We start from the raw sequence: 288,358 nt of genomic DNA, 5'->3' as shown, positions 1-288,358 counted from the left end.
GTGTATAAGTGTCTGGGTGAAGGATTTAATAGGTGGTGACTGACTGTATAAGTGAGTGATTAAATGTGTCTTACTGGATGCATGGGATAATGACTAAACTGTGTGAATGTCTGTATCATTCTGTCTGTTGTTGTGTAAGCTGCTGCATGGGTTGGTGAGTAGCTACATCAGTGTCTATATGGGTTATTTATTGGTTGCTTGAGAATCTGTATGAGTGCCTGATTTTTTGTGTGGGTGTGTGGGGGGGGTGACTTTGTGCATAGATGTGTGAGTGGGTGATTCACTGGGTGTATGGGTTTAAGAGGGCATGTGGAAATAGCTGTATGGGTGGGTGAGCGTGTATATGGGTGTGTTGGTGAGTGCATGGATATCTCAGTGGTATATGTGTGAGTAACTACATATGTGAAAGGCAGTATATATGAGTGCTGGAGTATATAAATGACTATATGAGAGAGTGAATGATTGTGAGAATGGCTGCATGAATGAGTGTGTGCTTGTGTCAGTGAATGTGTAAGTGTATATGCTAGTATCTGTATAAATAGGTGAGGTAGTGAATATATAACTGTATAGGTAAGTAAATGTCAGTATTATTGATTCTCTACATGACTGGCTAGGTGTATGAATAACTATGGATGAGTGGCAGTGTGTGAGTGTCTGTATAGGTGTATAGGTGTATGAGTGCATATGATAGTACTGTATTGATGAGTGACTGCATATATGAGTGAATGTATGAGTGAATGAATGGATGTGTGTGTATACCTAGGAATCAGTCAGTGGGTATGTAGTAACTGCTATAGGTTTGTCTATGGTTTCAAAAATGGTAGTCTGTATTTTAGAGTGGGTGTATTAAAACTTATATTAGGGGGTGAGGAGGTGCATAACATTATCACAATGATGATGTCATTAGTGATGTCATTTGAGATGTCATCAGTGATGTCACTGACCATGTCATGAGTGATGTAATATGTGACATCATCAGCAGTGCATTGTGGGGGCGCGAGTAGTAGTTAGCTCTACTAACTATAATGGCCAAATTTCTCTGGTTTTGTACGAGTCCCTAAAACCTATGTTTTTTTCAGTGAATTTATAAGTTTTTTTAAATGCTAATTTCTACCTATAACGTCCCCGAAACCTATGGTTTTTTCAGGGAATTTCTAAAATTTTTTAAATGCTAATTTCTAACTATGACGTCCCTGAAACCTATGTTTTTTTTGTGAATTTCAAAGGTTTTTTAAATGCTAATTTCTAATTATAATGTTCATTAAACCTGTGGTTTTTTCAGTAATTTTGATTTTTGTTTAGTGATATTTTGTAACTTTAATATCCTAAAAATAGTTTTTGTAATTTTTTGTGTTTGTTATTAAAAGTGCATAATGTCTTCTTTTTTAGTAAATACTAAAATATATTATTTTTTTTAGAAAAAAGTGGCGTTGCTCACCCATCGTGTACCAATCTCGGTGGGTGCGCGGATTCAAACCGCCATATTGGTGAAGTCGTGAAGAATGCACGTTTCAGCCAGCCCACTCCGCTTACGCTTACAGGGAAGGAATGACAATGCTACATGTCCCAGGTCTTTCCTGTAGTGATCTGCTGATAACAAGTCTAGTTGTCAGTATGCCACAGCCACTCCCTCATGGCTGGTTTACACCCACACCCATGCAGCACAGACCCATGAGTTAATGTCACCAGAGATGAGCGGGTGTGCAGCCTGCGATGATGCATAGGCCTCGATACACCATCCAGGTAATCAAGACCCCGTTTGAATTGTGAGCTCGGCTGGACCGTGTGTACGCCACACAAAGATGACTCCTCAGCGTGGTGCATTGATATGTTCTCGGCCGTTGCCATATCAAGACCCAGACTCAAATGTGCGACCTTCTGGCTGCCAAGGACGCAGGCCCCGGCCTTGGAGCTCACTTCAGCACATGGTTGGCCCTCTTGGACACACGCCGGTGGTGGAAGGTGAGCAGAGAGGCTTGTTTGCGCAGCGGCGGGCAGTGACCTCTGGGCGGTGGCAGTGGATGGTGTGCAGCAGCCTGGGTGCGCAGGGGCAGGCAGACAGCTCTGGGCGGTGGGAGTGGATGGTGTGCAGCAGCCTGGGTCTGGGTGCGTAGGGGCGGGCAGTTACCTCTCGGGCTGTGGGAGTGGATGGTGTGCAGCAGCCTGGGTGTGCAGGGGCGGACAGATACCTCTGGGCGGTGGGAGTGGATGGTGTGCAGCAGCCTGGGTGCGCAGGGCCAGGCAGACACCTCTGGGCAGTGGGAGTTTACAGGGTGCAGAAGCCTGGGTGCGCAGGGGCGCAGGCAGATACCTCTGGGCGGCGGGAGTGAATGGTATGCAGCAGCCTGAATGCGCAGGGGCAGGCAGACACCTCTGTGCTGCTGGAGTGGATGGAGTGCAGAAGCCTGGGTGCATTGGGGCATTGGCAGACACCTCTGGGCGTCGGGAGTGGATGGGGTGCAGCAAGGCGGGACAGCGATGAAGGCGTGTGCAGTTGTATGTACTCTGACATTACTGATTCTATACTTTATTTCACATGAGTGAGCTTGAGGGCTGCAGTATGTCCCGGCATGTGGTTGGAGACACACCGGTGGCGGAAAGGTGAGCTGTGAAGGTTTTGCCCGCAGTGTCGGCACTCACTCTCCCTCTCCATCTCTTCCTTTCTCTCTCTCACACTCTTTCTCTCCTTCTCTCTCTCTTCCTCTCTCTCTCACTCTTTCTCTCTTCCTCTCTCGCACACTCTTTCTCTCTTTCTGTCCCTCTCTCTCTCATTATTTCTCTCTTTCTCTCTCTCTCACTCTTTCTCTCTCTCTTCCTCTTCCTCTCTCTCACTCTTTCTCTCTTTCTCTCTTTCTCTCGCCCTTCCTCTCTCTCACTCTTTCTCTCACTTTTCCTCTCTCTCTCACTCTTTCTCTCTTTCTCTCTCTCTCTCCTAGGATGGGTGCATGACGCACAATCTTATCTTGCTTTTTGTCTTGCAGGCTGTGATTCACAGATTGTCGAGGGATGACACGCCATGGCTGTACCTACTTGTATTTTGTTGTTTTGTTTAAATAAAATGTTTTATATGTAAATCCATAGATAACTGTGATTCTCATTTGTCCAACCTCACATGCATCTTGATTGTTATAGTGCGAAATCAGCCGATTTGTTACATTCCAGATTTTGGAAGGTTGTTGTCACTTTTGTTTGTCGGGGGGTCAGGAGGGGATGGCGGACAAGGGGGTGGTGGCGGGGCTGCACTCTTGGGTGTTAAAGCTATTTGATCGTTGGCTCCATGACATCTGTTGTCGTTCAGGTGTGGCTGTGCTCCCTTTGATGTTGCAGGTTGTAGTCCGACTTTACACCAGGTCAGAGCAGGTGCAAACTTCCTGGTGCTTACGCACCTTATCACCTATTTTGTGTTCTCTTGGCCGATCTTGCTGGTCGTTGAGAATGTTGCGAAGTGGTGTGTTTGCTGCTTTTTGCACGGGAATGCCTACTCTGCACCTCATTAGCGATATTTGCCGGGGTCATCTGTGACAATGTTTTTTTGAAGCTGCTATCGCTGGTATACTGGTGATATGGGCTGTTTGCACCAGCTTGTGAATAGTGCGTTAAATTTATCACCATTTTGGCTGCGATAAAGTGCCGTTAACTAAGGGCGGCCAGCTACGCTCCGTGCACGGAGTGCACGGAGTGCCGTCTCCTACGCATTTTGCGTAGCGGGCGTAGCCAGGCGGCACTACGCGCGCTCCGCAGATGGTGCGTAGCCGGCCGCCACCCGCCTCCCTCCCGCCCTCCCTAAATACATAAATAAAAGTATAAAAAGCTTTTAAAAACACTTACCTTGTCTGCCGCGTCCCCGGGGCTCCCTCTCGCCGTCCCGCGATTCGCGGCACCATTTCGGATCTCATGAGGAATGCGCATGCGCGGCCGCCCGCGCATGCGCATTAGGATCCGAATCGGTGGCGGCGCGAATCGCGGGACGGCGAGAGGGAGCCCCGGGGACGCGGCAGACAAGGTAAGTGTTTATAAAAGCTTTTTATACTTTTATATATGTATTTAGGGAGGGCGGGAGGGAGGCGGGCGGCGCGGAGTGCGGCTACGCGGAGTGCGCGGGTGGGCGTAGTTGTGTGCCCACTTCGCGTAGCTCCGTGGAGCCCCACTCCGCACACTACGCCCAGGGTTACCGTTAACTCAGCGATGAGTCCTTGAGAATATGCCCCTTGGTGTTTTAAAGACCTGAGAAGTACTCGAGTGCCGCGCTGAGAGCCGTGCACCCAGTGCGTTCACATTAGGAGGCGGCACTGAGAGCCGCGCACTCTTCGTATTCACACTAGGGGGCTGCGCTGAGAGACGCGCACCCATAGTGTTCACACTAGCGGGCCGCGCTAGGGTCGAGACTCCAAACTTTAAAAAAAAAAGTTCACTTTCATTCATTTGCATTCGCCTCGGGGTCCCCATCCCCCAAGACATGCCCACATCTACATATTTATTTTATTTTTTTTAAAGGGGAGGGGGGCCACGTGGCCCCCCTCCCAGGCCACTTCTGGCCCTGGGCACCCGATCCCCCAGGGCCTGACCTCTCTGTTGGGGACCGTGATGGGAGCCCCAATGCCCCCATGGTCCTGCCGGTTCCCAGCCTCCTGCGGGAGCCGGCATTGCTTTTGGGCAACAGGAGCTGCTAACCTGCAACTTCCCTTGCCCAAAAGCAATTCTCCTTTCCTTTTGCGTAGCGAGAGGAGGTTTTTCTCCTCTCGCTTCAATGAAGCAAGCCAGGGTTTGCTACCACAGGGTGAAAGCCATGCTCCTGCCCTGTCATAGCAAACAGCAAAGTCCCAGGGGTGGACAACCCGGGACATTGCAGGAGCCGGCCCTGGGGGTGGCGGTCCCCAGCGCGATCAAGTGCTCTAGGAGAGGGGCCGTGCGATGCCCCTCCCTCTATTTTCAAAGCCCCAGGCTGGTGGTGGTCTCCGGGGTTGCGGGAGGGCCGTGTGCCCTCCCGCACCTATTTTACATAGCCCCGAGGAGTCAGCGGTATAATTATACGATTACCCCCGGGACCTGGCCCTCCTGGGGGGCTCATTTAAATGAAGTGAGGGAGCCCCCGCTTCATATTTAAAAAACAATGTCATCCGGTTTCGCACACCCAGCGCGCATTCGGACATTTAAAAAAAAAATAAAAAAAATAATTGGGGGGATCCTTGTGGGACCCCCTGAGCAGGACTGGGGGGTCAGGGTGTTTCTACCCTGCCCCATTTTCTTCATTTTTCACTTTCTTTTACTGTTTCCTTGTGACTCGGTTCCACAAGATGGCTGCCAACCCTTCCTGGTTTGGAGTGTTGGCAGCCAATTGGAATGACGCTCGTGGTCGGGAGGGGTCGCGAACCCTCCGCGGCCATAGATATCGATATTTTTATTTTTTGATTTTCTCAGCAAATACTGAATGGATTTACACCATTTAAAAAAAGGTCGCTTCCTGAACCAAGAACTACCCTTTTGCCAATTTTGGTGCAATTCCGTTCAGCTGTTCGGGCTGTAGCCTTGGCTAAAGTTTCCTATGGAAATGAACATGGAGAAAACACTTTTTGGGACCCCATTTTTGCTCAGCCCCGCTTGATGAATCACCCCCAAACTTCCAGGATAGGAGCTGACCTGGTTTTTTTTTTTTTTTTAGAATTTCGTGAAGATTCGTCAAATGACACCAGTTATTAGCAAATCAAAAAATGCTTTTCCTATGGAAAATAGGTTCGAACTATAACTACCTACTGGCGACCGCCAGTAGGTTATATATATATATATATGTGTATATATATATATATATATATATATATATATATATATATATATATATATATATATATATTTTTTTTTAAATAATTCACCTGACTGTTCGCCCCCAACCTTCTTTCCTCCATTTTAGTCTCCAAACATAAGAGCACTTAAAAACACGAATGAGGATTGTTTTTTAGAGAACATTGGGTAACTCCATGTTGTCTTTTTAAAGGTGCACATTCACTTGCAGTTCACTATTTCCCCAGTATTATTTTTTAATATCTGTACAAGAATTACAACATTGCACATTCAAAGATGGCCGCCACAAAACTGGTGGCGGAGTTAGTCCTTTCTCTATGTCTAGGGTAAGGTTGGGGATTTAATGGTGGCGCAAAATGAAACTGTAATTGACACTGACGAAGCCTAAACGGTGAAACGCGTCTGTTGAGGGGGCACGGGGTTCTGCCAATAAATCCATTGTGGTGAAACATCGACTTGGAGTGCCGTCTATTCTTCACTTGTGGATCCGAGTGTGTGTCAGGTATATATATATATATATATATATATATATATATATATATATATATATTGCCGCTCCCAACTCCAAAGGTGGACAATTCTCCACAGGAATAAAGCACTCGCGGGGGCCGTTTGGATCGTTTATTGTGAAACAAACACAGCAGCCAGCAAACAGACGCGTTTCGGTCGTAACCTTCTTCTATGTTTACCATCGCGTCACTCAGAACATCATTATAACCAGTGTGCTTGGAAACAAATAAGGGACAATCAAACTCTCAAAATAGAGTCTACAGCATGGGCGCCATCTTAACACGCCGCTATACATGTAGTATACAAACAATGTGGGTCGCATTTGAGTAATGTGCTTCAAAATAAATATTGAAAAGCAACATAAAACAAACGGAGTAAATCACAATCCGTATTGTAGCTCATAAAGCCCTCAGATGGGCATGACCACACAGAACCAAACATTTGTTCCAAAAGTGTTCCCCTCGCTCAAACCCGGCAATGAACATTCATAGAAGCAATACATAAAATACACAAATATCATTATAAGAAAGGGAAGGAAATAGTCAATTAATCAGTTAAAGAACATGGAGATCGGGATCATTCACTGTTGGGGATAGCAATAATTCACATGATGAGGTGCGAAGAGTGAACAGCAAGGCTATAGTGAACTATACGGAGACCTCATTCACCCAGATGGACTGCAAGTTCCTCATGCATATTCAAACCCCCTGGCACCTTTGTCTGCAGGTCATTGATGTATCTTGACTCTAGTCTACGGAGTCTAGTGAGTCTGTCCCCCCCTCTAGGATTATTAGGGACCTGGTCCAAGCCGAAATACCCAAGGAGATCCCTGTTGCGGTGATGTACTTGGTCAAAATGACGTGCAACAGGGTACGCTTCATCAAATTTCGCAATGGCTCGCATGTGTTCCAGTATCCTTATTTTCATGGGGTGAACAGTACTCCCTATATATCGAAGACCACAGAGACAATAGAGGCAATAGACACTATAGGGTGTAGTGCATGTAAGGAATTTGCTAATTCTTCTCTGGAGACCCACCCCTGGAATGTCATAGGTTAGAACTCTTTTGCTCGATTTACAGGCCTTACATTTCCCACATGGGAAAAAGCCTTTCATGGCCCCAAAAGGTGCTTTGGGCATATCCACCAGGTGACTCTGGACCAGCTCATTTTTTATGGACCTAGCTTTCTTAAATGTTATTAGGGGGTTGGAAGGGAGATCAGAGGCCAAACTCTCATCTGTCTGTAGAATATGCCAGCTTATTCTCAAGGTTTTCTTTAAAAAGGAGGCATTTCTGGAATATGTGGTAATGAACCGGAACTTGTTGGTCGAGTTCTTATTGGTTTTTATGTCTTTCTTTTTAAACAGATTCTCGCGCTTTATGGCACTAGCTCTTTTGTAGGCATTAGCAAGGATGTCACTGCTATATCCCCTGACCTTAAAGCGTTCGATACTTTGTTTGGCGGCAATTTGAAATTCACCATCATCAGTACAATTCCGCTTGATTCAAAGGAGCTCCCCATAGGGGATGCTCCGTACCAGGTTGGTAGGATGGCTACTGGTTGCTACCAATACAGAATTGCCAGCAGTGGCTTTACGAAATAATCTGCTTTTTAGTTCTCCAGATTCAATGTAAACATTGACATCTAAATAATTCACGGATGTCTCACTCACTTCTCCTGTAAATTCCAGATTAACATCATTCTGATTCAATACCTCCATGTATTCCCTGGCAGATTCAGTAGTACCATTCCAAATGATAAATAGGTCATTGATAAATCGATGCCAATTTATCACTTGCTCAGTCCTGGACTGACCTATTTATCATTTGGAATGGTACTACTTAGAATCAAGCGGAATTGTACTGATGATGGTGAATTTCAAATTGCCGCCAAACAAAGTATCGAACGCTTTAAGGTCAGGGGATATAGCAGTGACATCCTTGCTAATGCCACCCGGGGTGGAGTCAGGTTGGCTTCACCTGTTCATCGGGAGGTGGTGATCGAACTTGGTATGCTGAAAAAAATGCGGCAGCTCCGGGACTGAAATGCAACAACCCACTGGGGTAATTACAAACTTTTTCAAACAATTGACCATCGAACAGACTCACTGGAGGTTAATTTATTTTGCACCACGAAGACCAGAAGGCCACGGTAGTGGCCACACCCACTGGGGCAGGTCATCAGTATACATATGCAAATAATGCTGCTCGGTGTTCATTTACAAGACGCCACTGAGGAAGGGAACTCATGTTCTTGAAACGCGTCTGGGTGTCTTAAACCTTTGCTGCCGTTTGGTCTCCTGTGCCTGCATGCAAGCTGCCATTAAATCTACTCGAATATTATTCACGTACCTGTTTGGCTTCTCTCTTTTGGGGCAACCTTGTGTGTTTGATATTGAGCGGCGTGCCTAGCCACGAGAGAAAGCTCACCGCAGCAAAGCGGGCCCGGGGTGGAGTCAGGTTGGCTTCACCTGTTCATCGGGAGGTGGTGATCGAACTTGGTATGCTGAAAAAAATGCGGCAGCTCCGGGACTGAAATGCAACAACCCACTGGGGTAATTACAAACTTTTTCAAACAATTGACCATCGAACAGACTCACTGGAGGTTAATTTATTTTGCACCACGAAGACCAGAGGCCACGGTAGTGGCCACGCCCACTGGGGCAGGTCATCAGTATACATATGCAAATAATGCTGCTCGGTGTTCATTTACAAGACGCCACTGAGGAAGGGAACTCATGTTCTTGAAACGCGTCTGGGTGTCTTAAACCTTTGCTGCCGTTTGGTCTCCTGTGCCTGCATGCAAGCTGCCATTAAATCTACTCGAATATTATTCACGTACCTGTTTGGCTTCTCTCTTTTGGGGCAACCTTGTGTGTTTGATATTGAGCGGCGTGCCTAGCCGCGAGAGAAAGCTCACTGCAGCAAAGCGGGCCCGGGGTGGAGTCAGGTTGGCTTCACCTGTTCATCGGGAGGTGGTGATCGAACTTGGTATGCTGAAAAAAATGCGGCAGCTCCGGGACTGAAATGCAACAACCCACTGGGGTAATTACAAACTTTTTCAAACAATTGACCATCGAACAGACTCACTGGAGGTTAATTTATTTTGCACCACGAAGACCAGAAGGCCACGGTAGTGGCCACGCCCACTGGGGCAGGTCATCAGTATACATATGCAAATAATGCTGCTCGGTGTTCATTTACAAGACGCCACTGAGGAAGGGAACTCATGTTCTTGAAACACGTATGGGTGTCTTAAACCTTTGCTGCCGTTTGGTCTCCTGTGCCTGCATGCAAGCTGCCATTAAATCTACTCGAATATTATTCACGTACCTGTTTGGCTTCTCTCTTTTGGGGCAACCTTGTGTGTTTGATATTGAGCGGCGTGCCTAGCCGCGAGAGAAAGCTCACCGCAGCAAAGCGGGCCCGGGGTGGAGTCAGGTTGGCTTCACCTGTTCATCGGGAGGTGGTGATCGAACTTGGTATGCTGAAAAAAATGCGGCAGCTCCGGGACTGAAATGCAACAACCCACTGGGGTAATTACAAACTTTTTCAAACAATTGACCATCGAACAGACTCACTGGAGGTTAATTTATTTTGCACCACGAAGACCAGAAGGCCACGGTAGTGGCCACGCCCACTGGGGCAGGTCATCAGTATACATATGCAAATAATGCTGCTCGGTGTTCATTTACAAGACGCCACTCAGGAAGGGAACTCATGTTCTTGAAACGCGCCTGGGTGTCTTAAACCTTTGCTGCCGTTTGGTCTCCTGTGCCTGCATGCAAGCTGCCATTAAATCTACTCGAATATTATTCACGTACCTGTTTGGCTTCTCTCTTTTGGGGCAACCTTGTGTGTTTGATATATATATATATATATATATATATATATATATTACCTACTGGCAACCGCCAGTAGGTTATATATATATATACATATGTGTATATATATATATACATATATATATATATATATATTTATATATATATATATATATATATATTACCTACTGGCAGTCGCCAGTAGGTAGCTCTAGTTAGGACCTAGTTTTCATAGGAAATCCGCAACATTCTATTTGAAATAACTTTATGGTTGGGGGGCTCTCAGGCCCCCTCCAGCCCCAGGGACCACCAACCCGGGGCGTTACAAATGATGGGAGGCGGGCCGCGTGGCCCCCCTCCTGAGCCTGTGATGGCCCTGGGGACCGCTACCCCCCAGGGCCGGCTCCCGCAGTGTCCCGGGGTGCCCAACCCCGGGACACTGCTGTTTGCTATGGTAGAGCGGGAGCCTCACGGCTCCCACCCTACCATAGCAAAATGCTTTGGTTTTTAAATGAGAGAGCAAGAAACCTGCTCTCTCTTTCAAAAACCAAAGCCGATTGTTTTACTGCATAGGGAGCAGCATATTAGCTGCTCCCCAAGCAGAAAAGCCATGCCTGCTCCTGCAGGATGCGGGGAGCCGGCAGGGACTGTGGGGGGCTTGGGGAACCCCTCACGGCCCCCAACGAGGAGGGCCAGGCCCCGGGGGATGGGGTCCCCGGGGCCAGAAATGGCCCGGGAAGGGGGCCACAGGGCCCCCCTCCCCAAATAATAAAAATGTGTAAAAAAAAAAAAAAAGAGGCAGTCCGGCCCCGGGGACCCGATCCCACCAGGAACCTCCAGTATGCGCCAGGCGGCTGCGTTGCAGAGAGGTGTAAAAAGGGACGTGGCCTCATTACACCTTTCTGCAACGCAGCCCCCTGGCGCATACTGGAGGTTCCTGGTGGGCTACTTGGCCCCCAGGCACCCCCAGTATTCAAGGGGATTTAATCTCTTGAAACGTGCCAGGGGGCTGCGTTTCAGAGAGATGTAATGAGGCCACACCCCTTTTTACACCTCTCTGCAACGCAGCCCTACTGGCGCATACTGGAGGTTCCTGGTGGGCTAGCAGGCCCCCAGGGACCCCCAGTATTCAAGGGGATTTAGTTCCCACTCTGGAAACGCGCCGGGGGCTGCGTTGCAGAGAGGTGTAATGAGGCCATGCCCCTTTTTACACCTCTCTGCAACGCAGCCCCCTGGCGCATACTGGACGTTCCTGGTGGGCTAGTTGGCCCCAGGGACCCCTAGTATGCAAGGGGACTTAATCCCCCAACTTTGAATGTTTTACGGGACGCGTTTGCACAGTGGTGAAGGTGGGGGGGGGGCTTGAGGTGATATGTGTGCAAACATGCCCTGTGGCGCGTTTTAAGTTGGGGAATTAATTCCTCTTCAATCCAGAGGTCCCCTAGGGGCCAACTAGCCCAACAGGTACCTCCGGCAAGTGCCACGGAGCTGCGTTGCAGAGTGTTGTAAAAAGGGGGCGTGGCCTCTGAACACCTCTTTGCAACGCAGCTCCCTGGCGCATACTGGAGGAACCCGGTGGGCTAGTTGGCCCACAGGGGACCTCAGGATTGAAGAGGAATTAATTCTCCAACTTAAAATGCGCCACAAGGCATGTTTGCACACATGTCACCTCAGGCGCGCCCCATTCCTTCACTATTGAGCAAAATATTCCTCTAAAATCAGCCTAACTACGAATTCTGATTTACTCACCTGTTATCACGAGAGACGTCAGTGCTGCATCTTTGAGCCCAGTACAGACCCTGAAAAGTAAATCTAAGCGTACTTACCAGTAACTTGTATTATCTTCCATAGAAATCTATTTTGTGGTTTTCACCAGAAAAGTTTCAAAGTATCTTTTTTTGAAACGTACAAATATTCCTCTAAAATCAGTCGAACTACGAATTCCGATTTACTCACCTTTTATCAGGAGAGATCTCAGTGCTGCATCTTTCAGCCCACTACTGATCCTGAAAAGTAATTCTAACCATACTTACAGTAACTTGAATTTCCTTCTATAGGCTAACATTGACTGGTTTCACTTGGAAATTCTTCTAAGTGTGGAGTTTTGGAACTTTAAAAAATTCCTCTAAAATCAGCCGAACTACGAATTCCGATTTACTCACCTATTATCAGGAGAGACCTCAGTGCAGTGAGAGGAGGTCTGTCACTCTTTCACACGGATGATATCATCAGTGATGTCATTTGAGATGTCATCAGTGATGTCATGAGTGATGTAATAGGAGGACCTCACAGCAGTACATTGCGGGCGCGCGAGTTATAGTTAGCTGAACTAACTATAACGGGGGAATTTCAATGGTTTTGTATGAGTGAAATGTCCAGCTAACTATAACATGTGTGAAACCTACGTTTTTTTCAGTGAATTTCTAAGGTGAATATATGTATATATATGTAGAGAGAGAGAGAGAGAGAGAGAGTGGACTAAGGGATCAGTGTTGTTTAGCAAGTAATATATGTGTCATCGGAATAAGGATTTGCAGAGTATTAACAAATGTTTGATAACTTTCTCGGTGTATCAAGAGTTATCAGAAAAGACTACTTCCAGAATGTACACATGGGAAGTCACAGGTATTTATCTTACTCTTAGAAAGGAAGTTGAGTCAAAATTGCATTGGTCATTTTTTTCTTCGTGTATTTCAGTTTCAAGAAAAACTTTCTTATTGTTATGGAGACAGAGGAGATTACACAGAGATATTCTAAATGTACATCCTTTTACTGTTGAAGTTAGATGCAGGAGATTAATGTCAAAGAACAACTACCTATTAATTTGCATTTCGATATCCATTCCTGTCTGTGTGCTGCAGTCGACGCCCAGCGGAGTGACGAATTTCACTAGTGTGATGTAAATATTACATAGGTCTAGTGATACCATCAGCAAAGGGCTTTATGGCTCAATTCAGAGACTGAAATGTGAGTGAAGAAGCAATATGGACTCACAAGCAATCAGAACTGCTTCCAGTGCTCCAATTGGAAGTGCCAAATCCCTGGTTCACCATTCTATGGACAGCCCTAAAGCAGGATTCACACTCAGTGAGATCGCACAGTGAGTAAAAGAGGAGAGGAAGCAGGAATGTCATTTCTTACTCCAGGTGCATAGGTATGTGCCCTTCTGGGCGAGGTGGCACTGGCTCTCGTATGCCAAAGGCCCATTGTACAACACTTATTGCCTGCTTGCATAAGGGGCCATGTCACGCTGCCCCACACACTGCCCTCTTCTGGTACCTCCTCTATCACCTGTGCAAACCTGTATGTAACAATGGAGCACAGCCACCACTGGGTGCGTGGTAGATTTCTAGTCAGGTGCTTGAATGGGCGCTGTAATAGTAAATAAAAAAAGCATACGTTCCTGCCTTGCTGAGGCCGCCCAGCTTCGACCGGGATGCTGCATCGCACCTCCCCTAATTTACTCCACCCCATGCCTACTTCTAATTCACCTGGCGCGTGCCCCGGCCTGTGACTGCTCTCGCGGGGTATATATAATTCATGTGCTGCTTTTCTGCATCCCGTACGGCTGGCAGACAATGCCAGAGGCCGGGCAGGCTTGCAAATGAGCATCGTATGCGCTACATTCATCCTGTTTACACTTCTGCATGAGACAGATTATTGAGGGAAGATGTGATGAATGGATAACAAACTCTACCAATTCAATATGCTGTTTTCTTCCTAGTTAAATCCACTATTTCCCCCGCTCTAATAACGTGATTCATCAGTGCTCAAGCACACACCGGCTGAGATTGCATTGGACAAATGAGCCTGCTTCGGCATTCTCGAATGTTCCTTGCATGCTCGGGTTACAGAATTCATCACTAAGCGCTGCCCTGGTGACAGAGCCTGCGCATACACAGTATTACCTAAGAAAGTTACACTGTGTACCTTAGAAACAGGGGCACATTAAGGCTAAATACTGTTTAAAATGAATGAGAGAGTTATGATGCTTTACCGAGCTGAGGCTGTTCATCGATTCACAAGCACTGGTGGTGCCAATGGGTCTAAGTTTAATGTGCTGCACCCCACCCTTTCACAAGCACATCACATACCTTGCACTCACATCCGCAGACTTTTTTGTATTTTTTACCTCTGCTCTACTGAGAATAGGAGTGAAAACTAAGTAAGAGAGCCGATCTGCTCTGATATGATGGAACAAGGGCACAGCCAAGAATGCATGGGAAAGAAACAAAGCATATGAGAGTGCATACAAGGCTGAAGCCGAGATTCTCAGGACAAGTGCGAACAAGTATCATGTACATCATCCTGAGCATCTTTAACAGCATCTGTTTATTCAATGGTAACGAGTAGAGGAAATCCAACTGGGATCTAATTGAACAACAGTAAGGTAAAGAAATCAACATGCGTTGCAGCTGCATTTTGCAAAAATTGAAGGCAACATAGCATATTTAGATAAGCCAAGCAAGCCTCTATTCCAATAATCCAAACAAGATGAAATAGCTGCCTAGATCACCAACCTTCTCTCTTCAAGTCAAAAGCGAGAAAGATGAAGGGGCGTGGCTTGGCGCCGTGGGTGATGGCGGCGCCTGAGTGAGGCTCCGACGCGGCACCGGGGGACTCACCTCCTAACACCTTTTGTTCCTGCTTCGGAGGTCCGGTCCTGCCGTCTGATAGCCTACGCCATGTTCTGCGACCGCCGAGACGTTCCTGTCTGAACGAAAGACGGAGTTTTCCGCTATTGAATCTTTGAGGGCGCTCCGGTGACCGCGGCCGCCATCTTGTGGGTCCCGACACGGAGCGTCCTTCTCATACAGGCGAGTGCGCATTTAATTTCTTTCTTCGCCTGAGGTCCGCGGCAACCCTGGATTCACTTCTGTGACCTCCACGAAGGCGCAGCTTGCTTCACCATTTCAGCGGTGTTGCGCACGTCTGACTGTTTATCCTTTTCACAGCACGAACGCCATTTTAAGCGTCTCGGAGTACTTCTGGCTCTGGACTGATGTACTGACTCCGCTTTCTTTGCGCACCATAAGTGTTCTTGGCAACATGAAGTACTTCTTAGCCACTTGTTGGAAAGTTCCCATTACTCTACACCACCGACTTTATTGAAGAATGGAGGCGGTAGATTACTTATTGCCTCAACCAGTAGAAAATTTTTCATGCAACATATTTTAATGTTGGTGAGACTTCCTTCCTGGCTACTTTCCTTTCACTGGTAATTCTGTCACAACTCATTGCTGGTTTCGTTTTCTTTTTGGATGCTCTCCCTGCTTCAGCTGGTTGTTCTTCTTCTATGGCAGAATTGAATATGCAACTTTACCTCACAAATATGCATTTTCTATAATGGCAACATTGTCTTAACTGAATTACCCTCCTAATGTTCATATTGGTTATTCCAGTTTCAACTCCTCCTTCATATTACATGTGCTTGACGCATCATAAATGAACTGAACTACGAGCCACTATATTTGCTATACAAAGTTTCTTTTTATTTCTGCTGTTACATTGCATTTCTGGTGCATTTCTCAACTTCCTTGTATGGGACGACAAAAACATATGTCTCGCTTCTCCTCCAAATCGACTACAAAGGTGGCTTTTGTAAAGAACTCTAAAGTGTTTTCAGCTCTTTCCCAATTAGAGGATTCCCTTGCATCTTCAGGTTCCGAGACAGCCATGGAATCGTCCTCTCAGCCATCCTCAGGGAAAACAACTGTTAAACGGCTAAAGAAAGATCCACCTTCGCCGCCCAAGTCATCATCTCCAGTTTCTATGGAGCTCTTACTGGAGGAAATCCGATCATTCCGTCCTTTTCTCGAGGAGATTGGGTCACTGCGCCCTTTCATGGAGGAGACCAATGCCAAGCTTCAGGTTCTAACAGACAATTGGACCCAAATTGAAACAAGAGTTTCTTCGGTGGAGCAATCCGTCACATCCTTTCAAGAATCTCAAACCACAGTCACACATCTGTCTTCGCAGGTGGGTGCTCTTCAGAAGCAGGTGGAGGAGTTGGAAAATAGAGGAAGGCGCAATAATCTTCGCATTTATGGCCTGGCGGAAGGTCTTGAAGGGTCTGATCCGCCTGCTTTCTTTAAATCCTTCCTCCCCAAACTGCTTCACCTGCCAGAGGATACATCCCTCAACATCCAACGTGCACATCGCCTGGGCCGCTTACCTACGTCACTCTCCATGTCACAAAGGCCAAGAGGAGTAATTCTTTATTTCTTGGAATACACTGATCTTCTGAAAGTTCTAGCAGCTGCCAAGGCTCTTCCTAAATTGACTTGGTCCGATTCTCCGTTGTTCTTCGCTCAGGATTATGCTACAGCAACTGCCAACCGTAGGAAAGCCTTTTTAGGCATGAGAGAGGTTCTTCGCTCCATGGGCGCTCAATATGGCTTATATCATCCTTGTTTGTTCAAAGTTACTTATAACAACAAAACTACCACTTATGAAGATCCAGTGAGATTGCAGAGCTTCATTAATGCGCACCACACCTCTGCCATGGATGCCTCTGGTCCTTCGTCCTCTTCCCCTGGCTGACTTTTAATACTATTTTGATGCTCCCTTTTCTCGCTTGTTTGAATGTCTACTGTTTCGCATTGTTCTGTTGCTGTATGCTCCACGCCTCTGGCTGATAACTGTTTCCGTTAGCCAGCCTCGATGCTAGTTCTATGTTCTATTATATTGGTTACTTCCTCTTTGAATTTTCCTGCATGTTTTTGATTGTTTTATTCGTGTGATGTTTTCCCACAAGATGTGTTTCATGGTCCTTGTTTGGTTGTGGTCCTCTGTAACACTTTATTCTTTACCCCGCCTATGTTTCTACAGGAACCCTTGGTTGTTTGATGACGTCCTCCCGGTTCCCTGCCCAGCCGACCTCAGTTGTGTTGCCTTGCCTACCTGGCCCCTTCCTCCCCTCAACTCCTTCTCGTATTTCTCTTCTGTAGGTATGTTCTTCCCATGTTTTTTGTACCTCCTTTGTTTTTTGAACTTGTCCCCTTCCCCTTCCCCGACTAACCATTTTCTACTTATGCACGATGATGATGATTTTCTTTTTTCAGGTTGTATTTCTTCTCTCCTCAGAACCGAGCATATATACTCTTCACTCTTCTTTCCATCTATCTACATTGCTTTTCCTTTCTTCACTTCCTACGCTTTAATCTTGGGTTTCCTCCTTGTTCTTGTATTTCTTTTCCTTACATATTGCTTCTTTCTTGTTCAATTCGTTCTTCTTCCTCTACTTACACTTTGTATTTTTCCCTTCTCTTTCTTTGCTTTCTTCTTTTTTACGTTTTATATTTTGGATTTCTTAATGCAACAAGTTATTGCTTTCTCATGTAAATTATGTCTTTAAATATCGTTTCCTGGAATGTTAAGGGTATCAACTCTCCGGTTAAAAGACAGCGCATTTTATCTCACCTAGCCAAATTAAATATTGACATCGCATTTCTTCAAGAAACTCACCTCACAGACACGGAGTCTGAGAAACTTAAGAAAGGCTGGGTGGGTGATGTCTTTTACTCACAGGGTGATGGTAAACGTAATGGTGTTGCTATTTTATGTCGCAAGTCACTCCCTCTCACACTCATTTCTCAAGCCTCAGATACTAACGGCAGATGGAATCATGTCAAATTATCACTTAGAGGTGTTCCAATCTCCCTTCTTAATGTCTATGGTCCCACAAATGGTGAACCCCTTTTTTGGGCCGAATTTTCTCCCCGTATTACCCAATTCATGGATGATAACTTTATTCTTGCAGGAGACTGTAATCACCCTCTCGATCCCTTTCTGGACAGAAAGTCTGATGCCTCCTATATTCCCACAAAACCACACAAACTATTTACTCAAGCCATTTCGCAACATAAGCTTGTTGACTCATGGCGCTTATGTAACCCGACCCTACAAGAGTTTACTTTTTATTCACCCCATCATCGCTCCCAATCACGTCTTGATTATATTTTTGTTTCCCATGCACTCTCTCAAACACTTCAGGCGGCAGAAATTGGTCCGATTCTGCTTTCCGATCATGCCCCTGTGGTGGTTAGTCTCGAGGTTTTACCCAACATTGATGGTCCTAAAAGGTGGCGTTTTAACAATGCCCTCCTTCTAGACCCCAAATTTTCTGCTTCTTTTTCTAACTTTTTTGATGAATTTTTTCTTTTCAATGATATCCCACCCATTTCGCGACATACCCTATGGGACACCTTTAAAGCGGCTGCACGTGATTTCATCATCAGTTATGTTGCTAACAAACGTAAAGCTGCTCGCCTTTTTACCAAGAAACTCCTTCATGACATTAAAAGATTGGAACACGCCTACTTTACCTCACATTCCTCAGATAGTTTGACATCTCTGGTCGCTGCCAAAATCAAATTCAATGAAAAGTCTACTGAAGATGCTTCTTTATATTTGCTTAAATCCAGTGCTAAATTCTATGGTGGTAGGAATAAAGCTGGAAAGATTCTTGCTAATTACTTGAAGGTCAAACATAACAAAGTGAACATTGAGTCGATTTATGATGATGATGCACATCTACAACACAAGGATGCTGACATTCTTAACACTTTTTCCCATTTCTATGAGACCCTATATACCTCAGACACCTCCTTCTCTCCCCAAACTCTTGCTCACTTTTTCTCTACCATTCAATCCCCCCCCTCTTTCCCTCTTGACCTCTCTTCCTTAGAATCCGATGTTTCACCAAAAGAATTGCTTGCTGCTCTCCAACGCTTAAAACTCAATAAGGCTCCCGGCCCAGATGGTTTTACTGTTGAGTTTTACCTTCATTTTTCAAAGTTACTCATTCCAAAACTCCACTCCCTCCTCCACTCCTTTGCTGAATTTGGCTCTTCCTCTGGTACTTTCTCAGATACACATATTTGTTTAATTCCTAAGCCTGGGAAAGATGCCCAGTACTGTAAAAATTACAGACCTATTTCCCTAGTCAATATAGACTACAACATTTTTGCTAAATCACTGGCGATTAGATTAGATCACATGCTTCCTGACCTATTAGGAGATGAACAATCAGGCTTTGTCAAGGGGCGTTATATTACTGATAATACAAGACTCTTATTTAACATTTTAACAAAATCCTCACGTCTCCAACACCCCCTCGCAGCAATTGCCTTAGACGCTGAGAAGGCATTTGATAGGGTCGAATGGCCTTACCTCTTCCATACTCTTAATTGGTTCGGGTTTGGCCCTAAATTTGTCTCCTTAATTTCCTTATTATACTCCCGTCCGCGAGCTGCAGTTTTTGCCAATGGCCAAACATCTCCCTATTTTAATCTTGGCAGAGGTGTCCGTCAAGGATGCCCTCTTTCACCTTTTTTATTTAACTTGGCCCGAGAAACCTTTTTGTCCAAACTTCGCCAAAATCCTAATATTCACGGATTTCAGACCAAGGATCTTTCCATCAAGCTTGCTGCGTATGCAGATGACATTTTACTTTTTATCTCCAACCCCACTGTTTCTATTCCCGCTTTTTTAGCAGAAGTACAGCATTATTCCTCCATATCTGGTTACAAACTGAACCATGATAAGTGTGAGATTTTGCCATTGACAAAGTTCACTTTTAAGAATGACTTTAGTGCCTCCAATTTCACCTGGAGTTCTTCCCATATCAAATATTTGGGATTGCACATTACCCCCTCCATCCCTGACACTGTTTCCTTATGCCTAACCAAGTGTATTCAGAAATTATCTGACCTCACGGCTAAGTGGCACCCTCTTTATCTGTCCTGGTGGGGTCGCTTATATACTATTAAAATGATGCTATCCCCTGTTGTTCTCTATGCCCTCTCCAATATCCCCATCGCCATTCCGGTTAAGTTAATCAAAAAAATAAACTCAGTTTTATCTTCCTTTTTGTGGCATAAGAGTAAAGCCAGAATGTCTCTTGCTAGACTTACCCGTCCGGCTTCTGAAGGTGGTGTTAATTTTCCGAATTTCCTAGCATATCACAGAGCCTTTTTGCTGCGTCAATCCTCCTTTTGGTTACAAGATCCTGATTCCTCTTGCCCATTGTGGACTAAGGTGGAGCGCCTTTTTCTATCACCTTTCTCTTTTGCTGAGTGTATCTCCTTTTCACGTAAACCCTCCTCACTTTTTACTCCTATACATAAATTTACTCTCAAACTTCTCTTATCCTCTCACCCTCCTCCTCCTGTCTGCGCTACTGATTTCCTTTCCTCCACCGTCTGGCATAATAAATACCTCTTAGTCCGAGGCAAACCTATTTTCTGGAAATCCTGGAGAGCCAAGGGTTTGCTTTGGATTTCACAATTGTTTGCACAATCCACTTTCTTACCTTTTCATGCCCTCCGCTCCACTTTTGGTTTATCCCTCTCTTCTGCTCCCTAATATCTCCTCCTCAAAGAATCGGTTATGGAGATCTACAATAAACTCCCCAAATCACACCCTTCTCCATCTTCCCCTGACCCTACTACTCAACTCCATTCTACTTTACTCACTCTCCCAAAAGCTTCTGTCCTATACAAGCGCCTCCACACACACACTCATCCCAGACTTAAAAGTACAGTGGAGGAACACTGGGAAAATGATCTTTCCTTATCTTGGCCAACCTCATTATGGGATAAGATCTGGACGAAGGTTTGTAAAACCTCCAGATCTGCTTCTCTGACGCAAACTATATTCTTTATTTTTAATCGTTTACTGCACACTCCTTCCACCCTTCACAAACGTTTCCCTATTACACCAGACACATGTTGGTCATGCTCTTCCCCTAATGCTACTTTGTTTCACATGCTGTTTCTTTGCAAAAAGGTACATGCCTTCTGGTTGCAAGTTTGGGCTCAAATTAATGTTATCTTCTCCACTAGCATTCCATTTTCACATGCACGAATCTTTCTGAGAAGCCTCGCCCCTTGTTGGGATCAGATAGACCTAAATGTTCGTATTGTTGACTTATTATTAGCAGTTGCTTTTCAACAAATTACTGTTAATTGGAAGTCTACGTCCAGTATCACTTTCAAAGCTTGGTGGTATAATGTTTGCCATAATCACAGACTTGATAATGCTTTTGTTTTTCCTGCACAGTTGGCAGCTAAACGTGCTGAGTTATGGCTTCCTATTACGTTATATTTGGATAATTGTAAAACCCGTTCCTTCCGTCCACGACCTGATCAGCAGGAGGTTTCTAAACCTCCTTGATTCCCTTTCCATTCCCTCATGTTCAGCTAAACTGCTTTACTGCACAACTCTAATTGCATTTATTTCCATTATTCATATACTATAATATTTACTTTTTTCCTATTGATACCCATGATTAATCCATTGTGTTCTATATTGTTAATATTGTATTGCATTGTTTCCTTCCTTCTTCTCAATTAATCATCATCTGCTTCCCTTTTCCTTCTTTTGTTTTTCCCCGTATTATTATGTTCCTATTTTGAACTATTATTTTGTATTTTCTCTAATAAACTTATTTTGAACTTTAAAAAAAAAGGCGAGAAAGATTTTCTGTACTTTTTTCAAAAGGGAATAGCATGTCTCAGCATTCTTGTTGACATGCTGTCAGAATTTAAGATTAGTATTGATAGTAACACCACATCTTTTGGTCATAGTATCAACCTAAACACAAAATTCCCTTACAGCACCCTTAGTCATAAAGTATCCGGGAGCAATGGTGCAGCCTGGTTCACACACTACCTAAGGATAAAAAAAAATACATTTAAATAAACACCTAAAATCAATGCTCTAACAGGGCTTACAACTAACTCAGTACTCACTTGCAAAACTGCAAAAATGAAAGAGACTTCAAAAAGGAAATCAGGGTAGCAAAGCACACATATAAAGATAAAATTTAGTGGAAAATGCTCTATATTTCACACAAAAACAAAACCTGGTCATAGAAAACACATTGTAATCTTCGAAAAATCTGTCAGGCGGGTATTATAGTTTACTCCTAGGTATGGCCCTGCTTAATTATGTAGTCATGCCCACCTAGAAGTGTTCTCATTGCTAAAAAAAATTATCAACCATCCACAACTGTTTTCACACCCAACAAAGAAAAAATGTGAGCAAAGTCAGAAAGTGGCTCACCATCCATGGAACTACTGGTTGGTACTCACCAGTTTGCTCGTTCTGTCATCATCGCATTTTCTTGAAAGAAACAAATGTGCGACCTAACTCCTAGACTCATGTGAAGTGGTGAAAAAATAACGTGTAAATGATGGTGTTATCTATCAACCGTCTAAGCCCCCTAATGTGAAAAGAAGTGAATTAATCTCCTAATTTAAAATGAGTTGTGAACAACTATCCCACACATTCTTTAATTTAATTGTGTCCACACTCGATTAAAAGAAACGGCACGTACCCCATGGCATAATGCTCCATGCCAGCCAGCAAAGAAACTCAAAACCTTTCTGGGCAAAAATTAACATCTTACTAAATAGTAAAAACAGACACTTAAACTAAGATATAACGGAACATACCTGGAGTGTCCACATAGCAATCACATATACCAGACAAAGCTGATGACTGAGTTAGAGGATTGGGTCAACAGCATAAACGTAATCCCTAAAACACAAACAGGATTCCACACAGGGATGAGCACCCTAACAAATCTACCTGCAGTCATGTTCCTGGCCGACCAAGCCATCGCTAAATCAAGCTTCCTGCATGTGTGCTTTGTAGACTTTAGAGCCACTTTCGATAAGGTTCCCAGAACCAAGCTATGGGCAAAAATGAAATCTTAGGGAGCTCCCGCAAAATAGCTTGAAGCAATCATCAACCTCTACTCAAGAACGTGGGTCCAAATAAAATTGGGGGATGGTCGAATTCTAACCAATAAAATCTTAGCCACCAATGGCTTAAAACAGAGGTGCCTCTTGGCCCCCGGGCTGTTTAACATCTATACAGTGGATCTGGAGAGCCACCTCTGCTTAACACAAGGAGACCCCCTGAGACTGGGTAATGCCCCAATAGCAAGCTAGCAATACGCCTACAACATTGTTCTGCTCAGCAAAATACCTCAAGGCCTACAGCGGCTGATCACCCAGCTAGAAGAATATACATCCATCACTAAACTAGACAATACATTCCAAAATCAAAGGTTATGTGCTTTTCAAGTCCGCACAAAAAACAACCCAACTTCACCTGGTCAGCAAACAGTAATATCTTGGACCAGGTGGAAACATACAAATAGCTGGGGGTATTATTAGATCGGCATCTCAACTACAAGCAATACCTGGCACCTACAGCAAGCAAAACCAAAACAGCTGCTATTCGTATTTAAAACTTTGCGACAGAAAAAACATAGCAACTTCTCTACAAACCACTTGTTAAGGGTCTTCGCAGCTAAATTCTTGCCTTCAATCTCGTATGGATCGGAACTGTTAAACACCAAGGATTCATCAGCCTTAAATACTGCACAATCTAGTCTCTTTAAGAAACTATTTTCAATCGCTCGCCACATATCTCAAGCCCAGATAAGACTGGAATTTGGTTTAAAAACCAGATACCAACAAGAAAAGGGGCCCAAGTCAAATATTGCTGGAGAATGAGAGCAGCAGAGGAAAACTCCTTAGTCCATTACTGCTGGCTGGAGGTTGAAAAACAATCCAGGTCGAATGTCAGTATATTTTGTTTTAAAGCAATCATTCTTGGCTCCCTAGCCTACCCCGAGTTTAACCAAATAACCAACAAAGTCATCAAACGGCAATCCCAGCTAATAGATAAAGCATCTTTGACTCATAAAATACATGTGTGGGTGGTGATGACAACATATAGAACTCTAAAACCCAACCATATTTGTTGGAACACTTTCAAAACAGTTCAACCCGATATTACTGAGGCTCAGAGTTTATCCATCTAAAGACCTTACCCCATAATAGAAACGGTCCTGGCCCACTCTGGAATGCCACCTTTGCGGGTACGGAAATGAGTCACTACTCCATCTACTAGGCTCTTTTCTGGTGCTACTAAACCTTCTGAAAACCCTTCTATGGCCAACACTGAAGCAAGAACAAATAAAATGCTGTTATAAAATGCTTAGGAGGCTCGACAGTCCAACTGGCATGCATGGCGATAATAGATGAATTAAACATACCTTCTCAGAATTACCCTAGTTTACTTAAATCAAAATCCCACAGTTCACATGACCATTGCAGCAGCACTTTCTTTATAAACTATGTTCATGAACTATGGGCTTGGACAGACTGTGATTGGCCTAACCCAAATATATTAGAAGCCTGATTTATCCTTTTAGGGCTGGACGCCATATGTTCACACCCAACCAAAGAAAATCGTTTTTTTTGTTTTTTTTTATTTCAAAAGATTTTATTAAGGAGATTTTAACAGAACATGTGAAGCGAAGGCAGTACTGGTGTCTTATGTGCCATAAGGTTACAGTGGGCATAAGGTTTACATAGTTAGGTGCATGTTACATTCGTTGTCTCGCGTGGTACTGGCTAACATTGGCACACGGTCGTTCTGCGTACCGCCCTCATGTGAGGAAAGTAAAGGAGAGAAGAAAAAGGATAGGGGAATGAGAAGAATGGAAGAGCGGGCAGGAAAGTGTGGCGTGGTCGTTCCTATGTCACACACCAATGTATGGGCTGTAGGGAGGCTATAACATCAGTTTTAGGACATAGTCCAATGAGTTTAATATAGTTTCATATTCAAATTACTACTAATGTTCAAATTATTTTGTGGGTTATTTGCATTGTGCTTTTATGATTTTAAATGAAATCGAATTAAAGTATTTCTTCATCATCATCAATGGTCATAGTAGGTGGAGCTTGAAGTAGCCGGCAAAGCAGGTCCATGTTTAAACATGATTGTCCAGAACCAACACCTCCATTTTTTCTACATTCAACTTCATAATGTTATTAGTCATCCAACCTGTCACCGAAGCAACATATTCCTGGAGTTTAAGGGAAGAGTCAGGTATAGAAAGGAAAGTACTTTAAAACTGTACTCAAAATGACAAATATTTTCAAGATTTCAAATGGTGTTACAAATTGAAATCTCTCCATTTGAGGCATCATTGAACAACCATGAGGCAAATCACACATTCTAAAGAATTGTCAATATTTTAGGACAACTCAACGTGTACATTGAATTAAACCTAAAATATCCCTCAGGAAGTATCTAGCATTTTCCTGTGCCAGAACATGAAACAAAGACGTGCATTAAACCCCTTCACATTGTATTTTCCAGAGGGTTTTCAATATAAACCCCCTTCCAGTTTTGTATGTCAGATAGTATAACATGTAAAGCCACTTATTATGGTATATGATCTATAGTTCTCCATGTAAAATCCGTTCATATTATACTTTCCATCAATTAAAACTACTTTCTGCTGCATTTATCAGAATGCAAATTGTAATACAAATTCCTGTCTTATTTGACAGAGCGTTAGCAGTATGAAGCCCCTTTCCTATTGTATTTGTCATTGATTTGATAATGTAAGGACCCTTCCTGTAATGTTTAGCAGAGGGTTCGCGTTGTAAAATACATTCATACTAAAGTTGTCAGAGTTCACAGTGTAAAACCCCTCCCAATTGTATATGTCCCAGAGTTCACAATAAAAAAACCATCTCCTATGATGCCTGCCAGAGAGCTGGCAGTGTAACATCCCTTCCTACTCTATTTATTTGAGAGTTCACAACGTAAACCCCATTTGTTTTGTATTTGAGAAATCAGGTTTCAGAGTTAGTGTGCCTCGATTGTGTAAATGGGGTTATTTCTCCTTTGGTATCCTGAGGTCTCTGGGCCTCCATTCCTCAAACTGGGGACCAAGTGCACTTTTTGTGATTGAATCTAAGGATAATCAAGCAAAGCAGCCCTAGGCAGAGTCTGGGAGGTGATAGAAAATGTAATTCAGCAAACTCACTAACATAAATAAATGAATAGCCAATGCTTCTTCAAAAAGGTAAAGTACTGCAATGAACAGACAACTAAATATTACACAGACAATTACAATCATTTATAAGGTTTCAAATCCTGTTGCAAATTAAAACCTCTCTTAAAATTGCCTCACAGAATTTCAGGGTGAAAATCATATACCCAAACAAATAGCACAGGGGTATCTAATCCAGTACATGTAATATGTTCCAATTTTCTGTGTGGTCCAACGTGGCAATATGCCCACCAACAGGCTTTAACCCTAGGCTATATGCACCTATTGCGACTAATAAAGCTTTTCATGATCATCAACGTTAAGTCGTCAGGCTTTGTCAAATCATCCACAATTTAAAATGAAAGCTCTACTACTTTCTTCGTCACATTTAGAAAATAATAAAGTAAGCCTATTAGTTTTAACAAGAACATAAGCATGTGATCTATGTGTAGAAAAAATACATCCAACATTTTGAGCGGACCCAAAGTATAGATTGACACGAGCATCAAGTCTCCCTTAGCAATACCTAAGCAGTTACTGTAGCCTGGCCTAAAATAGGGCCTATGTACTAAACTTCTTCCTATCGCTTTTGTCAGAGTTCATAAAGTGAAACCGTTTTTTGATTGTATTTGTCACATACTTAAAAGTGTAAATCCCATTCCAATGGTATTTGTTGTGGCATTCACAATGTGAAACCCTTTCCTTTTGTATTTGTCAAAGAGTGGCCATTGCCCTTTTGTATCTGAAAAATCAGGACCAGGAGGTTCTAAGACAGTCAGAATGTTACTATCAATTCTGTTAAAGAGAGTCTTTAATCTCTAGTGTCCTGGGATTGCCATATCTCAAGCCCTCACACTAGACCAAGCGCCCCTTTTAACACTTGCCTGTAAGAGTACAAAAGCAGAGCAGTACAGGGATGACTTGGAGAGGTGCTGTGAACTAGAAACTCAGAACACTGCAACAGCAACATTCAATAATTCCGTTTCTAACCAGGGAATTTTCTTCAAAAAAGGAACTGATTTTACTGCAGACACAACTAAATACTATAATCAAATTGACAAATATTTGCATGATTTAATGTGGAATAACACATTGAAATCGCTCTCACAGGGGCCTTGCAGATTAACCAGAGTGCAAAGCACATACCCTAAAAATCACAGGGAGAAATAACCCTGAAAATATAGTCTGTTCCCTTTATCTTTGAGTGATGTGGTGTCAATTGGCGCTTCAGCAGGCTCTTTTCCAAAATCGATCTATTGGAAAATATCAGGGCTTTCTCAGTCAAAAAAGTTAAATCTACAAATATTGCCAAACTATTTGCTATATAAAATGAAAGGCCTAATGCCTTTATCAATACCTTTGCAACCAATAAAGCAAGCCGGTTGGCTTTTACTTGAACGTAAACATGATCAAGCCTTCTCTGCCTAGAAACCCCATCAAACAATTTGGGCATACCCAAAGTATACATTAAATCTCCTGACAACATCGAGCATGTACTGTGGCCAGACCTAAAAAGGGGTATCCTCATGCTTCTGTAAATGTCAGAGAGTTGACAATGTGAAACCCCTTCCTATTGAGTTCATCAGAGGTTCTCAATGTAAAGCCCCTGCCTATCAAGTTTTTCAAGAAGTTCATAATGCAAAACTCCTTTCTATTGTATTGGCCTGCAAGTTCTTAACCTCTTCGACGCTGATGATGGCTCCCGGCCATGATGAGTCACGGTGGGCGTGTGATGACGGCCGGGAGCTGTCATGACCACGCCCGCGATTGGAATGCTTAGCACTGCGGCGGAATTCGCGCCGCAGTAATGAGGTTAATGAAAAGCAATGGCATATGGCTTTTGACAAGCAGTGCTGTATAAAACCACTTCCTATAATATTTGCCAGAGTTCACAATGTGAAGCCACTTCCTACTGGATTGGACATGGGGTTGCGCCACGCTGGGCCCCTTCCTACTGTGTTGACCTGTGGTCTACATTAACACTTTCTCTATCAGTTATGAGCAATGAAGCTACTTCTTAGGTAGACTAATGCAAGTATTCTTAAGTTAAACAGGAGTTGTCACAGAGGGCAACTAAGACCCTCACCTAGTAAGAGGTAATTTTTGAGGATCCATCTGAAATAATATCTGCCGGCTTATCACAGTGTAATAGCTATGCACCCATGAAGGCCTATTGGCTACAAAATACGATTTTCACAATATATTTAAAAATATATATTTTCCTAATAAACAGATCGGACCTATGGCATCACATATAAAATTTCCTAGTGCATCAATCTGGCCTGCAGCTTTGATCACTGACTTGTCACCATAGCTAGGCCAGGCCTTATTCAACACAATCTGTGCAATACAAGCACTCTTTTTCACAGATGCACACAACTTCTGCCCAGTCAAATCCACTTGGGAGGAAGGACAATATGAGGGGGGAGTCAATTCTACTCTTTCAGTAGTGCTTCTTAAAGCTTTTTTTTCTGTTGATCACAGAAGGTCTGCCGACAGCTGCACTGTCTAGCCAAACCTACAAAAGAGCCTTCCAGTGCTCGGTATTTGTGCAAGCGTTGTTTGTTTATTTTTAATGCATTCTGTAATTACGGAGCCGCCACCAAAGCAGGCTTAAGCTCACAACCAATGTACACAGGTCTTCAGATCCTCACACGTGGCACCAAACCCTTTCTTCTGAGGCCATGCTCCATCCATAAACATTTCCACCCATGCTCGCATGTTCAAGCAAGCAACAACACAGTCAAGGTCGAACACTGCAAGGCAACCTAGGCTACAGTGGTGTGCTACATAAACATCCAGTACCAATGGCAAACTAAACCCCGATGCGTCTTTTATCAGCCTTTTGTACACGTTTCTGAGGCACAGTAGATGAAACACAGCCTAAAGCAAGCAGCCTGACGCCATTTCTTAACACTTATCCTTATACACAGCTGGCAATGGGAGGTACGCATTCTGGGCGGCTCAATAAATAAAATAAAAACTGCACAGCCCTACCTGTTACATGATGCAGCAGTATACATATTGATAGTCAAGTCAGTGTCCTTAAAGTGGGCTAGTATTTGGTGCAGCAATTATTAAAGCTAATACATGTGGCTCCGCTGAGTCGTAATTTATTAGGTGTGATGAATACCACCCAATTATGAGTTTTTTCTTGTTACTTGGGAATAACTTGTAGATTTTAGTGGGCATTGTATCGTTGTGTGAGATCTTTAATATTTATATAATATAGGCTTTTAGCCCGCTGCCGAGGGCTATACTGGTTGTTAAAAGCCCTGAGGCCTAGTTAAAAGGCTTGAGCTGCAGGCAAGGGCCTATAACAAGGGAAAGGGCCTTTAGCAAACAAGTATTGCCCGAAGTAGAAAGGCTTTGAGACTAATAGAACGTTACCCCCCTCTGAGGGTAGAATGTTCTAAATTTAAAAATGGAGAAATAGAAAGACAATCATTGGAATGTTGGAACAGAAGGCTTATACCAGCCATTATAAGCCCTAAACCACATCATTGTCTTCAATGGAGCTCCCAAAATTCCAGTGTTCTAATATAGCTTTACAGACCGCTGTAGTGGGCTATACAGGCCATTAAACACCCTCTCCAGAGGTAAAGGCCCAGAGCCAAAGGCAAGGGCCTTTAACAAGGGAGCGGAACTTTAATGCCGGTAATGCCGGTATAGCCCAGCTACGGAAGGCTGTAAGACTATTAGACCATTCCGACACTAGAGGGCAGTAACATTCTAACAAATAAAACAAAGGCCTCGGCGAGGCCAAGGGGATTGAAATCCCCTCGGGCTCTGTGAGGCCTTTGATCACAGCAACAGCTGTGAAAGACTAACATTGGAATGCTGGAGCTCTAGGCTTCTACTGGCCATTAGAAGACCCGAGCACTCCATTGTTTTCAATGGAGCTCCTAACCTTCCAATGTTCTAATATTAATTAAGTATTGCTTGTTCCTCTGTGGCTTTTTTTGTAGGCTATATGTATACCTCTAGCGTAGGCTTTGCCCACTGCCTAAAAATGACAGAGCCCTAATTTTCTTCAACAAATGTTTTCAAGTGGCACAAAGTCTTCTGGTAATTAGAACCCAAAAAAAATAATGCATCATATTTTAATTGGGGGCATATCCTGTTGATGGATACATCCAGTATTTTGGGTTTATTGGCTGATATCCCACTTTCCAGGTTCACACAGAATTCGATTTTGGGAGTCACAGAAAAGAGTACTTTTCTGGATGTTGAACCATATACTCTGCTGCAAATTGAGCCATGAACACTAGGAAGTAAAGTGCATTCCTTTTTAGTCAAATTCATATTTTGTACAATATTCTTTCGGTATGCCTTATCAGTAAAATTGCCTTTTTGAGGTGGACATTGTGAGAAGTTGGCCTGATATGTGATGTCCACTATTCTAGTGGGCACCTTGTATCAGTCCAAACAACCCTTATGGTGATGGTTGTAAAGTCAACCTTATAGACCAGCTAGCCTAGTGGTAGCATGGACTTAGGCTAAACTCAAGAGGGCATGTGAAGCCAGCTGTTTTACCATATGTAACCCTTTTAATACCAAGTGAAAGGACACCACACAAGTTGTATATCAAAAAATATATGTATTTATTTCTAACACAATCCTCTGAACTCTTTAAGAGGTCAGAGGCACAAGCACATAACAAGATACTCACTTATAATACAATAAGTTGCACAAAATACAGGGCACTTCAAACCATATACTAAGATAGTGGTATAAGAACCACGTCACGAACAAAGGATAGGCCTAGGGCCTGGAGAATCACTGGGGCTACACTGTACTACCAAAGGATAGGGAGCAGGAGGCCCACGGGATGCGTGTGCAGTGTCTTTACATGCACGCAAGTTACCATAGAGTTAGAATGGGAACAAAAGAATTGGTAACTAGTTCTTTTAGATCACTTCCGGATGGACAAGGAGAAAGCTACTTGAAAGTTAGACACTAGGATAGTAAATACCCACAGGAGCACCGAAGTACTCGCGTTACTTCACCCACAGGAAGCGGATGCATAGGTGTCAAAGTGTGTCGGGTTTCGTCGCTGAATCCTATGGCGCCTTGAAGAAAGATGCTGCAGGCGACCAGGAGGGAAGTGTCCGGGTGGATCCAAGGGCGGATCGAGGATGAAGAGTACCTGAAAGCAGAGGGGACAGAGTCTGGGTCACTAGCCAGTGACCAGGAAGGAACCAGGAAGGAACCAGACGATGTCGCGAAGCAATCAGGTGATGTCGCGAAGCTTGTCTCTGCAGCCACGTGAACCAGGAGGTGTCGATGACAACCAGGAGCTGGATACGGACTGTCCCACAAAATCTCTCGCTGTCGGCGGTGTTGGCTTACAGATTGGAGTCACCAAGCCTTGGCAAAGGCAACCCATGCAGGAATCAAAGATGGCTTACGGATAGGACCAGCAAGGTCTGATGGACTTCTCCTTTTCAGGGAAGCAAGGGCCAGTCTGGAGCAACCAGACCAGTGGTATAAATCAAAAGGTTCGTCGTCACAGAGGCCACTAGCCAATGGGCAAGTGACCGGACAGACGCATAAAGCAGGAAAATGCAGAAGGGCCCCACGCAGAACTCGTGGAGTGTGGAGGGCTGATCTTCGGTGCAGTTGGTGCTTGGGGCTGGGGCTTCTCAATCCCTAATGCACAACTTTGAGGGTGTCTCAGAAGTTGCACGGAAAGCAATTTGCAGGCTTTTCGAAATGGCCGGTCCCACATCTCTCGTCACCTCCACGGGTCTCAGCTCTGCTGTGATTGTGGATCAGGCTGTTGGAAGTCTGGAAGTCTGGGTCTTGTCAGGCTCTTTGCTCGGGCTCCAGCAGGAGCGTCAACAAAGCAAACCGTTGATCGCTTGATGGTGCCTGCTTGCACAGGGTGGTCACTCCTTGACCACAAGGGAGATTCTTCAATCTTCTATGTCGATTAGAATGTCGAAGGTCCAGAGTTTCGTTTCAAGTTTCAGTCAGGATAAATCTAAAGTCTTGGGACTCGGCTCCTACCTTTATACCAAATTTAGGGGCTGGATTACCTGCTAGGTCCCTCCTATGGGTGGGACCAGGGAAGGGGGTAGTTACACCCCTTTCCCTTTGTCCAGTTTCACGCCAGTGCTGGGACTTGAGTGACCCATCACCGGTTTGAACCTGACTATGCATGGGACACCTTGTGTGCCCCAGGCTGTGTCTCATTTCATTCAGCCCTCTCTGCCCCAATACACTATGGCCTGTCTGGGGTGGTGCTAGCACCTCCCAAGACAGGAAACCTATTGTCCAAGCCTCCCTCGCTGGAAGGACTCCCAGCAGCAGGAGGTCAGACTTGTGTCTGTGGCAGCAGCATCCATTTTGTGATGCTGAGGCTCTGGTTAACTTTAACCGGGATTAGTAGGAACAACATGCCTTCTTCCTCTAGAAGGTTGGAATGCTATCCCCGTCGCCAGAACTGGCGAGGGGGTAGTATTCCAAAGCGTATGACACCTTACACGACAAGTTTTGATAAAGCCAAACCAAAGTTAGCGATAACCGCGAGGATTATAATGCACTTAAGAGTATATGGTATGGCAATATCATAGAACAGCTATAAGGACATGGTTCCGAAAGCTGCAGACAGGCTCAGCTCATGCTAGAGTACCATCTCACATAAAACCAAGCACTTTGCCTTCAGGATTGTTACGGCCTGCCATAGGAGTGGCGTATAGGTGCATATGTGTCTATATATAATGGTAGGTATAGGAATACTATAGCTAAGCAAGGGGTGATTACACGACCTTGAACCCAGCTGAGTGATCAGCCAGTTGTGTCAGTTTGGATGGCCAGCCAGGGGTGGCAAAAGATATGCTGCAGCCCCTGTTAGGCCTTGGGTGCACCTATGCCCTGGGTACTTATGGTACACGGTACAGGGACTCATAAGAGTGACCCAAATCCCAATTGGTGATGTACCTAAAGTACATGGTGTGAAATTTAGAGAGAGAACAGCAGGGTTGTGGGTCTGACTAGCAGGCCCACAGCCATATTATGTCGAAAACCAGTGAAGCAAAAAGCAAAAAATGGGGTGACCATAGGAAAGCAGACACTACTCTCCTACATAACCCCCCCCCCCGAACGCAGGGACATTAGACTAACCTTGACCAGTTGTGTCTTTATGTTCTAAGTGGAAGTGGAAGTACCCGGAGAGACCATCTGCATTGCCATGGTCAGTCCCTGGTCTGTGCTCCACTGTAAAGTCCATCCCCTGTAGGGGAATGGACCACCTGAGCAGTTTGGGATTCTCACCCTTCATCTGATTTAGCCACAAGAGGGGCTTATGGTCAGTCTGAATCTTGAAGTGAGTGCCAAACAAGTATGGCCTCAACTTCTTCAGGGTCCAAACCACAGCAAAGGCCTCCCTCTCAATGGCTGGCCAACGTTTCTCTCTAGGGGTCAGCCTTCTGCTAATAAAAGCAATGGGCTGGTCTTGACCATCTACATTAAGTTGTGAAAGCACAGCTCCCACCCCCAACTCAGAAGCATCTGTTTGGCAAATAAACTCTTTGGAGTAGTCAGGACTTTTCAAGATAGGTGCAGAGCACATGGCCTTCTTCAGGTCATCAAATGCCTTTTGACAGCTTACTGTCCACTGAACCTTTTTTGGCATCTTCTTTGAAGTCAAGTCATTAAGTGGTGTCACAATGGACCCATAGTTCTTAACAAACTTTCTGTAGTACCCCGACAGGCCCAATAAAGCTCTGACCTGTGTCTGGGTGGTTGGAGGAGCCCAGTCCTTGATGGTCTGGATCTTACTCTCCAATGGTTGAACCTGACCCCCACCTACAAGGTGGCACAGGTACACAACCTTACTCTGCCCTATCTGGCACTTTGTGGCCTTGATAGTTAGGCCTGCCTTCTGCAGGGCCTCTAAAACCTTCTTCAGGTGAATCAGGTGATCCTCCCAGGTGGAGCTGAAGACAGCAATATCATCAAGATAAGCTGCACAAAAGTCATCCAACCCAGTGAGGACTTGGTTCACCAACCTTTGGAAAGTGGCAGGTGCATTCTTCAAGCCAAAGGGCATTACCACAAATTGATAATGACCTCCTGGGGTTGAGAAAGCAGTTTTGACCTTGGCATCCTCAGCTAACCTGATTTGCCAATAGCCAGCTGTCAAATAAAATGTGCTCAGAAACTTGGCAGAAGCCAATCTGTCAATGAGCTCATCTGCTCTTGGAATTGGGTGAGCATCTGTCCTAGTGACAGCATTGAGACCTCTATAGTCCACACAGAACTTCATCTATCTCTTACTATCTTGGGTGTGAGGTTTTGGCACAAGGACTACTGGGCTGGCCCAGGGGCTCTCTGGTGGCTCAATTACTCCCAACTCCAGCCTTTTCTGTACCTCCGTCTTTATACAGTCCCTGACATGGTCAGGTTGCCTGTAGATCTTACTCTTCACAGGCAGACTGTCACCAGTGTCCACCTCATGGGTGCACCAGTTAGTCTGACTAGGTGTCAATGAAAACATGTGTCTGAAGGACTGTAGAACTTGTCTGCAGTCCTGTTGCTGCTGGTCAGTGAGGCTGCCAGCTAAGGCCACACCATCAACTGAACCATCATCAGGGTTCTGAGTCAGCAGGTCTAGGAGAGGGTCACTCTCTTCCTCCTGTCCCTCATCTGTAGCCATGAGCAAGCCCATGTCTGCCCTGTCAACATATGCTTTGAGTCTGTTGACATGGAGCACCCTGTGGGGGCACCTGGGAGTTCCAAGGTCCACCAAGTAGGTGACCTCTCCCTTTTTCTCAACAATTGTGGGGGGTCCGCACCATTTGTCCTGAAGTGCTGCTGGGGCCACTGGCTCCAACACCCACACCTTCTGTCCTGGCTGGCACTCAGTCGGCACAGCCTTTTGGTCATGCCAAGCTTTTTGGAGTTCTTGGCTATCCTCAAGGTTTTTATAAGCCTTCTTCATATACTCAGCCATCCTGGAGCGGAGACCAAGTACATAGTCCACTATGTCTTGTTTAGGCTTTTTGAGAGGTAACTCCCATCCTTCCTTCACCAGACATAGGGGTCCCCTCACAGGATGCCCAAACAAAAGCTCAAAAGGGCTGTTGCCAAGCCCTTTTTGTGGGACCTCTCTGTAAGCAAACAGAAGGCAGGGTAGAAGGATGTCCCATCTTCGCCTAAGCTTTTCAGGTAAACCCTTGATCATACCCTTGAGGGTCTTGTTAAATGTTTCAACAAGCCCATTGCACTATGGATGGTAGGGTGTAGGGAATTTCTAATTAACACCACACTCCTTCCACATAGCAGTCAAGTACCCAGACATGAAGGTTGCACCTCTGTCTGAGACAACCTCCTTTGGAAAGCCCACTCTTGAGAAAACTCCCAGGAGGGCTCTTGCCACAACAGGTCTGTTGTGGTCCTTAGGGGAATAGCTTCTGGATACCTAGTGGCATGATCCACTACCACCAGTATAAATCTATGCCCAGAGGCTGTTTGGGGATCCATTGGTCCAACAATGTCAATCCCAACTCTTTCAAAGCGAACCCCGACCACAGGTAGTGGTATAAGGGGGGCTTTGTTGTGCCACCTGATTTGCCACTGGCTTGGCAGGTCACACAGGAGCGACAAAACTCCTTGGCATCTTCTGACATATGGGGCCAGTGAAAGTGAGGGACAAGCCTGTCCCAAGTCTTGTTCTGGCCTAGATGTCCTGCTAAGGGAATATCATGGGCTAAGGTAAGAAGGAAACCCCTAAAGGCCTGAGGTATGACCAACCTCCTGGAAGCACCAGGCTTGGGGTCTCTACCCTCAGAATAAAGGAGTCCTTCATCCCAGTAAACTTTATGGGTACCTGTAGCATTACCAGCAGCCTCAGAAGCAGCTTGCTGTCTGAGGGGTTCAAGAGAGGGGCAGTCTAACTGTGCCTGCCTCAAGTCTGCCCTTGAAGGTCCCCCTGTCCCAAGAAACTCAATCTGGTCAGGTTCAAGTTCTACTAGGACAGTTCCTTCAGGGGTCTCATAATCAGCTTCCTGAGTAGGCTGATCATCACCTGAGGGCGGGGGGAAGGCACTGCCTTAACCCTACTGCTCTTTCTCTTGGGTGGTACTTGGTCCATAGTTACAGGATCCAAGACCTGTTCAGTTTGGCACTTTTTGGCCTGTGACCTGGTCACAGCAAGGACATGAGCTGATATGCCTAACATCTCTGCATGAGTCCTATACTCCACTTCTGACCATACTGAGGATTCAAGATCATTGCCCAACAGACATTCAACTGGGAGGTCTGCACTTACCACAACTCTTTTGAGGCCAGTTACCCCTCCTCAGGAGAAGTTAACAACTGTCACACTTTGTGTAGTAGTGACGTTGCTTGCATTGGTCACCAGGTAATTATTACCCAGTACAATCTGTCCAGGGTCCACAAAGTTAGGTGTCACCATAGTGACACTGGCACATGTGTCCCTGTAGGCCTGAGCCACTTTGTCATTGATTAAAGGTGTTTGCCTGAACTTGCTCAGAGTACTGGGCTCTCATTTGAGGACATAGCCATGTCCATATTACAGGCAAGAACAGCCTGGGTTGGTATCGTGACTAAGCCAGAATCCACCTCAGTACCCATGGTTAACCCCACTATAGCCTTGGATTGGGAACTACCACTGTTAACTGTACTAGGGGGTGCAGATGCCTTAGGGGCTACAGTGGTAGGGGCTGTACCTTTCTTGGTGCACTCACTAAACCAGTGAGAGGCAGATTTACAATAATCACACCAAGGTTTCTTTGGACCTTCTTTCTTCTTTTTATTGGAATTTTGGGGCCCCCCTTCATTAGAATTTTGGGGGCCTGATGGAGACTATTGGTATTTTGATTTCTGATCCCCAGCTTTTTGGTCTGCCTTTTTCTGATCACCACCTTGGACCTGTTTTTTCTGCTTAACCCTGGTTCTGACCCATTTGTCTGCCTTCTTTCCCAATTCTTGGGGAAAGGTCAGATCTGAGTCAATCAGGTGTTGGTGCAACAACTGGTTCTGACAATTGTTACGTATTTGCTCTCTCATGATCAAATTATACAATCCTGTATAGTCCTTAACTTTACTTCCCAGCAACCAGCCTTTCAGAGCCTTAGTGGCACAATCAACAAAATCAGTCCAGTCCTGAGTCTGTGTCTTCTGGGTATCTCTGAACATCAACCTGTACTGTTCAGTGGTTAGGCCAAACCCATCAATCAGAGAACTCTACAGGACTGTGTAATTGTTAGCATCATCATCATCACTAACTGTGAGGAGCTTGTCTCTTCCTTTTTCTGAAAAGGAGAGCCACAAGATTGCTGCCCACTGACTTTGGGGTACCTGCTGTACCTTGCAGGCCCTCTCCAAAGCAGTTATCCATTTGAGGATATCATCCCCAACTTTGTAGGGGGGCACAATCTTACTCAGGTGTCTATTGTCATAGGACCTGTCTTTATCCTTAGGTATATTGCTGCCACCAGTGGAATCTAGTCCACTCAACTTTTGCTCCCTTGCTAAAGCAAGTTTTAATTGGGCTAGGGCAAGTTCTTCCCTCTCTATTCTGATTTGGTCTTCCCTCATCCTAGCCTGGTGTTCTCTCCTCTGAGGGGAAGCCATTCCCCTCTGAGAACTTCTTGAGGCATTGGAGTGGAGAGATTCACCCGAGTGAGATCTTTCCCTCCTATACCTCTGGTTAAGTCTACTGACTGGTCTGTATGGGGCTAGCCCCTCTACAGCCCCATGTAGGCTTAGGTTAGCCTGGCTTAGTCTCCTAACTTCAACCTGGCCCTGGCTGCCTACCTCATCCTCAAAATCTTCCTCTTCTACTACCTCATCTTCATCTATGACAGTAGGGTCAGGGGCATCATCCTCTGTGGAGGGCATACCTTCTGCATTACCTGTAGGACCTGTGCCTGAGGCCTCGAGAGCTTCAGACTCTTCTAAGAGTTTTATCAGGTGCTGAAGGGTAGGGTTAAAACCCTGTTTCAGCTTCCTTGTGGTACACACGTGTCTCAGTTCTCTGAAGCTGAGTATGTCAAATTTTGAGGGTGCCCTGATAGGGTCACCTCCCACAGGTAGAGATACACTAGGTTCACCTGTGGTTGACATTTTCTAGTGAGGAGTGGTGTGTGCATCTACCTACACTAAGTGTTATCTACTAAAACTTTCTAGGAGTTGTAGTCAGGGTGTGCTAGGCCCTTTGGTCTACAACAACTAAGTTCAGTAGAACTTAAGTATTCTAAGTCTTGTTATATGTACCAATGGTACCTAATATGATCTTTCAAATGATATCTGAAAGATTACAATTGGTAAAACAACAGCAAGCTCAAATCCCAACCGCTGCACACCAATGTGAGAAGTTGGCCTGATATGTGATGTCCCCTATTCTAGTGGGCACCTTGTATCAGTCCAAACAACCCTCATGGTGATGGTTGTAAAGTCAACCTTATAGACCAGCTATCCTAGCGGTAGTATGGACAAAGCAGTCTTAGGCTAAACTCAAGAGGGCATGTGAAGCCAGCTGTTTTACCATATGTAACCCTTTTAATACCAAGTAAAAGGCCCCACACAGGTTGTATATCAAAATATATATGTATTTATTTCTAGCACAATCCTCTGAACTCTTTATTGGGTCAGAGGCACAAGCACATAACAAGATACTCAATTATAATACAACAAGTTGCACAACATACAGGGCACTTCAAACCATATACTAAAATAGTGGTATAAGAACCACGTCACAAACAAAGGATAGGCCTAGGGCCTGGAGAATCGCTGGGGCTACGCTGTACTACCAAAGGATAGGGAGCAGGAGGCCCACGGGATGCGCGTGCAGTGTCTTTACATGCACGCAAGTTACCATAGAGTTAGAAAGGGAACGAAAGAATTGGAAACTAGTTCTTTTAGCTCACTTCCGGATGGACAAGGAGAAAGCTACTTGAAAGTTAGATACTAGGATAGTAAATACCCACAGGAGCACCGATGTACTCGCGTTACCTCACCCACCGGGAGCGGGTGTATCGGTGTCAAAATGTGTCGGGTTTTGTCGCTGAATCCTATGGAGCCTTTAAGAAAGATGCTGCAGGCGACCAAGAGGGAAGTGTCCGGGTGGATCCAAGGGCGGATCGAGGATGAAGAGTACCTGAAAGCAGAGTCTGGGTCACTAGCCAGTGACCAAAAAGGAACCAGGCGATGTTGCAAAGCAATCAGGTGATGTCGTGAAGCTTGTCTCTGCAGCCACGTGGACCAGGAGGTGTCGACGACGACCAGGAGCTGGATACGGACTGTCCCACAAAGGCTCTCGCAGTCGGTGGTGTCGGCTTCTGGATTGGAGTCAACAAGCCTTGGCAAAGGCAACCCACGCAGGAATCGAAGATGGCTTACGGATCAGACCAGCAAGGTCTGATGGACTTCTTCTTTTCAGGGAAGCAAGGGCCAGTCTGGAGCAACCAGACCAGCAATGTAAATCAAAAGGTTTGTCGTCACAGAGGCCACTAGCCAACGGGAAAGTGACCAGACTGACACGTCGAGCAGGAAAATGCAGAAGGGCCCCACACAGAACTCGTGGAGGGTGGAGGGCTGATCTTCGGTGTAGTTGGTGCTCGGGGCTGGGGCTTCTCAATACCCAATGCACAACTTCGAAGGTGCCTCAGAAGTTGCACAGAAATCAATTTGCTGGCTTTCCAAGATGGCCGGTCCCACGTCTCTCGTCACCTCCACGGGTCTCAGCTCTGCTGTGACTGTGGATTGGGCTGTTGGAAGTCTGGAAGTCCGGGTCTTGTCAGGCTCTGTGCTCGGGCTCTGGCAGGAGCATCGACAAAGCAAACCATTGATCGCTTGATGGTGCCCGCTTGCACAGGGTGGTCACTCCTTGACCACAAGGGAGATTCTTAAGTCTTCTATGTCGAGTAGAATGTCGAAGGTCCAGAGCTTCGTTTCAAGTTTCAGTCAGGATAAATCTAAAGTCTTGGGACTCAGCCCCTACCTATATACCAAATTTAGGGGCTGGATTACCTGCTAGGTCCCTCCTATGGGTAGGACCAGGGAAGGGGGTGGTTACACCCCTTTCCCTTTGTCCAGTTTCATGCCAGAGCCCCAGCACCGGTTTGAACCGGACTATGCATAGGACACCTTGTGTGCCCCAGGCAGTGTCTCATTTCATTCAGCCCTCCCTGCCCCAATACACTATGGCCTGTCTGGGGTGGTGCTAGTACCCTCCCAAGATAGGAAACCTATTGTCCAAGCCTCCCTCGCTGGAAGGACTCCCAGCATCAGGAGGTCAGACTTGTGTCTGTGGCAGCAGCATCCATTTTGTGATGCTGAGGCTTTGGTTAACATTAACAGGGATTAGTAGGAACAACATGTCTTCTCCCTCTAGAAGGGTGGAATGCTACCCCCGTGGCCAGAACTGGCGAGGGGGTAGTATTCCAAAGCGTATGACACCTTACACAACATGTTTTGGTAAAGCCAAACCAAAGTTAGCAATTACCGCGAGGATTATAATGCACTTAAGAGTATATGGTATGGCAATATCATGGAACAGCTATAAGGACATGGTTCCGAAAGCTGCAGACAGGCTCAGCTCATGCTAGAGCACCATCTCACATAAAACCAAGCACTCTGCGTTCAGGATTGTTACGGCCTGCCATAGGAGTGACTTATAGTTGTATATGCGTCTATATATAATGGTAGGTATAGGAATACTATACCTAAGCAAGGGGTGATTACACGATCTTGCCCCAGCTGAGTGATCAGCCAGTTGTGTCAGTTTGGATGGCCAGCCAGCAGTGGCAAAAAATATGCTGCAGCCCCTGGTAGGCCTTGGGTGCACCTATGCCCTGGGTACCTATGGTACACTGTACAGGGACTCATAAGAGTGACCCAAATCCCAAATGGTGATGTACCTAAAGTACATGGTGTAACATTTAGAGAGAGAACAGCAGGGCTGTGGATCTGATTAGCAGGCCCACAACCATATTAAGTCGAAAACCAGTGAAGCAAAAAGCAAAAAATGGGGTGACCATAGGAAAGCAGACCCTACTCTCCTACAGACATGTTCTTTCAAGAACTTGGTTTAGTGCTGGATTGCAGTCTCCTCCTACAATTATTAGCGTAGGACCAGATTCAAACAGGAGATAATTCACAATTAGTTAGAAGGTGGCACATGAGAGATTAGCTGCTTATATCGATCCAATTGTTCTTCAAGAATAGTTGCATCGGTGAATGGCAGCCTAAAGCACACTAGCGCATGGGGAGAGGAAAACAGAACCACATCTTAGAAGGTATAGCACCATTGTGCGTTCTCCCTTTCGGACAGCGCAACAACTATGGTTTCTGTGCTGTGTTGCATGAAATGCTACTAAATCTGCCCCATTTCCTTATATCCACAGTCCTTCGTAGTAAAATAGAATTCTCAGGTGAGGACATACACACGATTATCTAGGACATATTGGGCTTGTAAGAGAATGGTGCTGTGCCTATCAATTCGCAATGAGGTAGCATCCTTTAGTGGTGGTTGTGGTCTAACGTAGATGTACAATGGACTATCCCCCACATGCATCAATGTTCCCGTTTGCGAATTCTTAATTGCGAAAATTAAGGAATCGCAGACGGCTATGCATTAAAAAAATCGCAATTTATTTTGCGATTCCTTCATTTTCCTTAATTGCGATTCACAATTTGAGAATCGCAATTAAGGAATCCCTTTCCATTGATTCCTATGGGCCTAGAGGCCCATAGGAATGAATCTGAAGGCATTCTCATTTTGCGATTCGCAAATAAGGAATCGCAAAATGAGAATGCAATTTCAAGGGTGCAGGGGGGGTCCATTGGACCCCCCCTGCACCCCTGAAATGTACCTTAAAGTGCTTTTTTCACACACACATGCCCAAGGGGCATGTGTGTGTTTAAAATAAAACTTTAAAAAATGCACTTTTGTGCATTTTTGAAAGTTTTTGAAAATTACCATGAAGGTTAACTTCATGGTAATTTACCACTTCCAATTTGCGAATTCGCAATTTTTAAAAAGTCATGCATTGCATTTAAGAAATCGCAAAATTGCGATTTCTTAAATGCAATTGCAATTTAAGAAATCGCAAATAAATTGCGATTTCTTAAATTGCGAAAAAGCCAAAAAGGTTAATGCATCCCAAAACAATGAATTGCATTCGCAAACGGCCGAATTTTGCGATTCGCACCGTTTCCGAATGCAATTCAGTTTGATGCATGTGGGCATATGTTCCATATTCACTCTGGGAAGATCAAGCTAATCATGAGTGACTTAAGAGGTAGGTAATTGGATTTACTCCTGATTAGTAAGTGCTGTGGTCAGGGGGTAGGAAAGGAGAAAGGGACACAAACAATGTGTTTCCAATTGTTTGCTGATAGTCTAAACAGTAACACTTACATTGTTTCATTTCACAGATGATTCTGTGTCGATGTCAAGCAGTTATTTAAGTCTGATCCTAAAAGGCGGAATGGAAGGGTTTTAAAAGTAAACGCGAAGCACTACTTCTGCTCAGTGCCAGTCAGCAGCTCGGTGGTGCATGAGGTAGAGGTAAGTTCATGAGGGCAATGAGTTTCTATTTGCTATTATGTCAGGGGGTCTAGTGTTTGAACTTATAAGCACTTTTTATGGACTAAATGGTGGTGTGAATAAATTGTGTTGGAAGCAGAGAAAGCAGAGATATTCTTGTTGGTAGCATTTCCAGCTAAACTGGACAGACAGGTGAAGAAACAGACAATGCTTGTTGGTACATGGGTTATGTACATTGGGTTTCAGCAACACAACAATTTGGTAAAATTAATGTTATACTTCTTACCATTTGTCCCTCTACTATTTCTCTGTCAAAATAATTGTCATATAATAATTTGTGTGAGATTTGCTGATGCGATTAGCCTACAAGTGGTTCTTAGGAAGAAAGTGCTACATTAATTTTTAAGGGCATCTGGATTTGTACCTGTCGCAGTTTAGGGTCTCAATCACTTTGTCCAATCCTTCATTATCTGAGGGTCTGATTTTTTTCTCTTCTGCTTTTGACAATGCTGCATTGTTGTAGGTAGTTGGTCACTTCTGTCGAGTTTTCGGGTGTTTAAGTGCATTTGGGTATCCATTTGCATTGTTTTCAAGGTATCTAGAAATTGTTCCAGTCCATCAGATTCTGTAAATTCCATGGTATTGTTGTCATCTGTATGAACATGCACACCAGAGTGAGCAATCCAAACTCGATTTCTCTCCATTGCAAGTGTGGACTTAGGCCCAGGAATTAATTTTGTTTTATAATTGTATCAAGGGAAAATTCAAATAAAATGTATATTTTGATGCCATACATATATAGGTTGCTTTTATTTTGCTGCTAGAATAGTTTGTAGGGCCTGGTTGTGGTTGCGGAATTAGGCGATAGCTGAGCAAAGTCAGTTGGTTTTGTCTATATCTCTAGGTTTAATGTGATGGACCCTTTGGAATTCCGACCTGGGTGATAGGAGATTCCCAGGACAATGGGTAGTAATGTAGCTGGGAATTCTTCTATTGTACCCCTTTAAAAGCGCTTGAGTATTTCACAAAATCAGACATTGTCCCATCTTGATCTATCTTCTAGATCTGTAAGTATTTAGCAGAGTTGTCAAACCTGTGTTACCCAATCTGGTATACTGCCAAATGACTCTTCTAGGGCATAGATGCGGCTCTGTGAGTGGTCAAGATGTGAATGAAAGTTTGCAATGTCTGTTCGATTGGAGAGAATGTTGACAAACATTTCTTCAAGCGTGTTCTCTAAAGCAGTGGTTCCCAAACTTTTGACTCCTGAGGACCCCCATTGAGTCACCACTGGAAGCCGGGGACCCCCAAGCAATTTGTATGAGTTAAATTTCAAATATTAAAACAGTAATTCGAAAACAATACACACGTGTGCATACAAAACAAACACTCAAAGTACTAAGGATTTTGGGGCCAGATGTACGACCATTTCATTTAGCGCCTCGCAATTGGCGACACAGGGCAAGTGGCAAATTGCGAGTCACTAAATGAAATGTACAACAGTGTGTTTAACACTGTTTGGGATTCCCAATGGGGTCGCAAATTGCGAGGTTCATTAATATTAATGAGCCTCTCGCAATTTGCGAGCCCATTGGGAATGCCAGCCCTCCCAGGGATGGTGGCCTGCTGGGCTCTGCAGGCCACCATGTCTGGGACTGCTTTTAAATAAAGCAGTTTCAAAAGGAAAATGCAGCCCATTTACCATGCATTTAAAGAAAAAGGAAATGAAACATTTTCGTTTCATTTTCTAAGGGCAGGCAGAGGTCCCTGGGACCACTGCCTGCCCTAAAAACATAATTTTGCATGCATTTACAAAGGGGAAGGGGTCCCCTGAGGACCCCTTCCTATTTGCAAATGCATTACCATCTACTTGAAGTAGGTGGTAATTGCGAATGTTTTGCGACCGCAAAACATTTGTACATGGTTTTGAGAATCGCTATTTGGAAGGAAATGCCCCTTCCAAATAGCAAGTTGCAAAACGTATTTGGCGAGTCGCAAACAAATTGCAACTCGCGAAATAGGCAATGTACATGGCCCAATAGGTTTTTGCATGCGCAAACGAGTTCGCGAACCCATTCGCACATATAAAAACTGAATTTTGAAGTAATAGCCCCTCTGTCACATGCATTTCATTTGTTTTATAGCATCTCTCATACCATTGTAGGATGCCAGAGCACTTTACATCACACACATAAAGAGACATTGAATCATACATGTAAATCAGTGTGTATATAAAATGTTTAAAGAGTGCTTGGTCTGGAAAAGCACAAACTCAGGATTCAGAACATAACACGGTGGCTAGCACTGACTTTAACATTAAAAATGTATTTCCACCCAAATAAACCTTTTTAGCAGCATCAGGATAATGAATAACTGGGGAAAAACATACGTTACTAACTGGTACCATGCAGTTTGCAAGCAGCTCTTTGATGACAGTTTATAGGTAAGCATGGGGGTAAAATCCGTTCCGCTCGCGGAATTTGCGGATTTTCGGTAAATTCGCAATCCGCGAACTCTAGCGAATTTGCCAAAAATCCGTCAATTCGCACGCGGCGGATTTTTTTGCTTGGTGATCCAATACTGCGGCGCGCGGCGTGGCGCACGGCGTTCACTTTCCGTCATTCAACGTTTGCCGAGTTGTTTTTCTCGATATTTTGCGAGTGCTGCGCCATTTTGAATCTTGCTGTGAGATCCCGCGGGAGTTGGCGCCCGCGAATACGTAATCGCGGCTTGCCACCTTACCTTGCACAGCATGCACCGCGAGAGTTCGCAATTGCGAACACGTAGGTGCGGCGGGCAGGAACAATCTCGCACTCGCGAAATAGAGATTTTGCAATTCTGCACAAGAAATCCACCAGCAAACAGCATAAACCTTCAGAAAATGATGATTTTTATCAGAATCACTCCTCGGGTTGACATTTGCCTGCATTTTGTTTTGCAAGGAGTCCATTTTTTGGGGGGGGGAGGAAGGAAGTGCCCCACAGTCTCCAACTTCCTGTTCCTGTCCAGCAGGCTCCTCCCAGTGCTTTCTTTATGTGCTGGTCACTTTCATTTGGACCTTGACCTGGAAGGATTACTTTTTGTGGGTGCTGCTGGATATTTGGATTTGAGGCCTTTTTGACTTTCTTTGGATCACCTTTGGATTAGAAATCAACTTTCACAAGTTTGTTTGGGGCATTACAGTTGCTGCAACTACAATTTTGGAACTTTTTCAGAACATTAAATAAAATGTATTGTGGGTAGCCACAGTATCCAGTAGGACCAGGGTTGGTTATGGGTGCATGATACAACTGTTTTGTTGAATTTAAACATCATTGAGGCCATGGATGGGCTGGGATTGTGCTGAATTTTGTGTTTTTTGTCGATTGTTTGGGGCTGCTGTTGGGGCCTTTTGCCCCGGGGTAGTGAGTGGTGCATGGACTGAGTCTGCCTGTGGGGTCTTTTTAATGTAAACATCCTGGATGGCATTGGATTGTGGTGATTTTTGTGTGTTTTTAGGTTTTTTTTGGGGTGTACTGTTGATGTGGACTGGCCATGTGGTTGGTGGTGGTGGCCATCTTGAGTGCTGGTACAGGCAACATGTGCTTGGGGTGCAAGGGGCCATTTTGAAGAGAGGCAGTGTCTGAGGCCTGCACTTATTTTGCCTACTTTTCATCCATTATGCCCAGGGGTAGTGAGTGGTGCATGGGCCTAGTCTTTCTGTGGGGTATCTTCTTGAATTTAAACACCATTGAGGCCATGGATGGGCTGGGATTGTGCTGAATTTTGTGTTTTTTGTCGTTTTTTTGGGCTGCTGGTGGGGCCCTTTGCCCAGGGGTGGTGGTGCATGGACTGAGTCTGCCTGTGGGGTCTCACTCTCTTTAATGTAAACATCCTGGATGGCATTGGATTGTGGTGATTTTTGTGTGTTTTTAGTTTTTTTTGGGGTGTACTGTTGATGTGGACTGGCCATGTGGTTGGTGGTGGTGGCCATCTTGAGTGCTGGTACAGGCAACATGTGCTTGGGGTGCAAGGGGCCATTTTGAAGAGAGGCAGTGTCTGAGGCCTGCACTTATTTTGCCTACTTTTCATCCATTATGCCCAGGGGTAGTGAGTGGTGCATGGGCCTAGTCTTTCTGTGGGGTGTCTTCTTGAATTTAAACACCATTGAGGCCATGGATGGGCTGGGATTGTGCTGAATTTTGTGTTTTTTGTCGTTTTTTTGGGGCTGCTGGTGGGGCCCTTTGCCCAGGGGTGGTGGTGCATGGACTGAGTCTGCCTGTGGGGTCTCACTCTCTTTAATGTAAACATCCTGGATGGCATTGGATTGTGGTGATTTTTTTGTGTTTTTAGTTTTTTTTTGGGGTGTACTGTTGATGTGGACTGGCCATGTGGTTGGTGGTGGTGGCCATCTTGAGTGGTGGTACAGGCAACATGTGCTTGGGGTGCAAGGGGCCATTTTGAAGAGAGGCAGTGTCTGAGGCCTGCACTTATTTTGCCTACTTTTCATCCATTATGCCCAGGGGTAGTGAGTGGTGCATGGGCCTAGTCTTTCTGTGGGGTGTCTTCTTGAATTTAAACACCATTGAGGCCATGGATGGGCTGGGATTGTGCTGAATTTTGTGTTTTTGTCGTTTTTTTGGGGCTGCTGGTGGGGCCCTTTGCCCAGGGGTGGTGGTGCATGGACTGAGTCTGCCTTTGGGGTCTCACTCTCTTTAATGTAAACATCCTGGATGGCATTGGATTGTGGTGATTTTTGTGTGTTTTTAGTTTTTTTTGGGGTGTACTGTTGATGTGGACTGGCCATGTGGTTGGTGGTGGTGGCCATCTTAAGTGCTGGTACAGGCAACATGTGCTTGGGGTGCAAGGGGCCATTTTGAAGAGAGGCAGTGTCTGAGGCCTGCACTTATTTTGCCTACTTTTCATCCATTATGCCCAGGGGTAGTGAGTGGTGCATGGGCCTAGTCTTTCTGTGGGGTGTCTTCTTGAATTTAAACACCATTGAGGCCATGGATGGGCTGGGATTGTGCTGAATTTTATGTTTTTTGTCGTTTTTTGGGGGCTGCTGGTGGGGCCCTTTGCCCAGGGGTGGTGGTGCATGGACTGAGTCTGCCTGTGGGGTCTCACTCTCTTTAATGTAAACATCCTGGATGGCATTGGATTGTGGTGATTTCTGTGTGTTTTTAGTTTTTTTTGGGGGTGTACTGTTGATGTGGACTGGCCATGTGGTTGATGGTGGTGGCCATCTTGAGTGCTGGTACAGGCAACATGTGCTTGGGGTGCAAGGGGCCATTTTGAAGAGAGGCAGTGTCTGAGGCCTGCACTTATTTTGCCTACTTTTCATCCATTATGCCCAGGGGTAGTTAGTGGTGCATGGGCCTTGTCTTTCTGTGGGGTGTCTTCTTTAATTTAAACACCATTGAGGCCATAGATGGGCTGGGAATGGGATTGTGCTGATTTTTGTGTGTTTTTTTGACTTTTTGGGGTGTATAACTGATGTTCCTCTGTCTTCCATTGCTTGTAGGTGCACAAGAGAACCACCAGTGCCAGGAAGAAGTCCTGCTGCGGTGTGTGCAGCACAACGTCACGTGTGCGTGTGGCCACAGACAACTCTGCAACTTGTGCAACTGCGGCCTGCTGTTCAGAGTGACATCTGAAGAAGATGGCCCCAAAAAAAGTTGCCCGTAGCTCCTCTAGCAAGAAAGTTGCCAGTAAGGAGCAGAAGAAGCAAGTGGCGCCACTTACCAAGGAGACTGGTGTGATGACGACCGCCAAATTTTTTGGGATAAAAAAAAGTACGCCTGCAGCAGCAGCGGGGTCTGCTGGGGACCAAGCTGGGAGCAGCACCTCCGCTCCATTGGGCTCAGTGCCACCACCACCACGCCAACTTAGGTCCAAGTCCTTGAGTGCTGCAGAGGCAGCCAGTATAGTTGTTCAATCACCATCGACCAGTGATGTTGGCTCATCGCAAGAAAGTAGCAGCAATGTCCCTCAATCAACACAGGTTGTTGTAACTCATCTGACGAGTGTTGAACAACCACAGCCGCAACAACAATCACATGTGCAAGTACAAGCCCAAGTAAATGTGGAAGGAGAGGCGGCGCAAGGAGAGGAGCAAGCAGAGGTGCATGGAGGGGCACAACAAGTGGCCACAATAGTTGTTCCTCCAGAAGTAGGGGCACATCTGGAAATCGACAATCAAGCCGAGGTATCATTCGAGGAAGCCACTCCTCCTGATGATCATTCATTGTCTTCGACATCCCGAGCAAGGAAAAGATCAAGGGTGTTGGTGTCTACATCTTCTTCAAGCCCACCTCCTTCTGATGATCTGGATCTTACTTGGGAACCAGCACCACTGCCGTCTGAGAGTGAGGTTGAGGAGGCACACCATGATCTGACAAAGGTAGCTAAGCGTAAAAGGAAGGTCGTCGAAACTCTCAAAGTTATGGAGTGTGATGACGCTCAAGAAGAAGTGGCATATACTCCTGCTGCTGAAGACTCTCACGACGACGACGCAGTCATCATCACTAACGTCACTGAAGCCCCAGCGGGCATGCAGCAAACAGACATTTTGACCCTGGCCTGACAAGCTGCTGAGCGTGATGATGAAGTCGACGATGAGGCAATGGGAACACCACAATCATTGATGTTAACTAGTACACCACAACCTACCGCTTCCATATTTCTTACTCGCCAGAAGGGACCTCCATCCACCTCGACCTCAATTAGTGGTGGCGAAAGTGCACAACGTAGTAAAGTTCAGCAATACACATCCTCCACTTCATCTGGCATTAGCAGCACGACCACCACCAGTATCGCCTCCTCCGGGCCCCACAGACATTACAAGACCGCAGTTTGGGACTTCTTTACTGTTTCACCAAGAAGGGAAAACATAGCCATTTGTAGCATTTGTAAGCTTGCAGTTAGTCGTGGTAAGCTTGGTAGCAACTATGGGACTGGAGGCCAGAGAGGTCATCTTGACAGAAAGCACACTGTCCAATGGTTTGCGCACCTAGAGGAGATCAAGAAAGCCCGAATTGCAAGTCGAGAAAACGTTGATGTTCCATTTGATGATGACGAGGAGGAAGAAGTGTCACACACTTCACTTACACCCAGTACCCCTGGGAGCTACACTAAGAGTGTGGGACAGAGTGACACACCAATGCGAAAAAGTTCATCAGCGAGCGTAACTGGGTCGAAGAAGTCCTCATCATCATCCCGTAAAATGGTCCAGGGCAACATTACAACAATGTTATTTTCAGACGCGCCATATGACCGCAACCACCCAATGGTGCGTCTGTATAACACTAAGCTGGCTAAAATGCTAGCGCTGGATCTTCTCCCTTTTTCTTTTGTAGAAGGGGTTGGTTTTCTCGAATTAGTGGCAGCGCTCTGCCCTAAATGGAAGGTTCCTAGCCGGTACTATTTTGCCCGAGTTGCGGTTCCAGCACTACATGAAGATGTGCCGGAGGTGATTGGGGCAGCTTTGCAGAAGAGTGCTGTTCACACTATACATCTGACAACAGACATGTGGACCAGTGGCGCAGGCACTGATTACATGTGCATCACTGCACACTGGGTCTCATTTCAGGGGTTAAAGCAAAGCTAAACGCAGGTGCTGACCTGGACCAAGTTTTTAAAGCTGCTCAGAAACATGCAACACTAGCCATGTTTGGCTTGGAGCTACGTCATACAGCAGAAAACATTTTGAATGAGTTCAACACAACGGTCTTTCACTGGCTGTCTCCAAAAAAACGCGGGATTGGTTATGTTTCCACGGATAATGGCGCCAATGTAGTTAAGGCCATGGAACTGGGTGACTATTTCAGAGTGCCGTGTTTGGCGCACTGTATAAACCTGGTTGTGAAAAAATTCTTGGAAAAAGACAGTCCAGCATGCCAGTTAGTGGTCACCTGCCGAAAAATATGCAACCATTACAGCCATTCTTTTAAGGCCCGGAAGCATCTGAGGAGCCTGCTACATGAACGTCGAATGCCAGTGAAAGCACTCATCCAGGAGGTGCAAACACGTTGGAACTCAACCTTCTACATGCTTGAGCGTCTGTATGAGCAGTTTACGGTACTCGATCAGTATTTCTTAACAATGGGTACAGCTGTGAAGGAGGACCTGAGGTTAAATGCGGCGCAATGGGAGCTAGTTAAAAGCCTGACAGACATGCTTCGTCCTTTTGAGTTCTTCACGCGTGCAGTCAGCAGGGAGGACTGTAATTTGGGAAAAGCTATCCCATTGTTGCGCATGCTGGAGCACAAACTGAAGGCGGTGTCTTCAAAGTTTCAAAACGATGAAGAAAAGCAAGAAGCTTTTGTTTTGGCAGAGAAATTATTAGAGCGTCTACGTGGCGATGAACGTCTTCAAAAGATCCACTCAGAACAGCATTACATTTGTGCTACTATTCTGCATCCACGCTACAAAAAGGCGCTGGCAGGCTGTGCATTATTTCCTTTTGGTGATGAAGATGTTAAAAAGTACAAACGTTGGATAGCCTGGTCAGCCATCAGGTTTGAAAGAGAATGGAAGGAAATTGAAGGAAAAGGCAGTACATCAGCATCAGCAGGCCATCCCCAGTCAAAAGACTCCACTTCTGCACCTGTGGCTGTGGCAGAAGTGACCTCTCAGCCGTTAAACACACCGGCAACTGCATCATCTGCACCAGACACAACAGAAATATCGGGTGATGAAGAGGATTGGCTAGCTGAGATTGGTTATGGTTCTCCAAAGGTCTGAGCAAAAATACAGCAAAGTGGAGGAACCGTGGAGAACTTTGAGTCGATGGTGCAGGACTATCTGAATGACTCAACAGAGGTCTATGTTAATGCTGACCCATTGGCGTATTGGCATGGGAAAAAAGAATTGTGGCCAGAGATCACCCGCCTGGCAATACATTACTTGTCTTGCCCACTCGCAAGCGTGTCTTCAGAACGGGTTTTCAGTGCTGCTGGTGGCATTGTAACTTGCAAACGGACCCGCCTCTCGCCCAAAAATGTGGAGATATTGACAATGATCAAGATGAATGAGCACCTCATACCACCAGATTTCAAAGTACCAGATCGCACGACTGAAGAAGACGAGGAGGACAGCAACTTAGATGAGGGAATTTCTTCTGTGTTAGGTGACACTGACCTACTCCTGCCTGAATTCGCAGAGTATGAGGACGAACTCTTCTTCCCTGACACCGAGGCCTGAAAATGAGCCAATGAATTCAGAAATTTTCTTTTTCGTACTTATTCACTTTTATTCCTGTGTTTCTGTCTTTCTTTGTTTTGCACAAGTTAATATAATTAAAACTTTAACCACATTTTTGTACTTTTGCTTTTTGGCTGTTTGGGGGTCTTCTACTTGTTTTCGCCTGGGTTGACGGCTCTGGGGCCATTGCTGGGAAGGTCTAATACCGGATAAAACTGGTTTTAACAACATCCATGATGAAAAAGGTTTTGCATTTTCTGACATTTCGCTCAATGTAGCGTTTTCGGGGGCCTGTTTGGGCTGCTTCCTGGTGTTTGTGGGTGGGTTTCGAGGTCTGGGAGCACTACTGGGTATGGATAGTTTAGATAGCAAGAGGTTTGAAGGAAATCCATGGAGGCAGAGGGGAGTTAGGGCCTAGCTGCAGAGCGCGCGCTGAGTGATTTGGGAAATTTTCAGAAATGTGACTAAGTCCACATTTTTGTACTTTTGCTTTTTGGCTGTTTGGGGGTCTTCTACTTGTTTTCGCCTGGGTTGACGGCTCTGGGGCCATTGCTGGGAAGATCTAATACCGGATAAAACTGGTTTTAACAACATCCATGATGAAAAAGGTTTTGCATTTTCTGACATTTCGCTCATGTAGCGTTTTCGGGGGCCTGTTTGGGGGGCTTCCTGGTGTTTGTGGGTGGTTTTCGAGGTCTGGGAGCACTACTGGGTATGGATAGTTTAGATAGCAAGAGGTTTGAAGGAAATCCATGAAGGCAGAGGGGAGTTAGGGCCTAGCTGCAGAGCGCGCGCTGAGTGATTTGGGAAATTTTCAGAAATGTGACTAAGTCCACATTTTTGTACTTTTGCTTTTTGGCTGTTTGGGGGTCTTCTACTTGTTTTCGCCTGGGTTCACGGCTCTGGGGCCATTGCTGGGAAGGTCTAATACCGGATAAGCATGGGCGGATTTTGCGTATCCACGATTCGCGGATTTAGCGGATCCACGGATCGTGGATCCGCAAAATCCGCCTATTTAGCGGATTCAGCGGATTTGCGGATTGGGGGCGGGGCTTCCTCGAGTGTGTGGGCGGGGCCAAACGGACGGGGCTTCCACGCGAGCGCACATGCCTCTTGTGTGTCTAAAAGGTCAGAGACCGATCAGAGCAGCATCGATGGGATATTTGGGAAGAAGGCACATCTGCCCAGCCTCCCAACGCTCACGATTTTTTTTGGGCTGATGAATGAGTCGCTACATTTGCGCTTCAACTAGTTCCAGCGACCAAGTGTGTGTTACTATGCAATCGCGCCGAAGTGCGCAGGGGTCCCTTTAGTGAAATGTCCATCATAGTGGGTAAATGGCGGGAAGACGGTGCACACCTCGAGTGTGTGGGCGGGGCCAAACGGACGGGCCATGCGAGCATGCCTCTTGTGTGTATAAAAGGGCAGAGACCGATCAGCAGATTAATTTTTGGGCTGATCAATGAGTCACTGAATTAAAGCTTCAACTAGGGCACATGCTTTATTGATATCTGCAAGTGTTTCCTGTTGAGGTTTATTTTTTTGTGCCAGGACCGTCGTGCCCGAATGAACCCTGCCCTTCATATTTACTCAAGAAGACACCACCTTGAAATAATTTACGATGGCGCCGGCAAGCTGCCAGCGCCATCCTGCAATAGTTACTTAATTAGCTTCAACAGGAAGCTCCAACTGTTAAAATAAAGCAGGCGCTCGAGCCCCTGCTGTATCTTATCTATTAGAGCTTCCTGTCGAAGCTAATTAAGTAACCATTTGAGGATGGCGCTGGCAGCTTGCCGGCGCCATCGTAAATTATGCAGGCTTGAACTTTTGACCGCAAAATCCGCTCCGATCGCGGATTGCGGATTCTCGGTAAATCCGCGAGAGTTCGCGGATCGCGGATTTACCGAAAATCCGCAAAATCCGCGATCGGAGCGGATTTTGCGCTCATGCTTAATACCGGATAAAACTGGTTTAAACAACATCCATGAGGAAACAGGTTTTGCATTTTCTGACATTTCGCTCAATGTAGCGTTTTCGGGGGCCTGTTTGGGGGGCTTCCTGGTGTTTGTGGGTGGGTTTTGGGGTCTGGGAGCACTACTGGGTATGGATAGTTTAGATAGCAAGAGGTTTGAAGGAAATCCATGGAGGCAGAGGGGAGTTAGGGCCTAGCTGCAGAGCGCGCGCTGAGTGATTTGGGAAATTTTCAGAAATGTGACTAAGTCCACATTTTTGTACTTTTGCTTTTTGGCTGTTTGGGGGTCTTCTACTTGTTTTCGCCTGGGTTTACGGCTCTGGGGCCATTGCTGGGAAGGTCTAATACCGGATAAAACTGGTTTAAACAACATCCATGAGGAAACAGGTTTTGCATTTTCTGACATTTCGCTCAATGTAGCGTTTTCGGGGGCCTGTTTGGGGGGCTTCCTGGTGTTTGTGGGTGGGTTTCGGGGTCTGGGAGCACTACTGGGTATGGATAGTTTAGATAGCAAGAGGTTTGAAGGAAATCCATGGAGGCAGAGGGAGTTTGGGCCTAGCTGCAGAGCGCACGCTGAGTGATTTGGGAAATTTTCAGAAATGTGACTAAGTCCACATTTTTGTACTTTTGCTTTTTGGCTGTTTGGGGGTCTTCTACTTGTTTTCGCCTGGGTTGACGGCTCTGGGGCCATTGCTGGGAAGGTCTAATACCGGATAAAACTGGTTTAAACAACATCCATGAGGAAACAGGTTTTGGTACTTTTTGTAACTTAGGGTTCGTTAGGGTTAGTCCTAGCAGCAGGATTGCATGTTTTTCGGGATGTTCTTGATTTTTGCAACTGAGTTCTGGGGTTTTAGAGCACTCGTGGGAATATTTAATTTTTGTTGCAAGCGACTTGAAGAAAATCCATGGTGGGAAAGGGGGGATCACTTACTCTGTGAGAGGCACTTAGTGTTGAAAAGATTTAGCCATTTACACTTAAAGGAAGAAAATGACACAGACTTAAGTTTCAGGGAAATAAACTTACTGTTAAACCACCACCCACCAGACTCAAAAGCAGTAGTATGGTGGGAAAGGGGGGATTTGGCATAGTTAAAGAAAGCCTTTGCCACTATTCTTAACTTAGGGCTCGTTAGGGCGGGTTTCAGTCTGTGCAATGGGGAAAAAAGGATGGAGTCAGGCTTCACATTAGCGAGCCGCAATTCAGCATCCGCCAGGCAGGCAGTGGACAGGGTGTCTTCTGGTCACCAACATTGATGGACGAAGCGTCAGCTGGAATGGAGGAGTGCCGCTAATAAGAGGAATTGTTTGCTGCATGCAACTTACTTATCAAATTCAACAGGACAACTACAACAACATACAGATACAGTATCCATTGTTTTCTTCTATGAGTGTGACTGCATTTCTTGGATCTCTCTCTGCTTCTAAATTGATCCCTATTCCCTACAGCCATTCTATAGGTTTTACTTCGGCTAATTTTGAAACCTAATTTAATGTAAGAATAAGAAGTGTTTCTCTGAGTGCAGAGATAGGCAAGTGAAAACGCTGCAGCCCTGTACTGTTGCATTCTAGTACTACTTACTTTTCAGTAACAATGCATGCAGTAGGGCATGCACTTCCTTTATGTCACTTAAAAAGATTTATGGTTAGCTTTGTACCCAAAGATTTCTTTATCTTGAATTATTGTTTGTCCATGCTGTGCTTTTTTTTTTCTCTCAACAAAACCTACCCAAAAAGAAACCCCCATTCCCATCCATTTTCCAAACCCTAACCCTCTTCCCCCGGGCTGTGTGGTTTTGCTTGATGTGTGACTACATGACATCAATAATTCCACACACTTGCTGGGGAGGATAAGGTCATAGCAACAGGCTGGTGAAGGAATCCGAGGATATATTCTAGACTTACTCAGCTTCAGTACTATGTCTTGTAGTAGTAGCCAATGTCAAAGAAATTCAACGCAAGTACTAGTTATACTTTCAATACTTTACCATTTGTTAGGCTCTATTTGGCACTGTTCTAGTGTACTGTCACCTGCTATATTCTCTATCGTACCGTTGTAATGCTACAGTAAGGACAAACCAGGTTTCATTTTCTTTTTTTCCATAGGCATGCAACTGCCACTGTGTCACACCTCTAGTACCACCGCAATGAGGACATTTCATCCGCCCAGGATTGCCAACCTTAATCGCCATTTCCCATGGAGCCAGCCCTGGGCCTAGCCCTACTTTCAAACACAAATTACAGGTAAGATAAGCGTTTGGTGGGAGGTAGTATAATGGAGTATTAGGAATAGACGAGAGATTGACGGTAGTACTACTAAAGTCCTAGGACTCGTCAGAAAACAAACTTACTGTTAAACCCCCACCCACCAGACTCAAAAGCAGTAAAAAACAGGTATGGTCAGATAAAGTTTCAAAAAGTATATTTTTGTAGCCCTAACAGAATAATCTCCCTCAAGACCCTCCCTAATCCCAACGATTGTCTTTCAAAAGTCCCAAAAAGAACCCAACTCCCAAATCCCACCCCCCAAAAGTCTCTAAAAAAGGGGCAAGGGACACTACGGCAGGATGCTGTTCACTGTAGCGGCCAGGGCATCATACTCCTTGCGGAGGGTGGCATGGTCGAAGCGGAGGCCCTCCACCAAGTTCTTATAGCTTAAGACCTCCTGCTCCAGGTAGGACACTCTGAGGGATAAGCGGCGCTGGCGTGCCTTGCAACTCCTGTGGGGGGCAGCTGCTGTCTTTGCTGCTCGGCGGTGGCGGTTGGCTTTGGTAGCCCGGCTCCGTACCGCTGGAGCACTGCGCTGGCTGGCAGCCCGTGGGTGCACGGAGGAGGATGCAGCTGTCCCAGTGGATGTTGTTGTTGTACCGGTAGACTGCGTCTCCTCCTCCTACAGGGCCACCAGCCGCCGATATTCGGCGACAGTGGCATCCAGCCTCCGTTGCCGGGCCATTTGAGCCAGCTCCCTCCTTGATGGTCTTCTGGTTGATTTGGAAGGAGCAACTATATGAAGAAAGAAAGACATAGTCTGTAACCAATGCTCCTTAAGATTAACACAAAATGATTGAGCAGAAAGTTGTGTCACAGTACAAGTAGCAAATTGAAAGCACAGTACATAACTATTGAGGACAGTATCTATCTAACCTCCCACTTCTTCATCCTTGCTCTAACATTAGTGGGAGTTTAAGGAACAAATTCTACGAGCACTATGGACTTCGATTACAGTCGACTATGACAGTACACCAGTCTTATTCTTCTTCTTCTCTCTTGTTTAGGAAAATTGGTACGTTATCTTATGCAAGCCGGCATAATGCCAGAGCAGTGAACTTGCACCCGAGAAAAACAGACGCACAACATGATGAGTGAGACAGACTTGCGTTACTGTACCGGTCCAGTACATGCAGGTGGTGAAGCTCTTACTTTTCTATTACGGGTGGCACTGAGAATACCCTGTTAAAAGGGCTACTGCTTAATTAATTTAGCTTTCACCCTACAGTGCAAATGAGTACTAGAAAAGGAAAATGAAGAAGCTAAATAATCTGATTATCTATCACATCACATGGGATGTATTTGGTGACATATGGGATGACTTTAGGTGCTTTGCTTATTATTGAGTGAACAGTGTGCCCACACATGAATGACGTACTACTACTAAACTAAAGTTATTAAGAGAGGTAGGGAGTGTCCACCGTAATAACCGGATATATGCTGTGCTTGCAGTTGCAATACAAACTACTGCTACTATTCATGGTAGTATTTGGACAAAATTACAACTTCTTTTCCTTGCCTTTCCTACACTGGAACGGACGTGCGGGTGCGGTGTTACATGCTCTTCAAAGTAACACTTAGTTCATCCAGTGACCGTATACTCTCTCTAGATACACATATGTTATCTAAGAGTCAGATAATACCATGATCCAGGCATCCATCCATTCAAAGTATATGCACACATACAGTTTCTGTTTCACCCACCCAGGCTGTTCTCCTTCCACCCATCCTTGCTTCATCATTCACCCAGCCATGCACCATACCATATTCTTTCCTTCCCAGCCACCTCGGGGACCAAGCAAACACATATCATTCTCCTTTGCCAGTCATCATTAAATTTCTCGTCCTTCCACACTTACTTACACCCTTCTCTCGCTTTTCGTTCCTCCCATCCATCAAGTTCATCTCAGATCTTATTTGGATTCTTCTCGCCAAAAACTTCACAGCTAAGTCGAAGTACATTTAGAGGAGGCTACTACCTGGTTGATTTATAATACACCCATGCAGAAAGCACACTATGCAGTCTTCAATCTCAATAAGTAAGGAATATATAGCTTACCTCTGCCCGCTACCACCGTGTGAACCCTCACTTGCACCGCTTCCTCCCCAGAGTTGTCCCCCTCGTCCAATACCACCACCTCCGCGCTGGCCCCGCCACCAGATGTTTCACCTACAAAGTACATTTGAGAATGTTCGAATACACCACTCACTACTATATAATATTTGGTCTAGGAGGAATAAAGAAATGTGAAAAAAACAGAATACAATGTAATAATTTGTGTCTGTCTACTCTAAAGTAAAAATGTCCCTTTTTCCAGGGAAGGCTGTTGTCTTGCTGCACTTTTTGGCACAACTGATGAATGCTTGCCTTTTATTTTTAACACGCACCACTTTTTCTCCTAACAGACAGAAGCTTGACTTCTAAGAACACGAGCAGGATCAAGTTCAAACCAGGTGAGAGCTCGGCTCAACCACAAGAAATGTGTCCAATTAATCGTCAGCACTAAGCACTTTTCCATTTTCAGTTAAACGTTTAGTTTTATGACAAAGTTGATTTTTATAAATGTGTTTACTTTTAATAAAGCTTTTAAACTTAAATAGACTCTGTGGTTTTTGGTCCTCCAGACTAGAGTGGATGAGCTAAAGGTTGTGGAAGTTTTGCAAGCATGAGTCCGTGCCTCTGACACTTCTTGACTCTGACTCCGTACTCTTGTCCTGCGTTGGATAATCTAATCATCATTGGGGATCAATCATCGGTGACTTTGGGAGCTAAATGACTCTGCCACACTATCTAGTCAGTAAGGAGATTGGGGGTTCAACTACAAAGTCTGTTATCACTGAGGTATGTGGAAAGTCTAACAGAATCTATTATAATTGATAAGCTAAGCAATGCATTATTTAGTGTCCATAGTTCTGTTTGTGCAGATTTGTCCCTGCAACAGTAGTAGAATGGATTGTCCTACTAGCTAAACCAAAAGTCTACAAGAAGATCAAAGACGATTTAGAAAAAATCAAATGAGGAACGCTAGGAAAAAATAGGTACTCTATATTAAAATTAAAACTTACTGGGGCCAGCAAAGGAGCCCTCGCCTGATCGCTCCTGGCCTGCATCCTGAACAGCACCCTCCTCCTCCTCCTGTGTCCTCTTGCCCCTGGGGGGAGCTGATGTACAACATGAAAGAAAGAAAGACCAGAAAACATGGATGATATTTGTCAACCAAATCAAACATTTCAAAAGAACAATAACAAAATATTTTGGCAAAATAGCAAATAGACAACTATTCCACAGGATATATTGACCGATCTCATGTGGTCTACTACGTTATTGATTTGCGGACCGTTGACTTGGAAAGTTCCTATGTAACTCACTAAACAAACTACTAAAAAGGTTTGCCTAGGCCTGGCAGGCAGCAGTCCGCAGCACGCGAAGTGACAGACAAAGTCCATCGTGCTTGCAGATCAGTGAATACTCAAACTATCAATACACCGACCACCACCACTATTTCTTCTTATAGCCATGTGTCTAAAGGAAGGACTGGACTTGAGTCTGTAGGGGCTGATTTAGAAGCCCCTTGCGGCTCTTTTGCTCCATTGTTGCGTGACTTTTGTGACGCAGCGGCAGAACAAAAGAGGCGCCATGGTGCGGCGTATATTAACAAAGTGACGCATATGGGAGATGCATCACGTTGTAAAGCCCTGCGCCATCAGGGGGCGTTCCGGCGCAAGGGAGGGCATTCCTGTGCAGGAACGAATCCTAAAAGTGGCTGAGGGAAATCTACAAGATGTCAATCAGTCACTTTTAGGACAATGATGCGTGACTCAAACCCTGCGCCTGCTTGAAGCCGACGTACGGCTTGATGCAGCATTGGGGAGATAGGGCACCCCAGAGCATTGCTGGAGCTGCGCCATCATTGGCACGCAACTCCAGCAATGCGCCGCCTTTACGGCACAGATGCGTAAGGCTTCTGTGACGTTTTGGGCCCATGGTGCGCCACATTGTAAATAGGGCGCACCATGGGTGGTGGTGGCATGGCGCACAATTACTGGCGCATCCCTGCTACTTTGCAGGGATGCGCCGGTAATTGAAAATCTGCCCCTTAGTGTCTAGCATTACGCAGTTCTTTACACTACACTCATACATAATTTCTCAGGCCAATGAAATTAACACAAAATAGAAAACAAATAAGCATAGTAGCAAGGATACTGAGAAGGAGAGCAGTGCACCTGAAATGCATAGAAGATTTTGAAATATAATTTACCTACAATGTAATCGGCAGCATTATTGCTCTTGGTAAAAAACAAAAATTTGCAATATAATAACACACAGAGCGGGATAAAACAGAGTAGTGATTAAATAGATAGAAATAGCTACTACTACTCACCAATCCCAGGGATCTCTACGCCGAGCACGTCCAGCAAGTCGCGTTCCCGGTCCATGACATCCGTCCAGCGGTGGGTGGCCTGGTTATAGGTGCGCCGGACCCCAGAGTGTTCAAACATGGCCCGGCACACCTTCTCCCACCGCTTCCGGCGCTCCCGGATCCCGTAGCCGGTAGCGATCCTGCCGCCTCCCATGATGGTCTTGGGGAGGCGGCGCTGGACGTGAAAGACTAGTGCGGCCACCTCCTCCGCACTAAAAATCTCCCGAGCTACAACTGTCTCCCCCCTCAAACGCCCACACGGGAGCCGGGCACGGGGTGCGGTACCCTTCCCCTTTGCGGGCTTCTTCCCGGCTCCCTTTGCCATGGTCTGGGCAGAAAGGAAGCAAAATAAGAAAGAAGAAATAGAACAGGGAAGAAGAAAAGAAAAGCGTTAAAAAAAGTAGTTTAAAATGAACAAAAAGTAGCAGAAAACACAAAAATATAGAGCTAGAAAAATAGAGGGATAGATAATGAGTAAAATAGATTAAAAAAAACTTCAAACAAGCAAAGGATGGCAGAGATTAAGAAAGGATACAGAGAGCATGCCCAGAACCATAGCAATGAATGAGAAACAAGATGGCCGCGCCCGTTCACGACCACGTGGGTAAGTTCGCACGAGATTTTCCTCGCGATCACACGCGAACATGTACGAGCGCGCTGCACACTTTGCGAGATTACACATAGCGCCCGGAAACGGAATTACGTCACGCAAACAAGATGGCCGCGCCCATGTACGACCGCTAGGGTAACTTCGCAAACGTTGCGCTACAAGCGGCTTGCGAACATGCAAAAAATCACGCGAACAAACACGCAGCAAAAAACAAATCGCGTATTCGCACGAATTTGCGGCTTCCGAAATCGATCTCGCATGGATTCGCGCCCCGCAAATTGCGCGAAATTGCAGAAAAACGATTTTTGCAAAGCTGAAAGCAATCAGCAGGTGCAAAAGTTCAATCTTAACATTAGTAACCATTCACTCCAGTGCTTCCTGAGGGGCCCCTCCAGAGTTCAGTTGCCTATTTGCAACTATTCTATGACCCTGCTCTGACCCTCACAGCAGGCTCATAGAATAGCTACAAGTAGGCCATAAAGGTCCTGTGAAAAAAAATTGCACTGCAACAGAAAGCAAATGACAGATAAGGAAGGAAGCAGGTGCCAGCCAGACTGGAAGTTTAAAAATCAGTGACACATTAATCAACCCCAAATTAATTCATGGCAGTTGAAGCAGGGCAGGTGTGCTTGCTTTTTTTCACCCCCATAATCTACAGTGATAAACCAACCAGAGGGTGGCAGTGAGGATGTACCAGAGGGTGGCATGGGTGTACCAGAGGGTGGCAGTGGTGAAACAGAGGGTGCTGTGAACCTGTGATGATGAACCAGACGTAGAAACAACATAGTCGCGGCCGTTGCGAGCCGAAAAGTAAGTTCGCAATTGCGAACTGGTAAAAAACCTCGCGAACTGGCAGAAACCCTTGCGAACACAAAAAAACACAAAAATCCGCTAATTCGCGAGAGTTCGCGGATTTTGCGGAGTGCGAATCCGTAAATACGCAAGTTCGCGTACGCCAGATTCGCTAAATCCGCCCATGCTTATTTATAGGTCCCTCTGCTACATTACAATTGTCACTTGTGAAGTGCACAGTAACGAAAAATCTCTGTGACAAAAGCAGTAACCACGAACCTATGCACATAAAATACTGCGTTTTAAAATGCATTTTACATATTCTTTGCAGTAGGCACATTAACCCTCTGTGCTACATTAGTTAAGTCAAAGCTGCCACTGAACAAAACTCTCCTCAGGCTCCAGCAGGTACATTAATCACTGGCATGATCTTGACACTTTTATTGTTGCTGGAAAGCTGCTAATTATACAAGAAACTTTTCTGTGCTTTTAAAACTGTTGCCTACTGACCCCCAGGGAATGTGTCACGGACCCCTGAGGGTCCGCGGACCCCAGTTTGGGAAACACTGCTCTAAAGCATTGACCAAGCTGCAGTTATTTTCTTCATTAAGACCTTTATATTATGTTATGTGTATTGGTAAAGTGCACTATCACACGCAAGTGTATCCTGGCACTGAGCATGTATGTGTTTGTGCGCACACTTAGCCCTGTGTATGGTAGGTTGGTTCATTGAAAAGCCAGGTCTTCAGCTTCTTGCAGATTTCAAGGAGAGGAGGATGCTCTTATGTTGGGTGGGAGGCTGTTCCACACTTTAGGAGCAATGTAAGAAAATGCCTGTCCTCTTGATCTGATGATGAAAGGAGATGCAACTATTTTGGTAGATGGGACCTGCGTTGCCTAGTGCCTTGAATGTGTGTGAAGAGCTTGAATTGAGTGCATTTGTATTGGGAGCCAGTGGAGCTCCCTCAGATGTGATATGATAACATTTCTGTGTGGGATGTTGAGGTTCAGTCTGGCTGCCGATTCTCTGTATGGTTTGTAGTCTTCTAGTGAGTTGCTTGGTGATCCCAGCATAGAGGGTGTTCCCATATTCCAACTTGCTAGTGATTAGGACATGAGTGCCAGTTTTTCTAGTGTTGCTTGCACGGCCGGACTGGGAATAGCAACCAGCCCTGGCAGTCTGCTCAACCTGCCCCGGTAGCGGGAGGGTACTAGTGAGAAACACAGCTCCCACTTTTGTTGATTGAACATCTCCAAAATTAGGCCATTCTATGCCGGAGCCTAATGTAGGGTTCAAGAATCCTACTCACATGTGTTTCCATCTGAAGATTCAACAAGAGTGGAATCTGAGCGAACCTTTGTGAGTTTCCAAACACCACCCCAACATAATCTGCAAATTCTGTGAAGTAACCAGCATGCCAATCCAACAGTCACCCTAGTGTCTTCCCTCCTTGTTCTGCACCTCATATGTGGTCTTTGTTAGACATACCCTGGTTTTGTCTCTGCTGCGAGTGCCAGGATGAGTTTTTTGTGGGCGTTTTGGCACTGTGTAGATTTTGCTTTAGTTTCATTGTCACATGCCTGACAATGGTGTTGCCTTTGTGCCAGAATAGCAACTGGTTAATTGATGTTGATGCTTGTATGGTAGCCGATATAGCGATAAGGAAACCATGGCTGCGCTCACATTTGTGAGACCTCGCGGTGAGCAGTCATTGGTTGCCTTTATCCAATGTTGGCTTATATTATACAAAAGTAAAAAGCAAAAGTCTTCTTAATTTTACCGCGCTGCTTCTGAGGGCTGCATCTGAGGTTCGTTACACTTCAGCTGCTCTCAACAACATCATTTGGAAAGAGGAAATTAAAGAGTTTGTGTTCACAGGGAACTCGGTGTTAACGGGTTGAAAGGGCAGGTGGTTCACTCTTCATTTCCTTGCAGTGCACTGCAGTCTCCTGCCATGGAAGTCGCAGGCATCTACCAATGTGATGACCTTTCACACGGTCCTCCTCTGTGCGGCTTCTCCATCCAAGAGCACCAGGAAAGAGTGTAGGAATAGTCTTTGGCACTCCATCTGTCTGAGGTCTTCCCCTTCTCAGTCTGCCACTCCACATTACTTGATGGTGCACTTACATGTTCACCATTTAGGGCCTAACAGTTCTGATGCTAAGGTGAGAAGTTGCAAATAAAAAGCTTCCAGTGGTATACTATTCCCTTGGTCAACTCCTGATGTACAAACCAGCTTTTCCATGGTGGGTCTCCCTGAGCGTTACAGGAAAGTGGCCATAATGAGCCAAGCTCTGCCCTGAGGGGTGCCATTTTGATTGCAGTGATTGTAATTCTGAACTGTGATGTAACTGGAGTCAATGCACGTATCAAACATTAATGGCTATCAATCAATCAATCAATACATTTGTAGAATGCGCTACTCACCCGTGAGGGTCTCAAGGCGCTGGGGGAGGGAGGGGAGTGCCGCTACTGCTCGAAGAGCCAGGTCTTGAGGTGTTTCCTGAATGTGAGGTGGTCCTGGGTCAGTCGTAGGTGGGCGGGGAGGGAGTTCCACGTCTTGGCCGCCAGGTAGGAGAATGATCTTCCTCCGGCGGTGGTTCTGCGGATCCGTGGGATGGTGGCGAGGGCGAGGCTGGCGAAGCGGAGTTTGCGTGTTGGAGTGTAGAACGTGAGGTGGTTGTTGAGGTATTCGGGACCTATGTCGTGGAGCGCTTTGTGTGCGTGGGTGAGGAGCCTGAACGTGATCCTTTTGTTGACAGGGAGCCAGTGCAGGTCTCTTAGGTGGGCTGATATGTGGCTGTGGCGGGGGATGTCGAGGATGAGTCATGCGGATGCGTTCTGTATGCGTTGGGAGTCGTTTCTGAAGCTTGGCGGTGGTTCCTGCGTATATGGCGTTCCCGTAGTCTAGTCGGCTGGTGATGAGGGCCTGGGTGACCATCTTTCTAGTTCCATTAGGGATCCACCGGAAGATCTTACGGAGCATGCGCAGGGTGTTGAAGCATGATGATGAGATGGCGTTGACTTGCTTGGTCATCGTGAGAGAGGTGGCCAGGATGAATCCCAGGTTGCGTGCGTGGTCAGTGGGTGTCGGTGCGGTGCCCAGTTCTGTGGGCCACCAGGAGTCGTCCGAAGCGGATGGGGATGGTCCGAGGATGAGGACCTCCGTCTTGTCTGAGTTCAGTTTCAGACGGCTGAGTTTCATCCATTCAGCGATGTTTTTCATTCCTTCCTGGAGGTTGAGTTTAGCGGTGGCTGAGTCTTTGGCGAGGGAGAGTATCAGCTGGGTGTCGTCGGCGTATGAGATGTTGTTGAGTTTTTGTTTGCGTGCGATGGTGGAGAGGGGGCTCATGTAGAAATTGAAGAGGGTCGGGCTGAGTGATGAGCCTTGGGGTACGCCGCAGATGATCTCTATGGCCGCGGAGCGGAAGGGAGGGAGCCGGACTCTCTGGGTTCTGTCGGAGAGGAACAAGGTAATCCAGTCCACGGCTTTACCTTGGATCCCGGCGTTGTGAAGGCGGGTTAGTAGGGTGCGATGGCAGACTGTATCAAAGGCGGCTGAGAGGTCTAAGAGGAAGAGGGTGGTAGTTTCCCCGTTGTCGAGTAGGGTCCTGATGTCGTCGGTGGCAGCGATGAGGGCGGTCTCGGTGCTGTGGTTGGCTCGAAATCCAGACTGGGATGGGGCGAGGGATCCATTGGCCTCGAGGAATGCGGTCAACTGTTTATTGACGATCTTCTCGATCACTTTCGCCGGGAAGGGAAGAAGAGAGATGGGGCGGACGTTTTTGAGGTCTTTAGGGTCCGCTGTGGGTTTCTTCAGTAGGGCGTTGATCTCTGCGTGCTTCCAGCTCTCTGAGAAGGTGGCGGACGCGAGGAAGTTGTTTATGACGTTCCGTAGGTGGGGAGCGATGATGGTGTTGGCTTTGTTGAAGATGTGGTGAGGGCATGGGTCGGAAGGAGAGCTGGAGTGGATGGTGGTTATAGCATGGGCGGTGTCTTCGGTGCTGATGGGAGTCCAAGCGTTGAGGGTGGCTGTAGGGGGCGTTGGTTCGGTGGCTGGGGGCGGGAGTCTGGGCGCCAAAGCTGTTATGGATATCGGCGATCTTGTGGTGAAAGAACGTGGTGAGGGAGTTGCAGAGGTCTTGCGACAGTGTGATGTCATTGCTGTTGGCGCTGCGAGAGCTATTTTACGATGCTGAAGAGTTCCTTGCTGTTGTGTGTGTTGTTGTTCAGCCGTTCTTTGAACGATGTCTTTTTGGTGGTGCGGATCAGCTGGTGGTGTTTGCGGGTGGCGTTCTTGAGGGCTGTCATGTTTTCTGTCGTCTGTTCGCGGCGCCAGGTTTTCTCGAGGGTTCGGCAGGATTTCTTTGAGGTTGTCGATGAACCATGTTGTTTTCCTGTTGGCGGACTTGCCTGGAGGGTTCTTCAGTGGTGCAAGAGCGTCGGCGCAGTTCTCCAGGTGGAAGTTCAGGTCTCCTAGGAGGATGTAGTCTGATGAGGCGAGGGCATGTGGGCTGATGAAGTCGGCGATGGCTTCACTGAAATGTGTGCGTGGGCCCGGGGGTCTGTGGACGAGGGTTCCTCTGAGGGTGGTCTTAGGGTCGGTGTGGATCTGGAAGTGTAGGTGTTCGGCGGTGGTGAGGGCATCTTCGGAGTTGGTTGTGACGTCGATGGTGTTCCTGTAGATGATGGCGATTCCTCCTCCGGTTTGGTTGACACGGTACTTTCGGGTGATCTTGTAGCCGTCCGGGATGGCTATGGCGATGTCAGGGGCCTGAGGAGGCGTTCATCCAGGTTTCTGTGAGGAAGGCGACGTCTGGTGCTGTTGTGTCGAGGAGGTCCCAGAGTTCAACGGCATGCTTGTGGATGGAGCGGGTGTTGAGCAGGATGCACTTGAGGTGGTTGTTGTTGTTGCCTGGTCTGGGTGGGGGTTGTAGGTTCGGATGCAGGTGAATTTGCAGATTTGGCAGGAGAAGGGTCCGTGGGTGCGCTTCGGAGTGGCTTGGTAGCAGGCTGCTGGTCGGCCGGTGGTGAGTGCGTGGAGAGTGGTGTGTTGTATCTCATTCGGGTTTCTTGGTTTCGGCGGGGGCCAGGGGTTCTGGCACTGGGCGCGGCCCAGGTGCGGACGGGCGCAGACGGGCTTGCCTTCGGCACGCCAGCGGCGCGCATCCATTGCGCTGCCTCCATATGAGGGTCTGTGGGAGGGAGAAGCAGCTAGTAGGTGGGAGTGGGGAGGCAAATGGGGCACCGGGGGGGCGGGGCCGCAAGGAGGCAGTGGCGGGAAGCGCGAGGGAGGGGAGCGGGTGGGGGGCAGGGGGGGCGGGCACAGGGCACTAGGGGCGAAGGAAGCAACAATTAGGCAAACAGTAAACAGTGGCAAAAAGGAAAGGCAGTAACAATGGCAAAAAAGGAAAACAGTTCGAGGCTGAAGAAAAAAGGACTGCAACAATCACAGGCGAGGACACAGCGGGCAGCGGGACAACGGCACAGGGGGACCGTGTGGCGGCTGAGGGGGCGACCTAACTGGTGACAGGGTCAAAGGCTACTAGTAATGAGGTGAATACAACGAAATCCTTGGGTCTAAGTTGTCGGAACACACAAAAAAGAGACAAAGACAAAAAGGCACTGACAAAATCACAACAGACCTAGCTGAGGGATAAATCCCTTGTTGTATTCATTATATTGTAGAAATCGGGATGTAATCCTTTGCATGTCTCTAAACTCTTTCCCTAGGACCCTCCCGTTACTTTTTCTTTTGATAATACTAGTAATGAGGGACTGAAAGGAGAGAAGGATAATGTGTGATGGAAAACAAAAGGACAGTGTGCCTGTGTTTCTGCCATGTCAGGTTTAAAATCCTACTCCTTGGCACCCTACAGTGCTAGGAGTGGGGGAGCTAGGAAATTCTCATGTTCAAGGATCAGACTTGGCTCTCAGAGCCAAATAACGAGCAGAGCTATCAAAAGGGTTGCAATGTAAATAATACAGTAGATGCCAAGCAAATATATATAGAGCTTTCATTAAACACCTATAGTAGGTTCCAATGCATACAGAGTTCAGAGAGTAAATTCAAATCCTTAGTAGGATCTGGATGTGATGGGAGCAGGTACTATTCATCTAAGGATTCGAACTGACTCTCTGAACTCTGTACGCATTGGAACCTCCTATAGGTGTTTAATGAAAGCTCGATGTGACTACACATTCAAGCATGCTGTATGGAGCAATTAACTACGTAGTTGAACCCATGAGGGGTTTCAACTAATCAGCATGCAGTATAAAGAGTGCTCCAATGCACACAGGAGAAATGCCTCTGAAGAAGTGGTACGTTGGCAACAGAAATGCGTCAGTCAATACAACAAACTTGGATGGCTGGGGCGGGCTGAACCGTGATGCCGGATGGCAGACGCACTATCGAGTGCACCTTGAGAGGCTTCGGCCTTTGTTGGACATTATATATATATATATATATATATATATATATATATATATATATATATATATATATATATATATATATCACTGAAAAACAAAGGTTACAGGGACGTTATAGTTAGGCTCTGAATGTACACACACAAAACCATAGAAATTCAGCTGTTATAGTTAGAGTTATGTGAAGTAATTATAACTTGTGCCCTAATGTAACTATAACTCGCACCCTCTCCATGCACAGTTGTTTCATCAACATTTTTATTGTAAATGTTGCAATGAATATAGCAATGATGCCATAGAAGATGTCATCAAGGATCTACTATGTGGGATCATTAACTGTTCATGGCGATGGCACGAGTGTCTAGTACCTTAGGGCATGCGTTATAGTTGCTTGAAATAACTCTAACAGCTGAATTTTTTTAGTTTTGTGCTTGTATATTAAGAACCTAACTATAAGGTCCCGGCAACTTGTGTTTTTGCTCAGTGAATTTTTAAGGTTTTTTAAAAGCTAATTCCTACTATTAAGTCCCTTTCACCTTTGGCCTTTTCAGTGAATTTCTTTTTTGTTTTAACACAGCGGGGGTTGTCTGCAGGGCCTTTGCTACCCAGCCCCCCACATGCTGCTAGCCCCATCCTGCGCATTGCCTTTGGCGGTGAACCACGGGGTGGGGGTTGGCCATAGGGCCTGCCACCAATCCCCTGCATGCATCCAGTCCCACGTCGTGCACTGCCTTCGACTGTACATGGCGAGGGGTTGGCTGTGGCCAACACCCAACATGCTGCGAAGCCCATGTGGGGTTGGTTTAGTGAGTGTAATACTTTTTTTCCCCATTCGACTCTGTGGATCTGTCATAGATTTACACTGGGGGGTCACACTGAGCTCCACTGTGAATTCACAGATCCATGGATCCACCCAAAAATACATTTTTGTGTAATATTTTGCCCACCTCCATCTGTCGTAGTGGGTCAGGATACCTCTATCCTGACCCCTTATCTCACCTTTTACTTTTATTTTTATCCCCACACCGAGCTGATAAACAAAATGGAATCCTCAACTTTACTTTCAGGTTGAGGCCAGCAAATCAGGGCCTTACTTTAGCTCGGGGACCTGTGGACCCCGAAGACAAATAAGCGAAGTCCTATTCATGGTTTGCTGTGGACGCTCCTTACAGTCCTGGAGCCATTGTCGACTAAAGCTGCTGCCCTGTTCCTGGTTTCCAGTGAACACTCCTTACAGTCCTCGAGCCATTGTCAGATGAAGCCGCAGTCTCATTCATGGTTTAGTGTAGATGCTCCATAGAGTCCTGGAGCTATTGTAGCCGAAGCTCTGGTCCCAATCATGGTTTGCTGTGGATGCTCCTTAGGGTCCTGGAGCCATTGCCGGCTGAAGCCGAAGTACAATTCTTGGTTTCCTGTGTTTATTCCTTACAGTTCTGGAGCCAGTGCCTGCTGAAGCCATGGTCCCATTCATGGTTTGTTGTGGATGCTCCTTACAGTCTCAAACCATTGTCGGCTGAAGCCACAGTCCCATTCATGGTGTGCTGTGGATGCTCCTTGCAGTCCTGGAGCCATTGTCCGTTGAAGCTGTGGTCCCATTCATGGTTTGCTATGGATGCTAATTACAGCAGTGGTCCCATTCATGGTTTGTTGTGGATGCTCCTTACAGTCTCAAACCATTGTCGGCTGAAGCCACAGTCCCATTCATGGTGTGCTGTGGATGCTCCTTGCAGTCCTGGAGCCATTGTCCGTTGAAGCTGTGGTCCCATTCATGGTTTGCTATGGATGCTAATTACAGCAGTGGTCCCATTCATGGTTTGCTGTGGATGCTCATTACAGTCCTGGAGCCATTATTGGCTGAAGCCGCTGTCACATTCATATTTTGTTGTGGATGCTCATTACAGTCCTGAAGCCATTGACCCCTGAAGCAGCGATCCCATTCATTTTTTTGGGGGGGATGCTCCATTCAGTCCTCAAGCCATTGTTGGCTGGAGACCGGTTCCAATCTCAGTTTGTTGTGGATGCTGCTTACAGTCCTGGAGCCATTGTCGGGTGAAGCTTCAGTCTCATTCATGAAGAGGATGCCTGGATAAGACTGTAAGGAGGATGTGCTGAAAGAAGCTGATGGGACACTGAATTGAGAGCTTGACGTTATCTAAAGGAACCTGCAGGTAGATCAACAGTGCAGGAACCAACGCAATGGAAGCATTGTAGAAGGAACGTAGAGAGAATGGATGCCTTAGCAGGCTGGATGCAGTAGCAACTTGCAAGAACCTAGAGTGATGAAAGTACCATAGGAGCCTGAAAGCAGGGAATAGATGCAGGAACCTAGAAGTAGGGGACTACTGCAGGGCAAGCAGCAATGCAGGAGTCTGGAAGACGGGAAGGGTTGCAATAACCAGGCAAAAGGCAAGTGTTGCAGGAACCTGAAGGAGCAAAGTTCTACAGGAAGTTTCTTAGAAAGCAGCGCTGGAGGACGCAAACAAGAAGGAAGCAGCTACAACAGTCAAGTGCAAGCGCAGCGTAGCATGATCCTTTAGGGTGGGAAGAGTTACAGGAGCCTGGAGAGAGGAAAGAGGTGCAGTAACTTGGTGCAGAAGTGTTGCATCAACCTAGAGGAAAGGAGTTCCAGAGGAAGGCAAGTGCTTCCGGAGCCTGGGAAGGCATGTGCTTGCTGCAAGAGTAAGAAATGGCTATTTGAACCCAGAGATAGGAAAGTGAAATGGGAGCCTGCAGGGAGAGATGACTGCAGGGAACTGGAAGGTTTGAAAAAATGCAGGAGCATAGAGACCAGAAACACAGCAGAAGCCTGCAAATAGGGAGGCTTTGCAAAACATTACATACAGAACAAAGTGCTGGAAATGCCAGGTAAAATGAGTGTGACATCACTCAGGATGGAGGCTTAAAGGCAGCAGCGGTGCGTCCATTGGGGCGTAGGGGCGTAGCCCCACCAGCCACCATGGACCCGCTTCGCGGCCGCCGGCCAATCTACATTGCATTGCAACAGATCAGCCGCCGGCGGGAATTTCAGGGGGGGGTGGCCTGCTGCAGCTTGAGTGACAGTCCACACTCAGGCTGCAGCAGACCGTCCCGCTGGGGAACTTACAGTGCGCATGCATGGGAAAGTTGGTAACTTTCTCAAGCATGCGCACTGTAAGTTCCCCAGCGGGACCCAGGGGTGCTTCTTTGCTGCCACAGCCCGGCTTTCTGAAGGGCGACAGGGCGAGCAACAAATGTGCCTCTCTAGCCAATCCTGGCGCTTCTCCAGCTCCAGGATTGCCAGGATTGGCTGAGGACGGAGGGCGGGATTTCCGCTCCAGTGAAGGCGTTAGAAGATGCAGGCGGCGCTGATCGGCGGTCAGGTAAGTTTTCTCTAATCCTCTTTCAAGCTTTGTGGTTAGTTCTCTAATTGTGATTAACGTGGATTATTTATTATCATATAATTACAGTGTGCGAGGGCAGGGCTTCGGTTGTAATATCCGGGTTAAAAAAAGTGTGCAGTCGAAAAAGAAAAGAAAATATTTTTCATAACAAGGTTCGTTTCTTTTAGCTCACACTGTGTGCTTTCAGCCCCCTTCCTGAATGCCTGCGCTGCAATAGAATCTGTCACTACCGGTTAGCCACAATAGAAGGTATCCAATTGGTCCCCAAACCTGTTTTTCCACTAAGGGTTTACATTTTCTCCAATTGTTAAGGAGACAGATTTATCGGTCACTAATTAAATCATCCGCCCCTGCAGGGTTCCAGGCAAGAGGCCTGCCTGGCGCAATCTGTGAAAATAAATAAATCACTCTATCAGAGCGACATCGGATCCGCCTGGGCGACCGCTTCGCCCTCTCCCCCAACATTACCCCTCCACCCCCACACACACACTCACCCGAACTCTCAAAGTGTGAAGGGGCCGAGCTGGGACTGGCTTAGCACTGATCATTTCCCCCACACTGGGAGTTTACTCACGGCTCGGTTTTTGGCATGGTTACTTGTTTTGGATGCTTTCTCTGTTTCCATCAGCCCATGTGTTCAGAGCGTGTTTTTAAACGCTTATTGCCTCAGGGTTATTATGGCTCTAGGGCTACAAGGAAAGTTGCATTGGTACTCCGGTTATCAGACACCTGCGAGGAACCCGTCATCAACTTTGCAAAAGAAGAAATCACGGATTGATGAAGTCAGTTCTGGTGAAAAGCCATGTCACACAGAAACCCTACTTTGATGAAAAAATGAATATAAAAATATTTAAAAAAAATAGACATTTACTGTAGCCCATAAAATACTGAAAATAAAATGTACTACTTATGTTTTTTAATCCAAATCCTGGTAAAGATATTATAAAAAAATATGCTTTAGCCTCTTACTACTGTTAAAAAAGCAAAACAAAGAAACTGCAGACTGCAAGAGAAAAAAACAAACACTGACAAAGTGAATAGGTCCGGCCTTTAAGTCTCACCTACCGAAAGTATTCAGCTGTGTGCTGTAAAAGACATTTTGTGGTAAATACCAGTACTTCGTGCGGCCTTTGGATCAGCCCATTGGCTGGCATTCTTATCAATCTCATGTTCATGCTTCTTATTCAATGGCTTCCCCTCCTACGAAAATTCCAGGCGAGGCAAAAATAAATATTTAGTGCCCATGAGATGGGCCTTTTACAGAAATATGTCTGGGTTTTGGTATATTGCGGCCTTAGGTTTGCACCCCTTTTGACTTTGACTAGCAAGCCGCTTACTTTCCAAGTAAGTGTGCCTAATTGCCCTTTCTCAGGTTCTATGTCATGACTGACAATAAGGGGTAGACGACACATAGATTCCTGTGATACATTCTGTGTTGCTTTATGCAATAGTAGTATAATGAATGGCATCTGACAAACACCATGTCACTCTCTCCACCCTACACTTCTTGAAAATGAAGTATCTATCTCTGGAATGAACCAATACTGCTGCCAACAGGGCAGAACAAACCACGTGTCTCAACTTTGCATATCCCAACCACCCCTACCAATAAAGGGAAATAAATGAGAGAGACAGGCGATAGAGAGAAAAGAAATTCCAAACTATCCAACCAGAGAAGGGGGCGGAGGACCATGCACCTTAGTCACTGAATACCTAACTCAGACTTAAAAAAATAAATGAATGAATGAAGGTTACGGCTGTCAGTGTCCTAGATAATTCTCGCTAATCTGTAATCAGTAGAACAAATTCTATGCCCAAAACCTTTTTAGTAGGATGCAGTTAAACACTGGGTATACCGATTAACAAGGGCACCTCTTCTCAGAGGCAACAGAGCTATCATCATTTATATTTAGATTTCGGTGCGTGGTGCCCCCATAAAATCCTTAAGTTTGCGTGAGGGGCTCTTGCGTGAGTTAAGAGTTAATTCCTGTGAGAGGTGTCCCCCTGTCTATATGAAGGGTCACCGACAGGGCCCCGTGTCTTTGCAGCTAAGGAGTTACATTTGTCTGATATATTTTTTTTTAATTAAAATTAAAAGCTCTTGGCTAACGCAAGACCTAAAAAGCAGCGCAGCAAGTGTCACCGAGGCAGCCGGAAATACCGTGGATTTAGACCCTCCTTGTGCTTGTGACAGTAGCCCGCCATGGGCAGGTTGCCAACCTTGTATCCTTTAGATTCCCCCCCCCCCCGCACAGCCCCGGCCAAAACTCTACTCTTCCATTTCTATGTGACTCTTAGAGTATATCCATGTGTATCCCTTCCCTATGTATATAGAGATCACAGGTGAGGTCCAACAGAGGACAGTTGGTAGCCCAGGCATTTTCTATTTAAGCTGTGCAGTCTAACAGCCTCGTGGTGTTCACTCAGGAGAGTTTGTTGTTTTGCAAACTCGACCCAAAGGATTTGGTGGGTATTACCTGTGCACCCACCCTGGCTACATTACACTAGCTCAGAGGTTTGTAAGCACCACAAGGCGAAGCGATTTGCCCCGAATCACAGGATCTTTTAGAGCCGGCGCTGAGACTCGAACAGCACTTAGTGCTTTTTTGACTTTTTTCACGGACCTCCAGTTAGCCACGTGTGCTACATGTATACATATTTTCACTGTATGGAGCTATAGTCTGTACATAAATATGTATACATGTAGCACACAACACAATGTGAAACGGAGACTCAAGAAAAAGCACTAAGTGTTGTTCGAGTCTTAGCCTCGCTCTCTGTTGACTAAGATAATTTAAAGGCTTACTGACAAAATGTGTTTGAGCTGGCAGCATCTTTATTTCAAATTTTTCATAACAATTTGGAAGGAATGTAGACGTCACTGGAATTCAATAGTAATCTCTCGAAGCTCGAACAATGTTTCTTCAGTGCCTGGTCTGTGTGTATGTGACAGGACTGCACCATCTTCTGCGCATTATAAAAGAGCTCTGCATATGGCATGCGAACAGCATAAATATTGAAGGCTGCAGTCTGGGAAAGCTAGGAGATTTCATTGTATGAAAGCTTGTGAAGGTGTTTGGCATTTGTCCAAACCGGTGAACCCTTGATTGTCACAACCCAATACTCTGTAAATTGCTGGTTTTATTGTTGGGAAGTCAAATTGTGAGCTGGATGTGTTCCTCCCTGGTGATTGCAGCCTGCTGGAGTGTGTAGAGTGAAAATAAAGGGAAAGGCGAAAGCTGCTCTGAAGTGACATTCACATTTGGAGTAATTAAGTTGCTTTTTGTGAGCTTTTAAGCCTTTTAATTGCTAATTGGTGATCTGACAGTCAAAGTGTTTATTTACAGCTGCCAAGACTTCAGATTGCTTACTTGTGACAGTTCCAGAGTTTCGGTGTACTTATGTCCACTTGTACAAGTGGCTCACTCCAGAAACTGTTGAATGTTTTTAATGCAGTAAGGTATGGGGCACTTCTGATGTACCAAGTCAGACCCAGACCAGTCCCCACAGTTGCTCCGGATTAAGGGACATTGTCATGTCATCTCAGGCGCGATGTAAAGACTCCCAGTGAGCTGAGGACTCTTTTGGCTCAAGAACCAACTAGCTGGAGACCCTTGTGGTTGCTTAAAGATTTAAGATCAGCCTGTAACTCAGTCTTGAGCTGGGTGGGTGACCTCGATTACAAAGTGGCTGTGCCAGATGTCCCATTATGACCCCTTTTGCCTGTCTCCCCTTCAGGCGCACAGGGCATCAAACTGGGGGGTATTCAACCCTGCCAAAAAACTGACAGCTACCATCCTTTCAGGGGTGGGATGCTTTGGTGTGCTGGTCTGGTTTTCTGGGTGCATTGGCTCAAGTTTTTTTCCCATGTAATTGATTGGGTGTCTTGGTAAGTTGCTTTTATGTGAATGTCTGACTTATGACTGCGCATTCCTTTCAGTGTGCACTTGCTTCAGTTTACTTTTTGAGTCACTGTCTAGTTTGCTGGAAGTATTGCTTTCATTTTTCTTTCATTAAACTGTTTGACTTGCTTGGTGCTTTTATGTTGGTGCCTGCATGCTGAGGTGTACTTTTCTTCAGTTTAAATGTATGTGACTGGCCTGTTGACTAGCACCCTGCTTTCAAAGTGAAGGTTCACAGGTTCACACTTGCTTTAGTTTACTTTTGTATGGTTGACTGCATGCACTGTTTTGCTGGATGCATTGCTTTAAGTTACTACTTGATGCATTGCTTTCAGTTTGCTTTCAAGTAATTGCCTCTCATTTTCCCAATGCTTTGTGAAGGCTGTTTCCCAACTGCTGTGCAACTTCTTCTACTCTTAGAGCTGAGATTATCATGAAAGTCTTATATTCTGAATTCAGCACTTGAGCATAATAGGACGGAATGTATGAAGCTCTGTGGTTATACTGAATAAGCTGCTACCTATGTTATGCCATCTATTAATGTAATAACTGCACTTTAACAATTGCTTTATTAACCTTCCTGCTTTCTCAAATTTGCTTGAAAATGCACAATTTTTCTTCTTTTTTTTCAAAATTTTCTAGGAGGGGGTTATCCCCCCAACCCCCCCTTTTGGGGTTCGGGCTCGCTCGCTGCGCTCGCTCGCTATGGTGCTGTGTGCACATCACTTTGCGCCCCACCACTTTCAAATGTCACCCACCGCCCCTGCTTAAAGGAGTCTGAATGACAGGAAGGGTGTGCTGCAGAGAGAAGTGATGAGAGAGGGTGTGTCCAGAGCTGGCAAGAAAGGAACAAGTCGTGCAGGACTCTATAGACCAAAAGGAAGGAATGCTCCAGCCATTTGTTGGGAAGGAGCTCTATTGGTAAACAAGAATGGACTTTCAGTGCTCGCAAGAATGATGAACTGAGTTTTGGCACAGATGCCGCACGATGGCAGATTCCTGCTCGAACCATTTGAAATGGGGGCAATTGTACTGCTGCAGATATTCCTGCTGTCATTGGGGGAATTCCTCTTCATTGCATTTATGGATTATGGGCCTGCAATTGTTGAGGATTTCCTCTGTGCTGTGGCAGTGATTACTTTTGTGATAAAGTGACACGGAAGGTGTCACACGTCACACTTCATACATTATATGTGGAAATGTCGCACATGAGGAGACAGAAAACTTGCCAGAGCTGCTGTTAATTTGATGATTCACTCACCTCAAGCAGCCTGCAATTCAGAGCCACGAAACGGAGTGTGATAACTAAACTGCTGTCTTAAGCTCTGCAGTGCTATCTCTCTTGCAGAGTCTAACCAGCTAGATTCCTTGGCGGTGAACTAAGAAAGCATCAGGAGCTATGAACTGGATTCTGTGCAGTGGGTCATCGAAACTCGAGCTGATACACTGCGCAGAATCTGAATCCAGTGTTCAATGCTGTCCTGTATCCTCCAACCCTACCCTTGACCAGCTCATCACAGAGTGAGGGGGGGGGGTGTTAATGAGGCCCTCCCTGAACCCACCCCATCCTGTGACGAGTTAGGAAAAGGTGGAGTCAGTGACATGGTTCCAAACCTTGACCGACGTGAAGCCCCTGGCGCTGCAGGGCTTTAGCTTGAAGTGCCTGGAGCAAACTTCAATTAAACTTCCTCAAGGGGTGGAGCTCAGCCCACGAGGCTATTGCTATGCTGGCCTGATGACCTCACAGACCACAGGGATATGAGATCGTCAGCCCGTCAGTTTGTTTGATGACATCATGAGAAGAAAGGCTGCGTAAAGTGTGCATGCTTGCCATTCACCAGTGTTAGTGACTGTCTGTGACAAATGGTGAGTGTTGCCTGTATGTAAGAAGTAAGTTAAGTTGTGTGTGTGTGTGTATATATGTGTTAAGAATGACTGTGGCTAGAAGTGCTAATGCAAGTGTGTGTGTCTTTTTTCACCATTACGTTTTCCAATATTTAATTTACCGCAGAAAAGGACAGCAAAATAAAGACAGGGCGGCGCTCTTACGCCCAATAGGGTGAACTGCCCCTGCAACAACTAAAACCCAAAATATCAAAGCAAATTAGACATATGCACGGAAAGCTAGCAAGTCAAGCGTTCTAAGGACTGCATCTTGAATCTATAGCCTGCCTACTACTATAAAACTAGCCACACCATACAAATCGATGAACTACACAAGCAAACAAAACCTCATCCCCCCAAAAATACCTAATATTAAAATAATTATCTTAAAAAAATATAAAAACATTAATTTATTTTTCATCATTCAGGAATAAATAAGTACATTAAAACAAAAATAATAAAAAAACTAGTAAAGGCCATCGAAAACCCGAATTCTGTAAGTCGACTGCGATGGCTTTAAAGCCTACAGATATGGACACCAAATTCCCAGGTTCGATTGAGCAACTGAAGGGACGAATTGCGAAAGGACGGAAGGAGAGAGCCTCAGGCCCAAACGGAATTCCTCCCATCATCTATAAACAAGATCCAAAGTATTGGGCCGAACAACTACTCCCGCTCTTTGTTGACTCCTGGAGGGTTGAACAATTTCCATCCTCCTGGAGGGGCTCAATAATAGCTCCAAACTATAAAAAAAGGCAATAAGAACGAGGCTAAGAACTACAGACTCATAGCCCTTATAGATATAGAGGCAAAATACTTATCAGGGCTACTCTTGGAAGAACTAACCTCCTGGGCATCAGATAAAAAACTAATCCCTATCAACCAAACTGGATTCCAAAAAGATCTAGGGACCTCAACGAACCTTCTAGCCCTCTCCCTGCTGATAGATGCTGCTATTAAAAAGAAAAAATCATTATATGCGTGCTATATTGATTACTCGGCCGCCTTTGATAGCATAGACAGAGGGAAATTGTGGTCAAAACTTTCAAAGTGGGAGGTGGACTCCAAGCTCCTCAACTTACTGATCTTACTGCATTCAGACACCTGGGTCCAAATAAAATTGGGGGCCGGCAACTATCTATCCAAAGAAATTCCGACCACAAAAGGGTTGAAACAGGGGTGCGTTCTTGCGCCGACACTGTTCAACCTTTTTATGTCCGACCTCTCCAAAGAACTGGACGACTGCAACCATCATGCCCCAAAGCTAGGGGGCTTTACATTATCGAATTTATTATACGCAGACGATCTGATACTAATTAGTCACACCCCAGTAGGCCTGCAACATCTTATTAACACAACTAGCTCATTCTCTGAAAAAAACGGCCTGTCCATAAATACGGAAAAATCGAAGGTGATGGTTTTTAATCAAAAATCAAAAAATCAAATGTTCCAATGGTCTCTGCGTGATCTCAAAATGGAAACAGTTAAAGACTACAAATATCTGGGGATAAGCTTTGATTCCAACGGCTCATTCCAGCGACATGCAATAACAATAAAAAACAGAGGGATTTCACTGGCCATTGCTTTAAAAAATATCAAGAACAAAATAGCGGGCCCAAATCTAATCCCTTTGCTGGACATATTTCGTGCAAAACTGCTACCATCACTAACTTATGGCAGTGACTGCATGAGAGGGAGAGATGAAGACATTTTAGATAAAACGGTTAGCAAAACACTTCGAATACTCTTCTCACTCCCTCCTTACACTTCCCCAGCACAGCTAAGACTGGAGTTTGGTCTACAGAAGCAGCAAATTGCACGCAAGGGCGCATATGCAAAATGCTGGTACAAAGTTAAGCACGCTGTAACAGACTCCCTGAACGCCCACCTTTGGAAAGAGCTGGAGACAAACAAGGGATCCTCTGCAATGGCCTACCTCCAAGCAGCTATAAAATCCCTTGCATTAAAAGACCTTTGGGAGTCGAGCTGTTCACATAAGTGCTTTAAGCGCTTGGTCAACAAATCAGTGAAAATTCTCTCCATGGAGGAAGATAAGGCAGCGTTAACCAGGAGATCACACGGGTGGTTCATAATCCAAAGCTACACCAGCGCTTCACCCCAACGATACCTCAGTACCAGCTTTTCAAGGAAGGCGAAGGAAGAATTCCTGCGGCTGAGGATGGGAGTAATCCCGTCAAAAGTCCATCTTCCCCCATGGAAACGCCTGGAATCCAACTCCAACTGTAGGCTTTGCGATAATCCAAATGAGGACGTTGTACACTTGTTATGCAGCTGTAAAGCCCTAGACAGTGCCCGAAGGGGCCTACTAATCCAGCTCTGGAATCAATACGGTGTGCGAACTCGCAGACAAGCCTTGCTGATCAGCTTTAAAGGAGAAAATATCCAACTGGCCTGCCGACTAGTGCGCTTCATGAAAACAGTTAAAACTATCCAAAATCCAGAGACCAGCGATTGAATTAGACTCATAAAGACCCGCTCCTGCACCTTAAGAAAACTCTTTTTCAATCAACAAAGACTTAGTAAATGCTGAACGGTCTCTTTTTTTAAACATTTGCAACTCATTGTACCATTTTTGTATAGATTTATCGTCCATCCTTTGAATTTTCTTTTATCGATTTTAACTGCTTTTTTGTAAAACTCATGATTGTGAAATTCTTCCTGTATTTTTTTTATATAAAGTGTTATTGCAAAGATTTTTATTAATCATGCAGTAAAGTAAAGTTATCAAGTAATAAAAACACTAGAATTATAAAATAAGTTAATAAAATAATAATTCATAACACTAAAAATAGCTTCAACACAATATTATTGCAAAAATAAATACATATTTTCAATAAATAACACAAAACTAACATTAGAAACTAAATAAACATACATTCACAAAATTAAACATGAATCAAACATGCAATACATAAAAAACACATTCCGTAAACCTACTATACCAAATGCTAAAGCATGCACATAATACTTGTATGTCTTAAAACACATAAATCCCACCCAACATTTCAACAAAGAGTAAAAAAATATTTGCAACCTGCCAGTACCAGGAAATCCGTCACTCAAGCCCTGGTCACCAGCCGGCTGGACTACGGCAATGCTCATCCTCTCCCTCTGCAAACGGACCACCTCAGGAACCTCCAGTGGTTCCTCATCTAGAAAATATGCCAATTCAAGATGCTGACACACACCTACAAAGTCATCCATAACAAAGGACCAGCATACATCCACCACCACCTGAACTTTCACTAACCCTCTAGATACCTGCGGTCCACCTCCCTGATCCCGCGAACACACTCACTGCATTCACTGAAGCTACACTGGAGGATGATTCTCCTCCTACCTCGCCGCTAAGTATTAGAACCACCTTCACCTCCGAACATCATCCTCTCTCAAGGGGTTCAGAAAGGGATTGAAAACCTGGCTCTTCAATTGATCTCAGGAAGAATATAGCGCCTGGATACCCTTGCGGGTGATTAGCCACGCTCTACAAATCCAAATTGATTGATTGATTTCTGTAGCAAACAAATTTTTCCAGATAATCCAATAGCCACAATCCAAAAGCTAAGTCCATAAAAAGTAAGATAAAACGAATCACTCAAAAATATGAAAATAGTTAAACAAAAAATAATTAATCTAGGACCCCCTCAAAACCTGAATAAACATTCCAGGAAACCTGTAAAATCCAAATAAAATATATTTTAAATGTTGGATTAAAAAAGTCCAACATATTTTCTGTGAATTAAAAAAATGCTAGCCTAATTGAAAAAACATCTGGCAACAATTGTAGAAAAACAGTCAAAAAAGAAAACCTACATACCCACCCAAAATACACACAATACCCACAAAACATTAAATACCTATTGCATAGTGCTAAACTATATAAATACACTATATCAAAGCCTCACTACTTGTACACATTAGGGCGCATTACACATATGTACCTAACCAAAGCCATTGCTACAATTCCAACTAAATAAAACACTAAAACTTTAATAAGCTGCACAAACTAATCTAACAACCCACCCAACCTATTTCAATACTGTAGAAATTAAAAAAATAAAGTTCTTATCGGAACCAAAAAACTGCAGCCCTGAAACTCCATCCAGAGCAGCTGTTGTTGAAGACTAACAAAGAAAGCAGTCTGCAAAATACAATTACCAGAAAAAAAGTGGTAGCATAATTAAAGTGGAGAAGAAGACATTCTTTGTAGTAAAACAAATGGAAGAACACAATACTAATAAAGTGTCAATAAAAAGTTTCATAAATGCAAACAATATTGAAAAATTACTAATTTGCAATAGAATTAAAAAAAGAAATATGTGCAATATATTAATTTGTGTTGAATAAATGAAATGTATGGAGTACTTAATAATATATTACAATGTACATTGCACAGCAATGTATTACATAAGTGTAAAGTAAGCTGTTCTAACATCAAATATATTTATATAAATCCATTACAATGTATGAAAATGTGTTACCTAAGTAAAAACATATTATTTACTTGGTAAAATTAGTAAAGAAATGTACTTTAATATATTACATATATATATATATATATATTAAAGTAAGTATTAAAAATAGTTCTTTTTTAACGAGTGTGGAAATATAAATATGTAAATAATTACTCTAAATATAACCTGAACCACATTGCAGAAAATATTAAACTCTGAAGAGGTCATATTTACTATTCCTTCTCCAACCATAATAACATTTGGGGGAAATGGTGAAACCTGGAGGGTCATATTTACCTTTCCCACGCTAAATCTAGCCACATTGGGAAAAGTGTTGTACTCTAGGGGGGTTAGATTTACTAATCAAACTCCAACTTTCACATATTTCGGAAAGTGTTAGACTCTGAGGGTTACATTTACTATTCCCAGTAATCTGCTTTTAGTTGTTCAGGATGTGTTTGGAAGGGATTGTAACACTCTTTTTTTGGCTAGGAGAGTGGGTTGTTTAAGTGATGGAAAAGCAGTATTGTTAGAGGGCAAAGTTTAGGCACTTACCTGCAGAACTCCAAAGTGTGGATTGATCCTGTCTGTCTCCTAGGAGATTCTGATTTAAGGAGCAGCTTCCAGTCCCCTGCCCAGCAGCCTGTGCCTGAGGTCACAGGCACCTTATATAAGCTGCTATTAGATGCTACATCTGTGCACTGATTAGTGGCTGTATCTGGTGTTTCTATTAGATTAGGGCTAGCGTTCTTAATAGTTGATAATTTGAGGGTTCTGATTGGTTTCTGGGTCAGTGATTTTATTGAATGTAGGGCTTAGGGTTAGTGATCTGATTGGCGGATAGGTTTCGATTTTTTGATTGGTTCATGGGGTTAAGGTTTTTAATGGACACAAGGCCTTAGAATGTTGTGCCTGATTGGCTGTTGGGGCTAGGGCTGGAACCAGAGTTGAGACTAAGGCTAGGGCTAGGGTGTTTATTGGACACAGGGCTTAGGGCTTCATGCCTGATTGGCTGCTGGGACTAGGGCTGTGATTGTTTGTGTATTGACTGGTGTCTATTGATTCTAGGGCTTTGGGCTAGTATTGTGATTGGTTAGGGCTAGGGTTCCCATTGCCCTAAGGGGTCATCTGATTAATAGGCCTATTTAAGGTCAGGGTTCAGGGCGTCTCGAGGCTAAGGGCGAAAAAGACACAGGCATTTGCCTGTATGAGCCTGTTCGAGACTGGTCGGGCCCATAGCCAGAAATGCTGCCCAAATTTACATTCACCAGCACCCACCCTACCCCATCCACAACCAGACTAACACACTCACAACATATGTACTCTACTCATTTACTACAACTCAACCCTAGGCAACCACTTTTAACTCTAGTTCATCGCCTTTTACACGCAACATACACTCTATTCACAAACACATTACCACACCCTTTACCTTACAACTTCCACTCACCAACAATACTTTACATACAAATCCTTTTCAGAAAACAAATACATCAGCACCTCCTTCCACTACTCCTCAAAAACAAAACATAACACACATGCCATTGCAACAAAATCTCTCAGGCACAACACCTCATAATACTTTCCATCACAAACTACAAACATACACCCACTTCCACCTTTCAGAATACGCAAATGATACACACCATGAACAAATGCCAATGCCAAGCTTTCTCTCTTCCCCCACACCTAACAAATATACAACAACACAGCAACTCTCTTTTAATCGCCTCTCATCCATTGGATAATTTAGAACCTTACTACATGACCAACATGATGCATTACCACCTCTATCTCATACTCCTTCTTCCCTAAACATACATAAATAAAATAAGTCACATGCCACTCCTCGCAGCTTTTCTTCTCCATATCTACTGCACAAGGTTACACTACAAAAATAACACAGCTCACTAACTCAATCTCAACAACCATCTCTACCACCTACACACGCAGACCCATTGAAATGACTTCTTAGCCTGTTGGACGAAGAACACAATACAGAAATGATTCACCATTGCTATCCTCATACACCTAATACCAACACTAAGGACACACCTGCTACAAGCCCACAAAATACTATTCATTCTTCTACATAACAAAGTCAAACTATCACCAAAGCACATTCTCTAAACTGTCTACTAATAAATGCTCGATCGCTCTCTAAAAACAAACATCACATCTGCAACCTTCTAACTGACATACTCTTCATAACTGAATCATGGTTGAGAGATGATATGGCACCAGTCCTGCATGAAGCCATTCTTCTAGGCTATCAAACTATCATAAAAAATTGTATAGGCAAAAGAGGAGGTGGCCTAACTGTTCAAGCAAACATTAAATATCAGTAAAACTGACGACATCTCCATACAAGGTAGTAAGTCCCCCTTCTACAGATGCAACCCTACACCATCTTCCTCCTCTAACTTCCTGCTCCTTTACAGACGTTCACCTAGCAATGCAACATTACCAGACACACGTCTAGACACAGTTTCAAACCTGATAACACCACACTCCAGCATTTGGTTTGACAAACCCAATATGCTCCATCCGGAAACAATCATCACTGGCCTAGAAGCACTGAATCTACATCAGATCATCCACAGACCCACACACTTTGCTGGACACATCCTAGATGTCATTTTTTGCAAATACCGAACTGGTTACCTTTCAAACAATTACTCCACTCACATTGTGAGACCACCATTTGCTTGCTTTCCAACATAAAACAACACAAAGCAACACATCTAAACCCCCCTTATGTGCATCCACGACTGCCAGTGAATCAAACTTAATTTGGAACACTTAGAAACACAGCTAACATCCAGTACAGATCTAGGCACAATCAATTCTGTTAAAAAAGTATATGAGTGGCTACAGGAAGCTTTTAATATCTAATACCACTAAAAACTACACGAAAGAATATAGGTACCTAGGAGAAATACAGAGATAAAAGAGATAAAGCAACAAATTAGAAAGCTGCAACGTGCCTGGCTCAAAACAAACACCAATCAAGACAATTTTGGTCTACAGAAAGTTAACAGTTTATATAGGTCAGCTATCAAAAAAGCTAAGAAAAGGTACTATTCAGACAGAATTCAAAATGCTAAACGTGCAAACAAAACATTATATAAAATTCTCACTGAATTTCGTAAACCGAATTGCCTAGAAAGAGCTCATCCTGTTACTCAAGATTTCACAGAAAAACTGGCAAATCATTACACAGCCAAAGCAGACATTTTGGACTCATATTTAAAACCAAGAACACACACCAGAACTGAACCTTTTCCAAAAGAACATTCCAAGCACATTCTGACCCAGCCTCTCCATTCCTTCCAACAAATTTCACACAATGAAATTACTGACCTGGTCACAGCAAGAGACTTCTTCTAACAACCTCTGCTGCTACACCAATAAGAAGAATCATCAACAATTCCTTAATTGCAGGAATATTTACACAAGAACAGAAAAAGTCATACATACGCCCATTACTAAAGAAAACAAACCTGGACCCGCTGAACTTCGACAACTACAGACTGATTACATATGGCCCTTTCCTGGGCAACCTGATAGAAAGAGCAGTATTGCCTCAGATGTCACAATTCCTTGAAGATAATTCCATACTTTCAGACTTCCAAAACGGGTTTCCATACAGGAAGAGGCATAGAATCTGCCCTCGTTGCCGTCTGGCATCATCTTAAGAACACAGTTGACTGCAACGGGGGTGCTGACCTACTTCTCTTGGACCTCTCAGCTGCCCTTGACATTGTGGACCATTACACTCTAATAAAAAGACTGGCATAGAGGGGACTTCTCTCGACTGGATCACATCCCACAGAACGAATGTCATCCTTTCCTCACCTTTCTCTTCCAAAGCGTACTTCACAAAAGGAGGGGTCCCTCAAGGCTCTATCATCTCACTCATGCTTTTCAACATCTATATGAAGTAATTACCAGCACTGATGAATCAATTTCACCTGACGTCCGACAACTATGCAGATGACACACAAATACTCCTTCAACTGGAATGCCCCCAAAACTTTGGAAACTAACCAATTTTCAGTTTTCTCAGAGCCTTGGATCAATGGATGAGATGGAGCCATCATCAAATTGAATCCCTCCCAACAGAAACATTATGACCCACTCGCCGCATTGCCTGATGATCTCAAAACACTGCCTAAAGTATCAAAGGAAGTAAGAAACCTCGGAATGACCATGGACTTCAAGCTATCAATGAATGCCCAAGTGGACAAACTATTACAAAATAATGGGGTAACCCAATATTCGCCAACAGACCTGGGTGTAGTGCGATAATTAAATAGATGGTCCATGACTGCTTTGGAGCAGAAATGAATTATAATTTATCATACGTGTGTAGCTTAGCAAGTCAAACACTGGTAATGAATACCATTTTGTATTCGTTACCAGTGTTTGACTTGCTAAGCTACACACGGATGATAAATTATAATTAATTTCTGCTCCATAGCAGTCAGGGACCATCAAGTGGACAAACTAGCAAAATTAAGTTTTTTTCCTATAAAAACTCCCCCACCTGGGATTTCCACACAAGGTACAGGCTAACACCTCTCTTGTTCTGTCCAAGCTCGATTATGCCAATAGCCTCTACCATGGATAATTTTTAACAACTATGCAAAGACTACAACTGATTCAGAACTCTGCTGCCAAATTACTCTTACATATAAAGCTGCAAGCCCACAACTCCCATGCCTTGAAAGCCCTACATTGGTTACTGGTTGCCAGAAGATTCACATTAAAGCACCTTTGTATCACCCACAAAGCAATACATGGAACAGGATTGCTCTTCATCGTGAATAAAATCTAAAAATAGCTTTAACAAAGGAAACTCCGCTCTAGAGTGGCACCTCGCCTCGAAATCCCACCGCACAAGGAAAAAAACATGGGTGGCACATCCTACTTTGTTCAAGCAGCAAAACTATGGAACTCTTTACTCCCGAAAATAAGATCCACAGGTAACCACCTTATCTTCAGAAGAATACTCAAGAATTGGCTCTGCCCAACATAACCACCATACTCAAACATAAATATACAGCATATCCCTCTATATATAAGCATTTATTTGGACTATAGATGTGTACCTACATATGTGTATTGCTTTGTATAAAAGTGTATAATAATTATGTTTTTAAAGATATAGATATTCATTAGTTCAGCTTAAAAAAGTACATATTACTTATAGTTACATTATTCTATGTTTAGCATGAATATAAGTGACTGCATAAATAAGTAAATCTTTTTATCATAACTGTTTCTCTACAATCGCTTCGCTATAAAATTACAAACAATAAAAACAAATACACTAATTTAAAGTACAGCAACACTTGAAAGTCTGAGTTTATTAAATGTAACTTTAATCTACATATATTATCTTTAGGGCTCCCGGTTTTAAGGTATTTATTTTTTTAGCATTTCCGTCTGTATTTATCCATATTTATTTTTTTGTCATTTTATCTGTATATAGCTGCATTTATTTTTGGCGCAAGCAAGATACGACTCTGGAGCTAGTATTTTTCCACATTTATTTAAATAGACAGTGCACACGGTTGTTATAGGTTTAGCTACATTTATATATACGCCAAATTAAGTGAATACAATACATTCTTGAGCTGCTGCTGTTACAATATTGTAAACACTATGTCACTAGCCATGAGTGACCTGGCCAAAGAGGGCATGAAAGAGCTGACAGCTTTCATGATAATTTAGATATATTGGTTGCCTCATTGCTCTTATTGCTAGTTCCATGCTCCTCTCTGCAGCATACTCTGTGGTGCAAGGTGCTGTCCACAGCTGAGCGAGCAAACAACCTCCTTTGAGGCAGAGGGCTCTTATTTCTAACGACCAAGGATCTTTAAAGTATCATGCCCACACCTTCATCCTATCTCCGCCTTTCGCCATAGTCTCCCATGTGGTTAGGGCAGTCTTGAGTATAAATCGTCCACCTAATGTGGGAATAAAGTTGCACTCCTCAGAAATTAAGGCCCTGTATTAGTCCTGCCAGGCTCTATTTTCCTCACACTTCTGAAGCCTGAAATAATGAACACCCACAAGAGCTGTCATTTTTTGAATCACTTTTTTTTCAACTAATTCCTTAACTTATGCAAAATACATTTTCCAGAAGAGAGAGACAATCTCTGGATTGAAGAGTATGGGCCTTAGACGTGTTTCATTTGCCTTATTTTACTTTTTACTGCCTAGTAGCATTGAACCTTTTACTGAATTTAGAAGACAAAGGGGCATATTACCAAGCAGGGCGATAGGCAATTATCGCCGCTTCAGTGGCCGTTTTCGGCCGCTAAGCGGCGAAAATTCTATCGCTCTATTAGCAAGCCGTCGCTAACAGCAGTTAGCGACAGCTTTAGGCGATAGCGAGCGGTTTGGGTCCCGCTTTGCATGTCAGCGATATTTATCGTTAATGACATGCAAAGTGGGCGTATCCAACCTGTTAGCGACTGAAAGCAGTCGCTAACGTCGCTATCGCCTATTAGCAAGGCAGGCGTAGCGATGGAAATATTCCCGCTATCGCCAAAAACGAACGCCTGCTCTGACCAGTTCTTAGCCATATTATCCAATGGGAGGTGGATAACATGGCTAAGCGCATTTTGTCACTAATGCGTGAATATCGCTGTTTTCTCAGTGATATTCATGCTATCGCTGGAAAATGTATCGCTTTGGAGATAAACGTTGCTAATAGCACGTTATCTCAGCGATAATTTTCGGCGATGCTTAGCGATAAAACATTTTTTGCTAAGCCTAGTTAGCGATAAATATCGCTAATCGTTGGTAATATGCCCCAAATGTCTGTTTGTTGAAGACGTTTTTGGTGCATTAGTGCACTATATCACACAGTGTAAGTGTGGCCACATTGGAAAAAACACGATTTATCTTTGAATAGAGTTTACAGATATGCCCTGGCTGTCTCTGGCAAGATGCACCTCACAGGAAGGTTTACATTCTGCTATTGTTTTCTTGTTGTATTTCTTCATGCCAAACAAAGTCAGGGTGGAAAGTTTAGTTTTATGGCCTGCAGGATATGAATGTTAATCCAACCGAATTTCCCCGTGTTTATGCTGCCGGGTCTTTTATCCCTTTTCAGGTCACATTCAAAAGATTTATTTTTGTTTCTCAAAGTGACTCATAGACCATTTGGTTAATTAATTATTATTGCCACACGCTTCCAATAAGCAGTTTTAAAAAAAAGAAAATAACTGAAGCCACATGTAAAAGAAAGGATTAAAAGAGTTTTTGAAAGCTTTTTCACCTTGCTGATCCTCACAATCTATCCTGCCATCAACTCATTTCTACTGTTCTTTCATCAGCTACTTAGCGAGTCCCCAGCCTCCATAAAGAGCAAACAGTGAAACAAAAGGGCTATGGATGGCAGGCCAGAGGTCAATACAAGACCCTCATAAGAAGGAATTTCCCCACGCATATCCAAAGATTAATGGCCCAGCAGGTGTTAATGTGGGCAGGCAGATACTGAAATCAGGAAGAGCGGCGTGGCGAGGCAACTACTTGGCTGGAGCACTGGTTTGGTCGTATATTTCCATTTTTATTTATAAATACAGACGGAAAAAAAATATTTTTCCGTCTGTATTTATGTGTAAAAATCCGTTTAAACGGAAAACCGGGAGCCTTAATTATCTTCCTTATGCATATATATACATTCCATGTACATATGTATCTTTATATTTATTACTTTGCTTCTAATTCAGCATATTCAATGCACTACCCTACATCTCACCATATGTATATCTCACAATATATCCTCTACCTCAACTCTTGACTTATCTCAAACCTCATTCTGCTACTCTTTACAATACACTACCCTATTTCTCACCCAATACCTCTATCAATATATCCTCCACCTCCACCCTCTCATTCATCTCAAACCCTATACCACTACGATGATCCCCAAAATAATAATTTCTAGACTCTTCTCTCCTCTACCCATCCTTGCATCATCTCATACTTCTTTTACTATACAGATCTCTCAAGCCAGTCTTTCTAAATACTTGCCTCTGACTCTTCCCCCTCCACCTCCCCTTTACTCATCCCGAATCCTATCCTACTGCCATGAACTCAAAACAAATACCTAAAAAAAACTTTATAGAGTCTCCCCTCCCCTATCCCTCCACTATTTCTTTTCAATCCAAATAATTGACTATCATGCCCACCACTCAAATTCATTTCACATTTCCCTATACTAATTCCCTACTAATATTGTTTGGGTTCCGGAGTAGTGTGCTACTTGCCTAAATGCGTTTCAACACCTCATCAAGAGTAGCTAGCGCTATATAAATGCAAGCTTTTTCACTCTTCTATTCCTCCACTATCCTTCTCAATCCAAATAACAGATTAACATATCCACCGCTCAAATTCCGGAGTAGCATGCTATTCACAGAAAAGCACTTTGTCAGGGGTAGTAAGCACTATTTAAATGTAATTACAATACAATACAATACAAAATGTAGCCTCATTGGGGAAAATATTGGATAGTGGAAAGGCAGTACAGAATTGCTATTTCCACTCTAAACATAGCCAATTTGGGGGATATGTTGGACTTTAAAATGACCAGGTTTAATACTCCAACAACAAGCTTTTCCACTTTGGGGAGAGTGTTAGACAAATATAGTATCATAAACATTTTTTATTATTAAAACTTCATTTTTTTAATACAATTATAATTCATTACAAATATACTCACTACATAAATAATAAAGTAATCAACATAGTGATGCCCAAACAAGCAGAGGTGAAAATGTCTGTATCCCCAGTGAATAGCTATTGGCTCTTTTTCAATATCGAAATATGACTGTTTGGTGGGGGTGAGTGTTCGGCTTGCATTTGCCACCATGCACATTTACTATTGTCTTGCTTTTGTGATACAACTGCCCCCAGTCTTTTGGGGCTGGAACTGGCTTGACCCCAGTCTCCTTAAGGGGGTCAAAGTAGGCTAGCATTGTGGCTTTGGACGGTGTTCACTTGGTGTCTTGAAATGCTTGTACCTGTTCTGGCCCCCAGGTCTACGGTGTGGAGGTTTTCGTAAATTCTCTTAGAGACACTGCCAGGGTGGTTACATTTTGAAAGAAGTGCCCACAATAAGTGGCTATGCCCAGAAAGCTCCGGACTCCCATCACAAATGTGGGGTTTTGTGCTAATTGAGTCTTGCATACTTTTGCTGGGTTCGGGTTTACCCCTTCGGCAGAGAATCTGTAGCAAACTGAATTTCTTTCTTTCGTAAGTAATTCACATTTTTATTTATGTAGCATCACTGCACTATCCGGGAGACTGTTGAATAAAGTCGCCAGGCAGGTAAGGTGTTTGTCTAGTGTTGGGACATGTACCAATACACACCACTGACGTTTAGTACTCCCAGGAGGCCATCTCTCTATATGATGTCTTGGAACCCTTCAGCTGCTCTTGAGTTGCCAAAGTTGAGGCACGTGTAGCACCTCAGTGCAAAGTGGATTGAGAAGGTGGTGACATGTTGGGATTCTGGTGCTAGTTGTATTTGATGGTACCCCGACCTCAGTTCCATCTTCGAGAACCAGCATTGCCCAGTGACTTCACTGACAATGTTGTTGACAGTGTGGGTCAGATGCCTCTTCCACTTTATGGCTAGATTCAGGATGCATATGTCTATAAATATTCAAACTTTGCCGTACTACTTTAGCTTCCTGACTACCATGATCTGAGACACCCATGTGGTGGCGTCTTCAATTTTCTCTATTACGCCACCATCTTCCAGCTTTCTGAGTTCAGTTATTTCTTTACTGTTGGGAGGAGATACATATTACTCTCCTGTAGCACCAAGTGACTGACTGGATGAACTGGTTGATGTGTAGATGCACCATCTTCCCTTTGAGGCATCCGATGCTTAGGAAGAGCAGTGGGAAGTTTTCAAGCAGCGTAAGGGTGAATTGCACCAGTTGAAATATCTCTGCAGTTCAGGAGCTTAAGAGCATGACTGCCCCCTTCTGGTGACGTACACTTTGGTACATGTGGAGTACTGTTTGTGCTGGATGTTCGCTGTGAACACTCAGGCCAGTTGAAGTGGTGTAATTTCGAATTGGTTCATTTTTACCCGAGTCAATCAGAGTTTTGGCTTGGCTGTCAAAGTCTCTTAAAAAAGGGTTTGCACCATGATGTTAATGAACGCCCCACTGTTGATGTGGGCTGTTATCTGCTGTCCTTCCACCTGTAACCAGCACTTGGAGGCCATCCTGGCTTTGTTGTGGACTGGTTTCGCTGCTTGAATGACATAGATGGTCCCTTCTTGGTCATCATCATCCATGTCAGTCTCTCTACTGGCCCTCTACTGTTTCAGGGGTATAATCAAAGGTGTTCACTGCCTTCTTTTGTCAGGCCCACAGCATTGGCGTGAACTGACAGACTTTAGAGAAATTATTTAGTTTCTGGCAATCTGAAGGTTTCTTCTCCAGCACTGGGCATTACCCTGAGTGCGGGTATGGTCTGCTGCACCACCGGCAAGTCTTGTTGAATGTTTGAGGTTTCTTTTGATCTTTTTTACCAAATGGGCTCCTTGTTATACCAGGTTGACCGGTTCCTGTTTGACTGGTTGGTGCAGCTCTGTTACCATATGGATGTTTGTGCCTGAGAAAGCTCTTATGAACACCCCAATGTGAGTATATCTTGCATGGACTTCAGAGGGTCTTGCAGGATTTGTTCTCTAAGCTTTGCGGATGCACAGCCTTAGATGAATTGTGCTCTTATTTCATCTTGTTTATTCATGAGCGTGGATGTGTTGGCTAGTTTTGGACCCACTCATTACACATGTCCACGGACTCTTCTGAGCCTTGGAGGGATTGACCCAGTAGGAATCTTTCATAATCTGTATTTGTGAGGGGCTTGAAGTGTGCCAACAAAGCCTCCTTCTGTGATACATAGGTTAATGGTGGCCACACTTCTACTACATTTTTGGAGGGTTCATCAATTTCTTTCCCAGCCAGGTGAAGCAGCATCGGTCTTTTTCTGTAATCATCAATCACCAATGTGGCGAAGGACGTTTCTAGATGTTTCACCCAGATGTGACATTTTGCTGCTTTTGCAGACTAGGGACCAGTCTCTGTGAACGGCTCCATGGGGGGAATTTTGGATTAGTATCAGGTAGGATATAGATGAGGTGACTTTCAGGGGGGACGCTGAATGCAGGTGTCCGCTGCTTAAATGAATGGCTGCTTGACACTGCAATACACCTTTTGGGTGGTGTGAAAGCCATCAATCTCGAAAATGTCAGGGCGAGCAAACCCTCTTGCTGGACATCAGTATCATTGTGGTGAACCTGCACAATCCTGGCATCTACGTGCCCACTGGAGGGACTGCTCCAAGGTGTCCATTTAGCAGAGCCTGAGCCTGTAAATAGGGTGTGATACCTCCCCACTGGTCATGTGGGTTGAAAGCATTTTCCAGGGTGTACTGTGGAAATGAGGTCCCCATATGGGTGGGCAGAGGCTGCAAAGTGCCATCGGGCTGCAAGACGGAACAGCCAGGGTAATAATTCTAAGCCTCGGGCAGGGCGGCTGCGGCAGTGTTCTTTGGGCATTTCTGCCGGGTGGTTATGCCCAGGAGTGCCACCTTCTGTGGAGCAGAGCGGGGTTGAAGGCAGCAAAAAGTACTGTGCAGCTGACTGGGGATGGACCCTAAAGTGGCACCTGCCTTTTTGCCTTTGTAGTATAGGCTGTAGCGCCTCGGTCTGAACACATGCCGCTCTTGTAGGTTTAATATCTGCCCCACCTCGGCCTCTGCTCTATTTATTATTCCATGCTGTAACTACTGAGCTCTACCCAGTGCGACCGTTACAGAACGGGGGTGGCAGGGCGGGAGGCGGCAAGAGGGGGAGAAAGAAAAAATCACTTACCTCTGCACACCATCTCTCCTACATTGTCTTTCCTCTGCTCTTCTTCCAGAAAGCACCCAGACTCTCCTAAACCAATCACGATGCTGCTGTCACTATGATGACAGCGTTGTGATTGGTTTGAGCGCTGTGGTTAAGCGCTCAGACGGGGAGAGCGAGCATGTGCATGTTCTCCACCCCGCCGACTGTGCATTACAGCCCGGTGGAAAAAATGGTAAGTGCGCATGACTGTTTGGCACATACCACTCCTCCCCCTGCTGGCCCTCCCCAAAAATGGCTTTGCAAAGGAAAAATAAAATGATAATAAGAGCGAGTTATCACTTTTCCTTTTTATACTGCTGAAAAGCAGTGGGCGACGCTACTCTGCCTTAGGGGAGGAGCCACCACTGCGTACAATTCGTTGGTTGAAAAGTGGGCATCCCCCTTTCGTGTGTTGCATTTGATGTGTTCTTTAAACATTACTGGTAAGGTACAGAGCAAGCCATCAGGTGGGCAGTGCCTTTCCCAAGCACATTTCAAGGATAATAATAATAATTTAAAAAAAAGAATCCCTAGCAATAAATAACCTCAGGCTGTCTGGTACCAATTCTGCATCCATGCTTTCGAAACAGTGGCTAGCTGTTTGCTGTACAGCGCATAATTGTGTTTTATTTGTAGAATCACAGCCTCCAGACATGAAAATCGCCATACTACAGCGGCCTCGGATTAATTAGACACAGCTGTCATGCAATCAATCAACTCCCCTTTATTGGGCGACTGGGTAGGAAGAGTTCACACAACTTCAGTTTTACTCATTCTTCTCTTCAGGAGTAAGAAAGGACACGGAGTTTTTTCTAGTTATAATTAGCATTTATAGATTTAGCTACATTTTGGAAAACGCTGAAAAGGCATTACAAAACAAAAACAGAAAGCAGGAACAGTTAGTAACAATGAGCTATGCACTATTTAATCCCAGGCGAAATCTCGTCTTTTAAAAAAAATACTTTATATATAAACAAAACAGGACACGAAATGTTCCCCGAACGCTCCTAGGACTGTGAAACGATCTGTAGAGAGGCTGCGCTTTGGGCTGCCGTGGATATTGCCAGATGCAGGCATGTAAAATAAACACCCGAGGCCTCACACACGGTCCGGAGCATCCCAAGATTTGCAAAATTGTCTTCAAGTACAATGAGTGCCTGTGGAAGCTGGCGAGATGGGTCAGTGAATTAAGTGCTCGCCGCTGACATCTGTTCTGAATCATTGACCTTGGATCAGTACACTAACAGGGCAAACTGAGCCTGTCATCCTTCTAATACTGCTGAATTTGGCATCATTATATTGGTAATGACCACACCTTTTATTAATCAATTTGTGCGTATTTTTAAGATTGTGTCTCCTGAGAAACCAATCCTGAGGGAGACAAATCCCAGGACAGAAAACTCTGTTTTATATTTTTTTCCAAATCTTAGACCTTGCTGGATTATAGTTCAGACTTTTTTTGTTTTGTTTGATAAACTCTATGGGATCTACTGCAAACCATTCAAACCTAACCCTGACGCTCTTTTTTTCTGTTACCCCGAAATTTAAGCTTAAACACTAGTCGATTCACCCATAAACTAACTGTCACCCTAACAATAGCCCTTTCCTTATCCTTAACCAAAACCGAAACCTAATCTAAGCCTAGCCTTATCCTTACCCCTAACTGAAATTCTCATTCTAACACCTCTCAACATAATTACCACTATCCATACCCTAATCCTCCATCTAGAATAACCCTAAATATTACACTCTAATGATCTCTTACCCTAATATTATCATGAACTCTTAATCTATCCTTGTACCCCACAAAAACAGCAAAGGCCCCATCTAAGTTGATCAGGGACACAGCATTGGTAATTCCAGGATGCGGCAGTGAGTTGGTATTTCAAGGTGTCTCACTTCATCCCCTAGAAATGGAGAATTACCATGGGAATCAGTTACCAACGTTGTATGCCGCCATATCGACCTGCCCACATATGGACTCAGTAACATATACATCCAATAAAGCGTCAAGGTAATCATAAATAGTGAAGTATTCTTAACTACACAAGTACTTACATGACAGTATATTGGTCGTAGACATTGTGGAGTCATATATATGCACAGGCCAGTATTAAAACGTCATGGTAGACTAGAACACCGCCTCCGAAATCCTGTGTCAATCCCAATTATTTCTGCATTAGACTACATGGAATTGGAACTGAACTCTGCCCTTAGAAATAATTTATCTCGTAGTCTATCCTGAGGAGTTTTCACTAATGTTTTTGTGACCAATATTTTTGTGGTCCAAGTTATTTCTCCTCGGAAAAATACACATTACTGATATAAATAACAAAATCTATGGCATGATGTGTTCTATAATTAGAAAGCATAAGAAACAACTCTAAGGGTTGATATGCAGCAAAATTCTGAATGTAACCCAAGTCAGAGGTTCACATCCAGCTGAGGCAGAATTAGCTTTCATTCTACTAAGATTGATGAGAATGTTTTAGAGCTGCTATAACACTTAGAAAATATTTGGTATTATGGCACTCTGTACCAATAGCCTTTTCCAGAGACCTAACCACAACACAACATACATCAGTTGCACCAAACCCAGCTAACTACTTACAAGACCAACCTTATTATATTCTTCCATTTCAAACATAAACATCAAAACATAAACAGGTTCATTCAAAGTTTCCCATATGTACGATTGAGGGGACTGGGATTCATAAACAAAAAAAAGAAATAAAGAAGGAGTTGAAATACAAAATGTACTATCTTCTGTAGTCAATCAGCACCCTCCTTAATCAATTTCCCTCTTAAAAGCACCCAATACAAAAAACATCTCTAATATTGTGCCTTAATGCATGCAACGTAAAACTCAAAGCATTCAATCCTCACCCTTTCCCAATTCAAATGTATTAAGTTCACAATTACTGTTCTCTTCTTTTTACTGTAGAGAAACAAACAGTATGATTTAGTATTACACCTGCATTTTACGGTTTGAAAAAAACACACACTTTTCATTACAAGAAAATGAACTTGTTGTGCAAAAAATACACAATGGGCGTTAGAAACTGGGGGCCTCATTTATGAAAAGTGACGCATCGCTGCGTGAAAACAGCGATGCGTCACTTTTCACTGCGCCCTCCTTGCGACAGCAATGATGCGTCATATTTACAGTATGACGCATCATGGCGCAAGGAGTTACAGATACGTCAGTATTTCTGACGTATCTGTATGGCGCAAAAGTGACGCATTGCTGGAGTGTGTCACAAAAGTAATGCAACTCCAGCAATGCATCCTTTCACATGGGGCAAGCCCCATGTGAAAGGGCCTGCGTCAGTCTTACGCCTGCCTCAATTGACGCATTTGTGTCCTAGAAGTGGCGCAGTGAAATCCTATAGATTTCACTGTGTCACTACTATGACCCTTTCTTGCGTCAGAACGCCCCCTGCATACATTATACCTGGCGTAGGTATAATGTAGTGCAGGGGTTTACATAGTGACGCATCTACCTAGATGCGTCACTTTGTAAATATGGTGCAACAAGGCACATTTTTTACACTGCTGGTGCGTCACAAAAAGTGACGCACTGGCGGCGTAAAAGTGACGCACGGCCTCATAAATTAGGCCCTGGGTTTCTGATTGGCAGAGTTATGCACCCTGTCCAAGCAGGAACCACAATCCGAGTCTGGGTAAGTCAGATACACACCCTAAATTAACCTATGCTCGCCCCCTGGTAGCTTGGCACACAGAAGTCAGGCGCAACTTAACAGGCAATATGTAAAGTATTTGTGCAACACTTACAACAGTAAAGCAGTAAAAACACCACACAAAAATAATCCACACCAGGCTAGAAAACTAGAGTTTAATTAAATGAACAAAACAAAAAAAATCCAATTATTAGAACCGCAGTTATGAATTTCATTAGAACAACTTGAAATATAGTGCTTAGAGTCATAAAGTGCCAACCAGGGCCATCTGGTCGCACTGGACCGGGTCAAATCTGAAAAGTCAAGCCTACCGCAATGGAGCACGTGGCGGGTTCAGGAGTCACGCAGGCCCGCTGAAAACAGTACCTTCACTGAAGAAGCGTCAACGTTGAGGAGCAGCTGCAAGGAGCAGTCGGAGGCAATGCATTGGTGTCTATCCGAAGGATTGTAGGCGATGTGCCAGTTCTGAGTCGTGCAGTTTTGGGATGCATTGGCATCGAACCCCTGACAATGAAGGCAATGCATTGTCATCGAGCTGTGCTGTCGGCGCTGTGGAGTCCTTGAATCGGCGATGCGTAGGCGTCGAAGAGACTGTGTCGGTTCCGACAATCGCAAAGGTGGCACTGCATGGATTCGTGGAGAAAACAGCCATACAACCCACCTCCAAGGGACCAGGCATGGATTGTCCCCACTTGGCAGGGCAGGACTCACAGGTGGCAGAGTCCAGAGGCTGTAGCAGCGTTGAAGGAAGTCTTTGATCTTCCTGAGAATTCACAACAGAAAATAAGCCAGCAAGCCCTTTGAGTCACTTGGTTCTGGGGATGTAGAGATTCAGGTGCAGTTCTCACTACCAGGCAAGGAAGCAGCAGGCAGCAGGGCAGGCACAGCGAGTGGCTGTTCCTCCATGGAAGCGGAGGAGCCCCGCCCCCCCCTCCCCCCCACCCCCCAAAGTGCTGTGCAGCAAGCTGGAAAAATGAAATGGTAATAAAAGGATTATATTGGCATTTTTTTCTGGCTTTCTGACAAACAGAGAGCGCAGGGCAGGACCAGTGAGTCATTGCTGCTGATTGACAATAATGATGAGTGGCCCCTTCAGTATCAATTACGCATGTCGGTTTGTCTGGCTACCTTTCTACAGCCAAACCGACATGCTCAATTCAACCTCTCCAACCAAGCTGTCTTGTACAGCTGAGTTGGAGAGCAGGCATAGGCTTCAGTGCTCTTTGGAGTGATGAGGCAGCATGCTCCAGCCAATCCAGATGCTTCACTCATGCATCATGAGAGCAGTGTCTGGATTGGATAAGAACCTGTGGGAGCTGTGGGAGCTTGTACTCTGAGGAGTCTGAAGCCGGGGACATGAGAACACCAGGCTACAGGCTAAGGAAAGTGAAACTTTTTATTTCTCATTTTTAAATGTGTATGTTTATTTGTATGTTTTTTAATTGTATTTATGTTGCCCACCATTTTTGTGGGTCACCAATCCCCACTGGGCACAGCAGAGCAGGAGTACAGCAGAGAGACAGTTCTTTCAGCAGCACAGCAGTCCTTCTTGGCAGAGTGTCTCAACCCGGTTTGTAGAATGCTTGGTACAAGATCTTGTCAAATAGCTCCTAAGTTCCTGAGCTGGACTTGGGTCCTTAGAAGAAAGAATTTGCGAGGCAGTATATAACCTGTTTGTTTATATGTTGGTGTTCCCAAATCTCCCCCAAAATACTTATTTTAAACATTGGAGACTATACTTGTGCCCTGTGTAATTCTGCCTTAACACCCTTTGATTTTGAATTCTCCCTTTTAAACATAATCATTGTTTTAAATAGATTTGGGATTTTAAAATGATATGTTCATTTAAAAATATTCTTGTATAAGATGTTATGTCTTTTATATCAGATTGTATTGTTTATATGTGTCTTTTATGATTGATTATGATCGAATAAAGACAAATTGAATTGAATTGAATTGAACTGAATAGATAAACCAATCACCAATACAATTTAGACAGAGAGCATATGCACTTTAGCACTACTTAGCAGTGGCAAAGTGTCCAGAGTTCCAAACCCAACAAAAACAGGTCAGAATAATAGGAGGCAGAAGGCAAAAAGTTTGAAGATGACCCTGCAAAAAGGGCCAGGTCCAACATCTTGGTTTTATATTTTAGTATTTTAGCATAGGTTAGGATAGGTTGTAGCATAGGGATAGGTTAGTTTAGTATTAGTAAGTTTAATATTTTATAAGAGAGCTGTTGTTAGGTGGGAATATGGGTGGGTAGGTTTTTAAGTCAATAGGGGTTGATGTTTAGGATATGTTTATTAAACAAAACGTTAAGATAGAGTTAAGTTAAGGTAGTGCAGATTATCCCACGCAGTTATCGTGGGTTAGTTTAGTAATAGTTTAAATAGGGTAAGTTATTGTAGGTAGTTTTAGATTTAGATATTTTAGAATACTTATATTAAATATTTTTTTTCCACTTTCACGATTGCTTAATAATTTACTGTGGAGGAGTTGTCATTAAGCTCAAGTTGATTTGAGCACATGCTGTAGTATTTCCATGCAGTGTTGGTAGATATGTTTAACATTGTGAGATGCCTATGGACAAGAGTCATTCAATTTTGCAATAGACGCACTTCAGGAATCTTCAAACATGTTTGGGCAGTGTAAGTGACCCTCTTTGTGTGAATGGACGCAGCGCAACACAGGTAGTCACCTACTGTTGCACTGTATGCGTAAGGTATGTACATGTATTCTAGGGATGAATATGTCAACACATAGTAACAAACAATGAATGTGTTGTCCCTTGCTCCATTTTATTGTAACAACAGTGTTGTTTGCTGGCTAGTATCCATGGAAGTGGACCACTCCTCCCGAAACTTCAATCACCATTCTCATTGACTATTTGGTAATTGTGGCACTTCCAAATTGTCAACTTGAGAAACTACTTGCTAATTAAGATGCACTCAGAGCTCACCTTAACTATTCCCCATGACATGTGTTGATTTTTACAAGGGTATATGACCTTGATTATAACATTTGATATGTATGATTATGTTATGATGATGTTTGCCCTGTATGTTACACTCACACTCAAAGCGTGTGAGGGCTTTCAGGGTAAGATTAACACTACATATTCCAGTGTTCCTTACTACACCATTCATCATTTGACACGGAACGATAATTACTTAGTGGTTGCAGTTTATGCTTTCTGACATCCAAGGTGTAGAATTGAGCTACTACAACCTTCAGTGGCAGAGATATGATGCTATACAGTTGAAGTCTAGCCATTAATATTGGCCTTTTCTCAGTGTATGCCTTATAATGGTACTCATATGTACACTTCATTTTGAGTTTTGAGACTGACATATGTGCATGATGAAACAATAACGATACATGAGCAAGGCATCTGTGGATGTGTGAGCATCTGTTAGTGGCTCACAAGCGTCACAGACCCAATTAGTACAGTTCTGCTATTGTGTGATTAGTTGGCCTATTCCTCTGTGTGGCACTTAAGGTACAAAAGCTTATAGTCACACCATGACATTCAATGGTTCAAAGGGATTTGCCACATATTGCAATGGCAGGGGAGGTGCATGATGCTTGCACTTGTCAGACCTGAGCATGTGATAGGGACTGTAGTGCAAATATCAAGAGATGCTGAGAAGTGTATTTTGTATATGCGCATCCACCATGATCTAATTTGTCTTATCTGCAACAGACATACAACACGCAGGCTGATGTCAGTGCTTTTGTTTACAAGTGTTCCAAGGAGGAATGAGCAAGTGGCAGTCCTTGCAGCTACAACCCCAACATTGTTTGAGAGTCCATGGGATATACATGTCGTGACATGTTGAGAAGAGGAGTGTTCCAGTGAAGAGGAGGAGGCCCAAATTTGTTATGTTATATTAACAAATGTATAGTGCGCTCATCTGAGGTATCTTGGTGCTAGAAACAGCCTGTGCACAACTGTCTGAGCCCTACATGAAATTAATTATTAAAAATACATGTTTTTAATAGCTTTCTGTTGGCAAGCAGAGTAGGGACAGCCCTGATGTTGAGAGGGAGCAGATTTCGACTGGGTTCGTACCATTTCAATGCTTGTTATAAAAAACTCAGGGCCAGTGTCATGCAGAGCTTTTTAGGCTATACAAAGCGCCTTGAATTTTACGTGTTCCTGACTGTCAGCCAGTGAAGCCCCCTGATTACCTGAGTGACTGATTTCAATTTGGGAATACCCAAAAGCAACCTGGCCCCCACATTTTGCAAGATTGTAGTTTATTAAGGTACTGCTTTTGTAGAGTTAGTTAAAACCCTTTGCAGTAATCTATTTACGATATTACTAAAGTTGTAATTGCAGTTTTCAATAAATGGGATGATGTTCTTAATTATGCTTAAGTACTACAAGAGAAAGAAACCACGGAGTTGATTTTACTTCTGGAGTTCAGCCTGTCGTCACTCACCACACCTAGATGTTTAACCTTAGTTAATGGAGTTGGGAATAGTCCCATCTCCAGAGGCCAGCTGGAGGGGATCCAGAATTGGGGATTGTTTTAAAAAAGAATAACCTCGGGCTTACCCAAGTTTAACTTTAGGCAATGATTGCCCATTCAAACACTGACAGCCCTCATGCAGTTAGGTAGTTTGGAACCTATGATGTTTGTGTTTTTAAGGGCCACCAGTATAATTTGCATATTGTCTGCATAGGAAGTAAGAGAAAATCCAAAGGATTGAATCAATGAAGCTAGTTCTGTTAAATATAGGTTGAACAGTATGGGGCTAAGCGAGGGCCCTTCTGGGACCCCACATGGACAAGAGAAAGGTTTGGAAGTGTAACTGTCCAATGCTCTCTTCCATTTAAAAACGAGTTGAACAGGGCAAGAGCCTTCTTTTTTTATACCTATTTCCTAGAGACGGTCAATCAAAACAGTATGGTCAACCATGTCAAAGTATCAAGGTGAATAAGAGCTACAGTACCTCCCTTGTCCAGAACAGCCTTTATTTGTTTAGTAGCCTTGATCAGGGTAGACTCAGTGCTATGTCCAGGTCTAAAACCAGACTGCGTTGGGTCAAGAAGAGGGTTATCCTGGATAAATTGAGTCGGGTGTTGATTAATCAGTTTCTCTGCCATTAGGAAATGTAGACCATATGGACAGTCCACAAATGGCTACTTTGAACAGATGACTAAGCATATAGGGGACAGTACCAGTTGACAAATGCACTGGCATGATCAGAAACACAGATCCAGTAAGAAACTGGCCAAGTGGCACAGCCAAATGTTACCGGACAGTTCTTCTGTGAAAAATGTCAGAGTCCACATATTTGTCCTTTGGTGTATGTGGTGCTTCCCCTGAGGTAGGTGTTGTAGGTGCAGGTGGCAACTGAGCCACACACAAATCAGGGGCAGAAGATGTAGATTTCCTGTCCCCAGCAGCATTTATCTGTGCCGACAAGAAAGGCTGCACATGGCTGAGAAGGGCCTGATGGCTTGACAGCATGGCAACAACATTGCGGTATAAAGCACCCACTGTTACTTTTTAGGAGTCCTGCTTCTGTTCCATAGATTCAAGGATACTGTGTATTGCCCCCAGATGGTTGGTAACCTCACTGGTGCCACTGTGGCAGGGCATTTGTTCATTCCTTTGACTCATGACACCAGGGAAGTCATTCAGGGTCTGATCCACTCAACAGAGAGGAGGGTAGGTGCCTCCTATTAGCCAGATGTGTCCTAATTGGAACAGAGGCACCTACAAACTCCCTCTAGGTATCCCGCCATGGTCTCCATCCCTGCCCGCACCTCATCTGCCAGCTGCCACTGGACTTCTACCACACACTGTTGAAAGTCCACTTTGGGGCCCTCTGAGTCCTGGTCTGGTCTTGGGCTAGCAGATGGGGTATGTCTGGTGTTTGGGTCATCCCTGGAGACCTGACACTGCTGTTGGCCCTTCCCGCAGCCAGAGATGGTGAATGTAAGGAGGTCAGGATTTGCTGAAAGAAGTCTTGGTCCAGGACTGGCATGCTGACATCCTCAGCAGGTTCCTCATCTGAGACAGGCAGCTGGTCAGGAGGTGTTTCTCCATCTGCAATGAAATAGGGATATGTTAATGGTGATCTATGTTAGAGGTTCACATGAGTTGTCAGGCTGACATACAGACTCATTCCCTTCTGGTCTACATTGATGCATAAGACATATGTAACTCACAGTTATTGAGGCGAGTTGAACTATTGTTGCCTTTCAGAGGGCAGTATCACTGCAATGATCACCTGACCACTGTGTGAAAAGGATTACTTTTTGTGTCATGACACACATTGCAACACAGTTACACAGCTTGCTGGGCTGCCATGCCAGTGTGTGTAAGTTGATGTTAGGTCTACATATGCCTTGGTGATTACCTAACTATTACATGATAGCTATAGTGATTGTGGTTTCACTGTGCACGTTGCACCAAGTCCGTAGGGTGCCTGAATTTCCTGTGGCCACTACTGTGCCCACAGCTCCTGGGAAGGTGATGTGGGTTTGGTCATGTACTTGATTTGATCCACAGTCTGCCCTTCACTCACTACACCACAGAACTCTGCCTTGTTGTGCTGTCTTGAATGCACAAAGTACATTTCTGTGGTCAAGGGTTCATTTTCACACATATCCATACAACTCTACACCGCTAATAATCTTGCTACACTGCAGGTAAGTGTGAGGGTATGTAATCGCCATGGATTTCCTATTTGTGTATACTCATGTGATTTCATTGCACACACAGTTGGCTCCATAGTTGTGGACAGTTGGCACTGTGTACCGACTCTGAGGTGATAGGCACTGTCAAATTAGGTTGAATAATGCTAGCACTGGTAGTATTTTCCTCAGGTCCGCTCACCTGTACATCTACTTGACTCCTCTGACAATACTCATTTAGGCCCAGGAAGTCAACTTACTATCATAATCTGATGGAACCTAGTTCATAAACTGACTCTCATGTGATTCCAACACGAACAATATGCATGAACATATCCAATCAATTGACAGACACATGCTAGTAGTGCTGCAATCGGTGACATGTGCCTACCCAGGTTTGCCACACTAGTAGGCCCATACACCTCACCTCCACCAATTCCTGAATCCTGCCTTTTGTGGTGACTATCTAGTTAATTCTGTTACTTCACAAATGCCTGTTTCACACCATCCTCCTTTGACATATGAGGCATGATAAGACTTTTCTTTTTTGGACTCCTTTCTGCCACGTGCTACACCTTCACCAAGGTCAACATCCCATGCAGGATATTGTACACCAATAGTATCTTCTCTGTCAATCCTTCCCAGCTGCGATACAAGTGTTCCTCTGTCAGAAACTGCAGTGCACATGTACTGGTCTAGCTACCTGACAGTACACATGTCCCTTCTCACCGCCTTGATATAAAATGTCTACCCAATGTGGCACAGTAACTGTTCAATGTGCTCAGCCATACCTACAATGCACTGCACTACCAGGGGCGCAAGGGCTCACATACCATGTTTTATTTCAACACCCATGGTCCTTTGGTGTGCTTCACTTACATACAACCCCACCCCCAGTATGTATTGGTATAGAGCAGGATTTTGGTGGTCCCTATCATGGCATGCTACACCCGTGTGTTCTCACTCCGAACGGCAGAACAACTGTGTGCAAAGTAGTTTCATGCTACTGACTATACACATGGCTCTTCACATGTTCCTATGTGTTGATTCGTCACATGCCCCACACCTGAACCCCCTCTCAGGTGAGGAGTTTATCCTCGGACAAACCCATTCCATTCCATTGCTTTACAGTCCTGATTTGGTTGCATGGACCCACATAAGATACACTTTCCTCATGGTGCAAGGTGTCTTGCATTAGCACAGTCAGGTTGGGCATGGTTCAAGTATCCATGCTTGATGTGTTGTTCCAATCCATGTTTCTTTGCATTGTATTGTTGGACTTGTAACATGTTATACATTCCACTACAAGTCCCAGTACACAAAGGTGAACCCAGCCTGGTGCTGCACATCACACATGGAATGAACACACTTGACGTAGCTGGACTGAACTGGGAAACTTGTTCCTTGGCAGTGTGACTTACATTTACGTGATGTTTAACTGTGCATGAGAACAATTCCTACCCTTACCCTTGCACACAGCACAGTGGAATGCAGGGACATAGCTTGGTGATCTGCACGCCAATACCTTTTTGCCCATACTGCCCCTTGTTGCCACTTACCCTGTACTTGTTGCTGGTCGTCGTAGCCAGCACTACGTTTTCACTATCAAAGCTGCCGAAAGGAAGCGCACATTTTCTTTGATGCATTATGTGACCTATGCCATGTTGTGCCATCCCATAAATACAACACATCCATGGTGTTCAAAATATACCACACCGCAAAGATTTCTGACACATCGCTGCCTTGATGCAGCAATGCGCCAATTCTTGTAAATGAGGCCTCCAGTCCTTTACTTCAAAGAGTACTCAAATAGACTGGAACTTTCTTCCCTTTTGGTCACAAGTATTTTGGCACACATTTGTGCACTCTATTTAAACATGCTGACAGAGAAGAATCTAGATTCATTCATCCTGTTCATTTTCTGGTTGTGTCTATATTTAGTGGTGTTATAGGCAGTTTTCACAGAATGTACCAGTTACAAAGTATGATCTGCAGAATCAGAAGAAGGGCGGCCTAGTGTGCCCAGTAAAAGGGGAGGAACAATGGCGATAAAATGAACGTGGAGTAGGCCCAGGTACCCAAGTCAATTGATCTAGGTGACACTCCTGGGGGAGGGAAGAAGGTGGAAGTCAGAAGGCTACACTTTTCCATATGAGAGGACCGTTTCCTCATGTCACCCAGTAACAGAGATCTGGTGCACTTCAAAAGGCGGTGGCTGAGTAATTCCGGACTGCCCCACCACAAATGTCCATCCAGGCCCCACTTGTGACTCAATTTTGTTGATCATACTTACAAAGGAGTTCTAAAAGTCATTTCTGTTTTTAAACTAAGACTGCATAACACACACTCTATGCTCACCCCAAAGCATACATGCAGCACAAACACTCCTCCTCTACTCATGTCTCACACAGAGTAAAGGATGCAGTTGAGGGAGACTTGTCATTTATTTTACCATTAAAGGCCGATAAGGAACTGTCCCTGAAGGAGAAAGGAAAAAAAGGCCTTTTCCCTATTATCTATCACCAGTCCCTTTGAGCATGGTGAGAAGCGAGTAGTCATACCCAAAAGGAGGGATGCACTTTGGGTGCTCTGCTGACCGTAGCCGTGCTGTGGGGTCTCACAACATTGGAAGGGAGATGCCCACCATACATGTATGAGTGCCATGCAGATCGGGATCAAAATCTAAAAGCACACAGAGGTTTGCTAAATGGAACACAAGTAAGGGCAACATACTCTTGAGAGCCATGTAGCTAATTTTCCACCGTAAAAGTGGAATTAGAGGCGAATGGCTCACATCTCTTTAGTCTGATCTCTATTGAATTCACATTAGAGAACGACTGGGTGCATGCTCTGTTTATATGTAAATATAATCTTGCATACAGACAGAGTAATGGGCTATGCATATCACACGTAATTTGTTTTCCTAACATTTACTGATCACATCATCTTTGCTCATGGGAGGGCTAGTTTGCTCAGAAAGTGTCTTGTGGAAACTGAAACTGGACTTGTGCCAATGACTGTATGCAGTGCACTAAAAACATTAACCGTGTGACTTTAGGGACGGCACGGGCAATACATAGAGCTGGAAATTCAGATCCCTGCTGTATGAGAGGGCATAGATATCCTACTACCTCCCATGCATAATTTGTGTACAACCTATAATTTGCAAGAGTTATATAGATTATCTGTTGAATCCTTCACTTTCAAAGCACAGGGATGCATCATATTTACAATATTCCCCTGCTCTGGCTCGAAATTGGCTGCTATGCACCAACGCACGCACTCTTGCTCCATGGTGAAAGGGTGTCTGTGTTTTACGGGAGATTGTTTTTGTGCAGGAAGGGACACCTGGGTGTTTCCCTGGGAGGCTGGAAGGGTGGGGCCCGGTTTTGCAGCGATAGGGGTGGGTTTTGTTACTAGGGGCTGGTTTTGCAGTGTTGCTGCAATATAGGCCCCCAGTTCCAGAAGCGCAAGCAAGCATTTCCAGCCACTGAGATTAGGCAGTGCTTCCCCAGCGGCTGGTCCGAGAAAATTAACTGGGCTGCGTTGGGGTTCCCAGTCCGGCCATGGTCCTGGTACTCTGCCTCCCCTAGATAAACTAATAATAGGGGCATCTCTAATTCTGAGGGTGGAATTACTGTGCATTATGTGTACGGCCTGGAAGGGTCCTCTTCGAAATCTGTAATCACTGGTAGAAAATGTACTAGGAATGACCGATTGAATCGTTCACTAGTTATTCTCATTTCACACTCTGTATTTCACCCGTTGACCACAGATAGTCTTAGCAGGCGGAGTCTCTGGGTGAAAAGCTACCAGTCCATGGAGTTGCAGCGCATCTCAATACTGATTTGGCTAGTACATTCTGTTACTGGCTGAATCAGGATTACCAGGGACCTGCAAATGAGGTCTCTAGAATATGATATTTCTATTCCCAGCTAGCCTAACAACAACATTGCATAGTCCCAGTGCCTTATTAAACCATGTGGAGGCCCTTGGCAGTCGAAATTTCGGGCCCCTCTCGCAAATTATCTCCTAATACCCAATGCCCCGGATTTATTTATAAACTGACAGTGGCCAGAAGATGAGCTTTTAAGAAACAAACTGTTATGTGAATCGGATGTCTCTGGTTTACGTACTTTAAGTTGTTAATGGGTACATTACAATAATACAGTACCTTCTCTACAGAGTCTTTAATGTAAAGTTTTTGTTTCTTTGAGTTGATTCATTTTTTTCTATCTTTTGGAAACAATATTTAAGAAAGCTTGATTGCAGTTTTCTTTTAAGATAAAATCAATATTATTTTGATGCGTTGTCGTGGGGCCCGTAAAAGGAGTGGGCCCCATAGGCCAGTACCTACTTTGGTTATTTGGTAATCCGGAACTGCATTGACCTTCCTACTACGCACATATTTGATGCCTAACCATCTTCATCCTTCAGCCGCATCATTTGCTGTTACTCCTGAACATTCTCAGGAATGACTAACAGAGAGTAAGGAAGGAAAGACGAAAGAATAAAGGAAAGAAAAAAGAAAAAAAGGAAAGAAAGAAAGAATGAAAGAAACAAAGAAACAAAGAAACATAGAAATGAGTGATAAAACGAAGAACTCTGGAAAAAAAGTAAAAATACAAAGTATGACTTGAATTGTTATACCATTTTAAGAAATATCAGAATTTTAATGAAAAACTTGTATTATAGAAAGCGATGCAAATGTCAGATTTTTTTTAAAAAAAAGTGATCCTCGTAGGCAGGCTTAAATAATGCATGCTTGCATGACCCTTTCTGCCCTCCTCCAGCAGAACTCATTAGCCGACACTAGAATGACCATCCGGGCACAGCAGCAGAAAATTAGCTGAGTCTATTGCAACTCTGCAGCCAGTTTTTATCGAGCTATTTGGCCTACAGTTTTGCATCTTATAATTTCAAACTAAGCAAGCGTGATTTAATAAATTGATTCTGGCCGTCATGACTGGCATCGATTCAGAGCTCACTTCACTGGTCATATAATTAAACAATTACACGTTCAGCCACTTGCCATTGAGAAAGTACTACTGAGACGGCTTCATTGTGAATTTTCAGCCTGGTTGGTAAGCATAAGATAGTCCTTGGTGGGAAAGTCCTCATAAAATAGTAATGCATTCTTAAATTTAAAATTCATTCTGAAATTGGGAATATACGTGCTTTGTGAGGATAACAACCGCTGATTTGCATAGCAGTGTTTTGGGTGGATGTCTGCCGTGGAGGCGTAGCACCTTGCATTATATTTCAGTTCTTTTTTATTCAGTGCGGGTTATGCATACCTGGTTGCCGAAAACCACCATGAAATGCCTTACTGGGTAATATGGTTTGTATAAGATCTCAAATGAGTAAGTTATCTTTATTTGGAATCCTTAAAGTACTACCTATGCTATAAGGCGGGCGAAGTAAGGACACTTCACCCTTTCCGAAGTCAAAGGGATGCTCCGCCGAGCAGAGCATTACGTTACTTGCCCCCTATTTTATTTTCATACTACAACTCAAGGCTGCCCTTAAGTTGGAGTGTCAGCAGGACAGTGTTGCAGGATCTACCATTCTCTGTCCACCTGAATTTCTGCCCTTAGGAGTGAGAGGTTCAGTGCCCAGGCAATGGGTGGGCCAGTTGCAGGGGAGGCATATCTGCAGTGGAGCGGGTAGCTGTTCTGAACATTTTCAGAAAGTGGTGAAGATGGTAGAGTTTTACTGGGACATGAGCATTGAGGAAAATGGTGTAGCAATATGTCCATTGTATACTGGTCTCTGGGGCAATGTGTACCAATGTGTATTTTACATCCATTAGCAAGTTGGAAACTGGCATGGATGTGTGTGCTTCACATGGGCAGGTTCTGTGAACCTTGGAAACTGGTGTGCAACTTATTTTTCTGCACATTGGGTTTCTGGATAATGTATAAACTGCTGGGGCAGTATGAAAGGTGGTGTGATGGTGTGGGCCATATATAATGACTCAAAATGGAAACTGGCATATAATATGAGATTTAGATAATATGGCAGGATTAAAATTGGTGTAGCAATGTACACTTTACAGAATGGAAGAAGGCGGTGCCTGTTATGATCATATGTGATTTACAAACTGGGAAAATGGAGAAATAGACATTGAATGAGTCACTTATATACCTGAACAATGGCAAATGTGCTGTATATAGAGTTGCCACGGAAATGCATTCTTTCATACAGGCCTTTTGGGAAGTATACAAACTGAAATGACAATGTGTTCTTTACATATCAGAGAAATGTGAGAGCTACCATAGAAGCATGCCCTTAACACACCGGAGCGAAACTGACAAGGCAGTGTGTTCATCACAGATTTAGGCAATATGGGAATTGGATTGGTAATGTGGCATTATGGAAACTGCCATGACAATGTCTGCTTAAAATATGCCGGGTGTTAGGAAAAGAATAGAAGAGTTTGTTTCACAACCTGGAGCAATTTGTAAATTAACTTGGAAGTGTGTGTTTTATGTATCCGCATAAGAAGGAAACTAACATGGCACTTTTTGTTTCTAACCATCTATAAATACTCTGGCATTTGGAACAGTTGCATGGTAATGTGTGCTCTACGTACTGGGGAAATGGGGCAGCATGGAAATATGGCATTGTGTGGTTTGCGTCCTGGAACAGCAATTACATTAGCATTGCAATATGTGCTTTGCATACGTAAGGAGGGGGGTGAGCTATGTGGATGGCAGTATTGGAATTTATACTTTCCATTGCGGGTGAACATGAAAGGTGGAATTTGGGATGGCAGGGTCTTTATACACGATGTGCTGTAGAAACTGGCATAACAATGCTTGTTAGTTATACTGGGGAAATGTGTAAAAGGTTGTGGTAATGTCACATACCATTACAGTGGGGAATCAGCATGGTAATGTGTGCTTTACATACTTGAACTATAGCCCCACGTTCGTGATCTTGGGCACAAAAAAACCTGACTACATCATGCATTCTCAATGACTGGCCCCACCACCCAAAGTGGTTGACTTACCAGACCTGAGCATAGGAGCAAATCTGGTTCATGCTACTCCCACAGCATTGTGGCTTCCAAGTACTGCTCTCCTTAAGGTCCTGGTGGGTAGGACCATATTTTACAAGGAGCTAGCACTGCCACAGCGTCATTTGTTTTCCACAGCGGCGGTGCAATCTTTGCATCAGACTGCTCCGTATTTATAAACTGATGCATTGGACCCAATCCATCAATTTGTAGAGGTCTGCATCACATTATACCTGCACCAGGTATAATGTATGCAAGGTAGGCTTTCCCACATTAAAAGCCACGTAGAACTGGATCAGTGAAATTAAAATTTTTCACTGCGTAAATTTACGATTTATTTGCGTCAAAATCCCTATGCCTTCTCAAACCCGATGTAAGGATTATCACAGGGCTTTTAACATGAGACTTTCCTCTGTGTTCTGAAGCATTGCTGGAGTTGCGTCAGTCTTAAGACCAAGTCCAGCAATGCAGCATTTTAACGCCAAAAGATGCGTTAGAATTTCTGATGCATCCGTGAATCCTTGTGCCATAGAACACTGTATTGTAAATACAGCACACCCATGGCATCATAAGAGCATTTACAGCAGGCGCAAGAAATCTCACGCATTGATGCCGATGTGTCAGTTCTTGTCTATATTCCCCTTAGTCTCCCCTTTCCGGTACTCCACGTTGGTGGATGTTCTCTATTTTTTCCTTTGCGACCTGACTGCTATTTTGGGTGGGATATTAACCCTGTTTGGGTGATGGCCTTGGGATCAGCAAGAGCGACAGGATTTGATTACACAGGGGCCAAAACCAGGCAGGACCTGAAGATGTGGCAACAACCAGCTTGCATTTGCTTGATTGCTGCAGTGATCGCCTTCGTTCCATCCAGTGAGCCCACCCACTTCCCCACTTACTGCTCACTGAGTGCACATGTGCACAGTGTAGGCTTCACCACCTTCAAGATTGGCCAGACAACTCATGAGATGTGATTGTGAGATCATTACGCTCCCAGGCATCGGCTCCAACAACAACAGCTTCAAGAACAGTGAGAACATTTGTTGGATAACTAGTTTACAGCACTAATGCACCTGCTTGCCCTATCTAAGTACAGAGGTTGTTTCCCTGCATTTCCATATGCCTAGTTTAGTGCAGTATTTAGCAGTGTGCTGAGATGAAAGTACTTTGTTTTCTTTAAAAAAAAACACTGTCTGGTTATTCATAACTGTTGTTCGCTATTATGTAGCTCTGAGTTCAGTGTTTCTAACTCTCTACCACCCACGAGTAAGCATTGGATCACTGTCCTTCACAACTTTAACAATCATGGGCCAGATGTACAATCATTCCAGTTTGCAAATTACGATTTTTTGCGACTCACTATTTGCGACTCCCAAAACGGAATGTACTACTCATGTCTCAGACACATTTAGCTATTCCCAATGGGGTCACAAATGACCTGCCTCATCAATATTCATGAAGCAGGTCTCAATTTGCCACCCATTGGGAATGGGCTACAATCACCGGGAGAATGGCCTGCTGGAGACAGCAGACCACCATGTCTGTGATGGCTTTTTAAATGCGTTTAAAAGAAAAAAATGAAACTTTATTTTCATTTTTTAAGGGCAGGCAGTGGTCCGTGGGACCAGTGTCAGCTCTTAAAAAATATTTTCGGTGCCAAACACAATGGGGACCCGAGTTAGTAATATGTTACCGATTTGCAAAATAGGGTTTGTACATGCTACAACCCTTTTGAGCGGTCACAAACTGCCCGATTTTCTGTTTGGAACCTCTAAAACTGGTCGTAAATCTGACCCCAAATGTTAAAAGTGTTATACTTGGTGTTTAGTTATCAATACAATAGTAGAACTGCCCTGCAACATCAGAAGTAAAAAACTCCTAGTGACACAATTAATCTCTGATTGGTCCTGGATCCCCACACCGGTTCCGACTGTACCAAATATACTAACTAGAAATGCATGTCTATTTGCTCCTACATTTACAGTGATTTTAAATAATATATCCTTTTCTAAAAACATCATGCAAATAATTTCAAAATAGTATAACTACTGATAAAACCATTGTTCAAAAAGTGTTTTTAGAGCCTTCTTACTTGGCCAATTAGAATCCCATTACTAGTATTCATTGTTTACCAAAATTAAAGAGTAAATGGTGATGATACAAAAGTTTGGTGCACACTAGAAGGAGAAAGCTAATGTGGTGACCATCAATAGGGTTTCCATCCAAAAAAGAGAAACTGAACTAGCACAATTGGACTTAAAAAAACCATTTCTGGAATGTGCCAACAGAGATCATGCCACTCTCATTTTGATGGTATACCTTAGCTGGCAGCTTTTGATGCTGTTGATGGTGGTACCCTAAAAAATAAAAACAATGTAAAGTTAGCCAAAGTAACATTCAAGTGGCTTGCTACCTTTTTACAATATTGCACCATAAAAATAAGCGTTGGTCAATTCAATTGATGCAACACCTATTACATTATCTTATGGGGTGCCTTAAGAATCTTGTCTGTCTGCAGCCTTCTTCAATGGGCCTCCCCAATCTTTACATAAATTACCATCTAACATCAATAGGTGTGACTTTTCACAATTCTGCTAATATTCAACTATTCTTCCAGCTTGCAAGGGAGCTTATGTTGGATTCTCATAATTTCATAAACCATTAAATACATTAAAAACATTAAAGAATGAAAATTGTTTAGCTCTGACTGCCAACTAGACTGAAGTGATACTCACCAGAACACAACATACATTGAATACTCCATCTTATGAATTATTTCAAATAGAAGACTGCAGTACCCCTACTGTTTACAACATAAAGATGTTGAGTGTAATATTTGACTCTTAAATTACAGTGAAACTGGAAAAATAATGCGATAAAGATTTATATATATTATTTAAAGGGGCCATCTAGTGAATGATTTGACAACCCAGCCAGATGTCATCAAACAAAGGAGCATTCTGTGACCCTTGTTGTTGGTGATTGCTACTGATGCAATATTTAGTAAGAGAACACGCTTCATAATGTTCACTATATTGACGCTTTAAAACTGTTCGGAATATGTCACCTGCTCCTGAATGAAGAACCCAAGGAGACCCTGGAGAGAGCTACTGTTGACGAAATCCTGATTATTGTAATGCATCGTTTGTAGAATTATCAAAATATTGTATAACAGACTGCATTTTTGAAGCCATGTTGGTAACAATATGAACACATCATACTGCACCAACTTTACAAGGTCTGGTAACAGAATATTGTAACCATACATCGCATTGACAGAAATATTCTGTCCTAAATATTGTTTAAAAAATATTGTATTGGAGATAATAATTGAATACGTGACTATTTTGTAAAAAATATTTAGTGCTCAGTATGTTTGTCAGACGATATCTTTGCTAATACCATACAACTGCTTACATACGGGGCATTGGAAGCCAGCAGAGCAAAGACATTGATTGTGGGGTCACTTGAGCTATTTGTAAAACTATATGTCAAGCAGGATCCCTTTATTACTGCATGTTATCAACGTTTGAAAGCAGCTTGTTGTTGGTACTAATGTTTAGAAAAGTCCCCCTGCTGAGTTACAAAAGTACAAAAATGTGTAAGTGTATAGAAAATAAACATACTGATGTCTTCAGTATCAGCTGAATAGCTTGTGAATCGCAGATCGGACATTTCTTTGAGGCTATGTGCCTGTATACTATCAATGATCATTTGTGCAATTTTTCAATAAATACATGCTGATAACGGGAAATTTATGTGCATTTTAAATTATAATTAAAGAGCTAATAGTAGAGTGTGGCATAATCCACGTTAGCAGACCCAGCCTCCCACCTCTCTGAAGATTGGTAAACTGAGTTCCATAGACGGGTGATAGTCGTGTCTGTTATTGACAGCGCTAGTACTAGGAGCTATATAAAAGACTCATCTAAAGAATGCACGTTAAAATCCACTTAAGGTTACGAACAAGGAAGCAAACAGGTTTTAGATGCTGCACAGATTTTACCATTAATACTAATCTTCCTCAATCCCCCAGATCTCGTCCGACCTTTTGGACAAAGTTAGGTAGCTAAATGTTAGAAATGGGATTTCTGGTTGGCTATGGCAAGCGCCAAAGCCAGGCAGAAACCACCACTCTAGTCAGTGCAAGGGAGTTACATGCTGAAGATAACCCCTGTTCACCCCCTTGGTAGCTTGGCAGAGCAGTCAGGCTTATCCCAGAGGCAATATGTAAAGCATTTGCGCAGCACACACACACAGCAGCGATGCACTAGGCACACCACAAAAGAAACCCCACATAAGGTTATATAAAAAAATAGCCTTTGCATTACTCATAAAACACATTAGAACATAATCACATATATACACAGGGCCACCTGGCACTAAGTATGTCTTTACAGGGGATTATATACATTATTGGGCCAATCGGGCCACTGTCATAACCATTTGAACATACAAGTAATAATACAACCAGTAACTTCTGATAAACATAAACACATTATGCATGTTAATGTTAAGCAAACTTATATAGTGCACTGTCACCCCACGGGCATCCTAGCGCTGATGTACACTAACTCAAACCACGCACATATGTTGTAATGAAAATCACACCTACTAATAGAAAGAGGGTCTAAACAGCACCGTTAGGATAGAGCCAGGTCTTCAATTTCTTTCAAACTGCAGAAGATCTTACGTCTGTCCGAGGCTGTTCGGGGTTGCATTCCACAGCCGAGCGGCTGTAGAACTAAATGCTCTTCCTCCCAGTTTTATTCTTCTAAACTTAGGTACTTTTACTAGTTTAGCTGAGGATGATCACAAACTTCTGGTAGGGACATACCATTTAAGCTTACTCTGCAATGGTGTGGATCCTATAGTTATAGAGTTATAGTTATAGATTTATATAGCGCTGAATCACCCATGAGGGTATCTCGGCGCTTAGGCTGTGGAACCCTTCCTGGCTCTCCCTGTGAGGGGCGGAGCCAGGCATCCCAGCGCTGGTAGGGCCGTTGTGGAGATTAAGCAAGCTATTGCCCAGAGTTACAGCGTGGGGCCCATGATTAGAGAAGGCGCCAAAGCGAGAATTATCGAGTCCGCGGACATTGATCCTAGACCCTGCCGCGTCGGGAATTGAACCCTGGTCCCGGGCCTGATCTCTGCTTCAGGGTCTGCTGCCTCTAACCAGTGAGCCACACTTCTCCACTAGACCGTGTAAGGCTTTAAAAACAATCCAGAGAGATTTAAACTGGATCCCCTGTAGCATAGGGAGCCAGTGAAATTGACTGAGAGCCAGGGAGGCTGATGATCGCCGTGGTTTCAGAAAGGCTAGTTTGGCCGCAATTGTCTGACTTCTATGAAGTCTCTCGATCAAGTATTTTTGAGCCTCCAGCAGAAGGGCATTGCAGTAATCCAGCCGGCTCAAAACAACGCTCCTCACTGTCTATGCCCTTGTTGAAATTGGCAGCATTAGGAGGATCTTCCTTAGCACTCTTATTAGGGAAAAAATAGTCCCTACTGTTTTATTTACTTGAGTTTCTAAACTCAACCTATCATTGGTTATTACTCCCAGATTGACCTCCCAGGTAACCAGCCTGACCTCGTGTGAAGCGGTTGCTCCTCCATTCCTCCTGAGCCCATAGCGCTTCCTCTGGTATCGTAGCGCTGCTCCCCTACCATACTTGTGACTTATTATAACTGAGTCTACACTCGCTCCGCTGCGTAGCGCTCTGCATCTCTTTGTATGCCTAATTGAATACGTGTTTTATTTCAGTCTACACACGCCCCACTGCGTAGCGCTCTGCATCTCTTTGTATGCCTTATTGAATACGTGTATTAATACAGTCTACACACTCCCCGCTGCGTAGCGCTCTGCATCGCTTTGTATGCCTAGTTGAAAATTTGTATTAATTGAGGCTACACCCGCTCCGCTGCGTAGCGCTCTGCACTACTTAGTTTGGTGAGAAGAGTTAACTGTGACATATCCGCTTTGCCTGGCCCGTGTAGCACTTTTCCATTTGGGAACGCTCCGCATTGCTATCTGTGTGTCTGTAATTGACATTGTGCCCGTCTTCCACCGCCAGCTCGCATCACCCGATCCTGTTGTTTTTCCCCTCGTCCATTTTGTTGTGCCTGCAGCCCGTCCCTCCCCCTACGCTCCCGCCTCCCTGCTCCCCCTCCCACGCTCCGCCCCCTCCACCTCTCCACTTATGTCAGATGCACCAACGTGCAGCGTCCACGCGCTACGGTCGCGCCGAAGGTGCGCCAAAGGTAAGCCCATCTACGCCCGTCCGCGCCTGGACCGCGCCTATCGCCAGACCCCCTGGCCCTCGTACCACCCACCCCTCCCGCATAACATACGACGCCTCCGCCCTCCTAGCCCTTAACCCCGGCCGCTCCCCCAACTGCGTCCAAGCCGCTCCTGGACTCACCCATGGACCCTTCTCTTGCAACTCCTGCAAGTTCGACGGCACCAAAAACAGCTCCTCATCTACCAACACCAATCAGAGACCCGACACCAACCACCTAAAATGCATCCTGCTCAACACCCGCTCGGTCCACAGACACGCCATCGACCTCTGGAATCTACTCGACACCATCTCACCGGACGTCGCCTTCCTAACAGAAACATGGATGAATGCCTCTTCAGCCTCAGACATCGCCATTGCCATCCCGGAAGGATACAAGATCATCCGTAAGGACCGCATCGAGCAAACAGGAGGAGGCATCGCTATCGTCCATAAGAACTCCATCCGCATCTCAACCAGCTCAGACGTCAACCTTGCCAGCGACGAGCACCTCCACTTCCAGATCCACACCGACCCCAAGACCACACTCAGAGGCACCCTCCTCTACCGGCCTCCAGGACCCCGTGCACAATTCAGTGACGACATCACTGACTTTATCACCCCACACGCCCTCCCCTCCGTGGACTACATTCTATTGGGAGACCTCAATTTTCACCTGGAAAAGAGCAACGACAGCAGCGCCACCACCCTTCTAGACAATCTGGCCAACCTCGGACTCAAACAACTGGTCACTACCCCCACCCACATCGCAGGTCACACACTCGACCCTATCTTCACTTCCAGCAAACATGTCTCCTTCAGTCACACCACAGCTCTTCACTGGACGGACCACAGCTGCGTTCACTTCACCTACAATAAGACCACAATCCACAACCATCCTCAACCCACCATGCGAAGAAACTGGAACAAAATCACCTGCAACCAGATCTCCTCATCGCTTCTTCTAAACCCCCCCGCCCACTCCTCAAACCCCGACCAAGCAGCCATTAACCTCACCCAATGGATATCCAACAGCGCCGACATCCTAGCACCGTTGAAAAAACGCCAAAGCAAACCAGGCAGCACAATCGCCTCCTGGTTCAACGATGATCTTAAGAAATCGAAGAAACACTGTCGCTCCCTCGAGAAGGCCTGGAAAAAAGACCCAAACACCAGCACCAGGGACGCCTTCAAAAACGCCACCCGCATACACCACCAACTAATCCGGTCTGCCAAGAAAGCGCATTCAAAGACCGTCTAGATAACAACGCCCACAACAGCAAGGAATTATTCAACATCATCAAAGAATTTACCAACCCATCAACCAACTCCAACGACATCACCCCCTAGCCTCCTTCTTCCACAACAAAATCGCAGACATCCACAACAGCTTCGACAACCGACCCGGAGACCAACCCACCCAACCTTCTGCAGGACCTTCACCCCCCCTGAACATCCTCAATGACTGGAACCCAATCTCCACTGAGGACACCATCCGCCTGATGAACTCCATCCACTCAGGATCCCCAACTGACCCATGCCCTCACCACATCTTCAACAAAGCAGACTCCATCATAGCACCATACCTCCGAGATGTCATCAACTACTCCCTCAACTCCGCCACCTTCCGGAAAGCTGGAAACACGCAGAACTCAGCGCCCTTCTGAAAAAACCCACAGCCGACCCCACCGATCTCAAAAACTACCGCCCCATCTCACTTCTTCCATTCCCGGCCAAAGTCATCGAGAAAACTGTCAACAACCAACTCACCTCCTTCCTCGAAACCAACAACTCCCTCGACCCCTCACAGTCCGGCTTCCGAGCCAAACACAGCACTGAGACCGCACTTATCGCAGCAACAGACGACATTCGAACTCTACTGGACAATGGAGACACAGTCGCCCTCATCCTCCTCGACCTCTCCGCTGCCTTCGACACAGTCTGTCATAGCACCCTTCTACAGCGCCTCAGAAACGTCGGAATCCAAGGGAAAGCACTGGAATGGATCACCTCGTTCCTCACCGGAAGAACCCAGAGAGTCCGCCTCCCACCATTCAAGTCAGAGGCCTCTGAAGTCATCTGCGGCGTGCCACAAGGATCGTCTCTCAGCCCCACCCTCTTCAACGTATAAATGAGCCCCCTTGCGGCCATCGCTCGCCAACACAATCTCAACATCATCTCCTACGCGGATGACACTCAACTGATCCTATCACTCACCAAAGACCCTAACACCGCCAAAACCAACTTACACGAAGGAATGAAAGAAGTAGCCGAGTGGATGAAGCACAGCCGTCTGAAACTGAACTCAGACAAAACAGAAGTCCTCATCTTAGGCACCTCCCCCACCGCCTGGGATGACTCTTGGTGGCCAGAAGCCCTTGGAAAAGCACCCATCCCGACGGACCACGCACGGAACCTGGGCGTCATCCTGGACTCCTCACTCTCGATGACCAGACAAGTCAACGCCGTTTCATCATCTTGCTTCAACATTCTTCGCATGCTCAAAAAACCATTTCGCTGGATCCCCACCGAAACTAGAAAAACGGTCACCCACGCACTGGTTACGAGCCGCCTGGACTACGGAAACACACTATACGCCGGTACCACCGCAAAACTCCAGAAAAAACTCCAACGCACCCAGAACGCTTCAGCCAGGCTCATACTAGACATCCCGCGTAAAGAACACATCTCTGGACACCTGAAAAACCTCCACTGGCTCCCCGTAAATAAGAGGATTACCTTCCGCCTCCTAACTCACGCACACAAAGCACTTTACGAACTTGGACCCGAATGCCTCAACACACGATTGTCCTTCTACACCCCCTCCCGTCAGCTACGATCCTCCAACCAAGCCCTTGCCACTGTACCTCGCATCAACAAAACCACCATGGGAGGTAGATCCTTCTCCTACCTGGCAGCTAAAACCTGGAACTCACTTCCCACTCACCTTCGCCTTACTCAGAACCACCTAGCATTCAGAAAACAACTTAAAACTTGGATATTCGACAAGTAATTCCCCACCCTCCCTCTAGCGCCTTGAGACCCTATGGGTATGTAGCGCGCTATATAAATCTCTTGACTTGACTTGACTTGACTTGACCAGATTACGTACAGCCTCAGATGGTGTCAATGGTTTATCCACTGGGATTGGCCAGAAATTTGCCAGGAGCTGACGTGGGATTTGCTGGGCTGCACAACATAACTTCTCTGTCTTATCACTGTTTTATTGCAGAGAGTCATTGTTAAGCCAACATGCAATATCCTGCATGCATGTGTGGAAATTTTCCAGTGACAATGATTGATCCCTTTCCAGTGACAAGATGAGCTGAGTATCATCTGCATAGTTCAGCAGGTTGACATTTTGGGACTTAATGGCAGAGATCAGGGGGCTCATGTAGATATTAAACAGTATTGGACTGATCGCCGATCCCTGAGGCACCCGGTGCTGAATGCTGGTAAAATCTGATTGATTTGAGGTGAGTACTACTGCCTGTTGTCTATTTGACAGGTAAGATCGAAACCATTTTAAAGCTGTGCCCATTACTCCAACTGCATTAAGCCTTGTCAAAAGAATTTTGTGGTTTACCGTATCGAATGCGTCAGACAGGCCTAGTAAAATCAGTATGACTGATTGTCCCTTTTCTGCTTGCATTCGCAGTTCATCCAAGACCGTCACCAAAGCAGTCTTAGTTCCATGTCCCAGCCGGGAGCCAAATTGTACATCCTCGAACTTGTTGTTATTTTTCAGAAACTGCGAAAGTGTCTTGCTGACCCAACGTTCTATGATCTTCACAGGATAGAGCAGAAGGGAGATAGGTCTGTAATTTTTTGGACACACAGGGTCACCAGTAGCTTTTTTCTGAAGTGGTGTAATTATCGCTTGTTTACAGCAGGCGGTACTACCCCGCTGCTAAGTCATTGTCCACAAATCTGCCGGAGCAGCGGGAAGAGTTCTGCACCTAGTTTTTTCCAGATACTGTGTGGTAAAGGATCCATTGGAGAGCCAACATGCAATATCCTGCATGCATGTGTGGAAATTTTCCAGTGACAATGATTGATCCCTTTCCAGTGACAAGATGAGCTGAGTATCAACTGCATAGTTCAGCAGGTTGACATTGTGGGACTTAATGGCAGAGATCAGGGGGCTCATGTAGATATTAAACAGTATTGGACTGATCGCCGATCCCTGAGGCACCCGGTGCTGAATGCTGGTAAAATCTGATTGATTTGAGGTGAGTACTACTGCCTGTTGTCTATTTGACAGGTAAGATCGAAACCATTTTAAAGCTGTGCCCATTACTCCAACTGCATTAAGCCTTGTCAAAAGAATTTTGTGGTTTACCGTATCGAATGCGTCAGACAGGCCTAGTAAAATCAGTATGACTGATTGTCCCTTTTCTGCTTGCATTCGCAGTTCATCCAAGACCGTCACCAAAGCAGTCTTAGTTCCATGTCCCAGCCGGGAGCCAAATTGTACATCCTCGAACTTGTTGTTATTTTTCAGAAACTGCGAAAGTGTCTTGCTGACCCAACGTTCTATGATCGTCACAGGATAGAGCAGAAGGGAGATAGGTCTGTAATTTTTTGGACACACAGGGTCACCAGTAGCTTTTTTCTGAAGTGGTGTAATTATCGCTTGTTTACAGCAGGCGGTACTACCCCGCTGCTAAGTCATTGTCCACAAATCTGCCGGAGCAGCGGGAAGAGTTCTGCACCTAGTTCTTTCCAGATACTGTGTGGTAAAGGATCCATTGGAGAGCCTGAGGAAAAACTTAAAGCTAATCTATTAAACTCCTCCTCTAAAGGTATCTCAAAATGGTCAAGAGTTACCAATTTACCTCTACCAACCCATTCCTCCTTCTGAGTTAGTGGTGGTAGCCCCTCATTCGTACTACTAAGGCCCCCCACTTTGTCTAAATCACCCAATCTTAAGCCATCAAAAATGTTACTGATCTTTTCCTCAAAGAAAATCGCTGAGCTATCACTGAGATCCTGTGTAGCGTTAATCTTATTATTTGTACAGTCAGGGTTAGCGAAATCCTTCACTATTTTGAATACACATCTATTACTATTTAATGTTTTAAAAATAATATCTGCATAGTATTCTGCTTTTACTATGGAGATTGCTTTTTTATAGTTACTTGTTATTTTGTCAGGGCGATTTTATCCTCGTCTCCACTTTCGGTCTGCCTGCTTACAACCCTTTCTTAAGTTTTTTAACTTTTCATTGTACCACGGGGCAGACAGACTGTTTTTTATGGTTTTTCATAGGGACGATCTGGTCTAACGTATCACCTATTTGTTCACAGAGTAGCATATCATTTCTTCCACCTGTTTACTTATAACTAGAGGACTTTGTGCAGGAAATACTGGAGATACTTTTGCTTTTTTCAAAAGTCCTTTCCTGTCCCTGCCTTGATGATTATTTTCCTTATTGGTGGCGGAATCATTCTTTCTAGGATTAAATACCAAGAACGTAATAAAATAATGATCAGACCAATCTACAGGTAGAATATCCTCTAGTCCAATAATATCTTCCCCAGAGACGATTAAATCCAATGTATGTCCTCCCCTATGTGTAGGTTCTGTTACCCACTGTTGCAGATTCAAGTTTTCACAGGATTGGAGAAGGTTTTTGAAGGCTGGGTCTAAATTCCCGTTGGGCCATAAAATAAAATCCCCTCAAATAAGTAGTCTAGCCTGTGTACTTGCCATGTTACTAAAAATATCAATAAGTACCAGTTGCTGGAAGCTGGTAGAACCAGGCGGTCTATAGCATACTGTTCCAGTCAGTAGATGTCCTTCATGGTCTTTCAGCGCAAAACCCCAATGTTCTATGCCCGCCACATCATCAATTACCATTGAGGCGAAGCCCAAATTATCTTTAAAAATTAACACTACCCCACCCCCTCTGTCACTATTTCATGGCTTATGAAAGGCCTTATATCCCGGTGGGCATGCCAGTCCTAGTTCAAAATCTGATTCAGGACGCTCCATGTTTCTGTCAGAAACATTGCATCCAAATCATGTGTTTCCAACGTTAATGAATCTGCAGGTGGTTTTCACCAGGGATCTAGCGTTGATTAATCCGCACTTAAGTTTATCCCGTCTTGTGGCTTCTAAGGCTATTTTCTCAACCCCTTCTGTGTTTCCAACGTTAATGAATCTGCAGGTGGTTTTCACCAGGGATCTAGCGTTGATTAATCCGCACTTAAGTTTATCCCGTCTTGTGGCTTCTAAGGCTATTTTCTCAACCCCTTCATACCTATGTTCACCACCATTACCACTCTGCTCACCCATTGCTCGAAACCGTTCACTCGAGTAAAAAGTCCCCCGTAGTGTTTTTGTCCAAACTAGCAGCATGGCTGGCGCTATGCGCGGTCTTAGCGCTGACGGGCGCAGATGGGCTTGCCTTTGGCGCGCCATTGGCTCACCCGCTGCTCATCTGGGATGGCATCTGGTTTTGTAGAGGGAATTAGGCAGCTAGACCACCAACCTCCCTTTCAGCCCGGAAGTAGCCCTGAACTCCCCCCACACAAACGGGATGAGACCGCGATGGACCGAGGAGCACTGGGCAATGCAGAGTAAGTTAGTAAGCCCGCAGTGAGGGAAATGCTAATTTAAAATATATAAGCGTTTTTTTTAAAAACAATTAATTCTGTGCGGATTTTAAAACAGCTACGGTGCAGTAATTACAGCCAGATACAAACAAGCCTCAGCGCCCGCTGCGCAACTGCTGATTGTTATGCAATGTAATTTCTGAAATTTCCAATATTTGACTGCATAATGAATTTAGATATTTCGTGTCATGATGAGTACGATGACATGTACTATTTTAGTGCTAAATGTTTCTCACTCAAACTGATGCTAAAGGTTTTCATTGTATTGGGTTTGTGAATATGCCTCCGCGCTGGGAGTAATGTCATTTAAATCTGTTGATTAAGTTATAATTGCCAGATTATAATGTTCCTGGCGGTCTTTCAAGTATGAAATCAGCTGACATGCTAGAATTCCAGGTTCTCTACGAATATCAGGAAACTACAGATACCAGCATTCCATAGGGGCTTAACTCCGTTTTGACCACACCCCCCGACACTTTGACCCGGGTTTAAAATACTCTACGGTGTCCCGGCGCTTTACCTACAGACTACTTGTCATTGGGAGAGAGTGAGCAACACCGATTGATGTGAGGCTGGATTAATTCCTCCACATAAGTAAGCATCCCGCGCGCAGCGGTTTTTCCACCAGCTTCGCTGTTGCCCTCTGATCTTGGCGCTCATAAAGGTTTGTTTCTTTTATAGCGGGCCAACTTCGCCTGCCGGCCTGAATTGGGGTCAGTGACCGGTCGCTCTCTGCTCTGCGTGTCCCAGACTCAGGTAGGAACCCTGCGCCATATGTTCTTGGCGAGGTGGGGGTGTGATACACAGTGGATTCACGCTAATATATATATTTTATATATTTTTATCACTTATCCAGACCAACGCGCTAAAAAATGTGAGCCGCTCTCATCCCTGAACGCTCCTGAAGCCTGTCACCACGCCCAAAGTCCTGTTCTGCGTTAACTGCAGGTATGATGAATACATAGGCTAGACCCTGCGCCACCTGAGTGTGACCCAATTATCATCCCCACACTGAGCACCTCTTCATATGTCTTTTAGCTGTGACTGCGAATCACGTTATACCTACACTACGGCAATCTTTGTGCCCTCATGCAGGTAATTATTCTTTATTCTCCGTGGAGTCTGAGTAGGCTCTTTGCAGTACTATATTGTACTTTTCTGACACCAATTCTGTACTCTTTTGCAGAATTTCTCCCCCAGTCCCTGTCCTGAAGAGAACCTTGAACAACGAGGTTCGAAACACGTCGACACTACCACCCTGTGGCTACAACAAAGGGTGCCGCTAGGATGTAAATTATATCACAATTCTGTACCCTAGCCTTGCAACCCTACAAAACACCATACCACAGGCTCGTGTAGACAGGCAGGCTTGTTTTCGATCTCAATCCCGCCTGTCGTTTGGTTTTTTAGCTCCTAGGACTGGTGCCCGTTTTTTGTTTATGTACTAATTCTTGCACTGTATATAATTGCAATTTAGTTGGACTATTATATATGTTATTGTTTGTTTTGGTGTGTTAAACCACTTTTGCTTGATTCATTGTTGCAAATTTGTAAATGTGTACGTTTGTAGATACTGTATATATGAACCTTTTGATCTGACAGTGGTTCTGTTTGTGCCTGTTTTTCAAAAAATTTGTTGGCAAATGTATAAAAAAGAAAATAAATTTGTTTGGAATATAAATCCAGTGGTCACATGGTACATATTGACTGTGTAACTGGGGAATTGTTTTGTGAATAATCCTGTCCAGCCACCTTGTTCTGTTTTTCCTATTGTTGAGATCCGGGTTGGTCAGATGTAGGATCCGATACCTTTACTGTTTCACAGCGCAACTGCAATGGCATCCGGTTTTATAGAGGGAGTTAGGCAGCTAGACCGCCAACCTCCCTTTCAGCCCGTAAGTAGCCCTGAACTCCCTCCACACAAACGGGATGAACCTGCGATGGACCCAGGAGCCCCAGCCCCATTTAGGCAATATTTGCCTGTCTTGCGCTTATGCCGCGGCTTCCTCTCCCGAGTGCGCGATGCACCGCGCTCAGTCAGGCAACAGCCGCCAGACTTCCAGTTCGCAGATTGCTTTCCTCGTGGACCAGGAAAGAGCCCACTTCTCGGGCTCTAGGGGATGACACGCACAGCGCCTACCACACGCTGAGGCAGAAGAGCCCACGCCAAGGGTTCAACACCTGGGACTCCTGGCTCACTCCAGCACAAGCCCAGGGCAATGAACAAAACACGCAGCGCTCAGCTGGTCTCACACCTGCAGACACCAGCAGGGAGTAGGAAGCACTTCTCCCCAAGAAGTGCACAGGCAGGCCAGCACACCAGGTCTCCTGGGCAAACAGCAGATCCTTCAGCTGCCAAACAGGGCAGGCAGTCAATCCCCCAGTGATGGTTCCTCCTGGCAGTCCGGGAGCCTGCAAGCCCCCAAGTAAGCACCAAGCAGCACACTTTACATGGGGTCATAACCCCAATATTTATACTAGTGCAAGTCTTTGTTCTGCCCTGGCACAGGACACTGCACCTAGTCCAAACCAGTTCTGGGGGGCACGTAACAAGTGCACAACAACCTCCTTTGTTAGTGTAGGCTCTGGCCGCAGACACACCACCCGGGGCGGAGCCAGCATTGTGGAAGGCAGGCATAGTCCTATTCAGGCTGGTGCTACTTCTCCCCCTACTCCAAATGCATATTGGCCTATTCAGCCTAGCGCTGACTCACTTAGCCCCTCTGGAGCCACTGCACCCCCCCAGCCCCTGTCCCTCTAGAGCCAGACATGCAATACACAAACTCACATAGCACACAGAAAGGCCCACTTCTAAAAGTGGCATTTCTAAAATGGTGATAATAAATCTGCGAACACCATTACATAGCAGTTGTTACCACTATTCCAAACATACCAAACTTGACCAGTCTACTACTCTCATGTCAGGAATGACCACAGAAACACATATCAGGGAATCCCCGATACATACTTATGAGAGGGCAGCCTCGCAGTAGTGAGAACCAAAATGGCTGTTTGTCACTACCAGGACATGCCACACAGTTAAGGCACATGTCCTACCTTTTACCTACAGTGCACCCGACCCTTAGGTCTAGCTAAGGCCTACCTTAGGGGTAACTGATAATTTAGTAAAAGGGGAGTCACAGACATGGCAGCCACTTTATGTGCCACATCACAGCGGCAGGAAACTGTGTGTGCAGGCCCTGCAATGGCAGAAGCCTGAGACAGGTTTGAAAGGCTACTTTGGTGTGTGGCGCAAGCAGCGCTGCAAGCTCACCAGTAGCATTTACTTTACTGGCCCCAGGTATATGAGATACCCCTTTCCAAGGGACTGATAGGTAAATTAAATACGCCAAACAGGTGTATACCAATCTTACCACACTTACCACAGAGCACATGCATTTTACACTGGACAGCAGTGATGAAGCGCTCAGAGTCCTAAAACCACCAACACCAGGTCAGAAAAAAAATCAGCAGGAAGGCGAAAAGTTCAGGGATGACCCTGCAAAAAGGGCCAAGTCCAACACTAAAGAATATTGGATTTTGTTGAGCGGGCAATGAACAGATCCAAGACCATTACTGTAAATATGTCACTTTATATTTAAATAGAATGGCTCTAAAATTGTAAGGGGATAGAGAGGGACAGAGACACTTACACGAAGAGTAGGACAGAAGCACTGGAAATGGGCTATTGAGGATACAGGCATGAACACTGGCATATTGTTGATGCACAAGCACCCTCCCTAACCTTGCAGTCCCTGAAACAATAAATGTCATTTTTTGTGTAACGTTTTTTCAAGTTCTCTATAGACGTGACTCGGTTTCGTTTAGTAAAGCTATATAGTGTTGGTGTACTCCTAATAACTCCATTGTTAGCACCACAAAAGGATGATATGTGGGTTGATCAATGTCAAAATACACCAATTATTCATTTTATTTATACACTTTTAAATTTAAGTTGGTCATCATCCAAATGGTTTGCTTTGCAAACGGTGAAATCTCACTACTCCCCGGAAAAACTTAAAGGATTTAGCTTTACAACATACTTTAAACAGCATCCAACTCAGATAAATTCTGGTCAATGACTTTAAGAAAAAATGTTCTAGAACAAGATAAGATTTGATTGGCAAGATCTTCTGAAGCTTAATTATATCTGAGCAAGTCTGGACAGTTTTGGATAAATGAGAGACTCATACTGTACAAATTATTAGGTCCACACCTTCAACTAATAAAAACCTTTGACAAAGCCAATAGGTCTCGCCTATGCAATGCTGTACACTAGCATGATTAAAAGTTAGTGGCATAGAGGAGAGTGGCGTAGAGTGGAGTGGTGTAGAGTGGAGCGATGAAGTGTGGAGTTGAGTAGCGACGAGTAGCAAAGAGTGGGTTACAGTGTTGCAGAGTGGAGTGGAGTGGAGTGTTTGAAGTGTCATGGAGTAGAGTGGAGGGGCACAGAGTGGAGAGGGAGAGGAGTAGAGTGGAATAAAGTGCTGTACAGTGCCATAGAGTGGAGAGGCATAAAGTGACATAGAGTAGAGTGTTGTGGAGTGCCGTACATTGGAGTAGAGTTGTAAAATGGAGTGGCATAGAATGGAGTACAGTCACAGATTGCAGTGGCATGGAGTAGAGTGCCATGGAGTAGAGTGGAGGGAAATAGAGCGGAGGGGTTGGAGTGGAATAAAGTGTTGTTTAGTGTCGTAGAGTGGAGTGGCGTGAAGTGGCATGGAGCAGAGTGACGTGGAGTTCAGTAGATTGGATTAGAGTTGTAGAATGGAGTGGCAAAGAGTGAAACACCGTCATATAGTGTAGTGGAGTGTCACAGAGTGGAGTGGCGTTGATTAGAGTGACATGGCCTAGAGTGAAGTGGCATAGCGTGGACTGGCATATAGTAGCATAGAGTGGAGTAGAGTGTCGTAGACTGGAGTGTATTAGAGTGGAGAAGAATGTCGTAGAGGGAGTAGAGTGTCGTAGAGTGGAGTGGTATAGGGTGAAGTAGAGTGGAGTAAAGTAGAGTGTCATAGAGTGGAGGGGTGTATTGTGGAGGGGTGTAGAGTTGAGGGGTATAGAGTGGAGTAAGGTGTCGGAGAGTGGAGTAGAGTGGAGTGGCGTAGAGTGCAGTACCGTATAGTGGAGTGAAGTGGAGTGGCATACAGGGGCGGCTCCTCCAATATTACGGAGGATCGTTGCCCCACTTCTTTCTGGGGAGGAGTGGTGTGCCCACTTCTGAGTGAGCATGACTGGTTTGGTCAGCCCTCTAGTGTAGCCCAAACCCGTCATGCGCACTCTGCCCCTTCTCCATGCAGGCTGCTATGCAGCCTGCATGGTGAAAATGGCCTCCCCACCGGTGCCTGGTTGGGAGGCGTCCTTACCAATCACAACACTGCCATTGCAGCTTTGTGATTGGCTTAGGGAAGGGGAGGAAGGCTGCCTGTTTCCTGTCCCTGTTCCTGCCGGAGGCTGGAAAAGAGAGCAAGAGCAGGAGTCAGAGCCGCAGCTGTAAAAACGCAGGACCCGTGGACAAGTACATAGTGTGAAGTAGTATAGAGTGGTGTAGAGTGGAGTGAAGTGTGGTGTGGTGGAGTGGAGTGGAGGGGTAAAGAGTGGAGTAGAATGCTGTAGAGTGGAGTGTTGTAGAGTGGAGTGGTGTAGAGTAGAGTATGCATAGTGTGGTAGCACACTGTCATGATAGACTACACATTTTCGATTGAAATGCAATTACATTCACACAGACAGTTTTACTGATAAAAACTGTACAGTGCACATATGTTCATGTATGGAAATGACATCACCTAGTGTACTAAATTGTTTTGTCATATTAAAATATTTGTCTCCACCACACTTCCGAATGACAACATTTTTTACTTAATTTGTGCTTTTGTAATTCTAATATGTTCTGAAATATCTGCACAGTTCATTGACAGACATTTACATTTTGTTGAATTCTAGAAAAACAACTTTTTCTTTCCCAGCGACAAGTTTGTCACATCCATCCTCTCACTGTGAAGTGAGAGAAAAAATGTAAACAGGTAGAAAGTTCCCTCCCTTCTGGATTCAAGTTAGCCTGGCTGATGAGGGGTGATACCCCAAAGCCTGTCCCAGAATGCTTGTTTCTGGTCTAGGGAGGAGATGGTGTGGCAGTTCAGGCTGGACTATTTCCATGGGGAATAGGGTCAAGACTGATTTGCATATGGTTGGGTCCAAACTGGGGTGGCATTGTGAGCAAACGAACGATGGATTAAACCCAGATCTCTTGACTGGGGGTGAGTGGCTGAAAAGTTTCAGCACTCTGTCCATCATCTTTTTTGCGTTTGCTCTGTTCCCCCAAGTGGCCAAGGATATGCCAAGCCATGAGTCCTTTGCTCGCTGTACCACTGGATTCAAGCTAGCTTGGCAGATATGGGGTGGTACCCCAAAGCCTCTCCCATGATGCTTGTTTCCTGTCCAGGGAGGACCTAACCTGGCTGTTCAGGCTGGACTGCTCCCATTGGGAGCAGAGTGAAGATTGATTTGCATATGGCTGGGTCCAAACTTGGATGGCATTGCTGAGCAAAAGAACCAAGGATTTAGCCCAGATCACTTGACTGTGGGTGAGTGGTTGAAAAGTTTCAGCACTCTGTCCATCAAACTTTTTTGTGTTTGATAAGCAATGTGTGGAATGCATTTCCAGGTAAGTGTACAGAATGCCCACAAGATCTCTTTTCACAACCAAACAGCTGCGGTTCGACTTAAAAAGCAGCTGCTACTTCATCAACCTTGTAGACAGATCAGCTCACACAGTATTTGGACAACATGCCCTCCCCTCTCTATGATCCAATTTTCTTGCGCTCTACTTTTTAGTGTCTACTGGCCCTAAGCCATGATTTCCAACCCCCTTCACCTTTTGTCTAGTTCTCCTAAATGTTTTCTAGTTCGCCTCCCGGGAGTTATCGCAATGTGGCGCCCTGACTATCAGCGGCTCCTTTCACTTCGTGCCTTCCAATCCCACCACCATCCCCAGGCGAAGAGCATCACACCGCCTGCACTCTTGGCACTCATTGCGCTCTGTTACTCATCTAATCCAAATTCATAAAAATAATTGTTTTTAATCAGCATAAAATTAATACAGCACTATTCAGCACATTCATCCTCGTGGCGGCCAATCTATGGAAGGATACTAATTGACACGAAACCAGCACAAAAGTAGCCGAGCCTTAGCATAAAATTGAAAAGCACCAGATGTCAACATTATTGTTAGGCCCTGCTGGTGTTTCTTCAACAATGGAAAATGGCTACCAAGGACAAAAAAAACAACACATTTTCATTAACTATCATTTAATGGTCGATTGAGAATGTAACTTGTATGGAATTATGTGGCAACAGAAATTAGCTAATTAAATTATCCCCACCGCATCACGAGGGACAGCAAATGGAGTCATGACGATGGCACGTTCTAATGGGCGCCGCCCTCCCTGCTGTTACAGGAATACGATGCACAGCTATATCAATGAATGGTGTAACTCAATTTTCTGTGATTCAATTCTCTGCTGACCCTGTCTTGAGATTTGGGAGATATTTGTGGGTTTAGAGCAGTTGCCACGCAGTAAACTATGGATCTGCGTTCATGGGACTGAGGAGGCGCGGCCTGGCCCTCATCCACTTTAAAAAGAAAAGAATGGCGGGTTCACTTCCTTCTCATTATGGCTTTTTTATGACCTGTAATTTGCTTCAATGTGGTAGTCAAGTGGAGGGATTTTACATTTTTGCATTACTGCAAATGAATTTCTTTTCATAAAAACGTTTCCTCATTTCAGATTGTGATAGAGATGTGGTTTAGTGGATAAAGCGCGAATAGACACTGGTTCTTAAAAAAATGAGCACATTTGCTTATTGTAAACATATGTCTGAGAATTGTGTGGATGTAATAATTTGTAGGGAGTCACAAAACTTAAAGAAGTACATATTAAAATCTACTCAAATTGAAAAAAAATTCTTGGTTCCTTTGCACAAGGGAAGCCTTTTTTCATGTGAATAAATCCCTTCACTTATTAATTGGCATTTGTGGGTGTTCCCTAATTCATCATTAGCTGCACCCCTAATCATCCCCTAGTAACACTCTTTTCCCATCCAACTACCAGAATTTCAACCGTTGGCACTGGTCCTTGCGCTTCCATGAGGGAAGAGGCTGTTGAATGCCTAATAGTGAGACTTCCACTGCCCCTAATGATGAGACTTCTGCTGCCTCTAATAGTGAGACTTCCACTGCCCCTAATGATGAGACTTCCACTGCCTCTAATGATGAGACTTCCAGTGCCCCTAATAATGAGACTTCTGCTGCCCCTAAAAATTAGACTTCCACTGCCCCTAATAATGAGACTTCCAGTGCCCCTAATAATGAGACTTCCACTGCCCCTAAAAATGAGACTTCCACTGCCCCTAATGATGAGACTTTCACTGTCTCAAATAATGAGACTTCCAATGTCCCTAATAAAGAGACTTCCACTTCCCCTAATGATGAGACTTCCACTGACCCTAATAATGAGACTTCCAATAGCTCTTATATTGAGACTTCCACTGCCCCTAATGCTGAGACTTCCACTGCTTCTAATAATGAGATTTCCACTGCCCCTAAATAATGAGACTTCCGCTGCCCCAATAATGAGACTTCCAATACCTCTTATATTGAGCCTTCCACTGCCCCTAATGCTGAGACTTCCACTGCTTCTAATAATGAGATTTCCGCTGCCCCTAATAATGAGATTTCCGCTGCCCTAATAATGAGACTTCCGCTGCCCCAATAATGAGACTTTCGCTGCCCCAATAATGAGACTCCCTCTTCCCTAATAATGAAACTTCCACAGCCCCTAATATTGAGACTTCCGCTGCCCCTAAAAATGAGACTTCCACTGCCCCAATAATCCAACTTCCAGTGCCCCTAATAATGAGAGTTCCGCTGCCCCTAATAAGGAGACTTCTGCTGCCCCAATAATCAGACTCCCACTGCCCCTAAAAATTAGACTTCTGCTGCCCCTAATATTGAGACTTCAACTGCCCCTGATAATGAGACTTCCACTGCCCCAGATAATAAGACTTCCACTGTCCCTAATAACAAGGCTTCCACTGCCCCTAATAATCAGACTTCCACTGCCCCTAATAATGAAACTTTTGCTGCCCCAATAATGAGACGTCCGCTGCCCCTAATGATGGGACTTCAACTGACCCTAATAATGAGACTTCCACTGCCCCTAATAATGAGACTGCTGCTGCCCCAAATAAGGAGACTCTCGCTTACCCTAATAATGCTTTCCTAGCAGTGAGTCTTCTGCTGTCCCTGGATTTCTGGTGCAATGAAGGACCATGGTTAAAGGATCAATCTACACCCTTGCATATCCATAGAACATTATTCTGGGAACCACTATCGTTCATTAATCACCATTCATCATTAACCACTATCCATCATTAGCCACTATCTTTCATTAGCCACTATCCTTCATTTGTGAGAGTAGATGAAACTTTTTGCGCAACTACTACAGTTTTGTGCTCTGAGCTCAAGGAAGCTTGTACACATATCCAACTTCCCCAAAATTCGACTTCCCCTGTAGAGAAAGCAAATGTGACAAGCATTCCACTTTATCATCATTATCTCGGCTTATGTATACTTTCTTCTCCCAAAATCGGAATCTCTTACAAACAGACTGGGCACCCGTATTAAAGGGGGAGTTCACTCAACAAAGTTTTATTAAGCTTTAGTTGGTCCACAACAAAACCCCAGAATCTTCCCTATTTTTTCAATATAACATCTTTCTACTTTTTCTATTTCCAACTATTCCAACTCCCATTTAAGACTTACCGCCCATCATCTGTCTACCTCCTGATACATTTCAAGTGGAGCAGAGGCAAATTGTTACTTTGGGCTCATATATGAGGCCCTTACGGCACTTTTGTGCCACGGAACGCACTTATTTTACGTTCCAGTGGCACAATGTGCCATATTTATAAGGCCATGTAAAGCCACAATACATGGCTTTTCATGGCCTTATAAATATGAGCCCCTTTCACACAAAAAACGGCTTGAAGGGGGGCATTTCATGGGTGTTGCTGGGGGCGTGCCCAGCAACATCTAAGGCTTTTTGACACAGCCCCAGGCTTACGAGAAATCGTAATTCTGAGGCAGCGCCAATAACGTACGCCTTCCCAGGAGAAGCAAAAGGGAGGCACAATGAGGAGAGATGTATCTTCCTTTCTCCTCGTTTTCCCTCTACATAGAACGAGGAAAAAGCCTCTTGTGATTGTTGTTGTGCAGGAAGATTTCCCTTCCTGCATAAAAATAATCATCCCCGCAATGCAGGCACCCTTACACCATGGTGCAAAAGTGCCTGCGTTGGCACCCAGCAGTCCATTGTGAGCCGGCGCAGGGGAAAAGGACAGGAATGCGCCGTATCGAATAGATAAGGTGCATTCCTGCCCTTTTCTTTTGCCGTATGGCAGTGCCGCAGCAAGGCCTGTGGCGCTGCCATACGACAAAAAACATAAATGAGGCCCTTTGTTTCTTCATGTACATGCACTGTCATGCATGTTCCACGTAAAGTAGGCCATTTCTCTCCTCTACTTGAAATGTGTGTGAGAGAAAGATCGTGGTTACCAAGTATTTGTATCAAAGTTGACAAAAGTGGCAAAAGGTGCATTAGAAACAACCATTTCAAATCCCAATAGGTCATAAAAAAGCATGCTGTGGTGGAGCAATGAAACAAAAAGTGATTACATTCTCTATAAAGTGCATCTAAAAGATAAAAAATGTAATGTGAATTATTCTGTGTCCTTTGGTGATGTAATACAAGGCATTGCTATACAAGCATTCCAAAAGAGGTAAATGGACCACCAAAAAGCAAAGAGAACAAGCATTTGCAATGCAATAGGTCTCGCATTTATGAGAGTTTGAGCTATTGGCATTGTAAATAACAATGCCTTTTATTTATATGTTGTTTTTAACACAGATAAATAAAAGGCGTTGTCATTTACAATGCCAATAGCTTCAACTCTCACAAATGCGAGACCTATTGCATTCCAAATGCTTGTTCTCTTTGCTTTTGAAAAAATAAAAAAAGCATTAAGAGACAGCGTGTCCTGCTTGCAAAAGCAGGCAGGACAAAGCTATTTCAGAAAATAGTGCTCAGAGGCTGTAATAAAAGCCTACGAGCAACAACACAAATAACAGGTGGTGTCGCCATTGGAGGTTACAAAATGAGAGAAGGGGATACTAAGGAGGGACTTCTAAGCCTTTTGACCTATGAACAGCCACAGTTTATAGTGGACAATGACACAAGACAATGAAAAATGTGGGTGGAGAGTGGGCGGAGCTTCAAGTTCCTACCTCAGTACAGCATGCTCTGCTCAGGCTTGACTTAGAAAGGGCAATACCGCCTTGTGGTGGAGCTCTATTTTTCTGGTCAAAGATTTGGCCGCAGGCAGCCAGACAGACAACAGCTCTGCTAGCCAGTCAGAATGACAAATAAAATGATTGGATGATTTGGGCATTTTGTATTGTGGATCATTCAATAGCAAAAACACATCTTGGTATAAAAGATGTACCTTGAGAAAATGCAATTATTCTATCGTACTGCAGCTATCTGATCATTCACTCACTCACACCACTCATTTGGGATGCGCATTCAAGCACGTGCTTAGGGGATGCAGTTCATTGGCTTTAGGACCACGTAGGTGGTACCTTCGTCAAATTATTAGTGATTTGAGCAAAGGGAGAGGCGATAAAATGTAGGTAATATAGTTTAAACTGTGCATGTGCATAACTTACTATTTTTCGTCAGTTTCATAATTCCAATGCAATCCAAGCATCTTGTGTGCATTGCATAAGAGATGCACGCAGCTTTACCCCACCTCTGTTTTCTTACGTGAATGGTGCCAGGATCAGAAGTAGAGGTTGTGACCTTTTCTGGTACATGCTCCCCTTCTCCTTGCTGTCTGAATGCCTCACCTTCCACGAACAGCTGCCAGGATGAAGCTGAAAGGAAAGGTGGGTTGGTGGGTGGGGGCACAGCACCAGTGATGCGTGGGCAAATATACGAAGAAACTGGGCTAAGGCGGCAGGTGAATTTAGCAATTACCTACTGGTGAACTGAGGGTTGTTACCAGACCTCCCAAATGCGTTGTTTACTTAGTATTGCATCTGTGTCGACGCCACACATGAGAGCAATGAGGAGAGTCCCATGGAAATAATGTCACCATTATGTATTAACTCTGCAGTGTAAGCCATATTTGTGCCTTTTGGGTGCAGGCTGCACTTTGATAGAGTGCCCAGAAGGACATGGACATGACCAGATGGTATTATAGGGTAATGTCTGACTATGAGGGACTTGTTTGAGAAAGAGAAATTGATCACTTTCGAAAGAGTTTGGTAACAGAATATCACGTTTTAAATAGTGTGCATATAGGTTCAGGTGGCAAAAGACCATAACACCCAATGGGGACATGCTCTTCTGACCAAGACAGCAATTGCAGTGCACGCTGGTTCCTGGTACTTATGACACAAAACTTTCGGAAAGTGTATTAGCACTTCCATATAAAAATGCAATAAATAATTGTGCCATCATTAAGTAAAACACATTTATTTGCAGTCACACTCGGATAACTTTGTATAGTTAGTGCTACAGTGAGCTATTCCTTCACCTCAAGTTCGGATATTGTATGAGCATCAGTATTATTTACCACCCGTAGTATTGTTTAGCTGCTAAAAGTCATGAAAATATTAGGCCTGGCTGGTAAACTCCAATCCGTTTGCAGAGTTTTCTGTATTCCGTGCTCTGAGGAGCACGAAGAGTTCCAAAAGGTGAGCCGAGTTTTTTCTCCCTCACCAATGTTAAGTTGGCAAGAGCGAGCAAGGAAAATCCAAAACTAGACCATCTCCCAGTGAGATTTGTCAAAGCGGGTAATTGCAGATGGTGGCAACTGTTCAAATTGAGAAACTATCCTTTTGCGCCGAGGAAGCTGCGGCTTGAGTTGAAAATCTACTCGAATGGCAGAGAGAAGCAGCGCCCTCATGCGCTGCGCATGCTCCCATTTGCTCTGATTTTCCAGCGTAGGACAAACACCCGGTGCTAAAATTCAGTGCGAACGGTGTGACCTAACGCACTCCGCCACTTGCGGAACTCTGCATAGCGATGAAGATTTTTTTTATTTTAACATTGGCAGTACTGATTATCTGCAGCCATTTTAGGTTACTAAATAATATCAATGATTTGTAAAAACATCTATCATTAAAACACCAAAAGAAACTCGAATTTCTTCTCAGATGTGAAGTTGTATAGCAACTTTAATGGCTATGTAGTGCTTTCTGAATTGGGCATCCTTTAAGCTTCTAGGATTCTTGTTGACCCAAGTCAGAGTGGTATGTGGCTTTTGTATTTTGTTGTGTTTCTTAATCTTCGAAGGTGAGTCATTTTGGAGCCTGCCTAGCAAGTCTAAAATAGATGAATGCATTGTTTACTGATGGACCATATTGATTATCAGTCAAATAGATGTTATTATAGATCTGCGTGGTGCATTAGGGCAATGAATCAGTCTGTCAAAGGATGATGCCATTTGTTGACGTTGCTATGTGTTTTGTTTTGATGGCATGCACGGCTATCCATTGTTCAGCTTGGGGTGACTGTTGAGTTTGAGCCAATTACAGAGTCTTTGATGCAATGCTGTGAGCACGTGGGTGTGGTTTATTTAGGTTAGCTACTTCCGACAAGCTGAGTTGTAGATTAATGAGGGGTTATTAATTTACACTGGCTGACAATATTTTGACACCTATCAAGCAGGGACATGTGTTGTGTTATAATGGTGTGGATGTTGAGTCCACAGGGTATTCGGCTATTTGGTGAGGGCAAATCATTCAGGATGTGCTGTTGAGGCGGTAACATTGAGCTACGGTTTTTGTGTAATTGTGCCAGTTTCCTGTGGCAGGTGTGGTTAGAGAGCAAAAGCATGTGTAAGAGAACCTCTTTCACTATATACTTGCTTTTCGGGGTATCAGTGGTTGTAGAATAGTCCTTGCCACAAATTTATTGGGTTTGTACAGTCCAAACCACAATTATTACCTACTGGCGGTCGCCAGTAGGTATATATAGTTAGGATTTTTTCTCTATGGGATTTTTGAAAATTCTATGTCTAATAACTTTGGCGTTTGTGGACGGAATTGGCTGAAATTTTCAGGAAAATGGCACATTTTGTTTCTGAGCAGCCCTTGAAAATTTGGGGGGGGTTTGTCAAGGGGGGGGCCGAGAAAAAAGGGGGGTCCCAAAACGTGTTTTTAACATTGAGTTTTCCATAGGGCGGTTGGCCTCACTTTTAGCCCGAACGGCTGAATGGATTTGCACGAAACTTGGCAAAATTGTAGGGACTGGTAGCCCGATGTGCCTTTGCTAGGTCTCAATATATGTGCTCCAGTGGATTTTGAGAAATTAACGTTCAAAAAAAGATATATATCTGTACAGCGGACCGGGCAGCGCTCCGGTTCGCGGACTTTTCGCGGTACGGAGCTTTGTGAAGCGAAGCTGATTGGTTCTCCGGCGTCTGTGAACATTCCAAACAGTCCGTAGCGGCCGCCATCTTGTCTCTCAGTAGGATCGAGAGACAAGAGGAGGCCAAAGCGAAGGGGCAAATGACCATAAGGGGGCATAGTAGATCCTCGCTGACCCCCTAGGTTTGATGTGGAGGTTTTAAAAGGGCCCCGAAATAATAATAATAATCGAACGGCTGAATGGATTTGCACGAAACTTGGTAAAATATTAGGGACTGGTAGCCCGATGTGCCTTTGCTAGGTCTCAATATATGTGCTCCAGTGGATTTTGAGAAATTAACGTTCAAAAAAAGATATATATCTGTAGCAGCGCTCCGCTTCGCGTAACGGAGGTTTGCGAAGCTGATTGGTTCTCCGGCGTCTGTAAACATTGCAAACAGTCCGTAGCGGCCGCCATCTTGTCTCTCAGTAGGATCGAGAGACAAGAGGAGGCCAAAGCGAAGGGGCAAATGACCATAAGGGGGCATAGTAGATCCTCGCTGACCCCCTAGGTTTGATGTGGAGGTTTTAAAAGGGCCCCGCGGGGCAAAAAAATAATAATAATAATAATCGAACGGCTGAATGGATTTGCACGAAACTTGCAAAATTGTAGGGACTGGTAGCTCGATGTGCCTTTTGTGGAAAAGTAAATTTTGCCATGTTCTGTGTCCCTACGTGTTCCCTATGCTATGTTATGTGTGCATGATTAATATGCATATGTATTCCCCATGATCTATTAAAGACGCAATTACAGTTGTGTCCAACTCCAGTATGTCAGTTCCCGGTTTTCGTGAATACAACGAATATCAGGCCTATGTAAAGCTACGTTGCCACGTTTCTCAGTGTGCACGTTATTTCATTGTAAAGTCCCCGTTTCTAGGCCTCAAAAGGGCCCGGACACCAGATTCAGCTCCTGTCTCCTGAACCCTCGCTGAGGAGCGATACAGCCCCCACCTGTATTCCTGACCCTTCACTTACTTCCTGCCTCACAGTGCCCGGCTCGGCCTGGCTCTGCCTGCCAGTCTGCCAAGAGTATGTTATGATTCTAGTTATCAGTCCAGCCCTCCTTCTCTGCATTCCTAAGCCACTGGATCGCATCAATAGTTTCCGTCACAGTCTAGCCTTTACGTCTCCATGTAAGAGAAATGCTGAATTAATGGTCATTTAATATTCCTTTACACGCACTACATGTAGAATAATGCATGCACCAGTCTTAGAGTCTGTTAGCCTTTGCCCTGATAACTTTTGGATTCTATCAACATGTTCTCTAAACATCAGATACTAGATAGTGTTTAGGTACATGTCGCCCTGACTCTCCAGACTTCAGTCTCTGCTCCTAGCGCAGAAGTCATAGCCCCCAGCTTCTCCTAGTAACACGTCATCGCCAGCTTGCGCGCACCTCTAGGTCAGAGGTCCCGGCTCCTTAGGTAGCCCCCTCCATGTTCCCGCCCCATTTATGACATATTCTGTTACGTTTACATCACATGTTCCTGTATACGCCTCCTGTTACACCTACTTTCTCCCTTATCTTTCGCGACTGCTACAGTCCCTCTCCCACTGCTACGCCTACTGTATTCACTGTAATGCAATTGTTTTAGTATATATACTTGTGTACTGTTATTAAGTGTTGTGCAGAGCTAGCCATCCCAGATCTTGCCCGTGCAGGTTGTCCTGTTCCTGTCCTTTATGCTGTATTAAACCTGCAAACTCCTACTACCTCGAATCTTGACTCTTATTTATTGAGCTATCTGTTATTGTTATATCCAGTCAAAAATAGAGGTATTATTTATTTATTTACCACATAATGGCGCCCGAATAGGGACTTGCCCTTTCCCCACGCGCCGGAGAAGCCACGCCAGCCCCCTGACCCTCTGCAGCCGTGACGGAACCATACCGTGCACGTGCAGATATTTCTGCTTCAAGTATCCCTCAGGCCCGCGGAGGAGACGGAGGTTGCGGTCCAGCATCCAGACGAGGCGGTGGAGGAACGCGGCGAGTCCCGACCAGAGCCCAAGCCGAGAGTCCAAGGTCCGAGGTATCCGGAGGCCCACCCGTAACTGAAGTCCGAAGTTCGTCCGTCCGGCGTCGTAGCAGTCCAGTCCAGTCCGAGGCCTTCCGTTCTTGCTGCCCGGTGAGTACCGTTGCTGGGGTAGTATCTAGACAGGGTCAATTGCATTGTCTCTGGTCCGTGGGTTTGGGGTACACAGATCCAACACGAAGTGTCCACCTAGGTGGATGCGGGTCCTGACGTGTCTCTTTATGAGACCGGTAAGTTTCGTACTGTTTTAGCAGTGCTTCTAGTTTCTGTTCTAGTCCGTTCTGTTCTCGAGAAATTCATGTATTCTGTTTTTCAGTATTCCAGGTAGTATTCTGTCCGAACTGTTATTTTAAATGTCATTCATGTATTTCAATGTCGTGGTGTGAAAGTGGTGTTTTTCAAAGTCATTATTGTGTTCATTGTGTATTGTATTGTGTCTAGACTCCAGCCCAGTCATGCCATTGTTTTCTAAATTACGTCAGTTAAAAACTAGGAAAGGTCTGTTAGAAGAAGCAGTTCCTGTCCCGCCTAGGGACAGTCCAGGTCATTTTATGTATCAAAAGCATGGCATAAGTGCCATATTATATCTAGATTTATGGGTGGAGTACACCAAGGAATTAGAGGAGAAGTATAGATGGCCCGTATCAGGTACGTGGGATGCCGAGTGCATCATGAGAGTAGAAGAAGCATTATGGAAAAAGAAAGCCAGACAGTCACAGAAAGATGCCATCGAGTTATGGCGCAAAGAATCTCATAAAAGAACCGAAAAAGAAATCAGAAAGTCAGAATTAAGTAGAGAATCCGCAGAAAGAGCCCAAGAAAAGGAATTAATCGAGATAGGTGAACGAGTTAAAGCCGAACAGTCAGACAGACATAGGAATGCCCTTATTAAGGGTATGTATCCTCTTCTTGCCGAGGGTTTGCCAAAAGCGACCCCGGAGGCATCCAGTAATTTTCCGCCACCTTTGGTTCCGACCAAGCTACGTCACAAACCGACCGCAGCTGATATTTTTCTCTCGTCCTACTTGGACGACACATTCCCAGAATATGCAAATCCTGTCCCGCCAGCTCCTGTAAATAATGCAATTCCTGCTCCTCCAGTCACCGGGGCACCTGTTACAGTACCTGTTACGGTACCCCCGGTCCAGCCCGTAGTACAAATTCCCGCCACGTCAGTCACCTTGCCAGCACGAAGAGTATCAGTTGATGATTCTAGTATAGGGGCCGCGGGAGGAGGTCCTCCTCGTACCCCGCCGCCAAATAGACGTCTAGGAGCAGTCGAGTTACATGAACGTGCGTTACAGCGTACGCCCAAATATCAGTCCATTGCAGAAATCAGGCGAGCTCTTACTGAATGCTGTTATGATCCAGTCCCAGGCGAGGATAGTATGGTTATATATTCCGTACGTATAAGGCAGGTGTCCGAGTATTTGGTCACCCTACCGAATATGAAAGAAGATCTAGACAGAATGTATCGTTTCATTCGTACTGGACAAGATCCAGAAAGTATTGGCGAAGCCATGTCTCAAAGGAAAGCCGAGATTCAGCTCATGCTATTAAAGTTTCTAATTAATTGTTTAATAAGAGAACAAGATTCCCCGACTAAGGATCAGACCGAAATGAAAGTTCTGACAAGGTGGAGTGATAATATAGCCGAGGGTAAGCACAGAACCATCAGCAGTATAGAGAGTATGTACAAGAACATACGTAAAGAAATAATAAGGTTACACGAACAACGCAGAGAAGCACAAGTAAGCGAGAAAGAAAATGACTCTCCTACTGAGGAGGTAGAGGACGAGGATACCGCCAGAATAGCGTATGTAGGTAAATCTAGATTTCCAGACCGACATTTACGTCTAGAGCACAAGAAAGTCTTTCATCTTCCAGCACCAGAACAAGGTTCTCTAGAACAAGTATTTCAAGCAACCGATCACATTCTGAAATCACGAATCGGTTATAGTGAACTTAGTACTATGCATGAACAAGAACTAGCCCGATCAGCAGTCCGATGGATTACTGATTCCACCACTTTTCCAGACGAAATAGTGGCACAAATGTTTCTGAAACTGCCCCCAGCCGAGCAGCGACTGGTGGGTATGTATATGATCCAGCACCTCATTACTCTGTATGAGGGTCAGCATTCTGATCCAGGTCCGCTACATGATGTCCTGAACGAATTACTCCAGTATAGATGGAAAGGTCTACGTACCGATTTAATTAGTGTCATTCTAGAACAGCGCCACAAATATAGAACGTTTCTGAACCCGCATTTTGTTCATGTCTCACCTCCAGAAAGTAAACCGTTTTACATAGACAGACAGAATCCGTTACGAGAAGTACACCCAGTTAGGACAGCGGGTGGTGAAATGCAACGAGTGTTTGTTTACACCCCGATTACAAAGATGGAACTCTTAGAAATGAAGAAATTAATTCCCTGTCACGACAAAGATCCAGCAGGGTTCCACCGAGAATTAAAAGACATGCTCCGTATGGGAGAATACACGTATCCAGATATAATTAAAATGTTAAAGGTCCTGTTGCCTGCGGGCATATATGAAAAACTCAAGGAAAAAGAATGGGAGGTGGGAGAGAAAAAGATAGATTGGGCAGCTCTAGAAGCTGAAGATAATATACGTGTACCAGGTACCGGTCTAGGAGAGAAATGTAAAGAATTACCCGAATTATTAATACAAGTTTTGACAAGATTACTAGCCACGAAAAAGGAAGACTGGGATGCAATCTCAGCCTGTAAACAGAAACCAGACGAAGACACTAGTGATTTTTATTCTAGATTTGAGAAATGCTTTAGCATTAACAGTGGTCTCAAGACGAGTAGCGAGTCATACCCTCATCTTTTTGTTACTAAACTAGTCGAGAATTCAAGTCCACAAGTTAAAAATCGAGTTCTGAAAGTCGAAAGTACTTGGCAAGCTAATACTCCGTCCCAAATGCTTCAGATGCTTCAGTATCACCAGAATAGAATCAGAGAAGAGCAAGATCATGAAAGGAAACGTATGAAAGACACGAAAATGAAAGTACTAGTTGCACAATCGGTTCCTCAAGACAGTCAGAAGAGGGGTCCGAATCAAGCCAGTCATCCTGCAGCTCCCGTTAAAGGGACCTGCAATTATTGTAAACAGCCAGGTCATTTTATAAACGAGTGTGCAGTTCTGAAACACAATATAGCTACCGGTAAGACTAAAGAAAGACCACGTCCGCCTAGACAAGAACAAGTTTCACAGACTTCTCAATCACCACAGAATGCACCACAGACAGTTCCAGCACCGCAGCCTATTGCTGCAACACAGCATGTTACACAGCAGATGTATCAGTATGCACAGTCCGAGTATCCAGAGTACCAGCAGTATTCATGAAACAGCCTAGAGAGGGAGGTAGGCTTGCCTCTCATCGAGATACCTGTAGATCAAGAGGGTCCCTATGTTCACAGTCAAGTATTAGGGAAAGACAGAAAGTTTCTGATTGATACAGGGGCAAGTAGGACGACCATTAGTCACGACGAGGTTCCAGGGGCTCCGCTCTCAGGCTCAAGAAATGTTTCCCTTGGATTTTCAGGAAAGCCTATTGTAAACGAGATTTCTAAACCAGTTACTCTAGAAGTAGGTCCATTGTCCCGAACTACTGATCTGTTACTTACTAAGTCATGTCCAGAAAATTTGTTAGGCATTAAGACACTGAAAGAATTAGGTGCAGTTATTTGTTGTTCCCCAGAGGGAATACGTTTGTTTTTACGTGACTTCAAGGGTCACTATATTTTACGAGATTTTGATCCAAGATTACTGAATGTCCCCCAGCATCTATGGGCACAAGGTCCAACCGATGTTGGTTTTATGCGAATCACACCCCATCGTGTGACTCTCAAGCATGGTGTAGTGTTACCACGAATCAGACAGTACAGATTGCCACCTGAGGCTGTAGCAGCCTTATCCAAAATTATTGACGAGCTTATGGCTCAAGGAGTAGTTGTAGAAACTGACTCCAATGTATGTAATTCTCCTATCATTCCAGTCATGAAACGTACTGATCCAAATGCACCTCCAGTATATCGATTAGTAATTGACCTTCGAGAACTCAATAAATGTATTATTCCCCAGTACCCAGTTGTTCCAGATATTTCTTCCTTGTTGACAGCCATTGATTCTGAGGCCACATTTTTTACAGTCATAGACCTCAAGAACGCGTTTTTCAGCGTCCCCATTCATCCAGACAGCCAGTACCTTTTCGGTTTTTGTTTAAATGGAAGGAGCTATAAATTTACACGAGCTCCTCAAGGTTTCACAGAAAGTCCTAGCATTTACAGTCAAGCACTTAAGAGACAACTAGACAATATTCACATGCCGACTGACACTGCTCTGCTCCAGTATGTCGATGATCTACTGATCACAGCCCGTTCTGAACGTGCTTGCGAACGAGCATCTCTTACAGTTCTGTATTTCCTAGCCGAGATGGGGCACAAGGTGTCCCCTTCGAAGCTTCAATTCTGTGTCCAGCAAGTGATCTACTTAGGCCACTTACTGTCCAAGTGGGGTAGGCAGTTGACACCCGATCGTATCCAGTTAATAGCGAGTCTTCCTCAGCCCAAGACCCAGAAGGAGGTACGTGCCTTTATCGGCCTTACTTCTTATTGCAGACAATGGATTCCTCAGTATGCATTTCTAGCCAAGCCACTGATACAGTTAACGACACAGGAGGCAGCCGTATCGACTGTTCTCCCTTGGACATCTGAACATACACTTAGTTTTAATGAATTAAAGAAAGCTTTATGTCAAGCTCCTGTTTTAGCTACACCGAACTACAGTAAGCCTTTTACACTTTTTGTCACAGAACGTGAAGGTACAGCATTATCTGTTCTCACACAAGATCAAGCAGGACAATACAAGCCTTGTGCTTATTTTTCAAGCACACTAGATCCAGTAGCCCAGGCTCTGCCTGCGTGCCTCAAGTCAGTTGCAGCCACAGCACTAGCTATCAGACAAAGTGATTCCATAGTATTAGGACATTCCCTGACAGTACAAGTTCCACACTCCGTGGAAGTTCTTTTAAACCGAACACAGACCCAGCACTTGACAATTGCACGTTTAACAGGTTATGAATTGACACTGTTCCAGCCACACATAGAAATCAGACGCTGCAATGTTCTGAATCCTGCTACACTGTTACCGTCAGTTACTTCAAATCCTGCCACACATGACTGTGTGGAAGTAGTTAACACCATGACTAAACCAAGACAAGATTTGACAGACATTCCATTATCAGATCCCGACCTGACACTTTATGTGGACGGTTCATGTATGAGAACAAGTACAGGAGAACTAGTAGCCGCGTATGCAGTGACTACTGACACTGAAGTTATTGAGACACACCGTATTGACACCCTGTCTGCCCAAGCAGCAGAGCTAGTTGCTCTGACTCAAGCCTGCATACACGCCAAGAACCTGAAAGCTAATATTTACACAGATTCACGCTACGCATTCGGAGTCGTACACGACTTCGGAGTGCTCTGGCAGGAGAGAGGTTTCATGACTTCTCATGGAACCAAGATTCAGCATGGTCTCCTTATTCAAGCTCTGTTAGATGCAATACATTTACCGACAGCTATCGCTATCATGAAGTGCAAAGCACATACTAAGGTTACTGACATTATTTCTCAAGGAAATGATCTAGCAGATCGAACAGCCAAACTTACAGCACAGATACCAGACATACCAGTTAACAAGACACCGACATCCACTCTAGAACAGACTACTTGTATGACAGTTAAGGACCCCACTCAAGATGTCATAGACATCCAGTCACATGCTACTCCCGATGAAATCAAGAAATGGTCCGAACAAGGAGGGGTCCAGACAGATCAAGGATGGTTGACGAAGGGAAAAGCCACATGGTTTCTCCCCGACTCAATGGTTCAAGTCATTATTAATACTGCACATAGTCCTGCACACTTAGGAGAAAAAGCCATGTTAGACAGTATCCAGAACATTTGGTTCAACAAGCATTTACGAGCTGCAGCCAAGCAGAAAGTCCGTACCTGTATGATATGTTGTCAATTCAATCCAGGTAAAAGTGTCCCGGTGGAACAAGGTGGATTCCAGCCCCCTGACCACCCTTTTGAAGTCCTCCAAATGGATTATATTCAGATGGAGCGATGTCGAGGTTTCAAGTATGTCCTTGTAGTTGTATGTGCTTTGTCCAGGTGGACAGAAGCATATCCAGTCCCAGATTACACAGCCGCGACCACTGCCAAGCAGCTGGTTCGTGAATTCTTCCCCCGCTATGGACTCCCAAGGGTCGTGTATTCTGATAACGGCCAGCCATTCTCATCCGAACTCATGAAGCACGTTTCCCTTCTGTTAGGGTACCAGTGGAAGTTTCATTGTGTACGCCATCCTGAAGCAGCAGGTCTCGTAGAGAGACATAACCAGACCCTCAAAATCCGCATCGCCAAAATATGTAAAGAGAAAGGTGTGGACTGGCTAGTAGCTCTGCCAGTCGCCCTATTTTATATGCGCATGGTCGCACATTCCAGATCAGGTCTGTCCCCTTACGAGGTCGTATTCGGCCGCCCCCCAAATATGTGGGGTACACCTAGACCCCGAAGTATTACAGATGTTTCCAGTAATATGCTGACAGATTACCTAGCTTCCTTGATGTCTGCCCTACACTCTTGTCGTTCACAGGTTGCCGCCGCATTTCCAGACAATACCGAGGTGAAACCGCATGAAATCGTTCCAGGGAGCTTGGTCCTTGTGAGGAATTTCGATCGTTCAAGTCCGCTGGAGCCTCGTTGGAAGGAACCGAAGCTTGTCCTCTTGACCACCCGTACTGCCGTCAAGCTGGAAGGCAGGAAGGGGTGGGTCCACCTGTCTCATGTTAAAACATTTCACGGACTCAGAACTAAAACCTCTTCTAAAAACATTTCCGAGGATTGCCAGGATTTTAAGGACTGCCAAAATACTATTCTCAAGGACTGTCCCGCAAATGACACTGATACCAAGCCCTCCCTGTTAGAGGAAACTCCGCAGCAGGAGTATAAACGTAAGCTCCGGTCTAGTAAAATAAGTCAGCCAGTTTAATTGTCTAAGTCCTCCCCTAGGTGAAACGGTTAGACAGGTTTCTGACATGTATAAAATAGACCCCCATAGTGAGAGAGTTAGTCAAAACTCAATCCGATGTATCGTTTTTCTGAGCTTCATATTATTTTTGAGTTTGATGGTTACCTGTACAAGCTATGCATTGCATTTATGTTTTTCAATTTCTCATGTAAATAAGTCTTCTAATGCTACAGTAGAGCACATATTTAGTGATCTGCCTCCTCATGAACTATCTTATCGTCTTGCTATGCGCAACAATTCATTTATCCGTATGTTACATTATTCACACCAGACCAGCAATGCCACTAATTGTTGGGTGTGTGGTCGACTCCCCCCTTTCCAGACACCGAAGGGAGTTCTGCCACTCTTTCCTTATCCATTTTCACATAATGGTTCGTGTGGAGCATGGTCCACGTTAACGTCATCCTCAACTGATATGTCCCTTCTAAACAGTACATGTTTTCCAGACAAGCAAGGTCTTCCCCATAGAACCGGGTTAGATCTAGAAAATGAAGTGTATAATTTAGGTAATTATTCTTCGAATTTTATGGTCCTGAATGTTCAGTCTGATCCTACTCCAGACTTACCTGCTATTTCAGTACTACCAGTCAAAGGCAAATTATGTGTCAGAAAGAATGGTTCCGCACATGTAGGACATAGTGATTGTACTACTATTGTCAAGTATAGTGACAGTGGGAAATCTATTTTTAAAGCTTCACGTCATTCTTATTTTGTTTGTGGTCAGACCGCATATGTTCGTCTGCCCCTCGATTGGGATGGAACCTGTTACATTGCCTTCCTACTGCCACCAGTTTTCCTAGCCCCATCCGATTATCATAGAAACACACATCTAGTACACGTTAGACATAGAAGGGAGATCGAGTCCCCGATTGTCGATCAAACTGAAACTGCTCTAGAACAGTACACAGATTTCAATAAAGGATTCTTCTTCTTTATAGGCCCTGTCCAGAATAGTAAGCTAATCCGTAGGTTAACCAGAACCCTTGAAGCAGTAGTGAATGAGACTGCCTCTGCTCTAGGTAACTTAACCGAAGAGCAATCTGCTATGAGATTTGTAGTTTTGCAAAATCGTCTCGTCCTTGATGTCATATTGGCCGATAGGGGCGGGGCATGTAGAGTCATCGGATCTAGTTGCTGCATTTTCATTCCTAATAACGCGCCGTCTGTTTATTCAGCTATAACCAGACTTCATAAAATTGCCCATCAGTTACACCAGAATCCAGGCACCTGGACATGGTCCGGTTGGCTCTGGAGTATAATTTCTGCCTGGGGATGGAAAGTATTGTCATTTCTAGGTATTGCAGTAGCGATCATATTCAGTTGCTGCCTCTGTATACAATGTGGCCCTGCGATTTGCGGCATTTGTGCTACCTCTTGTATTCCTAGTCCTAAGTCCCGTTCTAGATCCCGTTCCAAGACAATTCGAGACGAGCAAATGATACTGTATGAAATGATAGATGGTATCATGAATATTGATGTTTCCTGATGGAAACGTAGTGACAAGGAGGGAATGTGGAAAAGTAAATTTTGCCATGTTCTGTGTCCCTACGTGTTCCCTATGCTATGTTATGTGTGCATGATTAATATGCATATGTATTCCCCATGATCTATTAAAGACGCAATTACAGTTGTGTCCAACTCCAGTATGTCAGTTCCCGGTTTTCGTGAATACAACGAATATCAGGCCTATGTAAAGCTACGTTGCCACGTTTCTCAGTGTGCACGTTATTTCATTGTAAAGTCCCCGTTTCTAGGCCTCAAAAGGGCCCGGACACCAGATTCAGCTCCTGTCTCCTGAACCCTCGCTGAGGAGCGATACAGCCCCCACCTGTATTCCTGACCCTTCACTTACTTCCTGCCTCACAGTGCCCGGCTCGGCCTGGCTCTGCCTGCCAGTCTGCCAAGAGTATGTTATGATTCTAGTTATCAGTCCAGCCCTCCTTCTCTGCATTCCTAAGCTACTGGATCGCATCAATAGTTTCCGTCACAGTCTAGCCTTTACGTCTCCATGTAAGAGAAATACTGTATTAATGGTCATTTAATATTCCTTTACACGCACTACATGTAGAATAATGCATGCACCAGTCTTAGAGTCTGTTAGCCTTTGCCCTGATAACTTTTGGATTCTATCAACATGTTCTCTAAACATCAGATACTAGATAGTGTTTAGGTACATGTCGCCCTGACTCTCCAGACTTCAGTCTCTGCTCCTAGCGCAGAAGTCATAGCCCCCAGCTTCTCCTAGTAACACGTCATCGCCAGCTTGCGCGCACCTCTAGGTCAGAGGTCCCGGCTCCTTAGGTAGCCCCCTCCATGTTCCCGCCCCATTTATGACATATTCTGTTACGTTTACATCACATGTTCCTGTATACGCCTCCTGTTACACCTACTTTCTCCCTTATCTTTCACGACTGCTACAGTCCCCTCCCACTGCTACGCCTACTGTATTCACTGTAATGCAATTGTTTTAGTATATATACTTGTGTACTGTTATTAAGTGTTGTGCAGAGCTAGCCATCCCAGATCTTGCCCGTGCAGGTTGTCCTGTTCCTGTCCTTTATGCTGTATTAAACCTGCAAACTCCTACTACCTCGAATCTTGACTCTTATTTATTGAGCTATCTGTTATTGTTATATCCAGTCAAAAATAGAGGTATTATTTATTTATTTACCACACTTTGCTAGGTCTCAATATATGTGCTTCAGTGGATTTTGAGAAATTAACGTTCAAAAACAAGATATATATCTGTAACAGCGCTCCGCTTCGCGGAGATAAAATTATATCTGTATTACCTAGCTGTTGCTAACACCAGTTAGCGACGGCTAGTAGGAGATAGCGACCATCTTGGGCCCCACTTTGCATGTGAGTGATATTTACCACTAATGACATGCAAAGTGGGCATGCCAAGATGTTAGCGACTGGAAACAGTCGCTAACATCGCTATCTCCTATTATCAACTTTTAGAAATATTCGCGATAAGCGCGAATATCTCCAAAAGCTAGCACCTGCCCTGAGCAGTTCTTAGCCATGTTATCCAATGGGAGGTGGATAACATGGCTAAGAGCATTAGCTCGGTAATGCATGAATATCGCTGAGTTTTCAGCAATATTAATGCATTGCGGTCGTTTTTTATCGTATTTGCGATAAACCTTGATAATAGCAAGGTTTATCTGCGATAATTTCTGACGATGCTTAGCGGTAAAAAAATCGTTGCTAAGCATCGTTAGGGATAAATATCGCTTAACTTTGGTAATATGCCCCAACGTCTGTTAACGTTCGATTCGAAGGAAATCAGGAAGTGTTGAAAAACATTGTCTGCGCCATCTTGCCTTTTTTCAAATGCCACACTCTTGTCGTGCACGGCAGTCATTTTAGATGCCTTGACCAGACCCACTCTGTGCACGCTGTCGATCCTTAGCATGGCTCCCCACCCTCGCAAGCATCTCCCCCAGGCAGTGGTCACCCCCGCTCTCTGTCTTATGCATGGGTAATAAACCACCCCCCATCTGCGCTGCTCTTCCCTGAGAATCACACCCTGTGCCCGCCCGACACCTCCCTTTCGCCCTATTCACTACCGCACCCTCTGACACTCCTTTTCCTCTGTGTCCGATTGTCCAGGCCGGTCCTAGGGTATCAGCTAGCCCTGCAGATGTAGTTTATGGCCCCAGCTGTAAAGAATCACCCCTCTTCAAAGGAGTTATAGTAGATCAAGGCCCACACTCGATGAGATCCGTCACAGCAGACGAGTTCCTATTATCTGAAAACCATCCTGTATTGTGATTGGGGAGGGGACCGAGCCTGAAGCGGAAGATTCCAGGGATGACTCTTTGTACATCAAAGTTTTTACAATTATGTGTCACATTAAAAATATATAGCACTCCAACAAAGTAGTAAGATTATAAAACTTTAATAACTTATAAATATATACAAGAAAACAAAAACAGTAATAACATATAAACATTTTTAGGGAAAAACAACGAAGTAGCGGTCGGCTGTGCGAATAGTCCCAACGCAGCACAACGTCCAGATTTCTGGCGTGGGGCGTCGCGGGGGGTGGGTCATCAGTAGCAAACTGTTGTGCGAATAGTTCCAAGGCAGCAGAACGATGGCACCAAGGTGATGTCCAGTAAGTTGCCGCACTGGTTTTGGTATCCTACAATGCTGCTCCGAATAACGGCGTGGGGCGCCCCGGGGGAGGCGGCGTGAACGGGCCTCTCCAGGTGGAGTCTCGTCTGTTGTAGTGGGGCGCCCCTTTACCGTTTCAGTTGCCATTCCGTCCGATTTTGGTCCACTGTGTCAAAAGCCGCAATTCAGCTGAGTTGCGCCCACTCTTGCGGTGCAGCGATAGGCGGCTGTCACAGGACTCTCAAAATGGCGGCAGGCTGTTTCCTTTTTGGGCCTGGTCCACTGAAATGGCCCTGGGACACCTTGGAAATTGGACGCTTGTCTGCTAGGTCTTGGACCCCATTCTCGAAAGCGTCCCCTCCGCCTTGAGGATTCATCAAAAGTTTTGGGGGCCCCCGACTCCTGTAGGCTTCTGGTGGGGAGCGGCTGCCATGATTGCTCGCGGAATGACCACGACGGAGCTACGAGATGGTGGTGCTCTCATGCTGACGCCAGCTTCAGTCTGAAACATCCAGAAACAAGGTGGGGCTTTCATCGTTTGGGAAAAAAAAAAGTTTTCATCCAATGAAAAGTGTTGTTTTTAGGTCATATGATCAAGCCTTCCATCATTAGGAAACCAAAAGTAAAATGAACCAATGAAAAGTTTTATAAACAAGTCACATGACCTGTTATGCGGCATAGGGTATAAAATGCGGAGAAAATACGTTGGCACGTGAGGCGGCGTCAGTAGCGGACCGATGTGCGAATAGGCCGAAGGCAACACAACGCACCAAGATCCGGATGGCACCGAGGTGGTGTCCAGCAAGTTGCAGCACTGGTGTGGCCATCCTACAATGCTGAAAGTCGGCGTGGGGCGCCCCGTTGGCCTGTGAGTTTGCGTCAGTAGCGGACCGATGTGCGAATAGGCCGAAGGCAGCACAACGCACCAAGATCCGGATGGCACCGAGGTGGTGTCTAGTAAGTTGCCGCACTGGTGTGGCCATCGTACAATGTTCAAAGTCGGCGTGGGGCGCCCCGTTGGCCTGTGAGATGGCGTCAGTAGCGGACCGATGTGCGAATGGGGCCAAAGGCAGCGCAACAATATTTTCTGACTGGAAGACACCACTAGGCGCTGAGATGCCAAGATTCGGATGGCACCGAGGTGGTGTCTAGCAAGTTGTGGTACTGGTGTGGCCATCCTACAATGGTAAAAGTCAGCGTGGGGCTCCCTGTTGGCCTGTGAGATGGTGTCAGTTGCGGACCGATGTGCGAATGGGGCCAAAGGCAGCGCAACAATATTTTCTGTATGGAAGATACCACTAGGCGTTGAGATGCCAAGATCCGGATGGCACCGAGGTGATGTCTAGCAAGTTGCTGTACTGGTGTGGTCATCCTACAATGCTGAAACTCGGCGTGGGGCGCCCCATTAGCCTGTGAGATGGCGTCAGTAGCGGACCGATGTGTGAATAGGCCGGAACCAGCACAAGGCGCCAAGATCCGGATGTCACCGTGGTGGTTTCATAGTTGAGAGGTACTTCATCTGCAGTGGGGCGCCGAGATCCGGATGGCACCGAGGTGATGTCTAGCAAGTTGCTGTACTGGTGTGGTCATCCTACAATGCTGAAACTCGGTGTGAGGCGCCCCATTAGCCTGTGAGATGGCGTCAGTAGCGGACCGATGTGTGAATGGGGCAAAGGTAGCGCAAGAATATTTTCTGAAGAGGAGACACCACAAGGCGCTGAGATTCGGTTACCACCGAGGTGATGTCTAGCAAGTTGCCGCACTGGTGTGGCCATCCTACAATACTGCTCCTAATAACGGCGTGGGGTGCCCGAAGGAAGGGGGGGGGAGGCGGCGTGAACGGGCCTTCCTAGGTGGAGGCTCGTCTGCTGTAGTGGGGCGCCCCTTTACCGTTTCAGTTGCCATTCAGCTGAGTTTTGGCTGCTCTTGATGCTACAGCGACAGGCGGCTGCAACAGGACTCTCAAAATGGTGGCCTGTTCTTTGGATTTGGGCCTGGTCCACTAAAATGGCCCTGGGACACCTTAGAACTCGGACGCTCGATTTTTTTTTCCTTTCCTGTACATGCAAAAAAAGGTAAATGCCCGGTACGTTACACGCTTCATCTGCCACGATGAACTCTCCAGAGGAACCGAAAAAAAATATAGTTATGGTAACTATACCATGCATCGTCATATGGAGAGGTGGCACCAATTAATTATAGTGCTGCATAAAAGAGAGATTTGGAGGAGAACCCCTGACCTGCTAGTACATTCATCAAAGAAGTGGCACTGACAGCATCAGAGGCAAGGGAAACGGTCCCAAATATTTAGAAGAACTTTGGAAAGATTAAAATGACATGTTTAGATTGTGGCAAATTAATTTCATGTGGACAGATGAGTGTTACTCTAATAAATACAGCATATGAACATCATCATAGTCGATGGTTGGTAGAGACATTTTGACTATATCCTGGACCTGCCCGTCCTCGCCCAAAATGGCGCCGGAATAAATGGGACTCGTAACTCCTTGTTGTGTACTGGTTGCAGAACCTTGAAATCACGAGATACGTATGCAGTTTTGAAGCACATGGCCCGCCCGTTACGTTCCTCTACAGTGTAAATGTCTACTCATCATATACGATTACAGTTTGCTCCGTGGCCGGCCCACGTGGTTATAGGCTCGTATTTGTATAATGAAATTTTCACAATAAAGGTTTTTAAAAGAAAACATGGTAGTAGTATATACATTGGTAAAGTTTTTAATAATAGTCACTGTTTTAGAATCATTAAAAGGCAAGTGAAATAAAGCAGACCAATTACATGAAGGGTAAAAGGTATAATTCGAAGGAACGCAGTAAAGATAAATGGTCAAGGGCTGTTGTGTTTTCTATTCCTGCAACATAAAGTGATCGATAAGAATCTCATATTCAGGCGTATCGGCGACTAAGACAGCAGGTCGACCCTCTTTTGCTCAACGGCTCCGTCATGGGATGAAGAAACGCTCTTTTTCTCGAAAAAAGAATATATTTTACTTGCAGGACAGTTGTAAATTTTCCGGGAAAGTACATTAGCCTGGAACATTATAACATATATTTAAGAAAAAATAATGTTCGGAAGTAATAAAAAGCGTAATTTTTAGGTCATATGACCAAGCCTTTCATCATTAGAATAAGAAAAGTAAAATGAACCAATGAAAAGTTTTATTAACAAGTCACATGACTTGTTATGCTTACGTTACGCGCTGCGCGCCCCGGATGACTTCCGGATGCGCTAACCCGGCGCGTCATATGACGCATTACGCGACAACGCAGGTCCAGAATATAGTCAAAATGTCTCCACCAACCAGCGGTCGGAACACAACCCCTTTCAGCAGGCTAAATAGTTCTGTTAAATGACAACAGAAGGGACAGGCAACAAGAACCATCAGTCAAAGAGGGGAGGGCTAGTTCTTCTCTACCGGGTTACATTGGGGCGCTACCGGAACTGATCGAATTGGTAGTCTACAGTGTTTCTGGATGTTTCAGACTGAAGCTGGGGTTAGCATGAGAGCAGCACCATTTCGTAGCTCCGTCGTGGCCATTCCGCAACCAATCATGGCAGCCGCTCTTTATCGTTATTTTGGGCGGGGTGGGTGGCGGAGCCAAGCTGTTTTGCAGCCATCATTGTGTGGAGTTCAGTTCATCTCACTAGTTTTGTATTTGTCATGAGGGGTTGTTCCTAATGTTTCTATTTTAGCGAGGTCAAAAAGAGATCCCATTAGTGGCCTACTGATTTTGCTCGATTCCTTTTCTTTTTTTTTTTACACGATTTTTCGTTATCTGCAAAGACTAAACAGAGTATTGCGACTCTGTGTTTGTTTGTAAATAGAGAATGAACCAAAGAGAACCAATTCTAAAACAGTAAATACTTGGATAACAATCAATCAAATGGAGAGAGAAGCAGGCACGACGTATTACAACGGGGGCAAAGGCCTGCGTTAACTACCCTTCACTATGTGCAAAGAGAGAGTACTCCTAATAGAAATGAGGGGGGGGGCACCATTCAAAGCAGATCAGTGTGCATAAACACGAAAATGTTTTCACTTACCACGTACTTGACATTCGACAGCTTATGATATTTGCTATTAAAAAACCATTGAAATTCACTGAAAAAACCATAGGTTATAGACCATATATAGTTAGGAATTAGCATTCACAAAACCTTGAAAATTCACTGAAAAAACCATAGATTATAGACCATATATAGTTAGGAATTAGCATTTAAAAAACCTTATTTTACTCACACAAAACCATTGAAATTCCATATATAGTTAGTTGCACTAACTATATATCGCGCACCCGCAATCCACTGCTGATCATGTCACATATTACATCATTCATGACATGGTCAGTGACATCACTGATGACATCACTGATGACATCTCAAATGACATCACTGATGAGATCACTGATGACATCTCATTTGACATCAATGACCACATCACTGATGATATCATTCATGTGACAATACAATGCATCTCCTCACATTTTAATATAACCTCTGTTTCACCCAGTGTTAAATACAGAGTATAATTTTTGAAACCATTGACACACCAATACTAGTTACTACATACGTACTCACTGATTCCTACGTCTACACACACATTCACTCATTCACCCATACAATCATTCATACATACAATCACTCATCTTTACAACACTATCATATGCACTCATACACCTATACAGACACTCACACTCTGCCACTCATCCATGGAGTTACTCACACACCTAGTCAGTCCTGTAAAGAATCAATCACACTTCCATTTTCTTGTCTATACAGTTAAACATAGAGCACCTTACATTTTCAAACATATACTAACACATACTTACTTTCTTATACAATCATTGATACAAGTACACATTGATCTGCACAGAGTCACACACCTCCCAGCCAGCCACACACACACTCAGTCTCCCATACAAATACTTGGACAATCAATCAATAACCCATATAGTTAATCATATAGCTACTGATCAACACATGCAGCAGTTTACAGAACAACAGACATAATGATGCACAAATTAAGACAGTTTAGTCACTAACCCATGCACTCAGTGAGACACATTTAATCACTCACTCATACATTCAGTCATGCACCTACTAAATCCTTCGTCCAGACACTTATACATCTACTCATTCTTCAATATGTAAAACATATTTAAACTTTACAGAAACACACAGTCACTGGATGATGTCATCAGTGATCTCATCAGTGATGTCATTTGAGATGTCATCAGTGATGTCATCAGTGATGTCACTGACCATGTCATGAATGATGTAATATGTGACATGATCAGCAGTGGATTGCGGGTGCGCGATATATAGTTAGTGCAACTAACTATATATGGAATTTCAATGGTTTTGTGTGAGTAAAATAAGGTTTTTTAAATGCTAATTCCTAACTATATATGGTCTATAACCTATGGTTTTTTCAGTGAATTTTCAAGGTTTTGTAAATGCTAATTCCTAACTATATATGGTCTATAACCTATGGTTTTTTCAGTGAATCACATATATAAATACATGAATACTGTCAGGGGTCAAGGCAACAGGAAACTAATTGGACAACTCACTAACTTTAACATTACCTTCGGCAAGACTTCAGATTTGCTTGAACAGATTGCTCTGGGCTGTTGGGTCCCAGCTTCTATATTAGTGCCCTCCATGTAAGATTCAAAGCACAGACTACATTGGTGATAAACACCAAACACAATCAATCAATTTGTAAAGTGTGGCTTATCACCCATGAGGGTATTCAGGTGCTGGAAGTGAGCTGGCACTTTATTCGAAGAGCCATGTGTCCAGCTTCTTTCAAAATTCCGGCATGGTGGTAGTGGTCCGTATGTGGAGGGAGAGGCTGTTCCAGGCCATCATTGCAAGGTAGGGTAAGGAGCTACCTCCGGTCCTTTGATGGCATATCCGGGGGGTCGGGGGCATGGAAGGGAGGTGTTGGCCTGTGAGAGGGAGGCAGACCATAGATCCTGGTGGGTTACTGGAAGTGTTGACAGTGATTGATATATACCGGTCCGGAGTTGTGCAGTGCTTTGAGCGCATGTGTGATGATCTTGAATTGGGATCTCTTCTGGACGGGTAGCTAGAGGAGACTTCTTAGTTGAGGGAAGATGTATGTACGATGCAGGAGGTCAAGGACTAGTTTGACGGTGGCATTATGGTTGGTCGAAGTCTGTGGAAGAGGTGTGCGGAGCTCTTGATGACATAAAGTGCTTTGCCATAGTCCAGTCTGCTGGTGATGAGGGCTTGTGTGATGGTGCATCTGGAGTCCAGGAGGAGCCACTTAAATATCTTGTGCAGCATGCGAAGGATGTAGAAGCAAGAGGACGTGACAGCATTGATCGCAGGATTCATGGTGAGCTTCCTGTTGGGGATGATGCCTAGGTTTCTGGCATAGTGGGTGGGGATGGGACTAAGGAAGGAAATGATTCAATTGAGTGCTGGGTTCTGTATACCGATGTTGTGTAGTCAGGAGATAAGTGTGGGGTGATACAGTGTTGAATGCCGTTGAGAGGTCCAGGAGGATAAGAGCAGCCGTCTCTTTCCTGTCGAGTAGAGTCCAGATGTCGTCAGTAGCTATCAGGGATGTTTCTGTGCTATGGGTGCTGCAGAAGCTGGATTGGGAGTGGGCCAGGGGTTGGTGCTGTTCCAGGTGATCGCTTTCTCCATTCCTTTTGCCGGAAGGGAGGCAGGGAGATGGGTCTGTGGGTGCTTAGTTTGTGAGGATCAGCTGAAGGCTTTTTTAGAAGGGCTGGACTACTGCATGTTTTTACTCTAGGTAGATTTTTCAATAGAGGTTTTGGTGTTGGTGAGTGCTGAGCTGATTGTGGGTCTTCCCATGTTGAAGATATGGTGGGGACAGGAGTCGGTGGGGCCTGTGAGTGGTTAGATTGCATGATGGTTCTTGTGTTCTGGTCAGAAATGTGCTTCCTGGCCAACAGTCGGGGGCCCGTGTGGGTTTGCTGATGTCTGGTTGGATGGTTAAGTCTGATGTTTTGGGTTGGGGGCAAAGTTTCTGTAGGTTTGATCAATCTTGAAGAGAAAGAAATCAGCTAGTCGGTCACAGAGGTCTTGCGACGGGGTGATGGTTTTCTCTGCAGCAGGGGGGTGGTAAGCTCCCTGATGATGGTGAAGGTTTTTTTTGCTGCAGATGGAGCTGGTTATGATATGTGCTGCTAGGGCTCTTCTCTTCACCTCATCTATGGTAAGTGTTGAGTGCCATTTTGCATGAGGTTCTATCTGTGGTATCCTTGCTGGTGCGCCATATCCTTGCGAGATATTGTGCAGTGGCACTTTTTGGTTCTCAGGTCTTCTATGTACCAGCTGGCTTGCTTGATGGTTCTTCTGTGCTAAGGGGGTATTGAGTGGTGCTATGGTGTTGGTGCAGTCTCTGATCCAGGTGTTGACATTTCTTACATTGAGGTCCATGTTGCAGGATGGGATCGACTGTTTGTTGGCCATGGCATTGTTCCATTCAGTTTCTGTGGCCTGGTTCCAGCTGTGCCATGGGGTGCTGGGCAATGTGGCTGGGGGTGACTCTGGTGAGGGCATGGTGAAGTAGACGATGTGGTGGTCAGACCAGGCGAGTTGTGAGGCGTGGATGACTTTGATTTTGTTTCTGTAGGCAAAAATGCAGTTAAGCATGTGTCCTGTGGTGTGAGTAGGGCCGCACATGAATTGGTGGAGGTCAATGCCTTCCAGGCCTTCAAGGAGATTGGTTGAGTTCTGGTCAGTGTGGTTGTCGAGATGGAAGTAGAGGTTGCCGAGCAGTAGGAAGTCCGAGATGTCAATGGTGAGGGGTCTATTAAACCGGTGAGGAAGTAGCTGAAGCTGGGTCCTGGTCCCAGTGGATGGAAGACAAGGGTTATTTTGATGGTGGTTCTTTCACAGCTGAAAGTTCAGGTGCTTCATTGTTCCATGGTGTACCATAAGTCACATACAATGACAAAGAATAATGATTATTTTGGCCTCTACAGAAAAATACTTTGAGTTCACCTAACTCTTGTGATCAGAAGGACAATCAATCTCACTGGAAACCCTCCTCTTAAGAACTGAGAGTGGGGTACCTCTAGTAGAACCAGAGACAGTTTACGGCATGGGCAAAGTGGGCTCTCGCCCAGGGCCCCAGCCAATCGGGGGGGCTGTTAGAGCCAGCTCGGTTCTGCATGATTGTGACCTGAGTACCTTGAATAATTCTTAAACAGATAGTTTTAAAATCTGTTTCCTTTCATTTATTTTTAATGTGGGTGATGTGTGAGAGTCTTTTACATACATTGTGCAGATACACGTTGTGTTTATGTTTCACACAATAGCCATAAACAGTTTATACTAGATCAAAACAGGGCCTCACATAGGACAAATGGGAGGGTGTCACAGAGATTATTTACAGTAATATTATCTTGCTGCTGCTGTGTTACAATAATATAAAAACACACGTCCCTACCCCCTGAATATTAGATGTAAACAAATTCATAATTCAGAATTTGGAGGAGTGCACTGTGACCAGGCCATAGAGGACATGAAAGAGCTGAACATGGGTGATGAATTCAAAGCTGTTCCGAACAGGGGCCCCGGAAATACATTTGGCCCAGAGCCCCCAAAATCCTTAAAATGTCCCCGAGTAGAACTCTTCATGAAGGAAAACGCTCAACAGGTTTTACATGTTGTAAAATATTAAAATCTGAGATTCTTTATCCGTTTTTTGGGTTCAGTGAGACAGGGATCAGTGCCTCGCTCTTCGCTAATATGCAATGCACTATTTGCACCTAGAGTTCTGCACATGCTCCATGGTAATAATAGGCATTGATATACACTCTCATTTAGATCGTAAACAAGTTGCCACCGTGTTATAACACAGTTAATCTCTCATAACAATAGTCTCGTGGTAATCTGTGTCCACCTCGATTTTTCTCTATTTTTTCTCTGCATTCTAAAGACTTATTATGATGACATCTTCGTGCCACTTGACTGAGGTTGAACGATATTTACTTTGTCATTTCACCAGGGAAGCGATCAAATAGCTAACTGGAGCACAAACAGGGAACATTTACAACTTTCAGCATCTCTGGTGTTACAGCAACCCTTAACAATAGAAGAATATTTTCTAAAAAAGCAAAATGTTTCCAAAAAGGCCAATAGCTCTATATAAGGCCTGAACCTAACCCAAACCTGGAAAGGGGCGACCGCTAGGTCCCCCCGAACGTATGGATGGGGGCCCGAACCTCCCAGGAAGCCATTTTGGACGGGGTGGGCGTGGCCCGGCTGGTATGCCCAAAGCGGCGTAGCCGGAGCGCGCCTTCCCCCCGCCCGAGAGGGGTTGTCCTAGACACCTTGAAGGAAGACCACGCCCAGTTGGCGTATCGGGGACGGGTACATGCCCTCCCGCAGAAGGATAAAGGAGCGGGATCCCTGAAGATCGTCCTCTTGTTCCTCGGATCGGAAGGCTACACCCACTCGTTGCTCGTGAGCCCTCGACGGAACAAGCAGCAATTTCTACTTCACTGGAGTTTCTGGGTATTGAGCTCGATTCTGTGGAAGGGTGTTTCCGACTACCAGTAGACAAAGTGACCAAGTTCCGGGCTTCCTTGATGCAATGCCTGAGTGGGGAGAAAGTGACCCTGCACCAGTTACAACGAACAGTGGGTCAGCTTAATTTTGCCCTGAGGGTGATTCCTATGGCCCGCCCGTTTTCGCGCTCTATCGCGCAGGCTATGGGTGGTCTCAAAGAGGCTCACCACCGTACGAGACTGTCTGGAGAGGTTCGCCAGGATATGCGGATTTGGTTGGCATTTCTGGCGGACTTCAACGGTCGAGTCGTCTGGAGTTCCCCGCCAGAGTCTTCGGTGGAATTAGGTCTATGGACCGACTCGGCTGGGCGTGTGGGTTTTGGCGCCATCTTAGGTGATCGATGGTCGGCACAAACATGGCCAACATGGTGGCACTCCGACGGCCTCACAGGTAACATTGGGTTCCTGGAGTTATTCCCCATTTGGGTGGCTCTGATGACATGGGCTGATGATTTCAGGGGCCGCTCAGTGGTGTTTTGGTCCGACAATATGACTGCCGTAGATTGCATTAACCAACAGGCAGCACGCTGCAAAATGATTTTGAGATTGTTGAAAGAGATTGTGCTGCTGTGCATGAGATTGAATGTACTGTTCAGGGCAAAACATGTGCCAGGTGTACTGAATCTTGCGGCTGATGCACTCTCTCGTTCACGTATAGAGGCATTCAGGGGTTATCTGCCCACAGCAGACTTAGAGGCAGCACCATTCCCAGAAGCAATGTGGCTTATCGGTGCCTCGGATTACAAGACCTCGTGGCAGCGAGTCTAGCCCCCAGGACAAGGAAAGCATACGAAGGAGCGTTTCGTTCTTATTGCACATATTTGGGTCCTGTAGGGAGTCTGCATTGGGGTCAGGAGGAGTCCTTCCTGGGGTACCTGGTTGCACTACACAGGGAGGGCCGATCAGTGGCTACGGCCGGTAGGCATAGGGCGGCCATTTCCTTCATGGCCCAGGTACACGGCATAAAAGATCCTTCAGGTTCTTTTTTGGTGAAGAAAGCCCTTCGCGGCTGGCAGCGCCTTGAGGGTTGCAAGAGAGATACGAGGCACCCGATCGGCTTAGACAGACTGTCTCTGCTTTTAGCAAAGCTGGATGAGACGTGTTCCTCCCATTACGAAGCAGTTCTGTTCCGGGCAGCGTTCACATTGGCATTCCATGGGGCCATGAGGGTGAGCGAACTTGTCGCAAGGAACAAGAGAGATATGGAGGGAGGTTTGTGCAGGGATCACATCCAGATAAGGGGTGATTCGATGGTGATCATGATAGCCAGGTCCAAGACTGACCAGGGGGCTATGGGAGATAGTGTGGTCGTGCAGCGCAAGCGTGGGTCCCCCGTCTGCCCGTTGAAGTGTGTGGAAGACTATTTGGCGCTAAGAGCGGCCACTTGGGGGGGGGAGCTTGCTCCGACACAAGGATGGCACCCCACTGACGAGATTTCAGTTTCAGAGGGTGCTGGCACTGGCAATCGCTGACGCGGGCATGGACCCGTGCGATTTTGGGACCCACTCCTTTAGGATAGGGGCTGCTACTGAGGCTACAGCCAGGGGTCAGAGTGCCGAGGAAGTGAAACAGTTGGGCCGTTGGTCCTCGAATTGCTTTAAGAGGTATGTGCGATTGCACATGTTGTAAGTGATCAATTGACATGCACTCACGTTTTCTGTCTTTTGTTTACTTTGCAGTTTCGCGGGCCTGCCATGCAGGGTGGAATTGGAGGTCGACCCTACATCAAGTGACCAGCGGTCAGAGATCACCGACTGGGGAGAGGATGGTATGGGTCGTGGGCCACTCATACGTGAGACGCACCGGTGACGTATTCAAGGAAGGTGACGCGATTCACGCACCTGGGGAATACGGGTTCAGAGTGGCTTTCCATGGGAAAGGTGGGCTCGTTTTTGACAAATTTGAGTCATTTTTCGAGGGACTTTTAGGGCGGCATAGGTCACCGCCATCTATAGTCATAGTACACCTGGGTGGCAACGATTTGGTGACACTGGGTAGACGAGTGTTACTTGAACGAATCTTGTCAACTGTTAGCTGGTTGGCCAAAAGAGTCCCGGGGTGCACGATTGCCTGGTCCCACATGATTCCTAGAAGGAGGTGGCAGGGGGGCCTTTCGGTGTCAGCTCTGAACCATTCAGTAAAACGGGTCAATAATAAGATTAATAGACTGTTCCGTTCTGCACAGTTGCATGTCATTCCTCCTGGGTGTATCCGGGGTGACGATATGTATTTGAACGATGGGGTTCACCTGTCCAGGGTGGGGAATGACTTACTAATAGGAGATGTAGTTGCATGGTTGAGAGGTTTGAGGAAGCATGACCTATAGGAGGAGTTGGGGGACCGGATAGTCGGTCAACTATCCGGTCTGTGGCGGTGAGGTCATGATCGGTGAGCAGGAATTTAAAGGTCCCTAGAGTGGGGCGCCACCCACAATGGATGGGAGCGCCCGGGGGAAGACGGCCATTGGCCCCTTCCACGAGGAGGCAGCACCCACTAAGGATGGGGCGCCTAGGGGGAGATGGCCATGGGCCCCTCCCAGGGGGGGAGGCGGTTAAATGCCCCTCCTGACTAATTTCCCGGGGGCCGGATATCCGCGACGGCGGATAGAGAGTATGGGGTGGGGGGGAGAGTCCACGCTGTCCTTCCTACGGAGACCTCATACGGGAACTCGGACGACCCTTAAGATGGCGTCGAGTAGAAAGGGGGCTCCCACCACGACAAGGGAAGTTACAGTTGGCAATGAGGGTAGAGCCCTCTGCGCATGCGCCGCTCACACGGTGAGGGCGGGAGTTTGGTAGTAGGGATCTGACACCGGTTAAGACCTTGCCGTTGGCCCTTAATGCTAGGATGTACAATTTGAATTAGAGTGTATGCATTTTCAGGATGCTAGCCAAAAGTACATGACTGCATCGAAATGTAATAAATGTCAAATTGTACATAATGCATAATGATGAAACTTTTAATTTAATATTTTAAATTTTGTTTCATATTTTAATAAATACGGCCGGGAGGGTGACTCCCTCCCGTCTTCCAAAAAAGTCAACTATTGTCCGACTTCCCATCCTTGGGGATGTGTGTTGGGAGGGGATGGCGGGCATCCCGGCCATACTGGATGTGTACAATTTTTTAAACCGTTTACTCTGTTTCAGCTGGTTACCTTGCTAAAATGGCATTGCTTTTCTTGTGCATTTTCACCTCATAACACGCCCTGTGTATAAATTCACTTTAACAAGAAATATGGCGATGAAATTAAATGGTCCCACTGGCCAAAGCTCGATCCAAAGCTATTAAGATCTCCTTGCTGATAATTATTTTATAGCCTTCACCTCATTCAAGAAAGCTGCTTCTGCGCTGCAGAGTCAGCATCTCTCCTTGTGAATTGCCTGCATGCCAGGGTGAAAGGTGTCGAAGATGTTATGCTGCAATTAGAGACAGTGATGGAGAGTTGTGCATAGATCACGCTGTGAGGAGTGTGCTCCTTTCCCCGAAAAAAACACTTCGTCATCACTGTCTATCGTGTTTAAACCATTTCATTTTTGTACGGTCTTTGGACCATTGCCTTTATGGTAACAAAGAGTATTAGAAACGTAAATAGAATATGAAAAATGTGACAAAACACTCTGAATAATTGCATTATGTTGAAAGGGCTTTGCTTATAACAAATGCTTTCAAGTTATAAGGGCGCTGGAGAGTCTAAGAAAATGAATCTGCTCAGGCCCAGTGGTCATGAGAAAATTATTTCCTATGTAAATGCAGCAAATAGTATATTGCCAAGTACCCAGCCCAGCGACGTGTAGTGCATCAATGGGCAGAATGTGTTGCCTCTTCCCCTGCTCAGCATACATGTACTCACCTTTTCGACCTGGTATCTTCGGTGTGGTTTCCCCCTAACTTTTTCCTTCACTCCTCCTGTTTTGCTGACTTCGTTTTTGCTGGCCTTAGGACTCTGCACACTTTACCACTACTAACCAGTACTAAAGAGCTCCCTCCTCAAAACATGGTGGGCTTGGTTAATATCCAATTGACATACTTAATTACCTTGTCCCTATTCCCTAGCCGCTCGTAAAATAGCATTACCAGTTGTCCAGGGCCTGTAAAATAAATGCTAGTAGTGGGCTTGCAGCACTGATTGCGCCACCCACTTAAGTAGCTCTGCAAACATGTCTCAGGTCTGCAATTGGAGCCTGTGTTTGCAGATTTAAACTGCCTTGTTGAACTGGCAAAATCAACCTCGTACCAGGCCCAAACCTTCCTTTTTAATATATATAAGTCTTGCTAGGGTAAGCCTTGGACAACCCAGAGGTCAGGGTGCAATCTACTCAAAAAGTGGGACATGCACGTTTTAGGTTTACATATAATGATAGTGAAAAACTCTTAAACGCGTTATTCACTATTGCAAGACATACCGCTTCCATAGGATAACTTGGAGTCCCCATATTGCATTTCATAAGCTGCAACTCCCAAATGGGAACAGATAACCTTTCATGTTTGATATCTTTCGAATTGTAATGAAAAATCTTAACTTAAGGTGAAGTCAGTTTTTAAATTACAATTTTGTAAATGCCACTTTTAGAAAGTTGGCATTTTACTGACTTAGCTTGCTTGCTTGCTTGATAACTTTTATTTCGGTCAAAAGACTATAAAAAGTGCATATAGAATACATCAGCACAAACATTAAAACAATAAATAATCATAAAATGTTTAAGAAGGAATTAAACTAGAAGTTATCGCAATACGAGACATTCAAAACGGTCTATACAACAATTAAGTTAAAAAGGTTTGTCTCCTACGCCACATGTTGAATAAATAACGAGAAACCGCAAACACAATGGGAGGATGAGTATCATGAGTCAATATCCTACAGGCCTGTGTGAAATGCAAAAGTCCCAAGTTCTTGCAAATAGGTGTCAACCAGCTTTTTCGAATTGCAGAATAGGCAGGGCAGAAGAATAATACGTGGGTTACATTCTCAATTTTATAGCTACATGCAGGGCAAACTTGACTGTTAGATTTTGACCATTTAGATGTAAAGGACCTAATGGGAAGAGTGCCATGCCTTAACTGTAGATATAGCTTTCGAGCAACTGGGGGTTCAATTAGATCCATGAATTCCTCAGCTTTAGATTCTGGTTTAACTAGGAGGAACTCAGATGTCAACCTACCCAGTGATGCAGAGCTCATTAATGTTTGGTAGTTTAACATACGCATCTGAGAGAGGAGTTCATTCTTAGATATCCCGGGGCATAAGATCTCAGGGGTTTCCCATAATTCAGGAAAACCTAAGCGGGTACTAACAGCGCTAACATGCAGGAGCCAGGGGATCTTTTTATTCTTAAGAAGAGACCAAATCTCAGAAAATTCCACTCTGTACGCAGCCAATTCAGGGACTGACCACAGCCTTTTCCAATACATAATTGGTCTAGCACTAGTGATCTCCTCTAATGGCTGCATACCAAGATCAAATCTGAGAGGGATCAGAGGCGTACTAGGTGGTAACCCAACTAGGTATCTAACAAAAGACTGCTCCACTTAGCCATTTGGTGCCTGCAGCCTGTCTTTGGATCACATGGCTGGGTGTAGTTGACAGTTGGGCATTGTGTATTCTTCCCAGACAGCCACACACAATAGGGAGCTTAGGTGTGCCTGGATGGGTCCTCACTGGCTGCCACACCTACAATTGAATAAGCTGCGTCCTGCCTCCACACAAAGGACTGGATACAAATGTAGTTAGTCTGGAGTCAGGGCCAGGCAGGCAGGGTACCTGTGCACTTCAAAGGCATGCCTCTCTGAAGGTTGCACAAGGATGGGTAGGGGGAGGTGAGGGGGAAAGTTAGCTTTGTTGGGTTGTCAATAGTACTAACCTTACTTATTCACTGCAGCATGGTATGTCTTAACCGCAATGCACAAGTCAAGTCACTGTTAATATGTTGGGATGTTAGAGAGGGGTAGGTTGGCACCATTTTCAGATCTTACTTTCATCACCTGGAACTTCCGGGGGCTTAACAATGCCAGGAAAGGGAAGCATGTCTTGCAGTATTTACAGCGTCACAGGGTGGACTTTGCATTCTTACAGGAAACACACCTGCCCAAATTTGCCACCACCGCTTTCGCTTCGTGCTGGGGTTCACATTGCTACTTTGCTAGGTATAGTACATATGCGCGGGGCACGGCTGTCATGATTCATAAACGTCTGCCTGTCCACTTCTCAAAAGCACACATTGATAGATAGAGGCGTAACACTATGGTGGAGGGTCACATGATGGGACATCATATTGCGTTCATCTGCGCATACTTGCCTAACGTTGACAGCCCAGAGTTCTTCCAAGGACTTCACACACAGCTCCTACAACTAGATGCCGACTACATATTCATGGGCAGAGATTTTGATCTTCTTCTAGACCCTGCGTGGGATAGTATGTCCAAATACCTAGACACCAAACCCACATACGCCATGTTTTGTTGGATATGTGCGATTTGGTTGGCTTGGTGGATGTGTGGCGTCAGCCCAACCCGGTTGAGGCTTCGTACACCCATTATGCCTCCCAATATGATACTTGGACCAGATTAGATTTTTGGCTTGTCTCCCCCAACTTGGCAACGTGGTATAGGGCATCCCATCATCTCCCTAGTACATATTCTGACCACTCCCTGGTGGTATTGAAAGTACGCGTTCCTAAACCAGAGGGATGTGAGAGGATGTGGATATTCCCCGGGCAGGCATTGACGGATGAAGTGTTTAGTTCTGAACTTCGGGAGGCTATAGTCGAATACTCAGAGAGGCATTTAAGGCCTATATGCGTAGAGTATCCATCTCTACGCACTCTGAGGTTCTTAAAGATTTGTGGGGCTTGATTGTGCATATCGAGAAGCAACTAGATGTGCTAGATAGAGAGCAGATTGCAAGGCTTGACCCCTCACGACTTAGCCGCCGACTAACGCTCTTGATGGCGTTCAGAGAGGCGGCAGAGCATGAGAGTCGTTATTCAAGCAAGTATGCCATTCAAGGCGTTATGGTGAGGGTGGCAGACCTGGCTGCATGCTGGCGCAGCAGCTGAGACCCTCTACTGGGCGTTCATACATCACTTGCATACACTCATCAACTGGGTAGACCCTGATCGGTACCCCAGAGATCCGAGATGAATTCTTAGCAGACTATTCCACTTTATACGCCACTCGGGTGACTCATGGCGAGAGAGACTGTAATGACTATCTTGCGGAGATCGCCATGGTGTGGCTCGAGAAGTTCATGCAACAGTTTTTGGCGGAACCATTCTCAGTCGAGTAAATTAGTAGCGCCTAGATGAATGGCTCTGGGTCTAGATGGTTTTACTGGTATCTTTTATAAAACCTATAAATACCTTTTATCGCCCTACCTATTTGAGGTGTATAACGAGGCACTTGAACGCAAGGAACCTCGCCCCACTTTGCGTGAGGCTGTAATAATTCTTCTTCTAAAAGCTGGGAAGGATCCGGATTTATTCTGTTCTTACAGGCTGTTATCACTTTTAAAACTCAACTATAAAATCTTGGCTAAAATGTCTGCTTTAAGATTGGCCTTGTTAATGTACCGTATTATCTCCCCAACTCAGTCGGGCTTTGTCCCCCATAGGTCGACTGCTTTAGACCTGTGCACATTATTTGCGGTCATACATAGGATCGCTCCTGAGGTCCAGGCGGCTGTGGTCCTACTTGATACCGAAAAAAAAGGCATTTTGAATCCTTGTAGTTGCCATTTTTCTTGGCTGTGATGAGAAAGTTGGGTATCCCTAAGGGATTCATTGACCTTACTGAGCTGCTATACACTGCGACCCACTGCTAGACTTCGCTTGAACGGTACACTGTCCTTGTCGTTCGCTCTTACCCGTGGCACCAGACAGGATTGTCCACTCTCCCCGCTGCTCTTCATATTGGCGCTGGACCCTCTGGTCCGCCACTTCAAGGATGCCATCTACATAGAGGTCTCCAGTTCAAAACGGGTTTGCTTTTAATTTCCCTATATGCGGATGACATCATCCTTTATGTCTGTAACCCCCAGGAGAATTTGGAATCGCTCATCAGAGAGATTATTTGGTTTGTAGCTTTTTCAGGGTTGGGTATAAATTGGGGAAAATCCTACATTTTTCCCCTGATGCCGAGCACTGCACATTGGGAATGCGAATTCCCACTCGCGTGATGTGAGAAGTCGGACAAATATTTGGGTATTTGGATCCACAGAGAAACTGAGCAAATTATCAGGCTAAACTATGGCTCTGCGGTGCATAACCTGGAGCAGCAGGTCGAGTGCTGGTTGAGACTCCCACTCTCCCTTGCTGGTCGAGTGGCACTTGTGAAGAGGATTTCCCTTCCAAGGTTTTTCTACCTATTTCACAACATCACCATCCCTCCCCCCAACACTTTTATCGCACGTTGTGTTCCCATCTCATTAGATTGGTCTGGGAGGAGGAAGACCAAGAGTAAGCTGGGACACCATGACATTACCATATGAGAGAGGTGATTTCGGGGTCCCTAATTTTCAGGTCTACTATTTGGTTGGACAGTGCAGTTTTGCACACTCCCTGTATCATCTGGACGTGCGGATCCCCTACTCTAGACTTGAGGCCGACATGGTGCTACTGGTGCCACTTTGTACTGTGCTGCCACGGGGCTTCTCCAGAGATCCCCGGGATATTCAAACAATATCCACCACTAGCTGGGCCTGGCATAAGTTGACGAGAGTGACAGGAGGTGGCGCTCTACATTCATCGGAGATCTTGGTCATTAATAACCCCTGGCTCCCCACTACAGAGGAAAAGCTGGTACAGCGTACACTCACGGCATATTCAATTAATAAGATTGGGCATTTGTTCCCAGGGGGACATGTTTTTCTAGTACAGAGGGTGGGAAGTTTAGTGAGGCTACATTTATGGATCAATTTGTATTGAGTAGGATAAGGAGGTAAGATCTTGGAGTACCCGTTAGAGCCCGAATCCTTCCCTCCGCTTACTCTCCTAATCACAAGTTTCAGGGGAGAACACTTAGTTTCTAAGCTATACAAAGCATGTATGTCATTAGTCCGTAGCAGGGACACCAAGATACAGGAGGCATGGGAGCGGGACCTTGGGCACCCAGTTCAAGACTCACACTGGCCCTTTTGTAGTACACAAACTAAAGAGGCCTCCTTAAACAGCAGACATAAGCTTGTACTCTTTAAATATTTATGAAGGGTCTACATGACCACAGCTAGGATTCATGCCTTTGATTCTAATCAACCGCAATCCTGTCTCAAGTGTGGTGGCCTGCAAAACAATTTTGCTCACCTGACGTGGAACTGTGCTAAAAGTGGGGACTTTTGGAGATCCATTTTTAAGTTAATATTACTAATGACACACCTTGAGATGGACCCCACGCCTGAACTCGTCTTGCTGGGATATGTGGGGAGGTCTCCCGAAGAGGTTGCGCACATTCACGGCCATCGCCCTGTTGCTCGCAAAGATTGAAGTAGCTCTCAAATGGGGTAGCCGGGCCTCCCCCTCAGTGAAAGATTGGCTCCATAGCCTCACATATTGCAACACTAACTGTAAACTTTATGCCATGACCCAACCCCCGGCATCCCATCCAAAAGATATTTGGGAGCCTCTTAAACATTACTTACTAGAGATCATTGCTGCCCCTATTTCACAACAGCCCACTGAGATTGTCCCCACGGGGGTGGGGAAATTCATGGTCCACCCAACTTGCTCTCTTGCTGTGTTTATTACGTCATTGAAAGTAGGGACCTGACAGCTGAGGAGAGCCCGCTGGTCCGGGTTGGTCAGATGTTGGCATCTCAATGTATGATGTGTATGCTACCCTGAGGCATTGGTGCGTTGTTCGCCTGTGCACAGTTGTATCAACTCTTGAATACACTACTGAACCTGCGGATTCTCTGCCCGGATAAAGGACTGCTGTGCTGCTGTGAGGACTGCCACTCTCTTGGACTGCTGCTCTGAAGGATTCCTGCCTTGCTTTGCTGACTTGCTGCCTGCTGCCCTCTTACCTGGGCGAGTAAGACTGGTCCTGCACCTGTTGAACCCAGGAGCCCAAAGTGACTCTAAGGGCTAGTTGATTGGCCTCCTGACTAGAGCCTCAGGGACAGAAGGATCCAACAACCTTGAACCCAGCCCCTGGACTTTGCCATCTGTGAGTCTACCCATCCAAATGGTGTTCCTCTAGTCCTGGACCCTTGGAAGTGGGCCTAAGGTGCTCTGTGAGCCTCCGTGGATCTAGTGTACCAGATGCATCTCCCCTGCTGCACAGTGCAAACCCGAGCAGCCTTGCTACATGTATTGGACCCGTTGCAAAGACCTGCATCGCCTCTGCAGTCTCTGCAGTCTCTGCAGTACTGCCACTACGCAACTCATCCCCAGCGCAGACCCACGCATCCCTCGTCACAGGTAGCCTTGACGACGACCTTGGACTTAGCTTCTAAGTCTCGCAGCCTCTCGGAACCAACGCATCGCCCCAACTTTGCAACGCAAGCCCTCATCAACAGAATCCTTGACAACAATGTAAGACTACACATCGTAGTCTTGCCGCACCTCGCAACTGATGCATCGCTTTGGTTGCGCAACACATCTTCGGCAGCAATTTTTGCAACAATTACAATGGTTAGCATACTGGATTGTAGGCCATAATTTACAAGAGATTGCTATGACCCGACAGGCATGGGAATGTGGGGAATTACATACACTCTTGCTACGCAATAGCAGGATTCCTCAAATCACGCCTCCCTTATTAAGAATTGCATTATTATACTGGAGAAGGAGTTTAAGCCTACATGAAGACATTGGCCCCTTACGCCCCTAATATCCCCCTTTTGAGACTCCCCTTCCCGTCAGGAATTGTTACCCTTAGGAGAATATTGGCTTGGGGGAATGCGGGTGTGAACACAGTGGGCATGTTCTTCACGGACGGTGCCCTGATGACACATGATGCCTTCGTATGAGAACACGGGGGTGCCGAATATATTGTTTCTCCTGCATGCAAAAATTTTGTGCTACGTTTGCACCCCTTGGGCCCCAGATGGGATGGGACCCGTAACACATGAACTACTCAATATGCAGTATTTGATGGAAAACGGTGGCCATTTGACAAAATGGTTATACCGAGGGATTCGTACGGTTGCAACAGTGTCACTCCAGCCCATCCGTGACAAATGGACCACGGATGTGGGTTGTGAACTCACTGATAAAGAATGGGATTCTCTGCTGGAACAGTATCCAGGAATCCTAAGTTTAAATTTATACAGCTCATGATTGTCCATAGGGCCTACCTGACTCCACACAGGCTGAATTCCATGTTCACAGACAGTGGATCGCTGTTCTCGTTTTCACTCATCTAATGTGGAGTTGCTGCATATGTTATGGAGTTGCCCGAGATGAATACATTATTGGTGTACGTTTATAATGAACAATTTACTTACCTTCGGTAACGCTTTTTCTGGTTGATACAGTATCTACCTGTGGATTCCTCACCTTGTGAATATCCCCCTGCGTCAGCAACATTCGGAAATTCTTTTGCGCACCGACGTGGACGATGTCACAGAAGCACGGCATCGCGCCCGGCTTCGCTGATGTCACCGACTCTATAATAGGCCCACGTCGGTGTGATGACATCAGTTCCGCCCTTTTTTCCGAGGCACACGGACGGACCGATCACAGTAGAAATATATACACAGTATACACAGTACACAATAGTCAAGATAAAACACATAGTGTGAAGACAATGAAGCTAATCAAGTAGAATAACACACTACTTATGAAAGCAACACATTTGCAGAGTGTGCAACGGGGAGGCGGGTGTACCAGTGAGGAATCCACAGGCAGATACTGTATCCACCAGAAAAAGCGTTACCGAAGGTAAGTAACTTGTTCTTCTGATGGATACATCTGCCAGTGGATTCCTCACTTTGTGAATAGAGTCCCACAGCAGTCCCCTCTCCTGAGGAGGGTGTCCACTCTCCTAAACCAGAAAATCCTGGAGGACAGAACGCGCAAAGTGGCCATTCCTCCTCACTTCGGAAACCAAGCAGTAATGCTTTGCAAAAGTGTGGAGGGAGGCCCAAGTCGCCGCTCTACAAATGTCCTCTACAGGTACACCCCTAGACAAAGCAGATGTAGCAGATATTGCTCTAGTAGAGTGAGCTCTCAAACCTTCAGGTGGTTCCTTACCCGCCAGAGAGCAGCAAATCTTGATACACAAGACAATCCATCTTGACAGCGTGCGCCTTGCCTCTTCTGGCTCTAACAAAACCCACAAAGAGCTGGTCGTCCACTCTGAAATCTCTGGTTCTGTCCAGATAGAAACTCACCGCCCTCTTCGGGTCCAAGCCGTGAAGTCTCTCCTCCTCCTTGGAAGGGTGAGGATAAAAGGTAGGGAGGGTAATAGACTGTCCTAGATGGAAGGGAGTTACCACCTTAGGTAGAAAAGCAGCCCTGGTCCTGAGAACCATTCGTTCAGCATGAATGGTCAAGAATGGGGGCTTAGAACTAAGAGCTTGAAGCTCACTTAACCTCCTTGCCGAGGTAATTGCAACCAGGAAGACCGTTTTAAAAGACAACAGTCTCAGAGGACACTTGTGTAAAGGTTCAAAGGGTGAACCCATCAAGAAAGTAAGTACACGGTTCAAGTCCCATTGAGGCACAATAAAGGGAGTAGAGGACATTTATTCGTAAGGCCTTTTAGAAACCTCAAGACAACAGGAGGTTTAAATAAAGACGACTGATCCGGCAAACAGAGAAATGCCGACAATGCCGATAAATAACCTTTGACTGTAGCTACAGCAAACCCTTGCTGAGCCAGAGAAAGCGCAAACTGAAGTATGTCAGATAAACGAGCCCTAAAGGGTCGATGGTTTTCTCTCTACACCAAGAAATAAACTTAGACCACCTATAAGAGTAAATAGACTTGGTGGAGTCACGCCTGGCCGATAAAATGACATCCACCACATTATGTGGGAGAGAAAAGGAATTCAGATTGCCCTGTTCAATGTCCAGCCATGAAGGTGTAAGGTCTGGAGGTGGGGGTGTAGAACTTGCCCCTCCATCTGAGAGAGGAGATCTGCTCAGAGAGGGAGACGGAGCGGAGGGCACGAGGAGAGGTGGAGAAGATCTGTGTACCACACCCTTCTTGGCCAATCCGGGGCGATCAATATGACTTGGGCCCGGTCTTGTCGAATCTTCTTCAGAACCCGAGGATTCAAGGGTATGGGAGGAAACGCGTAAAGGAGTTTTGAGTCCCAACTCAACTGAAACGCGTCCTCCAAAGCTTCCTGCATTGGATACTGGAGACTGCAGAATGACGGGCAGTGAGCATTCTCATGAGTGGCAAACAGGTCCACCCAAGGAGTTCCCCACGTCCGGAAGACGTGACGAACTACCACTGGACGAAGCCTCCACTCGTGGACGGCTGAGAACTGCCGACTGAGACTTTCTGCGCGTGCGTTCTGAACTCCAGCCAGATGATTTGCCATCAGACAAATCTGATGGTCCTGAACCCAGGACCAGAGACGCAGAGCCTCTCTGCAGAGACACTGCGACCCCACTCCTCCCTGCTTGTTGACATACCACATCGCGGTAGTGTTGTCCGTCAGGACTTGAACCGACTGACCGCAAGGGTAAGGGAGGAAGGCCTTGAGCGCCAGACGTATTGCCCGCAACTCTAGAAGGTTGATGTGAAGCAACCTTTCCTCCGGAGACCAAAGACCCTTGATCTCCAGATGGAGGTAGGTGGAAGGGCTTTCCCTGAATCAGATTGCTCTCCACGCTCCACCAAGACAGATCCGCTGCAGTTTCTCTGGAGATCCTGATCGACTCCCTGAGATCTCCATTGTGTTGATACGACTGCCTGTGGAGGCACCACTGGAGTGCCCTCATGTGCCAGCGTGCATGGTTGACCAGCAGAATGCAGGAAGACATCAGACCGAGCAGATGAAGGACCTTCAGGACTGGAACGACCTCTCCATTCTAAAATAAAGGAATAATTTCCTGTATGTCGAGAATCCTTTGAGGAGGAGGGAATGCACGACATACAGTTGTGTCCAGTACAGCACCTATGAACAGGTTGCTCTGGGAGGGAGAGATTTGTGCACATTTATCGAAAAACCCAACCTGTACAACAGGTACAACTGAGTTGTGACTTGTAGATGATGGAGTACTATCTCTGGAGATTCTGCTTTGATCAGCCAATCGTCTAGATAAGGGAACACTGGTATCCCTGACCTTCTGAGATGTGCCGCCACCACAGTCATCACCTTGGTGAAGACTCGAGGCGCAGTAGTAAGACCAAACTGAAGGACCGCAAACTGGTAATGTTGCAAACCCACTGTGAAACGGAGATAGTTCCTGTGCGACTTCAGGATAGGGATGTGAAAATATGCATCCTGCAAGTCTTTTGACACCATACAGTCTTCTTCCATCAGCGCTTGAAGAACCTGCGCAAGGGTGAGCATCTTGAACTTCTCCAGCTTCAGAAAAAGGTTAAAGATCCTGGGATCCAGGATTGGACGAAGTCTGCCATCCTTCTTGGGGATCAGGAAATAACGGGAGTAGCATCCCTGACCCCTTTCCTGCTCTGGAACCACTTCCATCGCACCTTTTTTCAGTAGTGTGAGGACTTCCTCTTGCAAGAGAAGCAGGTGGTCCTCTGAGCAAAAACCCTGGCAAGGAGGGTAATTCGGAGGGAACTCCCAGAAGGGAAGGGAAGTGCATACCCATTCACCACGAGATTGAGAACCCAAAGGTCCGAAGTGACCGATTCCCAATCCCGTAGAAAATAGGTAAGCCGACCCCCTACAGGACCCGCATGATCTGGAATGGCGGATCTAGGTCTGCTTTGCTTATGATGGAGGGGGGTGGTAAGAGGAAGAGGAAGAAGAGGAGGAGACTTGGCGTCCTCGAGGACAAGCTCTTTGCTTGCCCATGTAGGATTTATACCGCGGATTTTGCTGTTGCTGCTGCTGTTGTGTTTGATGGTAGGGTTGAAAGGAGGAACGTCGAAAATCCCTATATCTTTTATTCGCAGTGCCCCTGGTCTGCAACCCCAAAGATCTGGCAGTAGCCCTACTGTCCTTAAATCTTTCTAAAGCTGCATCAGCCTTTTTGCCAAAAAAGACCAGAACCATCAAAGGGCAAATCCAATAAGGCTGCTTGAACGTCCGCAGAAAAGTCAGATGACTTTAACCAGGCTGCTCTTCTAGAGGCAATAGAAGTCCCCATAACCCTAGCTACTGACTCAGCAGTGTCAAGTCCTGCGTTGTATAACTAGACGCGCAGCAGCTTGTGTGTCAGCTAACACCTCATTAAAATCCTTTCTGTCCTCCTCCGGATTCTTAGGAGCCAACTGCTTTACAGAGTCCATTAATGCATGTATGTATCGCCCCAAAAGGCATGTGGCATTAGTTGACTTAAGAGCCATACTCGCCGATGAGAATATTTTCTTCGCAGTTTGATCTTGTTTCTTAGACCCCTTGTCTCGAGGCACTTGAGGGAAAGCACAATCAGACTTCTTTAAACAGGCTGCCTGTATCACCAAACTTTCCGGCAAAGGGTGTGATGATAAAAAATCTGGGGCAGTGAGCGAAATAACGGTGATGGATCAAGCCCTGATCTTTGGACTGGGTAAGAGTGGTCTGCTTAATTCAGACACTCTGTTCATCACCACCCCCTTTTCTGAATCGATAAAAAATCTGGGGCACCAGGCGCCACTCTATACCTCCTCGCAACCCCCTTAGCAACTGCAGGAGCTGTGAGAGGCCTGTTCCAAACCTCCAATATAGGTTCTTTCAAAGCCTCATTAAAAGGAAGTAATGGTTCCACAACAGAAGATGGGGAATGGAGGACTTCTGTCAAAAGATTAGATTTGAATTCAGCAGTACGAAGGCTTAAATTCAAAAGATTTGCAGCCTTCTTGATGACCACATGGTCTGGTGCAACGTCTTTTGAAGGGGCATCTGAAACAGAAGATAGCTCCCAATCAGGCGAAAGCTCCAAACCGCTAGCCTCCCTCAAGTCATCAAAATAATCCTCTTGAAGCTCACCTTCTTCGACTTCAGCCTCTCTATACCTCCGCTCTTCAACAAGGCGCTGAGCTTCACGCCTCGATCTCTCCTTCAAGAGCAGCGGCGTCGCATCTACGATCGACTCCGCCGGAGCCGGCGTAGAGATCGGATCCGGGAGCACAGGCCGATGTTCTCGAGGTCAGTCCGGCACCGGTGACGACGGTATCGGCGTCAAAGACCTCGGCGGCGCCGCGAAATGCCAAGGCGGAGTCGGCGCCAGCATAAATGGCATAAATGGAGCCTGAGCATAAGAATGGGGACCTCCCAGATTATATGCAAATGGGCCCATGGGACCTGAAGGTGCACCAGAGGGGTACAAAGCTCTTGAGTAGACACCATACATTGCGTTCAAAAACTGTGTAGGGTCTCTTGGAAAGGGCGGGTAAGGACTCACAGGATGCTCATGTGGAATCTCCGGATTCACCTCCTCTTCTACAGGTGGATGAACCGGAGACATCAAACCCTCTGGTAAAGGAGTCTCTTCTTCCTCTCGAGACGGAGCTGGAGAAAAATTCAATACCAGAGCCGGTGAATGCTCCGGCGACTCCAAGGGCATGGCCTCACCTTCCAGATCCAGAACCTCTGGTGAAGGAGATACTTCATCTTTTCTATGTCTCCTCCTAGGCGACTTCGGTCTCGAATCTGGAAGGATGACGAGATCCATGTCTTTTCTTCTTATGCTTCTTTTTTGCTGATCTAGAAGCATGTCCCGATGACGACTTCGAAGGCGACGCCGTGCGGGATCTCGATCTCGACTTCGACCTCGTCCGCCTCGACCGCGACCTCGAAGTCTTCTTTTCCTTTTTACCTTTTCATTTGGCCACCAGAAGTTTTGCCTCTCTCTCACGAAGGGCTTTCGGGTTCATCTTCTTGCAGGAAGAACACCCCTGCACATCATGGTCCGAACTCAGGCACCAAATACAGTCTTCGTGCGGGTCCGTAATCGACATCATCTTTCCGCACTCCCCGCACGACTTGAAGCCGGTCTTCTTAGTAGACATCTTCGACAAGAGACAAAGAAGCAAGAAGAAACCAGACAGATAACAAAACTATCAAAGTTACCAACAGCTACAGAGGATCCCTCGAAAACCGTTAGCGTCGACGACACGGAAAAAAGGGAACTGATGTCATCACGCCGACGTGGGCCTATTATAGAGTCGGTGACGTCAGCGGAGCCGCGCGCTATGCCGTGCTTCTGTGACATCGTCCACGTCGGCACGAAGCTCCAAAAGAATTTCCGAATGTTGCTGACGCAGGGGGATATTCACAAGGTGAGGAATCCACTGGCAGATGTATCCATCAGAAATACCGTGATAATTATTGATTATAAAAAGGGTCATTGGATGTAAATGAATATATTGCATTGCTGTTGGTCATTCGAGTATGGGAGTTTCTGTCTGAGTCTGTAATGGATGGGGGTGGATATAGTTGTTAGATATTAGCCTCTCTTTGTATGAGAGGAAAGGTTAACAGGGATTATTATTAATGTCGGATATATGCCGTTACATATTCATTTGAGAAGAGATCATACCGAGCAATGGCGGATATTATGTGCTGAGATATGGATACCTTTTATTGATAACGCTGACTATAGATGTTGTTGATTATGATGTACATTATACTTCTTCATTCCTTGCATTTTATTTCCCAATGGGAACTCTTATGCCATCATGTACACAATATCAGCTATAGTTTCCAGGAGTTTTGTTATGAAAAATCAATAAAAATATGTTATAAAAAAAAAGGTACTTTGTTCAGCAGGCCTAACTAGGTCCCTGTAGCCGGCCAGTGCTCCATTGCGGTCAGCCTCAACTTGTGACTTTGTCCCAGTCTGGCACAACCAGATGTCCACAGTTGACGCTTTGTGCTTTTTTGCATTATTTTCACTAGGTTCAGAATAGTTATAGTAAGGAAACCTTCATGTATTATTTCTACAGAAAACACACTGAAACTACACAAACCTTAGAAATTGAAAAGTTAAAGTTATACCTTAAAATATAATTTGCACTCAAGCTAAACGTACTATAACTCATGTACCTCCAAAAACAGTATTGTCATCTTGCTAGCCAGGTTAAATTAACTATCACTCAGGCCTCTACTATGCATATATCTCATGAGTGTTGTTAAGAATATTGTGATTTAACATGCTATAAGTGAGGTAATATGTAATTGTATAAGCAGTGCATAATGTATTCTGGCTAGCTAGTCGACAACATTGTGCTTTGAGGAACCAGAACTTGATTTGGGCCTAATACAAAATGTAGATTTCATTAGTTATTAGCGTGATGCACCTATTATGCCAGTCTAGGGGTCCATATCTGAATAAGCACGCAATACGTGGTAACCTAGGGATTAGTATACGCTTGTCACACACTCTAACACCTAACCATAGCATATGTAGCTTGACCGTACTGGACGCCATTTTGTGGCATAACTTGCTCATCGCATTAGTGAAGCCTCACCATTACAGTTAGACGAAACTGTTCCCCTGAGAAATAGTATAATTGTAACCAACTGCTGCTTCTGCACGTTAGGCCTGTCAAGGTTGTAGGTGGGGGCATGCTGGATGAGCACATTCCAGGAGGCACTGTCCCTCAGAGCTAGCAGAAGGGAGTCACCCTCTCGACCTTGCTATAACGAGCTGAACGAAACTGAGCAGGCTTTGTGTTCCATATATGGTCTTTCCCTTGCACCAACCTGTACCAACTTGTATTTTTCCTTCTTGGGTAACTGTTTTGAAATGTATCAGTATATATGTGATCAGCTGAAAATGTGCCAGCAGTCTTCTTGGCGGAACTCGTGGGGTTAGGTCGCAAGGAGCTCCTCTGGTAGAGTTTATGTTTGTTGTAATAAACAATTGGATCTTCTACACTGCCAACTGACTGATTATTGGTAATTGGTATCAGGGCTATTTGTAAGTATAGCTCATTTATTGGGTACGTTTTTTTCGGTACTTCAGTTGGCGACTCCGCCGGGACTCCTCGTTGGGGTCGCCCCTCTTTAATCAGAAAGGAACGGGACATTAGAAAGGGTGATCTTGATCGGGGGGAAGGATCGACCGAAGAATTTGGGGTCAGCTCCGCCCCCCGATCGAGAGAGCCCCAGCTGCTAGTGACCCCACGCCGGAGTCCTTTTAGGTGTAACCCGAGAATGGACCACTTTGGTCTACAGGAATTGGCAGTGGAGAACGCGCAATCAGACCTGAGTGCACCAGGTGAGTGATTTGTCTTGTCCTGAGTTGGATATCCTTTGGATTTGAATTTGGAACTTGGAATTTGGTGACTTCTAGTCACGGAGCACTCGAAAGGGGGGTCTGACGGGGCAGTAGTGAGACTGCACGGGCGGACGTCTCTGTTTTGAATGTTGGAATAACTAGAGATTGGAACCAGACGCCTCGGTGTAACCTGTGGGACAGGTTTACACGCGGCCGGACAGCTCTCGGAAATGCTGGCAGCTGAGATTGGGTAGCACTCGGACAGATCTGGAGTGATGCTTGAAAAAGCGGGCTCAGCCAGAATAGTCCGGGAGGTGAACCATGAACGTTGCCAGATGGTCTGTAGGTAGGTCTGTGGTTTGAAGAAACCTGTGTGGCCATCTCTAGGCAGTCTAAGGACAAGACTGTTCGATTTTGTTGCTTGGGTCCTCCTAGTTTTGGAGGTTTTGGAAAAGAATTCTCCATAGGTGGGAGTCGACGGGCTCCACCATTTGTTTGGAATCAGTTTGTTCGTCCTTCATGTTAATTAAATTTGTGATAAATTTGTTTGTGTAAGAATAAATACGATTGAAAGCATGGCCATGTGTATGAGAGTATTGTAAATAACTTTCTTTTTCCTTTTCAGCTGGAAGTCGTTAAAATTTAGAGAAAGGGCATTGCCGTGTTTTAGTAAGTTATGCTTCGGCTTTATTGGCCAAGGAGCTACAAGACTGGATGAGAGTCAGCCAGCCCCTCCCGAGGGAACCCCTAGCCATGATATGTACTGTAAACATGGTATTGGCCCACTCTTATTTAATTCTCTATGGAATAAGTACACTAAAGATAACGTGGAATTACAATGGCCAAAGACAGGATCTTTTGATGAAAAGAAGATCCAGTATTTGCAGGAGCGTCTATTTGCAAAACGCAGCAGACAGTCTATGTTTGATACTCTTAATAAATGGCAGAAAGAGGCAAAGCGGAGACGCATACTGGCCGAGAAATTAATAAAGATACAGCAAGGACAGACTATAACTCAGAAAGCCATTGCTCATGATAAAAACCAGACTGAGCAAAACATTGAGTGCGCAGATAGGAAGTTTAGGTTACAAGTAGACAAGAGTTATGTGACCCGAAATGAAGCGGAGGATGAGATAGAAGAGTTATTGAATGTTCGGCCACCCCAACTGTATGCGCCTCAACGCATATATCCTGCAGTACCACTTCAGCCAGCTACCGCCTCCTTGGCCTCTGACCCGGAGGCAGACGTGTCTCTCGCTCCCTTAGGTACGTCTCGTACCACCCCTACCTCATCGAGAGACACAGCTTCCCTTATCCCTGACACACGGCAATTTGACAGTCCCGAGTCCCATATGGACCTCCCAATCAGCTAGTACGACCCCCGATGATAGGGAGCGCACACCATTGGAAGCACCCGGTGGTATGAATACGAGACGGTTGTTTACCAGAGCCTCTTTGGAATACAGTGAGAAAGAGGCTATAACAGATCAGGCAGTTAGATGGATGCGGAAAGATGTTTATACGATAGCTGACTTATGGAGTACTATCAAGGATCTAGAACCAGTTATGCAACAGCATGCTTTGCACCAAATGTCCTGCTATCTTATTGATGCCTGGGAAGGGTGCTTTCAGGACGGAATGGCACCCCAGGTACTGTATGATATTCGGGATCGAGCCCACAAGTTCGATTTTAGCCCAGTGGAGGTGTACAAGAACGTAGAAACCTTAGTACGATATCGAGGTAGGATGTTTGTAAAAAGTCCCAATTGGGATTCTCAGCATCCCATGAGGGAAGTGCAACCTATTTTTCATCCCGAAGTTCCTGAAACACGTGATGGTAGTAATCAGATTATAAGAGGTCGAGAAGAGGCCCGGTTTCAGGAACAATGGGTGTATCTCAATGTTAGCGAAGTGAGGTCCTTGCTTTAAAATCGCAATGACCTGACCCCCGCAAGAACCCCGCCGCTTACTATAAAGAGCTAACTGAAGCTGCAGCCTCGGCTGTAATGACGTTAGCAGACGTAGAACTGTTTTTCGGGTTGTTGGTCCCGGTTGATATATGGCGACAGGTCCATGACACTGATCACACAGCAGAACTAGGGGGAACTTGGAATGAGCTGAAAGATTGGAACCGGGATCTTACACCTGGAGATAAGCCTAGAAATGAGATTACTACTTTGCCAGCTAAAATAATAGTTTACATGCACACCCTGATTCCCCCCCGGAAGGTTGACTGGGATAAATTGACAGCTTGTAGGCAGAAGAAAGACGAGAGCGTTTCCGATTTCTTCACCCGATTCGAAGGAGTTTTTATTGATTTTAGTGGACAGGACCTAGCCACAGAAGGCGGGGTCTGCTTGTTTGTGAATAGGTTTATAACCAATTTGACACCTGAAATTTCAACGCGATTGCAAGCTGCCGAGAGTACCTGGACTACTTCCACTCCCTCCGTGATTTTAAGCATGGCCCAATACTACGAGCATAGGGAGAATGAGAGCAAGGATAAAGTGGAGAAGAAAGGATCTAAAAACCCGAGTATTGTTACAGCAAGTCGTTCGAGGACAAGGAGGAGGGAGGGGAGTCCGAGGGCCAGTATCTAGAGAGGTGGGGACAGGCAGAGGCGCAGGTGCGGTCCAGCCATTAGGACCGAATCAGTGTGCTTATTGTAAACAGGAAGAACATTGGAAAGCTCAATGTCCGTTACTGCTTGCCCAGAACGGAGTGATTCGGGGACGAGGACGTGGGAGAGGTGGCCCAGACCGGAGTGATATGCGTAGAGAAGAGGCAGCTCAAGGCAAGTCCGAACGAAACCATTTTGATAACCCTCAGGGTAGACAATACTATAATGAGGAATACTCATTTGGGGATCAGGATGGGTATGTCCACCCATAGAGCAGCCAGGGACAGAGTAGGGGCCAAGTGTCGATCCCAGTCAATCAACAAGGACCCTATGTGAAAGGGGAGTTGATGGGGACTTCTGAGAATTTTCTGATTGACACGGGAGCAATGAACAGTTCGGTTGCTCGATCGTTGGTTCCAGGGGCGGCTCTGTCCGGGCAAAATAATGTATCTGTGGGATTTTCAGGAGTTCCAGTGATAAGCCCCATCTCTAAGCCCCTCCCCTTCACTATTGGTCCTGCTACTATTGATTCACCTTTTCTGTTGACTTCGCATTGTGGTGAGAAATTATTGGGTTTGGATATGTTGAAAAAGCTGAATGCAAAAATCTATTGCTCCCCAGACGGTGTCTACTTAACAATACAAAACAAGTAGAATCCATAAAGTTATGGGTTGACGATGTCCCTACTGTGGTTGGGAGCACGTCTGGTGTTTTTGGGTACTCCTCACACACCAACAGGCCCCTTGGTGTGATGCTTCATCATCGGGGTCATCGTATCCCTCTACGGGATACGGCGTGCTGCGACCAGCGAGTGCGCGGGAGCACTGTAATGGCTATGTGTGGTGTATAGTGAGGGTTGTTTTAACATATAGTGAGTGAGTGTGGTGGTGGGGTCGGGATAGTGAGTGGAAATTAAAAAGGACCTGACTCGTGGGTAGGCTCAAAAAACTTTAATGATTCCCCGAGTTGGTACTATTAAAAAGATATAAGAGGAAGAGCGTAGTATTATGTGCGCTGCCTCTGGGTGTGTGTCAACATGTTTCGATGTAAGAACATCTTCTTCAGGACAGGGTTACACAAAATCCCCACCTTACTCACGTTTTGTGTATATACAAAAAAGTGATATTTATTAGTGAAGGTCTATTATTGTACCTAAACTTTAGCCGCAATTTTGCAGACCTGTAGAGAGAAAGGATAAAAAAAATTTCTGGTAGTCCTTGCTTTCAAAAAAGACCATGGGTTAAATACATCCGTGGTATTGGTCATGCAGAAAAAGTGCGGTCTTTAAAATGTTGAAAAATAATCATGGCACGAAGTGTTTACTCTATACAACTATTTTTAACGTGCCTATTGTGAAAAAATACTATTTCCAAAATATTCGAAAAATATTCGAAAAAAGAGGACACATACAAAACGAACACACATACAACATAAAGCACACACTCTAGATTCGGGCCATGTTTTGTGCCACCTGTACTTTCCAATGGTGGTAAGGTAACTGTGCTGCAACCAGTAAAACAGCTTAAACATACTGTAAAAATGGGAGTTCAATGCTCCATGAGACCGTGTCTAACGTAGGGGTTACCCGGGCTTCCTTGCTGCCTGTGAACAGGAAAAATGGACAAGATATATACATCCTGCTGTTTATATCGTTTGGTACTTCCAATGCCGTCTGGAAATGTCCGTTTCATTCAATTACTCACGGGTCTATGAGGAGAATCCCTCTTCGCTGCCCCTTACGCCGGCTCCGCTGTGTCTAAGAGTGTGTTTTAGACGAGCCCTTTTATATGCTGGGTACACGCCCAGGTCTTTCTTAATTAGCGGCCGTTGCGCAGGTATTTAGTCAATTAGCCGCCGGGGAGCCCATATTTGGTCTACCGCTGATCTGACTGTTAATTGGTGAGAGGCCGCGCGGTTGTCTTACGCGCATGCGCATAGAAGTGGCCTTCCCCGTCTATAACGTGAGAGTGCGTCTCTGTTGACGCGCATGCGCATTGCATCAAAACGGGATGCGTTGTCGTTCCTGATGTTCAGTGAAACTTTGTGTGTATGACGTGAGAGTCCGTCTCCATTTCGCGCATGCGCATCGCATAAAAACGGGATGAGTTGTTTTTTCTGTTGTTCAATGAAACATTGTCATGACTTAAAACTATCCATTTGTTTCTCTAATTTATATTGATGGGGCAGCATCCCGGCCCCTGTTATTCATGCTGCTCTGTGCATGCTCGTCACAACGAGCTCATGTTCCTTCTTTTCCATGTGTCAGGCGAGCAAGGTGTCGGTAAACTTGTACTGCACGGTCCCAAGGAGGATATAACACTAGGTGTGTTTATTTAGAGATGTCTTAATGTCAACTCAGTTTCTTAATTGCCCGCATGGTATGTCATCGTTGAGGCCTGATATATGGGTCCCCAAACGGAACACCCAACGTTGCTCCTTCTCAAAAAGGCCATGTTCTGAAGGCAACTGCTCAATGATGGTCCAGTGGATGTCATTGACACAGTGTCCCATCTCCAGGAAGTGGTTGGCCATTTTGGTGGTGCTTTTCTTGCACCGTATATTGCTCTTATGTTCGTTGAGTCTTGTTTTTATTGCTCTTGTTGTCATGCCAATGTATTCCAGACGGCAGGGGCACATAATCATGTAGACAATGTTTTTGCTGTTGCAGTTTGTCAACCTTCTCTGGTCCCATTTCGTGCCATTGGTGAAGGTAAGTTGTTTACTCCTTTTGGTCAGGTGACAGCTGGCACAGTTGCCACATGGGAAATGACCCTGTGTCCCATGTACAGAAGGTTGGTGTTGTGGAGAAGTTCTGGGGCGTGTATGTACAAGGATGTCCTTAAGGTTCTTCCCGCGTCTGTGGGAGAACATTGGTTTTTCTATCTCCAAATCACTGCAATTCAGGATGCGCCAATGCTTGTTCACTATCTTTGACACCTCATTTGAATGGGTGTTATATGTGGTGATACATATTGGTCTGGTTTGTTTCTCACTAGTTACCACCTTGTTTTCAAGGAGAGCCTCTCTGTTGTTGTTCTTGGCTCTCTTCATTGCTGTATTGATTACTCTGTCCGGGTACTTCCTAGCTTGCAGTTTCAATTTTAGGTCCTTGGCCTGTGATTTGTAGCTGTCCATCTGTGTGCAATTCCTCCTGAGCCTCAGGAACTGACCATAGGGGAGGTTCATCCGGAGGTGTCGCGGATGAAAACTGTCATACTGTAGTAGACAATTCCTGGCCGTGGGTTTAAAATGTGTAGTAGTTTCCAAACCTCCATTCCGATGGTAAATGTTGAGGTCAAGAAAAACCAGTTCCTCTTTAGAAACTGAATGGGTGAATTTCAGGAAACGATCTTGGGTGTTTAGCCATTCCATGAAACTGGTCACTGTCTCAATGTCGCCTTCCCAGATGATGAAAATGTCATCGATGTATCGCTTCCAGGTGAGTATATTGTCTCTGTAGGGGTTCCGTGGAGTCAGGATTTTGTTGGTTTCCATATGGTGCACATACAGCCCCGCCAGACTCGGCGCAAATGTGCTCCCCATGCTCGTGCCATGGCTTTGGAGGTATATGGTGCCATTAAACTCGAAAAAGTTTTTAGTCAGAGCTAGTGCAATGCACTCCATTACAACTCCTCTTGGGGTGTGGTACCGCCAGCTAGCACTGTACAGAACTTCCTCAATTATGGCCAGGGTTTCGTCATGGGGGAGGCTGGTGTACAAGCTCTCCACATCCAGGCTGAGTAGTAGTTGGTGGTTTGGATCAAATGGTAGGTCTTGGAGTAATTGTAAGACAGCTTTTGTATCTTTTAGATAGGTGTCTGTGGCCTGAATTAGAGGTCGTAAGAATGCGTCTGAGAATTTCGAGAGTTGTTCGAGGATTGAACCGATACCCGAGACAATGGGTCTCCCGGGTGGGTTGTCTATGTTTTTGTGGATTTTGGGTATGCAGTAAAACTGGGGTGTCCGTGGATGGCTCTGTATTAAGAATTCAGATTCTTTTTTGGACAGCCAGTCATGTGTCACAGCCTCTTCAATCATTCCACCAATGGTTCTCCTGAGGGATTCGGTAGGGTCTTGGGCAAGTACAGTGTAATTGCGTCTGTCCGATAGGAGTCTCAGGCCTTCCTGGTTGTATGCCACTGTTGTTTGCATGACAATCGCTCCGCCCTTATCAGCGGGTTTTATGGTTATGGCCTGGTTTTCGGCCTGGTGAACTGACCGAAAACCAGGCCATAACCATAAAACCCGCTGATAAGGGCGGAGCGATTGTCATGCAAACAACAGTGGCATACAACCAGGAATGCCTGAGACTCCTATCGGACAGACGCAATTACACTGTACTTGCCCAAGACCCTACCGAATCCCTCAGGAGAACCATTGGTGGAATGATTGAAGAGGCTGTGACACATGACTGGCTGTCAAAAAAAGAATCTGAATTCTTAATACAGAGCCATCCACGGACACCCCAGTTTTACTGCATACCCAAAATCCACAAAAACATAGACAACCCACCCGGGAGACCCATTGTCTCGGGTATCGGTTCAATCCTCGAACCACTCTCGAAATTCTCAGACGCATTCTTACGACCTCTAATTCAGGCCACAGACACCTATCTAAAAGATACAAAAGCTGTCTTACAATTACTCCAAGACCTACCATTTGATCCAAACCACCAACTACTACTCAGCCTGGATGTGGAGAGCTTGTACACCAGCCTCCCCCATGACGAAACCCTGGCCATAATTGAGGAAGTTCTGTACAGTGCTAGCTGGCGGTACCACACCCCAAGAGGAGTTGTAATGGAGTGCATTGCACTAGCTCTGACTAAAAACTTTTTCGAGTTTAATGGCACCATATACCTCCAAAGCCATGGCACGAGCATGGGGAGCACATTTGCGCCGAGTCTGGCGGGGCTGTATGTGCACCATATGGAAACCAACAAAATCCTGACTCCACGGAACCCCTACAGAGACAATATACTCACCTGGAAGCGATACATCGATGACATTTTCATCATCTGGGAAGGCGACATTGAGACAGTGACCAGTTTCATGGAATGGCTAAACACCCAAGATCGTTTCCTGAAATTCACCCATTCAGTTTCTAAAGAGGAACTGGTTTTTCTTGACCTCAACATTTACCATCGGAATGGAGGTTTGGAAACTACTACACATTTTAAACCCACGGCCAGGAATTGTCTACTACAGTATGACAGTTTTCATCCGCGACACCTCCGGATGAACCTCCCCTATGGTCAGTTCCTGAGGCTCAGGAGGAATTGCACACAGATGGACAGCTACAAATCACAGGCCAAGGACCTAAAATTGAAACTGCAAGCTAGGAAGTACCCGGACAGAGTAATCAATACAGCAATGAAGAGAGCCAAGAACAACAACAGAGAGGCTCTCCTTGAAAACAAGGTGGTAACCAGTGAGAAACAAACCAGACCAATATGTATCACCACATATAACACCCATTCAAATGAGGTGTCGAAGATAGTGAACAAGCATTGGCGCATCCCGAATTGCGGTGATTTGGAGATAGAAAAACCAATGTTCTCCCACAGACGCGGGAAGAACCTTAAGGACATCCTTGTACATACACGCCCCAGAACTTCTCCACAACACCAACCTTCTGTACATGGGACACAGGGTCATTTCCCATGTGGCAACTGTGCCAGCTGTCACCTGACCAAAAGGAGTAAACAACTTACCTTCACCAATGGCACGAAATGGGACCAGAGAAGGTTGACAAACTGCAACAGCAAAAACGTTGTCTACATGATTACGTGCCCCTGCCGTCTGGAATACATTGGCATGACAACAAGAGCAATAAAATCAAGACTCAACGAACATAAGAGCAATATACGGTGCAAGAAAAGCACCACCAAAATGGCCAACCACTTCCTGGAGATGGGACACTGTGTCAATGACATCCACTGGACCATCATTGAGCAGTTGCCTTCAGAACATGGCCTTTTTGAGAAGGAGCAACGTTGGGTGTTCCGTTTGGGGACCCATATATCAGGCCTCAACGATGACATACCATGGGGGCAATTAAGAAACTGAGTTGACATTAAGACATTTCTAAATAAACACACCTAGTGTTATATCCTCCTAGGGACCGTGCAGTACAAGTTTACCGACACCTTGCTCGCCTGACACATGGAAAAGAAGGAACATGAGCTCGTTGTGACGAGCATGCACAGAGCAGCATGAATAACAGGGGCCGGGATGCTGCCCCATCAATATAAATTAGAGAAACAAATGGATAGTTTGAAGTCATGACAATGTTTCATTGAACAACAGAAAAAACAACTCATCCCGTTTTTATGCGATGCGCATGCGCGAAATGGAGACGGACTCTCACGTCATACACACAAAGTTTCACTGAACATCAGGAACGACAACGCATCCCGTTTTGATGCAATGCGCATGCGCGTCAACAGAGACGCACTCTCACGTTATAGACGGGGAAGGCCACTTCTATGCGCATGCGCGTAAGACAACCGCGCGGCCTCTCACCAATTAACAGTCAGATCAGCGGTAGACCAAATATGGGCTCCCCGGCGGCTAATTGACTAAATACCTGCGCAACGGCCGCTAATTAAGAAAGACCTGGGCGTGTACCCAGCATATAAAAGGGCTCGTCTAAAACACACTCTTAGACACAGCGGAGCCGGCGTAAGGGGCAGCGAAGAGGGATTCTCCTCATAGACCCGTGAGTAATTGAATGAAACGGACATTTCCAGACGGCATTGGAAGTACCAAACGATATAAACAGCAGGATGTATATATCTTGTCCATTTTTCCTGTTCACAGGCAGCAAGGAAGCCCGGGTAACCCCTACGTTAGACACGGTCTCATGGAGCATTGAACTCCCATTTTTACAGTATGTTTAAGCTGTTTTACTAGTTGCAGCACAGTTACCTTACCACCATTGGAAAGTACAGGTGGCACAAAACATGGCCCGAATCTAGAGTGTGTGCTTTATGTTGTATGTGTGTTCGTTTTGTATGTGTCCTCTTTTTTCGAATATTTTTCGAATATTTTGGATTATTTTGGATTATTTTTTCACAATAGGCACGTTAAAAATAGTTGTATAGAGTAAACACTTCGTGCCATGATTATTTTTCAACATTTTAAAGACCGCACTTTTTCTGCATGACCAATACCACGGATGTATTTAACCCATGGTCTTTTTTGAAAGCAAGGACTACCAGAATTTTTTTTTATCCTTTCTCTCTACAGGTCTGCAAAATTGCGGCTAAAGTTTAGGTACAATAATAGACCTTCACTAATAAATATCACTTTTTTGTATATACACAAATTAGAAAAACGTGAGTAAGGTGGGGATTTTGTGTAACCCTGTCCTGAAGAAGATGTTCTTACATCGAAACATGTTGACACACACCCAGAGGCAGCGCACATAATACTACGCTCTTCCTCTTATATCTTTTTAATAGTACCAACTCGGGGAATCATTAAAGTTTTTTGAGCCTACCCACGAGTCAGGTCCTTTTTAATTTCCACTCACTATCCCGACCCCACCACCACACTCACTCACTATATGTTAAAACAACCCTCACTATACACCACACATAGCCATTACAGTGCTACCGCGCACTCGCTGGTCGCAGCACGCCGTATCCCGTAGAGGGATACGATGACCCCGATGATGAAGCATGACACCAAGGGGCCTGTTGGTGTGTGAGGGGTACCCAAAAACACCAGACGTGCTCCCAACCACAGTAGGGACATCGTCAACCCATAACTTTATGGATTCCACTTGTTTTGTAAACGTTACCTAGGGAGAACGAATCCATATACTCTCTCTCTCCTTCCTTTGTTAAAAATTCTACTTAACAATACAACCTTATGCTGACAGTATGAAACAATGTTTTGCTAAAAATGAACCCCTTCCACCTGAATTTGGTACTGTTCCTGCCACCCTATGGGCCACCGGGAATGGGGATGTCGGTAAATTAGATATCCCGCCCGTCCATAATACGTTGAAAACTGGTGTGAAATTGCCCCGTATACCCCAGTATAAGATTTCGCCGGCAGGCGAGCGAGCCTTGCTCTCAATCATTCAAGATTTAATTGATAAAGGGGTGGTTGAGGAAACAGCTGCCAATGTTTGTAACAGTCCCATTCTCCCTATTTAGAAGAAATCCCCTGAGTCAGGATCTCAAGGAAATATTGATGCGTATCGTTTTGTCATTGACCTGCGGGAAGTTAATAAGATTGTAGTACCACAGTACCCTGTAGTAACTGATATCACCACTATACTTACGATGATCCCACCTACGGCCCAATATTTTTCAGTCATCGATCTGAAGAACGCCTTCTTCAGTATCCCGATCCATTCCGATAGCAGGCAGATCTTCGGCTTCTCGTTATCTGGCCGAAGCTTTAGATTCTGTCATGCACCTCAAGGCTATACTGAGAGTCCGAGTATCTATAGTCAGGCCCTTAAGGCTCTGTTGGATGATTTAGTTTTGCCCGCAGGTAATGTGCTTTTGCAACATGTGGACGACTTGTTAATAGCGTCCGACACTGAAGCAGGCTGCAAAGATGCTACTGTTAAATTACTGCACCATCTGGCGGCGCAAGGTAATAAGGTGTCCCTGTCCAAATTTCAATATTGTCGACAGGAGGTGACCTACTTAGGTCATCTACTATCGAAGGAGGGTAGGCGTTTGACTCCTGGGCGTATTACTACTATCTCTAACATGTCTGTTCCTTGCACCCAACGTGAAGTTCGTGCTTTTCTTGGCATCACTTCTTACTGTCACCAATGGATACCTAATTTTTCTCTTCTTGCTAAACCTTTGTTGCATTTAACCACTAAAGATGTGCATGAACCCCTCCCTTGGACAGACGAATGTCAGCATTCTTTTGACTCTTTGAAATCTGTTCTTTGTTCTGTACCCGTCTTGGGTACTCCTGACTATCGTAAACCCTTTGTACTATATGTGCACGAGGTCGACGGTTGTTCGCTTTCAGTGTGAACGCATGGATTTGGTGGCAAGCAAAGACCTTGCGCTTATTTGTCGGCCACATTGGATAATGAGAGCACTTCCTAGCTGTCTGAGGGCCACAGCAGCTGTCGCTGTGGCTATCGGACAGTCGGAGGGACTCGTTCTAAATTCCAGTTTAACAGTGATGGTGCTGCATGATGTGGACGCATTGCTAAGACACAGCATCTTACAAGTGCACGCCTCACTGGTTACGAATTGACACTATTTGCCCCACATATTACGATTACACGATGTGCCACGTTAAATCCTGCCATATTGTTGCCACTCCCTTCTGCTGAAATTACAAATGATGTACACGATTGCATATTCCGAACTGAAGAAGAAACGAAGGGTAGGATTGACCTCACGGACATTCCTCCTTCTGACCCTCAGGGAGAGCTATATGTGGATGGGTCTTGTTTCAAGTTAGCAGATGAAACAACAACAGCTGCATATGCAATCACCACCTTGAAAATGGTGGTTGAAACATCTCAAGTTCCCCACTGGTCAGCCCCGGCTGCTGAACTGGTGGCATTATTACGAGCCTGTGAATTGAGTGATGGACTCGAGGTTAACATCTACACAGACAGCCAATACGCCTTTGGTGTGGCCGATAGCTTTGGGCGGCTGTGGAGGGAGCGGGGTTTCCTCACCTCTCACGGTCAGAAAATACAGAATGGTCCTTTGGTGTTGCGATTACTTGATGCCCTAACCTTGCCCAAGAAACTAGCTATAATCAAATGCAGTGCCCATAAGGCAGTGGTGGACGAGGTGGGCGAGGGGAATGCGTTTGCTGATCAGGTTGCTAAGCAAACGGCTCAGTCCACAATATCGACTATGTTTGTGACGACTTCTGCAAGATGGGTGGAGGAATCTGATATATTTGATAATACCATATAGAGCGTTAAGGAAATACAGAAAGAAGCCCCTCCAGTAGAATTGGAACAATGGGAGCAGGAAGTGGGGAGATTAGATGAACATAATTGTTGGATTGATTTGACAGAAAAACAGAGATGGTTATTACCCAATACATTGATACAAGCCGTTGTAACTATGGCCCATGGTCCTGCCCATATCGGAGCTAAAGACATTTGTGCTGTGTTGGATCCGTTATGGAATAACCCCAACATACAAAGGACGGCTGTCCGTTTGGTTCAATACTGTATGGTATGTTTGCAACACAATCCAGGGAAGGCAGAAAATGTTTTGAGTGGAAGTTTTGCACCCCCAACCTTACCGTTTGAATTACTCCAGATGGATTATATTCATATGGAGCGCGTCAACAACTTAAAGTATGTTTTGGTGGTAGTTTGTGCCTTTAGAAAATGGGTTGAGGCCTACCTAACTAAAGAAAACACCGCCTTGGCTACAGCAAAGGCTCTTATCAAAGAATTTATACCAAGATATGGTTTGCCCCGTTTCATTTGGTCAGACAACGGGGGGCACTTTCATGGGGCCCTCGTTAAACATATCTGGGATGGGCTACAAATACGACGGAAATTCCATGCAGCCCGGCACCCCCAGTCAGCAGGACTAGTAGAAAAATATAATGGTATACTAAAGCTAAAAATGGCAAAAATCCAAGAAAGCACTCGTTTAAAATGGCCTGATACCCTACCCATGGCTCTCATGTCATTACGAGTTACTCCTCATTCACGTTCTGGTCTCTCTCCCTATGAGGTCATTTTCGGGCTGCATCTTTCACTGATGTTGAATACCCTATGCTGATTGATTACTTGTATACCTTGACTAAAGACCTTTGTTCTATTCATCAGCAGGTAGCATCTGTACTGCAGCCTCCGCCAGAGGGCCCCGGACATCGATTGGAACCCAGCCAGTGGGTACTGGTCAAGAAGTACGAGCGGGACACCAGCCTGGCCCCGAGGTGGTCTGAACCTCACCAAGTCTTGCTTGCAACGCGGACGGCGGTAAAAGTGGATGGGAAGAAGCACTGGCTCCACGTTTCCCATCTTAAATGACTGCCGCTCCTGCTTCCTTATGATCATCAGCATTCTGGTGGAATTTTGAGTCAGGAAACTGAGAGAGCCACTACAAATGTTCCCTTTTCCGACACCTGCGAAACAGAGCAAAGGCAAGAGGAGGGAGTGACAGGATCGGGTGAACAGGTTTCAGCTGAATCTCCGATTGCCCTTAATCCTGTTATTGATACCCCGGCGAGCGGAAGCTCCGATGAAGGAAAAGTACCGTCTTTGCAGTTTTCTGATCAGGAAGTTCCGGGTCATGTGCGATACAACCTGCGGCCAAGAAAACATCACAGTCCCTCAGACACCACTGCTAGGAGATAAGGAAAGACTTGAATAGAAAGGATTTGCTAGATTCCAAGTCTGAGGTACTGAGCGAGACACTGGACTGAACCCGCAGAGAGCTAGAATTTTTGTTGTGTGCTCTGTTCAGAAAGAAAGACTGACACTCGTAACTGGCCAGGTTGTACATCGGATTCCTTTGGGGACGACGTTTTGTTTTCTTGAGATGAACTATAGGAGTCTGCCTGTGAGACTCTGACGGACACAGGGAGAAGAACCCTCTGGCAGGACGGACTGCTGCGCCGGAGTTTAGTTTTGGACTTTTAGTTATGAATGTACACGTTTGGTCATATTGTACTCGAAGAAGAGCGTCCTATTGCACCCCGATATTTGCCATTTATGAGCCAATGTTTTCTGCTTGGACCATGCGTGTAAAAGTAGCCTTTGTGTTAGTAATAGCAGTTATATTAGCCATTTTTATGAGCATATTCGTATATTTAGAATATAAGTATCCGATGCCTTCTACCGTTGCCCCGCCTGAGCACTTGATGTTCACCTTAGCACCACATAAAGAAAGACACCTTCAGACTTATGCAAAGAACGTATTTGTAGAAATGCTCCACCAAACTCATAGTACTACTAATCTAATCGATTGTTGGGTTTGTGGCCTTTTGCCATCAGTTATGCATAAGCACGATCTGTTCCTCTCATTACCTTTATCCTACCTAGGTAGCTGTGATGCGTGGTTTCAAATGTTCTCTGCCATGTATAACCATTATGTGGAAAACCCAAAACAGTATACAGAAAAGGATTACAGTATGATTCTAGCATATATTGAAACACACCAAGGTTTTGACCCAGCTGGAAATGGGGGGGAGGGATCCCTGGACCCAGATGCATGTATGAATTTGTATACTACCAATGAAAACAGTACTTGGTTGCAGGACGAGCTTTATGACTTTACTAATTTTAATCATTCTCAGTACTTTCACCATTTCGTTGCCAGAAATGTCACCAGTGAGCGCATTATGCCCGTCCCTATTTTGAATACTTCCTCCGATTTCTGTGTGCATGGATGGGACATGTTCAAGTTGGAAATAGCGTCTGCAATTATACTTATAGAATGACAATTTCCAGCAGCCCTCCGCTGTTAACACCACCAAATGTCTATTTCGTTTGTGGGGAAAATGCTTATACTTGGTTACCACGGGGATGGGCGGGGCAGTGCTATCTGTCTTTCCTGTACCCCCCTGTATACATAGCGCCATCAGATTACCATAAAACGCACCAACTTCATGTCCCGAAAGTAGTCTCAAATAGGCAACGTAGACAGCTCGGGATGACCGAGGTAGACCAGACTGACACATCCTTGCAGCAGTTCACGGATTTTAGTAAAGGATTGGTCCCCTTCTGGGGGCTGATATTCAATAGTAGGGAAATTAGACGCTCATCCAGAATAGTAGAGAACGTCATTAATATCACCACCGAGATTATGACTAATATTACTGTAGAGCTTCAGGCCACGAGACTTGTTTCGCTCCAGAACCGGATGGTTCTTGACGTCATCCTAGCTGATCGAGGAGGAGCATGCAGAGTGATCGGCAGCTCCTGTTGTGTATACATTCCAGACTCCGCCCCCACGGTTCATTTAGCGATCCAAAAATTGCGTTGCATTGCGGCAGAAATGCATACTGAGAATGGGTCCTGGTCACTCTCTGGTTGGTTCTGGGGACTTCTTTCGACTTGGGGTTGGAAGCTATTGATGATTGTAGCTGGAGCAGCCGGTATAATCTTTACTTGCTGCCTTTGTATGCAATGTGGCCCGGCTTGTTGCTCCTATTGCGCCACTAAAGTGCCCGCAATGCTCATCCCATCTCCTGGTCCTTCTAAGGCTCAGATGCTCCAACAAGAGATTAGTGAATTAATGGCCATCAATGAGGAGATTTTCCAGGATTAGTATCTACTTTAGTTAGCTACATCACGTTAAAAGGAGGGTTTGAAGAACCAGAACTTGATTTGGTCAACAACTTAAAGTATGTTTTGGTGGTAGTTTGTGCCTTTAGAAAATGGGTTGAGGCCTACCTAACTAAAGAAAACACCGCCTTGGCTACAGCAAAGGCTCTTATCAAAGAATTTATACCAAGATATGGTTTGCCCCGTTTCATTTGGTCAGACAACGGGGGGCACTTTCATGGGGCCCTCGTTAAACATATCTGGGATGGGCTACAAATACGACGGAAATTCCATGCAGCCCGGCACCCCCAGTCAGCAGGACTAGTAGAAAAATATAATGGTATACTAAAGCTAAAAATGGCAAAAATCCAAGAAAGCACTCGTTTAAAATGGCCTGATACCCTACCCATGGCTCTCATGTCATTACGAGTTACTCCTCATTCACGTTCTGGTCTCTCTCCCTATGAGGTCATTTTCGGGCTGCATCTTTCACTGATGTTGAATACCCTATGCTGATTGATTACTTGTATACCTTGACTAAAGACCTTTGTTCTATTCATCAGCAGGTAGCATCTGTACTGCAGCCTCCGCCAGAGGGCCCCGGACATCGATTGGAACCCAGCCAGTGGGTACTGGTCAAGAAGTACGAGCGGGACACCAGCCTGGCCCCGAGGTGGTCTGAACCTCACCAAGTCTTGCTTGCAACGCGGACGGCGGTAAAAGTGGATGGGAAGAAGCACTGGCTCCACGTTTCCCATCTTAAATGACTGCCGCTCCTGCTTCCTTATGATCATCAGCATTCTGGTGGAATTTTGAGTCAGGAAACTGAGAGAGCCACTACAAATGTTCCCTTTTCCGACACCTGCGAAACAGAGCAAAGGCAAGAGGAGGGAGTGACAGGATCGGGTGAACAGGTTTCAGCTGAATCTCCGATTGCCCTTAATCCTGTTATTGATACCCCGGCGAGCGGAAGCTCCGATGAAGGAAAAGTACCGTCTTTGCAGTTTTCTGATCAGGAAGTTCCGGGTCATGTGCGATACAACCTGCGGCCAAGAAAACATCACAGTCCCTCAGACACCACTGCTAGGAGATAAGGAAAGACTTGAATAGAAAGGATTTGCTAGATTCCAAGTCTGAGGTACTGAGCGAGACACTGGACTGAACCCGCAGAGAGCTAGAATGTTTGTTGTGTGCTCTGTTCAGAAAGAAAGACTGACACTCGTAACTGGCCAGGTTGTACATCGGATTCCTTTGGGGACGATGTTTTGTGTTCTTGAGATGAACTATAGGAGTCTGCCTGTGAGACTCTGACGGACACAGGGAGAAGAACCCTCTGGCAGGACGGACTGCTGCGCCGGAGTTTAGTTTTGGACTTTTAGTTAGGAATGTACACGTTTGGTCATATTGTACTCGAAGAAGAGCGTCCTATTGCACCCCGATATTTGCCATTTATGAGCCAATGTTTTCTGATTGGACCATGCGTGTAAAAGTAGCCTTTGTGTTAGTAATAGCAGTTATATTAGCCATTTTTATGAGCATATTCGTATATTTAGAATATAAGTATCCGATGCCTTCTACCGTTGCCCCGCCTGAGCACTTGATGTTCACCTTAGCACCACATAAAGAAAGACACCTTCAGACTTATGCAAAGAACGTATTTGTAGAAATGCTCCACCAAACTCATAGTACTACTAATCTAATCGATTGTTGGGTTTGTGGCCTTTTGCCATCAGTTATGCATAAGCACGATCTGTTCCTCTCATTACCTTTATCCTACCTAGGTAGCTGTGATGCGTGGTTTCAAATGTTCTCTGCCATGTATAACCATTATGTGGAAAACCCAAAACAGTATACAGAAAAGGATTACAGTATGATTCTAGCATATATTGAAACACACCAAGGTTTTGACCCAGCTGGAAATGGGGGGGAGGGATCCCTGGACCCAGATGCATGTATGAATTTGTATACTACCAATGAAAACAGTACTTGGTTGCAGGACGAGCTTTATGACTTTACTAATTTTAATCATTCTCAGTACTTCCACCATTTCGTTGCCAGAAATGTCACCAGTGAGCGCATTATGCCCGTCCCTATTTTGAATACTTCCTCCGATTTCTGTGTGCATGGATGGGACATGTTCAAGTTGGAAATAGCGTCTGCAATTATACTTATAGAATGACAATTTTCAGCAGCCCTCCGCTGTTAACACCACCAAATGTCTATTTCGTTTGTGGGGAAAATGCTTATACTTGGTTACCACGGGGATGGGCGGGGCAGTGCTATCTGTCTTTCCTGTACCCCCCTGTATACATAGCGCCATCAGATTACCATAAAACGCACCAACTTCATGTCCCGAAAGTAGTCTCAAATAGGCAACGTAGACAGCTCGGGATGACCGAGGTAGACCAGACTGACACATCCTTGCAGCAGTTCACGGATTTTAGTAAAGGATTGGTCCCCTTCTGGGGGCTGATATTCAATAGTAGGGAAATTAGACGCTCATCCAGAATAGTAGAGAACGTCATTAATATCACCACCGAGATTATGACTAATATTACTGTAGAGCTTCAGGCCACGAGACTTGTTTCGCTCCAGAACCGGATGGTTCTTGACGTCATCCTAGCTGATCGAGGAGGAGCATGCAGAGTGATCGGCAGCTCCTGTTGTGTATACATTCCAGACTCCGCCCCCACGGTTCATTTAGCGATCCAAAAATTGCGTTGCATTGCGGCAGAAATGCATACTGAGAATGGGTCCTGGTCACTCTCTGGTTGGTTCTGGGGACTTCTTTCGACTTGGGGTTGGAAGCTATTGATGATTGTAGCTGGAGCAGCCGGTATAATCTTTACTTGCTGCCTTTGTATGCAATGTGGCCCGGCTTGTTGCTCCTATTGCGCCACTAAAGTGCCCGCAATGCTCATCCCATCTCCTGGTCCTTCTAAGGCTCAGATGCTCCAACAAGAGATTTGTGAATTAATGGCCATCAATGAGGAGATTTTCCAGGATTAGTATCTACTTTAGTTAGCTACATCACGTTAAAAGGAGGGTTTGAAGAACCAGAACTTGATTTGGGCCTAATACAATATGTAGATTTAATTAGTTATTAGCGTGATGCACCTATTATGCCAGTCTAGGGGTCCACATCTGAATAAGCACGCAATACGTGGTAACCTAGGGATTAGTATACGCTTATCACACCCTCTAATACCTAACCATAGCATATGTAGCTTGACCGTACTGGACGCCATTTTGTGGCCTAGCTTGCTCATCGCATTAGTGAAGCCTCACCATTACAGTTAGACAAAACTGTTCCCCTGAGAAATAGTATAATTGTAGCCAACTGCTGCTCCTGCACATTAGGCCTGTCAAGGTTGTAGGTGGGGCATGCTGGATGAGCACATTCCAGGAGGCACTGTCCGGACTCCCTCAGAGCTAGCAAAGGGAGTCACCCTCTTGACCTTGCTATAACCAGCTGAACGAAACTGAGCAGGCTTTGTGTTCCATATATGGTCTTTCCCTTGCACCAACCTGTACCAACTTGTATTTTTCCTTCTTGGGTAACGGTTTCGAAATGTATCAGTATATATGTGATCGGCTGACAATGTGCCAGCAGTCTTCTTGGCGGACCTCGTGGAGTTAGGTCGCAAGGAGCTCCTCTGGCAGAGTTTATGTTTGTTGTAATAAACGATTGGACCTTCTACAATGCCAACTGACGGATTATTGGTAATTGGTATCAGGGCTATTTGTAAGTATAGCTCATTTAGGAGGTGCGCGAGTTATAGTATGTTTTGCTCAGGGTGCAAATAATAATTTTAAGTTATAACTATAACTTTTAGGTTTCGAAAGGTTTGTGTAGTTTAAGTTGTTTTTGTATATAAATTATATATCAAGTTTTCCTGACTATAATTAATTTAAAACTTTTGTTTCTATTTATTGAAATTGTATGTTTTTACTGAGCTTATAATATTGTTCATTATGATATTAAATCATTGAAAATGTTGTTTTGGTACGGCTGCCCTTTTGTGATAAGTCAATGTTCATTATGAACATCAGCGTCGTCTGTGTGATCGTTTTGCTTTCAATAGCAGATCCTCAATAGTACTGCTATACCCGCGAAAAATATATTTTCACCAAAGAATTGTATATAAGCCAATAACTGTACCTCTTTCGAAATTGAGTTGTTGGTATGATGTAGTTTTCTAATGGCCAATCATCTATTTTATTTTGTCAAAATAATTTTTTTAAATTAACTATAACTTGCCATTGTACCATGCACTGTGTTCAGGGAAATCATGTAATTTGAAATGTGATAAGTGTTGTTATTAATGCAGTGAATTCACATGCTCTCACTTCTGTAATATGCAAGAGTAGAGATAGTGCATATAGTAGGGGTGAGTTATAGTTAATATTGTGTGGGGAGTGAGGTGACAAGACAGTGTATTGATGTGTGCAAGTGATATTAGTTTAAAGGTGGTGCATAAGATTAATTGTGTGTTATAAGTATGACTTATAATTTGAAAGGGGTATCTAAATGATACATGTCACACTTAACTATAACTGTTGAATTTCTAATGCTTGTGTATTCTAAGTTGGGTTTGTATACCAAACATACATAATGTTTTTCTAACTATCACTTATGTTTAACCTTTTTTTTGTGTGAATTCCAATGGTTTTCGTAATTTTATTAACAAATGTGTAATATTCGCACAGTTTAGTCTTGTTGAGTGGAATGTTATTAAGTGGAGTGTGGTACAATATAGTGGAGGATAGTGTTGTAAAGTGTGCTGTGGTACTGTATATTGTGGTATACCGATGTGGAGTAAAGTGGGATGAGGTATACCGGAGTGGTGTACGCTGGAATGGTGTAGGAATCCGGTTCTTTATATGGTATACTAAAAAGAGGTATACTGTGCAAAGAGTCCAGGTATTCCCTTACTGGCAGATAGGGGCTTGCTCTAGCAATCCCAAGTTGCTCTTTTAGGAAGTTGTGTGGTCGAGCAGCCATAGGCCTATCAGAGAGGGGTTTTAGATATCTGGAAATAAACACAATAGTCAATAAATGATGCACACGACTCAATAAGGAGTTCCACGCCAATTTATAAAAAGAACACATATCTTTATATATGTTTAGGCACCAGAAGCAATAAGATCAGGTAAGTAAATTTTTCAAGACAAAATACTGTTGCATTTAAAAAGGCGACACAGTGCATTTTTTTCAGAAGCTGCAATGTTATCCTATGGGTGGAAAAACAAGTACAGCATTCAGGTACAATACAGCGAATTACGAGTCCAATCTCCTGAGCTTAAGATGAGTGTGTGGCAAGGGCCACAGCAGCATTAACAGGTCACCTCGGGCGCCAGTGGCACGGCTGGGTGCAGAGGTACTTTCCAGCATCGTGGGTCCAATGTTACACTACGGGGGTTGGTCTGGTCAAGAAGAGACTGCATGCTTGGACTGAACCACAAGGGGGGTGGGGGTTCAGGTCTCATGATGCTTGTGGATGTTGGGACACCTTTGTCCTCTTCTTCACGGGCCAGGGGCAACGGGTGCAGAGTTGTCTTTAGGCATTGGATTTTTATCAGCAAGAGCACTCACTGTAGAGGGGGGCCTACAAACAGAGGCTGCAGGCGGCGGCGGAGAGTTCACGAGGGTTAAAACCAAAGTGGACTCTGTCTCTTGAGGGCTTGGGGACCACACTGACACCATTGGCCCACTTCAGCTCGGGCTAGGAAAATAGGGTGCAGTAGTGATTTGCAGCTTTGGATTTTTGCACTTCCGGGCTCTCTCAGTCTTTTTTGGGGTGCCTGCAGTTTAGCAGCGCCACTGCTCCGCCGGAGTCCTTGAGTATTTTTTTAAAGCAGGCAGTCTTTTTTTGAAAGCCATGGTATTTTCCTCTCCTTGGGAATGGTCCTGACGTGCGGCAGACTTGCCAGCCACAGGAGCATATCATAGCCCTCCACTTTCTCGTACTCACACAGGTTAATGTAGGTCTTTGATGAATTAAGACTAGGTACCTGGGAGGAGCCAAGATGGCGATCGGGACGGTTGCATAAACGCTTGGCTCCGTGGGCCCTACCTCCCCGCACGTATATCTTGGAGATAATCCTGAGCAAGGTTTGCTGATCTAAGCTGCTGAAGGGAAGCAATCACTTACCGTCTGTTTCTTGGGCTCCGCCGTGCAGTAGGTCCGAAGAACCGTCCCCGTCTGCTTGCCGGCCTTCGTGGGGCTGAAGCCGGGGCCTCGAGTGCAGAGGGTGCCCGGCCATGATCGTAGCGTAGGCGGCCCTGGTCGGGATGAGAAGCCGGTCAGTGAGAGCCTGAGAGCCGCGAGCCGGGAGAGTTGGTACCAACCCACTCCCAATAGTGGGTTGCCCCGTGAAACCTGAGAAACTGATGGGCCGGAGAGAGTCCATGTTGCCCAGCTCCCCTTGGGTGAGACACCCGGCCATGTTAATAGTCCCGTCCGGGAACCAGCGGGTGGCTCCCGGCGAGCTGCGGGGAGCTCGTTCGGCCTTTTGGTGACTCTCCTTTCTGCAGCAAGCGCCGACTATCGAGATCTAGCCGTGGGGCCTGCTGACTCCAGTGGTCGGACGAGACTCTAAAGTGGAGGGGAAGAGAAGGAGAACAAGATGGCTGAAATGGCGGATGGTGCCTCAAAATGCGCCCCTCCTGTGGACAGAGCAACCGCTGAACATGAGATTCCCGGAGTTTGGCTATGTGGGGAACCACCCACGCATAGCCATGTACTGGCTGCACTGATAACCTTGCGGACTGTCCTGCTCCGGGATGCCCGGGACTTGGGAGGGCGGATCGCCGCCATTGTTGACCCGCCATCTTGTAACAGTATGGTTTGCTTTCAAGGCGGTGTCGATGCGTCTCCCTCTGCTGCAGTGTCATATTCCCCGGATGAGTCTACAATCTTGGAGTTGCAAATAGATTTGGTTTCTGAGCCTACTGTCGTTACACCTGTCCCGCATGTGGTTGTCTCATCGGGGCCTTTTTCTGACCAGCGAGTGGAGAAGCTACATCGATCCAAGGTACGTGAGGCCCGGGCGGTGCTGCGGTGCTTTCCGCATCCTGTGCTTCCTTTTCCGTGCTTGGAGGACCTGTTTTTGGACTTGCGATTGTTGGCAGTCTGGATATTGTTGAATTCCGACCTCCGCCAAGCATCGTCAGATGTCTCTCGGTGGCTAGGACCATGTTGGGCGGCGGCGCTACCTGATCTGCTTGGAACGATTGGACCTTTTGTACCGAATTGTATCCCGTCTGCAGGACTGTTCGACATTGATACTATTGACAGAAGTGGTCAGGGGTGACCTCGTTTGGGACTTGGAGGGACTTCTTGCTGGTTAATGGTGATTCAAGGGCACGTTTAGTGGGGCAGTAATCGGTTGCGATTTATGTGCTTGCTGATACTTGTACTTTCCTATTGCTTCTGTTTATACGATTTTAGTATGCAGGGATGGGAGGGAATGGGTACCCGGATGGCCGGCTCTTCTCCTCAAATTTTTCTTTTTCTTTTTCTCCTTTCTTTTCTATATTTCGGGTCTCTCATTTAGGGCGACAGGCACGCTGCTGGGGGCGGTAGGCCGTAGCCTTTTGCAGGGGTGCAGGGTTGGGTTTGTTTTCTGCTCTTTCTTGTTTCTATGGCCCTTTGCCCTTTTCCTTCTTCGATGTCGTCGTCTTCATGTCTCCCATAGTATGTTCCCTTTTAGGGGTGGGGCCAGCACGCCTGTGCTTGGTACGTGATTATTGCATTTATCCTGACTCGTATACTCCTTCTCCTTTCCCATTCGATCTATGTTCCTCATTGGAGTTACAATGTGTTTTTCGCTGACTGTGTTGGGAGCGTGAATGACTATGCAATGTCGATTTTCGATTTAATTTTTGGTTATTTTAAAAATGAACCGTTTCAGGTCCTCGTTATCATGTGTTATTTCGATTATGTGCTGTATCCTGGATGTGGCTTTGTTTTTGATCCCCGGACTGATGTGATACTTTCTGCTTAATTTTTACTCGATTTGAATAGCGGCCGGCCACATTGGTTGTAGGCCCATGTTTGTACTTTCATGCTAACAGAAATAAAGGTTCTAATAAAAAAAATAAAAAAAAGACTAGGTACCTGTTGCCTGTATAATTGACTGTGTGATATTAACCAAGGAACTTGAAAACAAACCTTTTACTTGGTTCCCCGTTTTTTTCCGCTTTTAAATATTGGGTCAGTTTGACAAAGCTGTTTGGCCGAATTAGATGCGCCACAGCACTTAATGCTTAATTTGATACCCTTACGGATCCACGGAAACTGTGTGGTGATAACCTTGTGTTGGACATTACATACAGAGCTATCTGAACAGGATCTGGTCATCCTTACTAGAAGACCTTGGAACACTATGGAAGACGATTGAATTTTACTCAATATTTATCTAAGCCTTGAAAAAGTTACTTTTGTAACGAAACAGGTGTCGGCTGCTGATTCAACAGGGGGTACACTACACTATGCCCTCGATCTTTGGAAATTGCACTTTTTGTCTTTGGATCAATGTTATTATCTAATGTGTGTATTTTATACATTAAATGGAATAGCAAGCTACACATTAGTGCTTCGTCTGAATTGAGGGTCGCAACGAATAGGATAATTATCCATGAATTAATTTTTTAACAGATTGGAGTGCCAAGGTTTATCTTGTTGCTTAATATACACACTGGGTTCAATTGAACCACAGTGAGTTGATGTCCGTGATAGTGGGGTGTTTTGTCTTGACCTCGAGGGGCACCTAGTCTTACTATATAAGAATGATGTGCTACCATTAAACCACCACTAAAGTTTGTCAAGTATTGTAAAGTGTATGTGGTTTGGATGCACTCAGTTCTTCGCATTAACAATATAACACTTCTTTATCTATAACTTTCAAAAATGACATCTTTTGTTGACGAGAGAGATAAACTCCTACAGGAGCTTATCTCGGGTACTACTGACAATGTGGCACATCCAAAACTTAGTAACACTCAGGAAGGTCTCAAACAAAAATTCATTACATTGGAACATTTGAGGAAGCAGGAACTATCCCGATGGTGGGACACCACTATTTTGAAAAGATACTTAGACATCAAACCCGCGGGCTGCAGGTTATCATTTTTCCCTCATTTGAGGACTTAGACCCAGATTTGATAAAAGAATTGGAAGAATTAATTGCAACCTCATTATATAGAATGATAGACATACTAATTCGTCATGCGGAATGCAAACACAATAGCCCACTGGCTGACATAGATACATTTGAGAATGAAATAAAAAACTTACATTTGCCAGAAGCAACAGAAAAAAACTATACAATCCTTAAAGACGTTTTGGCTAATCATCAACTGTATATTAAAGATTAAAAAAAGAGAAAACTAAAAATAGATGAGAATAATTATAAATCCCGCAGGGTTTTTACATTTGTCAAAAAAATTGAAGAAGTTAAACCACAACAGCCCCTAAAGGAGGGGTCCACTGCTTCTCTAGTAGTTACGGCCTCCAATAGTGAATCAGACTTATCTAGTCTGCATAGCACGGCTAGCATGGACGGAGAACCAGGCACCTCTTCTGTATCCCCTAGGACCAATCAAAACTCCTCTTTTTTAGAGGAAATGACACGTTTCCAAAAGGGTACAAGGAAGAATAACACCAAACCCAACATAAGAAAACAAGACGGGGCAGGTGCCGCAACATATCAAAGGGAGGGTGCAACAAATACCAGATCACTGTCCCGAGGTACAAAGAACTGAGCTCATTTACAAACACTAAACTAAATAATAGTGAAGCCTGTAATCTAACCTCTTCTGATGTTGTAGATATTGTCAATCTATCTACTGTACAATTTCTACATGTGACAAGAATGCCCTTACAAAGGGCTTGAATGTCTGCCCCACGGCTCAGCCAGACTTTGTAAAATTGCATATTGATTTGTTTGAATTTGTTCGACATATGAAATTAAAAAACATTTCTGAGGAGAATCCTTTGCCTGTGGTTCCTCACCCTACAAATACACAACCATGTCAAGTACTGGGTCCCTGACCCCTTGTAACTAGATACTAAGTGGGGCTTATAACCAGATGCTGCTGGCTCTACATCTGCTCATTGCCAGGAGGACTGCTGTGCTGCCAGGAGAAAACGCCATACTTGCTACATGCTTTGGTGTGTTGGCCTGCTGCCTACTGAGCTGCAAGAGGAACTGCCACTTTGCAAACTGCCATGAGGAGCTGGTCTTCTGCCTGATTCCTGTATGTGCCCCAAGTATTCTCCAAGGGCTTGTTGGCTTGTCCCCAGTTTTGCAATCTCAGGGCCATTAACAATTGCACCTGAATATGTCTGCCGTGAGTCCGGCAGTAGTGTGTTCTAACCAGGAGCCATTATTGATTGCTCCCTGTGATACAAACCTGCATGTGTTGAGCACTTCATTTGCCCAACCCTGAACTGCGGGCACTTTTGTTAAGTTCTCCAAACTAGCGCATGGGAAGCGCTCATCCCCCAGACAGCGTGTTTTAAACACTTCTTATTTTACAGAGGGCTGTGTGTTTTCCACACCCCATGCCGACCACAGCATGAAGCTCTGTAGTCGTAGCCCCACCTAATCCCCGTGACGACAAGAGCAGCGTCCCAGTTGCACCTAAGGGAACCTTCGAGTGTGGCCCCTCAAGCAAGGGAACCACGACGTGCAACATTTTGAAGATAGGTGCCATTCCAAGGCATCCTCTCCCTGCATGCAACATCGCTGACGCTCGAGGAAAACTCCCCCAGTAAGGCCCCTCCAGCTATAGAGCCACCGTGGTGAGTAGAGGACATTACTTCACAGCAAAAGGGGGCTCCTATCGCCCAGAGGATGTTGCTGTTGTATTAGAGACTAACCCTGGGTTTAGAGGGCGTAGTGGGGCTACGCAAAGCTTCGTGAAGTCTACGCCCACCCACGCGCTTCGCGTAGCCCCGCTACGCGCTGCCCGCTTCCCTCCCGCCGTCTTTTACACCCCTAATTTGGATTTTTAATAGGTTAAAAAGTAAAGAAAAACACCTATCTTTTATGCGGCGTCCCGGGGCTCCATCTTCTTCTTTGCGCCGACTTCATCCAATCCAAATTAGCGGTGTAGAAGAGGGCGGGAGGGAGGCAGGCGGTGGGCAACTTCGCTCCGTCCACGGGTGTGCGTAGTGTTGCCTACTACGCCTACTTTGCGAATCGCGTAGTAGGCAACATTACGTGCACTCCGTGGGCGGAGCGAAGTGCTCTGCCCAGGGTTATTAGAGACTCGCCTCTTTCTAGCGAAGCTGTCTTGCGCTCTTTCGCAGGAGGCTTAGTGTTACTAAAAGTTACAAGTCCAAGCGACTCCCAAGGGCACCAGACTTGCCAGATTGAGGGGCTTTTGCTGGCCATAAAGTTAAGTCTATTGACCTGTGTGGCCCCATCAGCCAACCTGCGTGCTCACAGGCAGTTGAAAAGCTCTCTTTTTTACAGGTCACAGAAGATCCATGGGTCCCTTTGATCAAGTGTTGTGTTAGGCACTAGTATTTAATAATCAGGAGGGCTGTGGTAACATGGGATCCCATTGGGAATGATGCTTGATGCTCCCCCATGGGGACATTACGTCTGTCTGCTTTTAAACCTACAGTATCAAAACTAAAAGCAGCTGCTATGTTTTTGAGCACTGTGCTTACCTTTATGCATTTGCTCTGGTACTTGACAATGACACAAATTGAAATATATATATACTTGATGACGTTTTGAATTTGCGTTCTTCAGAAGAAGGCGTTCTGTCTGTAAACGGACACAACATGACCAGCATACCTTGTATTTTTATCATTTTGGTCATAATGTGTTTATAATATAGAAGACTATTTTTTGTACACCCTGTGTGGAGTCTCTTTTTGTGGTGTTTTCATTGTGTTACTGTGGGAGCATATTGCACAAATGCTTTACACATTGCCTCTGAAGATAAGCCTGCCTGCTCTGCGCCAAGCTACCAGAGGGTAAGTGCGGGTTTTCTTGGTGTGTATCTGACTTACCCTGACTAGAGTGGCAGGCTCTGCCTGGCTTGGGAGCAATCCTCAGCCAACCAGAAACCGAATTTCTAACAGTGGAGTTACAGCCTGTAAATATTATAGAGTGTATTAGCGTGAACTGTACTAGTGTAGAGTGGAGTATTGTACAGTGTTGGGGCCTATATTGGAATATTGTATAGTAAAAAAGCATACGATTGAGTGGTGTTGAGAGGAGTGTGGTTCAGTGGAGTGGTGTAAAAAGGCATAGTGTACACTGGAGTGAAGTACAGTGTAGTGGCATATACTGGAGTAGCGTACAGTTGACTGGCATACAGTGGACTTGTGTAAACTCCAGTGTTGTCCAATGTAGTGTTGGAAAGTGAAATTCCATAAAGTGGAGTCACTGATATTGGACTGCCGTACAGTGAAGGGGTGCAAAACAGAATAACATACACTATAGTGGGGTACAGTGTAATAGGGTACAGTGCAATGGCGTATAGTGGAGCAGTATAAAGTGTAGTGCCATACAGTGGAGTAGCATGAAAATAAGTATTGTTCAGTGTAATAATGTTGAGTGTACTGGTGTTAAGTCTTGGGATGTACATTGGAGTGGCATATAGTGGAGTAGCATACAGTACAGTGTTGTACAATTCAATAGGGTTAATTATAGAAGCGTACAGCCTAGTGACATACACTGAAGAATTGTTTAGTGAAGTGGAGCCAAATGTTGTTTTGTGAACTGAAATAGCATACAGTACATTGTGCCACAGTGAGTGGTGTCTACTGCATTTCAGTACAATGGGCTGCCACAGAATGGAGTAGTGTACACTGGATTAGCATACCCTCCACTAGTGGACTATGAAGTGTGGCCTACTGGAACACCATATACTGTGGAATAGGCTAAAGTAGAGTTGCTTACAGTGAAATAATGTACAGTTAAGAGCATTAGAGTGTAGGGGCGTCAAGTAAACTGGCATACACAAAAGTGTAAGAGAATCCAGGGTGAACATATTATTGCACAGAGTGTAGTGGGGTACACTTACCTTGCGCTCACCGCATCGCCAATTCGGCGATGTGGGTGGTGCAAGGTAAATGGTTTCATTAAATGTTTTATTTAATTTTAATTCTTCATCAGTTGACTCCCCTCCACCCCGCCTGCCCTGCCCCCGCTGCTCTTACCTGTGCCAGCCACCACTGGCTGAGACACATGGGGCCTCATTACGATGTCGGTCAGAAAGGCTCCGAACAGCATTCGGTTTGTCCGAATCCGTGTTGGAACCCGCTTTTCCGAACGACTCGGAAACATATCCGACCGACTGATTACGAATGTCAGAAACCTTTCGGATTTTCTGACTCAGATCCGACCGGCATTCAGAGAAACTGAGTCGGTCGGAGCAGACTCGTACAGGTCTACGGATCACGTTTCTGATTTAGGTATTACGGGGTCGGATTCGGACAGCCTTTCCGACTGAGGGGCCAATTAGGATGGCGGACTGATTGCCCCCGCCGGCCCGGCGGGGGCAATCCGTCCGCCATCCTCCCTGAAATGACCCCCGCCACATTAGGATGGCTGGGGGTCCGCGGTGGATGGGAAGACCGTCCGCCGCTTTTCCGCCACGGTCGCCTTTGCGACCGTGGCAGAAAAGGTCTAATATGATGGCGGTGTCTATCAGACACCGCCAGCCATATTAGGATGGGCTTTGGGGAATGCCTTTCCGTGGCGCCAATGCCGCCACGGAAAGGCATACGGTCTTAGCTTTGGGGGCCCGTTGCGGGCCCCCAGGGTGAAGGGGGGATGGGGAGTGCACATGTGGGGTACCTATGGTACCCCCCCTCCATTTCAAAGTACAACATGGCAGGCACCGTGCGGTGCCTGTCATGTTGTGCTCTGAAACGCACAACATGCATTTTTAGCATTGCGGTGGGCAGTGCTTTCAGCACCGCACGCCGCAATGTTAAAAATTCGGACCCCCCCCCCCCCCCCCAAAAAAAAAATGCGGGATGCACCCGCCACTGTGGCGAGTGCATCTAATTCGGCGCATGGGACCTCCGCCATTATGGCGGACGGTCCCTTGACACGACAGGATGGCGGACAGACAAAGTCCGTCCGCCATCCTAATCGGCCCCATGGTTTGTCCGACATGGATTGGCTGTCGGAAACTGCCTTTGGGGGCCCGTAGCAGGTCCCTCTTTATCCGGAGTCGTACAGTTGGAACCCGTAGGGGTATCCATGGGTCTCCTCTTTCCAACCATGCATGGTGTAACAGGCAGCATGTGGCGTCTGCCATAGGGTTCAAGGTTTTCCGCAACAACCCCTTTCTTTACTGGGAGCCTGTGTTGTCGGTCGGAACACAGGCTCCCATTGAAGTCAATGGGAGTCCGATCGAACGGTGTTCCGAACCCTCGTAATCGGTCGGTCGGACTCCTCGAATCTGATTCGGTTGGAAACCATTCCGAAAAGGAGTCGGTCAGAATGCTTTCGATCAACATCGTAATGAGACCCATGGTGTGCACTGCGAGGAGCATTACTACACAAGGTATTCACAGAGTGTATTTAGCACTTATAGGGCTCAAGATATGGGCACAGTTTTCACTATGCAAGTGAAGTATCGCATAGATCCTGGCTACTAGACTTCTTTGCTAGGTCTATGTGCGCTCATCCATGTAAACTGACATTTTGCTTTAGAGGCTAAAGGACAGTGATTTGTGAAATTGCGTTTTTTTTTTTATGTTTGCATAATTTTATAGAATTTGCAATGAAAATGTAGAGAATTATGCCTTTATAGTACAATGTGGTGTGTAGGTATCTAGCAAGATTTTTTTCAAGTGAACCCACAAAGGCTCGTGGAATGCAAGCAGTTTATGATGATGATGACACCTCAGAAGACTTTTTTGCACAAAATGCTTGCTCACTTAGAAACGTTAAAAATGTGTAGGATGCTATATATAATTACATTTTGAGAAATTTCACACATTTTGTAATGTGAGAACATTGAGAATTTTGCACATTTAGTTGATATAATTAACATTTTATGAAGGTCTAGTGAAAATGGTTATGCCCTTCTCGTAATAGCCTTTCCTAGAGACTTGAAACTTGAAGGACATTGGCACATTTTTATATAGAAACAACTTAAAAAGGGTTGCTAGAGTTCCTTTTTCGGTGTGAAAATGCACATGTAGAAAACTTTGGTTACTCATGAGAATTATATGAAGTTTCCATAAGAGAACTTTGCGTCTCCACAAAGACATAAATTAATGAAGAAATGGCTATATGCTTAGAAAAACACAAGCTGCCTCATAAACAACAAATGTCAGTCTCTTCTGACTTTTAAAATCGTGCTGCCAGACACGCACAGGAAGCAAGGACAGGATGGAATTCATAATTGACCAGCTGAAACGTCAGGGCCATTCAGCTGAGTGGTGAAGCGGCGTGCAGGGGGGGGCGGGGGAGGAGGGGGGACAAATTGATTCGTGAGTTGGAGACATGCAAAAGGCCTCGTCAAACACTGCCAGCTCTCTTGAATATAATTTGAACATGCACTTCTGAGTGACCGCTGGGTCGGCCTGACATTCCCGTAAGATTGCATGATTTATTTTTGACGGGACCTGTTTACTTAATGTTTCTCGGTGTGCCAGTGAATGCGCTGCACTGCTTAAGTTAGCACAGGAAGGGCACTTTGGATAAGACACAGTTTCCCAATTCACCATTTCAATTTACGCGTAGCAGCTGAACGCAGAGAAACCTAATACATATATATAATTCACTTATCTGCATTGAGATCACATACTGAACAATATTACACCAAAAAAATACACATTGCACGAAAAATGAAAGTTTCCACAGCCAAAATTGAACTGACAGACATAAAGAAACTCAACATCTACCCCCACAGCACGTCAAAGGGAGGTTGTGCAGGATATCACGAGTCTAAACAAAGCCAAAACTTAACTGATAGTCTGTCACTTTCCAGCATCTGCAGATCCCAGGGGGGAAAGGTGAGCACCCAGGAGGTAGAAATGGACTGTAATGTAAGTATGCACAAAACGAGAACCAAGGGTATGATCACAGAAAACGACTTGGACATATTCGAGTCCCATTCCTGCCCAGAATTCATTTTCGATATAAATACATACCCATGCCAGTCTCTATAGAAAGTTGAGAGTCTAAATACAATAGTTTTAATCGGGTTTTGCATGTTGAGTTTTGGGGTTGAGGTTAAGATAGCCTGGCCCCACCATGGGGAGTACTTTTAAAAATAGCCTTCATTGTTTATAAAGCTTGACGCTATTGCTCTCCCTGTAACCTTGCTGAGAATGGTAATTTCAAGAGGCCTCGGACATCTTCAGAATTCTGACTTCTTCTTGAAGTTCCACCCTTTAATATAACCCTTCTCTATGGCACTCCTCTGGGGCCTAGACTTACTATTCTTTTGCACTGGTGTTCATGAGTCACTGAGTGGTGCAAATGGCACTGTAAGTCAAGTTTTTCATGCAAACGTATTTTCCCCTGAAAAGATGATGTGACTGTTCCTCGAGTACAAACTTCCCACAAGGCACCATTCACTCGTTTTGGAAGGGCACGCTGAGCCGCTCTGATGCTGGAGAGCGCGCTCGCTGCCGCTAACCACTGGATGCCAGGACGCCCGCACATAGGCCCTCAGGATAACCAGAACGGATAGACGTGGCCCCACAACCAAATTATGTGCCCTCTTTTTCCCTTCGCCTTGAGAAATATCAGGTAACCACTTAACACCGCACTCTGGAACCCATGGCTGGAGCTCCTGTCATTGCCAGCTGGCCGCCAGACCTGGAGGGGGGAGGACTGGAAGAGCCAGCACCGGCACTGGAAGCAGTGGTGACAGTGGTGACTGCAACACAAGAATTCTCCGTGGAGCAGCACGCCATCAGCAGAGAAAGAAGCAGGATAGGACCGTTAACTGCCTTACCAGCCTACCGAGCTGAGGGAGGGAAGAATGGCAGAAGGACACTGCCAGTCCTAAACATATGGACCCTATGATTCTCTGACTGGAGTGTAAGGTGGCTTAAGGGAGGGAGCTGGGTGCGACAGGAGAGCAAAATTATTGAATTCAGTAGACATGGTGGTGAAGGGGCAAGTTTCGGGGAAAATGTGCAAGTGTAGATCAAATATATTTCTGTCGAAAGAACTAGATACCCAGATTAAACCCACCATAGGTAAGAGTAAGCAGCCACTATGGTCTACACAATGGAACGCTAAGAGCTCCATTAATAAAACATCACAATAGAAGGACAGTGCTCAAAAAGAGAAAAGAAATAAGAATGCTTTAAGAGGTCCCAGAGTAACACCCTCACTGAGGGGGTATACAACGGTAACCACGCATTTTTTACAACGCGGTACCGTTACAACGCTACTTTTACCACGCAAGTCGTTACCACGACTTGCGCTGGGGGGCGCTCCAGGATAGTAAATAGATTAATTTACTATCCAACTCCTTTCCCTAGAGTCCACGGGGACTGGAGTTGGAATAGTAAATTAAAAAATTTACTATCCAGCGCCCCTCCACGCAAGTCGTTGTAACGACTTGCGTGGTAAAAGTAGCGTTGTAACGGTACGCGTTGTAAAAATACGCGTGGTACCGTCATATATCCCACTGAGGGGCATATCAACAAGGCGGCAGAAAAAAATTATCGCCCCTTTTGCCGCCGTTTTCGGCCGGGAAGCGGCGATAATTTTATCGCAATATTAGCAAGGTCCCGCTACCGCGTGAATCATTGCTTTAGCGCCCTTTCCTGTAACGCCCACTTTGCATCTCTAATGAGATGCAAAGTGGGCGTTCCAACTTAAAATAACTGGGGACGCTAACGAGCAGAGCGATAAGAAAAGTAGCACCAACCGTGATTATCGCTACTTTTCTTACTCCTGCTTTTCCTTTGACTAAACAATGTTAGTCAATGGAGGGTGGATTATAGGGCTGAGACAACCCAGCCCTATCAACAAGGATATCTCCCTTTTCCATGGAACATCGCTGGAAAACCAGCGATGTTCCATGGAAAACATAGCTATCTCAGGAATAATTATTGCCATTGCGCTATGCGTCGGCAATACAGCGCTAGCATGGCGATAATTATCTGAGATAGCAGGCGATAAAATACCTCACGCTAAGGGCTGCCAGCGATAATTTTTGCTGCCGCTTGTTGATATGACCCTGAGATCTTACTTTTAAGTAAATACTATGACTAATGTGGAAACCCCAAGAGTAGTGGGGGAACTGTTAAATTGGGAGAAGGATAAGCACAGGGAAGCGGACATGAAAAGATATGGTCCACAGCATAAATACTTGAGTAGGAGCTTTTTTGTAAAAGCAGGTACACAGGTCTAACGGGCCCAGAGGATCAGCACCAACTGCAAGACCAGGTGTTCTAATGCTCTGTTCCCATATATTCCAATACAGAATTACACTTGGTAGAAGGACATAACAAATTCAGCATTCTATACCATAAAAGAACCCTTTAAAAAAACTCACAAAAAACAGGACCCCCCTAAAAAAAAAAAAAGGAAAGAAAAAAAAAGAAAAAAAATGTACTAATCACGAAGTTTGCATGGAACTTTTCTAGCTCTGCAACTTCTCCTTAAAGTTGACTCAGCAGAAGTCATAGACAACAAGCTTGGTAAATTACCACATTGTGAGATCCTGGCTAGGCGTGAAACATTCCACCATTGACCATGTCAAGGCAAACGGCATGGTTTTTAATCTCAACAATGTAGCGAGGTTCTCTGAATTTGGGATTTAGTTTTTTTGAGTAACAAAGATTGTTTGACCCTGGCCAAGTCTCCTACCACAAACGTAATCACTCTCCTCTGTCCAGAATGACAGAGCTTTTCATATTGGGAGCGATTGTAGTCATCAGAGGCAATCTTGGCCCTAGAAACTTCAGAGGATACAGAACAATCACCCTTGATAGCATTCAGGTTCCAAAAGAGGAAACTTTCCTGCCCCTCATCAATTCAAAGAGAATCGCACCAGAAACAGAGTGGGGAGTGGTCCTGTACGTCCAAATCATGTTTCTCACCGCAGTCTCACAATCACTATTGCTATTGAGAGTACTGCGCACACATTCAACCAGAACTCTTTTAAACCTCCCAACTTTACCATTCGACTGAGGGAGATAAAGGGGAGTGCGCAGATGTTTCACACCCAATTTGGCCAAAAACTCTTGTATAGAGACTTAGGTGAACTGCACATCATTGTAGGGTAATAGTTCCTCCGGGATGCCTTCTCTGGAGAAAACATCCTGCGAATGACAACCTTGGAGTTGGGTTCAGAGACACCTCTTACCTCCACCCACCTGGAAAAGATGGTCAATGAGAACAATAAAATACCTCATGCAGTTGGGCAAGACGTGAAACGGACCAAGGAGGTCAACAGAAACTCTTTGCCAAACTCTAGCTGGGCACAGGACAGGTTTGGGTGTGGGAGTGCTAGTAGTAAGATGCTTGTCACTACAGCAGCACTGGCCACAATTCCTGACTAAGTTATCAATATCTCGGTCCATACTGAGCCACCAAAAATAATTTTTGATTCTGCGCTTTGTGGCATTCATGCTCAAATGGCCAGAGTGAGCGGTTTCCATTATTCTCACTCTGAAGATGTCTTGGTTAATGAGCTTTCTATCTCTAGCCAACAAATCATTCTCAATAGAAAGTTCGTCAGAAATGTTGCAGCATGGTTGTAAATCAATGGAGAGAGATTTCTCCATGGGCCAACCTGTGGTTCTGAAAAATATGGATCCGTAATAGTACCGGACTCGAGAATAAAAACTTCGTCGAAATAGGACGAATTTGGTATCAAAAGACCGGAAATGACGAGTAAATCAAGCACATGTATTTTCGGCATATTCGAGTGACAATTTCACCTCGAAATCGTCATTTACCGTCTGAACCCTTAGTTACATGTTGCCCTCTACATAGGCCTTAATCCAGTCGAATTTGATTCCACAAGGACACGTACTCCTTAATCGACTTCTTCCTGACCCCAGTACAAGTTAGAACCATTGCCCCAGGCCGAGCTCGTTAGGTCAGTTCCCTCCCAGTGGCCAAGCAAGATAGTATCTAGGCCCAACCGGCCATAAAGCCATTTCAGCACGCACACCTGCCATATCTCGTTCACATCTTTCTTTACTCCTTTTCCTCACGTATTTTATGGTGGGGAGGTGACCATTTTTTATTAGGGGTCCAGCGATATCTGATGAAATGTTGGGCCTTGCCGGATGATTTGTTATGGGCAGCACGACGTGAAATATGTACATGTCATCATGACTCTGCTTTCTTTTTGTAATCAGTAACCATAAATGAAATACCGCGCACCCAAGGAATGTTTCGCCAAAGGGCAAATGTTATGTATAAGAAGAGAAGCCTAACTTTGTGAAAGTGTGCAGTCTCCTGAATATACTGGCATTGTACTTCTAGGACCCTGTCACCTTGGTTGCAGCCAATAAACTAATCTTTGACTGCACCTAGAGGACTCTGAAGTTTCTGTGGGTCTGACTCAGGAGAACCCGAGGTCTTTGGTGTGTTGATCCCCTGGCACCGCTGGGTTACCGGTTCGGTACCGGTTCCTAAAAACCCAGTACCTCATTTGGCGCCCAGCGTTGGAGCGATTCCAGTGGTACCAATCAGCCTGAAGATCGTGAGGAGCTTCGTGTGAAAATTCCGGAGGAGGGCCCACCACCTCATCGACCCCTGCATGTCGACGTGGTCCGAAGGTCTTTACTACGAGGTTCCCCGCTTCCCGACGGCTACAAGGACTGCTGCCCTGGCTATCGCACTGATGTTGGACCCTTGACATTTTCGGTAGAGCGAAACGCTGAGACGAGTCTTCTGGTGAAGCCATCGATAATTTTCAGTTAAGTATAAGTGGAGCGTCTCCTAGTCCTTAGTTGGACTTACTTTGTGATATCTTAGAGATACATAAAAGTTTTTATTGGTTCTTGCAAGTACCATAACCGAAGGACTCGTGTTTTCACGAGCAATATCGTAATCGATAACTCCTTTGAAGTTTTGGAACTAGACTAGAGAGAAAGGATGCCTAGTCTTAAACTCGGGAATTTGTTTTGTCTTGGTAATAATAATAGGGACTCCCGATTGGAGGACTCATGTCCGGTTCCTCCAGTTGGAACTCCGACTTACGAGCTATACGCTAAACATGGGGTAGGCCCCATCGTTTACAACGAGGTATGGATTAAATACACTAGGAAAGACGGTGTTTTAAAATGGCCCCAATATGGTAGCTTTGATTCCGAAATCTTAGATAACCTTGAAGTTAAACTCTTCAAAAAGAAAGCCCGGCCGGCGATGTTTGACTCTTTCCACATATGGCGCAAAGAAGCCAAACAAAAAGAAATTAAATTAGCTAAGAAAAATAAGAGAGAAGAAGGACTTTCAGTAATGCAAGCTGCCGTGCAGTTTAAAGATAATGAGGAAGAGCAGATAAATGAACAATTGCACAGGCAACGTAAAATGGCAATAGATAAGTGCTATCCAGTTTGCCGTCTCTTCAGCAAGGGAAAGAAAAAGAGCGTGAAAAAGACCAATTAATGTCGCAATTGTTAACTTCGCCACCGCCCTATGCGCAGAATGCTACCGCACCCCCGCAACCTTTAGTTGCACAAGCTGCGCCTCTGGCTTTTCCACAGCACCCACCAGCTGTTCTTCAGCTGGCTCCTACTTCTTCGGTGCAGCCTCCTCTAGGCCCACCGACCACTTCTGTTGCTCCTGTGTTTTCTACGATCTTGCCTACTGTACTTTCTACAAATGCCCCTTCTATGATTTTGCCTAGTACCACATCTATTATTCCTCATACCTCTTCTGCCATCTCTGCATCCGCTTTACCTCACCCCGTTCTTTCATCTGTTTGTTCTTCCGTTTCACCTTCCCTTCGGCAGAAAATGGCCAGTACTGTTACTAATCTTCTTTTACCACTTTTCGGGTCGCCTGCTACGACCCCTAACATAGGAAAAAGACAGTTGCGAAGTCAACTGCCCGATTATCAAGAGAGAGATTCCCTGAATAATTTAGCTCGGAAATGGGTCATGGACACTGCAAAATATGATTCACAGTCTGTCATGGAAGTTTTCCATCAATGGGAAACAGCGACACAGAGATATGTGTTCGAACAGATGTGTGTTTTTCTTTGCGAAGATTTAGAAGACAATGATCAGGATTGCCTCCCACAAGAGATGTGTCGTATAAGGTTTAAGTTTAGTCTGGGTATGATTGTAGGTCCCGATGTGGAAGAAGCAGTTGAAATGCTATTATCACATCGAAGTAAGGGAAGTAGTTCTGGGTCACCATCAGAATCTAGTGCATCTAGTAGGAAAAAGGCACGACAATACCCTATGAGAGAAGTTCCCCCACAGTGGAGAGAGGGTGACGCGACAGCTGTCCCACCTGTCCTGCCCCACTTTCACCGAGTATGGGTACATGTTCCATGGAAGCGAGCTGAAGTTTTAGCACTCAAACAAACACTACCAGATCCGCGTAAAAATCCTGCAGGGTACTATAAAGAATTATCGCAAACTGCTGGGTCATGTATTATGAATTTAGCCGATATCGATATGTTATTCGGGAACGTTGTTCCACAGCCTTTATGGGGAAAAATTTGTCATGAAGATCATGACCAGGAATTAGGTGACACGTGGGCTAATATTACTGTTGCAGATGCACAACAAGTTGGTGGTGCAAAACCTGAGCCCCTGATAGCGGAATTACCTGGTAGAATAGTAGATTACATGATGACAATAATGCCTGCGATACGTGTAAATTGGGATAAGTTATCTGCATGCAAGCAAAAGAAAGAAGAAACTGTGTCAGATTTCTTCACCAGATTTGAAGAAACATTCATTGACCACAGCGGTCAAGATATGACCACAGAAGGTGGTCAGAGATTGTTCGTCGATAAATTTGTGCACAATCTGCTTCCAGACTTGTGTAGAAAATTGAAAGATTCAGAAAGCTCTTGGGCAGTCTCATCTTCAGCCCAGATATTAGCTACCGCACAGTACTACGAGAATAGAGACAAGGATGAGAAAGATAAAGTAGAAAAGAAAACTAGAGAACTCAAAACGAAGGTTTTGCTACAGCAAGCATATCCTCCACGTGGTGGTGGTAATAAAAATAATAATGGTCCGAATCACTACCGGAACACTTTTCAGCAGCCGCAGAGAAACTTGCAGAGATTCGATTACAATCAAAACCGCGTAGGTCCCAATCAGTGTTTATACTGCAAACAAGAAGGTCATTACAAATATGACTGTCCTGCCCTGCCGCAACGTACGAACGAGTTTTCTGGTGTACGAGGTCGTGGTAGTCAGCAAGCGCCCAGAGGTAGAGGGCGTGGAAACACCCCTCAGGACGCACGTCCCCTTCCCCCACAAAACTCTATGAACAGGTTTGACCAGCAAAATAACGTATCTGACAGGACAGCTCAATACTACGTCGATGAGTATTACACAGAAAATGAGCAGTGGGAGAATAACGATTGCTAGGACAGCCTTAGACGAAGAGAGGGAGTTGTTTCAGTTCCAGTAGATCAGAGTGGACCTTACGTTGAGGTGATTACATCGGGTGTGTCAGAGCCTTTTCTGTTGGATACTGGTGCTACAAAGAGTTCTATTATGCACTCCAAACTCCCTGGCGCACCTTTGTCTGGCGAAATGAACGTTTCCGTAGGTTTTTCTGGCGCCCCGGTTAGAAATCCGATTTCTGACCCTTTATCTCTTTCTGTTGGTCCTTGTGAATTCGAAGCACCCCTTATTTTGACAACAGGTTGTGGTGAAAATTTGCTAGGATTAGATTTGCTAAAAAGATTGTATGCGACTTTGTACTGTTCTCCCTCAGGAGTACAATTGACTTTAGGTAAGAAAGTGGTTTCTCCCATGTATTTGTCGAGAAATACGCTTCCAACAGAATTGACACTTCTTCCGGATATTCTTTGGGCTACTGGTCCGAATGATGTAGGTCTTTTAGAAATTCCACCGTATGTTGTAACATTGAAGTCGAATGTCAAAATGCCACGAATTCCCCAATACAGAATATCCAATGAGGGCGAAAAAGCTTTGCTAGCGATTGTTTACGAGTTGATTGAGAAAGACGTAATTGAGGAAACACGAGGAAATGTTTGCAATAGTCCTGTTCTGCCTGTTTTAAAACGAACTGACCCTTCTCAGCCACCTGTGTATAGATTTGTGATTGATCTTAGGGAAGTAAATAAGATAGTGGTGCCACAATTCCCAGTTGTCCCCGACATTACAACATTATTGACTATGATTCCAGCATCCGCATCCTGGTTTTCGGTGATTGACCTGAAGAATGCTTTCTTCAGTATCCCGATTGCTGAGGAAAGCAGGGATATTTTTTTCCTTTAGTTTAGGTGGTCGCAGTTTCCGCTTTAAACGCGCTCCTCAAGGCTACTGTGAAAGCCCCTCAATATACAGTCAAGCTCTGAAAAGTCAGCTTGACGCAATGGTTTTGCCCAAAGGTTCCACTCTCGTACAGTACGTGGACGATTTGCTCATAGCCGCGGATACTGAGAAAATATGTAAAATGGCCACATTGACACTACTGCGTCATCTATGTGATCTACATCACAAGGTGTCACTTTCCAAGCTCCAATATTGCCGACAAGAAGTGACCTACTTAGGTCATCTCTTATCGAAGGAGGGAAGGAAACTGACCCCAGAAAGAATTCAGGCAATAGCAAAATTAAATGTGCCAAGAACGCAGAGAGAAGTACGCGCTTTCTTGGGCATTACATCGTACTGCAGACAGTGGATCCCAAATTTTTCGTTATTAGCCAAACCCTTATTGGCACTAACGTGTACAAATACACCCAATCCCATTCCTTGGTCCGATGAGTGTCAGAAAAGCTTTCTCGAATTAGGCACAGCATTATGTTCGGCCCCTGTGTTAGGTAACCCCAACTACAGTAAACCTTTCACATTATATGTCCACGAGAAGGAGGGTTGTGCATTGTCTGTGCTGACTCAGTTATACGGAGATAGACAACGGACATGCGCCTATTTTTCGTCAACTTTGGATCCGGTAGCACGAGCATTGCCAAGTTGTCTAAGGGCCACAGCAGCAGCAGCTGTTTCTATTCGACAGTCTGCAGGCCTAGTAATGAATAATACACTAATTGTGATGGTCCCGCATGCAGTAGATACATTGTTAAATAGGACCAAGACACAGCACTTAACTAGTGCTCGACTGTCCAGTTATGAATTGACGCTACTAGCAAGCCATGTGCACATCAAAAGGTGCAGTACCCTGAACATAGCCACATTGTTACCAATTGCTGAGGAATCGGATGCTTCAGAAAAGCACGATTGTTTCCTCAGGACAGAGGAGGAGACCAAAGGGAGAGTTGATCTATCCGATACTCCTCTCGCCGAATGTGATGGTACATTATGGGTGGATGGTTCATGCTTTAAACTCCCAAATGGTAACGTGACTACAGCGTATGCTGTCACAACTCTGCACACGATCGTTGAAACTGCGCGAATACCACATGGTTCGGCTCAAGCCGCCGAACTCGTGGCGTTAACGAGAGCATGTGTGTTATCAAAAGGAATGAAAGTGACTGTCTATACCGACAGTCAGTATGCTTTTGGAGTGGCTCACAGTTTTGGACGATTGTGGAGAGAACGTGGGTTCCTGACTTCGCATGGAGCTAAAATTCAGCATGGTCAGTTGGTGAATGAGCTTCTTGAATCACTGACGTTGCCCCTGAAAGTAGCAGTTGTAAAATGTAGTGCACACAAGAAAGTGATCAATGATGTTGGTCGTGGAAATGCATTTGCTGATGAAACTGCTAAAGAAACGGCAAAGAATGTGATGAGCCGAATGTATGTTGCGAGCCCAGAAAGATGGACTGGTGATGTTGGAATATGTGAAGACACAATAGAAAGTGTGAAGTCCATCCAAGCTGAGGCCACGGAGAAAGAGTTAAGCATGTGGAAAGAAAGTACAGGGAGAATGGATGCAAATGGTTGTTGGATTGAATCGACAGAGCAACAAAGATGGATGTTACCCGATGCATATGTGCCTGCAGTGGTTACAATGGCTCATGGGATGGCCCATATCAGCGCGAAAGGGATTTGCGAGTTGTTGGCCCCAGTGTGGAAGAATTCAGGGATTCCCAAGTGTGCAGAGAATGTCGTCAAGAATTGCATGGTATGTCTGAAGCACAATCCTGGTAGGGGAACCCCAACTCCAGCTGGTCATTTTGCACCTCCTACGTATCCGTTCGAGGTTTTGCAGCTAGATTTCATACACATGGAGAGGTGCAACAACTTAAAATATGTGCTCGTGGTTGTTTGCGCCTTCTCAAGGTGGGTAGAAGCCTATCCCCTAAGGGACAATACTGCCTTGTCCACAGCGAAAGCCCTTGTGAAAGAGTTCTTCCCCAGGTTCGGAATGCCTAGAATGGTCTGGTCGGACAACGGAAGTGAATTTGTGGGTTTTGTGATGAAACGAGTGTGTGAAGGGCTAGGCATTAGTCAGAAGTTCCACGCTGCAAATCACCCCCAATCAGCTGGATTAGTGGAATGTTACAATGGCACGCTTAAACTTAAATTGGCCAAAATCCAAGCGAGCACGGGTCTTAAATGGCCCGACGCTCTACCCTTAGCACTCCTGTCCACCAGAATGACTGTGCATTCGCGAATGAAACTCAGCCCCTATGAAATAGTCTTTCGTCGGCCAGCCAACATATGGGGAGTGCCTAGGCCCACGAAGTTTAGCGAGCTGCAACACCCCATTTTGCTCGACTATCTGTATGAATTGACGGCTAAATTGCGTGTTTTATATCAACAGGTCCACAACACCTTGCCTCCGGTTTCCGAGACACCGGGTCACTCCATTGACCCTGGCTCCTGGGTTCTGGTCAAGAATTTCCAGAGGACAAGAAACGACCAGCCCAGATGGACCGGACCTCACCTCGTCCTCCTGTCTACAAGGTCGACTGTTAAAGTGGAGGGGAAGGCCAATTGGGTCCACGGGATCCATTGTAAGAAAATACCTTTCCCTCTGCCACATGACCAATGGGTCCGGACAGGAGGCACTGACTCAAAGCGCACAACTGATGAACGCGTAAAAGAAGCTAAACGCGATTGTGACAGTAAGGACATTTTTCAAGAAACTACGCCGCCATCAGAACAATTGAACTCTGTGGAACCTGAGCTACTATTTCCGGACCAGACAGCACCCGGGAAAAGACGCTATAATTTACGACCAAGAAAAACAGACTAAAGTAAAAGTGATTTATTTTTGATCCGAGAGAAAAACCTGTGGACTAATAAAATAATAAGTTTTTCCCTTCCAAAATGCTGTTTTGAAAATGCAGATTCTCCCATCTAGGTAACTTGCTTATTTTTGGTTTTTTTCGAACCGCCATCCGGGTTCCGCTGCTAGGGTCGCGGTTGACTAAAGACTTTTGGGTGCAGCTGACAACAATAGGTTGCTGGTTCCAGTTGGTCGAAGGGAGCCACCCTAGACTGACGGAAGCATCCTTTAGCAGAAACAACCTACCGCCGCGGGCAGCACCTTAGAGAGGATGGAGTTTCCTGATGTGGAGAGAACTGCCAGACAAATGAACTTTAAGCAGAGAATTTTGAAAACAATGAGAAAGAAATTTTTTATAATGATGTGTATTTTTATGATATTTAGCGTAATGGTGTTTTTGATAAGCTATGTTTTATTCTCTTCTCATATGACATTCACGCCTACTGCATCACCCATACCTCCCCCTACTGTTTCCTCTCATTCTTTCCACTCTTTGCCTGACCACGAATCAAATAGGAGATTAGAGTTCATTAATAACTCCTTCGTTCAGCTATTACACCAACACCAACTTGTAATGAACACAACCAACTGTTGGGTGTGTGGTCTCATGCCCCACACCACGGATAGAGGTATCCCCTATTTGGTCCTGCCATTTAGTCACAATGGGTCAGTATGGGCATATAGGACAATGGTCATATATGCACGAGAAATCCAACCCCTACGTTCTGTAAAAGACAACCTCAAGACGAGCGCCCTAGTGAAGGGTATAGTTGACATGATCAAGGAAGTGACTTCTTACGAAGATACCCCAGACGATGAGATACTTGCATATGTAGGTTGGAATGTGACCGGATATGGCACTACACTGAGTGAGAAACAGCAAGCCAAGAGATCGTCCCCTATCTGGATCGTACCCCATCAAGGTCACCTGTGTCTGCAAGGTATTGGTAGGAATCCCAGAGCTCAGCTAGGGAAGAGTGTCTGCACAGAAACGTATGTTTTTGGATCTCAGACTTCCCCTGCCTTTTTAGCCGCAAAGGGTACTTATTTCATCTGCCACGATAGAGCCTATACATGGTTGCCCCCTGACTTCTCGGGCTCATGTTTTGTTTCATTCCTGTTACCTCCCACCTACACAGCAGCGGCGGATTACCATCGGACAAGGATAGTCCGAGGTGTTTTGAGTAAAGAAGACACTGCGGGTCAAGAATTTGGTGACTTTGCAATGGGTATTCTGCCGTTCTGGGGAGCCATGGTTAACAGCAGAAACATAAGGCAATTGACAAGGGTAGTTGAATCCACCGTGATTGAGACTGCCGGTGCCCTTAGTAACCTGACTGCTGAGCTCCAGTCGGATCGACTGATGACCCTTCAGAACCGGGTCGCTTTGGATGTAATACTTGCGGACCGGGGTGGAGTATGCAAATTGATCCAGTCCAGTTGTTGCATTTTTATTCCAGATAATGCTCCAACAGTGTACAGGGCCATCTCCAAACTACATAAGATTTCCGAATCTATCCATGTGGACAAAGGAGATTGGTCATTAATGGGATGGTTCTGGGGGCTGATATCTGCCTGGGGATGGAAAATTCTGATGGTCATTGGGATGGTCTTAGCCATTCTTTTCCTGTTCTGTCTATGCATACAGTGTGCGCCTGCAATATGTGGCCTCTGTGCTACATCATGTGTAAGGAAGCCTGTGTCAAGACACAAACTCAGCACTAGAATGATGTTGCAGCAACACCTCAATGACTTTAGGAATATAGATCTGGACTCAGATTAACATGAGAATAGATTAATTGCCTATGTAAGGGCAAAAGGAGGGTCTGTGGTTCTGAAAAATATGGATCCGTAATAGTACCGGACTCGAGAATAAAAACTTCGTCGAAATAGGACGAATTTGGTATCAAAAGACCGGAAATGACGAGTACATCAAGCACATGTATTTTCGGCATATTCGAGTGACAATTTCACCTCGAAATCGTAATTTACCGTCTGAACCCTTAGTTACATGTTGCCCTCTACATAGGCCTTAATCCAGTCGAATTTGATTCCACAAGGACACGTACTCCTTAATCGACTTCTTCCTGACCCCAGTACAAGTTAGAACCATTGCCCCAGGCCGAGCTCGTTAGGTCAGTTCCCTCCCAGTGGCCAAGCAAGATAGTATCTAGGCCCAACCGGCCATAAAGCCATTTCAGCACGCACACCTGCCATATCTCGTTCACATCTTTCTTTACTCCTTTTCCTCACGTATTTTATGGTGGGGAGGTGACCATTTTTTATTAGGGGTCCAGCGATATCTGATGAAATGTTGGGCCTTGCCGGATGATTTGTTATGGGCAGCACGACGTGAAACATGTACATGTCATCATGACTCTGCTTTCTTTTTGTAATCAGTAACCATAAATGAAATACCGCGCACCCAAGGAATGTTTCGCCAAAGGGCAAATGTTATGTATAAGAAGAGAAGCCTAACTTTGTGAAAGTGTGCAGTCTCCTGAATATACTGGCATTGTACTTCTAGGACCCTGTCACCTTGGTTGCAGCCAATAAACTAATCTTTGACTTCACCTAGAAGACTCTGAAGTTTCTGTGGGTCTGACTCAGGAGAACCCGAGGTCTTTGGTGTGTTGATCCCCTGGCACCGCTGGGTTACCGGTTCGGTACCGGTTCCTAAAAACCCAGTACCTCAAACCTTTGATGACAAAATACATTACTTGCCTCAAGATGGTGTCAGGACAACTGACAGTGTTGTCATCATTTGCAATAATATTAATAAACTCTTCGCTGTCATCCGGAATATCAGAGTTAGTTTGAGAATTGTCCATGGGAAGCCTGAATAGGAAGTCTGCCTTAACATTCTTTCCACCGGATACGAAAACGAACTCCAGTAGTTGGTGGACAACCTTGCCAGTCTAGTCGTAGATTTTAGAAACATCTTAGTCGTAACCTTCTGAAACACAGATGCTGCCGAGACCAGTCAAAATGGCATGCAACAAAACTGAAATGTACCATCTGGCGTTACGAAAGCTGTGAAGTGGCGAGACTGTTCATCAAGAATTACCTGATGGTATGCAGAGCGTAAATCCAGCTTTGAGAACCATTTGGACCGACCTACAGCAGTAATGAGATTATCTATACGAGGCAACAGAAAGTTCTCCACCCAGATTGCTTTGTTGAGGGCTCTTAAATCAATGCCTACGCAAAGTTTTCCAGTCTTTTTTTAGCTATAAAAATGGGTGATAGGCAGAGAGGTCGCTTCTTACACTGTGGGGAACTTTCCTTAATTTGTGCTTAACTGGAGATACATCTTCTGGGTTTTTAATGGAATGCTTAATGTCTTTAATTTTTCCAATCTTGTTATCAAAGATCTGTATAAACTTTCCTTTCCATTGGGAAGAATCGGAAATGGAGTTTACAAAGGAAACAGGATTCTTCTGACCAGGTCTAATGATCATACCAAATTCAACCTGGTGCCACCACCCGAAGTACTTTAATACCTTTCAGAGCAACATAAACTTTGCCATCAATGGTTTTGTTTTGGAAAGAATTATCAGCCCAAAAATAGCCAGAAAGATCAATCGTGCTACCCTCAAATAGCAAGACCATGTGTGACCAAGTTTGTTAATATTTATCGATGGAAATGATGGTAATTCTCGAACCAGAGTCGACGAATAGGAATATCATGAGACTGGATGGACACTTGAACAGAGGGATCGCCAAATCTTTTTTCTGTGTGTACATTATTTATCTCCAAATATTAAACTAAGACAACAGACAAGGATACTCTTCGACTCTTTTATCCAAGTCATCTGGGGCCTCATTGGGAACTAGCTCTTGAACACTTCTTATGGAAAAGCGTTTGCCACCTCTACAAACTTCCCCAAATTACCTGTTTTTTTAAGGCATTCTTGGGCAATAGCTGGGCAGTTTTGGGAATTGGAGAGGTGGGAGCATGAACCACATCTGAAACTCTAGATGCCAGAAAGATTACATGCAGGAAACATATACTTATTGTTCTTATCTGATAGATATTCATCCTTTTTCAACTTGACATCGCTGAGAGGCTGTCGAAGGCTAGAGGAAAAAGTAGTGGCAGCAACCTTGGAGTAAGTTTTGGACTTCAACTGTTTAGAATCCAATTCTGAGCATTTAATGCTATTAGCAATGACAATTGTTTCATCCCAATGAAGTATTTTTGCAGGAGGGTAATTTCTGTTGAATCTTTTTGGAATAGCACCTGCTCACGATTTGATCTCTTATTAACTGAGACGCTAAAGTAATCGAACTCACAATAGCTGGCTAAAACCTTTAAAGCAGTGACGTAAGTGTCAAAAGATTCACTTGGAGCTTGAACACGAGTAAAAAATGTGTGCGTATGAACAACCAAATTGACTTTACCTTCAAAGTAAGTACTAAGTTGTTTGAGGGCTAGTTGGCATTCGTCCATGTGACCACTATCATGCATCACTATCATTGTAAGTAGGTAAATGATCAAAAACATTTTGCGCCTCTACGCCCAAGTAATAATATAGGAGGATACATTTTCTATCAGGTTTGAACTTCACACCATCACATGCACCCAAATAGGCATTAAAGGATCTAAACCAGAGCCGCCACTTTAATGGTGGTTCACCAGGATCCTGGAGGAAATAACTTGGAGGTGTAACAGATTGTATGGTGCAGTAATAGAAAGCACGAGGAAAAGGAAAGACAGTAGAAACAAGAAAAGAAATATAAGTAAATAAGGGTGTGAGATGTAATGGAACCAAGAAAACAAGAAGGAATAAAGAAGGTGGAAAAGGAAGATGCCAGAAAGAAATGGAAAAATACACTAGGATGGTTAAATTCCTGGAAATGATTAAGGTAAAAGAATCAATGAATCCACAAGCACAGTGAGAAATAGCAAATGAATAACTGTAAAATACTACAGAATCTGAGAAAACAAAAAAATGATGAGGAAAGAACAAGAGTCGTTTGATGTATCAGCCGGGAGGAAATGAATATGAAAGAATATATGGATCACTGAATCCACAAATGCTTGGACAAGGTTGGTGTGCTAGTGTTCAATGAGAAGCACACAGGAAGTGCTGTCACGACGTGCCGGCAACACGACCAAAGCAAGCTCCCACGTTCGCGATGACCAGGAAGGTGATGTGAAGAAATGCTCGAAGTGAGACTGGAGCGAACTCCCATGGAAGTGATGCCTAGGCGAGATGGGGACTTCAGGAGCAGGTAAGTCGGAGCGGTGTCCCACGGCTGAAGAACAAAGGAGCAGAATGGCAGCGTCAGAGCTGGTATGCAGACAGCGCATATCCAGGTAATGCTGTGATATGCAAAGGCAGGCTTGGAAACTGAGGGAGAGCGAGGAGCGAGGCTCGAGGCAGTGCACGTGCATACATTTAAAAGTAAGCAGTAGTGGCGCATGTAGAAGCACTCGCTAGGGAGATTAAAGTCAGTTCAGGAAAAATACGAGCCAAAAGGGAGCGCTGCTCTCTAGATACCCACACAAAAAGAAAAAAGCGAAACATGGAGACCGTCCTGCAGGAATGGACCAGCTTGCCTCTGTAAGCAGAAAGTTGAGGGAAAAAAAATCAAAGAGCATGAACATAAGGCTCTGTAGAAGTAGATGAGCACAAGGGTAGGAAGGTAGGAAGCTGGAAGTCGAGGGAAAACAACCCCTGGGCCCGATAAGAGAAGGAGAAAAAAAAACAGTACCATGAGGAAGCAGAGGAAGAAAAATTATGTACTTGCCAAAAATCAGTTTGCTCCAAATCCGGGCCCAAGATCGTTGCAAAATGAAAAAATGAGGTCCACAGCATAAATACTTGAGTAGGAGCTTTATTGGAAAAGCAGGTACACAGGTCTAACGGGCCCAGAGGATCAGCACCAACTGCAAGACAAGGTGTTCTAATCCTCTGTTCCCATAGATTCCAATACAGAATTACACTTGGTAGAAAGGCATAACAAATTCAGTATTCCATACCATAAAGAACAGGAAGAGGGAAAACAGTAATATGAAGAACACCACAGGACAGCCTCGTAATTCATCTGGATGTACCTACTGCCAATAGATTTTCACCATTGGAGGGATCAGTTTTAACGCTAAGTGATAAGGAGGGGAGTGGTGGTACTGTAAGCATGGCACAGGTGCGTGAGAGCTGTACACATATTGGCCCGCTTAACCAATTAGTAGGAAGGGCAGGCAGTGGCAGGCTTGGTCCAGGGAATGATGAGCCAACTCTCATCAGAGAATTGGAAAATCACTCACGCCGTTCTAACCTTAGAATCGTGGGAGTGCCGGAAGGGAGCAAGGGGAGAGAGGGGACTAATACCCTCCTCTGGGTTCTAACCCTCCGTAAATAAAAAGTGCCACCGGATTTTACCGGGGATTTGACATTAACCAGGGCTCATCGGGTCCCAGCTTACCCCATCCCTAACTCTAAATATCCCCGCACAATCCTAATTAACTTTGCTGACTATAGAATTAAAGAGAACGTCCTGACTAAAGCTATTCAGAAGAGACAGTTTGTTATTGGTGAGGGTACCAATTGTAGGATTTTTCCAGACATGTCTGCAGGAGCAGCACATAGGTGTAAAGAATTTGTTAAACTTTTGCATTTATTTAAGGCACAAGGAGCGCAGACATCCATTGCACAACAATCCTAACCTAAGGGTGCTGGCTAAAGGAAAGATCCATATGCTATTGCGGGTAGAAGAAGCTCAGGAGTTACTGCGTGAGATTACTACGGCAAGATGAATTTGTGTCGTTTTTGTTCAAATTGATCTACGTTTGATTTATATCCACCGGGGTATTTAGGTCTCCTTTGTTGTATGGGTTGGGGGCAGATCACCTAGGGTGCAGCAACAGGGCACCCCATTGGCTAAGGAAGGGAGAGATGTGGGATGTGTGGTCTGAAGTGTTGACCACATGTCTATGGAGGCTGGTTCAGGGTTGCTGGGATTTTTTGGGGAGGGTGGCATAGATACAGGAAAAAATGAATAGAAAAATGTAATCGATTTTACAAATTTATTTTACTCAATGCAGGCCATGCTACCTGGGTTTTTCAAAAAGAATATTCAGAATTACAGATGAAAATGTTTAAATGCAGAATGTGAAAATTGTATCCTGTAATGTTAATGGATTACTTAACCTGCGGAAAAGTGCTGCTTTTTTTAATTGGGTTACTTATCTTTCCCCTGACATTGTGTTCTTACAGGAAATACATTTCAGATCTGATAACCCAAAGATAGTACTTCCACAATGGTTTTCACAGGCATTTTGTATCTTCCGCCAATTTAGCTGTTCGTGGGGTAGGGATTCTACTTGCAAACACACTTGAGTGGCAAGTTAAGGATGTCCAACGAGATGGGAAAGGAAGATGGCTGAGGGTAAAAGTCAAGCTGCAGGAAACAACGCTAAATTTGGTAAATTATTATGGCCATATCAAGGACGATATTGCAGCACTTGGCCAAATTTACCAATTAGTAATAAGTATGGAAGGTGTATTAGTTCTGGGCAGTGATTTTAATTTTATTCAGAATCTAGCCTTGGATTCATCAAATAAAGCGAAGCGTCAACTAGAACCTAAAACTGCAAAATCAATTAATAGCCTAACAAAAGATTTCTCACTAGCAGATCACTGGAAATTAGCCTGTCCTACTCTCTTGCAATTTACCTGCTACTCTGGTAGATTTAGATCGGCTTCACGTTAGAATTATTTTTTAGTGGATATATTAGTTGCTAGGGGTCTGGCAGAAATAGTCGAAGTACGACTGGAGCGAACTCCCATGGAAGTGATGCCTAGGCGAGATGGGGACTTCAGGAGCAGGTAGGTCGGAGCGGTGTCCCAAGGCTGAAGAACAAAGGAGCAGAATGGCAGCGTCAGAGCTGGAAGGCAGGCAGCGCGTATCCAGGTAATGCTGTGACGTGCAAAGGCAGGCTTGGAAACTGAGGGAGAGCGAGGAGCGAGGCTCGAGGCAGTGTACGCGCATACATTTCAAAGTAAGCAGTAGTGGCGCATGTAGAAGCACTCGCTAGGCAGATTAAAGTCAGTTCAGGTAAAATACGAACCAAAAGGGAGCGCTGCTCTCTAGATACTCACACAAATAGAAAAAAGCGAAACATGGAGACCGTCCTGCTCGCGGGGTGGTTTAAATGAAGCACAAAGCAAGGGAAAAGCAGGAATGGACCAGCTTGCCTCTGTAAGCAGAAAGTTGAGGAAACAAAAATCAAAGAGCATGAACATAAGGCTCTGTAGAAGTAGATGAGCACAAGGGTAGGAAGGTAGGAAGATAGAAGTCGAGGGAAAACAACCCCTGGGCCCGATAGGAGAAGGAGAAAAAAAATCAGTACCTTGAGGAAGCAGAGGAAGAAAAATTATGTACTTGCCGAAAATCAGCTTGCTCCAAATCCGGTCCCAAGATCGTTGCCAAATGAAAAGATGTGGTCCACAGCATAAATACTTGAGTAGGAGCTTTATTGGAAAAGCAGGTACACAGGTCTAACATGCCCAGAGGATCAGCACCAACTGCAAGACAAGGTGTTCTAATCCTCTGTTCCCATAGATTCCACTACAGAATTACACTTGGTAGAAAGACATAACAAATTCAGCATTCCATACCATAAAGAACAGGAAGAGGGAAAACAGTAATATGAAGAACACCACAGGACAGTCTCGTAATTCATCTGGATGTACCTACTGCCAATAGATTTTCACCATTGGAGGGATCAGTTTTAAGGCTAAGTGATAAGGAGGGGAGGGGTAGTACTGAAAGCATGCACAGGTGCGTGAGAGCTGTACACATAATAGCCCGCTTAACCAATTAGTAGGAAGGGCAGGCAGTGGCAGGCTTGGTCCAGGGAATGATGAGCCAACTCTCATCAGAGAATTGGAAAATCACTCACGCCGTTCTAACCTTAGAATCGTGGGAGTACCGGAGGGGAGCGAGGAGACTAATACCCTCCTCTGGGTTCTAACGCTCCTTAAATAAAAAGTGCTTCCGGATTTTACCGGGGATTTGACATTAACCAGGGCTCATGGGGTCCCAGCTTACCCCATCCCTAACTCTAAATATCCCCGCCCAATCCTAATTAACTTTGCTGACTATAGAATTAAAGAGAACGTCCTGACTAAAGCTATTCAGAAGAGACAGTTTGTTATTGGCGAGGGTACCAATTGTAGGATTTTTCCAGACATGTCTGCAGGAGCAGCACATAGGCGTAAAGAATTTGTTAAACTTTTGTATTTATTTTAGGCACAAGGAGTGCAGACATCCATTGCACAACAATATAAACTAAGGGTGCTGGCTAAAGGAAAGATCCATATGCTTTTGCGGGTAGAAGAAGCTCAGGAGTTACTGAGTGAGATTACTACGGCAAGATGAATTTGTGTCATTTTTGTTCAAATTGATCTAGGTTTGATTTATATCCACCGGGGTATTTAGGTCTCCTTTGTTGTATGTGTTGGGGGCAGATCACCTAGGGTGCAGCTACAGGGCACCCTATTGGCTAAGGAAGGGAGAGATTTGGGATGCGGGGTCTGAAGGGTTGACCACGTGTCTATGGGGGCTGGTTCAGGGTTGCTGGGATTTTTTTTGGAAGGTTGCATAAATACAGGGAAAAATGAATAGAAAAATGTAATCGATTTTACAAATTTATTTTTCTCAATGCAGGCCATGCTACCTGGGTTTTTCAAAAAATAATATTCAGAATTACAGATGAAAATGTTTAAATGCAGAATGTGAAAATTGTATCCTGTAATGTTACTGAATTACTTAACCCGCGGAAAAGTGCTGCTTTTTTAAATTGGGTTACTTCTCTTTCCCCTGAGATTGTGTTCTTACAGGAAACACATTTAAGATCTGCTAACCCAAAGTAAGTACTTTCACAAAGGTTTTCACAGGCATTTTTCTCTTCTGCCAATTTAGCTGTTTGTAGGGTAGGGATTCTACTTGCAGACACACTTGACTGGCAAGTTAAGGATGTCCAACGAGATGGGAAAGGAAGATGGCCTGAGGGTAAAAGTCAAGCTGCAGGAAACAACGCTGAATTTGGTAAATTTTTATGGCCCTATCAATGACGATATTGCAGCACTCGGCCAAATTTACCAATTAGTAATAAGTACGGAAGGTGCATTAGATCTGGGCAGTGATTTTAATTTTATTCAGAATCTAGCCTTGGATTCATCAAATAAAGCGAAGCGTCAACTAAAACCTAAAACTGCAAAATCCATTAATAGCCTAACAAAAGATTTCTCACTAGCAGATCACTGGATATTAGCCTATCCTACTCTCTTGCAATTTACTTGCTACTCTGGTAGATTTAGATCGGCCTCACGTTTGGATTATTTTTTAGTGGATAAATTAGTTGCTAAGGGTCTGGCAGCAATAGTCGCCAACTCTTTTTCAGACCATTCTCTAGTCTCTTTTACATTATTATTAAATAAGAGTGTGAAAAATAAACCCAGAGTGCGATTTGATAAATCCCTTCTACAAGATACTATCTGGTTATTAAGGAGTTTTTTCAACACAATTTAAATACGGCCCCTTTATTTATGGTATGGGAGGCCTTTAAAACAATGTTTCGAGGTCAAGTTATTTTTTTTAAGGCAAGAATTAATAACCTATGGAGACATAAGATTGCCGTACTTCAAAGGGCTGTGAAGGAGGCTAGACGAAAGATAACTCTTACAAATTCTTCAGCGCCCATAATAAAGGCACAGCAGCAAGAGCTAGCTAGTGCAAAGGAGAATCTGAAAGATTTTTTTTTAACAGAGGAAATTGCAGGAAGTAAGGCTTGCCAACAAAAACTTTATGAGGAGAGTCAGCAGAATGGCAGATTTTTGGCTTGGTCCACGAAATAACAAAAAGCTGCACAATTAATCTCGCAAATAAAATGTCCAGCAACAGGTCTCCCAGAAAAAGATAAGCAGGCTATTGGTGAGGTGTTCTGCGCACATTTTAACCATATCTATGGCGAAACGCAGGGGGTGGATGAGGCAGATCTTGGGAGATATTTTCATTCATTGGAGCTACCTTAGCTTTCGCAGCAGCTCTCAGAGGCATTGAGCAATCAAATAGGAATCCCTGAAGCACAAGTAGTATTAAAAAGCATGGCTAATGCCAAAGCTAGTGGAGCAGCAATTTGTAAGGTATTTCAGGATGAACTGCTTTCCTTTCTGGTAAGATTGTTTAATGAAATTAAGGATGGTATAGGTACTCTGAAAAGTTTTAAGGAATCGGTAGTAATAGTTTTCCTAAAAAGGATAAGGATCCTTCGAATCCAAGCTATTATCTTCCTATTAGTCTGTTAAACACAGATTATAAATTTCTTATGAAAATCTTGGCAAAAAGTATAGTGACCTGTGCACAACAGGTGGTCCATAATGATCAAAATGGTTTTATTCCTGGACGTTTGATGGCATCGAATACGTATTTTTCAATGCAAGCCATTGATTACTTTTCTATTAATCAGACTGATGCGGTGATTATGAAGATGGATGCTGAAAAGGCTTTTGATTTGGTAGACTGGATTGCGTTATTTTTTATATTACGGAAGTTTGGTTTTCCACAACAACTTATACAGATGTTAAAAAAAATGTAATGGGGGCAGAAGCTACAATCATGATTAACGATTTAGTAAATGGTAAGGTTACAATCAAACGTGGCACCCGTCAGGGGTGCCCGTTGTCTCCTCTCCTATTTTCATTGTTTATTGACCCCTAGCTGAGAAGATCTGGAAGAGCACAATAATTGTGCCTCCCATTGACGGTATGGTAAAAATTAAGCTTTATGCAGACAATATCATTCTATATCTGAAGGCAGGGGCAGATAACCTACACAATGTGTTGGATGAAATGCAAAACTTTACGCAAGTCGGAGGATACAAAGTTAACCATGCAAAAATCGAAATTTTAGCATTTCATAATTATGACTCCTTTTGATTTTCTACCTGTCATCCATCTAAAACCTCTGCATCCAATCAGATATTTGGGAATACATGCCACTAATGATTTTGGGCAACTATATTTTTTGAATTACACTAGATTGCTCACAAAAGTCAAAAAGCTATTTGCTAACTGGTCTCTTCTTCAACTGTCCTTAGTTGGGATTGTCTCAATGGTTAAAAGTGGTCCTTCCACTGTTTTTGTTTCTATTTATTAATCTATTTATTAATCTGCCCATGAAAATCCCGAATCATTATCTTAAGGAGCTGGATCAATTAATAAGGAAGTTTGTTTGGAATAATAAACAACCTCGGATTAAGTTCTCTATATTGCAACTTGCAATTGGGTAAGGAGAATTCTGGTTTTGATGACTTTTTTTGATACATTTTTTTGATACGTATGTTGAATGAAAGCGCCATTGGACTCCGCGTGTTCCTACGTTTGGCGAAACTCCCCCAAAAAACACTGTATAAGGTTATCTTCACACTGGCTGAAAGAATGCAGTTATTTTTTAAATCACGAGATGTCCCTTTATTTCACGCTTACACCCCTATACAGGATAGGGTAGTAGAAGGTCTTAAACTCTCCAGAGGGCTTTTTCAGGACTGTCAAGAACTGGGTTATCTCCAGCTCGGGGATTTCCATAACCATGATTCTTTAATTAACTGGGAAACTGTTTGTTTCCAGGCCACTTCACAGAATACCGCGCTGGCCCTGAGCTTTGTACAAATATCCAACTTCCTAAAAATGTATTACTCAATGCTAGATGAGACGGTTTGGCCAATTGTTAAGCAGATAGTAAATAAAATGGCTGTTGGTATCAGTTGCTTCATCAAAAAGCCAACTCGGAAGAGATCCTGACAAAAGAGCTCCAAAAAATTCATTCAGAGACAGTTTAGTGATCTAGCGAATAAAGCACTCAGCGGTACCAATTTTAAAAGAACTACTTTTTTTTTCTAGATGGTTACTACATTTCACACCCCGGAAATTGTCTAAAATGTTTCAAACCTGCCCAAATAAATGTTTTCGCTGTAATAAAGAGGGTGAAGGGGGTTGGTCATATATATTTTTTGAATGCAATACTTTACAATATTTCTGGAAGAGGGTTTTTGCAGAAATTTCTTTGATTCTATCCTTGGAAATAAGTCAGTCAGTCATGCTGGTGTTATTTGGTTCTTCAGGAGAAGTGAAGTGTTTTACAAAAAATCAGCAATATTTTATATTAACTGCCAACGCAGTTGCTAGATCACTTGTTTTGCAAACCTGGAGAACCAGTCTACAACCTAGCATTGAACATTGGTTTAATAAAATGACCAGGACTTGTAGACTAGAAGAGGCCTATGCCAAACGTATAGGAGCGGTTGTAAGATTTAGGGGTATATGGCGACCTTATGGGTTCATAGGTGAAACCTGATGATGATGAATTAGTTAAAAAAAAAGTAGGTTATGTATGCACAAGCCACTTTGAAGAAACTATGGTATTTCTATATTTGTTCAAAACAAAACAAAATGATTTGCACTTGGCACTTTGTTTATTTATTAATCCTATTTAATGTAATTTACTATTTAAAAGTTTAGTTAGGATGCACTAGATAAAGGCAGTGGGAGTCTGATTCCTTATTAGTTACCATTGAGAAATTGTAATATGGATTGATTTTTAAACTTTTGATTATGATCGATTAATCTATTGGTCTTGCTACTGATATGTAAACTGACATGTAAACTATTTATTTTATCTGTTTTTCCTGTTGTAATAAAAATATATATGTATAAAAAAGAGATTTAGGAATGATGCTCGACGTCAGAAGCTAACCAGAGAGGGATACAGGACACATGTCGGAGCTTAGAGGAAAAGACGTAGATTATCACACAACGCACTGAAGCTCTAGAAGGTAAGGTACAGGTGTTGGAGTTAAATGTGTGTGATAACACCCGAGAGGTAGTAAGGTTAAAATAAAGGGAAAAGATCTAACAGAGAAACTAGTCGGAATGGAGAATAAGTCCAGGAGAAACACCATGGGAGAGGAGTTGGCCGAACGTCTAGGGCGCTCGACCTCGGACCTGGGGATCTGGGTTCGAGTCTTTGCAACGACGCCAAAACCTCCTGTGAATCTGGGCAAATCACTTACGGCCACATGCATCATTGTAGGATTTTGCAATTCCTAAATTGCGAAAATTAAGGAATCGCAATTTAGGAATTGCAAAATCCTATGCATCAAGAAATCGTAAATTTTTTTCGGATTTCTTAATTTTCGGAATTTGCGATTCCTTAATTGAGAATTGCAATTAAGGAATGGCATTACATTGATTCCTATGGGCCTAGCGGCCCAAAGGAATCAATGCCGTTTTGCATTTTTTTTTTTTGCGATTTGCAATTTGTTAATGCATTGCAAGGGTGCTGAGGGGGGTCCAAAGGACCCCCCCTGCTCCCTTGAAATGTTTTTTAAGTGCAAGTTTCACACATACATGTCCAAAGGACATGTGTTTGTGTAACATGACACTTTCAAAAATGAATTTTTGAGCATTTTTGAAAGATTTTGCAAATTAACACGATGGTCAACCTCGTGCTAATGCAATCGCATTTTTAGGAATGGCAAAAAATTGCGAATTTTGTGAAAATGTTTAATGCATCCCAAAATGTGATTTTGGAATCGCAAACGGACGATTTTTCCGAATCGCACTGTTTGCGACTCCAAAATCACTTGATGCATGTGGGTGTAAATCTCCCCGTGCCTAAAATGAAAGTGTGTCCTCATGTAACGTAACTGGAAAATATGTAAAGCACTCTGATACCTGATTCGATTCGGGTCTAGTTCGCGCTATATAAAACTACGCACAAAAAAACCAAAAAAAACATCAGGATCTTAGATGTTAAGGAAGGGGCGGAGGTGGGTGATGTTAAATCCTTTGTGGTAGATCTTCTGACCAAAGCTTTCCTCTAGGTGATTTCTGTATTGAACCTGGAAACCAAGTTACGGAGAGTGTCCCTTTCAACTGAATCCTGGGCGGATGAAGCCTTAGGAAAATTCTTGTCAACTTCCAGTCATATATAGCCAAAGAAAAAATTCTGGAAGTAGCCTTGAAGGAGAAATCTTTCCAGGTTCAGGATCTCACCTTCAAAATCAGGTCAGATATTTCCTGTACTACAGAAAATAGACGGTGGGAGCTGGGCAAGCGAATTAAGCCTCTCAGGGAAATGGGGGCACAAGTGCAGTTAAGGTTCCCAGCAATACTGAAGATTATGTGGGCAATAAAAATGCATACCTTCCTAGCCCCAAAGGAGGTGGATATCTTTACAACCCAGAATATGGCAAGAGATAAGTAAGGTTAGGCATATTGGACAAATGAGGAGATATGAGTTTGTTGACACTGGAGTGTTAATACTTGATTCCCATGGGTAGAAGCTCAAATTGGCATAGTATGCCAGGAGGAAGAAATGGCAGGGTGACCTGGGGGTAGTAAGCGGGGGGTATAGGTTAGGGTGGGGCACAGGTTTTTGGGGGGTGTTCGATAGAGGCTAATGGGGGGAAGAAAACTATTCCATGGGGTATATATTATTAGCTGGAATGGCAACATTTGGTCCGTCAATATTTGAAAGAAAGCTCATCTCACGTTATCCTGTTACAAGAGACCCATCTACTGCAATCAGAAAGTACGGGGCTTTTTACAAGGCAAAGATGGGTAGACAAAGGGAGTAGTCACAGATCAGCAACATTGTACAAAAAGGGTTGCTATAATAGTGAAGGTAAAATCTGGGGTAGAGCTGCAAAAGTCTAAGGTGGATGAAGGAGCGAGCTGGATAGTAGCAGAGATCAAAGCAGGTCAGACTTTGTACACCTTAGCTAGCTACTATGGCCAGTATGTGGATGATGTCCAACATTGGACTACTTGTACTGTTAGATTTAGCAGCCCGTTTATATTGGGAGCGACTTCAATGTTTTATTAAATAATAACTTAGACAGGTGCCCAGCTCACACCCAAATCAGTGCATCAAGAATCAGGGCTTATCTTTTATCTATGATGGATTATTTGAATCTCTTTAAAGTGTGCCGCAGAGTAAAAGGCAAAACCAGAATCTACTCATTTTACAGTTAGAAGAATGGACACTATTTCAGGATAGATTTTGATTTCTGGAGGCACTAGAAGTAGAAAGAGTAATGGATATTGTATATCAACCTATCCATATATCTGATCATGCTGCAATATGTTTAAAGCTGAAATTACCATTATGTCCTGCACTAAGAAGATGGACTTTCAACAGATGGCTACTCCTGCAATCAGAAATTATGAAAGGATAGAAGAAGTAGCTACTGAATATTTTTTAAGTGGAATCTACGTCAGCCCCTACTTATCTGGTATGGGATACATTTAAGACCTGGTTTAGGGGGGTCCTAAGGAGCTCATCTGTGGTTTGGATTAGAGAAAACAAGATGCAGGCTTCTTCGCTGGAGGATAAGTTAACAGCAGCAGAAGCCTATTTGAAATCGGCATTTCCAGGGAAATACAAGAGAGAGTCTAGTGAAAAAGGTTGAGGACTTACAACTCCAGATTAGATTGAAGACGGAGAAGAAACTGCAACATCAATAGGATTTGAGTAAATTGAGGGAGTTGAGCAGCGAGAAAAGTGTGGAAAATTGCTGGCTATGAAGACTAGTATGCACAGGTCATGCAACTATATAAGAAAAATTAAGGTTAAAGAAGAGGATTGAGTGGTGGAGGAGGATATGAAAGGGATAGAGCAGGCATTCTCAAAATGTTTCCAGGACTTTTACCTAGATATCTTGAGGTGGATGAGGCTGGGTTAGATCACTGGCTGTCAGGAAAACAACTACTAAAACTGAGTGCTGAGGATCAGTAATATCTCAATCAGGTATTAATGGGAATGAAATCCTGACAGCAGTTAAAAAAAACTAAAAGGGGGAAAGCAGTTGGGCCAGACGCAATCCCAAATGAAATCTATATATTGTTTTCCAAAGTAGTAATCCCGATCTGGCTAGAACTATTTAACGAGGTGTTGAGGACAGAATCTTTACTCCCGGAATCCTGGAATGAGGGTGATATCTCACATATTTTAAAACCAGGCAAGGATCCCATGCAATGCCAGTCATATCGACCGATATCCTTGCTGAACTGTGACTACAAAATGTCACTAGCATATTGGCATCTCATATATGTAAGATATCTGGGACACTAATTATCGAAGACCAGAAGGGCTTCCTACCAGGAAGACAGATGAGGTATCTCATACACACTCAGGCTCAATAGATCTTGCCTCAACTCAAGGGTCACCCCTGTCAATAGTAGCACTTGATACAGCAAAAGCCTTCAATCGGGTGAATTGGAAATTCCTGAGATGTACATTAAAAGCGTTTGGTATTTGTGAGGTATTTCAAAATGTCCTGAGCAAGATATATAGGGTGGATCACTGACAGATTATCAAGGAGCAGAATATAGAGCTGCCAGAATATTGATAAGAAAATATCGAGGGACAGAATATCGAATTCCTATCTACAAACATGTAAGTACAAAAATATCGAATCCTAAATAACATTGTAAAAAATCTAGTTTGCTAAAATATCGACTTTTTAAATGTCTTAAAAGTAATATAAAATTAATTAAATGATAGATATAATTAAGTAAAACATACGTAAAAATAATTGAACAACGTCAAAATTAAATAAAAATATATGAAATGTAAAGAAAAAGAAACAGGCATTTTTATTTTTCCTTATATATATTAACTTATTAATATTTAATATTTTTAATGATACAATTTAAAATACAAAGTTTAAAATATAATTACATATATATATATATATATATATATATATATATATATATATATATATATATATATATGATTTACCAATCCAAATTCCAAACGATATAAGGAAGGCACTGACTCCATGAATTTGACTCAAGAAAAAGTGTTTATTCCAACATGCTGCCCAGACGCGTTTCGGCGGAAGCCTCCGCCTTGCTCACTTACTCTGCTGATAGTGACGCCTGTATATATACTCTACATGACATGCTGACACATCTAAACACAAGCTGTAACTTGACTGGTTGTCCGTTGCCATCGTTACCATGAGTCATAGCATATAACAGAGATAGACATAGAAGAGTTTTTTAACAATTCCATATTGCTACAAATACCATGTTACATTATATGTGAAGTACTAAAAGAAAAAAGGAGAAATGCATTCAGATAAATGTTTCTTCATTTTGACTATAGTTGCGACAAACATTTCATTCTATTATCCGTATCTCAAAATTTATATAAACACAGTATTGTATCGCAACTGACTGCGCAATTATATTCATTGTGCAAGCTGCAACATACTCAAAAGAAAGCGTAGTTACTGTACTACTGTCGATAGTTAATCTATATCTTTATGAAATGGATCACTCGTAGGCAGGTGCCACTAACACGCTGGTGCTCCGTGTCAAAATGCTGTCCAAAACCCTCTCTCCCAGCTGGGAAGAAAAGTAGCAGCACTCGCGGGATTCTTTCCAACTCAATTTTATTAACGCTTCACAAAAGCGTTACGGGGTTTTCCCTTCGTCAGTGTGTTTACATTATGCAAACCGAGGCGCCATTTTTACATTTACATCCTATTCAATCTCATATATTTACAATATTGATATTCAATCATGTAAATGTATGAGATTGCATAGGATGTAAATATGTTCATGTAAATACTGTAAATATCAATGTATATAACACATTTGTACAGAGTTTGATAGATTTATACTTGGCAATAGAGTATTATCACATTACAAGATGGCGCCCAAAAACATAAGTGGCTATAGTCCTACATCGTTTGCACAGCCTGTTAATTTGGTTAAAAATGGCGCTCCCGGCTGGGAGAGAGGGTTTTGGAGCGACTTATATATATATATGCCGCTCGTAGGCGGGTGCCACTAACACGGCGGTGCTCCGTGTCAATATGCCGCTCCAACACCCTCTCTCCCAGCCGGGAGTGCCATTTTTAACCAAATTAACAGGCAGTGCAAACGATGTAGGACTACGTACGCCACGTATGTTTTTGGGTGCCATCTTGTAATGTGATAATACTCTATTCCCAAGTATATAATCTATATGTTAACAGGAATAATTCATAATATCATGCAATTAGGTCCCAAAAATATATACGAACTTTGGCGCACAAAAATGATTTTAAGGTTTGAAAAACTGAACAAAAAAGCCACCTAAATGATACCAATGGTTTAGGACTTGAAACGTTTTTCAATTTTCACAATTCAAGCTGCTATTCATCCGCTTTACATATCAACAAGAATTGTTTTCAATTGTATATGATATAACTTTATCAGTCTTTCAGTGCCATTTTGCCATACTAAACATAGTGCGTTGTAAATGGCAGAAACATTAGGAGAAGCGTTCCAAAGAGTGTCCCAGCCCCAGTGGACTTTTTTTCTTATGTCCAATGTATGAACCAGCGGAAATACGACCATTTATTTGAGAAATCTGGAGAGGTCAATTTACCCAATCCCGGAACTACATCACAGGCAGAAAACAGTGAAAGTGATGCATCCGACAGTAGCTTACAGGATGTTTCTGTGGTGGGTTTGAATATAGAAACAAATGAAGAACCACAGAAGAGAAAGAACAATTTTTTATTGCAATTCCAAGTATTAAATCAGGGTCAGACAGAATCTCAGTAACAAGGGAATCAAAGGGGAAGGGGACGAGGCGGTCGCGGAACAGCACGAGGAATAATCAAGCCAAGATCAGAAAACAAAAGCGCTGAGAAAATGCCCTTGGGAGTGATGACAAGGGGCACGAAGACTTAAATATGACGGTAATTAATCTTTCAGAGAAATTGCTTTCTGTTCAAGAGACTGAGGTGCTTGCATTAGGCTTGTCGTTTTACCCCTCGTCGAACATTAACTATACTCAGACAAGGATTGATTTGTTTTATTTTGCCAGGAAACTAAAGTTAAAGAAATGGTTTGAACTTAATCCTAAAAATATGACATCGAATAGAAAATCACGTGTTACCAGTAATCTTGATACCAATGATGTGGAATTATCTGAGATGGTTTCTTTGGTGGAGGTTGGGGGAGAAGAATTGCGGGATGGGGATGATATCAATGTGGAATCAAACCCAGGAAGTAATTTTAAACCTAAATCGAAATTTTAACAAATGTAATGTGTGAAGCAATCGAGGTGTTTGAAAAGGGAGTTTTAGATGATATTAAAAAACTGAGGTATAAGAAAATCCCGAGCATTAAGAAAAATCTTTCTGTTGAACCTATGCAAGCTATCGAAGATTTGAAAAATGATGATCAGATAGTAATACGCCATTTTGATAAAGGCGGAAATGTTGTGGTGCTGGATAAGGAAAAGTATCTAGCAGAGGGTATGAGACAATTGGGGGCTAATACCTGTTATTGTGTCTCTACCCTTACTGAAGTGAAAGAAACTAACGCCAAATTTGGAAGCTTGTTGATGGAATACAGAGATAGAGGTTTACTTGAATGGGAGGAATACAATTATCTTAAATGTATACACCAGAAGATACCGATTTTATATCTGTTACCTAAACTTCACAAAAATGCCAGTGAACCCCTGGGGAGACCCATAGTATCCTCTATAGGATCCCTATTAGAGAATACATCTCGCTTCATAGATCATTATCTGAGACCATTTGTTATTTCCTTACCTGCGTATCTCAAGGATATAAAGCATTTTCTAACTATCATTGATGGTATCCATTGGGAGAACTCATACACGCTGGTCACGTTAGATGTAAACAGCTTATATACCTGTATCCGCCATGACTTGGGGATACAAGCTGTGGAACATTTTTTGAAACCCAGATCTGTAACATTATTGAACCATTCAAAAATGTTGGTGGAACTAATTCAATTTTGTCTCACAAATATCTTTTTCATCTTCGATGACATGGTGTACCGACAGTCACAGGGCACAGCGATCGGCACCTGCTTCGCCCCCAGCTATGCCAATCTATTCATGGGCTGGTGGGAGGAGCAGGTGTCCACGCAAATGGATGAGTTTAACAACAAGGTTGTCCTGTGGCTTAGGTACATCGATGATGTCTTTATGATTTGGAATGGGAGTATGGAAACCGCTAAGAAATTTGTGAGCAAATTGAATAACAACAGTTTCAATTTAGTGTTCTCTGAACATAGTCACAAGACAATGATTGAATTTCTTGACATTCAAATAGAGCTCAAAGGTCAAGAAGTGACAACTAGTTTGTTCCGAAAGAAAACATCTATAAATAGCATAGCAAAGTGCCAAGAGTGCTCATCCTCGTAACCTAGTGGACAGCATACCCTATGGGGAGCTGTTACGGGCCAAGAGGAACTGTAGCACCCAATCTGCCTATGAACAAGAAAAGGAAGTGATGTGTGCCCGCTTTAAAGAGCGAGGGTACAGAAACATCACTATTAAACAGGCATGTAATAAAGTTGATGTTGCTGTCAGGAATGAACTTCTTAGTCCCAACAAAATACAAGAAGAAGATGAAAAAGTAAGATTTACAACTACCTTTTCAGGACAGGTCCATGAAATTAAAAGGATTTTTAAAAAACATTGGCATGTCCTTCGAACAGATGAACATCTGAAACAGTATCTAAATGAAAATCACCAGATAACCTTTAGGAAAAGTAAATCTTTGCGAGATGATTTCAGCTGATGACTTATGCCGGATTAGAGGTAATCCTTCTACTTGTTTGCCTCTTGACCTTTTAGCCTCAGACTCGGTGAAATGTTTAATTTGTAATTTTGCATTTAGCCATGACATTGTTAAGTGTCATATGGACCCCCTTATACATAATGTGCCTTCTGTGCTACCAATTCCTTCCTACAAGTTCTGGAGCATCAAATGCCGCTCTTTGTCAAAAAACAAAGATCACATCTTTGATCTACTAAACTCTGCTCAGCCAGATGCTCTGTTTCTAACAGAAACCTGGCTTCACACTATTTCTGGGCTGGATGTTGCTAGTGCTCTGCTACCTGGCTATGTTATTGCCAGAAGAGATAGAGACACTGGGAAAGGTGGCAGGATTGCGATCATTTTTAAGGTCACCTATTTCTGTTATTTGGAAGCCCTTCCATTTCCCGATTGTGAAGCCGCCTTGTTCAAACTAGCGGTCTCTCCCCAACTGACACTATCTGGAATGCTTATTTTTCGCCCCCCGACAAACCCATCCAGTGGCTATCATCGTTTGGTGAGCGAATAGCTCCATTTGCCTTGAAGTCAGCCAATTTTGCTATCTTGGGGGATTTGAACCTCTGTTTAGAAGACACCCAAAATAGTTTAAGTAAAATGTTTTTATCTGACTGTGAGGCCATTAATTTAACTCTACGCAATCAAGGTCCTACACATCAGGCTGGTCACTTACTTGATTCTATTATTTCTAATATCTCGCTTGATTGCAGTGTCCCTGCCCTTCCCCTTGACTGGTCAGATTATTTTGCCATTCATTTTAGTCTGGTTGCAGAAAGCGCTTAGAAATTGACTTTTCCTGGTTCTATAGGTAGCTATAGAGCATGGACCTTCGTTTAATGCCTCACTTTCTGCTAGTCGTCCAGACACTAAACTTATGTGTTCTTCTTTGGACCTGGAAGTATCCCGTTGGCTGACATCTAATATTAATCATCACCTGCCTTTATGCTCTAGACGATCCAATACACATCTTCCTCCAGCTCCATGGTATTCGGACGATCTGAAAAGACTGAAGTCCGAATGTAAACATCAGGAGAAATCCTGGAGAAAAACGTATGCCTTAAGCGACAAACTGATCTACAGATCAGCTCTCAGGCAGTACAATCATGCCTGTAGAAAGGCAAAAGCCATCTATGTTTCGGAATCCATTAACAGCGCCACAAACCGTCCGAGAGCTCTTTTTTCAGTGGTGAAGAAATTAGCAGGCTCTAACACCGCTCCCCCCTCCTATTCTGGGGGAAATCCAATGCAACGAAATCGCCGACTTTTTTATATCTAAAGTCAAAACGATCTATAATTCTCTCTCATCCGCTCACTCTCGGACACACCCTGAGCCTCCCTCTATGGGATAACATGGATCTCCATCTTCTGTGGTATACATCTCTGAGTGGCCCTTGTTAGATCAGAGTTCGTTCCTCGATTGCTTGGCTAAGATGAACTCAGGCTCTCCTCTGGACCCAATTCCTATTGATATTCTCCGACAATTATCTCCTGACCTACTCTTGGTCATTCAAGAGCTCCTGAATTTTTCATTACGGGAATCTACTGTCCCTGAAGAGTGGAAGAGAGCTATGGTGGGCCCACTTTTAAAAAAACCTGGGCAGACCCCAAGACGCTTTCGAATTTCTGGCCTATCTCTTTGCTGCCTATGTTTTCAAAGATCTTATAGAGGCATATCAACATACATCTTACCTCTCATGTGGAGACTACAGGATTCTTACACCAGTCCCAGTCGGGGTTTCGCACCCATTTCTCCACAGAGACCACCCTCTTGGGGGTTACCGAGAACTTGCGTTCTCGCCTTGATCAGGGCGAAACCACGGCGCTTATTTTTCTAGATTTAGGTGCTGCATTCTACACGGTTTCGCACCCTGTCCTCCTGAAAGCATTGAAGGCGGCTGGGGTGGTCGGACCTGCATTAGCTTGGTTGGCCTCTTTTCTGAGTTTTCGATCATTTCAGGTTGTTTCTTCCAACTATTCTTCTTCCGTACGATCGTCTGCGCATGGGGTGCCTCAGGGGTCCTCACTGAGCCCTATGCTCTTTAATATCTATGTGAGGCCCCTGGCTACCATCGTGGAAAACGCTGGTCTTTCCCTTTACTCATACGCAGACGATACTCAAATTATCTTCTCTCTTTCTTCGGCCAAGCTGTGTTCCCCGTCTGCTCTCAAACAGGGTCTTAGTCGAGTGGCGGAGTGGATGCAGACGAACCTTTTAAAACTGAATGGGGACAAGACGGAGGTGGTTATTTTGGGCAAGCATAAACATCTTTGGGGCCCCCAACATTGGCCCCCGGAAATGGGCCCTCTACCCCTCCTGTTGCGCAGGTACGAAACCTTGGTTTTGTTTTGGATGACTCGCTCTCCATGCGGCAACAAGTGGTTAGAGTGGCAGCCACCTGTTTTACCATCTTAGGGTGGCTTCGGAAAATCCTCTGGATGCTCCCTGACTCTACCAAGTGCACTGTTGTCCAGGCTTTGGTCATCTCTCATCTGGACTATGGCAATGTGCTTTACCTTGGAGGAACTCAGGAGATCCAGAGGAAACTCCAGCTTGTTCATAATTCCGCTGCCCGTCTCTTATGCAAGGTCCCATGGAGATCCTCCATCTCTCTATGTCTCAAAGACTTACACTGGCTCTGCATTGAAAGCCAAGTAAAATTTAAGGCCCTTTGCTTTAAGATCAAGCAGGGGTCAGCACCGGCTTATCTCCAGTCTCTCGTCCAACAATATGTTCCTTCCCGTCCTCTCAGATCTTCATCTCAAGGGAATTATCTGATTCCACGTTTTAAATTGATGAGAATGGGCGGACGCTCCTTCTCCTGTCTGGCTCCAAAACTGTGGAATTCTCTTCCAACTGCATCGAAATTTGAACCATCCTTGACGAAATTTCGCAGAGACCTGAAGACCTGGCTCTTCCCTCAATGATAACTTTGGACTCACTCTTTCATTACCTCTTGTGGCGCCGGGAGACCCCATTGTGGGTAGCTGTGCGCCTTATAAATGCAATTATAAATAAAAAATAAATAAATGATTTGAGTAAAAACATTGTGACTAGCAAGACAAGAAACAAAATCAAGGTAGGTTTCAAATGTTGCAGAAGCTGCAAGGCATGCCGCAAGAGAATAGATTGTGAGACTGTAAATATCCCCAATTCAGACAGAAAGTTTGTAATTCTCACATTTTTGACGTGCAATACCATCTATTGCGTTTATGTGCTGATCTGCCCATATGACAAATGGTACGTGGGCAGTACAATACATCAAGCAAAAAAACGGGTGATGGAGCACTTACGTGCAATTAAAAAGAACAATCCACAGTATCCTGTAGCACGTCATTTCTTTGACTGCCATTTTCAGAACGAGAATCTGTTGAGGATGGTAGTAATAGACATGGTTGATTTGGGAATCAGAGGGGGCAACAGGGAGTTGACGTCACAATATATAATTGATTTTGACTGTAGGACTCCAAATGGATTAAATTCAAATGAGGAATTGGCAGTACACCTTATTGGATGAAATATGTCATATATAGAAGTTGTCTCAAGTTTGCGTTTTGATTTTATTGTTTTGAATTTTTAGGTTACATTTTGGATTCAGTCTGACCATGGCTATACTTTGGAAATCTATTTTGGGTTTGAAAAATGGAGATCATGAACATGTGCCCACTTGGGCAGAATTGGTTCATACATTGGACATAAGAAAAAAGGCCCACTGGGGCTGGGACACTCTTTGGAACGCTTCTCATACTGTCTCTGCCATTTACAACACACTATGTTTAGTATGGCAAAATGGCACTGAAAGACTGATAAAGTTATATCATGTACAATTGAAAAAAATTCTTGTTGATATGTAAGTAAAGTGGATGAATAACAACTTGAATTGTGAAAATTGAAAAACGTTTCAAGTCCTAAACCACTGGTATCATTTAGGTGGTTTTTTTGTTCAGTTTTTCAAACCTTAAAATCATTTTTGTGCGCCAAAGTTCGTATATATTTTTCGGACCAAATTGCATGATATTATGAATTAATCATGTTGACATATAGAACAAATGTGTTGAAATTTATATTTATATGTAAACTTATAGGTTACAATGATTAATTTATCTTTGTAAAATGGCCGCCAGATTTCCACACTATATTCCACACTCATGGGGTGATAGTCCTATGTCAGTGTTTGATGTAGGATAAATATGAGCACTTTACATGGCAACGGCTGAAACGTGATCAAGCCGTAAGGTGAAACGTGTGTTTCTTGCTGAATAAATTATCGAGCACAATCCCAATTTGAGGTGTCCGAGTACGTCTGTTTTGAGAAATGGATTTATGTTCTTAAATATTTATATATATATATTCACTGAAAAAAACATGGGTTTCAGGCAGTTTATAGTTAGGAATTATCATTTAAAAAACCTTAGAAATTCACTGAAAAAAACATAGGTTTCAGGGATGTTATAGTTAGGTGGACATTTCACTCATACAAAAAAACATTGACAGAGTGAAACAAATATTCAGTTAAATCACTATCCCATATATTTAGTGAGACACTTTAAATTACTTATTTACACAGTCAATCACAGTAGTACTAAATCCTGCATCCAGACACTTCTACATCCACTCATTCTTCAATGCAGATTCCTATATATATATAATAATTATATAATTAACAAACCAAACCACATTCACTGGATGATGTCATCAGTGATGTCATTTGAGATGTCATCACTGATGTCGCTGACCATGACATGAATGATGTAATATGTGACATTATCAGCAGTGGATTGCGGGCGAGCGAGTTATACTTAGTACAACTAACTATAACAGAGGAATTTCAATGGTTTGGTATGAGTGAAATGTCCAGCTAACTATAACACCCCTGAAACCTATGTTTTTCAGTTAATTTCTAAAGTTTTTTAAATGATAATTCCTAACTATAACCTGCCTGAAAGCTATGGTTTTATTCGGTGAATTTCTAAGGTTTTTTAAATGATAATTCCTAACTATAACCTGTCTGAAACCTATGTTTTTTTCAGTGAATTTCAAAGTTTTTTTAAATGTCAATATCTAACTACAATATCCCTATAACCTATAGTGTTTGTTAAGGAAATTTTAAAAACACGTGTATACATTTTATAGTCAAAACAAACTTAACAGTAGTGTTTTATAACTTATAATTTTACCTCCTGGTTTTATGGTATTTATTTTGTGGACATTTCCATCTGTATTGATCCATATTTCTTTTTAAATAATTGCATGTGTACTTACCCCTATATATTTTGGGTTTCGTTAAAAAATGAATCTGTAATTAGTATATTTCCATATTTCTTTTACTGCTAAATATACACTCATGGCTGAAAGACTGACCGTTTTCACTCATGTAAACACCCTTAGATGATAAACTATACACAACCTTCATAATAAAATGTGCAAGTTTTCTTATACGAGGATATATATTGCTCTTTAAGGCCCTTTACTAAAAGTCTTGTATTGTTTTTACCCTTTTACTTTTAGACCAACAGACCTATTGGCCTACTACTCATCATTGACAGCATTTACAATCGCTCAGAAAATAACCCAATTTCCTTATTTATCCACACTTTAAAATAAATACAGAGAGGAAAATAAATTCTTTTCTGTATGTATTTATCTGTAAAAATCAGTAAAAAGATAAATCAAGGAGCCCTACTTATAATTTAAGAATGTGTTCAACTTAATTAGCAGTAATTAACATATAAGTGTGGTAAAAGTATGACACAGCACCTATAATACCTGACCTTGAAGAACAGCGTTCACAGTTCGATTCCAAAGTCCATCAGCATCTTAGCCCACCACTATCTCACTGTAGGTAACACCTTGCTTAATCTTCCCAATGCCCCAAGCGCCGGCACACCTTTCCGGGGGTAGCTTTACGCTTTACACATGCTGGCATTTTTTTAATTAAAAAACATAGTGATAACAAATATTAAAATGTTTTTTTTTACTTCTATTGTAAACAATATTTTTTTTTAATGTCTTCTATTTAGATGATTTTAATCATGAGAATGCAAAGGACACAGTTTACCGGGTAACACTTTTTAAAATCTAAACCTTTACAGCTTCACAGTTTGTAACTTTTCCCAACACGTGCACAAGTAAAACAGTTAAAACGTGAGCACGTGTAACTGTAAAACGTGACATCTACATAGGCGGAGCCTAATCTTCCTTCCATAGACTACTAAACAACCAAAAACTATATAAACCACACCTATTGTGCGATTAGTTTCATTATCGCGAGTTATTTCTGCATCGCCAATCTGTGATGCAGGATCCCTTTTCTAGCATTAAATTCTTGTTTTGCGTCAACAAACATATTCCGGAGTTGTAAGTTGTTTCATTATGGCATAGTAGATAGTTATAATTCGTGGCTATTTATCAATATTTAAACATTTATATCTAGAAAAATGTGTTATTGAATGTTTTTCCCTTTTTCTCTGTAATGTCAGCAGCTTGTTTTCAGAAATAGATAGATTACAACAAACATTGCTCCTTTTACTGTGACTTTCTATTTTATAATATTGACACTGTACTTCGCTTCAGAGGTGTTGGTGACCCGTCGGCGCAAACCCTAAACATTTATAATCAATGTCACCACCTTCCAGTTGTTAGTGTGTTTTCCCCTAGGGATAATATACTGTTAATATGTATATTATAATATTAACAGTATGCTGATCTCAGTGGAGTACATGACCCGTCGGCACAAAGAGTAAAGATATATATGCAACGTCACCAACTTCTGTTTTTTAGTCTGTTCCCCCCTTTTCATCATATACTGTGAATATATATATATATATTATAATTTTCACAGTCATAATGATCTCATAGGAGTTCATGACCCATCACCACGAAGATCAAACTTTTCGACCTCCCGGAGAAAAGAAGCTCAGAAAATAATTACTGCTCGAAAGTATTTCGTTATGGATCTTCTGTTAAATAGATAACTTTATTTTCCTTTTCTTTTTACTGTAACAATAATATCAATCGTTATATTGTAATAAATTATCCTGTTGTTACAGAAGAGGCATAGGAGGTTTTTCGTCGCCATCTGTAATACAGCTTACGAAACGTTAGAAAGTACTTGATCAGATATTTTTTTCAGGGAGCATATTTTACGAAATTGCAGAATAAAAAATATAGCTTTTGTAAATACTTTGTTACTTTAAATATTTGATAAACCCTACATTACTGAATGTTATTTTCAGATAATGTAGTGCGGGAGTGTTTGTTGTAGCATTTCTATTCTACTTATAAGTAACTGATGCCCTCTTACATTATCAAGAATATGGGGCAACACTTTTACAGACTATAGCAGAAAAAAGGAGGGTATTGCCACGCTTAACTGATATCTTATTGATAGAGCGCGCGAGGTCACCCAACCAATAATTTCGCCGTTTCCGGCTTCGGGCCCATATATTTCAATTCACAATATACATTGACCGGGTGACTTCACGGGCTGCTACCAATTTGTGTGAATTTCCTACTGTTATACCTCAGCGTACCCGACTTACCATCCACCGACACGGGTACCTATGACCACAACGGATCAGGGAGCTAGCTGTAAAGGAAAGGCAGCAAAATACAAACTCAAATTGACATTTAATACTGTTGTAAATGACCACGGACAACTGGAAGTTTTAAAATCTTTATCTAAAGTTCGTTTTCTTCTAGCATGAGATTTTCAAGAATAAGACAATCGATAATCAAGATAATGAAAAGTACATAACTATAGAGAAATAAAGTCAGGGTAATCATGGAAATGCTAATATGAGATGCAACAGGAAACGCTATGCATTCAGGGTAAAAGTTCTTTAGACAGTTTAAGTAAGGCCGCTCTAGACCATATCAGGAAATGACAAACTGTAATGCAAAATATGATTTCTAAAAGGTAGGGTAACATGGGAACACGTTATGAAAATATGCAAATGACTTTACGTTTCAATAGTTGCGGCAAAAAGCATGGAAAAATCAACATATGCAAAGGTGTCTCTTTATTGAAGCAAAAGACAGAAAAATAGAAAGGTGCAAGTTTAAAGAACTTAGAGCGATATTTACCTAGACTGGTGTGGAAACCAAACCCTGGCCACGGGTCAGTTAAGGACAGGAAACCCTCAAGGAAGGATACCCCTCAAAGGACAGCAGGTGCAGAATGGACACCCAGGACAGGACAGGATACCCTCGTATTAGGAATCAGGACAGGACCTCAGGACAGGACAGGAAACCCTCAGGACAGGACCGCTCAGGACAGGACCGCACCCGCAGTTTGGAAGCAACGCCTGCGCTCCACCCTCTCTGCAGCTATCGATCAAGACCCCGATTGGGTCAGCGAACTCCCAGCAAAGTGCTTCGCCAGCACTTTAAGGTTCAGTAGAACCTTAGTCTATGGTCAATTTCGGACAGAGTGCTCCGCAGCTCTCTGTATCTTCAGTCACCTATTGAGTACGATGGGTCAGTGACAGGTCAGCTAAACCAGACAAGTCGGACAATTTCCCTAGGTGAACCTAGGGTAGATATACAGTTTGGGGACGGTGTACCACCCCCCAATGTTGCAAAGTGTCGGAATCCCTCAATTTGGATTGGTCCTAAGATAGGATTTGGGTAACACACCAATCAGAACACACTATTTGGAGGCCTTATTTACATCTCAGGGCACCGCCTAGCAAGATTGGGGTTCCCATGAGAAAATTGTGCAGAATACAGGGAAAGAATACATTTTAGCAACATAATAGAACAATATCGTGATGCTGCGGGGCGAAGGTGCTGCTTCCCAGGGTGGCTTCTGGTATCAACCTTCTTTGGCAGCAATTCAATGCCAAGATGGCTTCTGGCGAGTCTGCGCACAAGTACCCTCCAAGATGGCTTTCGGCTCAGTCAGACCCCCATTCCCCGCGGTACATGAAAAGTAAGCGAGAACAAATTAATACATAGAAATAACATTATGAAAACACATCACAGGGTTTGTACTTTCAACTTATCACTAAGAAATATACTTATGCAGTCTAAATGTTAGCTACATATATACGAGCACAAGAGCAGTGGCACGAGCAGTACCACGTTACTGGCAAAGCTATGCATTACGCATGCGCAACTATTTCCCTCCAAACCTGCAAATACATCAGGACACGTGAGTGTGACTGACGCATGCGCAGACACTTATTTCAAAGCAGCGGCCATTTTTATTGACTCAAATAAATCGTTTTAGTAAAACACATAGGCAAGCTTCGTGGACCTCGTTTTAAACATAAAATAAACGTTAGTAAGACGTACAACTTATTACGTTGTTACACATGAACGAGGTTCATGAATTCGGCAAGTCGCAAATGCGAAGCTTTGCTTCATCAATCCCCTCTTTGATGATATTTACTATCATCACAAAATAAATGGAACCAGATGCCAACTTCTCACACTTTATACAGCTCTATCTCTTCCAACAATCTGTTCAACTTCTCTTTCTCATTTTTGGTAGGGTGAGAATTCTTCATACTTTTGTATATTTGATTATTTATCTCCTCCAATTCAAGCTCATCCACACTTCGTTTCACCCCTCTCGCATTCACTTGATGCTTTCTGGTGTGCTTACGGCATTTGCAACAGACAAATATGAAGAATAGGATGAGACCTATAATTCCAATTGGCATCAGTACCTTGAACAATAAGCTTTTACCTACGCTAGCAAGCCAATGACCTACATTTGAGAGACCATCTACCAGTCTCTTCCAGGCACTGTCAACCTCGAGTGGTTTGAGTTCCTTTTCCAAATTAGTAATGTTTTTCACGTATCTTTTGAGCTGTACACTTTTGTCCGGAATATAAGTGCAACAATGTTGCGCCTTCAACATCCGGCAGACTCCGCCCTCTTTCGCTAATAAGGTGTCAAGAGCAAGTCTGTTCTGTAAAACCATTGATCTGATCGCAACCATTTCGGTATTGACCAGCAGAAATCCATGAGCTGTGTCAGTAGACAACACATCCACTATAGTGGACAATTTGCAAATTCTGTGAGTGTTCAGAACCACTCCCACTCCAGGTATCAGTGCACTGAAAATACTACCCATTATTTCACCTACACTTTCTCTTTTACTACGCACTAAGCCATTAGTATTTTCACTGCTTCCAGCAACTCCATTCACATGGTATATTTTCGGGAAGACAATGCCAAAATAGCAGCTTCCATACCAGTGATCCGGCAATTTGAAATAAGCCTTGTCCCCACAAATATAATAAATTCCAGGAAACACAGGCTCTGACCCATTTTTGAAACCCCAACCTCCAATTACCTTGTAATTATGTTCGCATTCACTGGAACCAATGAAAATGTTATTATAATAGCTAGTCTTCTCGCGGTGAAGACATAGCTTGCCTTTCTTTTCAAAATCCAGCAACAGAGCAGGACCCGCCCCACCAGTTGAGGTGCCTTCCATGTTCTCTGCCCATCTTGGTCTTTTCTGTCTTTCGTCATCTGCCTTTTTTGTATTTTAATTCTCCTTTTCTCTGCCATGTTCAGGAACATCTTTTCCTGCTCACGCAAAGAACAAGTCAAGTTATCTCTGTGTGCGTCACCTATGTCGATATTACCTATAGTCAGAAAGTATTCGCCCATATAGCGAGTAACGTCACTTTTGGTATGTACAGGATTCAAGTTCCCACATATAGGAAGTTCAGAAAAGATCACGTCATTGTTAGAGTAATAGTACTGTAACGGTCCTCTTTTGTAAAATAAGCTTGCTAAAATGCTACAGGAGATTCCATATGTCAGCGGCAAGTGATGGTATGTCACGCCTTCAGCTACAGAGGTAGGTAGCTTCATGCAGACATAGCAATCTTCAATTTCCATAGTCTCTACATAGTGTATTAACAAGTTTGCGAAAACATTTAAATGTGTCCTGTTCTTAACTCCATGATAATGTAGTCCTCCCTCATCTGATGCTTCTAAGTCTTGCTTTGTTTGTCTCAGTGCTCTTTCATGTCTCGCTACACTCTGTGTTGTCAGCTCCTCACTGTCCGTATTTACAATTTCAGTAGGGTAAAGATTAGTATTTTTGCTCACTGCAAAGGGAATGAACACTGTTAGTCCTATCCAAACTAATATCAGTATAACTATACTACATACACATACCTTGCAGCATGTTTTGCAACAGCTGCGACTAGGTCTACCATTCACGCTTGAATCAGACATTTTGGCTCAGAAGAAGTTTCTCGACCCCTCTTTGTGACTTTACACCAGTAGCTTACTTTGTGCAAATTCACGGTGGCTCATCTTCTTCTTCGGCAGAGTACTCAGGGACGGGTTCTCCGTCGCTCTCGTCAGTTAGATCAAGATCTTCAAATTCTTCCAAAACAAGTGTCCATTCAGGTGACTTGTACTTTTTGTTTTGTCTCTTTATTCGATCACTCCTTCTTTTGGAGGTACCTTCTTGTTGCTTAGCTATGCGAGCACTTCTCCTTTCTTCTGCGTGTTTTTCTTCTACCGTTTTTATCTTTAGCCTCAATTTCTTGACAAATCCAGGCTCAATGTGTTTTCTTTTCCTAAGTCTTTTAGTTGGTACTTGGACTTCGTTTTCTTCTCTTGCCCTCTTGTTCTCCTTAGTTTGTGGCAATTCTGTTTCAGTTTCTTCCTCTTCTATCTGACTGTTTCCAGGGCTAGCATCTATTTCTTCTGCCTGGTTACTAATCTGGCCTTGTTCAGGACAGTTTTGCGTTTGTTTTTCAAATGTCTCTGTTTCTGTTTCCTGAACACGTTCTTCTAATCCTATCTGATCCTGTTCAAGCACTTCGATCTCTGGACTTTCTTCTGCTCGAACTATTACGCTATGTCTAGTCTGTCCCTTCCCGACATCAGGAGTCAGTGGAGGAGTATCAATCACTTGCTCTGTATCCTTCACTTGTTCTGTATCAATCACTTGCTCTGTCCCTGTCTGACCTTCTCCTTCCTCAGTTTTGATGTGAATCTCAAGATCCTGAGGTTCTTCGCCTGTGCCTTGCTTTTCCTCTCTAGTCCACTCTCTACCTTCACAAAGTCTTTCTCTTGTTCGAATGGGGTCTTCAGTGAGATCAATCAATGGTATCCACTCCTCTGGCCATATGCTCGGCAGCTCGTCTTCAGCTACTTCTGGCTCAGCTTCTTGGACCCCTTCAGCAGGCTGGGCTCTTGGTAGTTCGTTATCAACTATTCTTGGGCCAACGTCTGCTGATTCTGCAGCTCGACTGGTACTGGGCTGTACGTCGTCAGCTACTTCTGGTCTGGCTCCTGCAGAGTCCTCTGCTGGACGCCCTTCTTCTTCAGGCTCTTCGTCTGGTAATACCTTCTGGGTGTGGCTGGCGTGTATCCAATGTGGAACCCCTGCACACTTTACTGCTGTGGTTGTTACCAGGATCACCTGCCGCTTTTCTCCCCACCTTGGCTCCAGGCAGCTCTTCCGAGTATGCTTCTTTATCTTGACCCAGTCCCCCGGGACCAGTTTGTGGAGAGGAGTCGTTGGATTGAGGATGGCGTCTTCTCCGATCTGGCGAGAGATAGAACGCACTTGGTCACCCAATCTCTTGCAGTATTCAAGCACCAAATCATCAGTAATACTCAACAGTTTGCTTCCTGGCACCCATGCTTGTCTCATCACTCTTCCCATAATGATTTCATGGGGACTTAGGCCTGTCTTGCGGTCAGGAACACTTCGGAGTCCCATCAGGACCAAGGGCAGGGCCTTCACCCAGGTCATGCCAGATGCATCACACAGTTTTGCTAGTCTGTTTTTGATAGTTCCATTTACTTGTTCCACTATTCCAGAAGCCTCTGGACGGTATGCACAGTGAAGCTTTTGTGAGATTCCAAAGGCCTTACAGAGTTCGTCGATCACCTCTTTCTGAAAATGTCGGCCTCTATCTGATTCAATAGTGACTGGAACCCCGAACCTAGGTATCAGTTCTTTTAGTAAGCACTTAGCTACTGTCATTGCGTCATTTTGGGGAGTAGGGAAGGCTTCCACCCACTTTGAAAATAAACAGACCATGACAAGGACATATCGTTTCCCTTCACAACGTGGCATGGTGATGAAATCAACTTGGATTCTCACAAAGGGACCCCCTGACCTCCCAATTTTCCCCAGTTCCACCGCAGTTTTCTTTCCTGCGTTCATCCTTTGACATGGCAGGCACCTCTGGCAGAGGGACTCTTCTACTTTCCTGAACTTTTTACTGTACCAAGTCTGTTGGAACACTAGGATCATGGCGTCCCTACCAATGTGTGATCCGTCATGTATCAATCTCGCCATCGTGCTAAGTAAGTGTCTAGGTAACACAGGCATACCAGTTGGGCCCAAGATGACACCATCCACACGTCTTGGTCTACACCCATCTTCCTTCCATTTCTCTCTCTCTTGCCAAGGTGCCGCCTGCTGCCACTCTTTCACTTCATCCCATGTAGGCACTTCTTCAAACACTTGAAGTTGGCAGCTGGTTCCTGGCCCCCCTCGTTTTGGATTTATGATATACCGATCCCTGGCGCACCATTGGGCCACTCGATCAGCAAAATCATTTCCCAGTGATACAGTGTCTGTGCCCTTCTTATGAGCAACACACTTTACCACTGCCAGTTCCTTTGGTAACTGGATTGCCTCTAAAAGGTCTTGAACAACTTTTCCATTTCGAATAGGGGTACCTGATGAAGTCAGGAACTCCCTCTGTAGCCATAACTGGCCAAAGTCATGCACAACCCCATAACAGTACTGACTGTCAGTATACACTGTTATGCGTAGGTTTTTCCCAATTTTGCAAGCTTTTATCATAGCGATCAATTCGGCTACTTGTGCAGACTTTACGTCAAATAGATAACCTGCTTCTTCAATTTTTGTTAAGGAGACTACCGCATAGGCAGCACTCAGGCCTCCTTGTTCATGTCTTAAGCATGAACCATCCACAAATAATTCCTTGTCATGCACAGGCAATGGTGTTTCTCTAATGTCTGGGCGTGGCTTGGTGTTGAATTCTGTTAAATCAATGCAATCATGCTCATCATCCACCCCACCTTCCATATCCATTGGGTCTGGGAGCAAAGTAGCGGGGTTCAGAATACTGCACCTAACAATGTTTACATTTGCAGCACCCACAAGAATCCTCTCGTATTTAGTCAGCCGACTAGGGGTGAGATACTGAGTCTTCGTTCTGGTCAGTAAAATTACCACTCCATGTGGAACATACACAGTTACAGGATGTCCCATGACAATGGACTCACTCTGCTCTAAACTTGCGCAGGTAGCAGCTACTGCTTTCAGACAACCTGGTAATCCAGCAGCCACTGGATCCAGGGTGGCAGAAAAATATGCCACAGGCCTTCTCGTTGTGCCATGATCTTGTGTCAGGACTGACAACGCGCAATTATCGCGAGTGTCACAGAATAGGGCAAATTCTTTGGAATAGTCTGGCATTCCCAATGCCGGTGCTGTACACAGACAATCTCGTAGTTTGGTGAAGGCTGTTAAGCTTTCATCATCCCATTCTACAACATCTGGTGTTCCTCCATTGGTCAATTTTATCAAAGGCCTAGCCAGGACTGCAAATCCCAGAATCCACTGCCTGCAGTATCCTATCACTCCCAGGAACATTCTGATCTCTTTCTGAGTATGGGGTAACTGCATCTTTTGAATTATTCTCACTCTTTCTGATGTCACTTTCCTGACACCTTTCTCTATCTGGTGCCCCAGATATTTCACTGATTTTGCACAGAACTGTAATTTGTCAGGGGCCACTTTATGTCCCTTCTCACTCAGGTGATTCAGTAGGGCAATGGTGTCAATCACACAATCCCTATGACTTTTAGACGCCACCAAGAGGTCGTCTATGTATTGCACTAGGACAGAGTTCCCAGGTAAGACCAAAGTTTCCAAACATTTTTTAAAGATCTGATTAAAGATAGAGGGGCTCTCTGTGTACCCTTGAGGGACCCTGTTCCAGACATACACGTGACCATTGAAGGCAAATGAGAAAAGAAATTTGCTATCTGGATGCAAGGGAATGGAAAAGAATGCATGACATAGGTCTATCACAGTGAACCACTCAGCATCCCAGGGAATCTGATACAGAATCACTGCTGGGTTCGGGACAATAGGGCAGCAGGGGACTACTATCTTGTTGACTTTACGTAGGTCCTGCACTACTCTGTACTTGCCACTAGGCTTCTTGATACCCATAATCGGTGAGTTACATGGGCTACTCATTACTTCCTGTATGATGTTTCCTTCTAGCAATTTCTGTATTTCCAGAGTGACACCTGCTCTCACTTCTGCATTCATCCTGTAGGGTTTAGTATTGGGGTATACTGCATTGTCCTTGATGGCTATCTGTATGGGGTCCACGTTTTTCATTAACCCTACATCTTTCCCAGTAAAGTCCCATACTTCTGGCTTCACTGCTTCTTGGAGTTCTTTGGGCAAATCCTGCATGGTCATTCGTTTAATTTCTGAGTCAGGTCTAATTAACATTAATTTATAAATGCCGTCTTCATCTGGGGTCTGAATTTCAACACCCTTTGGTGTGCAAAAGATGGTACAGTTCATTTTGCACAGCAAATCACGTCCCAGTAAGTTCACTGGACTGGTGTCACAAACGACAAATCTATGCATTTCCTTAAAGTTTCCAATTGAGATCTCCATGGGCTTGGTAACAGGAGTACTAATCAATTGATTAGATACACCTACTACTTGGATGGCTTCTCCCGAGAGGGGTAGGTTTGGAACGTCCACTGTTCTTACAGTAGAACGGGTAGCACCAGTGTCCAACAGAAAAGTGACATCATTTCCGTCAACCTTTCCTTCAATGTATGGTCCGGACTGGTCCACCGGCAAGGAGGCGCCAAGTACGCACTCCTCGTCCTCCCCTCTCAGGCCCCGTCAGTACTGGTCATCACAAAGGAAGATATCATTTAACAAATACTGCGAAGTTGCTGCATTTCTGTTCTCATGGCTTTCCCAGACTTCTATCTCATCACCCTCCGTGCCTTTTCCCTTATGTACTTGCTTAGGAGCTCGGGGCACCTGAACCGTTTTTACCTGTGGCTGAGTCTTTCTTGGTCTTTCTTTCTGCGTCTGTGGAGTTAAATCAGGTGTTTTGGGGTTATCGTCAGGCAAATAAGGACACTCGTTACGCCAGTGTCCAATTTCTCCGCACTGGTGACAGGGAAATTTCTTCATAGCCTCTTCCCTGCTCATTTTGGGCCGGGGCTTACCTCCTCCCCCACCCCCAGGACCTTGGTTCTGAGTGCTTTTAACCATATTACTCAACTGCTTTTCCTGCTGTTCTGCGAGCTTCACTTGAGCCCACATGACCTTTTCTTTGAGAGCCTTTTTCTTTTCTGCCATCTCGTCCTCGCAGTACTTTGCGTACCGCAGGACCTCGTCTATCTTTTTGGAGTGCCAACAAATTTTGTTATCTTTTATCCACTGACAAATTTCAGGCCTTAAACCGTTTACAAACCTGTAAATGAAATGCGTCATATCCTTCATCTCGATGTTATCTATACCACTGTATGTTTTAAACACCTGCAACAGCCTTTCATTATAGGAGTGCACTGTCTCGTCTCTCTCCTGCGTGGTTCTATCTATCCTGGTCCAATCAGTTTCCTTTGCGGGCACCTTATTTTTCAAATGCAGAATTACTTGTTCATATTTTTTCATCACTTCAATCGACGGCTCCCCTGTGTTAGAGTCCCTCGGGTACTCCTCACTAGGCCAGCCTATGGCTATTTTACACTCGGTCCATAGATCTACCGGGACCACAATGTCGAAAAATCCATCCAGGTCTTTCCACAGGCATTTTTGCACCTTTACGAACCTTTCCACCTGCCGGTACCAGTCAACTGGCTTTTCGCGCAATTTCGGGAAATCGTTAGTAAAGGACACAATATCCTGTATGGACCATGGAACGTGCACATACCTCCAACCTGGTACTTCACGCATGGGGCATAACGTTTTGGGCTTGTCTACTTCTCTCAAAGGGAACTCAGGGGTCGCTTGTCTGGATCGAGCCTCATCTTTCTTTCGTGCCCACCTGCTTTTCCATTTTTCCACGTCTCCCCATTTTTGCAAAATTGCTAGCAACTCCTTAATCTGCAACTTTTTCCCTGACACATTCAAGTTCTCTATATCTTTGTCTGAGAATTCAGCTCGGTAAGGTTTCTGCAAGGGCTTGGATCTTGAAATATCTACCCCCATACTAGCTGCGGTGTCTGTCAGCTTTTCGTGGAGCACTCGGGTACTTCTGGTAAGGCTTTTACACATAAACAGCAACTCTTCTTCAGAGTAGGTATTTAATCTGTCCAATCCCACATTTCCTGCCATTAATTCCTCTATTTCTACCCTCAGTTTGTAGAGGTCTAAAGGTTTCGTTTGCGGAGTCTGTTTTTCTAATTCACGACTCCAATTTTCAATTTCTTCCGGAGTTACCAAAGAAACACTCCTAGTACCTGACGTTGATTCTAGTTTAATTTCTTTCGCATTAAAAGGATTATGCCTCTTCTGCACTCCCTTCCCGGTCTGTTTGTTTGGCAGGTCCAAGAACACCACTTCGGATTCGCACTCACTGGACTGATCGTCTATCAGTAGGGGCTCCTGCCTCGGCGGGGCCATGATTGGGTTCATAACTGGAGGGTTCGGACTTCCTTTATTATTCCCATACAACGGAACCACTGGTCCGATTGTTACCGGAATAGTCAAAGCCTCAGGACTGTTATTTAACTGGGAGATTTTCTGAATTATTTCTGTTCTCTGTCTAGCTAGGGCCTCTTGCTCCCTTTCATCTAGTACTCTTCCTAAGGTTCGGTCAGGTATTATCTGTGGGGTCAAGTGAGGAGTAAAACTCGGGGCAGTAGGATGCGTCTCACTTGGTCCTCCACCATAATTTGGTTTAGGGAACAAAGTTCCGGTGCCAAATGACCTGCGCTCTTCCCCATATGGAGGCTGTAAAAAGGGCATTCCTGAACTTACTGGCTTTTCTTCTTTTTCATAAAGAGGTCTGGGGAAAAAGGCTCTTTCACGGGAATATTTTTCCTCCGGGCTCACGGGCATTCTAGGATATATATCTCGTACCTCCGCGGGTCCGGGATACTCAAAATAGGGCAGTACCTGGCCACCTCCCCCCCTACTTAGGGATCTGTCCTCCTCCTTAATAGATGGACGCTGGGGATTCTCTCCTGTATTGGAAGGTCGGGCTCCCTCATTATAAGGGGGCGGACTCCGTGTAAAAATGTCATCTAATAATTCATCTTCTGACTCCCCCAGGGCCCCCCAATGCTTACTCTTTTCTGTCTTTTTCTCTCCCGCAGGAGGGGTACATGCTGGCATCATGGGAAACAGACCCTCAACAATCATGCTCTGTCTCCACTGTTTCATCCTTTTATCCCTGGTCTCTTGTTTCAGCCTTGGGTACCACTTGGTCAGACCTTTGTCCAACCGGGGTTTCTCTCTTTCGAAAGCCTCAATCTCCCATTCCTCTAATGCCTCATACTGCGTTAGTCTCGGTCTGGGATGCAATTCGTTCATTCGGGTTCTCAAATTAAATAAAATCCTGCCATTGAAAGTACCGTCTAACGGAAAAGCCAATATTCCGTCATCTTTTGTGTACTTTACCCAATTTTCCAACCACACACAGGTATTGTACCCTCGGTCAAACATCATGAACGAGGCGGGAGTATTCGGTGGCGGGACAATAACGCCCTCTCTGGACTTAATCGGTATGTCCGTTTTGAAATAATTCTTTACCCTATTTACAAGGGACATTTTTCTCTTAGTTCCGTACATAATATCGTATCTCTTGGCTTTCCACTGATCCCTTTCAAACCCTTGGCTTCTTGGATCGGGTCTAGTCTCTGGACAATACGAGTGCCACATACGATGTCTACGCTTAACTCTGTTTACAAAGTCACCTCCAATCAGAACGCGTCTTGCAATTCCGTGCGACCAATGAGGTGCACGCGTTCAAATATTTTCGGCCAATGGGTGCGCGGCCCCTTCGTGAGACTGTCCTCACGCTCCGGCGCTTGACTCCTCCTTTACAATTCCAGCCCCGCTACCCGCCCGCTGCTTCTACCAATCCCAGCGCGGCACGGAGTGACGTCAGAGACGCTTCGCGGCTGACTCCCTCCCTTCACAAGGTAACGGAAACTTTCTTTCTTTCTAAAGTGCTTAGTGCTTGGTTATTTTACAACGAATACACATTCGCCACAGTGCTCAAGTGTCTAGACAGGAAAGATTTATTTTACTGCAAGTAAACTACTTCCATTTACTTTTCACACGCTGCGGGTAGATCTCTTCCGCCCACCCTTCACTCTAGCATCGGTGAACCTGTTATTCCCCTAAACTCATCCACTTCTCCGGGATATATCCGAGTCTAAGGTTTCCCAGCGGACCCCTCTGCTTTCACTCAAGCTCCGATGAACCTGCTATTCTTCCGATGTGACCCTTACTAGGTTACGCCACTATGGGAATTTTGCCAATGAACCTCGTTACTGACATTTATTCACACACGTATTCAAAAAAACCCTAGTTAGTGCTTCCCGGTTATCCTAACCTGCACCTAACTTTTCCTTAAGCCTGCGACCTCAAGGCAATGGATTCTATTCACCACTTGCCTTTTCAATTCCCCGGGGAGTTCGGACAACAATGAACGAGACGGTTTACAAACGCATGGATTAATACATATAACAATATAAGAACAAGAATAACAATGATAAAACAATTCATGAATTTCAAAGCAGCGTGTTCACAAGAGAATGATCAGGTTCGTCGGAACGGCCGCTCTTATAGCAGCATTAATATACTAGCAGCTACCGACTTAACTAGTCTAACTAATCCTGCCTAACCTTTAACTAGTCCCTAACCATCCTCTGCTAGCCAGAAAAACTGATAGAGCGCGCGAGGTCACCCAACCAATAATTTCGCCGTTTCCGGCTTCGGGCCCATATATTTCAATTCACAATATACATTGACCGGGTGACTTCACGGGCTGCTACCAATTTGTGTGAATTTCCTACTGTTATACCTCAGCGTATCCGACTTACCATCCACCGACACGGGTACCTATGACCACAACGGATCAGGGAGCTAGCTGTAAAGGAAAGGCAGCAAAATACAAACTCAAATTGACATTTAATACTGTTGTAAATGACCACGGACAACTGGAAGTTTTAAAATCTTTATCTAAAGTTCGTTTTCTTCTAGCATGAGATTTACAAGAATAAGACAATCGATAATCAAGATAATGAAAAGTACATAACTATAGAGAAATAAAGTCAGGGTAATCATGGAAATGCTAATATGAGATGCAACAGGAAACGCTATGCATTCAGGGTAAAAGTTCTTTAGACAGTTTAAGTAAGGCCGTTCTAGACCATATCAGGAAATGACAAACTGTAATGCAAAATATGATTTCTAAAAGGTAGGGTAACATGGGAACACGTTATGAAAATATGCAAATGACTTTACGTTTCAATAGTTGCGGCAAAAAGCATGGAAAAATCAACATATGCAAAGGTGTCTCTTTATTGAAGCAAAAGACAGAAAAATAGAAAGGTGCAAGTTTAAAGAACTTAGAGCGATATTTACCTAGACTGGTGTGGAAACCAAACCCTGGCCACGGGTCAGTTAAGGACAGGAAACCCTCAAGGAAGGATACCCCTCAAAGGACAGCAGGTGCAGAATGGACACCCAGGACAGGACAGGATACCCTCGGATTAGGAATCAGGACAGGACCTCAGGACAGGACAGGAAACCCTCAGGACAGGACCGCTCAGGACAGGACCGCACCCGCAGTTTGGAAGCAACGCCTGCGCTCCACCCTCTCTGCAGCTATCGATCAAGACCCCGATTGGGTCAGCGAACTCCCAGCAAAGTGCTTCGCCAGCACTTTAAGGTTCAGTAGAACCTTAGTCTATGGTCAATTTCGGACAGAGTGCTCCGCAGCTCTCTGTATCTTCAGTCACCTATTGAGTACGATGGGTCAGTGACAGGTCAGCTAAACCAGACAAGTCGGACAATTTCCCTAGGTGAACCCAGGGTAGATATACAGTTTGGGGACGGTGTACCACCCCCCAATGTTGCAAAGTGTCAGAATCCCTCAATTTGGATTGGTCCTAAGATAGGATTTGGGTAACACACCAATCAGAACACACTATTTGGAGGCCTTATTTACAACTCAGGGCACCGCCTAGCAAGATTGGGGTTCCCATGAGAAAATTGCGCAGAATACAGGGAAAGAATACATTTTAGCAACATAATAGAACAATATTGTGATGCTGCGGGGCGAAGGTGCTGCTTCCCAGGGTGGCTTCTGGTATCAACCTTCTTTGGCAGCAATTCAATGCCAAGATGGCTTCTGGCGAGTCTGCGCACAAGTACCCTCCAAGATGGCTTTCGGCTCAGTCAGACCCCCATTCCCCGCGGTACATGAAAAGTAAGCGAGAACAAATTAATACATAGAAATAACATTATGAAAACACATCACAGGGTTTGTACTTTCAACTTATCACTAAGAAATATACTTATGCAGTCTAAATGTTAGCTACATATATACGAGCACAAGAGCATTGGCACGAGCAGTACCACGTTACTGGCAAAGCTATGCATTACGCATGCGCAACTATTTCCCTCCAAACCTGCAAATACATCAGGACACGTGAGTGTGACTGACGCATGCGCAGACACTTATTTCAAAGCAGCGGCCATTTTTATTGACTCAAATAAATCGTTTTAGTAAAACACATAGGCAAGCTTCGTGGACCTCGTTTTAAACATAAAATAAACGTTAGTAAGACGTACAACTTATTACGTTGTTACACATGAACGAGGTTCATGAATTCGGCAAGTCGCAAATGCGAAGCTTTGCTTCATCATTATGAAATTCCCTTTTTATTATCACCTCTTTCATATATACAGCGTCAGTTTCTGAAGAAAATGTATTTGCTAAATAAAAACTGTTCCAAACCTAGACTGAAATTTTTGCTGCACAACCACACCTCCCCATCAGAAAAGTAAACACCACAGTATAAGTAAATAGTGCTCCTGGGAAGTATCCCACCCGCAAACTTCATAAGAAAACACCACAAGACACTGTAATTTTTTCACCGTGATTTAAACACCACACGGCAATTATATAAATGGCCCTTAAAACATATAAAAACAACTTTTAACCTTCATAATCCCTGTCCACCACCTTGTGACCACTGTACAGAGTTAATAGTGTTTCTAACCTCCCCTCTACTACTTTCTTTTCCCATACTCCTTTGGAAGTGTGTCACAAAATCCCCGACAACAGTGAACCGTTCCCACCCAATAAGGAGCAAACTTGTGCTCGAAACACTTTAGCCAATAAAATGTCCATGTTGTTCCGCAGAGAAGGAAGGAATGACTGCCAAAACTTCTACTTTTAATGCTTCACAACCAATGAACATTAAGCTTCGTAAAGTCCCGCTTGGAACTCGTTTCCCAATGAAATGTCCCTAATACTCCGCGAAGAGGGAAGGAATCGCTGACAACACTTCTACTTTCAACAGTTTACAGCCAATCAGCCTTAAGCATGGGAAAGTCCTCCTTGGAGCACACTTGCAAATCAGAAGTCCCTCCAACTCCGCAGAGCGGAAGTGAATGGTTGGCAACACTTCTACTTTCAATAGTTCGCAACCTGTGATGTATTCCTATAGGTTCTGTATCGATCCCCCTATTCCTGACCCTGTTCTGGTTAACAAGTTAACTAGCAGCCATCCCATGATGCAGAAACCGTTATCTTATGAAGCCACACCACGGCACAGGAACGTGTTATCTGATTAGGTCATAACGCTTGCCATCTAATTAGACAAGCGATATTCCTCCAGCCCCTGATAAGGCATACGGAGTTCTCAAAACAAATCAAACCTATGACAACCTGGGAAAAACCCTGCGGCCATTGTTTTGATTTCACCGAGAACTTCAGCAAAAGAATGTGCTAACGACCAAGTCGTATGACATCCTTATTGACGTATCTATGTCCATCCTTACGTCAATCTCGGCACCTTACAGGTATAAATATTACCGGTATTGCCTTAAGCAAACACACGCGGTGGTGACGAGATCGGAGCAGCCAGACTTGCCGAAGCCCAGAGCAGAGCAGACCCCGCTGGCGCAGCCCCGCCTTCCTGACGCGCTGAGAACGAGAAGCTGCTTTCTCCTGCCGAGAAATCCAGCTCCGGCGCTTCCGAGCAGCCCTCGCAGGCAGCTTGGAATATCGAGACCAGAGACGAGAGATACCATCCCTCATTCATCCTAGATTCCAGGTACAGAACTGAATAACCCCTCGCAGAGAATTCTTGAGTCAGTCACTTGGCAAAACAAATTTAACTTAAACTGCTACTTTCTATTCCCGCCCACGTATTAGGCTTAGGTCAGGTACACTGGGGTAGGCGTAGTTAGAAACACCAGTTGAGTACGATTAGTCAAATGTATATGTGTATGTATCTATTTTATTCATTTTAAACCACCTTATGGCTTAGAAAACATATAAATGTTTTTACAGTATTATTTTATACTTCTGCTTTTATTGTATGCACTTTACTTAACCATAAGTATTGCGATAATATCGATCCATTTCTCTTGTATGAGAAAAGAGACTGATCAATAAATACCATCTTTTATTGAACACGCCCGTCTCTTCCTTTTCTCTACAATCTGGTGAGACTAAGAATGCACGTACTGACTGAGTAAAATAAGTTGTCTTTTGTTTTTACACGACTCTAGAGATACACTCTTGATTAGGGGAGAGCAAAGTTGTCATGTTCTATGGTTGTCAGAAACTAAATCCTTTCTTGTCTATCCAGGGAGGTTCAACTCCTCCTTGCCTATTCGAGAAAGTTTCTAGTGAACTCTGAGCTAGCTGGCAAACCCAAAACTTTAAGTCTAATATCGACAATAGAAGACCTAGTTAACGTCTGGTCTAGGCCTATACTATTGAAGGTATTATTCCAATACGCAGAGCCTATTGGGATAATAGGAACTAAACTACATGGCGCCCAAACGTTTGGAAAGGCGATAAAACTAACGCAAGACATTAGAGTAACTCAGTCGTGCTTTTTCACTCAGACCCCTTTTTTTCCCATAATACTCCAAAGACGTCTGGAGTGGGTGAAAGGTAATATCCGCCAAACCTCGCAGGAGGAAACTCCTATGTATGGTTCTTGGTTTAGTCAACGTTGAAGATACACTGTTCCAAAATATTGTGCATCTAATCTTTGTTTCCATAAGAAACCTGATCTGCAAACAAACGGAATAACCTTCCTGTCGGTAAAATGGTAGACAGTGATGAAGAAAGAGAGACAGCTAGATTAGCAGCTGAACTAGTAGCAGCTGATAATACTATGCAAGACGCAGACCCGGATATAATACTCATCCCGGTCAACAAAAGGAAATCTATAACTCTAAAACTTATAGAAAATGGACTGACACCTAGAGGTGGCACAGTCATATTCGTAATAGAGGCACACGAATATCGGCAGACAGAGGTATACTATTCATGGATACACTTTCCAGCAGCAAACGCTGTAACAAAGGTCTTCCACTATTACAAAACAGAGGAACCTCCTGATGAATACACTCCTTTCGAGGAGGTGGAAGTACCACTTAAATTTCAAGAGCATGCGCTCTTGTTTAATGGCGCCCTAAAACACAATAATCACATCACCAGGCTCGGTCCATTAGGTAGACCAGGAGCAACGTGGCCGGTCCTAGCCGGATACACATCACATCCAGACATCGACGGGATGTCTGCAGCAGATCTTTTAATACAACTAAAACAATTAATAAAAGTACATAGACAATTAGTCCAATATGTAATGCGGACTTCAACAATCCAACCAGCAATTAAAATTCCACAGCTGACCCATCAGGGGAATACAAATAAAATTACACCACAGAACATACAATCCTGCCTAGGTAAAGTCCCAGCTAAACGGGAACAAATACCATTCTGGTTAGCACAAAAAATCACCCAAATAGAGGCGGTGTTTCCAGACACCACCCCGTTAGAAAAACACAGGATTCTGACTATCTTTCTTCCAATGGGAATCGCACCACACGTGGAGGACTGTGACACTTGGGGTACAGTCTTTGCTTCCATTTACACAAAAACGCATGGTGTTCCATCCATCTCGGTAATACCAGATGTACTAAAACAAATTCAAGATGAATACGGTCCAGAACCCGCTTTAACTCTTGGTATGAAATTACTAAAAGACTTCAAGCAGGTCTCGGCAATACTATTAGCCAACATAAAGGGAGAAGCAGCAAACGTGGCGATCCGCCAAAGGTTAAAAGAAACAGATATAGCAGACCAACCAGCTGAAATTGCCAGAATCATAGAAAAATCCTATGAGGAACTAGGTAGAGATAGTTTAGGTGGAATACCAGTAAAAGAGTTAGCAAACCTCACAAAATATATGAAATAACTTTACGTATAGAAGGGGATAAGACTAGAAAAATAAGGGGACTATTTTGGGATAATCTCTCCAAGGGCTATGACATCCTTCTAGCTGAAAAAGACTGGCCACCAGAGTTTGTCAGGGACTGCCCTCATGGCGAAGAAATAATTATGCCTGCCTTCTCAAATCATATCCCAATTCATAAAAAATACACACTTGCTAGAAAGTGGGCAGTAGCTCAAGCTCCTGCTTTATATAAAAATCACGTAGGATGGGATGAGGACTCTCCTCCTCACAAAATCCAGTTAAAATCACAACCTACTGCACAAAGACAGTACCCAATTAAGCAAGAAGCTAAAAAACAGGTAAAAGAAATCCTAGATCAACTAGAATACCAGGGGGTGATTGAAACTTGCACCTCACAAATGAACAACCCTTTGTTTCCGGTTTCCAAACCAGACAATTCATATCGTCTAGTTTTGGATTACAGACACCTTAACTCATGTTGCAAAACTTTTGCAGTGCAAAACTCGCATAGTGCTGGACTAATGAATAACATAGTGCGCAAAAAATACAAAACAACATTAGACATCTCTAAGGGATTCTTTTGTCAAAATATAGCACCAGAGAGCAGATATTTATCCGCATTCTCAATAAATGGCACTCAAAAACAATTCTGTCGGTTAGCCCAGGGGTACAAGAACAGCCCAGGAGTATTCTCAGCGAGAGTAACAGAATTATTACAAACATATGATGACGAAGCATTATCTTATGTCGACGACATATACCTAACAGATGATGACTTGGATACTCACTTGAAGAGAGTGAACACCATAATACTTGGGTTCGCAGCAGAGGGTTACAAATTCAACTTTAAAAAATCCAGAATTGCCCATCTAACAGTCCTATTCTTAGGATATGAATTATCAAGTGAAGGCAAAAGCCTGGCTGACAATTCCCTAGAGAAAAGTGCCGTACTCCAAGCACCTAGAACACTAAAAAACCTACAGTCAATTCTAGGCTTCCTAAATTTCGGAAGAACATACATTGCAAATTACGCAGACAGGGTCAAACCCCTTTATCATCTAATAAAACCAGATTTTAAAAGAACTAATTGGACTCAAACTCACACAGAAATTCTGAGATCCTTACAAACAGACATGTTAATTAAAACAAAATTAGAAACACGTGATAACACACGCAATCTTGTGATTCGAGTCATCCCAGGAAGATGCGGATTCACATACCTGACCTCTAATGAGGGAGAAAAGGTACCAATTGCATTCAAATCACACTTGTACACAGAAGCTGAAAAGAAGTTCAGCATTAAAGAAAACATTGTTCATGCAGTTCAAACCACAATAGCTAGAGAAAAAGATAAAGCTGACGGTAGACGTATCACAGTCAGAACAGCAGAATCAGCCTTTGAGGCATTAACAACACTGTGTAATTTACCAACAACAGCATTGAATCCGGAATGGATACAATGGGTGAATTCCATTACAATGGACAAAGTAAACTACTACTTTGATCCAGAACTAGAGGAACTAAAAAATCTAGAATATGAAAGAACATTCCCTCTGCCAATCGACATTCTGCCCTTACGACAATACGCTTGTGTAATCTATACAGACGGACATGCTCAACCCTCCGTTTGGGGAGAACAAGCATACAACCCCACATGTGAGATTACAAAAGAAGTGTGGCGCGGAGGTAAACTAAGACCTCTATTAACAAAAACACACTCAGTAGAAACTAATTCAGAACAACAGACTGAAATAATAGCATTGAAAATGGCGCTAGATAATGCAGATCGCGAATTCCCGACACTTATAGTGTCCGATTCATATTACTGCGTCAAATCATATAACAACGATTTGCAGACATGGATTCAAAACGGTTACAAAGATGAAACAGGTGCAACAATAAAGCAAAAACTGCTTTGGGAACAAATAGTTCTGTTACAAAAAGAACTACCAAAGACTCACGTGATACATACACTGAGTCATCAATGTGATGGCGTTCACGTTGCAGGGAATTCATTGGCTGAGACAGCCACAGCGGTAGCAACTAAATCGGCTTCCGTAGCTAGAAAAAAGCGTACAATGAAATACATTGACGGTGAAACAGTGCTGGCGGTGAAAACGTCATCAAAAGGCGACTGCTCAGCGCTACCGATCAACTATCCACTCAATTATACATACATAATCGATGCAAACTCCGTCCCTTTTGCTCGAATCCCTGGAGTGGGGGATAGAGTAATTCCAAACATGGACAGGAGAACCTTGTTAATTGCAGACGCACATATGGGTGAGGGTCTCAGACACCTCAAACTAAAAGATTCTCTGGAAGAATTACAATCAGTGTACTGGTGGCCAGGCATGAGCCTGCAGCATCACATTTTTGTAAAAAAATGCCCGGACTGCAACAGAGATCGCAGTGGCGAGAGAAACGGTATACTACCGTGGCGTTTCACTCCAGAAAGGATCAACAGTAAAAAGCAAAGCGTCCGATTAACATATACAGGCTAGTTTCCACTTATAATGTAGATTCCCAGCACTCGGCTGACGTCTGGACTGTTATACAAAGATTTGCGAGTCTAAATGGCATATACGCTATGAGCATGCTACGTTTGACCAATGTTTTCACTTTAGCCCTCAAGCTTGTGGGGAAGCACGGCCAAATGAGCATAGCGATGCGGGATTCTTCTCACTTCCTTCCTGAGGGATACGGGATGGTGTAAAGAAAAAACCAAGGCATAAAGCTATCTATAACAGAAAGGATATTAGGTTCGGGAGCTGGGTGGGTCAAACATCTAATAAGTGTCCAACGTAGTCTAAATAACCTGCCAAGAAATTCTCTGAAGGGATTCAGTCGTACGAATTATTGTTTGGAACTAGGATGTTAGTCTTAGATCTCGACAGTCAGACTTCAGTGGTGAAGGAAAAAAACTTTGATATCAAAGATCGTTTGGCTATTTTGCAGGACTTAAACGAAACAAGAAAAGACCTGAGCAACATAAAGTTGAAACAGCAGCCAACAACCACTGAAGAACCACCACCTGTCCCAGCAAGACCTGTCTGGATTCCAAAAGTCGGGGATCTAGTCAGAGAAAAGATCGCGGTAAAGAAGGAATTTGGGCCTTCTTACAGAAAAGCAGTTCTTGTCTTGTCTATCAACGGGACAAGATCAGTTGTACTACCGCCGCTTGCTGGTAAAAAGGAGAACCGAGTTGTATCCATCGACCTGGTGAAACCACAATCATGTGGCCGATAACAAACAGTAGGCCAAGTGGACTCCCGATAAGTAGTAGAACACCAAGGTTTGCTACTAATACAGAGGTCCTAACTAAGAGGCTAATCACATTCGAAACGCCTACAGAACAACAACAAGGACTATGCAACAATTCAATGGAACTTAAACCTCTGACAACCCAAATAAAAACATTTAGTAAAGACACACGAACCTACAATGAAGTATCAAACGAATATGCAAGAAACAATAATCCTGAAGCAATTGGAACAATTGACAGAACTGCATCCGGCTACTTCATAAACTTCGATGATTCCTTTGAAGACCTCAGTGAATCAAAGACACAGTCATTAACAAAAACCTTTAAAGATAAAGCTAAAGAACTTTTGAAACAGCTGAAAGAAACATATCTGATTTCTCCATGGATTGAATTTTGGGTGGGTTTTGGTGCATTTATCCTCATACTTTGGCTCATCATGGTACTAACTTTGGGACGCTTCATTGAGGGAAAATATGCTAAAATGGACACAGCAAGTCAGAAAATCAACTTGATCCTCAAACCACACACATCTTCACACGTCGAGAAAAGAGAACTTTCTTCACTCAACTTCACAGCCAATCCTATACCGGGTGGGGTAGCATGGGACAATACTGACTACGAAATTTATGGTCCGGTTGAAATCCTGAAATATCCACACCAAATTAAGATCTCGTTGAGTGACTTTGTAAAACCAAGCTCATTTGCTGATGATTGGGACTTTGAAAGTATAAATAATATGATGTCTGACTTAGTGCTGTCTGCTAAATTTACCAAACATGATTATTTGCAGGGTTCGACTAATTATGATAGTATGTACTGTTACAACCACTATGGTAACCATTTTCTACATAAATCTGCACAACCTAGAAATGTTTTAAATTATAATCAATGGGAACATTGTGCAACCCCTCCAAAAGGAAGCTCGAGAACATTTTTTGACAAATATTCATACTTTTCAGGGTTCAACACAAGTAATGCTGAAACATTTTATTTCAAATTGTCAAATAAGACAGGGACAAAGACCATGCTAACAAACACGAAATTGATATATTCAGACTCATTTTTTGAACAAATGAATACTTTTGGTTTTGATTATTGGGACAAAAATGTTGAGGAAAAAAGTGTTTGGGGTACAAAAGAATGGCAAGTACAAGGTATAGAATCATTGTTTAGAGCCTGCATGATCCCAGAACAAATTATATTTTTGAATGACACTGTTCAACAAACTACCTGTCTTGGCTTAGCCAAAATCAAAGACTTAAATAAACCGTCTATTCCAAAGCCAACAATGAACAGCAATAGCTCTACAGATGAAGAGATAGACGTAAACTATATATTAAACCAAAACAGAACACATCCTGATTGGAAACAATGGTTGATCTGGCCCACAGATACTAATAACTGTCAAGATAGATTCCTGAACAAAACACATGGGTTCAAATTGACCAGGCCAGACCCTAGATATTCCCAAAGACAACACCCAGGGATAATAACCACCTACAGTGTGGGCAAACTCTGCCTTCAATGGCTACAAACTTCCACACTGACAGAAATTAAGCAACACCTAACTTTACTTACTGATGGTGCTGACTTGCGTGATTTCATTATGGGACCGCGCAAACAGCGTCAAAAACGCTTCATAGCAGCCTCTGTATATGCAGCTTACAACGAGGCCTGGAAGGTTACTCAAATTGAGACAGCAGAAAGTATACGGGAAATTGACCGTATTAATTTGGAAAAATCACTTTCTGTAGTGGACAATGGGTTAATGACTCTGTCCTCCAGAATTTTTTCTTTGGACAGCATTGTGTCTTCAGCAATCGACATAATATCGCAAGACTTACTGTTGTTACAACACGGTCAGTCTCAATTGCGTTCTATTGTACAGCTTGGCTGGACGTTACAAAATCTGCGTTCAGGCTATGTGCCCTGGCGTTTAATCAACACAACGTCACTATTCAATATCTTTAACCTTACTGATAAACAAATCAGTATGGCACAAAAGGGTGCTGATTATACAATCCTGAGCATTGAGAAACTCGAGAGATTACCAGTGACAATGTCAGAACGACCTGTCAGTGAATGGATAATACATGGGATAATTAATATTCCAATATCAACCTTCAGGTTTCAATACTGCCAAAAATATATACTTGGCTGGCATGTACGAAAAATTGGGAAAAGGGTACATTAAAACAACATGGAACTTGCCCTATTCACATGCATGTGTCAGTAATAAAGGACAGAAAGTGTTTCTTAGTGGCAATAATTGTGCAATGTCACTAAGCGGTACACTTCTGTGTAACGGAATTAGTTTGCATGGAGCCTGTGAAGGGAACTCAAATAACCTTTCATGTCACCAGCTAGGCGCACCTGCAACTGAGATAGAACCATTCTTTAAAAGACTCTATAATGGGAGTTACATTCTAATTGTGGATCGCAGATGTTGTAGTCTTATGCCCGGGACTCCTTATCTCGTACCTACGACTGCGAAGGTCAAGTGCTGTGGACGCTTATTGTTCCCCAGCTCCTTTCCAGACAGGGAGGCAAGGGCATGGCCTAACTTGAAAATTACTTCTATATGAATAGATACTTTAAGCAGAATGAAAACAGTGCCTCTTCAGACGCCGACCAGGCTCACGTCATCAAAAGAAACGTATGATCTCCTAGTCGCAAGGACAACTGCAGAGATTCACTCATTGTTATCAACTAATTCCCCCATACATTTCGCAGAAATCCTGAATGAAATCTTAAATATTTCTGATACCAGTGGAGTCTCAAAAGTATTTAAGACAGTATTTTCAATGGCATTAACACCATTCAAAGCCATACTGGGTATTTTTCCAGATTTCGTCCATTCGATTTTTGGCGGACTTCCCCTCATTTTGGGACTAATTGCAGGAATCCTATTCTTAGTCCTTATATTTCGTTATGGCAAACCATGTCACAGACAAAACACCTGCGACAAGGGAAGAAACGATCCGAGCCATTGGATACCGGGACCGGATATCAAAAATCCTGGGACTATCCCGGCTTAGAGACCTGAACATGACTTGGTTTCTTTCATTTCGACCAATGTGGCATCGATGTGTTTTACCTGTATTAAGGTGCCTGCTGTGCGGAGAAGAATGCGTGTTGGACACCTGTCTGACGCTACAATCAGATGCGCCAATGGATGCAGAAACATTGTTGAGTCCGATAAAGGCTCATGCTTTGTGCTGCCCTCAACGGCTACCAATCCTGATGACGGCATTCGTAGAAACTTCACCACTACGATTAAGGGGTAGTGAAGTTCAAGATGAAAGCAGCATCGATCAGGTACGACCTTCTGTCAGCAATACTAATGAAAACGTCAATGGAGACAATCATGCACACGAATGCATGGTTACACCTTTTTCCGAGTTAGTGGAACTCTCCCAGGAAGCTGTTGACAACTTTTTCGAGAGTCTAAATGATATGATGTTCTCACCAGAGCAGAAATAACGACTTTTGAGCAAGCTAGCACACGGCGTTCCCTGAATTTGGCCTTCAACTAGAATAGCAAAATAACATGAACAATTTTCCCTCCAGTTCACGGACAGCAAGTTTTTTCAGCAGCCCCAAAATATTTTTACGATTTTTTCGGGACACTTATCTTCTGCTTAAAGTAAGAACTATTCTTAGAGAACTTAAATTTCTATTTTTAGACATTAGTTGCCCGCTGGTATGTTCATAATTATTATTATTCTGTGATGGAATGGTCTCGAACCTTTTTTCTGTATTAAGAGCCATTTCATGTGTAATTCTCATATTCAAATAGTAATAATGTATACATATGCGTGATTACTTTAGCATTATTCTACAGCTTGAGTGCATATAGTATATAGGACTGCTTTTTCCGTATATTACAAAAATTTCGAAATGCATATATGTATTTTGGGGTGGTAAGGTATACACGATACTCTACAGTATGTTTTACTATGCCTAGATTCGTAAACATGGCCATAGTTAGCGTGGAGTGGGTGTGATGTATTCCTATAGGTTCTGTATCGATCCCCCTATTCCTGACCCTGTTCTGGTTAACAAGTTAACTAGCAGCCATCCCATGATGCAGAAACCGTTATCTGATGAAGCCACACCACGGCACAGGAACGTGTTATCTGATTAGGTCATAACGCTTGCCATCTAATTAGACAAGCGATATTCCTCCAGCCCCTGATAAGGCATACAGAGTTCTCAAAACAAATCAAACCTATGACAACCTGGGAAAAACCCTGCGGCCATTGTTTTGATTTCACCGAGAACTTCAGCAAAAGAATGTGCTAACGACCAAGTCGTATGACATCCTTATTGACGTATCTATGTCCATCCTTACGTCAATCTCGGCACCTTACAGGTATAAATATTACCGGTATTGCCTTAAGCAAACACACGCGGTGGTGACGAGATCGGAGCAGCCAGACTTGCCGAAGCCCAGAGCAGAGCAGACCCCGCTGGCGCAGCCCCGCCTTCCTGACGCGCTGAGAACGAGAAGCTGCTTTCTCCTGCCGAGAAATCCAGCTCCGGCGCTTCCGAGCAGCCCTCGCAGGCAGCTTGGAATATCGAGACCAGAGACGAGAGATACCATCCCTCATTCATCCTAGATTCCAGGTACAGAACTGAATAACCCCTCGCAGAGAATTCTTGAGTCAGTCACTTGGCAAAACAAACTTAACTTAAACTGCTACTTTCTATTCCCGCCCACGTATTAGGCTTAGGTCAGGTACACTGGGGTAGGCGTAGTTAGAAACACCAGTTGAGTACGATTAGTCAAATGTATATGTGTATGTATCTATTTTATTCATTTTAAACCACCTTATGGCTTAGAAACCATATAAATGTTTTTACAGTATTATTTTATACTTCTGCTTTTATTGTATGCACTTTACTTAACCATAAGTATTGCGATAATATCAATCCATTTCTCTTGTATGAGAAAAGAGACTGATCAATAAATACCATCTTTTATTGAACACGCCCGTCTCTTCCTTTTCTCTACAATCTGGTGAGAATAAGAATGCACGTACTGACTGAGTAAAATAAGTTGTCTTTTGTTTTCACACGACTCTAGAGATACACTCTTGATTAGGGGAGAGCAAAGTTGTCATGTTCTATGGTTGCCAGAAACTAAATCCCTTCTTGTCTATCCAGGGAGGTTCAACTCCTCCTTGCCTATTCGAGAAAGTTTCTAGTGAACTCTGAGCTAGCTGGCAAACCCAAAACTTTAAGTCTAATATCGACAATAGAAGACCTAGTTAACGTCTGGTCTAGGCCTATACTATTGAAGGTATTATTCCAATGCGCAGAGCCTATTGGGATAATAGGAACTACACTACAAACCAACCAACATAAAGCTCAGGAAAGTGCTCCTTACAACATGTAAGCCAATTAGATGTCCTTGCTACTCTCTGGAGCAGAATTGAATTGCAGAAAACACTTCTACTTTCAATAGTTCACACCCAATGAACATTAAGCTTGTTGTTGGAACACCTTTGCCAATTAAATGTTAAATTTGTTCCACGCACACATACAGAACACGCCCTTCTATATATTAATACATTTCCTTTGACAAAGTGACTCTATCCATAACAAAAGTGAACACTGCCTAATAAATAAACATTATTCCACATTATATTAAAGAAAAGCCGCAATACGCCGCATTGTTGTTTTCATGATATAATTTCCCCAGCCTACTGCACCCCCCTCCCAACATGAGTGAAGCCCCGGGACTGTGTGGGCCCCAACGAACCCCCGCTATTATTTTGATTATATTTTCCACTGACTTCTTCTATGACTAACGGTTCCTATGGAAAAAATGTAAAACTCCAGCACAGTAACTGTTTCGATTACCAACATTGCGTGGTGAACTTTTAACCTCTCTGCTCACTTAAGTGTTCCAGCAAGCAGTTTGGGGGTAGGGTTGAAAAGTACTGGCTGTATAGAAACCATTATATTTACCCAGGATCCTTTACATAACAGAAAGGAAAGCAAAGTAAGACAGTATACTGTGTAGCAGATTTACAAGCCCCTTGCACCACTTTCGCGTCCCTTTTCCCATCTTAAAAATGATGCAACAGTAACGCAATGAACTTGTAAATCTGCCCCTATTCACATTACGAGCAAAAGAAGTACACAACTCTTTCAATTCTTTATCGATCACAATTAGACAGTGTTGCTTCACGATTCACAATGCACTTCAATAAATACTTTGTGCCTATTTAAATGGGAGTCGAGATTGTCGACCGTACAAAATTTAGGGGCATATTTACAAACACAGCATTAAAATTGTCGTCGCTTTAACGGCAGCAAACGAAAACAAAAACGGCGAAAATTGACTTCAAAATCCTTTGTTGTCTTACCAGAAGATTTTTTCAACATTGCTGCTTGCTATACAAGATTGAGAGCCACCCCCAGGGGCTATAAAATAAATGGTACCTACCCCAGGGACAATACTGAGAGTGGCTATTTTTTTACGGTAAAATTAGAAGTCCTGCACTCAGCGCGGCGCTCGATGCGACCCCTTGGTGTGCATGTGATGGATGCACGACTCATAATCTGTAGGGTGCACGACTCCAGCGCCTTTCATGCACAACTTCTACGCATTTGGGAGCCGGCAATGCTTTTCCACATGGGTAGCTACTAACATGCAGCTCCCCATGTGGAAAAGCAATCTGGTTTAGATTTTGAAAGAGAGAACAGATTTCCTTGCTATGGGAGAGATGGATGGGTACCCCGGGACACTGCAGGAGCCGGCCCTCCCACAATACATAAAGCCCCGGGGAGTGGTAGTCCCCAGGGCTTTGAGGACCTTGGAGCCATCCCAACCATTTTTTTTAGCCCCATGGGATGACGGGGCCCTCGAGTGCTCCAGGAGTGGGGGCCACGCAGCTCCCCTTCCACAATACATAAAGCCCCAGAGGGTGGTGGTCCCCAGGGCTTTGGGGTCCTTGGAGCCCCCCCCCATTTTTTTGTAGCCCTGGGGGGTGATGATCCCCGGGGGCCCCTCTAATTATGAAAAAAGCTCCATTTTATGTATTTATTTATTTTACGGCAGAGCCTGCGCCTGCGCACCCTACACCACTTGCCGTTTTTTCAACCAAAAAAAAACTAGTGGGCCCTGGGGGTCCTTCTGAGACCCCCTAAGCAGGTCTAGAGCGTGAAAGTAGTTCTACCCTACCACCTTTTTACATTTTGCACGCTTGTTCCACTGACTTCTTCAGCCTCGCTTCTACCGCAGCACAAAATGGCTGCCAACAGTTCCTGGTTTCGAATGTTGACAACCACTTGACAGCCAATTAGCATTCAGCACGTGATCGGAAGGCTGCGCTTATGCTGCGCTCAGAGTCCGCAGATCCACTGCACCCATATATATATATATGCATTTAACTATAATTTTCTCAGGAACTACTGTACAGATTGACACCATTTAAGAAAAAGGCACAAGTCTGAACTGAGGACTACATCTCTGTCACATTTGGCGTAATTCTGTTCAGCAGCTCAGGCTGTAGCTGTGGCTAAAGGTCCTATGGGAAATTGCATGTGGAAAACATGTTTTGGGACCCCCTTTTTTCTCGGCGCCCGCTTGAAGATCACCCCAATCTTTCAGCATAGGGGTGGACCGGAGTGCCCCACCAGTTTTGAAAATTCCGCAAAGATTCGTCACCCGGCGCTAAAGTTAATCCAAATAGAATGTTTCGTATTTCCTATGGAAAATAGGTCCAAACTATAACTACCTGCTGGCGACCGCCAGTAGGTAATATACACACATATATATATATATATATATATACATATATATATATATATATATATATATCGGAACTCCAAAGGACATTTTGTCACTCGGTCAGTTTATTTTTAAGACGAAGTCACATCGAATAAACCTATAATATTAATTGTAAAAAAATTATAATGTTGAAACATTAAAATAAATATTTTTTGTAAAAATAATATTTTACACCACATTAAATATAACAATACTCAATACATTGCATAGCGTAAAGGATACAATAACTATTTCCACTCCTACAAGTTGTACAGTAAGGAAAGTGTTGGATAGCGGGTGGATAAAAATTACTATCCCCACTCCAGCGAGTGGAACAGTAGGGAGAGTGTTGGATAGCGGGAGGGTAAAAATTACTATTCCCACTCCAGTGTGTGCAACAGTAGGGAAAGTATTGGATAGCGGGTGGGTAAGTATGGGCAAATTTTGCAGATTTGCGGTCCGCGAATTCCCGCTAAATGGCAAAAAAATCCACGAGTTCGCGGATTTGCACAAATATATGTGACCACGTGTGTCTGTAACTTTGCCACAGCGCCGAAACGCTCCGAGGTCCCTCAAGTGAGCTGTCCATCATAGTGAGGAAAGGGCGCAAAGACGTTGCATACCCTAGTGTGTATGGGGTGGGGCCAAACGGGCGGGGCCTCCATGCGAGTTCACATGCCTCTTGTTTATAAAAGGTCAGAGACCGATCAGAGCAGCAGATGAGAAGAAAGCAGCCTCCTGGTCACTGAAAGTATGTTATGTTAATTTGTTATGTTAATTTTCTTTATATAGCACATGGCTGCCCCAGCAACAGGGCGTCACAGAGCTTGCAGACATACCAGCCGGTGGAGCGCAGCAGGGTGAACAGCAGAGTAAGAACATTATAGGCAGCCGGTGTGCTGATCTCCCTAAACGGAGGCGAACAGCCAGGTTTTAATTTGTTACCGAAAGAGCCAGTGGTCTTGTGTGGTACATGCCTCAAGGGGGATGGAATTCCAAAGAGCTGGGGCCATCAACTTAAAGGACCGTCTACCTGCTCTGCTCTTGCGCACTCTAATGGTGCGGGCAAGGTGGAGGTCTGCAGAGCGTAAGGCACGTGTGGGAATGTCGAAAGTGCAGAGTCCCTGCAGTATTTGGGGGCCCTGGCCATGTAGGATTTTGTGGGTTAGACAGAGGGTTTTAAATTGAATTCTTTGTTTCACGGGCAGCCAATGCAGCCAGCGTAAGAGATGTGAGGTGTGACATTGTTTAGGTGGGCAGCGAGAGTGCGGGCAGCTGCGTTTTGAGCCCTTTGAAGTCTTTTAGTGACCCTCTTGTTGGTTCCAAGCATTAGTCCATTACACTAGTCCAGGTGGGATAGGACCAGGGACTGGACTATTACTTGACGGGTGGGTGGCTCGAAGAAACCCAAGATTGGTTTGATGGTGCGTAGGCGGCTGAAGCAGGTACCAGCAACCTTTTCTGCGTGCGACATAAAAGATAGTGAGTTGTCCATAAGACCCCCAAATTCCTGACTACCTCCTTAGGTATCGGGGGTGAGCCCAATATCAGGGGCCACCACTGACAGTCCCACTTCTGTGAGTCACGGCCAATCATGAGCACCTCCTTTTCAGAGGAATTAAGTTGGAGATAATTATCCGTCGTCCAATTCGAGATGGCCAGGACGTCTTCCTCGAATTTTGCCTGGTCCAACAGGGTGTTATTAGAAAATGTAAAAATAAGCTGCGTGTCATCCGCATAAGAGATCATTTAAATCTTTCATTCCTTGGCCAGGAGGGCCAAGGGGCGGACATACACGTTAAACAGCGTGGGGCTGAGGGCAGAACCCTGAGGAATGCCACAATTGAGAGGGAACTTGCTAGATGAATAGGGTGGAGAATGAATCTGGAAGGAGCGATCGGATAGGAATGACGCGAACCAAGCCAGAGCCCCGCCGCTGACCCCGGTCTCCCCGAGACATTTGAGTAGAATCTCGTAGGAGACCGTGTCGAACGCCGTGCTCAGGTCAAGCAGGATCAGTGCTGAGGTGTTCCCTAGGTCTTGTGAGGCCCTCAGTTGTTCCGTGATTGCCAGGAGGGCGGACTCCGTGCTATGCTTAGCCCGGAAGCCGTTTTGTGACTCATTTAGGATCCCATTAGTTTCCAGGTATCTGGTCAGGGTGGAGTTCACATGTGCTTCCATCACCTTGGCCAGGTACGGCAGAAGGGAAATGGGTCTGAAGTTTTCTGGGAGGGAGGGATCCAGAGTGGGCTTCTTCAACAGAGGGATACTTTGGCATGTTTCCATGACCTGGGGATTATAGATGACTGGAGTGATCTGTTGATCAATTCCCGTCCCTCATACAGAATGGAGTCCTGGAATTGCCTAAAGGTGTCAGGTTTAACAGGGTCATCAGGTGACCCAAACTTCACCTTTGTAGCCAAGAGTTCGAGATCTTTATGGGCCAGGGATGGGAGGGTTTGTAGGGAGTGAGGGGGGTCAAGTGAACAGGAGGGTTGGCTAGAAATCGAGGTAGACCTTCTAAACTCCAGCAAGATGTAGATCCCCTCAACTTTATTGGTGAAGAAACGGGCCAGATCTTCGCATTGCGAGTTGGAGGCTATTGTGCTGTTGGTTCCCTCTGGTGCTTTAGTCATATCTTTTATCAAGGAAAAGATGTTTCGGACGGATTGGGACTGGAATTAATCATATTAGTGTAAAATGCAGCTTTTGTTTTTTGTATGAGTTTGTGGTATGTTTTAGTGGCTGACCTATAGATGTTCTTTGCTAGAGGGTCGTAGGATCGCCTCCAGGCGCGCTTGAGAATTTTGCAGTGCTTTTTTTCTACTGCTAGTATCTCAGAGTACCATGGATGTGACTGCTCGCGTTTGGGCCGGGACATTTTTTTGGGGATACAGTGGTCTAGTGAATTGTTGATCCACCCCCTCTAAGCTTTGATTGCTTCCTCCAGATTGCTGGGCCAATCTGGGCGAGAGGATTTAAGGCTGGACTCGAAGCTGGGAGCGTCCAGTTTATGCCAAGGGCGCCCCCAGAGGGGGGGAGGGATTCTGCCAGGAGGTGGCTAATGTGCTGATGCAAATATGGATGAGGAAGTGGTCCTTCCAGATATGAGGAAGGGGGGGCGTGGACTTTAATTCCCTCAATGTTGGAGAACACAGGATCAAGCAAGTGGCCTGCCAGGTGTGATGGACCTTTGACTAACTGGGTTAAATGGCAGGGTTCCAAGTCTCCCAGAAAGTTAGTGATGTCATGGGAGTCAAGGCGCTTTAAGAAGTATATTTCGGTTCAGGTAATCTCCGTACAGTACAAGTGTGAGGTTACACAAAAACAATCGCCGCACTGCCGCTCGCTAGTGCCTTACTGATCTGGCGCGTCGGGGATTGCGCTCGATAAACTCGTGGATGCAAAGACCTCCATCAAGGATTACATCTAATTGTAGGCGGTAGATATAGGGAGGAAGCACACCTGCCAAGCCTAGACCGTGCTCACTAGTTGTTTGGGCTGATTATAATGCGTGACTGAATTTGAGCTTCAACTCGGACACCTGCTTTATTTATATCTGTAAGTGCTTCCTGTTGAGGTTTAATTTTTGTGACAGGAGCATCGTGCCAGAATGAATCCTGCCTGCATATTTATCCACGAAGATGCCACCGTGTTGTGCCATACCTCTACTCAACTGGAGTACTTTCTACTGGCTAATCAGTAAGTGCTACCTCGTTGGGTAAATGTATTGTGCTTTTCCTACACTACAGCTGCGTAAAGGGCCAGAAGAGTTGTCTCCAGTGACCACGTGTGTCTGTAACTTTGCCACCGCGCCCACAGGCGCCGAGGTCCCTCGAGTGAGCTGTCCATCACAGTGGGGGGAAAGGGCGGGAAGACGTTGCATACCCTAGTAAGTGTGGGGCGGGGCCAAACGGGCGGGGCTTCTATGCGAGTTCACATGCCTCTTGTTTATAAAGGGTCAGAAACAGATCAGAGGAGCAAATGAGAAGGAAGCAGCCTCCTGGTCACAGGAAGTACACGGTGATTAGGCTTGAGAAACTCTTGAATGCAAAGACCTCCATCAAGGATTACATCTAATTGTAGAGGGTAGATATAGGGAGGAAGCACACCTGCCTAGCCTCGACCGTGCTCACTAATTTTTTGGGCTGAACATTACTGAATTGCAGCTTCAACTCGGGCATGTGCAAAAAAATAAAATATCTGCCCGCGAGCGGATTTGCAGATTTTTTGGCAATTTTGCGAGATTTGCGGATAGCGAAATTGCCGAAAATCCCCAAATTCCACGAGTGGAACGGATTTTGCACCCATCAAATTACTATTCCCACTCCAGTGAGTTCAACAGTAGAGAAAGTGTTGGATAGCGGGAGGGTAAAAATTACTATTCCCACTCCAGTGACTGCAACAGTAGGGAAAGTGTTGGATAGCGGGAGGGTAAAAATGACTATTCCCACTCCAGTGAGGGCAACAGTAGGGAAAGTGTTGGATAGCGGGTAGGAATAATTTAATATTCCCACTCCACAAAGTGTAACAGTAGGGAAAGTGTTGGATAGCGTAGGGGAATAATTTAGTATATCCACTCTTACAATATAATTAACATTAATTAACGAGTAAAACATTTTTTTAATGAATTTACCGCACACCATTTTCTCCAATAAATGTCACCTAAAATATAGTAAAATATTAATAAATTAACATAATTAATTAACAATTAATTAATTAACTAAAAACAATTAACGAATAAATGAATAAACATCAAATCTAAATTAATTCACACAATTAACACAATACAATTACTTTTAATAAATATAATATAAAAAAAAAAATATTACATTAAAACTAAATCACTTCCTACCCTACTCCCCTATCAACCCTAAATCCTCTCATAAAAAATAGTACATGATTAAAATATTTACAAATTAGTAATAATTAATATCTAATTAATTACTAATTAATAAAAACACAATTAATATAATGAAAATTGAATTATTAATTGTTGATAATCAATTTATAATAAAGTAAAACTACATGAATTAATTTAATTAACAATATAAATTAATACATACTAAATTAATAATTAATAAAATAATAATTAATACATTAATTACAATTAAAATACTTTTCACCCTATTCCCCTATAGACTCATAACCCGCTATGGAATTAAATTACTCAAAAATTAATTAACATAAAATTCATTACTTTAAAAAAATTAAAACATAAATTACAAAAATAATACATACTTTTAACACATATACTAACACTTAAAACACTATCGATATTTTTAACAACTATATTATGACTGTCGATTTTACTAACTTTGATATTATGACAAACGATATTTCTTACCTGCATTTCGATATTCTGCACCACTATATTTTTGACAGTCAATATTTTGTCCACTCGATATTTTAAACTTTATATTTTGCCATATCGATATTTAACATTCGATATTTTGACTGTTCACCATATAGGGAGCCTAGAGTACAAATACTAGTCAACAGCAGCCTCATTGCTCCGTTAAAGATAGGAAGGGGGATGAGACAGGGCTTCTCTCTTTCACCGTGAGCAGCTTCTCTAGGTAGATAGCTTTACACGTCTATGATCTGCTTTTATTCACTGCAGACATTAGCAAGGCTTTAATGGCGAAGGTGAACTCGTTTGGGAGGTAGTCGGGATATCACAACTAACAACAGTAAAACAGAGGTTATGGTATGGAATCAAGACCTTCAAGGCATCAAGCTATAAAAAAACGGAGATATCTGGGGATAACAATAGCACAGGATGTAGAACTTTCCTTGTTGCTTTATCTTCTGGACGTGTTTTCTGGCCCACTTATCTATTTGAAGCGATATTATACCATATTGCTTAGGTGGATTGCCATATTTATATTGCGTTATCACAAAGAATTGGGGGTTTATATCTATTCCATAGCCTAAAGAGGGTGCAAAGTGAGTGCTGTGAAGGCTAATTGACTCTCCACGACAAGCGAGCCAGGTGTTTTGTTGGATTTTGGACTCGAGCTAGTCTTTGGTCATTTATGGGGAAATGCAAGCCCCCTGTGGTTGCCCCTATGGCACCTACGAAAACTGTTACCACCATGGATGACTTCCTGCAGCACCGCAGGGGTCCTTGATAAGGAAATAGAGTTGGTCGCTTGTTGATCTTCAAGTTTTCTTCTCCTTGCTCATCTTCTGGTACATCCG

The sequence above is a fragment of the Lissotriton helveticus genome, chromosome 5_1 (genome assembly GCF_964261635.1).
Source record: "Lissotriton helveticus chromosome 5_1, aLisHel1.1, whole genome shotgun sequence".
NCBI classification, from domain to species: Eukaryota; Metazoa; Chordata; class Amphibia; order Caudata; family Salamandridae; genus Lissotriton; species Lissotriton helveticus.
Note: the sequence above shows the minus strand (reverse complement) of the source record.